Raw genomic sequence first — 245425 nt, 5'->3', positions numbered from 1 at the left:
CAGAACCAATCCATGGTAATTTTAGCTGAATATACGGTCATTTTGTAGTAGTTAACTGGTCATTTAACATTGGTTAACAGTTTGGCGACACATACAGTTGTGGTCAAAGGTTTACGTACACTTGTAAAGAACATAACATCATGGCTCCCTTGGGTTTCCAGTTCTTTCTGCAACTCTCATTTTTAACTGATATTGGATCAGATACGTTTTTGTTAGAATAAAAGGTTTGGTCAGGTTAGGTTTGGTTTAGTTAGCTTTATAATGGCTCAACTGAAAATATACATAGGCTACATGGTGGACGAGTGGTTAGCGCGCAGACCTCACAGCTAGGACACCCGAGTTCAATCCCACCACCGGTCATCTCTGTGTGGAGTTTGCATGTTCTCCCCGTACTCCGGTTTCCTCCCACATTCCAAAAACATGCTAGCTTCATTGGCCACTCCAAATTGTCCATAGGTATGAATGTGAGTGTGAGTCTATATGTGCCCTGTGATTGGCTGGCGACCAGTTGGGATAGGCTCCAGCACCCCCCGCGACCCTCGTGAGGATAAGTGTTAGAAAATGAATGAATTCCAGCTGGAATAAGTGCAGATTCTGGAAGATCTAGAAAGCTTTGTCAATGAAATGAGCCTCTATCTTCTCTGGAAGCTGCTAGAACCCGAGCGTCAGTGCCCACAGTCAAGCGTGCTCGCACCACCCCGGACGGAGAGGCTGCTCTGCCAGAGGGGAGAACACCATGCCTGCTGTCAAGCACGGTGGTGTCGTATTAAGCTATGGGGCCAATGGTGATGTACACACAGCAAACGGGGAAAACGAAGGAGGAGGATGACCTTCAAATTCATCAAGATCATCTCAAATCATCAGCCCGGAGGTACATTTTTGGGGGTAAAATATTTAGTCTAAAACGGGTGGGTAAACTATGGCCCGGGGGCCATATCCGGCCTGCCAGGCATTTGAATGTAGTATGTAATTTTGTATTTAATGTCAACTTTTAACATCCAAGCTGGCAACATGACTAGCAAGTCGTCGGAGTCAATCTGAGACAACCTTGGGATATTTAAGTAAATGTTTTATCTATCACAGTTCATATTATTTTTCTTTTATTTTTTTCTTTTATTTTTTTTCTTCTTTTTTCTTTTTCGTTTTGCTGATTGCTTTTGAATCCACACACATATGCAGATCTTTCTTCCTGTTGTCAAAATCCGAAAGAAAAGCTGTGCAGCCCCTTTCAGGAACCAATTATTTGGATTTACATGATTTCTTATGGGAAACATTTATTTGGTTAGCGTCCGTTTCGGTTAGAGTCGGACGAGTTTATGACGCTAACCAAGGCTGGGTGGAATTTAACTCATGTCTCCTAGCCTCCTATGAGACCTGTGCGCTAACCACTCGTCCGCCGTGCTGCCCCTTTCTGGAACCAATTATTTGGATTTACATGATTTCTTATGGGAAACATTTATTTGGTTAGCGTCCGTTTTGGTTAGAGTCGGACCTTCTGGATAAAATTAATGATGCTAACCAAGACTGGGTGGAATTTAACTCGGGTCTCCTAGCCTCCTGTGAGACCTGTGCGCTAACCACTGGTCCGCCGTGCAGCCCCTTTCTGGAACCAATTATTTGGATTTACATGATTTCTTATGGGAAACATTTATTTGGTTAGCGTCCGTTTTGGTTAGAGTCGGACCTTCTGGATAAAATTAATGACGCTAACAAAGGCTGGGTGGAATTTAACTCGGGTCCCCTAGCCTCCTGTGAGACCTGTGCGCTAACCACTCGTCCGCCGTGCAGCCCCTTTCTGGAACCAATTATTTGGATTTACATTATTTCTTATGGGAAACATTTATTTGGTTAGCATCCGTTTCGGTGAGAGTCGGAACTTCTGGATAAAATTAATGACGCTAACCAAGGCTGGGTGGAATTTAACTTGGGTCTCCTAGCCTCCTGTGAGGCCTGCGCGCTAATCACTTGTCCGCCGTGCAGCCCCTTTCTGGAACCAATTATTTGGATTTACATGATTTCTTATGGGAAACATTTATTTGGTTAGCGTCCGTTTCGGTTAGAGTCATAAAATTAATGAGATCATATTAGGGTTGGCTGATATTTTTTAGATTCTTCCCATGATAAGAAAGTGACCGGTATAAATGATAATGGTATGACGACTGCATGCCGCAGCGAATATTTAAGATGCCTCGGGCTGGATGAGTATTTTTTCACTGTGTTGTGTTTTACGGCTTCAATGTAAGGAACGTTTGACAGTGCCTGATGACAACGTGCAGTTCAAAAATACATGAAGCACGTAGCTCGTCTTAGCTGTAAATACATTCTCCACACACTGTACACACTTCTGTTAACGTCCTTCAAAGTAAGAGCACCGTTTGCGTCAACAAAACAAGAGCGTATCTTCCATATGAAATTGGAATTGCATGGGTGACTACATCTTCCTTCATCAAAAGCACAGGCATTATAGTTTGTGTGCAGAGCCTGACATCCCACTAGCAAGGTTAGCCAGTGTGTTACCAATACATACAATTTGAGTTGTTGAGTGTATTTCATAATGTAATAAATAATATAATAATCTTTTCATTTTTTTCATTATTTTTCACTTGTCTATATTATACGGGTTTTTATATTTGGGAAATAACAGCTGCTGCAATTATTGCCTGCTTCCCATTAGTGCTCCTTCCTCTTAAGAAGACCTGACTATGATTGGATCATTTATGGTATATTTGCATAGTATGCGGGGGTTGCTATTGTATGCTGTGATGTATGAACGTGTTATTCATTTGTGAAGGAATTGCAATCACATTCCGTTATCTCTTACTTTCTCCCACTTTTACTCTCGTCAGCTCCCCCCTCCCATCCCGTGTCAGCATTGTCTCAGCACTCAAGTGAGGGTGGCGGCGTGGGGGGATGGTGGGTGGGGTGTGCCTGCAATTTCTCCACTCTCCTGCTAGTGTTGAAGCCACCCCCCCCCCCCCCAAACCCCCACCCACCAACTCACTCCCTCCATCCATCCTCCCACCCAACCTCTCTCTCCCTCCCTCTCTCTCCCTCTGGTCCACCCTCCCCCCACCCACACGCCTTTCATCAGCAAGCAATGAGGTAATCCCTAGCAGCCTGGTGAAGTGCAGCAAGTGCAGCGAGGGGAGAGCAGGGACGAGGCAGCCGGCGCAGGACAGAGGCAGCCGGGATGTCAGAAGCTGCGATGCGTTCAGCCTCCGATCACTTCTACACGTGCAGCTGCTGCCGGGAACATCTAGCTCTGTAGCTCTCAGCTTGCAGTGTGAGGGGCAGCCACTATGTTTAGGGGCTTTTAGGCAGGCAAGGGTGGGACAGGCTTAGCCCAGAGAGCCTCTGGGGGTGCTTTTTTTGTGGACATCCTGGGGTTGGGGCGAGGAGAAAGAAGAGGCAACAGAGAGAAGGGAGGACGTGGGAATAGGAGACACCAAGGTGTGTGCCCACCATGACGGAGAGGTGCAGTCTGTGGAGCGCCCTGTCGGCTGCAGCGTGCTGCTTCTACCGGGGATCCTTCATGCAGGTGCAGGTCAGTGTGGAAGACAGGAAATCACGCACATGCTTTTCTTTGCGGCTCCTTTGCGTGCATGCTAACTGATGATATCATACGAGTAACTCAGTTTGGAGTTTTATTGCATGAGCGTGAAAGTATCATCTTCACTGGGGTCTAATTCCAGCTGGTTCCAGTTTGAAACCCAATATGTGACCCCTCGCATCCGTGGGAGCCAAACACTCATACATTATATTTTGCTAAACACGCAGCACTCGGTAAGAGCCCGTATCCAATGTCAGACGTGAAGGCACCTAACTTTAGATCATCGGACGAGAACATTGATGGAGAACTTCTCTTGACTTTATTTGGTATTCTATCCACTCATGAGATGCAGTACAAGTACAGCAAATATTCTACATTGATGTTTATTGTTGTGTGTTACATTTGCAGTGGGCATAACAAGCCATTCACCCAACAAGTCATTGTTTACATTTTGAATGACTTGGTTGTTCATTACGGTAATGATCGTAATAGCGCTGGGTCAGACCTTAACCGCAGCTGTGGCTGTAGGCAACCTCCTGATCACATGTGGGGTGTCAAGAGCAGGCTTGGGCGATATGGATGTATCACAATATGATGATATCGTTCAAATCAGCAGATGGTGTCCTTGGCTAAATACTATGACATTGCAATCATCCAACGCCATGCCAGACTTTTTTCCATTTCAAATGATCATTTCTACTGGTATAAGTCATTTTGTTATGATTGGAAGAATTTATAACAGTATATAAAAGCGATAGGCCAATCCTAATCATGAGTTGTCAGTAGCCAGCAGCTTTATCGACTGAAATGTGAAACTCATGCGTACTTACAGTATCGGCGGTGTTCATGCGGTTGGATCTGCATATAGCAGCTCCAGTTTTCTTTTCCACTTTCTCATGCAGTCCAAATCATTCTTCAGTTCAACCACCGGATTGCCGTCTAAAGAAGACCAACAGCGATGGGAATTTGAGCTTCATCCATGCTTACCTCCGCTACAGACAGAATTGTTTTCTTCAAGGCATTTAAACAGGAGCGCAGAACATTCGTCCACTCGTAGAGTCTCTATTCTGCATGTGTATTATATAATATGTTTTTTCAACGTAACCCCTATTAATATGAGGTGGAATCCTACTGTGCGGCATCCGTAGATTGAGGCGTCTTGCTAAGAGATATTTTTAATGAAAGCAGTTGCATCGGTTGAGTGGGAGTGAATTAATTAGCCAGCTCTGCTCTTTTGCGAGTTAAGTGGCAGCCTCTCTATTGTAAGAAAAAGATTAATGGCTCCTTAATTCTTTGCAAAACACGGCCATTGTTTAGTAACATTTTGTCTGCACCCCAGCCCCTTATTGATTACCCCATCCAATCCATTCCAATTAAAGATAGCTTGTCAAGCACAATACTGCAATCGGAGCAGAGGCGCTGGAATCGTTACTTGTTTAGTCTCACCGATGGCATCTCTTTGCCTTCGGGTGGGGGGGTGCGCGCGTATATTGTTGACAAAAAGACACACGTGAACGTTTCTTCCTATATTAAGTAGTCTGGATCTTCACTCTTGACTCAGGGCTTCTTGTTTATGTTTTATCACGCTAAAGCCAAGTTTGCTTTGTATGAAGGACCTTACCAAAGTTATAGCAGAACCTTGACATTCTTTTAGGAAAAATGCCCCAAGAGTCGGGTTTGCATGTGTAGCAAAACACTGCATTGCTGAGTCAGCATGCGACAGCAGTGTTCACTTCTTTTTGCACTTGAGTGACAGTTCATGTTAAACATGCGATGCGTCTGTGACTTTATTATGCTCTCATCATTTGTCCTTGATTTCGCATACGTGCTTTTGTTGTTATGACAGTGGTTGACTTCTTTTTATACTTTGGTGCACTGGTAACTTTTAGGTAACCCTCATCCTTCATCATTAACATGCAGGAGTGTTGTTTTAAAGTATAACGTGATGGTGGATAGAGAGATTTATCACACCGTCCTAATGCATCATTCAGCTCGAGAGAGCGGTTTGCACATTATATTGTTAATATGACAGTGGTTAACATATTTTTTTTTTACAGTTGTGTGGCCCTTTAAAAAGATTAAAGTGATACATAAAGGGTTTCCTGTAATGTTAATGTAAGTTTCATTCTGATGTATTGTATATCTAATGAGAAAATGAGTATTTCCGTAATAATATGTCAGTGGTAAACTTAACTTTAAGAGGGCTAAAGTGATACATACAGCTTTTCCTGTACTGTTAATGTAAGTTTTATTCTGATTTATTGAGTATCCACAAATAATACAACACTGGTTAACTTATTTTTACACTTGTATGGCCCTTTAAGAGGGCTAAAGTGATACATAAAGCCTTTCCTGTACTGTTAATGTAAGTTTTATTCTGATTTATTTAGTATCCACAAATAATACGATAGTGGTTAACCCCTTTTTTACACTTGTATGGCCCTTTAAGAGGGCTAAAGTGATACATAAAGCCTTTCCTGTACTGTTAATGTAAGTTTTATTCTGATTTATTGAGTATCCACAAATAATATGATAGTGGTTAACCCCTTTTTACACTTGTATGGCCCTTTAAGAGGGCTAAAGTGATACATAAAGCTTTTCCTGTACTGTTAATGTAAGTTTTATTCTGATTTATTGAGTATCCATAAATAATATGATAGTGGTTAACTTATTTTTACACTTGTATGGCCCTTTAAGAGGGCTAAAGTGATACATATAGCTTTTCATGTACTGTGAATGTAAGTTTTATTCTGATTTATTGAGTATCCACAAATAATACGATAGTGGTTAACTTATTTTTACACTTGTATGGCCCTTTAAGAGGGCTAAAGTGATAAATAAAGCTTTTACTGTACTGTACTGTACTGTTAATGTAAGTTTTGCTATGTTGTTTGTAAGTTTATGTTAGGGTTTAACCCCTTTTTTACACTTGTGTGGCCCTTTAAGAGGGCTAAAGTGATACATAAAGCTTTTCCTGTACTGTTAATGTAAGTTTCATTCTGATGTATTATATATCTAATGAGAAAATGAGTATTTCCGTAATAATATGTCAGTGGTTACCTTATTTTTACACTTGTATGGCCCTTCAAGAGGGCTAAAGTGATACATAAGCTGTCCTGTTAATGTAAGTTTTATTCTGATTTATTGAGTATCCACAAATAATACGACTGGTTAACTCGTGCTTATTTTGACACTTGTGTGTCATTTGCATAATACTAATGACAGTATAATGACAGTAATCAACTTACTTGATGCTTGTGTGGTCTTATGAGGATGTTAAAATACAACTGACAGAATTGCCTGTGCCATAAATATAGCTCTTATTCTGATTTATTCTATGACTATGGAGAAAATAGCAGTTGTTTTTCCGTATTGGCAAATCATAGTTGATGGTTGTCGCAGTGATCATGTTGTTTGTGTTGAGACCCTCAGCTCATCGGCTGTATCAGTGATAGGGATTACATTTGATCCCCTGGTCTAGACTGCGCTGCGAACACACACACACACACACAAATGCTGTTTAACCATTGTGTGTGCTTTCTCCCCAATGCTTCCAACACGTCTCTGTAACTGGGACAATGTAACTACCCCCTGGACTCATACAGTGACATCCCCCACCATCTTAATCACACACACACACACACACACACGATATATCCATCCCCTGCAGTTTGATTGTTTTTGAAGTTAATCTTTTTCCCCCTCCTCCGCCAGCCACTTTGCCTCCTCCTCCTCCTGGCCTGCAAGGCTGTGGCCTCATTCCCCGCTGACCTGAGCAGCATGGCGTGGCTGCCATGTTTGCCAAGGCAGCAGCCGGTCACTCTGTCCTTTCGCATTCCTCTGCCTGCCTGGACTGTGTGGGCTCCCGCAGCGGGCCTCCGAGCTGGCAGCGTGGCATCGCCATGCCTGCCAGCACCGTGCACCGCTAATCAGGATACAGCACGCCTCACATCAGGGCCATCTTATGTCTACATGATTCCTAGATACACCCTTAGCTACCATACCTAGTATCCTTCCCAGCTTTAACTGTAAATATCCTCACCAAAGTTATTAGGTGAAAGTAAACATGGGGAGGGGGGGGGGTTTCAGTGATTTTTTTAGAATATCCACATAAGCCTAAAGACATAGTACGCTGCTCTGGGGCAACTTTCACCCAGTGGTCATCCTTCCTTGTTTTGCCAAAATAGCATTGTTTTAAAGCAGCCATCAGTGAAATGATCACTGCAAAGAACAGAACTCGTGGTGGCCGTCCATCTGCCTGTTGTTCTCTGCACATCGTTGTCCTCTTTTAGAAAAAAAACGTACAGGATCACTCGGATACTGTGAACATCCAGCAGCAACACGTTTCGGCATAACTACTGCTTTGATGACAAATATACTGACCCAAGTTGACGATCTACTTCGACAAGCGTTTGTTTAGCTGAAATGAGCCTGAATTGCGAGAACTGGTCGGTCATGGCTTGCGTCATAAACTGTAAATGTTATTTTTGCGACTTAACGTTCAAATCAAACAATATAGAACATAATTAGAAACAATATATATATATGTTATATATTGTAACATACACAGTTGATGAATCATGTCAAGGACCCTTTAATGTTGAAGGACAAAAGTGCAGCTCAATTGTTCAAGTTGTTAATTTGTCATACAAGTGTAAAAGGAAGTCAAGCACCGCTAATATGGAAATGTCGGCAATAAATCACGCGGTCTTAACGTTGATGATCGAGGACAAAGGGGCTTCTCTGACGTAGTATAAAAAGTGTATAGAAAAATGAAGCATGGTAAAATGCCTGTCAAAGTTGAATCAATTTATGGTAATGGTAATGGTTTTATTTCATTTTAATATGCATCAGATTACAATTGAGTGCATCCCATAATCAGTTCACAGTTCCACATGTCCAAAAGGAATAGGAAGAAGCGAAGCTTATTAAATCCTACCCCTCCATCTGGTACTTTCATAATCAGTATCTGTTACATTTGTTCACTTCCTGCTTTCTATAATACAGTTTAAGGTTTTTTTTGCTTTTTTTTTTTTAATAATGCACCTAGTACTGGCTTGTGTTGGAAATAGCGCCTCATTTAGGCCAAAAATATTTGGTAATAATTGACAGTGCTAAACTGCAAAACAGCGAAGAACCGCAATAAGATTTTTGAAATGAATATTATTTGGAACAAATGTACGTAATAAAGCAAAGCTGTGAAAGTAGAAGTGAAAGAAGGAGAGGGACGACTGTATTATTTTTCCCAGGGACTGGTTATTCTTTTGAAGTACTCAAGCCAGGGAAAAATCCAAAGACAAATGGCAGAGTTCATCCTTTGATGCTTTCGGACCCCAAGGTCTCCCAACAATACGCTGACATCTCATTTTACGCAACTTTGGAGGCAGAGTCCCGATGGACTACTGTGATGGTTGTATTGTCACCAGACGCCGGCTCTACGGTGCTGTTTTTATGGCATGCAGAATACGTCCTAGCGCGTGCCGTTGTGCTTTATGTTGCAGAAGAGGAGCTCATGGTAACTGGTGTTTGTACATGCAGTTGCTGGTGTGCTCGGCTGTTATTACTTTGACATCTAGTCTCAGTATTGTGACAAAAGCACAAGGATGTTGCTTATAGCCTGCTCGGTCACAGCAGGTTAACCCGCAATCATCTTGTCATTCAGACCCAGACCGTACGCTCGTTCCTGTGTGTGTTTGTGTGTGTGTGTGTCCGCTCGAGCCAATGGTACATTCTAGCATTGAAATATTCACCATGTAATCCCCCTCCTCTCCTCTCGTCTTATCTGTCTCTTCCCCCTCAAACCCTTTCCCTAAAAAGCTTTTCACCATAAATCCTCTTTTTGGCACGCCGGCCCGTCACCCCCTGGAGGCTCGGAGTGTGAAGGGCAGCTGCGTGTGTATGTGTTCACACCCTCATTAGTGCATCGCCATGTTTTGGCAGTAATTAGCAAGGAGACGGTTTCTGTCAGCTGTGTGTTTGTCTTTCATGTACACACACACACATACTAGACTAGACTAGACTAGTGTTTCTTGTGGTGTGTTGTGTCTGGACTGAGCTGACATCAAGAGTTCAGTTGGTGCCTCAGTTGAAGAGTAGGATTAGTCGACGTTGGTATAATTGATCATTCGTTCCGTAGTGGTTTGCCCACTTTGATATGCGAAATGAGACGGAAATAGCAGATGATACAGAACGGTGATGATGGAACAAGGTTAGTTTTCTTTGGTAGTAGCAGGATTACGCCAAAAATACTGGCCAATTGCTGCGTATCTTTGTGAGCAAGTATAGAAACTTGGGGACGAAAGTTTGGTTTCAAGGTTGGATCTGCCAGACGAGACATGATTTGATGATTCGGCTACATACCCTAAAGTCAGGGAGGCATCCTGACCAGATGCCTGAGCCACCTCATCAGTTTCTCACCGTATCTCTAAGGGAAAGCCCGGCTACCCTACCTCTTTTTGTGCGTTTCTACCCGCGGTCCTTCTGATCACGACCTAAAGCTTATGACTACGGGTGAGGGTAGGAACGCAGATTGCCTGGTAAATTGGGAGCTTTTTGCCTTTCGACTCGACTCTTCATGCAGAGTCCGTATCATTGGAGACGGCATACATCCTAGCGCCACCATGTGGTGTAACCGCAACCGAGCTGTACGGTAGTGTTTCACAAAGACGTCAAAAAAATTATGTTTTTCATTCACGTCAACTTTCTTCTGGGCATCCCCTTCAGGACTTCAAAGATCCCTCATATCTGGCACCACTGGTAACCTGCGTACATTTTGTTTTGTTCCACAAAACTTCAGCATTCTTCTCATGTGGTGTTTTATCGTGTTTGGAGTGTTTGGACTTCTGTCCACCACCCTTAGGGTTAGCTTTCACAAACAAGTACATATAGTCCTGCCGGGTATAACCAGTCCTATGTTCAGCCCAGGTTCCAACCAGGGCCTGCAGAATGAGAGTCGAGGGTGCTAGCCATCCAGCTATAAGCCATAGTGACTATTAAGGCATCCGGGAGTGAGGTTTACCAATGTACTACATTAGGCAACGAGCACATGATCGCATCACGTAACAACTACACACGGTTCCGATGTCATCTCGATGAAACGTTTGAAGATGGAGCACGATTAGTGACATGTCGTTCCACCAAAGGAGACAGGAAATCCTTATTTGTGATTGAGAGTGAAGGATGCACTTGAGCAGACTAGTTAGACCTTTATCAGATCGCAGATACTGTCAATTGTTGTCACCTGCAACATCAGGATGGAGGTGAAATCTAATCATTTGGACTGTGCACACGTGATGATGATCGGTTGAAATTGGACGGCACAAGTGTCAATAGCGATATCATTGTAATGATGGACTTCAGTTTGAAGTGGCTTGGCTATGGAAGGAATTATTATTGGAGCTGTCCATGGTCTCCTCGCGTGTTGTGATTTTCTTTCTTTTTTTCTTTTTTTTTTTTTTTTACCTTCAGGCCAGGATTACCTTGCTCTTTCCGTGTTATCACCACCGCTCCTCTCCAACATGATTGAGGAAAGCTGCAAATTAGAATAACAAAAAAGCTCCAACAAACGCTACTGCTGCTTCAGGAAGGAGATTACTCCAAAGGAGAGCTGCCTGCCAGTTTACATTCAAATAGCCTTCTGCTCTCTCGCTCCTCTAATGACTCTGTTTTGCCCTCTCAGCATTTGAAGCGACTGATCCAACGTAAAATGGAATTGCAAACTCTAACTATGTACCGTAGCATCAATGGTTAAACTTGTTTCAACTACGGTGGCTAGCAAAGATGCATTAAACTTAATGAAGGAGGAACCTTTACTGTATTGACCATCCTTCAATGCATATGCTTTGTTTATTAGGAAGTGAATAATAATAATAATAATACATTTTATTTGTATAGCGCTTTTCAAAATACTCAAAGACACTTTACCGAAGAATGGAGTTGAATTGAAAGCAAGTAAACAGAGTAGAAGAAACACCAAAATACAACATTCATTCATTAATACGCAGTTAAAACATCAGTCAGATATAAAAAGTTAGATATTAAAAACAGATTTAAAGAGGTGGGTTTTTAGTTGTGAAGATTTATTTTGCATGCATTCTACAAACAAATCCACCACAAAAACACGTAATAAAAATGATGAAAGGATTCCATGGCCGGAATCTATCTGTAGTGGACACAATCTGTCTACTATAGTGGCCCAACTCCACAGTCCCTTCTTCACAGACACTCCGTATGTGAAGATGCTGTGTATGAACACTTTGGTCATATGATAACCGAGTCAGTGTACAAAAAACCCAGACACATATTTGGTAATGATTTCCACCGAAAACCACGGCCACCAAAAAGCGAGGTTCCACTGTGTACAGTTGATATTACAAACAAACGTTTATTAAAGTTAAAAGATTGTTTTGTGTGCTTGAGGTATGAATATTGTAGACCAGGGGTCTCGAACTCAATTTACCTGGGGGCCACTGGAGCTAAGGTCTGGGCAAGGCTGGGCCGCATCAGGTTTTCCAAAAAAAAAAAAAAAAACACATTTATTAAAAACAGAAAAATACACAAACTTTTGTGCTTTGGTTCTGATTTTCTACAATCAAAGCTCTGTTTAAACATTCCACTGTTCTCAAATATCTTAATTTTTATTTTTCTGCACAAAATAAGATGACAAATAAATAAACAAATCAAGACTAAAGAAAATCAATCAATCAGTAATAAATAAATATAATAATAATAATAAAACGGCAAATAATAAAAACTTAAGAAACCACATATAGTTGGTGGGTAGACAAATTATTTTTTTCAGATTAAAATGAACAAAGCATTATTAGAGCCCTGTAGACATGACAAAACACGACTATAGTCACATTTATACTTTTTTATTTACAACATATTGCGCAACTGCAGGGTCTTGAGACACATGCTAACTCGCAAACTAGAGAGCCAGCCACCTAAACGGTAGCCTTCAAGTTATTTCCTTTAAACTTAAATAGCCAAAAACTTACCACTTCCACACGGATAGGGAGGATAACTATTAACAGTTATTTAACCTTTAACATGAACATTAATCAGACGTAAGAATTTTTTTCTGGGTACATGATACCATACAGCATCCAAACTTGCGCGGGCCGCACTAACATTAAACTTTCATATCAAGGCGGGGGGCCTCAAACTAGTGTCCGTGTTTGAGACCACTGTTGTAAAAATATTACCTGTACTTTTTCTGAGTATTCCAAATACATTTGAGCTCAATCAAAAGAAATTCTTCTGTAATAATGCTTAGAAAACGGTATATTTGAAAGTAAAATAATTACATTTTTTAGAATAAAAAGTTAAATGAAAGAAACAAAATGTAAAATAAATAAGTCAATTAAATAGGAACACAATTATGTTTTGTAAATAAGATAACAGATGAATTGACTGAATGTATATTTCTTTGCACATGGCGTGACATGTTGGGTGAACAGAGTGAAAGGTCCCCTTCAAAGATCAAAAGCTCTCCATCACTTTAGAAGACAACAAAAGTGCCGTCCGTCAAAGTTTGAGCCGGGAGGTGAGAGGCTGAGAAGTGTGACCAATGTGTGCGCATGTGGGATGCCTTCGGAGACATATGCTGGGAAAGCCACAGCTGAGCTGAGTGTGGCGGCGCGATGGGATTTACCGCGCAATTGTTTGTCATCTTTGACCTCAGACGCCTGCCGCTTGGAGAAACAAAAGCCTTGTGATTTCAGAGCTCCTGGTTGATTCTGAATCTGCATTAAGGACGCCATGATAGCGTTCACTGTCAGTGGTCGAGGCGTGTTTGAGTTATGAAAGGCGTCAGAGCTCTGGGGAGATTTGAATGCATCATTTTACTCAATGAAAAGAGCCCGGGGCTGTTAAAGCGTCTCGGGATGATTTGCAGGGAGCAGCTGAGAATGGTGCACTTGTTTCATACCCGCTTTCTTCAAGACCGCGTATACATTCCTACATACACGCAAGTTCAGGCTGAAAGTCTTTCAGTGGTATAGAATCAACGCCCTTGATATAACGCCCCCGTCGTCACCTTTACACTCCTGTTATTCATTGTTTACATCTAACGAACAACTCTTGACGGCTGATAGCTAGCGAGCTAGCAAAAATACACCACTTCCATATACCACTTCCACATGTAATGGGAGGATGATTATTTTTATTTTTTATTAGAATTGATCATATGGGACACGCTGACATCATGCAGTGTTAAGGTAATGTAATGTAAGCTAATGTCTCATCAAAGTGAGCAGAATACTACAGATAGGCCATGGTGTACTACCAAACAGCGATCACTATTAATTAATTCATCATATAGTGAGGGAGCTACAATCAAACCGTAATATTGCACTTTGCAAATTTATTGGTGGCTTCACTCTTATCACAGTTTTCTAAATATAGTATTTCATCAATCATTGTATCATGGTTGATTATGGCCTATTCTTAATAAAATAATAAGCATACTTAGGCAAATTTGACATATTCTGGCCCTAAATGCAGCCTTTTCAAACATAAAAATGATAAATTGAAATCAAATACACGTACACAATAGAGCAGGGGTCGGGAACCTTTTTGGCGGGGAGAGCCATGAAGGCCAGATATTTTAAAATGTGTATCTGTGAGAGCCATATACATTTTTTTAAACATTGAATGCAATAAAATGTGTGCATTTTTATGTAAGACCAACAGTTTTTTCAGACAATTAAAATTAGCTGCAAGAGACGAAACGAGGAGTTCCAAGACAGAACACAGGACAAAGCAAGTGCTTCCAAATAAAGGCGTGAAACAGAAATAGAGAAATAAACCGCAGGCACCACACCCAGCATGACAGTAGAGGTGACAATAGGGGTGTTATTTCATGTCTAGAGGGCTCTAATAATGTTTTTAACAAGGCGTATTTACAAGGTCCTAAACAGGTTTTCTAAAAATATTCCATTTATATGTACATAACGAGTCCTACTTGGTGGAATTTCACTTGCCAGGGTCTGGTCTGGAACCAATGAAGCCATAAAAGGTCTGACGACTGCAAGTGAGCAGCCAACACCAGCCAACTGGTCTGTAAACAGAAGTTTACTTTATATGAATGATAAACCAAATGATGAAACATTTCTTTCACTGGGTGAAGCTTATGTACACATTTTTACTGTCGCTATGGTAACGGCATTGTAAGGTCTTCGATGGGGGAGGGGACCACGGCTGCACCCCAACACTTGATGAGAAGATGATACGTGATTTGTGTTGAAGTAGCCGGGAAAAAAAGTATCTGGAGGGGTCTGACTACTGGTTAAGTTGGCAACACTGATCTCTCCTGCTACATCTTCTTAGTCTCTGTGTGATGGAGTGGACTTTGGGTAACACACGCACACACATGCATACACCTCGACTTCGGTTCATCCTGATACAATCCAGCGACGGACGTGGCAGCACACCGAGGGTACACACAAAAACATGAGCATTCAAACTCACCATTGGCATGTTGGCGGTCATAGAGGGAAGCACATCCGCTGACGTCTAATAAGACTTCCTCGTCGTCCCACGTCTGTGATGTCACTTCCGGAAGCAGTTGGGATTTTTCTATTTAGTTATTTTTGTTAATTGGTTGATTGCATGGAGTGGCTTTGTCTTTCCCTTGCCTGGTGGGAGTGCATGGGAAAAAAGGCGGCTTTTGTCAATGTACCGTGTGGCAGTAGAATTCAGGAATACTACAAGAAGGTAGTAGTTGAGTGGCTGTAAATATTTTTTTTTCCACTTTTTGTCCACATTACATGGATTTAGTAAGGACCTCAAAGAATGCTCAACAATGAGCCAATTCAAGAAACAATGAACCAGTCATGATGTGCTATATATATCACTATATTGACACTTACTATGGTACACATTATGTCATTGGATGCTCATATCACCTCGTACTGCGATACATGACTAAAATTAAAATTAAAATTAAAATTAAAATTAAAATTAAAATTAAAATTAAAATTAAAATTAAAATTAAAATTAAAATTAAAATTAAAATTAAAATTAAAATTAATTACCTTATTTTCCGTTATACTTTTTTTCATAGGTTGGCTGTTCCTGCGACTTATACTCCAGAGCGACTTATAAATGAAAAAACTGTTTATGTTACATAAACACTGGACACCTTTTCTGTTCATGTTTATTTTTGGTGTAGCTGAATAACCATTGTGTTAGCATATCTTACACCTATTCAGCCTGTTCTCTATTCTTTTATTGTTACAACTTGCCTTCCAAGAGGACGTAATGTCTGTTTGGGTCAAGTAGTTTGTAAAATAAATTACCTGCAAAAAATATGACTTACTATACTCCAGTGCGACTTATGTATGTTTTTTTCTACCTAATTATGAATTTTTGGCCTTGTGTGACTTATACTCCGGAGCGACTTATAGTCCAGAAAATGCGGTAAAAATAACATAAAATAATAACTTAAATGATATTAGGAAAGAAGGAAGTGAACAAATGTAACAGTTACTGATTGTAAAAGTACCTGATGGAGGGGTAGGATTTAATAAGCTTTGCTTCTTCCTACTCCTTTTGGACATGTGGAACTGTGAACTGATTATGGGATGCACTCAATTGTAATCTGATGCGTGTTCAAATGAAATTAAACCATTACCATTACCTGGAGAATGTTATCTTTTGGACGGAGTTCCAATCCATGGTATATTGCTAAAGATGCGTTATGATGTTCAAGCATGTCAGCTGAGGTGGCTTTTTCAGGCTTTTGATTGGACCAAATGCTTCCATGTATTTTCTTGTGGATTTTTAAAAAGCTGTATATGAAGATGTTTTTGAACACCAGAGTGGGGAAAAGGTACATTTCAGCTACAAGGCCTGAAAAAGCCTTTTGTGGATTTTTCTTTAGGTGGTGAAAGTGTGCCTAAACATGTGACCTGTGAGCATCCAGAGTGCATGTTTAACGCCCACACGTGCCATCACGGAAGGCATTGACGGCGTTTCGCTTTGCGAGCATCTTGGCAGACATCCCAGCAGCCAGGCTGGCAGTTCCTGCAAATGACATCATGCACTCTAAGGGGGGAGGGGGGTGAGGAGTGGGGGGAGCATATAGAGAGAAACGGAAGCACACGAGTGAACGACGCCGTCGTCAGCGGGCTAATTTCCCACAAGCATCTCCTTTGCGTGTCTCACGGTAATAAACACTTTCTCGCCTGCTTTCAAAGCTTTGGCAAAAATGGGGGGGCGGGTTTCTCTCTAAAGGTGTGCTCACATCAATACAGCTCGCACGAGAAGCGCCATCTGCGTCGCCATGACAACAGCCCGCCAACAACTGGGAGACAACACCCATTTCTCCCAACCCCCCCCATAAGCTCCATTAGGGAGCATGCCAGCAGGTCCCGCCTCACCATGATGGACAGGACTCTAATAGCTCCGCCCGTATGCCTCAGTTGGGAGCACACACACACACACACACACACATGCATTTCCCCGTGAATGGAGGTGATACCTCGGCGGCACTCTCACGCTGTCTGCTCCGGCCGGCCAATGGTAGCGCTCGCTGCTCCGGCGATGACATCATTGTTGGCCAATAGCAAGGCATTTTAAGGGCGTGCTCCTTGTATCTGCCCAGTCTGCATGATGCTCACGTGTGTGTGTGTGTGTGTGTGTGTGATAAAACTAATTGATATGCATCTAAAGGGTTCAACCTGCCGCTCTTTCTTTCCCATCATGCACTCTGCTCCCTTTTATTCCCATCCTTCCTTCTGTCCTCTATACAAGCCCATCATCATCATCATCATCTCCTCCGCCTCTAGTGATGTGTGTGTGTGTGTGTCAACTTCCAGGGCCACTCGATAGGTCGCTGTTTGTATTGTGACTAAGCCAGATGTGTGTGTGTGTGTGATAAACGTCTCTCTGACATCCTTCCCGATGATGACCTCCATCTAAATGAGTCTTTGCATCATCAGCCCTGTTGTCACGCCACGAGAATGATGGCTGTTAGTCACGGGTTTATCCATCCACCCTCAAGTCCGGCGACGCTGCTAAAACAAAATGCGCTAAGCTAACCCCCTGCTGTGTACTTGATCGCTATTAAAAATTGAGTGTTTCCTGAAATAAACTATTGTTGAAGATTAAAGATTGTTTCGGGCTTCCCTCCGTGCCTCAAACTAAGCTAACGGCTAACACCGTCATGATAACATTAGCTGGACGATAATATTACTGTCAACATTATTTAGCGTAATAATGTGAGTTGCATGTTCTCCCCGTGCATGCGTGGGTTTTCTCCGGGTACTCCGGTTTCCTCCCACATTCCAAAAACATGCTAGCTTCATTGGCCACTCCAAATTGTCCATAGGTATGAATGTTAGTGTGAATGGTTGTTTGTCTATATGTGCCCTGTGATTGGCTGGCCACCAGTCCAGGGTGTACACCGCCTCTTGTCTGAAGACAGCTGGGATAGGCTCCAGCACCCCCCACGATCCTCGTGAGGAAAAACCGGTAGAAAATGAGTGAATGAATGAATGTGAGTTCAACTGTCAATACAAAAATAAACCTTGTTTCTGTTTCGGAAAAAAACACTCAAGTATCTGTAAAAAAAATTGCACTTGAATGAATATTCCTAAAATTCCTAAAATACAGCAAACGACACTATCTCTGAACTTGCACTATTTTTTGCTGTTTTCTTTCAATTTGCGTTGCCCACCAAACATCTCGGTCAGCGTTGACTGCAGGGTGAAGGCTCTGCTGCATCTTCAGCGATAGTTGTTTGTTGTTTTCCCAGTTGGGAAAACCGGACAGGATGGTTGTGTTTGGGATGTGCTTTCCCCTTTTTGATCGTCACAACTTATAAGCAAATGTCACATCCCGGTTTGTCTGTTCATGCGCTCACCTTTTTGATTCTTCTTAAAAACCGAAATATTCCCACCCTGGGGCTGCGGGAGTGTGACCAATCACAGCATAGGTGCAGATTCTGGAAGATCTAGAAATCTTCCTGTGCTGGTTATTGCGTGTAGCTGCTCTGTATGAATCCACAGCCCAATTGAAGGGAGCATAATGTATATCATTGATCATGGCATCTAGGTTTTGGTAAACAGTCCGTTGTTAAACTTTCATTGTGGATGAAAAACATTGTTTAACAAGCAGGAATCCATAAGCACGGTTGTGTTTCCATGCTGGCTCAGATCCAAGTCTCTTCCGTCAGTCATTGATGAATGAATCAGATGCTGTGTCACCATATGTTTGCATCCGTGGCTCGGGGAATAGAAAGTCCAGCTGAGGCCTCGGCTTCAGTGACATTTGTTGTGTGTAAGGATGAGAGTGTTTTATTCTGCTTTCTAGCATCGCCTTCCTTTTAGCTACATTTTCAAGAAGAACAAATGCATTGTGTTGTTGTTTTGGGTTTTTTTTCATCACACTTGTCAGAGCCAAGATGGATGGTACTTGTAAGGATGGTAATAATAGTAGTGTGTGTGTGTGTGTGTGTGTGTTTAGGAATATAGGCTAGTATTGATGAATCTTCCAAGTCGTCCCATCCACCCACAGGCTGACCTTTTACCTCCAAAAGCCTGCAAATTAGTCATTAATGGCTCATCTCGGAGAGAGGAGGGTGACAGTGATGGGCGAAGGCCCCAGGTGTGTGTGTGTGAGTGTGTGTGTGCGTGTGTGTGTCACTGAATAAGAACAATGGTGTCCAAGCGAGACATGGCAAGGGTTGTTTATTATGATATTCCGGACTTTGTCCATTAATATTCATTGTATGATAATGATCCTATATATCATGCTGCCTAAATATTTGAAATTGAGCCCCTTCTGGTCCGACTGCTGGTTGTCATGGGAACCTAAACCTAAAATTGTGTAAATTGTATCGTGGGTTAGCGAAGCGTGAATGTCCTGAGCTCCTGTTTTCCATGCCAAAGTGTGTACCGTAACTGACGTCTTTCGGTACAACTGAATCAACGGCGCCTCTGCTGGTTGCAACCATATAGTGCGCTCCATTTTACTTCCATTAAAAAAACAACCCATCAATGGATCAGTTCCTTCGTTCCTATATTTCTGTCTGTGCAACATAGTGTGCCTTTATCAGAACTTTTATTCTTGTATTTTCTAACAACGTTACTACAATAATACTCTTTGGTGTATTACTTCCAGTGTTTCCCCATTTTTGCTGTTATTGTTTTTTTTTTATTTCCAAATATTTCAACTTTCTTCATAAATAACCTTTGTACATTTTTTCCTCATAATATTATTTATTTATTTTTAAAAATACGGGTTTTTTCTTTAAAAAATGCAACTTTTTTGTGACAAAAATTTAATTTTTCTTATTCTTGTAAAATTCTGACTTTTCTAGTTGCTTACAAACTTTTTTCTGTTAATATTTTGACTTTATTCATGTAAAATTACAGATGACAGTACCGTTTTTGCTGTTATTGTTTTTTTTATTTCCAAATATTTAAACTTTCTTCATAAATAACCTTTGTACATTTTTTCCTCATAATATTATTTATTTATTTTTTAAAATACGTGTTTTTCTTTAAAAAAAATCAACTTTTTGTGACAAAAAATTTATTTTTCTTATTCTTGCAAAATTCTGACTTTTTCTAGTTGCTTACTACTTTTTTCTGTTAATATTTTGACTTTATTCATGTAAAATTACAGATGACTTTGCCATTTTTGCTGTAATTGTTTTTTTTATTTCCAAATACTTCAACTTTCTTCATAAATAACCTTTGTACATTTTTTCCTCATAATATACTCATAAAAATACGTGTTTTTTTCTTTCAAAAATACAACTTTTTGTGACAAAAATGTAATTTTTCTTGTTCTTGTAGAATTCTGACTTTTTCTAGTTGCTTACAACTTTTTCTGTTAATATTTAGACTTTTTTTTCCTCATAATATACTCATAAAAATAAGTGTTTTTTTGCTGTTATTGTTTTTTTTTTATTTCCAAATATTTCAACTTTCTTCATAAATAACCCTTTGTACATTTTTTCCTCATAGTATACTCATAAAAATAAGTGTTGTTTTCTTTAGAAAATACAACTGTAAAATTCGGACTTTTTCTAGTTGCTTACAACTTTTTTCTGTTAATATTTAGACTTTATTCATGTAAAATTACCGCTGACCTTTCCATTTTGGCTGTTGTGTTTGTGGTTACATCATGTTTTTGGCCCAAATGCCCCCCTCCCCCTGCTGTACTTACAACACAACACAGCGTTTGCACTGCACATACAGTAAGCGCTAATTCCCGTTGAAGCTTCATTATGTATAAAAATACTAAACGTGTAGTATAAAAATGCATTGGCACCTGGTACTCTCTGCAGTTAAGTAAAGAAGCAGTTGCTATATGTGAAAATACGGCATGTTATTTCAGTTTCTCTCTACTAAGTCCTCCTGATGGAAACCGGATGATGCCTCTGCTGCTGCCTGACATCAACGCACACACAGACACACAGCGAGCGTGCGTGCGTGCGTGCGGCTGAGTGCATCAGTGACGCGAGTGCAAGGATATGATAGATGGAAAGATGGCTGGTTAGAGCAAGATGGAGGCTGAAGAGTGAGATGATCTGTCAGGAGAAAGACAGAAGGAGAGACTGGGGAGAGAGAGATATGAAAGATGAAGACTTTCTGGAGTGAAGGGATGTCTCCATAGAAGGCAAAAAGGAATCCAGGAAGAAGGTGTGATAAATCGCTGAGGCCGGTTAAAGAAGATAAAGCGTGTATTTATCTCCCGAGTTCAGCCGTACCTTGTCGAGTGACAAAGCAAGTATCAGCCATGTGTGTACCATCCGTACATTAAATAAAGCTACAGCGCAGAAATCAGGCGGTAATCGCAGCCACTGGACGGTAAAAGCAGCCAGCGTCGCTTCATCTGCGTTAGTCACGCCTTGTCGACATCGTGACAAACTAATTGCTGCAAAATCTATTCCACGCATTGATTAATAGAGAAGGATGAACGGCGTGTTGTACGCTCCCTTGAGACGAATGTCCAGACCCAGCTGGCTTGCCGTACAGCAGGGGTTTCAAACTCAATTTACTTGGGGGCCACTGGAGCTAGGGTCCGAGTGAGACTGGGCCACATCAGGTTTTCAAAAAAAAAAAGTATTAAAAACAGAAAAATATACAAACTTTTTCAGTGCTTTGGTTCCGATTTTCTACAATAAAAGCGCTGATAAAACATTCCACTGTTCTCAAATATCTTAATTTTTATTTTTCTGTACAAAAAAGATGAAAAATAAATGAATCAAGAATAAAGAAAATCAATCAATTAGTAATAAATAAATATAATAATAATAATAAAACAGCAAATAATAAAAACTTAAGAAACCACATATAGTTGGTGGGTAGACAAATTATTTTTTTCAGATTAAAATTACCAAAGCATTATTAGAGCCCTGTAGACATGACAAAACACGACTATAGTCACATTTATACTTTTTTTTATTTACAACATATTGCGCAACTGCAGGGTCTTGAGACACATGCTAACTCGCAAACTAGAGAACTAGCGACCTAAACGGTAGCCTTCAAGTTATTTCCTTTAAACATAAAAATGCCCAAAACTTCCAAAATACCAAACCACTTCCACACGGATAGGGAGGATAACTATTAACAGTTATTTGACCTTTAACATGAACATTAATCAAACATAATAATTTTTTCTGGCTACATGATACCATACAGCATCCATAGCAAACTAACTTTAAACTTTCAAACATGCGGCTTGCGGGCCAAATGTGGCCCGCAGGACACTAGTTTGAGGCCCCCGCCGTACAGGATCTATGACTGGATGTAGACTGCGGCATCGCAGAAACCAGAAATCTTCAAACAGTAATGCATCACATGACCCCGGGGAGGGAAAATGGCTAATTGGGCCCGATAAGGTCACTTTAAGTGTGGACTCACTTTTGTTCTCAGCAGTTCAGACGTGTCCTTTCTTTGTCGTTGTCCCATGAAAAGATATGATGAAATATTAGCAAAAATGCGAGGGGTGCCGTGAGTGTCCTGGCATGTGAGCCTGCCCCTCATTGTCTCTGTGCCCCGCCCCTGCCCTCGTATACTGAAGCAATTTTAACTTTCCGAACTTTCGGCGTCACTCGTCTCCTTTGGAGCTAGCAGCAGATTGTTCTTTGACGCTATCAAAGATTGCGAAACCCGTGCCAGATCTTGAGGTACCGTGACGAGACTCCCCACCTGCCGTGTTTTCCTGGCCAGTACACACCATTGCACATGACAGAACAGAACACACATGGGGCACATTAACCTCTCTTTCCACTCACACACACACACACACACACACACACATGACTTCCTTAGAAGAGAACACCGGCTGGGGTGTTGGGAGTGTAGTGTTACCATAGCAACTAAAGGCGTGGCATTGCCCATTTGACTGTTCATACTGTGACACTGCGTGTATGTGAGAATGTGTTGTTTCTGTAAGGTCAGAGTTCACACTGCTGGATGATGATCCTCGTTTGATGGCGTCCTTTTGTAGGTTCCTTCCAGCGGCGGTGCAATCAGGGACCTTTAACCGCACGTTTGAGTTAAATAGCGCCATCATTACTCAACATATCATGCTAATTTGAAAGGAATTATGTTGGAGTAAGCTATCTGATTTCACCCACAGAAACGTCTAATTAAATGCGTGTTATCTCCAATCTTCAATCGCCATTTGCATGCCGCTCCAGCGTGCACGGTGACGATCCACACCTTCACACATTCCGTACCTTTTCACCTTCTGCGGGAGCACAAGAAGCAGATGCACACGTATTATTCCCGTCTTTCCCTTGTAATTACACTGCAGCGCTAACAGTGTGTGACATGGATCTAATTCACAGCAAGGTCAGCCTCAGGGATTCACACACCAGCGCACAAACACACACACACACAAGCAGAGGGCGCGCAGGCCTTTGGGCAGCCGTCGTGCTACTGTACATCTTCCCACGTGATGCGCCACCAGCGCAGCCATGCGGTAGTCCTATGTGGCTCGCATTCACGCTTTGGTCATTAAAGCACGGCCAGTGTTGGTTGCCAGGTAGTGACATGAATCTCTAGATCAGGGGTCTCAAACTCAATTTACCTGGGGGCCACTGGAGCTAGGGTCTGGCCAAGGCTGGGCCGCATCAGGTTTTCCAAAAAAAAAAAAAAACGCATTTATTAAAAATAGAAAAATATACAAACTTTTTCAGTGCTTCGATTTTCTACAATAAAAGCTCTGATAAAACATTCCACTGTTCTCAAATATCTTAATTTTTATTTTTCTGCACAAAATAAGATGAAAAATAAATAAACAAATCAAGAATAAAGAAAATCAATCAATTAGTAATAAATAAATATAATAATTATAATAAAACGGCAAATAATAAAAACTTAAGAAACCACATATAGTTGGTGGGTAGACAAATTATTTTTTTCAGATTAAAATTACCAAAGCATTATTAGAGCCCTGTAGACATGACAAAACACGACTATAGTCACATTTATACTTTTTTTATTATTTGTTTTTATATTGCGCAACTGCAGGGTCTTGAGACACATGCTAACTCGCAAACTAGAGCGCTCGCGACCTAAACGGTAGCCTTCAAGTTGTTTCCTTTAAACTTAAATAGCCAAAAATTTACCACTTCCACACGGATAGGGAGGATAGCTATTAACAGTTATTTAACCTTTAACATGAACATTAATCAAATGTAATAATTTTTTCTGGGTACATGATACCATACAGCATCCATATCAAACTTGCGCGGGCCGCACTAACATTAAACTTTCATATCAAGGCGGGGGGCCTCAAACTAGTGTCCTACAGGCCACATTTGGCACATTAGTCTGTATCTATAGCTCTCTCTAGCTATCCGTTTTCTCAAGACAACTCACCATGTGACTCAGTAGTGACTTCTCAAGACAACTAATTTTGTGGTTCAGTCGCGTGCATATTTTCAGTTTCCCTGTATGCACTCCCTACTTGTCTGTATCTATCGCTTTATCTAGCTATCAGTTTTCTCAAGACAACTCACCATGTGACTCAGTAGTGACTCCTCAAGATAATTAATCTTATGGTTCAGTGACGTGTATGTCATCCACTTGCCTGTATGCACTCCTTCAACTTAGACCGCGCTCGTATATCCAGTCTATATTGACAGACGGTGATTCCAATGTCACTCTTGCTTAAAACTACTCAAACTGTACACTCAATAGTGTGTACGGCCTCCATTTCCCTGTATGAACTCCCTACATGTCATTCATGTCTGAATTTAGCTATCAATTCCCCTCCAGACTCAGGAATCAGTAGTGACTCCTCCAGACAATGAATCTTGTGTTTCAGTAGCGTGTATGTCTTCCGTGCGCCTGTATGCACTCCCTACAACTAAGGCTGTGCTCTTATATCCATCATGTGTCACTCTTGGGAATGCGCTGCCATTTATTGACGACAACTGGCCGTCTTTGCGGCATGCTCATTTTCACCGCTGATGCCGAGACCTCCGCTCGGTGGCCTTGTTGAATATTTCAAACGTACTCTAATGATGATATACGACATACCCCCCCCTGCTGCACAAATGAATATGTACTACTGCTTTCTTAACCTGGAGGGGGAGTTTTAAAGGCGCATTAGTCAAGTTGTCTCCCGGTGCTGCAGAGCTCGGTTCGACCTCACGGTGCTCACACTCATGCAAACCATGATGAACTTGTTGTTCTGACAACATTTGGATCAGCCAACAGCGACGGGAAGCTCTACGTGCTGTTCGTCATCAGAGAAACCGCAAAAAAACGTAAAGCAGCGCACGTCGATAATGCTGCCTCCTGCTGTCTCAGTAGGAGTGTAGCGCTGCGTCACATCCCGTCCACCAGCTGTCAATCACTCCAGGAGGTCTGTTTGCGGACATTATACCGAGTGACGCTTCAGGTTGTGCAGAAATATACGACCTTTATAGAAGGTCATAGCTATAATTAGCAGTAGCACCGTGTCTTGTTCTCTCTACTTGTTTTATTCTTTGTAAACCCTGACTTTCACTCACATTCTAAGGTCAAGTCTCTGTAAAATAGGGATGTTCCGCCCCCCTAATGTAACTTAAAAACCATTATACCCGTGTGAACCAGTCGGAAAGTATCAGTGCAAGTCAGGCTGGAGGCCACGGAGGGATTATAAGAGTCTGGAGAGCAGTGATACTGGACACGTATTTGCGTGTGAAGACCCGTCACATAATAGGAGACAGGAGGAGGGCGGCAGTGGAGGATGCTCGGGACGTAATCCTGTTCGTTATCTCCCCCAGAAAGACTGATCAAGAGACTTCCCAACCTGACCTCTATGTGTGTCATGTGCTTTGTGCATGGGTGGGATTCCCCCGTCCGCTCCCAAAGCCCACTTTCCCCCTCCCCCCACTGCCAAAGAACTGCTTTGGGGCGTTACCATGACAACAGGGTCAGAGGCAAGCCCCGCCAGCTGAAAAACAAAAATGCCCTTTGCACAAGCACCCCACCCCCATCGGTTTTGCCCCATATTTTGTTTGTAACCTAAGCTAAGATTGCAAATGGACATTTCCTAATTCCTTTGCCCAAGTCAGTAACACAGCTAGCAAAACAAAAGGACACTGTCACTATCTGAAGTTGCTGACATTGAGCACCATGTCCTTGTAAAAATGGTCTTTTGGGTCATATAAAAGGTTATATTTCTCCACTTCCAAGATCCAAGTGTCTGGTGTGAATTCAGGGTAATGCTGAATATGCAGATGTTAAAGGAAAAGTGCACTTTTTTGGAATTGTGCACAATCCCCATGTGAGACATGAACACACGCGTTTTTCTTTTTTCTGTGTGTTCTAAAGTTAACAAAACAGATTAAAAAAAGAGACAGCTAAGAATGCACATCATGGAATGAACCTGAAAAATGCTCCATTTACATCAGGGGTCTCAAACTCAATTTACTTGGGGGCCACTGGTGCTCGGGTCTGGGTGAGACTGGGCCGCATCAGGTTTTCCAAAAAAAAAAAAAAAAAAACGCATTTATTAAAAACAAAAGAATTTAAAAAAACTTTGTTTTGGTTCCAATTTTCTACAAGAAAAGCTCTGATAAAACATTCCAAAGTTCTCAAATATCTTACTTTTTGTTTTTCTACACAAAATAAGATGAAAAATAAATAAACAAATCAAGAATAAATAAAATCAATCAATCAGTAATAAATACATATAATAATAATAATAAAACAGCAAATAATAAAAACTTGAGAAACCACATATAATTGGTGGGTAGACAAATTGTTTTTTTGTCTACCCCCTGCGGGCCACATTTGGCGTGTTTGAGACCCCTGATTTACATCATGTGACCTGCATATTAACCAAGCTACCGCAGCATTGTTATTATTAGTGTTATTAACATTGTCACACCAAGAACTACATTACTGGCGTAGCGACACCTCGCAGCTAGCAACTCGCTTCCCCACTCCCAATCTTTTTTGGACAGGTGCAAATGACTACTGGGTAATACATTTATAATAATATTAATAATGGTAGCTGTGGCTATTGGAAACCAATCATTGTATTTTTGTATTTTTGTATATATATTATTTTTTTATTTTTTATTTATTTGTTTATTTTTATTTTTGTATTGTATCATTGTATTTTTTTATATTTTTTATTATACCAATCATTGTATTTATTTATCATTGTAATGCCACAAGATGGCAGCGGTCAGAATACAGTGTCTTCATCTACCTCTGCGTGCGCTTTAAAATGCTTCACATTTTCACTCCTACTGTTGTGTACAATGAACATGAATGCAGGCTGAACAGTCTCTTCATGAGCACTATTCTAACATTGGTTCTAACATTAATAATGGTAGCTGTGGCTATTGGCAATCAATCATTGTATTTTTGTATTTTTTATTTATTTATATTTATTTATTTATTTATTTTATATTTTTTTATTTTATTTTTTATTTTTGTATTGTATCATTGTATTTTTTTTATTTTTTATTATACCAATCATTGTATTTTTTTGTCATTGTAACGCCACAAGATGGCAGCGGTCAGAATCCAGTGTCTTCATCTACCTCGGCGTGCGCTTTAAAATGCTTCACATTTTCACTCCTACTGTTGTGTACAATGACCATGAATGCAGGCTGAGCAGTCTCTTCATGAGCACTATTCTAACATCGGTTCTGCATGTCACAGCCACTAGGCAGCGTATTTATATGAATGAATGAACAAAGTGGCAGATCTCACTGTAGCTTCCCATCATGCATCTCCCATCCAGTATATATTGTCAATGAACTGTGCTCTTACTTCCTGTCTTAGCCCTCAACAAAAATATTGAGCTCCATCCATCAATAGCATCACACAGACGCACACACGCTGAGTGTTTGAGCTCTCCGGGGAGCCCAAGTCCTGCATCAGCTGTTAAATTGCCTAAACTCCTCTCTGCTGCTAATGTGCTTGCCGTCTTCCACTCCACTTATCCTCTCTGTCCACGTAAGGAGCTTCCGTGGTTCCGTTTGTCTTACTGGTTTGCCGCATTCTTGTCCCCGGGTTGATATAATACAGTGGGTCTCTACTGGAAACAGGATGTAGTAGTAGTCGTAGTAGTAGTAGTAATAGTAGTGGAACTCTCCCTGCATACTGATACATTTCAGGACGGAATGACAGGTTGCTATGGCAACCAGGAACTGTGTAATGTTTTTATATAGAGTATCCGCTGTGGAAAGAAACAAATGAATGTTACACACTAATTGCACATTGCCTGACTTTTAGACATCCGTTTTCTCTGATTTCTATCCTATTTTTGCATCACTGGACAAAACTATACTTTCTTTTTATGCTTATGCATATACTTAAACATACTTTCTTTTTATTATTTTTATATTCAATATAGTTATTCCAGACTCCATTCACTGTGCAATATCTGATCAAGCTCAAAATGCAATATAGTATTAAGTTCTAAGTGCAGTATTTTTTATATAATCCTCATATTTAACTCATATTTAATTTAAGATTTCATAGCGTATATACTGGTCATATATTTAATCTCATATTTCATATTATCTTGCAAACTGTATTTGTATATAACCCTGGGTAAAATTGTTAATTTGTTAATACTTGGGTTGTTTATATTGTTTATTTTTATATTTTGTACTGATTAACTGATTCTGTTCTATGCTGCTGTGCGAAGCAAATTTCCCCAATGAGGGGCGAATAAAGGCTTATCTTATCTTATCTTATCAATTCATTCTTCAGATGAATTTCAACTTAAAAGCAACACCCAGAACTGACAAATGAAAAAAAAAGTATAAAAACACCACTGATAGCATTCTCAGCGTGAGCATAGCAAGCTAACAAGCTAACTCGTTAGCCTCTCCAATTCACTTATTCCACACACAAAAAAAAACCTTAAACTGTATTATGGAAAGCAGGAAGTGAACAAATGTAACAGTTACCGATTGTAAAAGTACCAGATGGAGGGGTAGGATTTAATAAGCTTTGCTTCTTCCTACTCCTTTTGGACATGTGGAACTGTGAACTGATTATTTGATGCATTCAATTGTAATCTGATGCATGTTCAAATTAAATAAAACCATTACCATAAACAAATCTACTGCCGCCTAGTTACCCCAATACTACACCTAACTTGGATCGCCTTTTCTTCCATAACCAACCACCAAACGGCGATAGATTGGGGTCGCAATGTTCAAATCATGATGAAGTGACGGAGGACTGTATTGACGTTACCTCTTTGTTTACTTCCTGTTTCAGCAGCTTGGCCTTGACTTAATTGCATCCTCTATTGGCGGTGAAATCTTCTCTTTACTTTTGTTTTTGTTGTTTTTGCGCAGTATTTCTTCAACTTTCTATCCAGGATATTAAACTTGCTGTCTCGTGCGTCTTTGTCTGCCCGTGTCCTCTGCCCGTTCTTTATTTACTTTGTCTTTATTGTCTGCCCGTCAGACAAAGTGTCCCTATTTCACCAAGCGACTCTTAAATAGAAGCTCACTCATTTCTCAATTTTGCCCACCTCCCACCCCCCGTCATAAACCCTCCTATGTACACACACGGGCGCACACAACAGGTCTATTGTGGAGTATTGCTTTGGCGGCAGGCCTCCTCTGGGTTTCCACAGAAACCAGCAAAAGCAATAACTGCACACTTGACCCCTCTGCTCTCTTATTGGCCTTCGCACGCACACCTCAAATCTAATCTTGGAGAGTGAGCCTCCAAAGTGATATTCCTCCATCTGCCCCCGAGGATTGGACAATGAGAAGGAGGGGCAGCAAAGACACGAGGAAGTTAATCATTTCATCTTGCTGCGAACCTGGAGACCATGTGATCGATCTTGTCACCACAACACACACACGCAGCCTCTATCTGTCACACACACGTTCACGTCTCCCAACGACGAGATGGAACCCAAACGACTGACTTGCGGTTTGTTTGTACAGCATATTCTGTACATATCCCCCATACAGTCACATTGCAAAGGGAAACAGGCTTTGGGGGGCTGCCAGTTTTCAAAAACATGATCTCAACTCAGGAATCCTAAACAGAAAACGTCTTGTTACTTCCTGTTGCCGTTACAAACCAAAATGGCTGACTTCCTGTTTGTTTCACAGCATAGCTTCTTGAGACTTTTTTGTGCAATGCTTCATGATAGACTTGCCTACCAAATTTCATGTTGCTAAGTGAAACGGGCTTTGAGGCCTGAACACTTAATAACACTTAAAAACAACAGCAAAACAACAGCTTCAAACCAAGATGGCTGACTTCCTATTTGTTTCACGGCATAGCTTCTTGACACTTTTTTGTGCGATGCTTCATGATAGACTTGCCTACCAAATTTCATGCTGCTAAGTGAAACGGGCTTTGAGGCCTGAACACTTAAAAACACTTAAAAACAACAGCAAAACAACAGCTTCAAACCAAGATGGCTGACTTCCTATTTGTTTCACGGCATAGCTTCTTGACACTTTTTTGTGCGATGCTTCATGATAGACTTGCCTACCAAATTTCATGCTGCTAAGTGAAACGGGCTTTGAGGCCTGAACACTTAAAAACACTTAAAAACAACAGCAAAACAACAGCTTCAAACCAAGATGGCTGACTTCCTGTTTGTTTCACGGCTTAGCTTTTTGAGACTTTTTTGTGCGGTGCTTCATGATAGACTTGCCTACCAAATTTCATGTTGCTAAGTGAAACGGGCTTTGAGGCCTGAACACTTAATAACACTTAAAAACAACAGCAAAACAACAGCTTCAAACCAAGATGGCTGACTTCCTATTTGTTTCACGGCATAGCTTCTTGACACTTTTTTGTGCGATGCTTCATGATAGACTTGCCTACCAAATTTCATGCTGCTAAGTGAAACGGGCTTTGAGGCCTGAACACTTAAAAACACTTAAAAACAACAGCAAAACAACAGCTTCAAACCAAGATGGCTGACTTCCTGTTTGTTTCACGGCATAGCTTCTTGAGACTTTTTTGTGCGATGCTTCATGACAGACATGCCTACAAAATGTCATGTTGCTAAGTGAAACATGCTTTGAGGGCTGAATTTTCAAAAACGTGATGTCATTTCTGAAATCTGGGGTGTAGAGAACCCTAAATTTGCTGCATCAAGCCAAAATGGCTGACTACTTGTTTGTTTCAATACATGGGTTCTTCAGACTTGTTTTGTGTATACTCATGATAAAGTGAAAACCGACTTTGAGGGATGAATTGTCATAAAATCCATCAGCAATCCAACCCGCCATTACTCCAGTCTTTGTTTACCAACATACAGTAGCTAACGCTACACAATGAAGTGTGCGATGGTAAATAAGCATGAAAATGTTGCTTCATGTTGCTTATTTGTGCAGCCAAACGGCAAGTAGAAAGCTTTGAAATCTGATCCTGTTGTTTGTGTTTGTGAGTCTATGAGAGTGCTGCTTGTGTGTGTATGTGTGTGTGTGTGTGTGTGTGTGTGTAGTGAGTCATTGAAAAGCTACTGAAGGACTCTGCAGTACATCAGAACAATAAAAGCTTGCTTATGATGATTTCTTCCCCTTGGTAATCAGGTCAGGGTCGATTGGATTGTTTTGTGTGTGTGTTGTGTAATTGTGTGTGTTCTCCCCTGCAGTGTTTCCTTCTGGAACACAAGTATGTACTTTGCCAACGTCCATTTGTGCGTGTGTACTTTGTCTTTAAAGGAGGTTTCTTTGACATTTAAGTTTGGTCATATCCATACGCTGCTAGATGGCAATAAAGCAGAGCCTAATCTGTCCCACATTCACTTACCTTTTGTGTATTTCTCTCTCATCGGTGTCCTTCAGTTCTCCAAGGAGAAGTACCTGCTGGAGTCTCCTCCCGAGAAGCTGCGTAAGGAGCTGGAGGAGGAGCTGAAGCTGAGCCCCGCCGACATCAGGAGTCATGGCTGGTACCACGGGCACATACCCAGAGAGGTGCGTCCCAATTACACACACAAGACTGCAGAACCGTGAGCGCCTTGGGGGCTTTCCCATCGGTAAACCCAGATCATGCCAAGTACTACCGGGTACTGTTTTATAGTACCAGGTTGGCCAGGGTTTCAAGCGTGACGAGACGATACAGAGATGTGTCATCGCGTTAACATTGCATGCTAAAAAAAATAAACATATTATCTTACCTATTCCATATTCTGGCGGCACGGCAGTCGAGTGGTTAGCGCACAGACCTCACAGCTAGGAGACAAGGGTTCAATTCCACCCATCTGGGTATCTCTGTGTGGAATTTGCATGTTCTCCCCGTGCATTCATGGGTTTTCTCCAGGTACTCCGGTTTCCTCCCACATTCCAAAAAAAACATGCTATGTTAATTAGCGACTCCAAATTGTCCAGCCAGGGGGGCTTAGCAGGATATGAATGAATGTAGTAGACATTCAAAAAAAATCAAAAATTCCAAAAAACAAACAAGAACAGGGATATAACTTTCCCACTTTTGGACAGATTTAGTAGAGATATTCAATTGTTTTAGGCCACCATTAAAGTTACACAAGTACACACAATCTATTATATAATAATAAATAATATATAATAATATCATAATAAATTATTATTATTATATTATTAATTAGCCTATTATTATTACTATTATCATTATTCTTCTTCTGATTAGTAGTAGTATTAGTATTAGTAGTAGTAATAGTAGGCTAGTATTAGCCTGCTTATTGGCTTGCTTATTAGCCTGATTTTGCCCTATTATATGAAATTTGTAAATTTTTGTAAAAAAAAAAATCAATAAAAAATATAAAATTATTTAGGGGGGCTTAAGAAAATGGATGGATGGGTTTTGCAGGGTGCAAAACTCTCCCAAAGACAGGAAGTCCCACACGCGGCAGACGTGCTTGTTCTGAATGGGATCTGCGTTTTAAAGTATTGGCCGATGTCGATACCGTCCTTTTTCACTGATATCGTCCCATACCGATCTGTGGCCGATCGACCAAAGCAGCCCTAGTTTTGACTAATAATAAACCATAGACTACCACGAAACAGCCATGAATTCATTCATGGAAAAACTCGATATAGCGAGGGAACGATAATGAAACCACAAGAGACGACTGTACTGTAACTGCCTTGGCGGAGGTATTTACATTTATTTGTATTTGTGTAGAGCAGCAATGACTTTGACACACACAATGAATCCCATCATCTCTCTCCGCTCAGCAGGAATTACTTAAGTGTTGACAAAAGAGGGAAGCGGTGCCAAGCAGACAGCTGCGTTTGCTCTGCAATTGCTTTTCACAGCTGGCCACAAACACACACACACATACACACACACATGGAAGGTGTTTGTTACCTCCAATCAGCTTCTGCTGTCTGTGTCGTCTCATTTACAAAACATATTCATTCATTTATTTCTCAGGCCGTAAACAACATCTAGATCAGGTTTCTGGTGGCTCCTCCTTGGTATTATTTCACAGCTGATGTATCTTTAACTGGTAGAGCATCAAATATTAGCCCTCCATCTACAGCAGGGGTCTCAAACTCAATTTACCTGGGGGCTACTGGAGCTCGGGTCTGGGTGAGACTGGGCCGCATCAGGTGTTCCAAAAACAAAAACAAAAAAAAACGCATTTATTAAAAACAGAAAAATGAATAAACTTTGCTTTGGTTCCGATTTTCCACAATAAAAGCTCTGATAAAACATTCCACTGTTCTCAAATATCTTAATTTTTATTTTTCTACACAAAATAAGATGAAAAATAAATAAACAAATCAGTAATAAATAAATAAATATAATAATACTAATAATAAAACGGCAAATAATAAAAACTTAAGAAACCACATATAGTTGGTGGGTAGACAAATTATTTTTTTCAGATTAAAATTACCAAAGCATTATTAGAGCCCTGTAGACATGACAAAACACGACTATAGTCACATTTATACTCTTTTTATTTACAACATATTGCGCAACTGCAGGGTCTTGAGACACATGCTAACTCACAAACTAGAGAGCTAGCGACCTAAACGGTAGCCTTCAAGTTATTTCCTTTAAACTTAAATAGCCAAAAACTTACCACTTCCACACGGATAGGGAGGATAACTATTAACAGTTATTTAACCTTTAACATGAACATTAATCAAACATAATAATTTTTTCTGGGTACATGATACCATACAGCATCCATATCAAACTTGCGCGGGCCGCACTAACATTAAACTTTCATATCAAGGCGGGGGCTTCAAACTAGTGTCCTGCGGGCCACATTTGGCCCGCGGGCCGCGTGTTTGAGACCCCTGATCTACAGAAAGCCACTTTAACATGGAAGACATGACAATAGTCTGTCTGTGCCAATCACACGCATGCAGCATGCTTGTCATCTATGTGTATGCTGCCCTCTTCTGGTCGCTTTTGTCTTCCTATATGTCAAATCTTTACTGCTCTGCTCTCATTGCATTCACTTTATAACACAAATAACGCCTCTGTTTATATTGTTATATAGTTATAGGCTCTCAGCTCACTCTGACGCAAAGATTGCTGTCCATGGTCGATTGTTTTTCTCTTTCAGTTGGACTGAAAACACCAGAAAGGGCATTTTGGCAATAATGCTGAACACAATATATTTATACTGATGCAGCAATGGCTGCCGGCGCTCTGATTCATCGCTGCCAGTTTGTGGACAGCACTGCAGATGCATTTTGGGAAATGTCCCAAGGCATGTTGTAATTAATCCCCATGGATTAACATTCCATTGTTTAGCTCTGAATGAAAAAACATTCATTCATTCATTTTATCAACGCTTATCCACACGAGGGTCACAGGGGGTGCTGGAGCCTATCCCAGCTGTCTTCGGGCGAGAGGCGGGGTACCCCTGGACTGGTGGCCAGCCAATCACAGGGCACATATAGACAAACAACCATTCACACTCACATTCATACCTATGGACAATTTGGAGTGGCCAATTAACCTAGCATGTTTTTGGAATGTGGGAGGAAACCGGAGTACCTTGAGAACATGCAAACTCCACACAGAGGTGGCGGAGGTTGGGATTGAACTCGGGTCTGAACTGTGGGATTGAACTGTGAGGTCTGCGCGCTAACCACTCTTCCACCGTGCAGCCCTGAATGGAAAAACATAACATTTTTAACTTTCATTCATAGTGTTAATGTTGAGTGGCAGCAAAAAGTAAGGATTTAACAAGGATGCCATCCCTTTTCATCCACTAGGGGGCATATTTCCACTGTATAGTATGCTAAGGCAGTATTGTTTTTCCACCAGGGGCTGCATACTGAAAATCAACAGATGCAGGGGCCACTTTGATGTTTGTAGGTTCTTATCATTTCATTTTAAAAAGGCCATAAACAATTTAAATACATATGATATTTAAAGATATCACACTCATTTTTGGGCCTTTGTATTGTGTTCTGGACTCATATAGAGCAGCTATACACAATAACCCACATAGACTTTCTAGATCTTCCAGACTATGCACCTCTTCCGGAAGTGTTTCTATTGGTTTCCGCTTTTCTTTTTTTTACCAAAACAGTATATGTAATTTACTCCTCCTCTATACACACAGTGTGTGCCTGGGTATGCCCATATAAGGAAGTTTGGGTTGATGTCAGTGGAAAACAACCTCTGTAAAACAGCGTACAGAGTCATCATCATCATCAACTTTATTTGTATAGCACTTTTCCTGCAAAGACATGCAACACAAAGTGCTTTACAGAATTAAAAACAATTACCACAATTAAAAGGAAAAACAATTACTAAGAAAGCCCCTCCCTCCATACCAGACACACACACACACACACACACACAATCACACACAGTAAGGAGACATGGCATGGCACTGAAGATCAAGGAAACGCCACCTTTGGGGCCACCCACACTGGGAGGAGTCGCAGGCCGTGCCATCAGGGGGACCAGCACCCGGGCCCCCTGACTCTAACAGACAGGCGGACCCCCACATTAAAGGGAGGAACCCTTTATGGAAAAACTGCCTTCATGGCTCACGTCCAGATACGCAAACCTCATTGCATGATGCCTTGGCATCGTTTAGCACAAGAACGGTTCTAGTCCATCATTTCTCAACACCAACACCAGCTTTCACATTTCCTCTGTGAAGGTGTCAGAAACTCTGGTTGTGCGTCACGGAGACTTCCTGGTACGCGACTCCCTGGTCAACGTGAGCGACTACGTGCTGACGTGTCGCTGGGACAACGAGGCGCTGCACTTCAAGATCAGCAAAGTTCTGATCAAGTCCAGCGACAGCAAGGTACACACACCACTGAAAGCATCATATATGTACGTGGATGGGTCCACATATTTGTAGTCATATCTTTTCCGTGTCTATGTCCTCTTCTTCGTGTTCGTACTACGTCGCAGGTCCAGTATGTGCTGGAGTCGGAGAGCTTCGACTCGGTCCAGGAGCTGGTACGCTTTTACGTGAGTCAGCGCAAACCCGTCTCCCAGTCCAGCGGCGTCCACATCTACTGCCCGGTGAGCAGGACCCTCCCGCTGCGCTACCTGGAGGCCACCTTTGCCCTCGCCAGCAGCAAGCAAGGCTCCGCCTACTCTCCGTCCAGCCAGAGGGGGGCGTATATCAAGAGGAGGAGCGTCACCATGACCGACGGCCTCACCGCAGAGAAGATGATTCCTCACAGGTGAGTGCACTTGACGACTCGCTGGGTCCACACTCCTTCTTTCTTCCTCTTCTTCTTCTTCTTCTTCTTCTGTCAACTTTGTGCATCATGTTTCATGACTGCTTCTTGTTATACACGCAATCAGCGACTCAGACAGCCCCAGTCCACTTGGGACACCGGTGGCACCACCAGACCCGGACCCGGAACCCGTGCCCACGTGCAGGTGGTGTGTGTACTGTATGAGTGTGAGACACAGTAGTAGTAGTAGTATTTGTAGTAACACACCTGCCACCTTCCTGGAGTTGCCCTCACCTCATTAAGAACCCCTTTAAGAATCAAATGGAAATAAAAATAGGCTAGCTAGGAGACCAGGGTTCAATTCTACTCTCTCTGTGTGGAGTTTGCATGTTCTCCCCGTGCATGCGTGGGTTTTCTCCGGGTACTCCGGTTTCCTCCCACATTCCAAAAACATGCTAGGTTAATTAGCGACTCCAAATTGTCCATAGATATGAATGTGAGTGTGAATGGTTGTTTGTCTATATGTGCCCTGTGATTGGCTGGCCACCAGTCCAGGGTGTACCCCGCCTCTCGCCCAGAGACAGCTGGGATAGGCTCCAGCACCCCCCGTGACCCTTGTGAGGAAAAGCGGTAGAAAATGAATGAATGAATGAATATTAATATAAATATTAGAGCATTCCTTCTCAAAAACTAGTTGCAGCTCCTTCTCCCTTAGAGTTGACGCAAAAGTCAGACTGATTCTTGCCTTTCAAGCAGGTCTGCACCACATTTGAATGTCTCCCTTCACACCGGATCCCGCTTCTCTCACCAATACACATGACCACGCCCCCTCCCCGTCACCTGCCACCTGACTTAAAGCCAACCCGGCTGATTTTTGTACCATCTTTTGGCAGCCCTTCCACCATCCACCACCACAAAGATGCCATGAGAAACTGTGCAATGAGCATGGACCAGATTCAGGAGTACCGCTGCCCCCTGTCGCCCGTCGGAGAGACCCCCCTGTCGCCTGCGTACTGTGCAAGTAAGCCCATCATCCATACAGGCGCTCACGTTTAGTAAAAAGATGTTAAGTGTCTTCTGTCATCTCCAGTCACGAGACAGAGAGCCCACTCAGGCGGGCGTGTCCTGGCCGTGGTGCCGCCCTCCCCCGTCACGCGGCATTCCAGCGACCCTCAGCTCAGCCCCACCTCCGGCAACAACCCCCCGGAACATCCCGCCTCCCACTCGGCACACTCCTCGCCCGCGCATCGCGCCGCTTTGCAAGCACACTCCTCGGACACGGCGGGGAGCTACTGTGACCTCAGACCCTGCCCCGCCGGACCCCCGAAACCTCCCACCAAGAGCTACGTGGAGCGATTGCGCGTGGAGGAGGGGAGGAATGAAAGCGCCAGGGGGGAAGGAGACGGGATGTGCAGCGCTCCCTTGGTGGAGACCGCATCCTTCTTCCGACCATCCAGGTATGACGCCTAAAACTTTTTTCATACAACATATTCCAATAATTGTTTCCGTTTAAAGGGGAAGCGCACTTTTTGGGAATTTTGCTCATCATTCCCAAACACATATTATATCCCTTTTCTGTGCATTGTAGCGTGAGAAAATGAGTCATTAATATAAGCTAACATGAGTGCTTAGTACTCCTTACTACTTACGACTTACTACTAACTACTGACTATTTGCTACTCACTACTTAGTACTTAGTACTCCTTACTACTTACGACTTACTACTAACTACTGACTATTTGCTACTCACTACTTAGTACTTAGTACTCCTTACTACTTACGACTTACTACTAACTACTGACTATTTGCTACTCACTACTTAGTACTTAGTACTCCTTACTACTTACGACTTACTACTAACTACTTACTACTTGCTACTTGCTACTCACTACTTAGTACTTAGTACTCCTTACTACTTACGACTTACTACTAACTACTGACTACTTGCTACTCACTACTTAGTACTTAGTACTCCTTACTACTTACGACTTACTACTAACTACTTACTACTTGCTACTCACTACTTAGTACTTAGTACGCCTTACTACTTACGACTTACTACTAACTACTTACTACTTGCTACTCACTACTTAGTACTTAGTACTCCTTACTACTTACGACTTACTACTAACTACTGACTACTTGCTACTCACTACTTAGTACTTAGTACTCCTTACTACTTACGACTTACTACTAACTACTGACTATTTGCTACTCACTACTTAGTACTTAGTACTCCTTACTACTTACGACTTACTACTAACTACTTACTACTTGCCACTCACTACTTAGTACTTAGTACTCCTTACTACTTACGACTTACTACTAACTACTGAGTATTTGCTACTCACTACTTAGTACTTAGTACTCCTTACTACTTACGACTTACTACTAACTACTGACTACTTGCTACTCACTACTTAGTACTTAGTACTTAGTACTCCTTACTACTTACGACTTACTACTAACTACTGACTATTTGCTACTCACTACTTAGTACTTAGTACTCCTTACTACTTACGACTTACTACTAACTACTGACTACTTGCTACTCACTACTTAGTACTTAGTACTCCTTACTACTTACGACTTACTACTAACTACTTACTACTTGCTACTCACTACTTAGTACTTAGTACGCCTTACTACTTACGACTTACTACTTGCTACTCACTACTTAGTACTTAGTACTCCTTACTACTTACGACTTACTACTAACTACTAACTACTTGCTACTCACTACTTAGTACTTAGTACTCCTTACTACTTACGACTCACTACTTACGACTTACTACTTGCTACTCACTACTTAGTACTTAGTACTCCTTACTACTTACGACTTACTACTAACTACTGACTACTTGCTACTCACTACTTAGTACTTAGTACGCCTTACTACTTACGACTTACTACTTGCTACTCACTACTTAGTACTTAGTACTCCTTACTACTTACGACTTACTACTAACTACTTACTACTTGCTACTCACTACTTAGTACTTAGTACTTAGTACTCCTTACTACTTACGACTCACTACTAACTAATTACTACTTGCTACTCACTACTTAGTACTTAGTACTCCTTACTACTTACGACTTACTACTAACTACTTACTACTTGCTACTCACTACTTAGTACTTAGTACTCCTTACTACTTACGACTCACTACTAACTAATTACTACTTGCTACTCACTACTTAGTGCTTAGTACTCCTTACTACTTATGACTTACTACTAACTACTTACTACTTACAGCTACTTACTACTAACTACTTAGTACTTATGACTTACTAGTTACTAGTTACTACTTACTACTAACTACTTACAGCTACTTACTACTAACTACTTACTACTAACTACTACTTACAGCTACTTACTACTAACGACTTACTACTTACTACCTGCTACTTACTACTAACTACTTAGTACTTACCACCTACTACTTACTACTTAGTACTACTTACTACTTAGTACTACTTACTACTAACTACTTAGTACTTCCTACTTACTACTTAACAGCTACTTACTACTAACTATTTAGTGTGTGTGTGTGTGTTACCAACTATTAACTTTATTTCGGTTTTACAACACAAGAAGGATTTTTTTTTTTACTTTATAATTTACTTTCTTGAAGAATATAAGTTTGCACTCCACAAAATAATTATAGTATATTCTAAAATGATTTTTGCTGTACTTCCATATTTTTATATTTAACATACAACAGCAAAAAGTGTTTTTCTTATGACTTAACATGAAATGACGGCCTCGCAGTGAGGCCACCATCCCCGTCCTCCACAGTTCCAATACTGTCTACAAGGCTTGCCTAATGCTAATTACGTATATTGCACTGTATACTTTATAGGTACTGTATACTCTACAGGTACTGTCTACTGTGTACCGTATAGGTACAAGCTTGAGGTAAATAATGGTGTATTATGGTGTATAATTCCTTCCGTGTTGCATTGTTTCCCGTGCAGGTACGAGTCCTGCATCATGCCCGCTGACAACAAACCCCTGGAGATGTCCGTGCTGAAGAGGGTAAAAGAGCTGCTGGCTGAGGTGGACGCAAGGACGGCGGCCAAACACATCACCTTGGTGGACTGCACGGTGCTTGAACACACACACACACACACACACACACACACACAAACAGGAAGTTCATCCATCACATAAGATGACACTTAACTTTTTTATGTTTCTTTTTCTGAGCAGGTTGCAAGAATAGTGGGCGTGACCTCAGATATGCAAAGGATGATGGGCGTGTCCTCGGGCTTGGAGTTACTCACGCTACCTCACGGGCACCAGCTGAGATTGGACCTGCTAGAGAGGTAACGACGTTACCACAATATATTTGAACCAACCAAAGGGCGATACATAAACACATAAAGGCAAACATCATAAATACGGAAGAATTCAGAAGCTTAACGTAAATTAGCAAAACAATCCTGTTCCACCCTGACAACAATTACAATAAATGACTAAATACAATATCAATAAATCATTCAATCAAACAGTTGCACCCTCAAAAATGATAAAGAAATAACTACAATTTGCAGCTGTGAAAATAAAATAGAGCATCATGAATACATAAATATATACGTAACTATGATAACACAGTCAGCACCATTTTCCTCACAGGTCTTAGTGACTTAGTAACTTAGTTACTGACTACTTACTACCGAGTACTTACTACTTACTATTTGGTACTACTTACTACCTACTACCTACTACTAACTACTTACTACTTAGTACTACTTACTACTTAATACTAACTACTTACTGCTTAGTGCTTAGTGTTTCGTACTACTAATTACTAACTACTTACTACTTAATACTATCCACTTACTACTTAGTGCTTAGTACTACTTACTGCTTACTACTAACTACTAACTACTAACTACTAACTACTAACTACTAACTACTTACTACTTACTACTTAGTGCTTAGTACTACTTACTACTAACTACTTACTATTTACTGCTTAGTACTACTAACTACTTACTACTTAGTGCTTAGTACTACTTACTACTTAGTGCTTAGTGCTTAGTACTACTTACTACTAACTACTTACTACTTGGTGCTTAGTACTACTTACTACTAACTACTAACTACTAACTACTTACTACTTACTACTTAATACTTAATACTTAATACTTAATACTAACTACTTACTACTTACTACTTAGTGCTTAGTACTACTTACTACTTACTACTTACAACTTACTACTTAGTACTACTTACTACTAACTATTTACTACTTAGTGCTTAGTACTACTTACTACTAACTACTTAGTGCTTAGTACTACTTACTACTAACTACTTATTACTACTTACTACTTAATGCTTAGTACTACTTACTACTAACTACTTACTACTAATTGCTAACTAGTCAGTGCTAAGTACTACTTACTACTAACTACTTAGTGCTTAGTACTACTTAGTACTAACTACTTACTACTTAATACTAACTACTTACTACTTAGTGCTTAGTACTACTTACTATTTACTACTTACTACTTACTACTTACTACTAACTACTTACTACTAACTATTTACTACTTAGTGCTTAGTACTACTTACTACTTACTACTTTCTACTTACTACTTACTACTTACTACTTACTACTTAGTACTTAGTACTTAGTACTTAGTACTTAGTACTACTTACTACTTACTACTAACTACTTACTACTAACTATTTACTACTTAGTGCTTAGTACTACTTACTACTTTCTACATAGTACTTAGTACATACTACTTACTACTTACTTTAGTATTTACTACTTGCTACTTACTACTTTGTACTTAGTACATACTACTTACTACTTACTACCTAGTGCTTAGTACTACTTACTACTTACTAGGTACTTACTACTTACCAGCTACTTACTAGCTACTTACTACTAACTACTTAGTACTTACTATTTACTTTATTACTTACTACTAACTACGTAGTACTTAGTACTTAGTAGTAAACCCTTGCCATGAGTTACCCCGATAGTGACAAAGGATGCGTATGTCCACCAGTGGATGTCCGTGGGAGAAAGCGTTCCTCCAGTGTTTTCCCTTCCTTGATCGTTGAGTGGCTCCCCAGGTTCTACACCATGTCCATCATGACGGCGGTGGACCTGCTGGGCTGCACGGGGAGCACCGAGGAGAGGGCGGCGCTGCTCCACAAGACCATCCAGCTGGCCGCCGAGCTGAAGAGCAACCTGGGCAACATGTTTGGCTTCGCCGCCGTCATGAGGGCCTTGGAGCTGCCGCAGGTAAGGGACGAGGCCACGCCCCCTCGCCGTTCTTTCCCGCCTCACGTCTCCTCACGCGTCCTTTCTGCTACGCCTGAAGATATCCCGGCTGGAGCAGACGTGGGTGACGCTACGGCAGAGACACACGGAAGGTGCCATCTTGTACGAGAAGAAACTCAAACCTTTCCTAAAGAACTTGAATGACGGCAAAGGTGAGTCTGTGGGAATAGCGCCTTCCTTTTGGCCCCGTGGTGGGTTGTTTACAGCTATGAAGTTTATTATGAAATATCACTAATATCCAAAATAATACATTTTAGCTAGCTAACAAGCTTGGAAACATCACACACATTAGCCCAGGGGTACCCAAAGTGCAGCCCGGGGGCCACTTACGGCCACTAGCTGTTTTTTTATTGGCCCTCTGCACATTCTAGCAATGCAATTGTGCTAACCACTCGTCCATCGTGCAGCCTAGATTTCACGTTTTAGTATTAATTTTATGTAAACATTATTTAAGCTTTGTTTGATACAGCGCCCCCTAGTAGTGGTTCCAGCTATGGGCCACGGGGGCTATTGCCCAGGGCGGCATTCTCCACATGGAGTCTGCACATGGCAGACGAGCGCCCTCTACAGGCGGGACACCCGGCCCAAGGCGACCAAACGTGACGTGGATGAAATGTGGATGAAACCAATGATTATAGCAAGGGGCGCCACTGCGCCACCTGCTGGATATTTACTCAGGGACACGTTGCACCAAAATGGCCAAAGTGTTGCAGGTGTTTGACATTCCCATCTCCGACTTCCAGAGTCCAGCGTTCTGTCCAGCACCACCTTCCCACACCTCATCCCTGTCCTGTCTCTGCTGGAGCGAGGCCTGGTGCTCGGAGAGGCCCCGGAGCCCTGGGAGAGCGCCGAGGTGGGCGTGGACGTGGTCATGCACCACTTGGAGGCGGCCCGGACCGTGGCGCATCACGGGGGGGTCTACAGGAGCAACGCTGAGACCAAACTGCTGGGTAAAGACTTTCTTTGGTTCTTCCACCACACGTCTTACGTATCCGACTGTCGCAGCTTCAGAAACATGAAATCAAAATGAATATTTAAATACGTAAATCAGTGGTCTCAAACTCACAGCCCGTGGGCCAAATGCGGCCCGTGGGACGCGAGTTTGAGGCCCCTGCCTTGATATGAAAGTTTAATTTGTTTAATTTGTTTTTTGATTTGCTTATTTATTTTTCCATCTTATTTTGTGTTGAAAAATAAAAATTAGCATTAAACATTTATTTAATAATTTAATAATAAATAAAAATGTATTTGTTTCATTTTTCATTTTTTCATTTTTTCATTTTTTCATTTTTTCATTTTTTCATTTTTTAATTTGTTTCGTTTGTTTCGTTTGTTTCGTTTGTTTCGTTTGTTTCATTTGTTTTTTGATTTGCTTATTTATTTTTCCATCTTATTTTGTGTCGAAAAATAAAAATTAACATTAAACATTTATTTGATAATTTAATAATAAATACCAATTTATTTATAATAATTTATAATTATTTATAATTATTATTATTCTAATTTCTAATTTAATTTAAGAACCAAAGCACTGAAAAAGTGGAGGGTATAGCAGAAGCATTGCAGACTATTATATTATATATATTTATTAATATTTAATATAATTAATATGTATTAATATTTTTTATTTATATATATATATTATATTTATTTAATATTTATTTAATAATTTAATAATAAATAAAAATTAATTTGTTCATTTGTTTCATTTGTTTTTTGATTTGCTTATTTTTCCCTCTTATTTTGTGTCAAAAAGTAAAAATTAACATTAAACATTTATTTACTAATTTAATAATAAGTAAAAATTTATTTATAATAATTTATAATAATGTATAATAATTATTATTATCATTTATAATTTAATTTAAGAACCAAAGCACTGAAAAAGTAGAGTGCAGAAGCATTGAAGACTGTTATATTATATATATTTATTAATATTTAATATTTAATATAATTAATATTTATTAATAATTTTATTATTATTTTGTATTATTTATATATATATATATATATATATATATATATATATATATTTATTTATTTATTTTACCTGATGCGGCCCAGCCTCACCCAGTCCCTAGCTCCAGTGGCCCCCAGGTAAATTGAGTTTGAGACCCCTGACGTAGATGAATAAACCCAACTGGCAGCCACAGTGCATCATGGGAGGGAGGGACTACCAGTGGCGGCACATTGTTACCATGTGGTCCGCTTGTGAAGAACCTTTATGCTCCTTCCTCCTCTGCAGGATTCCAAGTGCAAGCGGAGATACACGAGATCTTCCACACGGAGTTCCAGATGCGCCTCCTGTGGGGCAGCCGCGGCTCCGAGGGCAGCCAGCTGGAACGATACGAGAAGTTCGACAAGGTCCTCACCGCTCTCTCGCACAAGCTGGAACCTCCGGTGCGCCACAGCGAGCTATAGCAGCAAACCACAAGCTACAGAAACACTTAGCGCCTGCTAGCGGTCTCGCCTTGCATGGCCACGGAGGACAGGGGAGGGGCTCCCATTTGACCGGAGACGCGAGTCGCAGTCCCGGATGTGGCCGTCAGCGGACGCATAGAAGAGCCACAGGAAGAGGACTACGACTACGGTAGCCTCCGAGGGCTTCGGCTCTCCTCCACGCGGACACCGCTGTCTCACGCTGAAGGACGTCGGAAGGACCACCCACCACGTACCCCGCCGTAACGTCAACATCACGTTGTCTGTGTGCACCTGTCCGCATTCCTTCTTTTTTTTAAGCATCTTATTTATTTTGTAAATGATCTCCAGACATTCTCAATGTTGATAAGCAAGGAGGCGAGATGGAGCATGCATCCCAAAAATACAATATTTCATATCTAACCCACACATTTCTCCATCAGCGAAGGAAGCAGTTCCCATCTGTGCCCAGCAGAGGGCGACCTCATCCAGCCTTGAAAGACCACCACAACTCCTCCATGCTGACTATTGGATGCTTATTTCCCAGTGTGTTCCGCAGCCTACCGGTTCAGGTTGGAATCTGCTCACCCTGATGGTGGAAAGATGGAGGATTCTGTTTTGTTTTTTGTTTTTCATTCATCAATTCCCTTTTCGGATACCAAAAGAGTGACAGGCGGAGCTTAAATGTCAAGTGACTTTCATGAGTGAAAGGACGGGATGCTGTTTGGGAATGATGATGTTTTTGTTTGCTTGTTTGTTTTTTTACATATTGTACATAGCAGGTCACTTTTTTCTAATAAAATGATTGCTTGTTTCACAAAAGTTGTAGTATGATAAATTATTTCATGCTGTAGATAGAAATGGGTGTAATTGTTATTTTCATTAAATATATAATGCATCCATTACATTTAAATATAGACATATGCAGATATTCAATGAAATAAGTAATGCATACATTAGTTCTAAAGATATAACTCTTGGAAACATTTAATTGCAATTACTGGATGATGCATACGTTTGATTTCGTACACTCAAAAAATAAACGTTTAGCCTCAACAAAAAAAATCAACGCAACAGTTTCCATTAGTCTTTCTTAGTTATGACAACTTAATTTGACCAGCAAAAAATATTGCATTGCAAGAATTAGCTTTTCCTCTTCATTCAAAGCTTATTTTAAGTAATGCTTACTGAATAATTGTTTTTAAATAAAAAAAAAGAATAATAAGAATAATAAAGTTTTTAAGTTCGTAACTCAAAGAAATATGTTAAGTCAACTGACTTAATCATTTTATTCAAAGTAGTTGAATTTGTTGTCTACTTAATCATAATAACAATGCACACAGCTTTTTAAGTAGAAGTAACTTAATATATTATATATATATAATTTGCTAAATAAAATACATAAATAAAATTTGAGTGTATATGACATGCTAAATTAAGTTCATGTAATAGCCAACATTATTTTTTGAACATAACTTTAAAAATAAAGTTAGCAACTTAGAAAGTTTATCTAAATCAATTAAATTTTTTTACATTGCATTTATGTATTAAATCAAGTGGCGTCAACAGATATTCTGAATTACTTTTTAGAGTGTATATATGATGTGATATGCTGTATATTCACATAACTAAATATATAATATATACAGCACATTACATGTAAATATAGAAAGCATTCCATTGCATTCAGCTGGCCTAGGAACGCCTTGGTGTCCTCCCGGTGGAGAATGGAACGGAATGGTTGTGTGAATGTGTGATAATCACATTGTTATTATTATTATTTATTATTATTTATTAGTTATTTATTATTTTCCAAGTATGCCATATATGTCTAAATATATTTCAGCCCCTGGAAATGGAGGTAATTCCAAATTGCCATGCTTTTGTAAAACATCTTAAACACTTTAGTCACATATTGATAGTTTTTTCATGTATTCATTTATTGTGTTGCTAATAACAAATAATCATAATCGCAGCATGAGGCGTTTTGATGCAATGCAGAGTAACGGCCAGCAGAGGTCAGCATTCTGCGCATTCTGCGTACTAGGCCGCTAATCAGCCCATCAGTTTCATGGAGGTGCAAGATTCCCCTTGGTGTTATTTTGTTTCTTCGTGTTAAAAGGAGGAAATGCAGATGTGGACATCCTGTTTCTTTAAAAAAGTACTCTTACTAGCCGACAGAGATTCTTTCTGAATACAAAAGGATGAAGCGTCATGGCCAACAATAGCAAACTCATCACGGCGCTGCTGTCTTTTGTCTCGGCCGCCCATACAGTTCCATAAGCGGAACATGTTATGGATGTAATCTCTAAGCGGATTCTCCCTGCTCGGGTGTTCATTTCAGCTCTTTATGTTCCTTATTGAAACAGACAGACATAAGATCTTGCAGACCTGCCAGCTCGTCGGGCCGCCAGCGAGGCCGCCAACCAACCGTCGTGCCCTAATCTCACCCCCCGCCTTCCCTCCTCATCTCCTTTTATTGCTAATCCATTGTGCCGGTCATTGTCATTTGATCATGTGTGACCCTGCTGCCCTGCAGGCCCGAGTAGTGCTGACTTCTTGACCACACGTTTGAACACGATTGTTGTTTTTAGTGCAGTTTGCAAAATAAAAGTTTATCGCTGGGGGTTGTTGTGGTGGGGGAAGGGGGTGGCTACGCTAGGCACTGGCTTGTGAAATTGTAAATTGTGATAACTCCTGGCCTGCGTCACATCTTCATTACTTATCAAAACCATCATCATCACCAGCCTGCATAGCCCCCACCCCATCCACCCCCCCCCCCCCCCCAAGTCACTCAGTCTATGTGTGCCCCTGCACTGACTCCTCATTAGCACATGAATGAAGGGAGCAAAGAGCCGGCCAAGGAAGGTTTGCTTGGACGCCGACAGAAGGAAGATTTGCAATTCAAACCTCTGACCGACCCCTTCAGTGCATCCCACCCGCCCCACCCCCCACATGCTATATACTGCAGCCAGAACTGTCACCAGTATGATTGAGCGGCTATTTAAAGGGGGGCGACAGATGTCATACTTTAATGTGCAGCTTCTACAACATACAAATAATCCCCCCCCTGCAAAATTAAACAAAAATGTAATCATATAATCATCAACAATAATACAATATTGCTGTTGCTATACACAATACTAGTGTAAATGTTTACACTAGTATAAAAATACTGTATGCTCGATTACAAAATCAAACATTTATTATATGATATTATATTGTTATCATATTTGTAATATAATTATTTATAATATTTTTCTTTAAAATATTTTTGTAATAATATTTATAAGTTTCTTTGCCTGATGTTCCCTCGGCGCTTATTTAGTGCGTCACTTCCGGCTGTCTGACTTCCTGCATGTGCTGGCAAGATGGCTGCCCCCGTGGCCATTCATCTGGAGTTCGGGTCGGTGATTTTCAAGCCTTTTTACGGTAGTTTGTGTGTCTTTCAGCGTGTCACGTCACAGGGCGGGGGGCAGGCAACCACATCACGTGATCGTCGGAGGTGTATTTGTGGAATGTTTGGTTATCGTAGTTGTTTAAGGAGCCGTAAAGAAGTGTGGCGGCTAGCTGGACGTTAGCAGTGTTTGTAGCCATCTAGTCTGCCCGACTGACAGCCTGTGTCGCTCTCTCATAGGCATCTTAAATCATCACTCTAAATCTGTTCAAATGCAATATTTCATAGATTGGATGCTACTGTGTTGATATTTTAGGTAGTTGGATGTTGGAGTAAAGAATTGAACTACTAATGTTTGGATTTGTTTGTTTGCAGAGGTGGAGCAGAGCTGCTTTTTGACGGCGTCAAGGATCATCACATCAGCCTTCCCAGCCAAACAGAACCTTGTAAGTACTTCCGGCTGGATTTATTTTCATCCTTGCTGTTATTTATTGTAGTGGTCATAGGTTTAGGAGGAGGATTTAGTAGTAATATGTTGTAGTAGTAGTTGTTTGTAGTAGGTGTAGAGGTATTAGGTTCCGTATTTGTAGTAGTAGGTGTAGTAGTTGGCTAGCAGTAGTAGTAGGTTTGGTAGTAATAGGCGTTTAGTACCTATTAGGTGTAGTCCATTCCATTCTCCTCAGCTTATCCGGGTCTCGGGGGCAGCAGTCTCAGTAGGGAAGCCCAGACTTCCCGGTCCCTGGCCACCTACTCCAGCTCCGCCGGGAGGACACCAAGGTGCTCCCAAGCCAGCTTTAAGACACAATCCCTCCAACGTGTCCTAAGTCTGCCTTCTCCCGGCTGGGCATGCCCAGAACACCTCGCCAAGGAGGCGTCTAGACTAGATGCCCGAGCCACCACAACTGGCTCCTCTTAATGTGAAGGAGCCGCGATTTTGCCGGATAAGATTATGAAACTTTGATGGGCATGAAACCTGTGCTGTGAACCTCAGGCCCGGTGTCTGCTGTGCCACGCCGCTGAGCATGAGGAATTCAGCAAAAAAGCTAACATGCTAACTGTTAGCATGCTAGCATCTGGCAAGATGGCACTCTATAGCGAAAGCGTCAAGGAGGTCCTACAATATCCCTGCATCACGTCATGTCTGTATTAGCCTTTAGACGTGAGGAATAGAGCTAAAATGTTAACATGCTAACACATAGCATGCTAGCACCAAAAGTGCAGAGAAAGCATTCCTACATCATGCCATGTGTGTATTTATAGGCCTTTAAACAGGAATAAAATAGCCCAAATTCTTAAATGTTAACAGTTGGCATGGTGGCACCTAGCAAGATTGCATTAAGGAGCCAAAGTGCCAAGGCAGTTCCATTGTGTCCATACATCATGTCATGTGTTAATTTTTGTTTAGATATGTATAAAAAAAGTCAAAATGCTAACATGGTAAGAGTTAGCATGGTAGCATTTAGCAAGAAAGCACCAAGTCCCAAAAGTGTTAAGGCAGTCCCATAGTGTCCCTACATCATGCCATATGTGTGTTTGCCTTCAGACATGAGTAAATTAGCTAAAATGCTAACGCTAATGTATTTGCCTTTAGACATTATTAAATTAACTTAAAAAACAGTTAACATGCTAACACTTAGCAACATAGCATTCAGTAGTGAAAGGGGCCAGGCACTCCTGGTGTCTGCACATGATCATGTGTTGTTTTCCAATTGAAAGCAGCACTTGCCCTGTCATGGAGTACTAAAGAGCAGAGAGTGAGTGACATGCGGGTCGATACCAAACTATCGATTCCTGACATGATGATAACACAGCTCAATGCTCTATCATGGATTCTATGAAAATGTTGATATTTTGATACTCGGGTCATTTGAGGAGACTGCAGTCACCGTGTTTAATTCCAACTTCTAATATCTACCATATACATGAGATGTGTGGTATCAGCTGGGAAGGGAATCATTGTAATCGCACATGACTACACACCGTCGTTTTAAAAGCAGCAGGTGGCCGCCATCTTGACAATGAATGAGCACAAATCACTGAAAAGGCTGAATCCCTCATGTCAAACAGACGCTTCTTACGGCGAAACGATTCTAGATATTGACACCACAAGACGACCGTGAGTGGCCCGATGGTTGAGGCTTCGCATACATCTGCTTGTTTTGCAAATCGGTAGAGAAATGACCGCAATAGGACGAGTCGAAAACATAGACAATTGAACAGCTTGAGGAAAAAAAGATGGCGTCTTTAACATGGGAGTCAATGGGAGAATTTTTGGACTTTTGTCGCTTCTTGGGGCCACAGAAGGCAATCCGTACATCTCTCAGACATAAGAGGGACATCTTTGGAAAGGGGACAAAGATTCCTACGTTTTCACCAAAATATATTAAGCTAGCTAAAACGGTGTGGCCAGGAAGAGAAGTTGTTTGCAAAAAAAAAGTTATTTTTCAGCCTCCTATGCTCTAGCTTTAGAGACTATGTGGATTTCGGCCCTGCGCACACCTTCTTCTGACGAAGATGGAGCCAAAAGTAAACATCCAACGAAAAAACTAATTAGCCACAGCAAGAGATGAGATTTTTATCTAAAAATGAGCCATTAATCACATTTCTATGTGACCGTATGGCTGAGCTACAAGGCTGTGAAAAGTCTGTAAATTCTGTTTTTTTCTCTGGCATGTGCTGTTTCTAAAAATAGAACAGGGTGTTCCTAATTTTTGAAAGTTTTTGTTAATCGCGTCGCCATGGTTACATGACTCTTTCCAAATAATAAATAGCAACCGAGTCATGAGCGTCACGATTCCGGCAGTGTAACATTATGTAATGTCATTTTAAAAAGTGTTTTTAGTTGACGGGGACCAGCCCTTGAATATGAATATATCATTCCAATGTATAAAGTTATAAAAGAACAAATGTTTGATTTTGTGTGTAAAACACAAAAGAAAAATTACAAAATTATGGCGGGGTAAAAATAACAGAATTGAATGAAAAATCCAAAGCAATGATATTTCATTCATTCTTCCGAAAGCGAGTCGCTAAGAATATAAAATAAATAACATATTTCCAGAACTGTAGTCTCCTACTGGTTTGGATTGTCCGTTTTTAAGCACACAGTTTTCCTGGAAACAAAATCCATCTTCTGTTCTTTTTGGTGTATTACTTCTAGAAGCGTCAAGTCACTGCAGTACTGTTACTCCTCGTGTACTACCATAAAGAGCCACCTTGTCCATCGTCACTTTTACAATTGTCGCATTCCCCCATTGTCCCTGCCTGCCCATGTGTGTGTGTGTGTGTGTGTGTGTGTGTGTGTGTGTCTCGTAAAAGGGGGCTATAAAAGAGGCTCAAAGGGCTTCTGAGGTGTTACTGGAGTGCAATTAGGGTTCATCCACCAAATCCCTTATATATATATATATATATATATATTTATTTATTTTTACTGGCGCTCATTTCATCAGGCCCAGTCCTTGAAAAGAAATAAAACACGGTCAACCTCGGGGAATCCCTCTAAGCCAAGTCAGACTGATTAGCGGTGGAGAGGAAATGCTCGCGTCCCCTCAGCTTGAAATGAGAGGAATACGTGCGCTAACAAAGCCTTGACGGCCGCGTTACCACGACGACTCTGAGACAAAAGTTGACCAGCGGGGAGAATGTCGGAGGAGATATGACCTTGCTGCACTGCTTGACCCCTGTGTGTGTGTGTGTGTATACATATATAAACGTTGCACATATAGGTTCATTTTAAAGGGGCCAGACAAAAAAGGGGGGTGGGGGGGAATAGAAAACCCCAATATTTTACTTAAATGTTTGTAAATAACTAATAATATCATATCAATGGGACATTTCTTTAATTGTACAGCTTCAATGCATCCTATCGACCGACTCTGTGGTGGTGTTGTCATTATTATTTTTAATATTAGCATTATTATTTAAAACGTGCCCGCTTAAGTTGACGTTTGGGCTCCAGGGGGTCATGCTTATGAGAAATATGTCCATTTATTTCAAAGTGCCTCAGCCATAAATGGGTTTGGTGCTGCCTGTTTCCACATCAGAATCAGAAATGGTTTATTGCCAGGTATGATCAAACACATACTAGGATTTTGTTTTGGTGAAATAGGTGCAGACACATCTTTTAAAAAAAGAATGAAAATACAAAATATACAGAATAAACAGTATAAAAATATATGTACACGGTCTGTAATCCCAGTAATCCCTCATTTATGGCGGGTATTGGTTCCAGATCACATCATGATGAGTGAATTCCACCATATATTTTGGTAGTTTAAATTTAAAAGTACAATGAAAAAGGTATGACAATATATTGTAATCTAACTGAATTTTTACTAGGTTCCACTCTTCTATACTCTGTGTGTATGCTGGCGGCCCCGTCTCTTCTGAATGCTTTATATTTACTGTATATTTTACTTCATTTAGTAATTGTTATGCTGGAAAATGCTTCATTCGGGAAGTAAATGTGTAACATTTGCTGTAATATACACATTTTTACTAAACGGGCCATAGTCAAGAAATGGCAAGGAACTGTGTTTGTTTTAAATGAAAAATATTAGAAATCATTATAATGTCATCTTAGTGTCTTTGAATGCGTTTTCTGAATGCCTTATATTTGTATTTTACTTCATTTAGCCATTTTATGCTTAAATGATTCATTTTGGCAAAATATACATATATACATAGCATTTGCCATAGTCAAGCATGAAACCACAATGAACCGCATATGATTTAAAAAAAAAATAATAATATTTGGGAAAAAAACCATGATAGAATCATTACAATGTAATCACAATATCTTTGGATGCCTTTTCAAATGCTTTATGTTTGTATTTTACTTAATTTAGCCATGTTTATGTTTTGACCAGAAATACATAACATCCTGACTGTGAGGCCAACACACTATCCACCGTAGCCCCCCCCCCAGTCCTCACATCACAAGTCAACATGCAAGCCCACCGTCTCTGTCGCTGTCCATCAGCCATTTTGTGGGGAGTCAACATAAGCAGCCAATGTATTTCACTCTAATGTGATGGGGGGGGCACATTGGGTTAAAACATTTATCGGGGGAGCCATCTAGATATAGGTGGCATCAAGCAGAACGACGTACTTGCTCACGGTGCAACGAAGCAAAAAACCCAACACATCCATACCAAGTTGAAGCATCACATAAATCGCACAACTTCAAACTGTTCTTTCCAAACGCCCGCAAGGCATGCTGGGTAGTCCCGCTGCAACAGCAATAAGAACTATGAACAATAAAACATTGGCTATCAAGAATATGCTAGCTAATTCCTCCTTGTTTACTTCTCTCTCCTCCTCATCCAAGTTTTTTGAAAATATGACAAACACAGGAAATGTTGGAGAAAGAGGACCACTCGCTACCCAGCATGCCTTGTGGCAGGACTATATGGCTGTTTTTTGGCATGGGTGTTTGTGTGTGGCCACATGGTGCAGCAGGAAGGTTACTTTGTGCGTTGTGTGTGTTTACGTGTTGTGTTCATCCACCTCGGGGCCAAAGATGGCGGTGGCTACTTCAAATCTCATTTTAAGTGCTTCCATGCTTCCTAAGACGGGACTTTCATCGCTCCGTCATTTAGAGTGAGTGATAGAAGGATCTATAACGTTCCACTCTGGCATCGGAGACCTTCTCGCCGCTCCCATCTCCTTCCTGTCCAGCTACAGAAGAGCAGGACTTGGCATCAAAATGGCAGCCATGACGTGTCGCTATTCATTTTGGCTTTTCTATCTAGCTTTATGGATGCCATGACGTTATATGAGGGGGGCCATATCCTAACCTGTCACGATACAGCATGGGGGGGGGGGGGTCGTGATATCGCTTTAAACATACGTGATATAGTATTTATATCCAAACATGTCTGAACCCCCCCATTTCTATTTGCTATTATTTACAAGTAAGGTTTGTGTGTGTGTGTGTGGGGGGGTGTTGAAGGCAAATGTAATTGCTTCAGAATCCTTCTTATTTCTCTGTGACCCCAGCCAGTGATTGATGACCCTCGACTGAAAGATCCCCAGCCCCCACTCACTCCCTTTAACTCCTCACACACACACACACACACGGATATACATGCAACCCCCCCCCCCCCCCCAACGGTCTGGGGGTCTCCCGATTTGTACACGGGCCGAAAGATGGATCGCTCATCCCACCACCACCGCGCCCGTCATAATCGCTCAAAGGAAGCCGAAAAGGGCGGCTGCTGAGGGGACTTTGTTTGGGGGGAGGGAGGGTGCGCCGTCCACAAACAGCCAAGCCAGTTTTAAATGTGCGTCAAAATGGCGCCCTTTCCTCACCCGCCGCTCCCCACCCCATGGCGTCTCCTTCCCACGCAGCGCCGCCATCCCAGGATGCACAGCGAGGCCATGACGCATCACACTCCCCCAGCCCCCCCTTTTCTCGCTCATGTCCATTTTGTTTTATCACCGCGTCCTTGTTCTCCCCCCCACCACCCCCAAGTACCCTGCTCACCTTTCCACACACACACACACACACAGGTATACATTAGGCTTCTTCTTTGCTGGGAATTAGCATCCTGCTCTGCTAAAAAGTCCCTCATGCCGTTTTTCTATTTTAGGTCAGGCGTTTGAATTATGGTGTGTGTTTGCAGGCGGGGGTGGGCGGGGTTTATGAGGGGAGGCGGAGGGGAAATGTAAAGACAAAATGTGTTTTGGGGAGTAATGGAGGCGAAAAGCACACACGGAAAGACTTCCGTTTTTGTCCTTTGCAGAGGTGCATGTCCATAGTGTGTGTGTGTGTGTGTGTGTGTGTGTTGTTGTTGCACGTGAGCCACAGTATTAGGTACCCTTGCACCGTATGGGAGCGTATCAAAGATAATATGATACATAATGTCATACAGTAATAAACATCTGCTTGGTTATATTAATTCCTTTCTGACAATAGCAGAACTCATATTTGGGAGGTAAATGTCCGTCTTGTGTCTGTCTCTGTGCGTGTGGGGGGGGTTTAAAAGGCGCCATGCTATACAATACTGCAGTCCACATTACTCACATAGGTTCATAATGCGCACACGCACACACCTGACAGGTCTCGTTTAAAATGAGTTCTATTTTATCTCTCTGAAGCAGACACCCAATAGAATCCTGTTTGTAGCTAATAAGACTGTATAGAAAGACTCCATACAATAAATGTTTACATTGGTTTCATTTAGCCATGTTTGTTGGCTGCATCTGTACGACCTTCTTCTCTGCTTACATTTGTTCCATTTGGTGTCGCGTTGATACGACTTTAGCTAACACAACTCCTGACATGACGCACACACACACACACACACACGCACGGAGTCTGCAGCCATGAGCTAATGTATTCATTGTGCGATGTTTAGCAGGGGGATTTATCCCAAAAGCGCTCATTGTCGTTTCCTTTTGTGGCGGCGGGTCGCTCGGTCAGAGATCGGCTCGGCCTTTTGTCGGCGAGGTCACCGCCGTCTGAGTCGAGGGTGGCGTCTCGTTCAAGCTCCGTGATGGCTGCCGCCGACGCCATCGTGTGTACACTGATATTCCGCTTTATGGACGAATTATCAAGATGATTCCATTTTATTTTCAAGGTGATGGCCTGTTTACCCTTGGCCGTTGACTTTAGCCTCCAACCCCCCCCCTTTACCATGCCCCTCCTTTCCCTCATCCATATACATGCGCACATACGCCGCCACGTCCCGCCTGCTGCCTCCGTCTCGTCACATCGACCATCGTGCACCTTGACCTCTCACCCCTGACCTCTGTTGTCTGCCCTTCTTTTTTGGGGGGGTGTTTTTTTTCAGGGGACATGAAGCAGCTGCTGGCGTGGATCCAACAGAACCTGCTGAAGGAGCGGCCCGAGCTCTTTGTCCAGGGCGAGTCCGTGTAAGTGGACAAAAATAACACCGCATGATTACTGTGATGGTGTGTGTGTGTATGTGTATGTGTGTGTGTGTGTCATTGTGGACCCGAGCATCCTTGCAGGCTGGATGACTTTTACTGCCGCCTTTTGTGGGCCACTATTTATAGCATCACCTGACCAGTGAATGGGGCTGCCCACCTATAAAGCTGCTAGATTAGACGGCTCTGTGTTGAGCATCATCAAGGCGCTCCTCACCCCTCAAAGAAAGATCTTACGCTCTCTCTTGTTTGTCTTCTGTGCTTTTGTCCACCACCATGGCCCCCGCCCCCGGCCGACCCATCTTTAGAAGGCATCTAATATGTGTGTGCATGTGTGTCATTACCGTTCCATCCACCCCCCGTACCTTTAGTATGTATGTGTACTGTGCTAGTGTGGGGACATAACCGTAGAGTTTGCATCATCGGCCGTGACGCATTAATTAGCAAAAAACATGAAAAGCAAAACAATTACATTCCGAAATACAAAGAAATGTCTTTTTTGTTTTTTTTTCATGTCCGCCTGAACCTCCTGAAATACAATCATTGCAGTTTAAGGCCTCGAAGTGTTTAAAATAGCTTAAAATCCCATCACATATTATTTTAACGGTTGAAAGAAAACGTGGGCGGGGAACCTTTTTTCTTTTGTTTTTTTTTGTTCCCCTGGTCTCGTTGGTGAGTGCTTTAGCAGGGTAGCTGCAGGGCCTGAAAAGTCTAAAATCCAAACCTTAGCGTTTAAGGCCTTATGTCAGATATCTGTTGAAATATGAATTTCAAAGCTCTTAAAAATGTATAAAGATTACTTTTAAAGTGACAATGTGACAAAACGTTCGTCTGTCATATATTTACTTGTTTTTTTTTTCAATAACACAAACGAGACGGAGCCCATGGGAGTGCTTTTAGCAGGCTAGTCTGAAATCCACTCATTTCAATTGAAGGCTTTAAAATGTCCATATCTTCAAATCTCATCACATGTCTTAAAATGTCGTTTCTTCTAAAGTGAGCCCCTACGTCTGTTCGTCGTTTTAATGTCATAAACCAGACCGAGCCACCTGAGAGTGCTTTTGCAGGGTCTGAAAAATAGAATCATTTGAATTGAAGGCCTTAATATGTCAAATATACTGCGTTTAAATTTGATTAAAATATGTATTTTCTAAAATACAAATTAGAAAGTTTTTAAACTGTGTTCAACATTTCATCAAATGTCTTTTAAAATACGATTTAAGGGTCTTTAAAAATCCACTTTAAAGTGAGCCGGTTTCAGGGGAGTCGTGAGTCAATCATTTCCATTGAAGGCCTTTTAAAATGTTGAAAAAGTCATTTCAATTTGATTTGAAAGGGCTTAAAAATGTATAACTGTTGCTTTTAAATGTTTGGATTTTAGAGGGCAGCACACTGGAAGGCCATTCAACCATTTTCCTTAATGCCTGTTGTGCTCTTTTGCCAGTTTGACGGTGAAATGGGTTGGAATTGAGAAGAGCAATACGTGCTCACGTCCAAGTTGCCAGATGTGTTGTTGCTGGAATTTTTTTATTTTATTTTTTAAAGGGAGTATTTAGAAGAGGTCTGGATGCTTGTTAATTTTAGCAACAAAGTGGCTAAGTTGGCAACACCGATCCCTCCTGCTACGTGTTCTTATCCTCTGACAGAGCAGGAGTGTCGTACGTATAATGTTTTTTCACACCGGGTGAACAGGCAGGATAAATGTACAGGAAATACTAATCTTTATTCATGCTGGAGACGAAGAAAGCGGGGGGGATCTGACAGATGAGTGACTGATGGAATATTCTTTCTATGTATTGTATTGTATATTAGTATTTTTTAAAGTTATATAGGCAGTAGAGACCTGTCAGAGGGATGGGGCACCCCCGGAATGAGGGTACGGGAGGTGGCGTTGGTGCCTTGCTCAAGGGCAAACCTCAGCAGTGTTCAGTGAGAAGGAAGCCAATTTTTTATGTATTTTTCCTGCCTTTAAAAATGTCCATATAATATAAAGTAATGTCAGCAGAATAGTATTACAACCTAGTCTATATAATTGCTTTTTAATGACTTTTTATTCTTCTCTTCATGTCATATAATTCCTAAATATACCCCCCCACCTCTAAGTATGAATATATGCAGAATACATCAAAGTATTTGAAATGTGATTTTAATACATTTAATGTTCTTTGCTAATGTAGAGTCGCCATTTATTTTCATCTGTCTGCTCAGTCGTATATTAATACCAGAAAAAGCGAGCCTTCGTGCTGCATGGAGTAGAGCATGTTGACATTGTGACATTTTTCCATGCACGTTCCCGAATCATCACATCTCCAGCAACCTCCCTATGAAGATAGCATGAAGACCACAAGATGTTTTTGCATCATCTCCTTTGTTCAAGTGAATGTGTGGGACACATGATGGATGCCAGCGTGTACACCTCTACCTGCCCATGCATCCCTCACCGTCCCCCCCCCTCCTCCCTCCTCCTGCAGGAGACCCGGGATCCTGGTGCTGATCAACGACGCCGACTGGGAGCTCATGGTGAGCCTCGCGTGGGGTTTGATTTTTCCATGTGTAGTCTTTTATGTCGCCTCGCCATCACGCGTCTGTCCTCATTGGACGCCGCAACCGGACGACAAAGCGCCAAGGCTAACGTTTACACTTGCACAAAAGGCTTTCATTTGATCCCGAGCTTGTGTACACACACATAGACACACACACACATGTACACACCAGCATGTGTCAGTGGATCCCCTTGATGGGACGTATTGACACAAGGATCTGTCCTGTCTTGTGCACGGGGCCTGCAGGGCGAGTTGGACTACCGCCTGCAAGACCAAGACAACGTGGTGTTTATCTCCACCCTGCACGGAGGATAGAACCCACACAAATCCCCCCCCACACTGGACCACGCGTCAGGAGGTGATGGATGTTCCTCAAGAGCCGGCATGGACGAGACCGCATCTTTGATTCTTGGCTTTATTCTGACATGATGGGCTGGGATAGCGGGCAGGAAGTGAACGGGTTTTATCAGCGTTGACAAACACGTGGACTGTACGCGGCGTAGCCATATCCACAGGCACGAAACATCAAATTGTTATGTAGATTTCCCACCCGGAGCACACTACCTTGTTCTTATTTCTTATTTTAAAGAAAATCTATTTCAATATCTTCCTTTGTATTTTTGTAGATTTATTTCCATTATTATATCAATGATAGCCCCGCCCCCAAATATAACCTTCTATAATTTTCTCCCCCTGTGTTTAGATACGTCAACACGTCATTTTTTTATGTCTTACTTTGGAAATCTTTATAAAACAGGACTACACAGGATGTTCATGTACAAAGTGTCTTTTATTTTGAAATGACCATGGCAAAGTGACCATAATTACAACAATGCCAGATATTCCCCCACCATTATTTTGACCAAGGACCGAGATGATGAGAGATGTTGAGTTGGACCCCCCCAAACAAGCCAGACGTGGATTGTATACAGAATCCATATTTCCTCCATATTAGTCGTAGTTCATATTTCCCAGCGGCCTGCAGTGGCCCCCCCTGCTGCTTAGTCCACCTGAATTTCTTCACAAATTCTCACCATCTTTAACAAGTCCAGTGTGTGTGTGTGTGTGTGTGTGTGTGTGTGTGTGTGTAACAATGAAATATTTCCCCTCTGCTAGGATTTATATATTGTATCTGATGAAATAACACTTGAGGGACATTTTAGCCTCCTAAAGGCCTGCTGAGCCGAGGAGTGTGTACTGAAGTGCGTACTGGTGTGTGTGTGTGTGTGTGTGTGTGTTCAGCACCACTGCGGGAGGTCGAGGTGTCTCCTCGGGCTTGCCCTCGCCTATGAGCGCCCCTGGCGACCCGAAAGCCTTTTTCTCGCTTGTAGAGTCCGATTTGCAACGGGAAGCCTTCCCAGAATAGGAAGCTGGAAAAAGGGAATGCTAATGAGGGGCTCCACTTTGGGAAGACACAATACTGGAGCCCCCGCGTGCGTGTGCGTGTGCGCCTGCGCGCGCGTGTGGATACTTTGCAATTGTGTGATTACGAAAATGTGTTTGTTTTGTTTAAAGAGAAAAAAAGAGGGTTGGGGGGGTTACCTCCCGTGTGCGCATCCGCAATAATTCTCGAAATGTCGCTGATGTCACGTGATTGATTGACAGGCGTCATAAGACATCCTGGCAAAGTGATGCTTCTGTCGTTATTCTAATTTAGGGATTTGGTCCTTTTTTAACACACCCTTGGGATTTTTGTAGTTCTTCAAAAAAAGCGGGCATCAAAACTATTTTTTGCGCAAAACAAAAATAAATCGACTTTATTTTTCTTCAAGCAAAGATGCACAATGTAGTCCTAGTAGAAATATTACTTTATTTATGTTTTTATATCATTTTCACCAGGCAAAAAACAAAAAAAGTAGCGACAGCATTTGTAAACAATGTTGGCATGCATCGGTCCGTTGGGGGTGTGTACATTTTTCAAAGAAAAAAAACGCCTTTTATTTGTTTATATGCATTTATACCGCAATGGTTTTTATTTGTTTATATGTATTTATACTTAAATAGTTTTTATTTGTTCATGTGCATTTATACTGAACTCTTTATTTGTTTATATGCATTTAAACGTATTTATACTGTCATTCCTTTTGTGAGGGGGGAGGGTGTTGATAAAAATCCAATAATATAATAAATAAAAATATATATAAATAAAAAAGACGAAGTAAAGAAATAATATTGGTCAATATATCTCCTTTCATGGAAATGAGTCCTTTTAAATTGCTTTATAAAATATGTCAAGAGCAGAAAACGAAGAAATTTAATATGAAAGTAAGAAAACTAAATGAACAAATAAATATTTTATTGTCCATAATATACCTCACATTTTTGAGGCGTTTAATGACACAAAATAAAAACGGAGCAATTGCGAGTCGTTATTTAAGAAGCTAAATGCATCCCTGCTAACGATCTTTGGTGTGTGTGTGTGTTTTATTGCCCTGTACAGGTCCATTTTGGAAGCAGAAAGGGGGGGTAAGCTGGTGGTGGTGGTGGGGGGGTGGTCTCCTCGTGAATGTGCGTCACTGTTGCTTGCACGAGGCCTGTCAGCCCTCAACTTCCTGCTTTTCTTCTACTATTTGCCAAAGAAAAGTCGATACATCGACGCTGCCGCTCGATATTTGCCATTTAAAGCAAACAGCCTTGATTAGATGTTCGACAAAGTGTAAATACCAATGCTGCTGCGATAATACCACGCTCCCTGAACGCCTCACGGGCCACTTTAATGCTATTTGAGTATAGTGTTGATTAAAAACGTCATTTTTTTTTACCTTACCTTACCTTGCTTTCCCGCCCGTCCCTGGCGTGATGGACGACAGCGAGTCTGCAGCAACAGATGTCCATACACAATTCTTGGTTTGTTTGCGCTGGAGCGGACGCAAGAATTGCGTTTGGACAATCAGCCGCTAAAAGACCCCAAACTCGGGACGCCAGTATCCGGTATTCCCACACTGATCCCTAAATTTCACGTTTATATCAAGGAATAACACGCGCCTTGCACGTGGAATTGTGCTATTTTGTGTACGAAGAGGCGCACCTGCTGCGGATGATGCTAAAATACATTTTAGTACCGGGGTCCAACCTGCTCTATAGGCGGCTTTTGACTAAAAGCAGGCCTCCAAAGATCGTCTATGTCATAAAATAACATGAACTATAGCAGCACGTGTGCACATATATACAAAATGGTGTCTTTTTAATAACAGCACGTGCACCTGCCTTGTTTATTTTTTCTTCCCCATCAAAGTCAGGCCTCTAAAAATGGATTCTATCCTTAAGCACTTTTTTGTTAGTTTTTTTAATACTTTGAATATTGTGCATAAAAATCCCTTTCTATTATGAAATAACACAATGCGGTATACATTCTATGCATATTTCCATTATAATAGAATTGTGTTATTCTAAATCCAAATATAAGAGGTGCACCTGCTGCAAATAACATCCGGCATCAATCCTCCCGTAAACCATGCAGGCCTCCAACGTCCCTTCTCAAATAGAACCGCGTTTTGTGCACATAATAGACTTATTAATCTTATTTTTGTCCAGCAGTGCGACTTTTTAGACACCCCCCCCCCCCAGGGTGATAAAGTTAACCTGAGGTCAGTGCATCAGTGCACCCCCCACCCCCCCATCCCCAGCAGTCACATTGTCACTTCACAAAAAAAGCATCAACTCCTCCCTGCGTGGATTTCAAATAAGAAATCATCATTTTAAGTCCATTTCGAGATTTCTTTTTTGACTTGCAGAGCGTCACAATGGCTTCCCCACGCAACAGCAAAAAAAAAAATCCATTTGAAGGTGCCGGTGTCCCAAATGTGGCAAAATGGGCTCTTAACTCCCGTTTTAGTGCGTCCTTGTCGCTTCGCGTCCCCGTGCTGCGAAAAAAGCCTCCCTTCCATCCTTCCGTCCTTCCTTCCATCCTTCCATCCTCCTCCTCCGTCCTCCCCTGACGTGTGCGAGCTGTGGACTGACCGGGGGTGTCTGCTGTGTGTGCCCGGCTTGCCTTTTTCTTGCTCCCAACAATACCAAAAAAAAAAAAAAAAAACGTCAGAAGAAGCGACGCAAAGGACGCAAGGCGCGGGGAGGAGCGGAGAGCCTCCTGCTTGGTACTGAATTTGAATAACACCACGGGTGATAAATGGCCATTGTACCGCTCAAGTCATGAATCTCCCTGTCCTCTGTGTCACACGCCAACAGCTGCGATGAGAAGCAGAAGAAGCAGATTCTCTTAAAGACACAACAGCACCTCTTTTCTCACCCCCCCCCCCACCACCTCCTTCCACGCCAAAAGATTACAATCGTGACACTGTTGACTCTGCGTGACGTGTTCAGTGTTCCTCCTGCAAGCACCAGGCACTCGCAGCAGAAAGCAGGCAGCCGCCATGCTGCCTCTGTGGGCCTCTTGTTGGACCTCACATAGCACCTTTATCCTTGCCTAGTAGCACTCTATTCATACCACCGTGGCATACAGTACACGGCATAGCGTAGAATATTATCTTATTTTATTGGCCCGCTACATATTCTAAAAATATTATTTCACTAAAATAAGTTCCAACAGCAAAAGTGAACAAAGAAAGTAAAAAATATGAAGTTATTTTGGAGAACGACATTGTCATGAGGTCATTTTAGTCGCATTTTAAAAAACATCATAACATAAGAAATATTCATAGTAACATTAAGAGAACATTTGCAGAGAGCACCCCCGGAATGTGCGTACGGGAGGTGGTGCACGGTGCCTTGCTCAAGGGCAAACCTCAGCAGTGTTCTGGGAGAAGGAAGCAGGCGTCCCTCCAAAAACTACTCACAATTTTTATGTTTATGTCAACATAATGTATAGTAATTTCACCATAATATAATATATAATATTATTTAATAATAATAATATAATAACCTTGTGTATAGAAATACTTTCTAATGATTTTTTACTCGCCCCAGCCACTCACTAAAAAAACAAGCTGCAATTTAAGAGAATACAAGTTTTAATACAAATTTTACAAACATTTTACAAATCAAAAAAATATTTTTTTTATTAATTTTTTTTAATAATTTTTTTTTTTACAAAAATAAATTAAAATGGTCAAATTGTGGAAAATGACATCACATCAAAGTCGTAATATTTTAAGACACAACAAATAAAGTTGTCATTTTTTGAAAATGTTTATGAAAAATCTTACATGACTAAAATGAAAATATGATAAAGTCATAATTACAAGAAGAAAGTTTGAATATTTAAAAAGCAGCAATGGGAAAGAAAGAGCTGTACTTTCAGAGAATATTTATATACTATATACTATTAATATTCTATGAGGTATTAAGCACATTATTAAGAGAAAAACATGAGAAAAACAGCAATTTTACAGGAATAAATGAAAAGTCATTTTATGAGAGTAAGAGAATATTAGGAGGACAAATGACCTAATTTTGGTCGCATAATGATAAATATTTATAAATTATCATATTCCATCCATTTTCTATACTGCATATCCTCTCTAGGGTGTGTATGCTGGAGCCTACCCCAGCTGACTTGGTACCTGGACTGGATGGGTCATATCACGAGAATCAAAACAACACATAAAGTGGCAATCTTTGCAAAATTAGGCTGATGAAAAAGTTGAAATGTTACAATAATAAAGTGAAAATATTACAGGAATAAAGTCATCATTACCAGAAGAAAATTTACAAAAATAAATGGAAAAAAGAGCTGTAATTTTATGAACATAAAATCAAAACATCACAAAAAAAAATGTATTTTTATGAGATCAGAGTCCGAATTTGACCAGAATCAATTTGAAATATTATCAGACAGAAATGTCATTTCAATAATACAAATCATGTTATTTTTGAAAACAAAACAGAATAAAGTTGCAATAATTGGAAAATGAGGTTATGGAAAAAGTTCCAATATTATGAGAATACATTGAAAAGATGATGAGAATAAAGTCAAAACATGACAAAAAAAAAGTATTAGAAATAAACAAGAAAAAAAGTCAATTTGGCTGAATGACAACAATGAGACTCATTGCAAGTTATCCCAAAGGCTTGATTGCACTTGTTGCTGCTAAGGATGGCCCTAGCGCTTATTAGCTTTAGGCTAATCACTTTCTCACACAGGAACACGGGCATCAGGTGTTGATGAAGTGTTGATCTATCACACATTGGATGACTTTTAGCGTTTTTAATGCACAAATTGAATGAAAAAGTACCCCCCCACCATCACCACACAATTAAAAAAAATACAAATGAAAACAGAAATTTTATAATATTGCAAGACTGAAGTCAAAATTTTATGAGAATTTTATGAAGGAAAAATTGTTGAGGAAAAATTATGAAAAATCAGATATTTTGAATAAAGATGTACGTTTACAAGAATAAATATAGTACATTTATGAGAAAAAGCCGTACATTTAAGACTTTATTTTCTTGTATATTAATGACTTTTTCTTTTTTATTGTAAATTCACAAAATATTTTGGAAAAATCTGATTTTAGGAATAAAGATGTACATTTACAAGTAATTTATGAGAATAAAGCCGTAAATGTAAGACTTTTTTCTTGTAAATTATTTTTTTTTTTTAATTAATTTACAAAAAAATGTTGACAACTGATGTTTGGATAAAGACGTACATTTAAAAGAAAAATATATTGTAAATTTATGAAAATAAAGCCGTGTCCTGTTCTGACAGGACAAAAAAACTAAAAGTTGGATTTTCTGTCGTAAAAGTATAAAGGTAGTGACACGTGTAACGTGTCCGTTCCTGTATATGACATCGTTGTGAATGAAAATGGCCAAAAGCTGCCCTTTTGGTAACATTTGAGAATCTGAGAATTAAGTTGTAAATCTACAAGGAAAAAAGTGGTAGATTTATCATTTTTGTCTTAGAAATTTACAGAAGATTTTGAAAAGGATTTTTTGAATGTACGTTTATAAGAAAAAAAAATGAAATTTATAAGAATAAAGCTGTCAATTTAAAACTTTTTTCTTGTAAATATAACTTTTTTTCATAAATGAAAAAAGAAAATTGAAGAAGAAAAAATGTAAGAAAAATTAATGAAAAAATATGAAATGTATGAACATATAGCCATAAGTGTAAGACTTTTTTGTAAATGTATGCATTTTTTTGTAAAAAATTGTGAAAACAAAAATATTTTGAATAAAGATGTACATTCAGAAGAATAAATATAGTAAATTTATGACAATAAAGCTGTAAATTGAAGACTTTTTTCTCGTAAATTCAGGAAAAAAATTTAAAAATCTGATTTCTGTAATAAAGACGTATATTTACATCAAAAAATATAGTTAGTTCATGAACATAAACCAATAAATGTAAGACTTTTTTCTTGTACATTTATAACTTTTTCTAGACAATTCAGGAAAAATATGAAAACTCAGATTTTTGAAATAAAGACCTACGTTTACAAGAAAAAAATAGTACATTTATGAGAAAAAGCCTTACATTTAAGCCTTTTTTCTTGTATATTAATACCTTTTTTCTTTTTCTTGTAAATTTAGAAAACATTTTGAAAACTCAGATTTTTGGAATAAATACGTATATTTAAAAGAAAAAAAATATTGTCAATTTCTGCGAATAAAGCCATAAATTTAGGAAGAAAAAAAACATACATTTACAAGAAAAAAGTCATATATTTACACAAAATGTTTCCTTTGCCAAAGGCCATGGGTCCCCCCAAGTGCATAGGTGTCACAGACAACGCCTGTTAGGACGGACTATTAAAATATTGTGAGATTTTGAGGATATATGTAACCCAAGTGAAAATATAGTAATATAATTTATTTATATATACTTGTATACTACATATTTTTTATTTAATAATATTTAATAATATTTAATAATATTATATATGTTATATTTATTTATTTATTTATATAAAAAGTATAAATAATATTTTTCAATATACCAACACTCAGCAACAGGTGATTGGAATTTGAATCATGTGATTTGACTCGTTTGATTCTGTGCACCCAATCAGGGTTTCACCCCTTGATCACATGACACCCAATAACCAATAAATAGCTAACAGGAAGCCACTCACCAACCACACATGGGGAAACACTTTGGCTAGCAAATTTATTTCAGAGGAATCATATGTTTTAGCACTGCTGCATTTAAATACGTTGTAGGCACCCACTGCCACTAACTACCACTACCACTACCACGACCACTACCGCGACTGCCGCGGGGCATTTCATGTGTTGTATATTGAACGGAACTGGTAAGTTTAGCTAAAATTGGCTTCACTTAGCTTAGCCACCCAGCCTCATTGTGTGGGCTGGTTAGCATGAACAGCAAATGAGAATTATGGGATGACTAATATAGTACAATATTATGTCATACATTGAAATATATGAATTATTATTTTCTAGATACCTTATGCAATTATTATATGAGTATTGAGTGCACACTGATCCTTAACAATACTACTACTACTACTGCCTGTAGTCGTACAAGTATAAACCCCATGCAGTTATAATATAATCCATTATCATAATATGAAGTAAGTGGTACTTTTCCAGAAGGGAATGTAAGAATACTTTTTACCAATGTTGCAGCTATTTTTTTCTGAATAAAAACTTTTTACAGAGGAAAAAAACATATCATGTTAGTAAAACTTGTATGAGTAATTTTATGAATGCAACAAATATTTTTCAAAAATAAAAACAAAAAATATATACATATATTTTTAATGTAGATAAAAACCTGATTTATTGAGAGTAAACTTTTAGTATATATGTATAAAAAATATCATATGTCATACTAAAAGAATGAAGTTGTCATTTTGTGGAACTACTTGAAGAATAAAATAATTTTTCAAGGAAAAAAACAAAAATCTTGTCATTTTACGGAAATATTATGGAAATGTTATGAAAGTAAACAGTGAAAAATGCTAGTATTTTTCCCTGAGTTTATAAAATCGACAATTTCTAAGACATTTTTTTTCAATTTTGGGGTCAAAATAGCAAATGACTAAAATAAATAAATTTTTATACATAATATTTTAAACAAACAGAGTTTTAAATCATGAAAAAGTTTTCATATTACAAGAATAATTTAGTAATTTAATAAGATTTTGATGAATATTTGCATTCAAGTAGTGTCATGTTTTGGAAATAAATATTATAAATCATATCAATATTATATTATAATCAAATATTACAACAGTTGGACCTGGAGTAATACTAGAGGAATGGAATGGAACTTTTACTTATGAGTACTTTTGTGAATGTTTGGAGTATTTTTGGAGAATAAAAACCGTAAAGTGTCATTGTCGTGGTTTGCAAAGGTGAGACGTTGCAGGTGTACCTAATGAAAAGTCTCTGAGCACTTTCCAACGCTGCAGTGTTTGATGCGTACAGACCCCCCCCTCCTCTCCCCCACACCCCCAAACTCTGTGTGTCTAATAAATCATCCTGACTGATCCCGCCCTGGGCGCAGGGGGTCCTCCTCTTTAAAGCTCAATCCGCCCCCCCCTCCTTTTCTTCCCCTCCCCTTTTCATGTGTGTGAAGAAAGCGAGTTAACCTCTGCTGATCCGGGGGTGCCGTGTGGGGGGTGGTGGGGGGTGCTGCCCCTCTTCAGCCTCCCATTCACGGAGCCCAGCCTGCACTCACTCATTCATTGCTCTTTTTTTTTTTCCGAAGGCGCTGAAAGCAAATCTTCCTCTCTTTGGCTTTGGCCTCTTCATGCCGCAAGGCGGGAAAAGGCAGGAAGTCAAGAGGCTTCTCACCTTGACAGCCGCCCGTCATCCCACACGGGGGCTGAACGAGCTAAATGTTTGCACCTCGAGGCCACGCTGGTAGATATTCTTCATATCTATTCATCAAAATAATCATAAAAAGAAACCTATTTTACAAGTAGTATTTAGCTATGTAGTACTACTGCTACTGACAAGTATTTGATGACAAATAGCTGTATAATGTACTGACAAAATGTATTTGTATTTGGGGAAAAAACATACTACTACAGTGGTATTAGTACAGTAAAGTGGCTACTTTGTATTTTGGCTGGGGGGGGGGTGTTTCATGGCGGCTGCTGGTTTTAGTGGTGTGTGTGTGTGTGTGTGCACGTGTGTGTGCACGTGTGTGTTCCGCTGCTCCATGCGGGGGCCGCTTTGCCTCTCCCCATTCACAAATCAATGTTTAACCCGCTGCCTAAAAAAGGCTTGGCAGGGGAGAGGGAGGGCCGGCAGGGTGGGCGGGCCCGTGACGGAGAGTACAAAACACAGGACGGTGGACCAGTGGTTAGCACTGTTGCCTCGCAGTGAGAAGGTTCCAGGCTGTCTCTCATGGTCCAATAACATCCGACGTATGTTACATTTATTTTATATCTGATGGACAGGTGGCTTGACCCCGCCTCTCCCCACCTGAAGTCAGCTGGGGTAGGCTCCAGCCAAGGCTCCTCCTATGTTTATTCTGGACTTGTTCCCATAGGAAGTCATGGTCTGCTGTTATTATACATACAAGTGTAAAAAGAAGTCAAGCACGGTTCCAGTAACACTACAGATGATGTTCCTCTGCCACTGTTGCTAGGCAGAATTCCTCGGACTCCGCCTTAACTGTCCCATAGGCCAATGAAAGAAAAGGCACTGCCAGCCACGCCCACGATGCTGTTTGCAGGGAAACAGGAAGTAAGACACAAGTTGTCATAAAAGGAACCCTGCCCCCTGCTGTCAGGTGACGGTAGTGGGACCTGTAAGGGTTAAACAGTCCACTCCTCCCCTCCATGCTAGCTAGCATGGCTACCTAAACACCCCCACAATGCTTTCACATTGGCTGCACTGTTGCCTAGCAACCAGGCCACCGACATCGTCATCCATGTCAGGCTGCTATATAATGTATAGTATGTATGCTATAGTACACTATACCTATATACATACATACGTATATATATATATGAAATGTTATAGTAAAACATACACACATATTATCATTAAAAATGATGCAGATATTACTTAAAGTACACATTAGACTGTAGATACAGTAAATGGTAGTATTAGTATGTTTATGTTCCTGTTAAAGTACCCTTGTATTTAATAATGTATTTAACAATAATAATCTGATGATAATAAATCCATATTGTGTCCTGTATATATAGTCAGGAAAACCAATGATGTGTTCATCAATAAAGTGAGTCGGTTTGCTAAAATAAAAGCTAAAATGTTTTCTTAAGGAAGTAGAATACTCCAATAGCCATTGGACATTTTTAGCATCTGTTATTCAGAGCATGAAAACAACTTTATTGGCATAAGCAAACTCTTCTCTTTTTCTCTGGAAATGGAACAGAAAATTGAATGCTTGATGGTGGTGGTGGTGGTATTGGTGATGGGGGCCTTGGTGGTGATGGTGGTGGTGGTGATGGTGGTGATGGTAGGGGCCTTGGTGGTGATGGTGGTGGTGGTGATGGTAGGGGCCTTGGTGGTGATGGTGGTGGTGGTGGTAGGGGCCTTGGTGGTGATGGTGGTGGTGGTGGTAGGGGCCTTGGTGGTGATGGTGGTGGTGGTGGTAGGGGCCTTGGTGGTGATGGTGATGGTGATGGTAGGGGCCTTGGTTGTGATGGTGGTGGTGTTGGTGATGGTGGTAGGGGCCTTGGTGGTGATGGTGGTGGTGTTGGTGATAGTGGTGGTGGTAGGGGCCTTGGTGGTGATGGTGGTGGTGGTGGTGATGGTGGTGGTGGTGGTAGTAGGGGCCTTGGTGGTGATGGTGGTGGTGGTGGTGATGGTAGGGGCCTTGGTGGTGATGGTGGTGGGGGTGATGGTAGGGGCCTTGGTGGTGATGGTGGTGGTGATGGTAGGGGCCTTGGTTGTGATGGTGGTGGTGTTGGTGATGGTGGTAGGGGCCTTGGTGGTGATGGTGGTGGTGTTGGTGATAGTGGTGGTGGTAGGGGCCTTGGTGGTGATGGTGGTGGTGGTGATGGTAGGGGCCTTGGTGGCGATGGTGGTGGTGTTGGTGATGGTGGTGGTGGTGGTAGTAGGGGCCTTGGTGGTGATGGTGGTGGTGGTGATGGTAGGGGCCTTGGTGGTGATGGTGGTGGTGTTGGTGATGATGGTGGTGCTAAGGGCCTTGGTGGTGGTGTTGGTGGCATTGGTGGTGATGGTAGTGGCCTTGGTGATGGTGTTGGTAGTGATATTGGTAATAGTGGTGGTGGCCTTGGTGGTGTTGGTGATGGTATTGGTGATGGTGGCCTTGGTGGTGATGGTGGTGGTGATGATGCTGGTGATGGTGGTGGTGATGATGCTGGTGATGGTGGTGGTGATAGAATTGATGTTGGTGGTGGTGCTCGTGATGATGCTGGTTATGGTGATGGTGATAATGTTGGTGATGGTACTGGTGGAGCTAGTGATGCTGCTGGTGATGGTGTTAGCTGTGGTGATAGTGGTGGCCTTGGTGGTGATAGTAGTGGTGATGAAGCTGGTGAGGGTGATGGTGTTGGTGGTGGGTTTGGTCCAGCATTGGATGTGGTGGGGGCCGGTAGAGGGACAAGAGTGAGCATCCTCGTAGCTGCTGAGTAAGAGGGTACGTGTTCACGGCTCGGGCCGAGAGTGACAGCTATTGAGTGGGCCAGCCAAAAAGACGTCTCTGTGGGAAAAATATTGATTATCGCCGTGGCAATAAAGGTTCCCGGAAGCACGGGAGAATGTCATGGATCTTTCTGGAACACACCAAAGAGGAACATTGTCCAAAGGTTTCTCCGGCCAAGGACACATTGTGGAAAATGAAAGGCTGCAACTTGACCACTTTGATATTTTCTATTAGATATGCTAAGAAATATTGAAAGAAAAAAGCTCATCTCAGCTTATTATTCATTTCAACTTCACTCTTTGCTGCTTTTCTCCACTTTTATGTTTTTTTTTTTACATTTTATTTTCCAAATATTTAAACTTTCTTCTTCAATAATCTTTGTATATTTTTTCCTCATAATATTTGGACTTTATTCCCATAATATATGAACTTTTTCCCTCAAGCCACACTCTTTAAAAGTATATTGTACATGCTTTTGGTGAAAGCAATATCAGAATATAAAATAGTATTCATGTATTCAACCAGCCATGCCATAAATCACCGAAGCAGCCCAATCAAGTCCTTCCTTCTTTCTTATGCTCTTTACTGGGGCAGCTTTTGGTCCCATGACAAAAATGGTCCAAAAAAAGTGTGAACGTGGCCGAAAGTGTCGGGCGAGGTCAAGTGAAGCTGAACAAACAACAATGCATTTATTTCCCGCCCCCCCACCCATCTTTTATTCAACTTTCCTTTTCCATATGTCTCTCACTCACCCTCCCACCCCCATACCCAACCCGCACACAAACGCCACGGCCACCCTTGACCCCACTGTGAAAAGTTAGCCTGAACTCTCCCACAAAATGCTGGGAAAGCCCCCCCCCCCCAAATGCCAAGTGTATGTGTGAGTGTGGCGATTCTTGGGTGTCCTGAAAAAGCAGCGTTTTGACCCTCGACCCCTGACCTGTACACAAAAATGACCCTTTTTTTAAAAAGCCAGCGCTGCCATTGTCCACCATCACCGCATTCAGGGAGTCCACCATCACCGCATTCAGGGAGGCCACCATCGCCGCATTCAGGGAGTCCGCCATCGCTGCATTCAGGGAGTCCACCATCGCCGCATTCAGGGAGTCCGCCATCGCTGCATTCAGGGAGTCCACCATCGCCGCATTCAGGGAGTCTGCCATCGCCGCATTCAGGGAGTCCGCCATCGCCGCATTCAGGGAGGCCGTCATCGCCGCATTCAGGGAGGCGCCATCGCCTCATTCAAGGAGTCCACCATCGCCGCATTCAGGGTGCACAAGTGGTTAGCGTGTAGGCCACAGGAAGATCGGGAAGACCTGGTTTCGACATCTCTGTGTGGAGTTTGCATGTTCTCCCCGTGCATGCGTGGGTTTTCTCCGGGTACTCCGGTTTCCTCCCACATTCCAAAAACATGCTAGGTTAATTAGCGACTCCAAATTGTCCATAGGTATGAATGTGAGTGTGAATGGTTGTTTGTCTATATGTGCCCTGTGATTGGCTGGCCACCAGTCCAGGGTGTACCCCGCCTCTCGCCCCAAGACAGCTCGGATAGACTCCAGCACCCTTGTGAGGATAAGCGGTAGAAAATGAATGACTTAATATATATCATATAGTGATACTATAAATATTCGCAGCTTTGTTGTCATGGCAACCACGTGCCAGCCAGCACACCTCACAGGTTGTGTTATCTGGTATTGCTAGCATTGGTGCTAATGTGTCATGTCCGGAGTTGTGTGTGTTGTGGTTATACAAACAATGATTATGCACCAGCATTAGCATCTTTAATGCACCAGCATTAGATAAAAAGTGCCTTTTAATAAAATAATCGAAAAAGACGTATACTGTAGGTCAGTGCGTAGTACTAATACTCCTGATTGAGTATGTAGGCCGGGGCCTTCAATTTGGTCAAACAGCGCCTCTCAGTGGCGAATATGTGCAAGTGCTGCCTCGCTGAGCGACAACGTCACCAAAAAAGGACTGCGGCTTTTTTACGGAAGTTCAAACTTTTCCAGGTTTTAACGACAATCGAGTGTCAATCGCGTCACATATTTTTGTATAAGTAAAAAAATAAGCACACTTTAAAAAAACTGTTAATGTTTGCGTGGAGATGTCTTGTTAACATGGGCGGAAGTTGTAAACTGAGAGAGGAAACTATCCAGCTTGTCCACTGGAAAAAGGAAAAAAAGGGGGCTGGAGATTTGGGAAAAGCCCTCGTTGTTTTTTTTTTTTTAAACTTGTTGGACTGCTGACGCGTCATGTAGCTCCTTTGCGCACATCTAGTCTTCCACCATGATGATGCGGCACTTTGTAGCGTTTTTAGGTGTCTTTCTGTCGCCGGCCTGCTGCTACTTCTCGGAGGAGAGATATCCCGAGGAGTCTCGAATGCAGCCTCCGACGGTGGTGATCGCCATCATAGCCAGGAACGCCGCGCATTCGCTGCCTTACTACCTCGGAGCTTTGGAGAGGCTCCACTACCCCAAAGAACGCATCTCCGTGTGGTGGGTCGCCGCCTTTTTCTAGCATTTTAAGTCATAATTCAGGAAAAGAGTCATTTTAAGTTCTCTGATGGCAAAGTGATCGTCAACATTTAGTCTTTCTGTCATCGTGTACCCAAAGTTCCTTTTATAGTTGACACACTCAGCTGCAGAGAGTGGAGGAGTCACGCCTGCTGTACGCTCCTGCTTGAAGTGTAGTTTCCATCCAACTGGTAGTACACGCTACATTTTCAACATCTCCACATCAATATCATCAGCAAATGATAATAATAAATACTAGCGTTTAATTCGGGTGAGTCCAAAGTGTGGCTTGGGGGCCGTTCATGGCTTGCAGTTTTTTTTGTCGGCCCACGGCACGTTCTAAAAATGTCATTTAACAAGAAAAGTGCAAAAATAAATAAAAAAAAACACAATAAAAACATTGACAACTCATCAGTTATTTGCAGCATCAGCAGTCATTTTACAAAAATAAAGTCAAAATATTGAAAGAACAAAGTTGTAACTTACAGGGAAAAAGTCGTAATTTGTACTCTACGAGTACAATGTTGTCATATTATGAGGGAAAATAACCTTTTAGTAGCAAAAAGTTGAAATATTAAAGGAAAAGGGCGTAATATGAGAAACAACAAATAAAGTTGTCTTTTTGAAAAATTAGGATGAAAAACAGAAATGAAAAAAGTCTTATGAAGTTTATGAAGCAAAAAAGAAGTCTAACAGTCTAACAAAAATGTGTAATTTTACAAAAATAAATGCCATTTTAGTTGAAATATTACATGGAAAAGTGTGTTTACAAAAAAATCACAATATTATGACAAACAAACAGAAATGTAATTTGTGGAAAATTGGGGCAAATGTTATAATATTATGGGAATAAAGTAAAAAAAAGTATCAAAGTCATAATTTAATGGGAATAAAGTTATAATATTAAAGGACAAAAATCATAATAATATGGGGATTAAGTCATCATATAATAAAAATAAAGTTATAATATTATGGGTATAAGGTTATGATATGGAAATAAAATCATAATAATATGGGAATAAATACTCCCATAATATGGGAGTAAAGTTCAAACATAATGGCAATAAAGTCATAATATTACGGGAATAAAGTCATAATATTATGGGAATAAAGTTATAATATTATGGCAATAAAGTCATAAAATAAAAGGAATAAAGTCATAATATTACAGGAATAAACGTATAATACTATGGGAAAAAAGTTACAATATTATGGGAATAAAATCACAATATTACAAGAACAAAATTGACAAAGATGATTTAAGAAGGAAATCGAAATATCTGAAAACAAAAAAGAACCAGAAAAATGGGGAAAAAAGAGCAAAGTTGATATTAAAAAAAGCTGCTAGATATTGAACATCTGTAAGAACCCATGGGTGGCGCCATGCTGCATTGCCATGATGCTAACTCGTTGTGCTGAGACATTATGCTGCTCAGGAGTCAGAGGGTTTGCACCTCCAACAAGGAAGATTCTATGATCAATAAGTTAGGGGTGAGCTTGTGTTTTTGTCTTCAGGGCAGCCACGGATCACAATGCAGACAACACCACGGCCGTGCTGAAGGAGTGGCTCACCGTCATGCAGAGGTTCTACCATTACGTGGAGTGGAGACCCATGGAGCAGCCCGTGTAAGACCTTAATCCTTCATCCCCTGCGTGTCCACCTCAACGTACACATCTATTTAAGTCTGTGCTGTTCAGGTCCTATGCGGGAGAGCTGGGTCCAAAGCACTGGCCCAACAGCAGATACGAGTATGTGATGAAGCTCAAGCAGGCGGCGCTCAACTTTGCCAGGAAACGCTGGGCTGACTACATCCTGGTACGCGACACAACACTCACGCTTTGCCTTTAATGCACACAACAAGTTTAGTGCAGGTCTGGATACAGATACAGATAGATCTACAGCGACAGAACAGCACATGGTATTTCCAAGATATACCATTTTCTATCAAACAGGAAGTAGCTTGTTTATTCAGCAAACTCATGGTCAAATACATGACTTTTTTGAGTCATGGAGAAACATCTTATAATAAAAAAATGGTACAGGCCTTATGTTATTCTCTATGAACCAGGAAGTAGCCCCTCAGATAAAAAAAAACCCCAAAACAATGGTTTAAGAATTAAAAAAATGTTAGCTTTGTACCAGGTACTTCCTGTTTACTAATAAATAGACGGACAGATGAAAAAAACACTGACCATGTCCTTTTGTTATTCTATATGAACCAGAAAGTAGCCTCTTAACCCTACTTGGTGATGCCCCTCAGACCAAAGTAAAAAATGGTACAGTCCTATTGTTGTACGTGAACCAGGAAGTAGCCTGATAGCTAACAAATAGACGTACAAATACTTATATCACTTTTGGAGTAACGATAGAACCCCAAAGATGAAAAAAAAATGATTCGGTCCTTACTGTATTCTCCATGAGCCAGGAAGTAGTCCCTCAGATAAGAATAAAAAATGGTACAGTCCGTCTTACAACATCCTCCCTGAACTAGGAAGTAGCCTGCTAGCTAACAAATGGACGTACAAATACATATATCACTTGTGGAGTAACGATAGAACCCCCAAGATGAAAAAAAAAAGATCCAGTCCTTACTGTATTCTCTATGAGCCAGGAAATAGTCCCTCAGACAAGAATAAAAAATGGTACAGTCCGTCTTACAACATCCTCCCTGAACTAGGAAGTAGCCTGCTAGCTAACAAATGAAAAGACAAATGCAGCACTTTTTTGAGTAATGAAGCAACCCCCTCATAATAAACATGGTAGGATGGTAAACAATGGTAGGGTCCTCATGTGAGCCAGGAAGTAGTCTCTTCAGACCAAAATACAAAATAGTGCAGTCCTGTCATCTTATGTCATTGTGTGTGAACCAGGAAGTAGCTTGCGAGCTAACAAATGGACGTAGAAATACATTTATCACTTTTGGAGTAACAATAGAACCCCCAAGATGAAAAAAAATGATCCAGTCCTTACTGTATTCTCTATGAGCCAGGAAGTAGTCCCTCAGACAAGAATAAAAAATGGTACAGTCCGTCATACAATATCCTCCCTGAACTAGGAAGTAGCCTGCTAGCTAACAAATGAAAAGACAAATGCAGCACTTTTTTGAGTAATGAAGCAACCTCATCATAATAAACATGGTAGGATGGTAAACAATGGTAGGGTCCTCATGTGAGCCAGGAAGTAGTCTCTTCAGACCAAAATACAAAATAGTACAGTCCTGTCATCTTATGTCATTGTGTGTGAACCAGGAAGTAGCCTGCTAGCTAACAAATTGACAGACAAATGTAGCACTTTTCTGAGTAATGATGCAACCTTTGTCCAAGAATTTAAAAATGGTACAGTCCTGTCAGCTTGCGTTATTCTCTGTGACCCAGGAAGTAGCCTGTTTACTAACAAATGGACGCAAAATGACATGTCTTCTTGCAGTAATGGAACCCCCGTGATGAATAATGATCCAGTCCTTATGTTATTTTCCATGAAGCAGGAAGTAGCCTGCAAGCTTTCTTTCACTTTTGGCACAATTTTCGAGGAATTTATTTTGAAAGGGGACCTATTATGCTAATTTTCCTTTGCTCATTCCTCTTTGTATTGACTTGTGGACTCCTATAGAGCAGCTACGCACAATAACCAGCACACAAAGTTGGTCCAGACGACCAAATAACATTGGAAAGTAACATTCAGCAGCAGTTTGTCGGCTAGTGTTGTGCCATGTTCACTAAACAGTCCAGTGTGGAATGCCGTTGACGGATTAATATGCATTTTTTTGCTGGTAGGGAATCAGGAACTCCAACCACTTGTGGCTGACGGTGGCGTCTTTAGGAATTGGAAACAAATGTGTCTTTGCTCGGAAGTAATAACCAGAGCAGCAGAGCTTGAGGGAGAACAGAGCTTATCTGCTTACAGACACGCCCATATAAGGAAGTCCACCCCTCTGTGACATCACAAAGGAACAGTTTTGCGACGCCTTCTGAAACCAAGCATTTTGAGCCATGACAAACTTCTTGTTGTTGTTGTGGTCTCATTTGTCTTCCAGTACGCCGACACGGACAACATCCTCACCAACCCCGACACCCTCAATCTGCTGGTGGCCGAGAACAAGTCCATCACGGCGCCCATGCTGGACTCTCAGGGAGCCTACTCCAACTACTGGTGTGGTATAACGCCACAGGTGAGGCCCAACGCCAAGCAAGGTGTGTTTTTATCTCCTGACTCTCCTTCCGTCCCCTCAGGGTTATTACAGGCGGACGGCCGAGTATTTCCCCACTCGCAACCGCCACCGTCTGGGCTGCTTCCCCGTGCCCATGGTGCACTCCACCATGCTGCTGGACTTGAGGAAGGAGGGCATGAAGAAGCTGGCCTTCTACCCGCCCCACACCGAGTACTCCTGGCCTTATGATGACATCATTGTCTTTGCCTTCTCCTGCCGAGCCACAGGTTGGTCGAAACGCCACTGCCCATTCCGGGAAGTAGACTAATCCCCAAGGGAATGTTGTGCCTCGCATGCAGCGATCCAGATGTACCTTTGCAACAAGGAGCGCTACGGCTACTTGAATATTCCTGCCAAGCCTCACCACACGCTGGAGGACGACCGCCTCAACTTTGTCCATGTTCACCTGGAGTCCCTGAGTAAGAATGGAGACCATGTTTGGGTTAGACTGAAACCAGTAAAGTCTTCCGTCACCATGTGGCGCTTCCTCCCAACAGTCGACGGGCCTCCCATGCAGCCTTCACGCTACGTCCACATGTCCCCCAGACAGAGAGACCTTATGGGCTTCGATGAGGTTAGCAATACGTACAGTCACCTCTTGTTTATCACGGTTAATCGGCTCCAGAATTTTCACCAAGTAGGATTCCTTATTTCTAAATGCAATACTTTGGTAGTTATAGCATAGAAAAGCTGTTTATGACCTTCTAAATCAACTTTTTACCACAATGAGAGCCCACTAGACATGCAATAACACCCCTATAGTCACCTTTACACTCATATTACCTGATATAGTGTACATAAAATGAGATAATAAGATATTTAAGACACAAATAAGACAACATAGACTCAGGTGTTAGCATTGGGAGAATTTTCTGAGGTGGCTTTTGCCTCATCATATGTACATAACTGACACCTAGTGACCAATGTAGAATACTAAATATCATAACATCTTTGAATGCATCTTTTGAATGCCTTATGTTTGTCCTATGCTTGGAAATGCTGCATTTAGGCCAATAAAACATACAATTTGATTAAACTAGCATATATTTTTGGACTAATAATAGGCCGTAGTCAACCACAAAACAGTATATTGTGTTCTATGGCGACATAAACATGGAACCTACCAAAAGAAAGATTAGACTTCTGTCTTTCATCAGAGAAAAAAAAGGTTTGTTTCTAATTTTCCCTTCTTTAGTTATCAGTAGAACTGGGTAAGCTTCAGGAAAATATCAGTTCCTAACTAAAACAGGGCATACAAGGGCAACAAATATAACTTTTTGCTTTTGTGACAGTATCTAAACTTGACATGAAAATAACAGTATACTTACAAATATAACACCATGAATTATTTACAAATTTCATACTCCGGTTTCCCTCAGATTTACCTGATCAACCTGCGGCGCCGCCCGGACCGCAGGGAGCGCATGTTGTTCTCCCTTAACGAGCTGGAGGTGGACGTGAAGGTGGTGGACGCCGTGGACGGAAAGTAGGAATCCTTGGAGGGACACTCTACCGTACCTCAGAACGCTGTTCTTGCTTTGAACGCTTCCCTCTGGTGGCTCATGTCATAAAGCACATACAGTATGTGCAATGGAACGGTAAATAGATCATAACGTGTGTGTGTGTGTGTGTGTGTGTGTGTGTAGTGCATTGAACAGCAGTGACATCAAGATCCTGGGCGTGGACTTGCTGCCAGGCTACTACGACCCCTTCTCAGGACGCACCCTCACCAAGGGGGAGGTGGGCTGCTTCCTCAGCCACTTCTACATCTGGAAGGAGGTGAAGCCTCCGGCAAACGTAGCGAGCAGAAACGGCGGGCTGGTGGGCGCTCACGTGGTCTTTGCTCCTGGCGCAGATGGTGGACACGCAGATGGACAAAGCGCTGGTGTTCGAGGACGACGTCCGCTTCCAGGCCAATTTCAAGCGCCGGGTCCTGCGACTGATGGAGGAGGTGGAGCAGGTGGAGCTGGACTGGGACCTGATGTGAGTAAGGTTTGCTGCGTTTGCTGATGTTTTATTAGATGGCTTTGGCCCTGTAATGATACAAGAATAGCTTCTTTGTTCCAAAGCAAAGGTAAGTGTAGTAAGGGGAGTTACTACCAGGCGTAGTACTGATCAGCAATCAATCCAGGGTGAGCTTAGTAGAAAGGCGGGATTGTCCACATCCTGATTGATGTCTTCCTTCATTTATTTGTAGCCACGTGACACATCACAGGTAGATGGCTGTGCATGGGGGTATACTATAAGTGTATCAGAGGGTGTGTAACTCTTGCCAGCCGCAGCGGGTACCATATCATTTCAACACAAACATACGTTGCCTTCAAGTCTGCTGTCTATTCAGAGATTGGTGAGGTGCTTTCATGCGTTTTAAACACGTGCTGCGTGTTGGCTCATGTTCTTAAGACTGCAGGCCAACAGCCTGCCTGGACGTTTACATACAAGACAGGTATGAACGGGAGTGTGCTCAGTCCCGGATCCAGGCCTCCTTTTTAAAAAAAATAAAATTAAAATAATATGTAAAATGTACTATTATAAGGACAATTATTTTTTCTATTTTAAATAGATTTTTAAAAATAGTTTTTATAATTTGCAAGAAAAACAAGATTTTTTTTAAACAAGAATAACTATTATAAGAAAATGCCTGTTTTTATCAGGCTAAAGTCATACTTAACAAAAGTGTTTTTTCATTTACGAAAATTTAAGAAAAACATATTTTTTTACAAATATATGCAATTACTACTATATGAAAAAAAGTATATTTTATCAGCCTAAATTCATAATTAAAACTAAATTTTATTTTTTTTTCCAATTATTTTTAAACAAGAATAACTATGATAAGAAAATAGTCATCATTTTATCAGGCTAAAGTCATACTTAAACAAGTATGTTTTTTCATTTACAAGAAAAACATTCATTCATTTTCTACCGCTTTTCCTCATGAGGGTCGCGGGGGGTGCTGGAGCCTATCCCAGCTGTCCTTGGGCGAGAGGCGGGGTACACCCTGGACTGGTCGCCAGCCAGCACATATAGACAAACAACCATTCACACTCACATTCATACCTATGGACAATTTGGAGTGGCCAATTAACCTAGCATGTTTTTGGAATGTGGGAGGAAAACCCACGCATGCACGGGGTGAACATGGAAACTCCACACAGAGATGTGAAATTGGGTGGAATTGAACCCCGGTCTCCTAGCTCTGAGGTCTGCGCGCTAACCACTTGTCCACCATGCAGCCCAAAATAAATAAATGAAAGAATAAAACACATAAATAACTTAATAGACTTAAATGTATGAAAAAGTAAATGCCAATAAAAATGGCTTAAATAAAAGTATAAAAAATAAATATAACAGATTAAAAAGAACCGTAGGAATAAATACACGAATGGAAGTGTATTGTAAATTAGTGAAGATTGTAAAAGGTGTTTCCCAGGCTGAGAGAGCATTTTAGAAGCCGTGTCATAAAACACACGGGATGACTCTTCTGCGTGAGACGCAACCTTTCCAAAAAAAACTAGCCAAAGTAGCGGATGTGTGGGCTGGCAAAGCCCATACCAAAACACATGAAGAAGAAGGAGAAGTGGCATGAGGAGAAAGACAATTTGATTGTTTTTCAGATACTTTGGCAGGAAGCAGGTGAACCCTTCCAAGGAGGAGGCGGTGGAGAACGTGAGGAACCTGGTGGTGGCCGACTACTCCTACTGGACTCTGTCGTACGCCATCTCCCTGCAGGGGGCGCAGAAGCTGCTCAACGCCGAGCCGCTCTCCAAAATGCTGCCTGTTGATGAATTCCTGCCCATCATGTACGACAAACATCCCAAGTAGGTGTCCACACACATATACACACACGAGTACACTGCAAGTGTAAAATGTACTCCAGCTACTGGTCTTCCAGATCCTTCCTTCTGTGTGACCGCACCAGGAAGTCCAAGCTGATCTGTAAATAACACTTCCCAGCCGCAGTGTGTACCATATCATTTCAACAAACATACATTGCGTTCAAGTCTGCTGTCTATTTAGAGATTGGTGAGGTGCTTTCGTGCGTTTTAAACACGTGCTGCGTGTTGGCTCAAATTCTTAAGACTGCAGGCCGACAGCCTGCCTGGACGTTTACATACAAGACAGGTATGAACGGGAGCGTGCTCAGTCCCGGATCCAGGCCTAAAAATGTAACATTTACTATTATAAGGACAAATTATTGTTTTCTATTTTAAATAGATTAAAAAAAATCATTTGCAAGAAAAACAAGATTTTTTTAAAGCAAGAATAACTAGTATAAGAAAAAAAGTCATCATTTTATCAGGCTAAAGTCATACTTAAACAAGAATGTTTTTTCATTTACAAGAAAAACATATTTTTAAAAAATATCTGCAATTACTACTATATGGAAAAAAAGTCTATTTTATCAGGCTAAATTCATAATTAAAACAAAATTTTAAACATTTTTTCATATTTTTTCATTTACAAGAAAAATATCTTTCTAAACAAAATAATATTTTTTATAATTTAGATTTTTTTTCATTTAAAAAAGAAACATTTTTATTTGAATAATTTTCAGAATTTTCATGATTAAATTTGTTTTACATTTTTTCATATTTTTCATTTACAAGAAAAACATCTTTCTAAACAAGAATAGATTTTACTATTTATAATTTTTATATTTTTTTCATTTGCAAGAGAAACATTTTTATTTTAATAATTTTCAGAATTTTCATAATTAAATATTTTTCACATGTTTTCATTTACAAGGAAAACATATTTCTAAACAAGAATAGATTTTGCTATTTATAATTTTTATATATTTTTTCATTTACAAGAGAAACATTTTTATTTTAATAATTTTCAGAATTTTCATAATTAAATTTTTTTTTTACATTTTTTCATTTACAAGAAAAACATCTTTCTAAACAAGAATAGATTTTACTATTTATAATTTTTTACAATTTTTTTTTCATTTACAAGAGAAACATTTTTATTTTACACAATATATAACATACTATTATAAGAAAAAACCTAAAGTCATAATAATATGCTAATTTTTCCACCCTTTGTATTGAGTTGTGGACTCCTGTAGAGCAGCTACACACAATAACCCGCACAGAAAACATGAATGCACCTTTCCAGGAGTGCACCCATTCTGGCTCCAGCAACAGTTTGGCGGATATTTCACGTTCATGTTCACAAAAAAAGTCCTGTGTGAAATGCCGTTGACAGATGAAAATATTGCTGGGAATCACCAGCTATAATAACAGCTGAGTTTGCTTCGTAAACAGAGGAGCAGAACTTGGGGGGAGGGCAGAGAGTGTATCTGGAATACAGCCACGCCCATATAAGGAAGCCTGCCCCTCTGTGACATCACAAAGGAACAGTTTTACCACGCCTTTTGAAACCGAGCGTTTTGAGTCATCCCAAACTTTTTTCAGGGCTTACTTCCAAATGTACAAACTTCATTATCGGAAACTTTGGCATGGTTTAATACCACAATGCATCATTTTTTTTAATTTCCCAAAAAACAATCTTTTTTATAAAAATAAATTCTATTATTATAAGATGTTGCGATAAAGCTAACGTGACGGCGGGCTTCTCCCCCCACAGCGACGACTACAAGTCGCACTTCCCCAACAGGAACCTGCAAGCTTTCAGCACGCGCCCCCTGCTGGTGCAGCCCTGCCACTACGCCGGCGACCCCCAGTGGGTGAGCGACACCGAGACGTCCACGCTGTGGGACGACGACGCCGTGCGCACCGACTGGCGGGGCTCCCACAAGACCCTAAAGGGGGCGGTGCCGCCACCCGACATCCTGTCGGCCGCTTACAGGGATGAACTTTAAGGGCGGTGCGCCCGGCCTTGCTACGAATCAGAGATGGCGCCCTGAGGAGCCTGTGTTCTCACGCCGAGCGTCATGTGACCGTCCTGCGTTTACAAGTGGACTTTCCTGCAAAGCGCTTTTGCACAGGATGGAGTTCTCCTTTAGGAATTCTTTGGGGACAATCCAGGAAAAGGCATTTAGTGTCTTCGTGCATGAACTTCATTTACCCACGTCTTCATGACCGCACGTACCTCATTCCGTGTTCTCATTCCACTTCTTTATCAGGTACGCCATCATCCCGTACAGGAGCCCCATCCAAAAACACACTTTGATGTTCATTCTTGTCATGATAATCATCCACTTGGCAAAATCACCACAGGAATATGGAAGACATCTCTTTCCTGTCGCATCACTGGGATATTTTCTTTGTTGAGTGTGTGACAACGTTACAAGTGAAAGTAACGAAACATTTATTGATGATTAATCATAAGAACATCAATAGAATATCTCCTGAATCTTCCTGAATTGTTGGGTCAGCGTCTCCGACCGTCCTTTTTCTATGCCGCTTATCCTCACTAGGGTCACTAGAGGCGGGGTCCACCCTGGACTGGTGGCCAGCCAATCACAGGGCACATATAGACAAACAACCATTCACACTCACATTCATACCTATGGACAATTTGGAGTCGCTAATTAACCTAGCATGTTTTTGGAATGTGGGAGGAAACCGGACTCATGCACGGTGCGAACATGCAAATTAAGTTAACAAAATGATCATCTAATATGATGAATTAATATGACTTTTGCTGGGAGGAATATGCAGATTGCATATAATTATATGTTTATTAACATAATCATAAAAAGAGATAAACAAATAAGTAATAATACATAATATCCCAGCTGTCTTCGGGTGAGAGACGGGGTACACCCTGGACTGGTGGCCAGCCAATCACAGGGCACATATAGACAAACAACAATTCACACTCACATTCATACCTATGGACAATTTGGAGTCGCCAATTAACCTAGCATGTTTTTGGAATGTGGGAGGAAACCGGAGTACCCGGAGAAAACCCACGCATGCATGGGGAGAACATACAAACTCCACACAGTCATGGCCGAGGGTGGAATTGGACCCGGGTCACCTAGCTGTGATGTCTGCATGCTAACCACTCGACTCCCGTGCCGCCTGCCATAGTTATGTTATGAATAATGGTCATTTTTTTTAATGAACACAAATTGTATTGATTATGGTGAGTGTGGTGGGAATGGTTGTTTGTCTATATGTACCCTGTGATTGGCTGGACACCAGTCCTGGGATAGGCTCCGGCAACCCTGCGACGCTAATGAGGATAAGCGGTAGAAAATGACTGATTGATTTAGTAATTTAATATTATTCTCAGCTGATATTATCAATGAATATTCCTTTTTTGCTGGTAGTGATATGCAGATTGAGATGATTTGGAAATGGAATACTAGAATGGTTTAGTGTAGGGTAGTGTAAGAAATGCTGTGCTGAGCCTGGATACACTTTGGCACTGGGTGGTGCTCGCCATGTGTGTGCGTGTGTGTGTGTATGTGTGTGTAAACAGCATATCTACAAATGAACTGTAAGGTGAACGCCTGTATACAGTCAGCACTCCAGTACAGTATTCACCCTGCTATGTTATAGCTTTATTCCAAAATAGAATAAATCCATCTTTCGTCTCAAAATTCCTCACGCAACGCCTCACAATGTCGACGGGGGAAGTATTTTTAAATGTTTTAAGTGGATTAAAAATAAAAAAGACAGATGAGTACAGTACACATGAAGCACATGTCTCCATTTAGCTGCAGCATCTCCGATGGGCATGGGAATGTGTTTACTGAAATATCTTATATTTACACTGGGGGGGTTGGTGTCTCTCTCACACACACATAGCAACATAAAGTGCATACAAGGCATCCTCCATTTTGTTGCCATTTGGCTAAATGAACAATCAGCCTTGCCTTCCATGCAGTTTATGTAAGAAAAAGAAAAAGCACGGAGCAGATTAGATAGTGACTGATCAAGGTCGTGTTCAAAGGTCGTCAAGGTTGATTTTCACAACTTTCACGAGGCATACTCCAAAAAAAAAAAACCTACAGGCCAAGATTATGAGAATGTTTGCTGCAGTTGGACCTCAAGACCTCCTCCTCCTCCTGCAAAGTCAGATCCTCATTGGCTGCTGAGATGGAGGTGGGACTTCTTCGCTGACAGAGTTTCATAGCGCTCATATCCAACTCTGGATCACATATGTTGGATTCATGTTTGGAGATGAATGAACCATCTATTTAATATGTATGCTGTATATCTATGACACTATGTCACTTCATTGTAGCATGCATATAAAAGCCTTTTCACCTTAATATAACAATATAAATGCGATTTCAAAATAATTCGTTCATTTCTTAAAATAATACTCAGCATTAATAAGGTTAAATTAATTTATTTCACTTAAATGGATATGTGATAATGGAATTTACCTCTCAGCATTATTACAATTTACACATTTTTTCACAAAAGGAAGCTGAGTGAGTTAAGCCAAAACTTAATAATAAATGAAATGAAATGAAATGAAATGAAATTAAATTAAATTAAATTAAATTAAATTAAATTAAATTAAATTAAATTAAATTAAATTATTCATTTAATTTCATTTAATTTCATTTAATTTCATTTAAAATTAAATTAAATGTTTACATTTTCACATTTTTAAAAGATTGTAATTTTGCACTAGGTTAATTGGCGACTCGAAATTGGCCATAATTGTTTGTCTATATGTGCCTGTGATTGGCTGGCGACCAGTCCAGGGTGTACCCCGCCTGTCACCCAAAGTCAGCTGGGATAAGCTCCAGCACCCCCGCGACCCTCATGAGGAAAAAGCGGTAGAAAATGTATGAATAATTAAATTAAATTACATTAAATTAAATTAGGAAAAAGCAATACAAAATGAATGTATTAATATATAATATTATAATATATATAATAATAATATATATTATATATTTATAACATAAATATATATATTATATTTATGATATAAATATTCAATAAAAACATTATTTCCATGTATGAAAGCTAAAAATCCTTAAACATAATAACTGATGTATACATAATATATATAAAATCACAATACCCCCCTCCAAAAAAACCTTAAAACCTTGACATGCACCTTAATAATAATTGAGAATGTATCATTTTTAAAGAAGAAAAATGAGAACAGTTTCTGTTCTTTTGTTTGACTAAATGTGTTTTTGTGTGCCAGGGGAAGATGTGTACAAACGTTATAGCAACGTTGACCGGAAGCCACTTATATGGTAACACGCGGCTCATTCAAATAAAGGGGGCGTGGTCAGGAGAGTCCTGTCAGACGCAAGCTGAGTTTACCACCTCTCTCTCCCTCAGTGGCGAGTCAACGTGTTCGACTATTTGCCTTCAACTTCACCCCCCCTTGGACTCCCCAATAAAGAACATACCGCGGAACCGACCATAAGTGTGAGTCAGCTGTATTGTCATGCATACGTGTGTGTTTGCTTGTGGAAGTGTCGTAGCTGTTGCAGATATGTGGCGGCAAGCTAGCTAGCAAGCAGCCTGTCAGGCGTGTGTGTGTTTTTATAAAGGAAGTTGCTAATGTTTTTTTTTAACCCGTCGAGGTTGAGCAAAAGCTGAGCGGAACATTCACGAGTGTGTCTCATGGTGGCGCCTTGATCGCTGCCGTGATTTTCAGCACACGGCGTGGAAACAGGCTGTAGACGATGTGCTTGACGATGTCAATGATTGCTGTTCTGTTTGTCACTGGTGCAGCTTCACCGTAAAGAGGACCCCGAGGTCAGAGTTCACACTTGTTAGCGACTCTCACCTTGTGTCTGACTTGTGCTTTTTGTTTTTAATGAAACTTGCTAACTGGGTGCAATTTTACCAGCGATTAACCAGTAGTGTTTTTACACCCGTGTGTTGTTTTTAAATCATTCTATACAGTTTTAGGCCCACGCTGGAAAAGAACAATGTGAGATTTGATAATAAAGTTGTAAATTTACGAGAAAGATCTCGTAATATTACGCGAATAAAGTCATAAATGTACGAGGATAAACTCCAAAAAGTAACTAAATGTAACAGGCGTTGTCTGAGACAGCTATGAAAAGGGGGGACTTATGTGACCTTTGGCCTCGAGCATGTGCAGGGGGCGGGGTTAGGAAGGTGGAAGTGAAAAGGACATGCTAGCCATGCTAATCTGTCTCTACGCAATACATACCCAGAACGTGGTGCAGTAAAACAATTCAACAATAATTACTGCTGTAAAAAAATACAGTATGCGGCAACAACAAAGTTCAAGTGACACTTTCAACCGTGGAATCAATGTTTGTTTATGTGTTATAATCCTGTCTGTAAAACATACTGCTAATATGAATGAGCTAGCAGGTGTCTTTGTTTATTAGGAAAATTCCATATTCACAAATCCAGAGTGATGTCATGTAAGCCAAATATTCACCAGTTTTCTTCTGAACTGAAGATATATGAATCACTGAAGCTAATAATCAACAGAAAAGCAGTTAAAAACCTTTCATACATTGGAGAACGTTCTTAAAAACAATTCATATGAAGAACAAGCTTAAGTGACATGTTTTCTAATGTTTATTTTTTTTGTTCTCATTTTCAAGCAATATCCCTCGCACATTCCTTTCTTTATTTACTTTTTCTTATGTTGTTCTGTAGAATTGCACTTTTATGTTCCTGTAATTCTACTTATACTGTTTTGTAATTGAAGTTTGTAATAAAATATATATATATATAACAAAAATGAATGCGCTAGCAGGTAGGCTAATACAGTAGTAAAACCACTTTCTGCCGTAGTGTTTCCAAACATACCATTTAAACCTTGGGGGGTGTTTAAATATAGAAAGCTGCTGCTGCTTGCATGCGAACGTCCATGCTGTTTCACTAGTAGTTGTATGTGTTTCACGGCTTCCGTCCGTATTCAATACAAATGGCCAAATAATGATGCTGCATTCATGGCGCCTGGGGAACAGCATATGGGATGAAGTTGAACATGAATAAAACGGCGCTTGCATCAGATTTTACTGATACCCACAAACGCATTGAGATGAATCTGGATTTCACCCGTCAATTGCATCCATACCCAGTGAAAGAGCCGATGCACTCACAACACGCACATACGAATCGTTGCATCGATTAATATTGATTATTTACCGCTGTTAACGTAGCTATTGGCCTAGTAGCCCCGCCTCCACAAAGATCCTGAATGAAACGTGGGACCACTCTCTCTGTTCATTCCACTTAAATTAGCAATTACCAACTTTGTACTGTTTCTCTTTTCTGCTGCCTTGCACCATGAGGCGTTCAGGCACACTCCTAATTGTGAGTGGTATGCGTTAATTGTATTTAGTTTTTATTCACATACCCCTAACTACAAGTGGCATACCCGACTTTAGGAACCTCGGAATAAAAGCTTGCCTAAAGCAAGAGGAAAGTCCTGTTGCATGTAATATTACGGCTTTATTCTCGCAAAATTACCACTTTTTTCTCGTAAATGTCTGAATTTGTTGTCATAATATGACGACTTGCTTTCTTGTAAATTATGATTTTTTTCTCGGAAAATTTACAACTTTGTCACAAATGTACATTATTGTCCGACTTTTTTTTCTCATACATGATTTGTTTTTCGAATTGATGACTTTATTATCATAATATTACAACTTTCATTCATTCATTTTCTACCGCTTATCCTCACAAGGGTCGTGGGTGTGCTGGGGCCTATCCCAGCTGTCTTGGGGCGAGAGGCGGGATACTGGTGGCCAGCCAATCACAGGGCACATATGTATAGACAAACAACCATTCACACTCACATTCATACCTATGGACAATTTGGAGTCACCAATTAACCTAGCATGTTTTTGGAATGTGGGAGGAAACCAGAGTACCCGGAGAAAACCCACGCATGCACGGGGAGAACATGCAAACTCCACACAGAGATGGCCGAAGGTGGGATTGAATCCTAGCTGTGTGGCCTGCGCGCTAACCACTTGCCCACCAATTTAAATTACGACATTTTTGTCATAAAATATACAACTTTATTCTCATAAATGTACAACTTTATAAGTCAGACTTTTTTTCTCTCAAATTCATGATTTTTTTGTCATAAATTTATTACTTTCTTCTCATAAATTTACAACTTTAGTCTGGTAAATATGGTAATGGTTTAATTTCATTTGAACATGCATCAGGTTACAATTGAATGCATCCCATAATCAGTTCACAGTTCCACATGTCCAAAAGGAGTAGGAAGAAGCAAAGTTTATTAAATCCTACTCCTCCATCTGGTACTTTTACAATCAGTAACTGTTACATTTGTTCACTTCCTGCTTTCCTAGTATAATTTAAGTTTTTTTTTTAACTTTCTTTTATAATTTAAAAAAATATATTTATTTTTTCGAAATTTTTTTGACAACTTTTATGAATTTTATGGAAATCTCAGATTTTTTTTTCAATGCAGTTTTTGGGAAGTGGACAATTTTGTCATTAAGGTCAAATGTGTGATTAAATCAATAAGCAGCCAGTTGAATCAGTGTTGGAGTTTGGAGGATTGTGTTTTGTGCATGTAACGATATCACGTAATGCTTCACTTGGCCAAAGTCAACTTCAGATGTTGACAAAGCGATGACAGCAGCTACTAAGTTGAGCAGTTTAATGGCTGACATTATATTCAAGGTTTTTTTTGTTTTGTTCTGGAACCATCCTCAGGGGCCATGGCCTTTCTTGGGAGCGCGGTTCGGCGCTTGGCGTCGGCAGCGACACGCCCCCCGCTCGCCACCCCGCTTTGCCGTGCCAGTTCTCGAACCTACAGTTCAGAGCCCACCAAAGAGAAGAGCGTCCCTTACGAAAAGACGCTCAAGCAGGATGACGGCAGCTCTTCAGGTCCGACTAAACCATTACCAAGGTTGGTTGAATAAACAAATATGAATACCAAAACACTGCATACGGTACTAAATGGAACAATATGCTGCTGAATGACCTCCATTGTTGTACTTTGTGTATCATGTCACGTTACCATTTTTTTGTTTACTACTCTTATACCATACCGTAGTGAACTGAACTGTACCGCCTAGGTCGGCGGACGTTGTGGTGATCGGAGGAGGCAGCCTGGGCTGTCAGACTGTCTACCACCTTGCCAAAATGGGGCTGACCAACGTGGTTCTGCTGGAGAGGGACCGACTGACTGCCGGAACCACCTGGCACACTGCAGGTAATGGAGTGGATGTTCTCCTTTCCTTCCTGGTAAGCCTGCGTTCCCTAGAAAGGACAACAATAAACAGTCAGCTAACCGTGCTAATCGACCCCACACTAGACCCTAGCCAGTACTCGACCACCGGAAAAGGTCCACGCTCCTTCTCCTTCTAAGAACATACAAAGTGTACTCTCATGCTAAAATGGTGTATGACGTATACATATGTCCTCCAGGTCTCCTGTGGCAGCTGCGCCCGAGTGACGTCGAGGTGGAGCTGCTGGCCCACACCAGAAACGTGATCAGTAAAGACCTGGAGGAAGAGACGGGCCTCCACACCGGCTGGATCCAGAACGGAGGACTGTTCATCGCGTCCAACAAGCAAAGACTAGACGAGTACAAGCGCCTCATGTCGGTAAGGATAGCAAAGATAGCGGTCTTAATCTACTTTCACTTTCTGTTTTGCTTATGCCCACGTCCGAGGAGTGTCGACACTGTAGTCAGGTAGGATATCAATCCCCCAAAGCAGTGAACAGTAATAACGTTTGGTTGATTTGACTAGTGTGGGCGTGGCCATCCAGACGTCTTGAGAAAAGTCTTAGAAAAGTTGGGCCTACATCCGCATTAATTGGCGTGCAACGTGAACGTGTCGTATAATTAAAGGCTGGCATCACCGTCATAGTTAATACTGCCATGCATTTACTTGGGACTTACTTTAGACCAGGGGTCTCAAACTCAATTTACTTGGGGGGCCACTGGAGCCCGGGTCTGGGTGAGACTGGGCCGCATCAGGCATCAATGTAATAATTTTTTCTGGGTACAAGATACCATACAGCAGGGGTCTCAAACACGCGGCCAGCAGGACACTAGTTTGAGGCCCCCGCCTTGATATGAAAGTTTAATGTTAGTGCGGCCCGCGCAAGTTTGATATGGATGCTGTATGGTATCATGTACCCAGAAAAAATTATTACGTTTGATTAATGTTCATGTTAAAGGTTAAATAACTGTTAATAGTTATCCTCCCTATCCGTGTGGAAGTGGTAAGTTTTTGGCTATTTAAGTTTAAAGGAAATAACTTGATGGCTACCGTTTAGGTCGCTAGCTCTCGAGTTAGCGAGTTAGCATGTGTCTCAAGACCCTGCAGTTGCGCAATATGTTGTAAATAAAAAGAGTATAAATGTATAAATATAGTCGTGTTTTGTCATGTCTACAGGGCTCTAATAATGCTTTGGTAATTTTAATCTGAAAAAAATAATTTGTCTACCCACCAACTATATGTGGTTTCTTAAGTTTTTATTATTTGCCATTTTATTATTATTACTATATTTATTTATTTATTACTGATTGATTGATTTTCTTTATTCTTGATTTGTTTATTTATTTTTCAGCTTATTTTGTGCAGAAAAATTAAGATATTTGAGAACAGTGGAATGTTTTATCTGCGCTTTCATTGTAGAAAATCGGAACCAAAGCACTGAAAAAGTTTGTATATTTTTCTGTTTTTAATAAATGCGTTTTTTTTTTTTTGTTTTTTTTTTGTAAAACCTGATGCGGCCCAGACTTGCCCAGACCCTAGCTCCAGTAGCCCCCAGGTAAATTGAGTTTGAGACCCCTACCATACAGCATCCATATCAAACTTGTGCGGGCCGCACTAACATTAAACTTTCATATCAAGGCGGGGGCCTCAAACTAGTGTCCTGCCCGTGGGCCTCGTTTTTGAGACCCCTGCTTTAGACTGAACAGGAAGTGGGTGTGTGCATCTTTTAATGCTGTGTAACCAGACAGTGCTTATGCGGCTGTTGTGGTTTAATTGGGCATATTTTAGCCCTAAAAATAATTCTGTGGACCAGTTCTTGGAGTCGTCAACTAAAACAGGTTCCACTGTGTCAGTTGTGGCTGTCGAGTTGCTTTATTTGTATTGGTAATTAGGATATTAATTGATCCCTGGGAGAAAATTTCATCTGCACCGTTGAGCTGTCTAATTGCGTAACATATTAAGGTAACAGCTGCTTTGTTTGCCCTGATTATGCCAGGGGTCCGAAGTCCACGCCCTGGGACACATCACTTTCCCCCTCTCGGGGCGCTTCTTGCCCGTGTTATGTAATTAAACATGATTTATTCATCAATAGTCAATATTTTTGATTGTAAATTAGCACAGCCGTGTCTTCCATTTAGCTGGGTAAAGTGTACGGCATCGAATCCCACGTGCTGTCACCAGCCGAGACCAAGGACCTCTACCCCCTGATGAACGTCAACGACCTCTACGGGACACTCTATGTGCCCAAAGATGGCACCATGGACCCAGCGGGCACCTGTACCACATTGAGCAGAGCGGCTTCAGCGAGGGGGGCCACGGTAAGTACAATTATACTACATATACAGTAAAGTCTCGTTATATCGATATCGGTTATAACGAATTACTACTTATTACGATACTATTTTCATTTCCCGGCAAATTTCTAGTCTTTTATGATATAATTAGTTCTGTTAGTACGATACCCGGTTATTGTGATAATCCGGTTACTACGATGCCCTTTTCATCTCCCTCCAGCCAATTTGGTCTGCTTATATCGATACAAAAGCAGCTTAAATCAATCTTTGCTTAAGGATTTCAATACCAAAAAAAGAACACGGCGAACGGCTGCTTCCAGTCAACTTTATTTTTCACACTTCCACCACCAGAGCGCAGCACACACACCGATTCCCGCACTTCCTGGTTCACAGGTCATGCTCAACCCGCCCCACATAGCTGGCCAAACACATGCCTGTATAGAATCTATACACACGAGAGAAACCACGAACGCAGTTGGTTCTCCTGTTGCAGGCATGTGTTTGGTTTGGTTTAACAAGAGCTGCTTTGCACTTCCCGACGCAGGTGATCGAGAACTGCCCCGTGACTGGCATCCAAGTGCGGGCGGACGACCTCGGGGTGAGGAGGGTCAAGGCAGTGGAGACGCCGCACGGCACCATCGAGACGCCGTGTGTGGTTAACTGTGCAGGTTGGTAATGTTAACTGACATCAATGTTCACGCCAGAATTTGGCCTTTTCTCTGAAGTGTGAGGAAAACATCCACTGGGGGGCAACAGAAGACTTAAATGCAGGGGTCAAACACGTTTTGTGGTGTCACGGTCTCAGGGGGCCGCTTGTGAAACCACATCAGTGTGTGATTACCTTGCCATTGCACCTCATGAACCACGAAAATAAATGATTTTGTTTTTTGCACACAATGCCACCAAATCTTTGTAAAAACATCCACATTTTTGACATAGCATACCATCTATATATTTTTAAAAGTTAAAAAAATTATTTGTAGGCTTATGTGTCCCACATTAAATGATATGGTTGTCAAATCTGGCCCCCAGGCCTTGTGTTTGACACCTGTGTTTTGTGCAGCAGCTTGAAAAAAAATATTTTACATCAGCTATACTGTCATCCCTATGGAAGCCTTTTTCCGCCACTGGAAACAAAATATCCCAATGGTAAATGGAAATAAAAACGAGGTAGAAAGTCGTCTCGTCACTCGACAAAATGGCTAGACAGTTGTGAACAGCCATATCCCTTTTTTATTATTTCCATGCCTCCAAATACTTTCCAATGAACGTTTGCTTGGTACAATTCCATGTGAATTCACCAGCAAATGAAGTATTTCATCGCTTAAAGTACTTCTCAATGTACTCAAAATCCATGCCTGAACAGGAGAGAAGAGCTGCTGCTGTAACTCTTCTATAAATCTCATTATTTCCACTTTTTTAGATCATTATTATGACTTTTTATCTCGTTATTTTGACTTTTTATCTTGTTGTTTTTACTTTCTATGTCATAATTTTGACTTTTTATCTCGTAATTTGGACATACCGTTGGGGTATATATTTTTTTCAGTGGCGGAAACGGGCTTCCATACATCCCTCCCCACTTTGGTAATATTTTACAGCTTCACTTTATCACGTTTAAAAAAAAAAAAAAAAAAAAAATCATAATGTTTTGTGGTTGAACACCACATATTACTCAAATCAATGTATATCAAAGTAATTTTTTTAATAAAAAAAAAAATATAAAAAAGTTGTATATATTTATTAAAAACATTTTGTGGCTGTGACTTTGTATCATTGCTGTCCTGTGCTTGCGACGCAGGCGTCTGGGCCACCAAACTGGGGGAAATGGCTGGCGTGAGGGTGCCCCTCATCGCCATGCATCACGCCTACGTGGTGACTGAAAGAATCGAAGGCATTCAGGTCAGTCTGCCGTCGTGTCTTCACCGTTTTAGTATATTTGATGTCCCAACTACTGTAGAATTGTAGCGCACGTGATGTTGCCTTTTAGTTCCAATAACCAGCAGGGGGCACTGTGGCCATTTAGTATCCAGTGCTTCTGTTAAGCTCTAATTGTATTTGGCTGGTATGTACTATATTTCAGACCTATGATGCTGTCATGTACTGCATGTTAAATGAGTGTGAGTGGCCAGCCAGTGGGCGCACGTGGAAGTGTGCTCATACTCCCGAGGCCTGAGGCTTTTGAAGCCACAGCCTGTCTCTGTTAGGCAGTTCAAGAGCAGCTTAGGGAGCATTACTGCTTTGTCGCACGCACACACACGCACACACACACACACACATTGGATGAAAGTAGTGCTTTCTTTCTAATCACCACCGGGAGGCACTAGGAGCATTTCTTTCACTTTTTAATCATGAATTTATTGAACATTGTACTGTTTTGTTTTTTTTTTGTTCAAAAATACATTTAATATTCCAATTTGGGATTTTTTTGAAGTGAACACTATAAATGTTGGTCAAGAATAAAGGGGTGTAATTGAGTAGATCAAATAATTTTCTAAACTTGATTTGTAGTGCAAACAGTTATTAAGAAGCATATTGCGCAACACGGCAGCAACAGAACCGATGTTGTAATAGCATTAAGGAGCAAACTGCCTGCTCGGCATTAATATCACTGATGAGTTGAATGTAAACGTCAGTACTATAAGCGTAGAATTTATAGGTTATCACATGGTTTGTCATCATGAGCTTATTACCATGTACTATTTAATCAAAAGACCATTTTGTTCCCAGAAAATTTTCAGTTTATTACATGTATTATATCAGTGTAAACAGTGTAAACACAGGAAGTTTAGTTTTCGTTTTTCCATCATGAAACGTGCCAGAGAGTTGAATTTTGATTTGAGAAAATCAGGCTCGTATTCATCTCCATTTTCTTTTCTGATTGATAAAATAAACATCGACACGTATTTGTCTAACTCAGGCGGGGGAATACTTTCTACCAGTCTTTGTTCGTTCTTGCAGTTGATGAGCCATTCAGAAAAAAGCTTGAGGTCGCCCTTGGTTTTCCGACTTTTATTTGCATTTTTAGTTTTTTCGATCATTTCAAGAGTGTCCTCCTCATTAATGGTCATAAAACGTTCAATTTCTAATATTCTGTTTGCTATTTTTCCCTATTTGTCTTTCGCCGAGATTGTCAACCGCTGACATGTTGACAGAGCACAGACGGCAGCAAAACAAACGCTGTGTGTTCATGCTGGTGCGCTGTTCTCTGATTGGTTGTTTCACGGGCACGATACCAGAGCAGCGCGCTCTGAGTGGACAGCTACGGGGGCTGATACTGGACATGGTTAAACTCTATATTTTATCAGTATCACTGCCCTGGGCTTTGACACAGTATCATTTCGGCCTTTTCCCGTATCATTCATGGGCGCTTTCTAGGGTACAGGGACAATTAATACTGTAGTATGTGATAAAGTATAGTATATAGCGTAGTATAAGCCCCTCTACCTGCCCACACGCACAACCAAAACTTTAAATTATTGTTATTTATTCTAAATTATTAAAATTATTTGTACAAATTACTGTTTACGCTGTACATTGTTGTTCATATTTGATGTAATCTATTTATTCTCCACATTATTATTTATTATTACACAGGAGCCAGACAACAACATTTCATTGGCAATTTCACTGCTGTGTTATTGTGCAATGACAATAAAAAAAAGTCTATGTCGTAGCGTGCATGGCTTTCACACCAGCAGCCTTTTAAAGCGCACACAGAGCTAGATGAAACTGCTGGAGCTGTCATTTCAACACATTTTTATTTAAAAATGAGCTTAATGTTAGGGTTTGCATTGGTGTAAAAGTGCACTGCGTCCGACTGTGAGCTCTTCTATATTATTGTAATATTATACGACACTAATGTAGCCTAATTGGGTTCTAAAAGATGGAAAAATATGTATAAACTGTAGAAAACTAAGAGTTGCAAAACAAGAAAAACACACATGGACAAAGTGGCTAAGATCAAGCTTTAGATTGAGATGTGAATAATTGAGGGTGAAGAGTTCTCGCCTGTAGCTGTTCTTCAAAAGATTTCATTAATAGCAGTACATTAAAGGAATAAAAAAAAATACATCAAATCAATGCCTTTTTTGCAGAATATGCCAAATGTGAGGGACCATGATGCATCGGTGTACCTCCGTCTCCAAGGTGATGCCCTCTCCGTGGGCGGATATGAACAGAACCCGATCTTCTGGGATGAGGTAAACGGTCTTATGCTATTTTATAATCCATTTCACGCTGATGAAAAGACCTTGGAAGCAAGTAGCATTGAGTTTGAACCATTTACTCTGTAAAGCGGGGGTCTCAAACTCAATTTACTTGGGGGCCACTGGAGCTCGGGTCTGGGTGAGACTGGGCCACATCAGGTTTTAAAAAAAAAAAATGCATTTATTAAAAACAGAAAAATATACAAACTTTTTCAGTGCTTTGGTTCCGATTTGCTACAATGAAAGCGCTGATAAAACATTCCACTGTTCTCAAATATCTTAATTTTATTTTTATGCACAAAATAAGATGAAAAATAAATAAACAAATCAAGAATAAAGAAAATCAATCAATCAGTAATAAATAAATATAATAATAATAATAAAACGGCAAATAATAAAAACTTAAGAAACCACATATAGTTGGTGGGTAGACAAATTATTTTTTTCAGATTAAAATGAACAAAGCATTATTAGAGCCCTGTAGACATGACAAAACACGACTATAGTCACATTTATACTCTTTATTTACAACATATTGCGCAACTGCAGGGTCTTGAGACACATGCTAACTCAGAAACTAGAGAGCTAGCGACCTAAACGGTAGCCTCCAAGTTATTTCCTTTTAAACTTAAATAGCCAAAAACTTACCACTTCCACACGGATAGGGAGGATAACTATTAACAGTTATTTAACCTTTAACATGAACATTAATCAAACGTAATAATTTTTTCTGGGTACATGATACCATACAGCATCCATATCAAACTTGCGCGGGCCGCACTAACATTAAACTTTCATATCAAGGCGGGGGCCTCAAACTAGTGTTCTGTGGGCTGCGTGTTTGAGACCCCTGCTGTAAAGCGTCCCTGACATGATTTATTAATGTTGCTTAAACAAGTTATATATTATTTGTCATCATGTTCTGCATCGGAGTTCCATTTTTTTGAAGCAAAATTTGTATTTATAGTTATTGCTAGCGTTGTCGCTATCATGGAATAGTGTTTAGAAGACATTTGCTCTCTTCTGTGGTGACTTTGACGCCGTTCTTTTCGTCTTGTATTACCGAAGGATACTATATTACTATTCTACACTATATACTATTCTATACTTTAAAAAAAGAATAGTATCCTTTTTCAGAATGTTTATACTGTACTTTAGAGTCAAATGCTTGTTGTAAAGGAGTTCCTTCATATCAACAACTACCTTTGCTACTAGTTTTTTTTTCAACTTTGAACCCTGCCGCTGATCCAGCCGTGCATCTAATCTATGGCTAAAATTTACTTTACTTCAGAACTGCTACTGATACTGTGCCGCTCGCGAGTCAATGAGCAAACGGGAGCTCAACCACAAGCTACCGGTGCACTCGCAACAAGCTTGTCAACTCACTGGAAATCCCAGGAGATAAACAGTATAACGACATAACATACTGTACCTCAGAAATATACATAAAATGAAAAAACAACATTTTTAAGTTTCAGTTATCGCGTCTGAGCAATTCATGCATTAGGGCGCTGCGATGATGTCAGCCTCCCTCTGGGCTCTATACTCCAGGCTCCCTCTGGTGGACAGAGGCACCATTCATTCATGTTTTTCTCTGTTAGAAATGATTCCCATAATATTTTGACATTATTCGTCTTTGTCAAAAATTTTAAATAAGTTGTAAAAATAGCGTTATTTTTCCTCATATTATGATAGCTTTTAGACAACTTATTCGTTGCTGTTTTTTTTTTCTTGTTAAATGATATTTTTAGAGGCCCGTAGGCTACACTTGGGACACCCCCGGGTTGGGCAAGATGGCTCCATCTGGTGGACAGAGGCACCATTCATTCATGTTTTTCTCTGTTAGAAATGATTCCCATAATATTTGGACATTATTCGTCTTTGTCAAAAATATTTAAATAAGTTAAGATATTTTTCCTCATATTATGATGGCTTTTTGACAACTTATTCTGTTCTATTGCTGTTTTTTATTTTCTTGTTAAATGATATTTTTAGAGGGCCCCAGGCTACGCTTGGGACACCCCCTGGGTTGGGCAGATGTACCCAACGTTTCCTGGTCTTTATACTTCTCATGAAGTAAAGAATCAAGAAGTTGCAGCCGCACGAGGGCTTAAACATGGCGGCTGAATGGAAACGCTGCAAGTGTGATCCACTGGTCACCACTCTTGAACACACACTCCCTAAAAAGGACCCTAGTGCCCCCCCCCTAGTCCTGAGAGGAGCCATTCCACCTGGTGAGCTTTTGATGGAAAGCCATTCCACAATTCCAGCAATGTTCCTGAAAAAGTTGCTGCGGTGGAAAAGGTCTCGTCATGACTCGGTGACTTTTGTGTCTTTGCGGCCTGTCTGTGGGCAGACATGATTCATGCGTCATCTTTCATCCCTCCCTCTCTTTCCTCGGCTTTGATCGTTTCGTTGTGAGAAGGAGCGCGGAGATGAGAATTAGTAGACGACACGCAAAGAGAGAGAGCGAGAGTGAGAGAGACGTGAGAAAAGAGGACGGAGTAAGGAGGATTGATGGCTCAGGAAGGATGTGGAGGAGCGTGCTGGATGGGACAAAGCAATCTCCGCGCCAGCGTGTGCACTGCGTAGCCACGCAGAACTCCTTGACGATGTAAAACCAGTGACCGGCACCTCGGATTTGCCATTCATATTCATATTCCCTCTAAAACCATGTGGAGTCAGACGCTGCTTAGAAAAGCTTTGGAAATCTCTTTTGAGGCCAACATCTGCAACGTACAATATCTCACATTTCAGCAAGTATTTTTTTATGGTAGTATATCTCATCAAGGGGCACAGCGGGGGGGTCAACGTTTTTCCAGTGAGGGCCACATAATGACAAATGAAAGGATGCAACTTTGCAAGGTTGATATTTTGTAATGAAAAACTGCATCTCAGCTTTGGCATACAGGTCAAAAAGCCCAATATTAGTCTCAGCTTCGACCAACCCCCTATTTTGGGTGTTGTTTAAAAAAAAAAAAATTAAGAATCTTTGAAAATTTAGTTTTTAGAATATTATGACTTTATTCACATAATAATCAAAATGTTTCCGAAACCAAATCTGAAAAAACTTTGGTTATTATTATATATATTTTTTAAAATAATTATTATATTATTAATATTTTTAATAATATTTAATGCTATTAATAATAGTTTGTTTTATTATGTAATTTTATTATTATTATATATATATATTTGTTAATAATTATTATTATTATTTTATTTTTAATAATATTTAATACTATTAATAATAGTTTATTTTATTATGTATTATTATTATTATACTTTTTTAAAATAATTATATTGTTATTATTATATATATTAATAATATATTATTATTTGTAATAATAATATTTAATGCTATTAATAATAGGTTGTTATTATGTAATTTTATTATTATATATATTTTTTATAATTATTATATTTTATTTTTAATATTATTTAATACTATTAATAATAGTTTATTTTATTATGTATTATTATTGTTATTATTATTTATTTTAAATAATAATTATTTTTTAAATAATATTTAATACTATTAATAATAGTTTATTTTATTATGTATTATTATTATTATACTTTTTTAAAATAATTATATTGTTATTATTATATATATTAATAATATATTATTATTTGTAATAATAATATTTAATGCTATTAATAATAGGTTGTTATTATGTAATTTTATTATTATATATATTTTTTATAATTATTATATTTTATTTTTAATATTATTTAATACTATTAATAATAGTTTATTTTATTATGTATTATTATTGTTATTATTATTTATTTTAAATAATAATTATTTTTTAAATAATATTTAATACTATTAATAATAGTTTATTTTATTACGTAATTTTATTATTATTATTATTATTAATAATAATATTTCAACTCTGCTACTAAATTGAATTATAATGAAATATTTCCTCGTGATGATGCGACTCCACAAAAAAAGAGGCCACGTTTGATGCAGTTTTAAGCTGCAAAAATGGCCACAAGGGGGCAGAAGTGCATTTTATAAGAACTCTTCTGCAACTGCACTGCAAACAGGAAGTGAAAAGCACAAAGTCTTGTAGCATTGAAGAGATTACGCAGAGGGAATACATTCACATGCTTGTACGCAAATGTGTGCACGCACACAGTTCGTATCCATCCTTTCGTCCATCCGTTTTCTATGCCGCTTATCCTCACCAGTGGTCATTTGTAAATGGTTCATGGTGTTATATTTGTAAATAAATGTTTTTTTTAGTGGATAGTCAATATGTACATTATTAGTCAGTTAGGACAGGATCGTCCCTTGAGAAGATATTCATGTGCCGAAAAGGAGATTTTAGTGATTTTAGTGACTGAGCCAGATTAGAGGCAAAGGGAAGACTTGAGAGGCTTCAGACTTTAAAGTCACCAGTGACCTTCTTGTGGAGGCGATGAAAACTAAGCCTGGATGAGAACTCTTCACCTCTTTTGGCGTCTCAATGAAAACTTTCCCAGCCTGAGAAAGACTCGATCAGTAATATCGTTTGTGATTTGGGCTGTTGCAGGTTTCCGATAAGTTTGCCTTCAGCCTGTTTGACTTGGACTGGGATGTTTTCACGCAACATATCGAGGGCGCCATCAACAGAGTTCCTGTCCTGGAGCAGACTGGGATTAAATCCACGGTCTGTGGACCAGGTACATACAAGCACACATGGGTTTTGTTTTCATTTGGTTATCCAGTGACAAATAATGAGTATGTGTTTTTTTTTTTTATGATTTAAAATTTTTATTTGTATTTTTTTCCACAGAATCCTTCACAGCAGACCACAAGCCGCTGATGGGAGAAGCTCCAGAGGTTAGAGGTTTCTTCTTGGGCTGTGGCTTCAACAGTGCTGGTAAGCTGTGGCGATAAACGGTAAAATGGCAGGGAAATTAAAATAATTTTTTATATTTTTTTTCTGCAAAAGGCTGGAAAAAAAAAAAAATATATATATATATATATATATATACACATAATATATAAAGGGCTGTCAATCGATTCAAATATTTGATCGCAATTAATTGAATTTAATCGCAGATAAAAATACGTTTTTATCTACAATAAGTAGCGGAAATCTCTTTATAGCAAACAATTCACATTATATGTTAAAATATATCAATTTCAGAACTATGGGCCATTATTTAAACAATACAGTCAGCAAGCGTATTTTTGTATTACTATTTTGAGGGGTCTCAAACTCAATTTACCTGGGGGCCACTGGAGCTAAGGTCTGGGTGAGGCTGGGCCGCATCAGGTTTAAAAAATAAATAAATAAAATAATACAACAAATAAAATATATAAAGGAAAAAAACCTAAAAAATATTATAAAAATATTTAGACATATTAATTATATTAAATATTAATAAATAAAAAAAATTATATATATATATATATATATATATATATATATATATATATATATATATATATATATATATATATATATATATAAATAGTCTTCAATGCTCCTGCTATGCCCTCCACTTTTTCAGTGCTTTGGTTCTTTGGAAAAGCTCTGATAAAACATTAAATTATTATAAATGATTATAAATTAATTTGTATTTATTATTAAATAATGTTTAATGTTAATTTTTATTTCTCGACATAAAATAAGATGGAAAAATGAATAAGCAAATAAAAAAACAAGTGAAACAAATGAACAAATTAACTTTTATTTATTATTAAATTATTAAATAAATGTTTAATGTTAATTTTTATTTTTCGACACAAAATAAGATAGAAAAATAAATAAGCAAATCAAAAAACAAGTGAACAAATTAATTTTTATTTATTATTAAATAAATGTTTCATGTTATTTTTTATTTTTCGACACAAAATAAGATGGAAAAATAAATCAGCAAATCAAAAAACAAATGAAACAAGTGAAACAAATTAACAAATTAATTTTTATTTATTATTAAATTATTAAATAAACGTTTTATGTTATTTTTTATTTTTCAACACAAAATAAGACGGAAAAATAAATAAGCAAATCAAAAAACAAATGAAACAAAAAATTAACAAATTAAACTTTCATATCAAGGCGGGGGTTGCAAACTAGCGAGTTTGAGACCTCTGCTATTTGTCTTTATTATTAGCATATTAGCTCTTAAACTCGTCCACAAACGTTCAGCAAATACAAAATGTGAGCGAGTGAGACCTCTCACATTGATACTAACATTATTATAACAGTATGTTTATGATAGTGGTTTTTAAATTCGAAATGTTTGTGAATAAAAAAGCCCTTGGCTTAAGGGTTGTCGCTTTTTATACAAGACTCAGCTGAATTTAAATTTGTAAATATCGTTTTCTATCGTAATACATCCCAAAAACACGATGATATATGCTCAGGTCCATATATCCCAACCCGAGGAAAAAAAACATGGCTGCTCAATTTCCAATGAATTTGCATTACGTCCCGTGATAAACACCTCCCAGGGAATGTTTCTAAGCATTCCCAAACAATTGCCACCACTTTGCAAGCCTTCTCATCCCTCCCAGCTGCCCCCACCCACATGCTTGGGTGGTAGCGTGCATACATGCAGCGTTATGTGTGCACCTAAACAACTGAAGGCAGCCTGAACTTGAACCTGCCTCGCCATTATCTCTGCACTCCCAACATCTTAAATGAATACCCCAGCAGCTTCATGGACGTGAGTCAGTCCATTACAGACACGCCAACAACAAATGTCGACAAGTCCAAGCCCCCTGTGGGAGTGGAAAGGTTAGTGGGTTTTTTTATGACAAACACTTTGTACCTTACAGTTACATAATATTTAAAGAACCAGGGGGCACCATTTTGCATTGCAGAGACAACTAGCTGCTCTGAGAGATTATGATGCGTTCAAGGCTGCTGGGAAATATCAGACTCGTAATGAAAACAAGTTTGTGCTGTTAAAATTGTCACTAGTGTTGTCTTAGTTTTTGAGTTATCAAAGAATATTTTGATGGGCCAATCCAAATTCACCCAAATTAAAACAAAAATATAGTTTGTGCTGGGATATGCCTTTTAAAATGGTCACTTGTGCTGTTTTCAAAGATCATTTAACAGGCCAATCTAAAATCACTGAGCACCCCATTTGCAAAATATTTGCAATTGTTTGTGTTGGTTAATGCTGATTTGTGCTGTTAAAATGGTTGTTTGTGCTGTTTTGATTGAGAGTTTGATTGGCCAATCTGAAATCACCCAGGACCTAATTTGCTCCAAATAAACACAAATTGTTGCAATCGTTTGTGCTGGTTAGTGCTGATTTGTGCTGTTAAAATGGTTGCTTGTGCTGTTTTTTGTGTTTTTTAGAGGCCAGTATAAATTCCATAAATTCCTCCAGCCCCCCCACCCCCATTTGCTCCAAATTAAACTCATCGTTTGTGTTGGTTAGTGCTCATATGTGCAGTTAAAATGGTTGCTTGTGCTGTTTTTTGTGTTTTTTTTAGAGGCCAGTATAAATTCCTCCACCCCCCCCCCCCCCATTTGCTCCAAATTAAACTCATCGTTTGTGTTGGTTAGTGCTCAATTGTGCAGTTAAAATGGTTGTTTGTGCTGTTTTTTGTGTTTTTAAAGATGGGTTTATAGGCCAGTATAATTTCCTCCAGCCCCCCTCCCCCCACACCCAAATTTGCTCCAAATTAAACTCATCGTTTGTGTTGGTTAGTGCTGATTTGTGCTGTTAAAATGGTTGTTTGTGCTGTTTTGATTGAGAGTTTGATTGGCCAATCTGAAATCACCCAGAACCTAATTTGCTCCAAATAAACACAAATTGTTGCAATCGTTTGTGCTGATTTGTGCTGTTAAAATGGTAGCTTCTTCTGTTTCTGTTTTTGTGATAATAAAGAATTTTATAGGCCAATCGAAATTCACAGAGCCCCCCATTTTCTCCATATTAAATAAAAATAGTTGCAGTCGTTTGTGCTGGTTAGTGCCAGTTTGTGCTGTTAAAATGCTTATTTGTGCTGTGTTCATTTGCTCAACATTGTTTTACAGGCCAATGTGAATTTACCCAGTGCCCAGTTTTCTCCAAATTAAACAAAATTAGTCGCCATTAGTCGAGTTATTAAAGATCATTTTGTCGGCCAACGTAAATTCACCTGCCACCTCCCAATGTGGTCACAATCATTTGTGCTGGTTTGTGCCGTTCAAATGGTTGCTTGGCTGTTTTTGTTTGACTTACTTGTGCTTAAATTAAAAAATAATAATCACAATTGTTTGTCCTGTTAAAAAGGTAAATTGTGCTGCAGTTGTTTTATAAGCCAATCCAAGTTAATCCAAGTTAAATTAATCCAGATTAATCCTACTTGTTGAGCGAAATCTCAAAATCAAATCATGCAGACAAACCAAGCCCACTACAACGACACCACAGGTCAGCGGTACCGCACAGCATCAATCCAAAATCCACAGCATGTTTGACAGTGATGAGTGCCGCCAGCACGGGGGAGCTGTGGTTCACTGAGGAGAACCATGAATTCCAACATGGATGAATTTTTCATCTCGGGATAAAAAGCAAACGAAGCTTCCCTGCTTGGTCTGCTTCTTCTGTTTTTGACACAGCACATTTCACAAAAGCAGAAATGTTTTTACGTAATCCCCATTCCCTGCCCCCCACCACCCCCCCACCCCCCCTCTTCTGCCGCCGTTTCATCTCCCATCTCATCTCTTATCACGGCAAACACATTGACTCCACAACAGCGGCTTACTGGGCTGCAGGTTGGATAAGTGAGGAAAGCGCAAGGGGCAAAGTTCGGCGCCGACACCAAGCGCTTACTTTGGCGAGTTCGACGTGTTGCTAGGCAACCTTAAAAATGGCAGTCGCCGTGCACAGAGCCGATCTTAAGTGCTGTGACTTATTGTGACAATTACGGAGGTGTAATTGCTTTTAAGGACGATGTAGTTGCATCCACGTCATGATGGCAATAATAAGCACCTTCAGCGCTATCATGATGCATTTACTATGCTTTCACGGTTGCAGCAAAACAAACACCAAATCACTTTGGTGGAGTATAAAGGCTGTAATATTTGGGGACAGAATAAAGTCAACAGAAAGTGGAACATATACTAATCCAGTGGTGTCCAAAGTGCGGCCCGGGGACCATTTTCAGCACGCGGCTGACAATAAAATCCAAATATTACGTGAATAATGTCATAATTGTAAGAGGCCAGCCTCCAGCCATGCCCACTCCGCTGTGATTTGGTTCCACTCGGCTTGTACCCGGGCACGCCCATACAAGGAAGTCAACCCAAACTTCTTTCAAGGCTCATTTCCAAATACACAAACCTCATTATCTGAAACCTTGGCATCATTTAACACGAAAATACAACATTTATAGGTCAGAAACGTGGAAAACGCATAATAGGTCCCCTTTAAGGAAAAAAAAAAAGGTTGTATTCTAATGACTAATCACTAGGGTCACAAGTATGCTGGAGCCTATCCCAGCTGTCTTGGGGCGAGAGGCGGGGTACACCCTGGACTGGTGGCCAGCCAACACACACATCGGGAGATCGAGAGAGAGAGAGATCGAGAGAGAGATCGAGAGAGAGATCGAGAGAGAGATCGAGAGAGAGATCGAGAGAGAGATCGAGAGAGAGATCGAGAGAGAGATCGAGAGGTCGAGAGAGAGAGACAGAAGTCGAGAGGTCGAAAGAGAGGTCGAGAGAGAGAGACGGAGGTCAAGAGAGAGAGACGGAGGTCGAAAGAGAGAGAGAGACGGAGGTTGAGAGAGAGAGAGACGGAGGTCGAGAGAGAGAGAGACGGAGGTCGAGAGAGAGAGACGGAGGTCGAGAGAGAGAGAGACGGAGGTCGAGAGAGAGAGAGACGGAGGTCGAGAGAGAGAGAGACGGAGGTCGAGAGAGAGAGACGGAGGTCGAGAGAGAGAGACGGAGGTCGAGAGAGAGAGACGGAGGTCGAGAGAGAGAGACGGAGGTCGAGAGAGAGAGACGGAGGTCGAGAGAGAGAGACTTAGGTCGAGAGAGAGAGACGGAGGTCGAGAGAGAGAGACGGAGGTCGAGAGAGAGAGACGGAGGTCGAGACAGAGAGACGGAGGTCGAGACAGAGAGACGGAGGTCGAGACAGAGAGACGGAGGTCGAGACAGAGAGACGGAGGTCGAGACAGAGAGACGGAGGTCGAGACAGAGAGACGGAGGTCGAGACAGAGAGACGGAGGTCGAGACAGAGAGACGGAGGTCGAGACAGAGAGACGGAGGTCGAGACAGAGAGACGGAGGTCGAGAGAGAGAGACGGAGGTCGAGAGAGAGAGACGGAGGTCGAGAGAGAGAGAGACGGAGGTCGAGAGAGAGAGAGACGGAGGTCGAGAGAGAGAGAGACTGAGGTCGAGAGAGAGAGAGACTGAGGTCGAGAGAGAGAGACGGAGGTCGAGAGAGAGAGAGACGGAGGTCGAGAGAGAGAGAGACGGAGGTTGAGAGCGAGAGAGGTCGAGAGAGAGGTCGAGAGAGAGAGAGAGAATTAGTACGTAGTATTAGTCGATTTTTGCGGGTAATTTATTTTATAAACTGTTTGACCAAAACCGCATTACATCATCTTGGAAGGCAAGTTCTAACAATAACTGGTGGCCAGCCAATCACAGGGCACATATAGACAAACAACCATTCCCACTCACATTCATACCTATGGACAATTTGGAGTGGCCTAACCCCCCCATGTTCTACTGCTGATTGCTAAAGGACGGATGAAGGTCTTTTTTTTTTTTTGGTAGGTTCCATGTTTATAGCCCTTGAACACAATATTCTGTGTGCCGTGAAAGATCTTTGGAAATCAGCTCAAAGAAAGTCAATTTTGGGGGTTGGATTTAACCGTTGTGTTGATTTAAGCCAGGGGTGGGCAAACTACGGCCCGGGGGCAGCATGCGGCTTCAAGTATTTCAAATTTTAACATATAAACTGGCTACATGACTTGCAAGTCGAATGTTCATTCATTCATTCATTCATTCATTTTCTACCGCTTATCCTCACAAGGGGGGTGCTGGAACCTATCCCAGCTGTCTTCGGGCGAGAGGCAGGGTACACCCTGGACTGGTGGCCAGCCAATCACAGGGCCAAGTCGGATGTCTTATTCAGTAAAAGGGGACATGAGAACATAAAGCTGATAGTATAACACTTTTACAGATAAAATTAGACAAATAATTCAAGGAAAATTCTAAGCATAAAATAGTGTGTGTTAAATATATGTTCTGGCCCCCCCGGACAATTTTGTTAACTCAATGCAGCCCACCCCTGATTTAAGTTCTACACAGGGTAGTATTACAGGAGAACACGCTTGCTGTACTTTCGCCTGTTTACATTTTGTAATGCATGAGGAGATCCAGGGCCCGGGACACACACACCAGTTCTGCCCCCCCCCCGCCCCTCATGCCTGGGCCCGGGACAGGATACCCCTTTGTCCCCCTCCGTCAACGGCTATGAGGAGATCTATAAGATGTCAGGTGGATACATTTCACCCATCTACAACCGTGCATATCTAGATTTGCATCAGCCGTTTTCTTCCATTTGAATTGCAGAGTGTTGTAGTGTGGACGGGGTATTGCTAGTGTGTGTATTTCCAAAGCTTGGCTAAATTAGACACAGCTGGCCTGGCCGGCACGGTCCCATCAAGCTGTGCGCAGCCACAGGAAGTCATGCACGCTACAGCTGCGTATGGACTTGGGGTGCATGCCAAAGTGGGCAGCTTTACCGGAGAGGGGGGTGATAGAGCATGTTTTGTCATAATACTATGTCAAAATATTTGATTTCATTGCGTAATTGACTTACAAGGATGTAAATGGATGCTCAAGGAATCATTAGGGTGACCAAAAATCTGAACTGAACGCGGTGTGTGACGTGCCCAATTTTACCGAGGATGGTGTCATGTTTTGCTTATTCTTTGTTTTTTTTTTGGCAACATCATTCACACAGCAGCCTCTCAGGGATTACGTCCAATCCGGTGGATTGGACTGCGCCATGACACACTGGAGGGTTTATGTCCCACAGCTGACCTGGGAACACCTCAGTGTCCCTCGGTGAAACCCGACAATGCGGCTTGAGGCTGGTCTCTGGTCTGATTCTCCCAGCAGCACGGGACAAAGTGCATTCCATGTCGGGTAATACGGGGGGTTGGCAACCCCTACGTGACACAGCGCACTTGGACATGTCATGGTTTGTGTTGTGACACGATGACGCACGTTTTTCGTTAAAAGGCATTTATTTTTACTAATTGTGTGATCATCCCTAATGTGTATGCAGTTTTCTATGCCGCTTAGCCTCATTCATACCTACGAACAATTTAGAGTCGCCAATTAACCTAGCATGTTTTTGGAATGTGGGAGGAAACCAGAGTACCCGGAGAAAACCCACGCATGCACGGGGAGAACATGCAAAGCAGTCTTCCCCATCTGGCCGTGTGGCCTACATGCCAACCACTCGTCCACCGTGTGGCTCCTGTATTTTCACTGATGCTTCCACAGTAAGGAGATGAGATGGAAAGACACGGTAGATGACAAACGTTTACGTAGCAGTACAGTAACAGGGACACGGGGAGGATGCGGATAGCGTAGCGGCAAACAAGAAGCGCCGGCAAGTAGTTCTGACGTGCCGAGTGGAAGCGCCGACACATGCAGATGCGTGCTGGTGCTCAGACGTCGCCGTGCTTATCTCGGGTGACATTTATCAGTGCCACCTCGTCCCGCTGCTTGTCCAAGTGTCTGGGGAGAACTTCATCACTTCACTGCAGAAAAAAAAAAAAGAAACCCTCCCATATATCTACTCAGACGTCCACCTCCGGCCCAGGCCTGGAGTGATGGCGCCTGCAGATGTGTGAAGTGATCAGACATGGAGAGACGGGGAGAAAGATAGGGAGAGGGGGGGAAGGCCACTCTGCTCGTGTTGCTGCATATTGATGCTGGGTCGCAACACACACACACATGTATGCAAATTGGCAAGACGGGAACACGAGTGGGGGCTGGGGGGGGTGTCGCTTCAAGGGAAAAGCTCATTAACGCTGCAGTTTTGGAGCCAAGATGTCTCAAATATTAAATTAGTGTGAGCTAACTCACTGAATATCTGGCTGCGTTCACACGTTTGATTTTTGGGACGCCGGGCAGGACCGAAATTGCCCCAAAAATAATACAGTGATACCTCGATATTAGTGGTTATTGATTCCAAAACTACGAGAATGGAGGAAATGTTTCCGACAGGAAATCTAATTCTAAATGAGGAATGTTTGCCGTTTGTTGATGTGGACTTGAATTGAATGGTGTTTCGTGTTTTGGCCCCATGGTGCGTTATTTTGTCGCTAACACGTAGGGACTCCATTGTGTGGAATGATACAGTGTAGGGCAAACAGATTAGCAGGTCCCTGCCCCGCCCCACTTTTAGCCTTGTTTTAGCTCTGAATGAATGTATGGATATTGTATTTTAATGCATCATTTACTCTGTTTTTACTCAACTCTATTTTTATTTCTTTTTCTCTACTGTAAAGCGCCTTTGAGTACTCTGAAAAGCGCTATACAAATAAATGTATTATTATTATTATGATTGTTTATTATTATTCATTCATTAATTTTCTACCGCTTTTTCCTCACGAGGGTCGTGGGGGTGCTGGAGCCTATCCCAGCTGTCTTCGGGCGAGAGGCGGGGTGCACCCTGGACTGGTGGCCAGCCAATCACAGGGCACATATAGACAAACAACCATTCACACTCACATTCATACCTATGGACAATTTGGAGTGGCCAATTAACCTAGCATGTTTTTGGAATGTGGGAGGAAACCGCAGTACCCGGCGAAAACCCACGCATGCACGGGGAGAACATGCAAACTCCACACAGAGATGGCCGAGGGTGGAATTGAACCCTGGTCTTCTAGCTGTGAGGTCTGCGCGCTAACCACTTCGGACGCCGAACAGCCCTATTTATATATAATTTATGTTATATTATTATTATTATATCAGGGGTGAGCAAACTATGGCCCAGAGGCCACATGCGGCCCACCAAGCGTTTGAATCGAGCCCGCCAGTTGCTTTCTAAGTATTTCAACTTTTAACATACAAGCTGGCAACATGACTTGCAAGTCTGATGTCTTATTCAGTAAAAAAAAATAAATGTAAAATTAAATTTTGTAAGTCAAGTGGTTAGCGTGCAGACAGCAGACAGCAGTTTTCTCCGGGTACTCCGGTTTTCTCCCACATTCCAAAAACATGCTAGGTTAATTGGCCACTCCAAATTGTCCATAGGTATGAATGTGAGTGTGAATGGTTGTTTGTTGGTTGGAAACCAAATCATGCAAAATCTGTGTAGTCCTACTCTGTCTGCACTTTGATGCGGCATACTGGTATTTGTAACACAGGCCAAATGTCCGTTACGCCTCCTGACACGCAGAGCAGCAACGAATGTCCTCCATTCTGGTCTGTTCCGGGCTAGCTTGGAGTTTTCATGTCTTCCTTAACTGTGCGACGTCAGTTGGTCTTGGGTCGCCCCCTTTTCCTTCTGTCTGGTGTACGGTGAAGGGATGCTATCTTGTTTGCTAAGGCAGTGATTGTTAGAAATCGTCAGGTGCGCCGTGAGGTGCGCCACTTTGCGGAAAAACCGACAGATCTTCCTGATAGGCTCTTTGTGTGGAACACTGTCATTCTTTTGGATGGACGGAACGCATTTCTGGTACAACTGGACTTTGGTCTTGATTCTGTCCCATGGAGACTTACGGTGTGGTTTAGGCTCCTGAAGGCAGTCCTAGCTCTGTTGATTCTGTTTTGGATGTCACTGTGTGCGCCTCCGTCTTGTTTTACAATACTAGATACAAGATAAGTGAACTCGTCCGTTGCTGGTCGGGCATCACCATAAACACGGATTGGTCGTGGGTCCGAGATGTTTAAGATCATGACTGCAGATTTCTTCTGTTGTATTTTCAAGCTAAATTGTTGTGTAAAATAGTGTTTTGTCTTGCATATGTTGGTGATTGTGTGAAACTAGGGCCAGATCATCAGCCATGGGGCCAAAGTCAGCGCCGTAAAGAGCATATTCATAAAGTAAGGACTTGATTAGGCAGCTTTGGTAACATATTACGTCACATAACTCAAGTATTTTTTTCTGATTTTCTCTCACATATTTGTCATGTCTGCAGGATATTTTTCGTCACTTGAACACGGGTTGGTGTCTTTGCTGAGTGTTGCTTGTTTGGTGCGTACCAGAGACAGGGTGATTGTGTTCACGCTCGACCAAACCCAGCACCTCAGCAGAGCACCGAGGACCTTTTCAACCCAGGCAAACACAAGTCGTTAATTCCTGTATTGATGTCTTGTCTTGTGTGTTTTTATGGCAGGTATGATGCTCGGCGGTGGTTGTGGCCGAGAGCTGGCTTACTGGATCATCCATGGACGCCCTGAGAAGGACATGTACGGATATGACATCAGGTACTTGGTCTTAAATCCAATCTACTGGCATCATATGGAGCTAAGGCCATCTGCTTTATACCTGCTAGAGCCTACTTCTATTTATAATGAGCAAAGGGGTAGGGTTCAGGATGACGTACAATTTTACTGGGATATTCACATAGTAAATAATAGTAAAAAAACAAAGGCACTAATCCCTCGTTTACTGTAGTTAATTTCTTCCAGACTACACCACATTTCCCCAAAGTAGCAACCTGTTTATAGTCACATTTACACTTATTTACATTCATTTCTTAAAATAATACTCAGCATTAATAAGCGTTAAATAAATTTTTTTCACTTAAATCGATTTACCACTGAGCATTATTACAATTTACACAATTTTTCACAAAAAGGAAGCTGAGTGAGATTTAATTTAATTTAATTTAATTTAATTTAATTTAATTTAATTTAATTTAATTTAATTTAATTTAATTTAATTTAATTTAATTTAATTTAATTTAATTTAATTTAATTTAATTTAATCCACTTGTTTGTTTATTGTACTGCAGAGAGGAACAAGCAGACAAGTCATAGTCATAGGAAGTTAATTTAATTTAATTTAATTATGCTCTTGGTTGGTGCTGCTGTTTTGGTTAGCTCGGGGAATTAGCTGCGGGCTCTTTGATGTCTTCTAATGTATGACGAGAGACAATTATGGTTCGCCAACCAACACACGCTGAATGATCACATTTTTGTCGCCGACGCTAAGTACTTGAAGTGACATTCATAAACACAAGACGTTTGTAAGCATCAGGAAGCGCAGGAACAACGAGGAATAACTTTTTTTGTTGGAATCGCTCTCCTTCTCAGGCGCTTCCACAACTCGCTGACGGGCAACCAACGCTGGATCCGAGAGCGGAGCCACGAGTCGTACGCCAAGAACTACTCAGTGGTTTTCCCCTTTGACGAGCCGCTGGCCAGCAGGAACATGAGGAAGGATCCCTTCCACCAGGTAAACGCTGAATAATAACCTCCACTTGTTTGTTTATTGTACTACAGAGAGGAACAAAGTTATTGGGAAGTCCTTGTCATACTTCCCCAACAGGAATTTACCAAGCATGCCTTGTGGGTTATATATCAGTATTTAGAGCACATTCAAAACAGATATATGTGCTCATGCCTCACATAAGGATTGTGGATGGAGGGGAAATTTTAGAAAAAGTGCAGTTTTCCTTGAAATTACGGATGTCCGATATTGGCTTTTTTTTTTTTTTTTTTTTGCTGAAAACTGATATGCCAATTGTCCAACTCTCAATTTCCGATGCTAATATCGACTGCTACGTATATGTGCAACATGACATCTCCTTTGGTGGAATGATCACGTGTGTTGTATACAGAGCTTAAATATTGGTTTTCATGATTGGGGAAAAAATCGGATACTGATATCGACATTTTTATACTGATATTGGGCTGATGATAATCCTTCCGACTATAAATCTTTTATATTTTTCCGTTAATTAAAAAAGTGACAGCATTTTAGCCATAATTTGTTAAAAACTGCACAAACGAATCACAAACAAATGGGACTATTTTGGTTCAATGTGAAGAAAATGGGGATCTGCATGAACTTTAATTGACCTGTAATAACTCAAAAATGAAAGCAACACAGATGTTCTTTTTTACTACACAAAACAGCACAAACGCAGCACAAACAAATGGGACTACATTGGTTTAACGTGAAGAAAATGGGGGTCTGCACAAACTTTGATTGACCTGTAATAACTCAAAAATGAAAGCAGCACAAATGTTCCTTTTTTTATTGCACAAAACAGGAAAACAGCACAAATGCAGCACAAACAAATGGGACTATTTTGGTTTAACGTGAAGAAAATGGGGGTCTGCACAAACTTTGATTGACCTGTAATAACTCAAAAACAAAAGCAGCACAAATTTTCCTTTTCAATTACACAAAACAGCACAAACGCAGCACAAACAAATGGGACTATTTTGGTTCAATGTGAAGAAAATAGAGCTCTGGGTGAATTTTGATTCAAAAATGAAAGCAGCACAAATGTTCCTTTTCAATTACACAAAACAGCACAAATGGGACTATTTTGGTTCAATGTGAAGAAAATGGGGGTCTGCGTGAACTTTGATTGACCTGTAAAAACTCCAAAAACGAAAGCAGCACAAATGTTCCTTTTCAATTGCACAAACGCAGCACAAATAGGGCACAAACAAATGGGACTATTTTGGTTTAACGTGAAGAAAATGGGGGTCTGTGTGAACTTTGATTGACCTGTAATAACTGAAAACGAAAGCAGCACAAATGTTCCTTTTCAATTGCACAAAACAGCACAAACGCAGCACAAACAAATGGGACTATTTTGGATTAAGGTGAAGACATTGGGGGTCTGCACGAACATCGATTGACCTGTAATAACTCAAAAACGAAAGCAGCACAAATTTTCCTTTTCAATTACACAAAACAGCACAAATGGGACTATTTTGGTTTAAGGTGAAGAAAATGGCGATCTGCGTGAACTTTGATGGACCTGTAATAACTCCAAACACAAAAACAGCACAAATGTTCCTTTTCAATTGCACAAACGCAGCACAAATGGGGCACAAACAAATGGGACTATTTTGGTTTAACGTGAAGGAAATGGGAGTCTGTGAGAACTTTGATTGACCTGTAATAACTGAAACATGAAAATAGCACAAATGTTCCTTTTTTTATTGCACAAAACATGAAAACAGCACAAACGCAGCACAAACAAAAGGGACTATTTTGGTTTAATGTGAAGAAAATTGGTTTCAGGGTGAACTTTGACTAGTAATAAGTCAAAAACAAAAGTAGCACAAACGTTCCTTTTCAACTGCACCAAGCAGCACAAACGCAGCACGAACAAGTAAGACTATTTGAAGGTCACCAAGTGATTTTGCTTCTGGTTTGCTGATGGTGACGATGATCATGATAAAACATTAGTTTGATAAGCAAAAACCAGACTAATGTGTCAACAGTGTAAGAAATCAGTCAGCGTTAGCGATGCCAACCTCTCCATCCTCCGAGTCTGACGGATGTGTTCACTTGTCACACTTTGCCCGCTCTTTTCCCCACTCAGCGTCTCCTTTCATTGTCATTCCTTCCTCATCCCTTCGCGCCGCGCGGTCAAAAAAGCGATTGAGGCAGTTAGCTGTGTCACTCTTCGCCGCCGGGTACATTTTATTAATGCGACGCCTGCCACACAGACTACGAATGACACACTTATCTCCGGTCGGCGAGTCGCTTCGGATGTCTTTCAACTTCTCCTGACGCCGAGACACAAATTCCTAATGGAGCCTTGCCACCATATTTAAACATTAATGGCCCACTTAGTCTGGCCTCCCTGTTGCTGGCTTCACTTAAGTGCCACACGCTGTCTGAAAACGCGTCCTTCTTCACGTGTCCGGACAGATTGCAGATGGCGTTTACAATAAGTTTTTGTTATTGACGGCTGGCGTGAAGGATGAGCATCATTACTTTTAGCAAAGACGGGCGCTGATGTTTTGACGTTTCGCTCCGTCTGATATTAAAGATGCAAACTCCTTTAAACCCAATTTGGCCTTTTTAAAAAATGATTTCATGTGAAATATTCAAGAGACAATTTTTTGATATATAATTGGATGTGTCATGGAGGCCTCATTATCTTTTTAGGACGTACTCTCTCTGCTCGGGAGGGATTGGGAATTGTGACTGCTTCCCTAACGACTTCAAAATAAAACTCTGATCTTTTATTTTTTTATATTACATGCTGTCCGCTCTTGTAGGGAAATCAACAGTTCAAAAATATTGTCATCCAATATAATGTTTTATATATATATTATGTATGTGTATATGTGTATATGTATATATGTATATATGTATATTTTACATGCACATCTACTGTAGATACAAAATATGATTATAATATGATTATAAATATGATAATAATTTTTAATTCAATTAATTAGGCAGAAAGCATGGCTATATGTTTTTTGTTTTATCACATAAAACATTTCCACTTTCACATCGGGATCCAGCAAAATTACTGCATCAAAGCCATAACCCACGGTTGTCCAAAGAGCGGCCCGAGGATCATTTGCAGCCCATGTCTTATTTTATTCATTGGCCAGCGGCACATTTTAAAAAGAAAACTAAAACAAAACCCAACAGCATTAAAATTGGAACAATCAACAGTAATTTTACCAGAATAAAGTCAAAATATTAGAATAAAGCTGTAATCCAACTCGAGAAAGAATAATGTTATATTAGGAGGAAAAATAACATCATTTTAGTAGCATTAAGCTGGAAATATTCAAGAAAAAAGACAATTCTAAAATCAAGAAACAAACAAAAAATTAGTTTGATTCCCTACTTGGCCATCTCTGTGTGGAGTTTGCATGTTCTCCCTGTGCATGCGTGGGTTTTCTCCGGGTACTCCGGTTTCCTCCCACATTCCAAAAACATGCTAGGTCCAAATTGTCCATAGGTATGAATGTGAGTGTGAATGGTTGTTTGTCTATATGTGCCCTGTGATTGGCTGGCCAGGGTGGACCCCGCCTGTCCCCCAAAGACAGCTGGGATAGGCTCTCGCATACTCGTGACCCTTGTGAGGATAAGCGGTAGAAAATAGATGGATGGAAACAAAACAATGAATAAAGTTGTAATTTTTAGGAAATTAGTTTGGGAAAAACGTTCTAATATTGTGAAAATAAAGTCAAAATATTATGGGAATAAAGTCATAATTATGAGTAGAAAATTTACAAGAGCATTAAAATAGTTGGAGATTTTTAAAAACCGAACAAAATCAAAAAATGGAAATAACAGCAGTAATTTTCTGAGAATAAAGTCAAAATATTAAGAGAAAAAAGTCGTATTTTAACCATCGGAAAAGTAAAAAATTTTACAGGAATAAACTCGGAAAATTATGAGAAAAATATAAATTTAATAACATAGAGTTGGAATATTAAGGGAAAAATGTGTGATAATAAACAAAGCAAAGTGAAGTAATTTTTTGAAGGTTATCTTGGGAATAAAGTCAAAATATTAATATATTATAATTATTCATTCTTTTTCTACCGCTTATCCTCACAAGGGTCGCGGGGGTGCTGGAGCCTATCCCAGCTGTTTTCGGGCGTGAGGCGGGGTACACCCTGGACTGGTGGCCACCCAATCACAGGGCACATATAGACAAACAACCATTCACACTCACATTCATTGATTTAAGAGATATGTTCTATAGCCTTCAGTAATAGCCAGGTAACAACAGAACCTTCAATTTATTAATATGAATTTTTGAGGTTCATTTTACCATTTTTGGAAATTGAAATCGAGGGGTATAGTGACAAAAAAGGGCCTCACCAAAAGTATTAAAACCAACATTTTCATGGATGAGGAAGCAGGTAACCAAGACATGAGAAGCAAATTTGATGGTAACTTATTGTTTTTAGTGTATTTTATAGCTGATTTAATACATGGGTCAAAACTGACCAATTAACATAAGAGATGATACCAGAAAGCTAAAATGGAAATTTAACATTCAAATGTCATAGAAACTATAGAATTATGGAAAATGTGGAAATAGCTGGATAACCTACATGACCTGAATGAGCTGAACATTTTGATGGTGGAATGGTTTGAAGTGGTTTAGAATTGTGAAAAAATATTTTCCATCAGTAGGGGGCGCCAAATATATTCCCATTCACTTTCAATGATTGGGCTGAAAATAGATTGTCACTGAAAATAGGTTGAGAAATATTAGCCGAAACAAGTAGAAGAGGAGTAAATAGATAAAAAACTGGGTTGAATTTTTTTTTTGTGCCTGCACACATCTTAGCGTGTGAATTGTCAAAAAACTGACTCAACAGTGCCTCTGCTGGTTGCAGCCAAGTAGTGCACTGCATGTTGCCTTAGTCCAATTAACAGACGACCATTTCCGTACAATGTTTTTAGATGATGCCTATCACTCATTTATTTATTTACCAGTCAAAAGTTTTGACACACTTTGTCATGCTATTGAATGAGTAAGCGTGTCAAAACTTTTGCACATTCTTCCTCCAGCCAGAACATTCATATTTCTCCCTCCTAATTATAACGCTATTTTTTTTCTCTCCAAGCGGCACGCTGCTGCTGTAACGATGCTCTTGAGAGAAAGACCGCCGCTTGAAACTGACCCTCACCTTGGCGCCCATGAAGCCCCGTGCTAATCACTCGCAAAGGGCCTAGCAACTAGCCCTTCCTGACGTCTGTTATATTTAATAACAGCACCGGGAAAATAAACTCTGTTATTGTCTAAATGAGTCCTCGGTGATGCCGGCATCTCCGTGGGGCTACTTCAAGCCCCCGGAAGCAGTTTCTTCTCCACTAATGAGACAGACTACTACTTTTAGGAGGCGATATGAGGCTGCTTTTTCCCAAATGCACCAATCGGGGCCGTGCTGTGACACGGCTGCTCACACGTTTGCCGGGTAGCACAGATGGTAAATATAGCATGGTGTGGGAAGGGTTTGGCAGCTAGCGGAACATAGCAGAACATACCTACAGGACGGCTGTGGGCGACTGTCAATTCCAGCGAGGAGGAGGATGGTTGGTGAGTTGGTGAGGCGTCTTATTTCCTAGCAAGAATTTGGAGACCTAGAGATGTCATACAAAGTCAAAGTTGGACTCGGGACTGCTGTTGTCGTGTTAAGGTCGGCAATAAGTCTAAAATAATAAGTCTAAAACGAGCGTCTGACTGTTGAAGATGTGTAGCGAAGCCTGTTTCTTTGTTTGTGTTTTGTGTTTACAATGCCACATGAGCTACCATGCTAATATTACTCGGATTTTAACATCATGCTTGGTTAGCCTGGAGCTCCCATGTCTGTAGCTGACTGGCAGATAGTTGGCAGTTTTAATATGTGTAGCGAAGCCTGAAGTTTGTTGACCCAGCGGCAGCATCATGTCCACAAAGAAGGTGGTTTCTCCATCATGACGTCATGAAATCATTGAACTTGATGCGGCAGAGCGACAGGGTGCATTTGACAGATAGTTGGCAGGTTATTTTAAGATGTGTAGCGAAGCCTGTTTTTTTTTTTTCCCCAAGTGGAAGTATCATGCCCAAGGAGAAGGTGGTTTAAGATGCATTTTAAGATGTGTCGTGAAGCATTTTTATTTTTTTCCCAGCGGCAGTATCATGTCCACAAAAAGGGTTTTTCTCCTTCATGATGTCATGAAATCCCCAAACTTAAAGCAGCAGATCTAGAGGCTGCATTTTAAGATTTCTTTTTAAATGTTTTTAACATTTTTCCACAAGGAAGTTGGTTTCTCATTCAAGCTGCATTTTAAGATGTGTAGTGAAGCATGATTTTTTTTTTCAGCGGCAGTATCATGTCCACAAGAAAGGTGTTTTCTCCTTTATGATGTCATGAAATCCCCAAACTTAAAGCAGCAGATCCAGAAGCTGCATTTTAAGATTTCTTTTAAAATGCTTTTAACATTTTTCCACAAGGTGGTTTCTCATTCAAGCTTACATATTACGATGTGTAGTGAAGCCTGTTTTAAAAGATTTCCCAGCAGCAGTATCATGTCCACAAGGAAGGTGATTTCTCGTTTAAGCTGCATTTTAGCAGATCCAAGCTTTCTTTTAAAATTAAGTTGAACAAATATAATATTTGTATAGATTTCTTTTAAAATGTTTTTAACATTTTTCCACAAGGAAGGTGTTTTCTCCTTCATGATATCATGAAATCAAGATATCATGAAATCCCCAAACTTAAAGCAACAGAACTCGAGGCTGCATTTTAAGATTTCTTTTAAAATGTTTTAACATTTTTCCACAAGGAAGGTGGTTTCTCATTCAAGCTGCATATTAAGATGTGTAGCGAAGCCTGTTTTAAAAGATTTTCCAGCAGCAGTATCATGTCCACGAGGAAGGTGATTTCTCGTTTAAGCTGCATTTTCAAATGTGTAGTGAAGCATGATTTTTATTTATTTTTTTTCAGCGGCAGTATCATGTCCACAAGAAAGGTGTTCTCTCCTTCATGATGTCATGAAATCCCCAAACTTAAAGCAGCAGATCCAGCGGCTGCATTTTAAGTTTTCTTTTAAAATGTTTTAAACATTTTTCCACAAGGAAGGTGCATATTAAGATGTGTAGCGAAGCCTGTTTTAAAAGATTTTCCAGCAGCGGTATCATGTCCACAAGGAAGGTGGTTTCTCATTTAAGCTGCATTTTAGCAAATCCAAGCTTTCTTTTAAAATGAAGTAGAACAAATATAATATTTTTATAGATTTCTTTTAAAATGTTTTTAACCTTTTTCCACAAGGAAAGTGTTTTCTCCTTCATGATATCATGAAATCATGAATTCATGATATCATGAAATCCCCAAACTTAAAGCAGCAGATCCAGAGGCTGCATTTTAAGATTTCTTTTATAATACTTTTAACATTTTTCCACAAGGAAAGCGTTTTCTCCTTCATGATGTCATGAAATCCCCAAACTTAAAGCAACAGAACTCGAGGCTGCATTTTAAGATTTTTTTAAAAATGCTTTTAACATTTTTCCACAAGGAAGGTGGTTTCTCATTCAAGCAGCATATTAAGATGTGTAGCGAAGCCTGTTTTAAAAGATTTTCCAACAGCAGTATCATGTCCACGAGGAAGGTGATTTCTAGTTTAAGCTGCATTTGAGCAGATCCAAGCTTTTTTGAAGTAGAACAAATATAATATTTTTATAGATTTCTTTTAAAATATTTTTAACATTTTTCCACAAGGAAGGTGTTTTCTCCTTCATGATATCATGAAATCCCGGAACTTAAAGCAGCAGAACTCGAGGCTGCATTTTAAGATGTGTAGCAAAGCTTGTTTTTCCATTTTTTGGAAGCTGTTCTCCATTCCCATGTCGGTACCCAAAGTGAACTCTAAACCATGTTTCATGATTTGGTTGTGTTTTTAGGTTCTGATGGAGCAGGGCTGCGTGTTCCAGGAGAGGCATGGCTGGGAGAGACCAGGTTGGTTCACCAAAGATGGAAAAGCTCCGGTGAGACACACTCAAAACACATGAAAAGGCAAATGAACGGGCCTCATTCACTCCGAGATCTGTATCCGAAGAAGTCTTCACCAAGATGATCATGCTCGTGTTTGTGGTGGTAAAGGTGAAAGACTACGATTACTACGGTGCATATGACGTCAAGAAGAATCAAGAGTACAAATACAACGAGCTGCTGGGCAAAGAGTACACCTTTGACTTCCCGCCACATCATGATGTGGTAAATACTTTATCACTTTGAACGCTAGCTTTCAACGCTGAGTGCTTATGAAAGGTGAGATGAATATCGTACTTGAACTTCTTTTAAATGCAGATAAAGAGCGAGTGCCTGTCATGCAGGCACGGTGTCGCCGTGTTTGACATGTCCTACTTTGGAAAGTTCTACCTCACCGGGCCCGATGCCAGGAAAGCGGCAGATTGGTTGTTCACCGCCGATGTCAACAAGAAGCCAGGTCAGTGTGACTGCTGCTGAACGCACCGCGCAGACGCTCGGCAGGATTGACAGTCCCCGAACGCTTGTCATTTTATTCAAATGGACAAAATGGCAGCTTGTACAGATGTGACATACTTTTTATCTCTGTGCTGAGCAGCACGCAGAAGTTCCTCTACTGAGCAAACTAGGATTGCAGCCAGGTTGTTACATCCATGCTTTGCGGAGGATTTTCTTATTTTTGGCAAGTGTTTTGTTGTACCTCCTCGGCATGCCAGCGGAAAGCAGGGCCGTAAACTTGCACATAAAGTCCACTAAATGGCATTCTGATGAGCTCTAGTTGCTTACGATAAAAGCGCCGTCTGTCGCACTTACTTGGAGGTCCTCGCACAACGGGGATATTTGAAAGTTCAAGTTTGGCCGAGAGTGGAATACCGCCATGACGGGAAACACACAGCGGTCAGGGATTTGTAATAAAACAGTCAACATGTGATTAGAGTGAAGACTTTAAGCTGTCGTTTAAGAGGTTTGGAAGTTGATGACTGCCTCGAGAGCCAATGGATGTCGCCAACTTCCTGCCTTGGAGATGTTTATATGTCTACTTTCCATTTTCTTGCCTCCAAAAAGTCCTGATTGATGGTCATCATTAATTGTCACATTAACTGGAAGCGCTTTATCAACATTAATTGTTGTAAGCAGAGAGTAGAGCTGCAACAACTGATTCATTGATTATCAAATTAATCATTTTGGTATTTGATTAATATTTTTTTTAATTAAACATGTTGTAAACCAAAACCAAAGTGCTAACTGTCGTCCAGCGCCACTCTTCTTATTATTCTTCGGAATTATTCTCATTTGTCCAATATATTGGGTATATAAGTGTAAATGTGACTATAGGGGTGTTATGTCATGTCTAGAGAGCTCTAATAATGTTAAAAGCTGTATCTAGAAGGTTGTGAAGGTGTTTTTTTGTAGGTTTTCTGTGCTATCAAGGACTAAGAAAAAAACATGGAACGCTTCCAATGCAGTCTACATATTCATTCATTTATTTTCTCACGAGGGTCGCGGGGGGTGCTGGAGCCTATCCCAGCTGTCTTCGGGCGAGAGGCGGGGTACACCCTGGACTGGTGGCCAGCCAATCACAGGGCACATATAGACAAACAACCATTCACACTCACATTCATACCTATGGACAATTTGGAGTGGCCAATTAACCTAGCATGTTTTTGGAATGTGGGAGGAAACCGGAGTACCCGGAGAAAACCCACGCATGCACGGGGAGAACATGCAAACTCCACACAGAGATGGCCGAGGGTGGGAATTGAACCCTGGTCTCCTAGCTGTGCGGTCTAACCACTAGACCGCCGTGCCGCCCGCAGTCTACATATATTTTGTCTTATACGGTATTTATTTATTGATTTATTTATTGCGGTCTTATTTTCTTTTATGTCTACTATGTTGGGTAATAGTATAAAGGTGCACTTCGAGATCATTTATTTGATGTAAATTGTGTTATAGATGATTAAGGTGACTATAGGGGTGTTATGTCATGTCTAGAGATCTCTAATAAAGTTAAAAGCTGTATTTAGAAGGCTGTGAAGGTGTGTTTTAGAAGGGTTTCTGTGCTATCAAGAATTAAGAAAAAAAACATGGAACGCTTCCAATGCAGTCTACATATATTTTGTCTTATACGGTATGTCTTATTTTCTTTTATGTCTACTATGTTGGGTAATAGGAGTGTAAAGGTGTACTTTGAGATCATTTATTTGATGTAAAGTGTGTTGTAGATGACTAAAGTGACTATAGGGGTGTTATGTCATGTCTAGAGATCTCTAATAAAGTTAAAAGCTGTATTTAGAAGGCTGTGAAGGTGTGTTTTAGAAGGTTTTCTGTGCTATCAAGAATTACGGAAAAAAACATGGAACGCTTCCAATGCAGTCTATGTATATTTTGTCTTATACGGTATGTCTTATTTTCTTTTATGGCTACTATGTTGGGTAATAGGAGTATAAAGGTGCACTTCGAGATCATTTATTTGATGTAAATTGTGTTATAGATGATTAAGGTGACTATAGGGGTGTTATGTCATGTCTAGAGATCTCTAATAAAGTTAAAAGCTGTATTTAGAAGGCTGTGAAGGTGTGTTTTAGAAGGTTTTCTGTGCTATCAAGAATTACGGAAAAAAACATGGAACGCTTCCAATGCAGTCTATGTATATTTTGTCTTATACGGTATGTCTTATTTTCTTTTATGTCTACTATGTTGGGTAATAGGAGTGTAAAGGTGCACTTTGAGATCATCTATTTGATGTAAAGTGTGTTACAGAAGATTAAGGTGACTATAGGGGTGCTATTTCATGTCTAGAGAGCTCTAATAATGTTAAAAGCTGTATTTAGAAGGTTGTGAAGGTGTTTTCTTGTAGGTTTTCTGTGCTATCAAGGATTAAGAAAAAAAACATGGAACGCTTCCAATGCAGTCTACATATATTTTGTCTTATACGGTATGTCTTATTTTCTTTTATGTCTACTATGTTGGGTAATAGGAGTGTAAAGGTGTACTTTGAGATCATTTATTTGATGTAAAGTGTGTTGTAGATGACTAAAGTGACTATAGGGGTGTTATGTCATGTCTAGAGATCTCTAATAAAGTTAAAAGCTGTATTTAGAAGGCTGTGAAGGTGTGTTTTAGAAGGTTTTCTGTGCTATCAAGAATTACGGAAAAAAACATGGAACGCTTCCAATGCAGTCTATGTATATTTTGTCTTATACGGTATGTCTTATTTTCTTTTATGGCTACTATGTTGGGTAATAGGAGTGTAAAGGTGTACTTTGAGATCATTTATTTGATATAAATTGTGTTATAGATGATTAAGGTGACTATAGGGATGTTATGTAATGTCTAGAGATCTCTAACAATGTTAAAAGCTGTATTTAGAAGGCTGTGAAGGTGTGTTTTAGAAGGTTTTCTGTGCTATCAAGAATTAAGAAAAAAAACATGGAACGCTTCCAATGCAGTCTGCATATATTTTGTCTTATATGGTATGTCTTATTTTCTTTTATGTCTACTATGTTGGGTAAAAGGAGTGTAAAAGTGCACTTTGAAATCATTTATTTGATGTAAAGTGTGTTACAGATGATTAAGGTGACTATAGGGGTATTATTTCATGTCTAGAGAGCTCTATTAATGTTATGCTGTATTTAGAAGGTTTTGAAGGTTTTTTTTTCTGTGGTATCAAGAATTAAGAAAAAAAAAAACAAAAAAGAACGCTTCCAATGCAGTCTATATATATTTAGTCTTTTACGGTATTTATTTATTTATTGCGGTCTTATTTTCTTTTATGTCTACTATGTTGGGTAATAGGAGTATAAAGGTGCACTTCGAGATCATTTATTTGATGTAAATTGTGTTATAGATGATTAAGGTGACTATAGGGGTGTTATGTCATGTCTAGAGAGCTTTAATAGTGTTAAAAGCTGTATTTAGAAAGTTGTGAAGGTGTTTTGATGATTAAGGTGACTCTAGGGGGGTATTATTTTATATTTAGAGGGCTCTATTAATGTTAAGAAGCATATTTGGAAGGTTGTAAACCGGCTTGCTACCTTCGAATCCCACGTCGTGGAAATTGACCTACTATAGTTGGGTCTGGAACCAATTAACCTCAATAAACGAGAGATTACTGTACTGGATTAATTGACACAACAAGCTTCAGATTAATCAAATAATAATCATGAGTCGCTCTTCTCTTGCTTGACCTTGGTTTCTATGATTCTAGAACATCTGAGGCTTTTCCTGTTCTCGGGTGTTGCTGTTGCCTCTGAGGAACCCCGCAATATTCACACTAAGCGATGCGGAAAATGAACATATGAGTAGTTTTTGATTTTCAAATGATAGAGCTGGCAGTCGTGTTGTGGCCAGCTGTGAAAATGTAGCAAATCAGCTGAAGTGAAAGATGAAGTTCTTCAAATGGAGTTGGCTGAGGTGGCCATGACACTTTTTTTTTTCTTGTTTATTTGTCCTACTTTCTTACATGGCGTCCTTCATTTGCTATCTCACCACTTGACCCTTTCATGACTCTTTTATGCCTGCAGCTCTTTTCTATTGAATATCATTACACACACACACACACACATGCAAACACTCACTGGATGCCTTCATGCTGATGCTTCATGTCAATCATGCACCGCCGTGCGTGATGCGGCTGAAGGACAGTCACGTTTTTAGCGTGTCCTCTAGCCAGCTGGATGACGGACATGTTATGGTTTTATGTCACTTGAAATTACACGCAGATGTCATTCAACACAGGATGTGGCCGGCGGTCTCACAAGACTTTTTTTTTTTGCCAGTGATGCGCTTGGTTGAAATTTCACTTTTTAATGGGCGGTGGCTTCAGTTTGGGCAGTTTTTAAACGGGGGAAAAAAAAGGGTTCTATCTCCTGACGGCACCAAGGGCTATGCTTGGAGATTAGCGAGAGGCTTTTGAAGAAATCCTTTTATATCCATCATTATCGATGAATCATTAGCAATCTACTATTAGCTTCCACTCTCCTCAACCTCGGCCTAAAGGCGGATAACTTAATCTTCATTCCATGAAGTCTTTATCCAGCAAAGCTCATGCCTTTTGAAAGGGCGTCGAACCGGCACTCTCATCCCCACGCGACTCAGGGATCACTTAAGTCGGAGGGCATGTGCATTCCATTTCCTATTGCCTGTGGGTGGCGCTGAGACATATTCAGGAAGTGACTTATGTATAGCTTCAAGGTGTCGTCTTCATTACGTGTACCAATTATACTGAAGTGCTGAGTTTATTAACATTTTAACAGTACATAGACGAAATGCTACATTCTCAGAGCACTTGAATTGTTTTTATTTTTATTATTATTATTATTATAAAGATTCAGTTTTAATGTAATTAATTCTCATTCTTTTCATAACTGCATCCAAGACTGGCATGACGACCAGAGAGCTACGTACGTTCCAATCATAAACTGTATAAGGTTCCTAAAATATTGTGACAGGTCAATAACACTCAATAGGTTATTGCTTAGGCCAGGGGTCTCAAACACGCGGCCCAAATGTGGCCCGCAGGACACTAGTTTGAGGCCCCCGCCTTGATATGAAAGTTTAATGTGAGTGCGGCCCGCGCAAGTTTGATATGGATGCTGTATGGTATCATGTACCCAGAAAAAATTATTACGTTTGATTAATGTTCATGTTAAAGGTTAAATAACTGTTAATAGTTATCCTCCCTATCCGTGTGGAAGTGGTAAGTTTAAGGTTAAAGGTTAAATAACTGTCAGTTCCCAGTTCCACATGTCCAAAAGGAGTAGGAAGAAGCAAAGCTTATTAAATCCTACCCCTCCATCTGGTACTTTTACAATCAGTAACTGTTAGATTTGTTCACTTCCTGCTTCCCTGAGATCTTCCTAGTAGTAGTATATGTTTGGGTCCCAGGGAGTGGTACCAAATTTCTTGGGCTAAAAATGTATTTGTAATAAAAAGTGTGTACTTTGTCCCCATACTTTCTAGAGATTGTGACTTTGCAGGGATTCTGACTGTGTTGCAGGTTCCACCGTGTACACCTGCATGCTGAATAAAAGAGGGGGTACCGAAGCTGACCTGACGGTGAGCAGACTGGAGGCCGGAACCGCCAACCTCCCGCTGGCGCCCGAGTCCAACGGTGGGTAGTGTGTTCCTGTGTCCTCAGTGTTTCCAGGAGGCTAGTGGGAATGTTGCTAAGGTGGTGAAGATGGCTTCAGTAGGGCGGCCACTGTCAGCCTTTGTCATCCATCCCAAAATGTTCTCCATTGGATTTAGATGAGGTAAAGACCCAGGATGGTCCCAAAGAGTCAGCTTATTCCTTTGGAAGAAGTTCTTTATGAAGTGCAGGTTGTCCTGGTGGAAAAAAGCCAGTCATTACCACACAGACCAGGGCCTTCAGTCATGAGGGATGCCCCCACCCTGCCACATCTCCACATAGTTAGCTTCCGTTTGACGCCCCTGCACAACCTGAAGCTCAATTGTTCCATTGAAGGATCATGATCCGCTGTGATGTAGGGCTGGATTATATGTCAATATTATTAAAATATGGATGAGCGGATCTTTTTTGATCCGCATACTGATTTTTGGTTTGATGCCCTTCCTGACGAACGCCGATGATGCTTACTGGTGGAGATTCCAGTCCAGTCCAGAATACTTCTTTGAAGCATCATATCATAAACAAACATACGCTCATATTGATATTGACTGAATTCACGCTGTTCCCTTGTAACTTGATGCGTAGGTCTCCCTCGTCACTTTGCTGTGTGTCAGCGCTAACGGAGCGCGGCTTCGAGAGGAGGGGTGGGGCAAAAGAAGAAGGTAGCGACAACTGGGCGACTCTGTCGCTAAATTTGGTGACATTCCAAACCCTCTTGGCGACATATTTTCTCTAAGCGACTGGCGACAAATCCAGCGACTTATTTGGAGAGTTTTCTGGTGTTTGGGGACTTCAGAATGAAAGTACTTTAAAGCTCGCCAATGTTTCCTAATCTTTATTAAATGACTACTCATTCCACTCAAGCCTGATTTGGACCGGGTCTCTTACTGTCGGAGTGATGGAAGAACCTTGTGTGGTGAAGAAACTAGTCGTCCCAACTACAAGATAAAGGGTGGCGGATGGAGGCGGGTCCGGTAATTATTACGTTGTCTTTAAGTGGCGCTTGTCAAAATAAAAATAAAATAATTATTTTATTTTGATGAGATAATGGCCAATTATAAACCTCCTATGAGGTTCTGCTTCCTAAAAAAATACTTTAAATTATTTTTTGCTTCATTCTGACATTAAAATTGTAAATTTTTTGTAGTTTTTGTGACTTTTTACCCTTAATAACGTCCCCCAACGTAATATTATAACTCTTTTTTTAATCTATCTAAGACACTCGCTGAAATTAAATATAAAAATTATTTTATTTTGATAAAAATATTGACCAATTATAAACCTCCTATTAGGTTCTGCTTCCTAAAAAAATACTTCTAAATTATTTTTAATTAAATTAAAAATATTTTAATAAAATATAATTTTATTAAAATTGTACAATTTTTTGTAGTTATTAGGACTTTTTACCCTTAATAACGTCCCCCAACCTAATATTATGACTCTTTTTTTAAATCTAAGAGACACTTGCCGAAATAAAATATAAAAATTATTTTATTTTGATAAAAATAATGGCCAATTATAAACCTCCTATGAGGTTCTGCTTCCTAAAAAATACTTCTAAATTATTTTTCACTTTGTTCTGACATTAAAATTGTAAATTTTTTTGTAGTTTTTATGACTTTTTACCCTTACTAACAACCCCAACTTAATATTATGACTCTTTTTTTAATCTAAGAGACACTTGCTGAAATAAAATATAAAAATTATTTTATTTTGATAAAAATATTGACCAATTATAAACCTCCTATGAGGTTCTGCTTCCTAAAAAAATTAGTAAAGTATTTTTCACTTCATTCTGACATTAAAATTGTATATTTCTTTGTAGTTTTTATTACTTTTTACCCTTAATAATGTCCCCAACCTAATAATCTAAGAGACGCTCGCCGAAATGAAATATAAAAATTACTTAATTTTGATAAAAATATTGACCAATTATAAACCTTTTATGAGGTTCTGCTTCCTAAAAAAATACTTCTAAAGTAAAGGATTTTTCACTTCATTCTGACATTAAAATTGTACATTTTTTTTGTAGTTATTATGACTTTTTACCCTTAATAATGTCCCCAAACTAATATGACTCTTTTTTTTTTAATCTAAGAGACACTTGCCGAAATAAAATATAAAAATTATTTTATTTTGATAAAAATATTGACCAGTTATAAACCTCCTATGAGGTTCTGCTTCCTAAAAAATACTTCTAAAGTAAAGTATTTTTCACTTCATTCTGACATTAAAATTGTACATTTTTTTGTAGTTTTTATGACTTCCTCCAACCTTTTTTTTTTTTAAATATAATTTTTTCAGTAGCATTATGCTACTAAAATGCTGTTCTCGTAAAAATTACCGACTTTTTCCTCATGATAGAAAGACCAGTGATGTGCTGCCTTTAATGACTTCAGTAAACAGTAATGATTAAAATACCTATATCCAGGTATGTTTAAATACTCTATTTACATTTTGGGGATGACATTTAACTTTATTTTTTGGTGATTTTTCACTCACCTTTCCGTTTCGCTTACATTCGGTTTTGTTGCGTTGGCACAGTTGGCGTTCACTCCCGCTTGACTCAGGACTAGAGTCCGCTGGCAGGGGTACAAATACCCGTCTCTCAGGCAATCTCTGTTTGGTCTTTTGGTCCTGGATTGCTCTTGTTTTTGTGTGAACGCACCCCGCACCTAGCGTATCGAGAATACTGGCCTCAGTCGGCCTTTCTCCTCGTCATCAGTGACATTTTGTGTGGTTGTCTTTCAGCAGTCCTGCATGTCGCCGCCTGCCTTTCAGTCTGCATTTCAAATAACGCTGCAACCTTTCTTTGACAGTTCCATTGCAGTGTTGCTGTTTTTCTACACTCGACTCCAACTTTTATGACTACTGTACTTTCTCGGGTCAGCATTTTGTGTTTGATTTCACTCCAGGTGACGCGTACTACCTGGCTATCGGTGGCGGTGTCGCCGAACACAACTGGAACCACATTCGAAGCGTTCTCCAGGACCAGGGCTTCCGCTGCCACCTCACAGACCACTCGGAAAACATGGGCATGATCAGCATACAGGGACCCAAGAGGTGTGTGGAGGGGCTGAAACCAGACCCAGTGATGTGCTGTTGGGGCGACACACCGTCATCATGGTTCAGTACGCACAGGGGTTTAAGGTCACAGTTTGATTCATTTTGGGTACAGTCAGGGAGGGAAATGCCAAAACATGAAAACTCTTTAGCTTTTTGAGTGGACAGATGCGTACCATTGTAGGAACTCACTATGTTCCGTGCCATAGCAAATGTTCCGTGCCATAGCAAATGTTCCATGCCATAGCAAATGTTCCGTGCCATAGCAAATGTTCCGTGCCATAGCAAATGTTCCGTGCCATAGCAAATTTTACGTGCCATAGCAAATTTTACGTGCCATAGCAAACGTTCCGTGCCATAGCAAACGTTCCGTGCCATAGCAAACGTTCCGTGCCATAGCAAACGTTCCGTGCCATAGCAAACGTTCCGTGCCATAGCAAACGTTCCGTGCCACAGCAAACGTTCCGTGCTATAGCAAACGTTCCGTGCCATAGCAAACGTTCCGTGCCATAGCAAACGTTCCGTGCCATAGCAAACGTTTTGTGCCATAGCAAACGTTCCGTGCCACAGCAAACGTTCCGTGCCACAGCAAACGTTCCGTGCCACAGCAAACGTTCCGTGCCACAGCAAACGTTCCGTGCCACAGAAAACGTTCCGTGCCACAGAAAACGTTCCGTGCCACAGAAAACGTTCCGTGCCACAGAAAACGTTCCGTGCCACAGAAAACGTTCCGTGCCACAGAAAACGTTCCGTGCCACAGAAAACGTTCCGTGCCACAGAAAACGTTCCGTGCCACAGCAAACGTTCCGTGCCATAGCAAACGTTCCGTGACACAGCAAACGTTCCGTGACACAGCAAACGTTCCGTGCCACAGCAAACGTTCCGTGCCATAGCAAACGTTCCGTGCCATAGCAAACGTTCCGTGCCATAGCAAACGTTCCGTGCCATAGCAAACGTTCCGTGCCATAGCAAACGTTCCGTGCCATAGCACACGTTCCGTGCCATAGCAAACGTTCCGTGCCATAGCAAACGTTCCGTGCCACAGCAAACGTTCCGTGCCACAGCAAACGTTCCGTGCCACAGAAAACGTTCCGTGCCACAGAAAACGTTCCGTGCCACAGAAAACGTTCCGTGCCACAGAAAACGTTCCGTGCCACAGCAAACGTTCCGTGCCACAGCAAACGTTCCGTGCTATAGCAAACGTTCCGTGCTATAGCAAACGTTGCCAAAAAATGAGGTTAGGACCGCATGCTCTGCACATCTTTGTGTTCTACATGGGCGTGAATTGATGTCTTCTCTTGATCTTGTGATGATCCGACTCTAACTCGCTGCTTCTTTTATCCTCCACCAACTCTTCTCATCTCCCCCCCTCACTGTGAACGCTTGCGTCAAAGCAGCGTCGAGTGCGTCAGCAGCTGCAGCAGCCAATTACGCTCAATCTGTGCGTGTGATTATACAGTCCAAGCACACATGTAATTGAATGTAGACTGGGTGGGGGGGGTTATTAAGTGGATTTGTACACGCGTGTCACAAGCTAATGAAGGAGTCTTGTAGCTTCGGGTTTTTGGAAATACTCCATGGAAGGGATTTGGGAAATTTGGGACGGGTGCAACATGGTCCCATTAGAATTGAGTTGTACTAATGTAGGACTGGTTGTTCTGCCACATGAGCATCATTGCTTCTCCACAGACATGGCCGACTTGTTTTGTTGGAATATGATACATTTGTCAAGTCATATAAACAAGCGAAGAATGGAACCCAGGTCTTCCTCATTTCCTGACTGTGTGGCCTAGATGCTAACCACTCAAACACCGTGCGGCCAAAAGCAACATTTCAAATTGGATTAAGAAATTTGCATTCTTTTGTGGGGAAAAAATTGTGACAAATACAAATTATATATTGCATTATAAATACAAAGTCAATTGAAATAACATAATAGTGCCTAAATGGACACCTGATAAAACTGAAAAAAATAAACAATGTCGAAGGAGTACGGTACACTATGAACTGCTGCGTGCTCACCTGCATTGGTTGCATTGGTTGCGTTGCTTTTAAGTCACAAACATAGCATTTATTATATCCTTTTTTTTTCTTTGCTACGGCAAAAAATATTCCTGTGTTGTGTACCTGCCCCCTCACAAGTGTCCAAGAAGCAAAGAAAGCTAAACTTCCTCCTTCTTTTTGCTGCTGCTGACTCATTTTTATGTAATATCGCTTTTTACGTAATACCTTGCTACATTTCTTTTGAGCGTTGGTCTCTTTTCTTGTCGCCGGTCTTTTTACTCGCTATTCTGTCCTTCTGTCCTTCTGCTTGCCTGTGGCCGATCCATCAAGTACTTACCATCATATACACCATGAACATCGCGGCAAGTTTTCGGGTCAGATTGATTGTGGACGTATCAAACTCTGTACTCAACTGTGGTGTGTTCGAGGAGAACTGAACAAAGTGCGAAATTGCAACACTTGATGAACAAACCCTGTGCAGGAATAACAAAGACATTAATATGTAAAAACTGTTTGTTTTTTTTTACCTTTGTACATTTGACTTTAGATTTTTCAATTATTGCCCACTTATGGTGGATGAGATGTGAAAAATACGCATTGATCCAATCTAGAGTGGATATTTAGGTGCGTCATGAAGGCAGAATGGTGAATATGCATGGATCCACTGGATACGAATAACATTAATTGTTAATAATAAGTCAAATGCTAAATAAGGTCTATAGAAGAGGAATATTGACATATAGTGTATGCCTACACTCTTCCCATTGTCTCCCATTATAACCACTGTACATCCCAACATTACATTTTCCTATGAACACCTCATAAATGTAACAATAAATCCAAACTAATAATTAAAAACGTTATATGTTTGCCTGGGTCTTAAGCTGTTGAAAAGATTTGATGCAATGAAAGTGAAAATGAAACTAATATTGAAATTTTTTTATGGGATGGACGATTTTGGGACCTAAGTGTAACTTCTTTCTAAAAAGGACCTGAAGGATGTTAATAACTATTTATTATTAATAAATGATTTTTTTAAATAAAAATGCGCAAATGGGTGGTTTCCACATTAATTTAAGTTTTTTTTTTTAACTAGACAAGAAGTTTGTGATAGCATTCTCTGCACAATATCAATTGATTACTGTATTGATTGATTGATTACTGCGTATTGACCCCGTCTCTCTTTTGGTGCAGTCGGGAGGTTCTACAGGAGGTGTTGGACGCGGACCTCAGCAACGAAGCCTTCCCTTTCTCCACACACAAAGTTGTCAACGCCGCTGGCCATCAAGTGAGAGCGCACACACACACACACACACACACACACACACACACACACACACACACACACACACACACACAGTCTGTGACTTGAGTTAAATTGGAAGTGGTGCTTTTAATGGCTTCCAAGTAACCCTGTTGGCCTGAAAGAGTGAAACAGCAAAATCAGTTAATTAGAAGCAGCAAGCAGTCGCCCAGAACTGCTTCACCATTGCATTCATCACAGATGATTGATTAAACTTTAAACACACACACACACACACACACTAGATAACGTGGGCTCGCTATCTATCCTTTTTTTAAGCAGCACAGTATTATTATCGTATTATTATCCTTGCAGCGCATGGAAGCCAAGCTGATAAAAGGAAAACAGGGAAATGATTTTAGTCATATTGAGATCAAGTTGATGTGTTACAGAGTTGTGTTATGAAGTGATGACACATGTATTATAGTCCCAATTTCAATATTTATTCATTCATTCATTTTCTACCGCTTTTCCTCACGAGGGTTGCGGGGGTGCTGGAGCCTATCCCAGCTGTCTTTTGGGCGAGAGGCGGGGTACACCCTGGACTGGTGGCCAGCCAATCACAGGGCACAACCATTCACACTCACATTCATATCTATGGACAATTTGGAGTCGCCAATAAACTAGCATGTTTTTGGAATGTTGGAGGGATTCCGGTTTCCCACGCATGCATGGGGAGAACATGCAAACTCCACACAGAGATGGCCGAGGGTGGAATTGAACCTTGGTCTCCTCGCTGTTCGGTCTGCTCGCTAACCACTCGACCGCCGTGCAGCCCCAATATTTATTCAATAGTTCTGTTTTTGTTGATGTTTGTTCGTTTATTTGTGTTCAAAATAACTTGAAAAGTTCTGAATGGATTTCGATGAAATTTTCAGGAATTGTGGGAAATGGGGTATGGAAGAACTGATGAAATTGTGGGGGTGATCCGGATCACCGTCTGGATGCAGAAATTTTAAAAAGAATTCTTTAACATTGCGAGAGAGGACTATTTTCCACAAAAAACAGTTCCAAGCATTTACATACATTTTATGTTATGTTGTGGTATCGGCGGTCTAGTGATTAGCGCGCAGACCTCACAGCTAGGAGACCATGGTTCAATTCCACTCTCGGCCATCTCTGTGTGGAGTTAGCATGTTCTCCCCGTGCACGCGTGGGTTTTCTCCGGGTACTCCTGTTTCCTCCCACATTCCAAAAACATGCTAGGTTAATTAACGACTCCAAATTGTCCATAGGTATGAATGTGAGTGTGAATGGTTGTTTGTCTATATGTGCCCTGTGATTGGCTGGCCACCAGTCCAGGGTGTACCCTGCCTCTCGTCCAAAGACAACTGGGATAGGCTCCAGCACCCAACGACCCTTGTGAGGAAAAAGCGGTAGAAAGTAAATGAATGAATGTTGTGGTATAGTTGTTTGGATATTTGAGCTGTAGATGTTTGATGATTTTTTTAAAAGGTTTCGTAGTCAAAATAGATGTGTCCCAGTTACATCCATTGTTAGCCAGCTCATATTAACCCGTTTTCCCTTGTTATAATACACAGAGAAGAGAAAGAAATATGTATTCATGTTTCACATAAGGGTTTTCAATCGTAAAAAAAAGTACAGTTCCCTTTTAAGTTTTAAAAAATGTCACCTTTGTTTATAACCAAGACTTAATTCAGGTAGTTTTTTTCTCATAATTATTACAATTTAATTATTTTAAAGTAGAGACATTTTTTTGTCTTCATTTCATTTTAGTATTTCAAATTGTGTTCATAATAATTTCAATCATTCATGATAATTATTGAAAAGATAAACTTTTTTCTTTTAGTTATAACAATTTAATTCTTAATTTTTTTCTTGACAATCATGACTTTATTTTTATTTGTATTGTATTTGTTTTCCTAATTATTTTGACTTAATTCTTGAAAAATGTTGTCTTTTTTTCAATTTAAAGGAAGATTCTATTCAAGTAATTTTTTCTCATATTTATTACAATTTAATTCCTTTGTATTTTTTCCCTTCTAATATGATGACTTTTTTCTTGAAAACCATGACTTTCTTTTATTGGTATAACAAAATGTCATTATTGAAAAAAGAGGACTTTTTTTTTCTTGTAAAACAAAGTACTCTTCTCTTGTGCTTACTACGATTTCATTGACATAAAAAATGACAGCTTTTTCCTCTCGTGGTGAAAAAAGAATAGGGAGACATGTTTTGCTGCATGACCAGCGAGCGTTGCTGGTTGGCCGCGTCCAAAGCGAGCGTGTGGTTCCGGCATCTCGCGGCGTCACACATGTCCGAGCGAGCGACCTCCCTCGGTTTTCTTGCGTGAATTATTCAGCGCTCGAGTGATTTGTACCCGGCGTCTTCGGCATCTTCTTCCTGCTTTGCCGTTCTGGTGTCTGGATGACATTTGAATAGGAACGCTTCATCCATCCTTTGAATTCTTCTCCATACTCTTCTTCTGTCGTGTTTGGTGCTGGGATGCTTTGACATGTCTCTGCAGGTTTGTGTGTGTGTGTGTGTGTGTGTGTGTGTGTGTGTGTGCACGCTGACATGCACATATGGGGCCCAGGGTGATCCTGGGCTGGCCAGATGGCCCAACTGTCACAGCGCCCACTGGGGAAACTGTTGGAGACATTTCCCTCCTCACTTAGCATTCCCTTCTTCCTTCCCACTTCTTGTGTTTACAAAAAATCAATAGCGTTTTCTATCAATTATGATCATCTTCCATTGAACTTTCATTTTCACGGCATCATTGCTTCAAAGTGGCTTCAAAGTGCAGCCGTCGTAAAACCTTTGAAGCAATTTGATCCATCACTTTAGTCCAGGAAGTGAACACTCGGTTCATATGGAAAAATGAAATATCTATATTCCAGTTAGCTTTATTCTTATAACATTACAATCTGATCCATGTACAAGTTTGTTTTTTTTTTCTTGTAAAATTACGACTTTGCTCCACTGCATTCTTGTGTAATACAAGCGTAAAAAGAACCTAACACCCGTTTATTTGTTTATTCATTCATTCATTTTCTACCGCTTATCCTCACAAGGGTCGCGGGGGTGCTGGAGCCTATCCCAGCTGCCTTTGGGCGAGAGGCGGGCTACACCCTGGACTGGTGGCCAGCCAATCACAGGGCACATATAGACAAACAACCATTCACACTCACATTCATACCTATGAACAATTTAGAGTCGCCAATTAACCTAGCATGTTTTTGGAATGTGGGAGGAAACCGGAGTACCCGGAGAAAACCCACGCATGCACGGGGAGAACATGCAAACTCCACACAGAGATGGCCGAGGGTGGGTCTCCTAGCTGTGAGGTCTGCGCACTAACCACTCGACCACCGTGCCGCCCGTTTATTTGTTTATTCTGGTAAAAAAGTAGGGCTTTTATTTCTCGATTCCAGTAGTTTTATTCTCATCATAATGCATTTGTGAAAATAAAAATGCAAACATCAGGTACAACATGATGACTTTGTAAAACTTAAATCTCATGGATTTGGAATCTGCAAGTGTAAAAAGAAGTTAACACTTGTTTGTTTATTCCGGTAAAAGTAAGACCTTTTATTTTCAAGTCACAACTTTATTTCAGCAGTTTTATTCTCTGTGTCACAATTTGATACTTTTTTTAAAAATAATTTTATAATGGCGGCACGGCAGTCGAGTGGTTAGCGCGCAGACCTCACAGCTAGGACACCAGGGTTCAATTCCACCCTCTGCCATCTCTGTGTGGAGTTTGCATGTTCTCCCCATGCATGCGTGGGTTTTCTCCGGGTACTCCGGTTTCTTCCCACATTCCAAAAACATGCTAGGTTAATTAGCGACTCGATTGCGACTCGATTGTACATAGGTATGAATGTGAGTGTGAATGGATGTTTGTCTATATGTGCCCTGTGATTGGCTGGCCACCAGTCCAGGGTGTACCCCGCCTCTCGCCCAAGACAGCTGGGATAGGCTCCTGCACCCCTGCGACCCTCGTGAGGACAAAAGCGGTAAAATGAATGAATTATTTTTAATAAAAACAATGACAGTTGTGTTCAACTTCAGTCTGGTGAAATACAAGTGTAAATAGAAGTTACCACCTGTTGATGTGTATTCTGGTAAAAATGCCACTTTTTTTGTTTAAAACCACATCTTTATTCCGGTAGTCTTTGAGTTTTACCTTCATAATATTGCAATTTTATCAACACATTTTATTTGTTCAATCCGGTAAAGTGTCATCTGTTTTCTTTCTAGAACAATGTGTTATTTCTACGCTACATGGTGATTCCAAAGTTTAATTTCCTGTTCTATGGCCAGCATCATATTTAACTCATGACCGGTAGCCAGTAGCAGCGTCACAGGCTAAAGAAAAAGCATGAGAAGACGTCTTTTTGTGCTATGCTTCTGTGGCGCAGGTCCGGGCGATGCGGCTGTCCTTTGTGGGGGAGTTGGGTTGGGAGCTCCACATCCCCAAAGACTCCTGCCTTCCCGTCTACCACGCCGTCATGGCGGCCGGCGCCAAGCACGGCATCATCAATTCCGGCTACCGAGCCATCGACTCACTCAGCATCGAGAAAGGTGAAGAAGAAATGCTTTCTTTGCTTTCTTTTTATCCAACAAACCCCCCTGCCCCCACTCCACCACGGCAGGCTACCGCCATTGGCACGCCGACCTCCGCCCCGATGACACGCCCCTGGAGGCGGGGCTAGCCTTCACTTGCAAGATGAAGAGCTCCATCCCCTTCCTGGGTCGAGATCAGCTGGAGAAACAGAAGGAAGAGGGCCTGAAGAGGCGCATCGTGTCCTTCACCATTGACGAGTCGGTGTTCGTATTTCATTCATGTTCCTTTCCCGTACAAAACTTCTTACTCACCTTCGGATCGTTCACAGGAAAGTTCCCATGTTTGGCTTAGAGGCCATCTTCCGGAACGGCGTTCCCGTGGGTCACCTGCGCCGCGCAGACTACGGCTTCTACATCGACAAGACCATCGGCTACGGATACGTGCGCAGTCCTGACGGAGGAACGGTCAGTAACATTCACACAACATCCACAATCTGCATCCGACGAGCACAATCCGCATCCGACGAGCACAATCCGCATCCGACGAGCACAATCCGCATCCGACGAGCACAATCCGCATCCGACGAGCACAATCCGCGTCCGACGAGCACAATCCGCGTCCGACGAGCACAATCCGCGTCCGACGAGCACAATCCGCGTCCGACGAGCACAATCCGCGTCCGACGAGCACAATCCGCGTCCGACGAGCACAATCCGCATCGTCCGACGAGCACAATCCGCATCGTCCGACGAGCACAATCCGCATCAGACGACGTGCACAATCCGCATCAGACGACGTGCACAATCCGCATCAGGCGACGTGCACAGTCCGCATCCGATGACGAGCACAGTCCTAAACCGCATCCGACAAGCACAATCTGCATGCGACGAGCATAGTCCTAATCCGACGAGCACAATCCGCCCGCATCCAACGACACAATCCGCATCTACGATTTTTATTCTCATAAATTAACAACTTTTTTCTTATAAATTTCTGAAACTTTTATTGTTGAAATCTCGATGTTGTCCCGGGACTCTGTTGTGAAAATTACCTTAATTGACATAAAATGAAGCCTCTAAAACAGAGGTAGGGAACCTATGGCTCGGGAGCCAGGTAGGGCTCTTTTGATGACTGTATCTGGCTCTCAAGCATTTCTTACCACAATAAAAATGTATTTTTGCTAACATTTTAAAGTAAACCATCACAGAAATGACTGTTAAAAATAATATTCAAAATCAACAACTTTCTTATGCATTTTAATTCGTCCATCTATATTCTGCTGCAATACGGCCAACCATATCTATCTTTCCTGATGATATTTTCCAGGTCAAACTTGATTATTACTGGGTAATGCTGTAGTCTACCTCGGTCATTGAGATGTCAAAAAAACATGTAAATGTAAACTTTCCTCCTTTAGTCAAATAGTCACCTAGCTAAAGCTGCAGAACCAAGCCTTCTGACGAAGATGGCCAAAAGAATGAAATACGTCTACGGAGTATGGTGCAAAACTATGCAGCAGCAGAAGTTGTATTAATGGCAACAAGTTTTTGATTTATTATTAGACACTGCGCTGCTCACAAGTGTGCTGGCCACACCCCATTGGCGTGGGGTAGTGTGCCTGGTCTACGTAATTAGAGCCCATTATCTAAAACTGTTGGTCTTACATAAAAATGCACACATTTTATTGCATTCAATGTTTAAAAAAATGTATATGGCTCTCACAGATACACATTTTTAAATATCTGGCCTTCATGGCTCTCTTCGCCAAAAAGGTTCCCGACCCCTGCTCTAAAAAGACGTCAACAATGGTGCCATTCTAGTAGTTTTTGTGTAATATTCTGACTTGATTCTCCTGAATTCTCCAATTGTTGTTGTTGACTTTCATCTTTATTTTCATAAAAGTAAGCCTTTTTTAAAAAGATAAATATAGGACTTTATATTCATATTCTTGTGTTTGACGTGAGCGTTCTTTGTTATTCTCTTTAAAAAATAAGCAAATAAAAATTGTATTCTCGTGTTATCAAATTCAACCTTTATTCTTGTCGTATTTGGACGACATTCTCTTCCTTCTCAGATTTAGCGAGTCTTTTGTGGTAACGGTGTGACGTCCTTGGCTTGTGTGTGTCTTCAGGTGAGCGCCGACTTTGTGAAGAGCGGCGAGTTCACGCTGGAGCGTATGGGAGTGACGTACGCGGCCAAGGCCCACCTCAGATCTCCCTTTGACCCCGAGAACAAGCGCGTGAAGGGCGTCTATGACTGAGCCGGCCCGAGAAACGAGACAGAGATGTTTAAGATGCAAAGTCTCTCAGGCCAAATGTGAACTTTTATTCCCGGCTGTGATTGGACAGAAATGTGCGAGGAGGCGGGATTGACCGGCGCTCGTCTTCACCAGCGAGGTCCTTTAGTATCCTTTTGTGGAATCGTCGACTTGTGGAATCATCATCACTGATGGAAACCTTTTCATTCTTACCATTCTTTTCTCTAGCTGCCATTTCCAAGGAACCAGCTGCTAGCTTAGCAGCTAACCTGGACCTGATCATTTGTTAGCTGCTGAACCCTCCAAAAAATTGCCATTTTAGTATTTTATTGCTGCATAAAATGCCTGTTTGGGTAATAATTGTCAATAAATTGTTCAGACACGCGGAAATGCCTTTAAAGAACAATAGTGTGCTTGATGAGTTTGCTTAATAACTCATGCTAGTCGAGTGATAGTTGAGTGATTTTGATGCCTTCCAGGGACAAATAGTTTGCCCAACAGCTTGGTAAAGTGTATTTTTACTGTTAAGACACCAGGAAAGGCCATAAAAGAACAATTATGTGATTCTTGGAGACTAATGACAAACAGTTATTGATAGAACACACCATTTTGTCTTAAAATGAGGCAACAACTAATAGCTAGTACTCATCTGTTAGCTAAAAGAAGCTACTTTTACCTGCACAAAATGTCAATAAGGGGTAAATATGCAGTGGCAGGGCTTGCTAAAATGCTTTTTTTTGATGTTAAGACAACAGAGAATACCATTAAAGAGCAATTATGTGATTCATGGAGACTTAGGGAAAGAGTAATTGATAGAACACACTGTTATGTCGTAAGATAAGGCAACGGCTAATGGCTAACTGCTAATACTCATCTTTTAGATAAAGTAACATACTTTTACTGATTATCTGCACAAAATGGAGACAGTCATTGATAGAAAAAACTGTTTTGTCGTGAGATAAGGCAACGGCTAACTGCTAATACTCATCTTTTAGATAAAGTAACATACTTTTACTGATTTTTATCTGCACCAAATGTCAACGAAGGCTAAATATATAGTCTTGGGGCTAGCTAAAGTGCATTTTTTTTACTGTTAAGACAACAGATAATGTCATTAAAGAGCAATTATGTGATTCATGGAGACTAATGGGAAACAGTAATTGATAGAACACACTCTTTTGTCGTAAAATAAGGCAACAGCTAACGGCTAATACTCATCTTTTAGGTAAAGTAACATACTTTTACTGATTTTTATCTGCACCAAATGTCAATAATGGCTAAATATATAGTCTTGGGGCTAGCTAAAGTGCATTTTTTACTGTTTCCTGACACCAGGAAATTAAATATTGGCCTGGACCACATTCTAAAAATAGAATTTAACAACAAAAAAAACAGCAGAAATGAGAAAAATCTGCAATAATTTTCCAAGAATGAACTCTTATTATACTTGTGTACCCATTTGGGTACCATAGAGTTGAAATATTAAATATGAATGTACTAGTCTCCCACGGTTTAGATTGGCTGTCAGATGTGGAGGGAATTTGGGGACATCAAAATAGTCTCTTCCCAAGCGCCGGCAACAATCCCCGCCAACCACAGCCGTTTGTTGCCACCCGTGTGTGGCGCCCATAAGGCAGGCGGATAGCCCGAAAAGTGGCTGGAGTCGTCAACCTACTGGGGGTAAGTTTTTGTTCTGTTTGGCTTGAAATAAGCTATGGAAATAAATGTTTCCGACATAGCCAGTAGTACATTTAAACATTTACACTTCATCTATGTGATCGGTATCAGTATCAGCCGGTTTCATATTATTATTATTATTATAATAATTTGTTTGTTTTCACACTATACAACATGAAAGAAAAGGCAGCATTCATGAGAAAGAATCAACACGGTTGCTATGGTTAGCAAATATGGAAGCAGTTTATCATCTGCAGCAGTTAATTATGCGAGGAAATTGTTTACAAAATGTCATCACTGAACTGTGGTCCCTTTCAGTTTCATTATTTTTCATGAATTTTTGCACGGCCAAGTGATAACGGATGAGAATGTCCTATGATTATTCTTATTGTTATTTCAATGCAGAAGTGAGCCCGGCGTGTTTTTTTTTTTTTTTCATCTGTGTTTACACCAAACCAAAACCAATTAGACCGTGTGATGTAATACCCGATGAACAAAATGTTCTTTGCTGGCATGCAGCTGAATAGTAAAAGGATGATGGAAAACGATGGAAAACGACCAATATAAGTCCATCTTCCTCAACAGTGTCTCCGTTAGTCTTCTTTTTGTCTGCTCTTCTTTCCGTCAAGCATGTAGTGTGTGTTTGCAATAAAATTATATAAAATATTTAGCTTTTACAACTCAAATCAGAGCAAATTAAGTCTAACATTTCATGTAAATGCCTTTAAATCTTGACTAAATTGAACAAGATAATTTTAGAATCACTATTTTGTGTAATATCCAACTAAATTTCTGTAAAAACTGGTTATGTCATTTTTTTTCTAGTAGCATGGTTTAAGGCAGGGGTCTCAAACACGCGGCCCGTGGGCCAAATGTGGCCCGCAGGACACTAGTTTGAGGCCCCCGCCTTGATATGAAGTTTAATGTTAGTGCGGCCCGCGCAAGTTTGATGTGGATGCTGTATGGTATCATGTACCCAGAAAAAATTATTACATTTGATTAATGTTCATGTTAAAGGTTAAATAACTGTTAATAGTTATCCTCCCTATCCGTGTGGAAGTGGTAAGTTTTTGGCTATTTAAGTTTAAAGGAAATAACTTGAAGGCTACCGTTTAGGTCGCTAGCTCTCTAGTTTGCGAGTTAGCATGTGTCTCAAGACCCTGCAGTTGCGCAATATGTTGTAAATAAAAAGAGTATAAATGTGACTATAGTCGTGTTTTGTCATGTCTACAGGGCTCTAATAATGCTTTGTTCATTTTAATCTGAAAAAAATAATTTGTCTACCCACCAACTATATGTGGTTTATTTGCCGTTTTGTTATTATTATTATATTTATTTTATTGATTGATTGATTTTCTTTATTCTTGATTTGTTTATTTATTTTTCATCTTATTTTGTGCAGAAAAATAAAAATTAAGATATTTGTGAACAGTGGAATGTTTTATCAGAGCTTTGATTGTAGAAAATCGGAACCAAAACACTGAAAAAGTTTGTATATTTTTCCGTTTTTTTTTTTTTTTTGAAAACCTGATGCCCCCTGGTAAATTGAGTTTGAGACCCCTGGTTTAAGGATTTGAAAGGCGGCGCAGCAGCTTGAAAAAAATAAAACATGAGCGACATTTCCTACAGTGCTAGCACAGCAACTTGGAAATAAAAATAAAACATGAGCGACACACAGCAGGGATTATGTCTCACAGCTGGCCTTGGAACGTCTTGGTGTCCTCCTGGTGGAGCTGGAGGAGGTGGCCGGGAACCGGGAAGTCTGGGTTTCCCGACTGAGACTGCTGCCCCCGCGACCAGGACCCGGACCCGGGTAAGCGGAGGAAAATTGAGTTATTTGTAAGAAAAAATGGAGCCAGACACATGTGACTGCTGCGAATATTTACTGTTAAAAACACTAAAAATGTTTTCACAGTACTTTTTTATGTTTGCTCAGATAGTTGAGCTTTTTTTGTTTTGAGCAAGGCACCAATCACCACTTAAGCATGTTGTTGAAATAGGATGTCAAAGTCAGACATGAGTGCTAATCGTGACAGTTCACAATTCACAAATCTTCTTACCCCCTGCCGGCTCAGACCAGTCCCACGGCAGGGCGACCGGTGGGGCGTGCCCCAACCTCACACGGGTAAGGAGGTTTTCGGAGGACAGAGGTCACCGCCGGTAGCGTCTGCTTGTCCCAGTCACCCTTGAAGAAAGAGAGGTTTTAGTCGACTTGCTACAAATACTATCATAATAAAGCACTGTTAGCATGCGAACCAAACTCCTTTCGAATTCTAGCAAAGTATTGTGATTTTATGCGGGGAAAGAAATGTCCCAGTAGGTTCATCAGTTCATGCTAAAGGACTCCAATCGGTGGGCCGCAACAGTCAGACTAGACGACCAATGTTAAAATGGGTCCCTCGGCTAACATGGAATCCTTCCATGCGTTTGATGGCTTGCAGATGATGCTCATGATTTGAATGTCTATCTTCTCCTGGTTGTGGGACTCACAGGAAATAGGCGTGCGGTGGATTGGTTGCAGTGCATGGAGATGGGCGCCGTCTTGTAAAGCGAGTCCAGCACCTGCGTGGAGAAGGTGTCCCACTCCAGCCTGGAATAGCGTGCCGTCACGCTGTCCTCCCCGCACACACACTCATCCTTTCCTTGGAATCTGGGGGACACAACATCACCTGGTGGCACCGCCTCTTGATGGATGGTAGACGCACACACACACACACACACACACACACACACACACACACGACCTGCTAATGAAGCTGAAATATCTCTGCAGATGTTCCAGGTCCACGTGGCTTTTGCACAGTTCCAGCTGAGTGCGGGGGTAGTAGTGGACGTAGTTAACGCACATTTCCTCCATGATGCCGAAACCACCCTGACAAGATGTGCAGAAGACCAGCCCGGCCACAACATTAGGTACAAAAGCTTTTACAAATCTTCATAATAATAATAATAAGTACAGTATAGTATGTTTATTATTGGGGATCATTCTTTAGTGTAGCATCATGTGGGCTATGTTGTGGTGTTCTAAGTGGTCCGCTCACTCACCACAGTCGGTTTGAGTCTGTCCTCGGTGTTGTAAGTACACCTTGTTACGAGGACGTCACCCTGCAACACAAGTCATGCAGTATTAATACACAAATATTACTGCAGTAAAACACGGAAAATCATTCCAGATACTAGAAACCAAAGAAGGTTTGGACTTGCCGGTAAAACGTTGGTCATTTTCCTCAAGACTCTGATGGTCTACAAAACAAAACAAACTCCTTATGAGGGCGTACAATCATGGGATTTATTTTTATTTATGTAGTATTTTCTACTGCTTTTATTATTACTTTACATCTGTTATTGCATGTTTTTGTAAAGAAAATAAAAATGGGTTATTGTAGTCAATATATAACATAAAAACAATAATATATATTTTTATAATATAAAATATATAATGGATTACATTTTATGTATATTTATTAAAATTTATTAAGTATTTTCAGACTAAAAAATTTATAGTGTAGTATATATAGTAGAGTATTGTTATTATCTACATGTCATTTTTATTTATTATTTTTAATAAAATATTTTGACTTTATTGAAAATATTTAATTTATTCTATTTGGTACATATATATTATTTATGTAACATTTTTTACAGTACAGTATTTAGTGCAGTAAAAAAAATTCATATCTTGTAATAACTTCAGTCTCACCAGTTTCATGTTAAACCACGCCCACTTCCGGTTTATGCCACACCCACTCCCAGTACAGATATACTACTGTAGTAGTGTACTCGCTCTTCCCTATTTTTTATTTTTTCCTGTATTTTTTTGCGGCTACACGTATACAATATTATTTACATGAAATATTTTTTGTGTAGAATTTTCACATTTTTAAAGCTTTTTATGTTATTTTATTTTTTCACATTTCTGCAAGTGCACATACTTAATATGACATTATTGATGAAATATGCTTTTCTCAAAGCTTATTTTATTTCATTTTTCACAGCTTTGCATAGACTAAAATACATATTATTGATGTAATATATTTTTGGGTAGTATTTTTCTGTTTAATTATTTTATTCTATATTTTGCAATACTATTTATGTCATATTTAGATTATAATATTATTTTTTTTACTCCCAAAAATGAAGCTGAGATGAAGGTAGAATCTTGTACCGAGTTAGCATATTTAGTTTTGTCACCTGGTAGTGTGTACTGAAGTGTTGGTCCTCCTGCACCACCTCCACCTCCTCGCCCCCCCTCACCAAGACGGTGCGCACCCCCCGGCCCGCCAAGTGTGTGTGCAGCTGGGATGCAAATATAAAGATCCCCCCTTGAGGAAGAGCCTATGAAAAGAGAAGGAGAGTCATGCAAGGACAATGAATAAGCGGTACAAATACTCCGAGTACTACGCTATGTTCTTACAGTGCGTGTACACTTGGACGTGCAGTAGCCACTCAGGTAGAAGGTGTGTTGCTGAGGCGGGATGGCCATGATGGGGGTGTAGACCAGGCCCAGCTCCATGATCCCGGCGTCGTAGCGCCTGAGGCTGGGGGTGTAGTGCAACCTTATCCCCGATGAATCACGTCGGCCTGCACGGAGCACGGCAGCTAGCATGAACGCTTCACATGCGCTACATTTCATAGTCAAACTCATTCACACGCTGGAAGCCCAGAATAATCCCAAGTGGCAATGAGAGAACAGAGAATTCATTTTCATTTCATTCCAAGATTCCTTAGAGGAGGCGAAGGGAAGAAATGAAAGGCACCGCACCTTGGACACCAATTGACACCTGCTGGGACTCAATTAGGATCATGGCAAACACCAAATACTGAAAAATAAAACTATAAAATTAATTTAAAAAAAATTAACAATTAAAAAATATATTTAAAATATATTAAAAATATTACATTTATTAAATTAAGTAAATAATAATAATAGTTAAAAAATTAATAAAAATCTATGCTGCTGTCTTAGTATAGGAAAAGGACGAGCTTTCAGTCTGTCCGTCATTAATTCATATCAAAGTCATTATCATTATCATCAAGTCAAGTCGTTATTTTTGCCTTATTTGTGCAAGCGTGAATGACTTTACATTTTCATATTATTTATGTTTCCTACACACATGAAATAACCCAAACGCCAAATCAAAGTGATTAAACTTTACTTTTTGGTAAAACCTGCTAATTCAACATGTCTGCCTTCTTTTAAGGGTTAAGTTCTGTGGAACCATGTGATTTCTCCCAGCCAATCAGGAAGAAAAGCATTGGTAATTAATACACATTTTTCAAAAAAAAGTATACTGCAGTATTATTACAATTATTTATATATATAATTTATTTTTTTATATTAAATTTTGCTTTGTTGCAGTCTACATTAGCAGTGGTATACAGTATAGTGGTTTATTTATTAATTTGTCAAATAAATATACTCACTTGTAAGTATTATTTATATATTTTTTGTTGTTAATATTTTTTATTAATTGTATTTAATATATTTATATTTTTTTATACACCCACAACTTCAATTTGTTCTTCTATTATTATTATTTTAGCTATTTTTAGAATTGAGGAAATTACCCTAAAAGCAATTTCATAAGGAGTGTTCATATGCACTGTATTAAATATGTACTGTATGTAAGGAAAATTTGGAAGATGGGGGGGGTGCTTCTTGATGCTGGATCTGGCGGGGCACTGACCCTAAAAATGTCCCCTCTGCTAGTTTTGTGCCCACAGTACATATACATAGAGTACATATATTACATAGAGTATAATGTACTGCTAGAAGCATACAGCAGTACTCATCAATTAGAAGCTGACCGCGCTGACTGACACCCTCCCTCATGAGGAGTAATTATCTGCTCATGTTTCGTTGTTTGTGTGTCAGCAGCATTCTGACGGCACTGACGCTAATTATGGGACTGGATGGAGGGGGCGGAGCTTGAGGCAACCCTGGGGGAGGTCTGCATCTTCACATGACCATCATAATGAAGGTACGCACACACAAGTACGTCCACACCACCCCATACGCATTTTCCTCTTACTTTAAAACTGTAGTTTTCAAACTGGGGGGGCGTGCCCCCTGGTTTATATGATATTACTGTTTTTACTATTATTACTATTATTACTATTTCTATTAAAGGTTGTAACTTGAAAATGGTAATAGATAAATTCATACAGTAAATGAGCTAAATCATCAGTATGAGCCAAAGTTTGTGACAGGAGTAATTTAATTTAATTTAATTTAATTTAATTTAATTTAATTTAATTTAATTTAATTTAATTTAATTTAATTTAATTTAATCTGGGTTATGACGTCATCAGGCTCCGAAATGGTCAGATCCTGTGTCCACCACACCCAACAAGCTCATCAAACGCAAAACACAATTTCAACAGTTTGACCCTGGAACAGACTATTTCTATTTCCATTGTTGTCTTGGTGACCTCGTTGGATTGCTGTGGAGAAAAATATGTCTGCAGCTTCTTCCTAAAAGTCTTCTGCCTCCTGATTGTGTGTGTGGGGGGGGGGCGTACCAGATATGAGGAGAGGGTTGTGGTAGTGGACCTCCAGACGAAGGAACCTGGAGGAACCAGGTCCCCCCATTGGCAGACCAGCATCAGGAGGATAGTAAAAGGCCTGCAAGCACACACAAACCAGATTCAATTTAGCTTCTTTAGCTTTTGGGAGTCCTGCACAAACATGCAACCTGCTGTATGTATTTTGTAGTTCCTGGTGTTGCTGATTAGAAATGCATTATAATTATAATAATTATAAATGCATTAAAATGGAAAATTGAGATATAATTGCGCGCACAGACAGTTCAGTTGCTAATATGAAAATTGTAAATAGTTCATGGTAAATAAATTGTTGAGATAGTTTGGCTAAATATAATATATGGCTAATTTTGAGTCAAAGTGAAAGTGAAATGTGTCTTTTCCCAAAAAGCCTTTTCCCTCCCTTTTTCTGATGAAAAGTCATATTTTGCTGAAACATTTACCTGCAGTCTAATAACCCCATCATAACGGGAATAATAACCCTATAACTGGAATAATAACCCTATCATAATTGGAATAATAACCCCATCATAACGGGAATAATAACCCCATCATAACTGGAATAATAACCCTTTGACTGGAATAATAACCCATCATAACTGTAATAATAACCCTATCATAACTGGAATAACAACCCCATCATAACTGGAATAATAACCCCATCATAACTGGAATTATAACCCCATCATAACTGGAATACTAACCCTATCATAACTGGAATAATAACTCCATCACAACCGAAAAAATAACTCCATCACAACCGAAATAATAACCCAATAATAACCGTAATAATAACCCCATCACAACCGAAAAAATAACTCCATCACAACCGAAATAATAACCGGAATAATAACCCAACCGTAACTGGAATAATAACCCCATCGTACCGGGAATAATAACCCCCATCGTAACGGGAATAAAAACCCCATCGTAACTGGAATAATAACCCCATCGTAACTAGAATAATAACAACCCCATCATAACCCTATCATAACTGGAATAATAACCCTATCATAACTGGAATAATAACTCCACCATAACTGGAATAATAACTCCATCATCACGGCCATGTAAACACCAATAACCCAAAATTCCGGTTTTGAAAAACCTGAATATTATCCCTGGGTTATTCCTTTTCTAACCTGAATATTGGGTCATGTCTACGCCTTTTGGGATATCCAAAGGAATTTTGATTTGTGTTCTGAATTCCATTGAAAAGGAATCTTGGGTCTTTGACAGGAAGTATTGAATTCCAAAACATGTCAGCATCTGTTTTGATCGGCATATCCCGATTGTTTCCAATTACCATGTATACAGGAATAACCCTGTAACCCATGTAAACAGGTTATTCCCAATATTAAAACAGAAACTGGAATATTGACCTGAACCGGAACGTTGCATGTAAACATAGCGACTGATGAAAGATGAAAGTCTTATCTTTCGTTTGCTAGGTGTCATGTTTATATAACCATAGAACACAATAATGGGGGGCCTTGAAAAATCTGTCAAAATCATCAAAAACTCAGAGGGACGGCTTTTGGAAAATGGCTGGGATTGAATGAGTTAAAGAGTCCTAAAAACAATTCCTGCATCCATCCCCCAAATTGCATCCAGTCTTCCATATCCCGTTTTTGACAATTCCTGAAAATTTGATTCAAATGATCCAAATAATCTGAGTTGGATCCTAATTCGTTATTTGATCTTAATCCGCATTCAGGTCCGCTAAATTGCTCAGATTCAATAAAGGAATGTATTCTTCCCATTTCAATCTTTCTTATCATGAAAGCGAATAAAAATACTCCCAGGCTCCTCCGCACACGCGTCACAACACGCTCGTCCTCTTCGTCCGCTTTTATGTTCCGCAAGGTCGCATTTCTTTGTGTGCTGAGTGCTGACTTCCTGCCGGGGAGAATCGAAGGCGGGTGTTTACGAGGCCGCGAAAGAGGCCTGAATATTTCCCTCCTAATCTCGTCTTGGCAGCGTGCACGGCAAGGAAAGCATCCCGCTTGTTCGGAATCCAATTGGCTGGGAAACGCAGAAAAATGCTGACTGGCTCGCCTCACCCTGGCTTCTCCTGCTCTCAACCCCCACAACGCTTGATAACTTTTACTTTGCAACTTCATGTACTACATCTGTCTAGTACTATTCCCATTGAATACTGTCTTGGGTAGTTGTTGGTAAGTTTACATTCACGTACACGTACATTTACGTATGTTTATCTTACATAAACAACACCTGCTGCTTTGATATTCCCAAATTACCAGCCAACCAAACCTTGGGGGACTCGTACAATTCGCGCTGGATTTAAAAGCATCGCTAACCGCTGCTAGCTGGTAGCTGGTCACCTCCCATTTCACCCACCGCAGTTCTTTGTGGCGCCCATTAGACATTTTCTGGAAATATTTTCCTCTAAAACAGCCCAAAACTAGCAAAAAAAAATATTTTTAATTTTTTGCTTTTTCTTTGGCTTTTTGTCTCTTATATAATCAAATAGATGTCGCAATTTGACATAGTGCCTCTAAAAATTGTGCACAACAGCAAAAAAGAAAAGTTGATATTGCTGCCGTCATCAGGATGAACGCACAATGAGTGTGTTTTGCTTCTTTTGCTTTTATTTTGGGATGGTATTTTTGGGATGGATTTTAACTCGGAAAAATGGCGTTCAAGCTGCAGCTGTCATCAGCGAACATATTTAGCTTTTTATTTGCCTTTTTTCAAAGGAGCATTTTGATATGTGTTTTCTTTTCTTCCAAAAATAGCAACAAAAACAAAAAAAGTTGATATTGCTGCCAACATCAATTAATTAATTGATTATTAATTAATTAATGGCAATTAGGTGTTTTTTAGGATGGATTTTAACTCGGAAAAATAGTGTTCAAGCTGTTTCTGTCATCAGTGAACATATTTAGCTTTTTATTATTTTTATTTTATTTTATTTGGCAATTTGATATACGTATGTATTTTATTTTTTTCCAAAAGTAGCAACAAAAAAAATGATATTGCTGCCAGCATCAGGATGAACACACAATGAGTGTGTTTTGCTTTTTTTTGCTTTTTCTGTGGCTTTTTTTTTTTGATAATTATTAATGGTAATTACGTATTTTTGGGATGGATTTTAACTCAGAAAAAGAGCATTCAAGCTGCAGCTGTCAACAGTGAACATATTTAGCTTTTTATTTGGCTTTTTTCAAAGGAGCATTTTAATATATATGTTTTAAGATTCCCTGCATTACTTCTGCTTTTTGTTCTTGTCAAATTGATACTTGTCTCAGAATAAAAAAATGCCTAAACCCCCCCCCCCCCCAAAAAAAAAAAATCAATGGGGAAGCAACAGTTTGTGGTTTCTGTTCAGTTGGGGCGAATTATCTATGACGATCATCTGAGATGATCTTTTATCACGTTAATCATGGTGTTACCAGGGGAGTTCTCATCCTGGTGAGGACATGATGACGGAGAAAATCTCTTCCCTGATCGAGAATCCAATCCACGCTCCAATCCATCGATCTTTTGCTTTTCAAAAAAAACAAGGAAAGGCTTTGAACGACTCTTGACCTCAGCTCAGAGTTGATTGGTTGATTGGTTGATTGGTGCTGTGCATTTGTTGATTTTTCTTTGGCTTTCTTTGGCTAACATTTTTGGAAACATTTGGCTCTAAAGGTCACACAAAAACTACTGACCCAAACATCAAACCCAAACATCTGCACACACACTTACAATGTACTCAAACACACACCGATTTTTAGAGAGATTTGGAGAGAAGTAGCAATGTGATATTTTTGGCAAAACGTTGCAAACTAAAGTGGCACAAAACAAAATAAAAACTCCTCATCTGGGCTCAGGCTTCATTGGCGCTGTGATTGTGTCGCCTTTTTTTTGTTGTTTTATTCAAATTTGAACATTTTTGGGATGATTTGCCTCTAAAAGTCACTTTTAAAAGCCTCTAAAAATGCCTGCAGTTTGACCTTATTTGTGTTTCCATGATTTCCTGGAGGTAAAGTTCCATGGTAGAAAAAGTAGAATGTGGATATTCTTAGTGTAGGTGTTGCTCCCACGTGTTGGCTGGCTGCTAGCCCTGATCAGACGCTCGCAAGCTGTTTTTGTTTGCCTGAATTGAGTAGGAGTGAATCCTCGGAATAGACGCAAGAACCGCAGTCGGAATCCAACCGAGCTGAAGACGGCTATGGTGTAAAGTGTGTGCTCCATTGTTGATGTGGACATTCAGGTCCCTTGTCACTACGTCACTACGTCCTACCTCAGCACCCATGGCCCAGGCGGCCAGCACGTGGCGGCAGGAGTTCAGCTTTCCCGGCTTCATCTTGTCGTCACAGGAGCCGCTGTAGTCCGGGACGTTGCTCACATCCGGGGAACACTCAAACACCTCCATGTGGTGCACGATGGCCTCGTTGCCTGCCGTCACCACCGACTCGTACTGAAAGAAAAACAAAGGTAAATCATTCTGTGGTCTCCATAATTCAGCATCACTTGGATTGTTCAACTTTTACTGCGGAAATGCCAAAGTTTGAATCCCATAAGGAGAATATAATAGTAGTCTGTTCCAGAGTCAAACTGTGGTCACGACTCTTCACTTCCAGGCTGTGCGTATCACACAAATGTCAAATTCAAACAAAAAACACTAATTTCTGGACTTTTTTGGTTTTCGCCTCTGAGCAGTTCGCCACCAGGTTGCTCCTGGCAATTTTTAATTAATAAAAATATTTTTAAATTTTAATGAAACATTATTATTTTTATTTATTAATTTATATTTATATATATTTTATTTTCAATTGATGAATAAAAAATAAATATAAATATAAAAACATAAATAACATTATTTTATTAAAAATGAATAACAAATAACATAAAATATAATACATAAAATAAAACAGAATAAAATAAAAAATACAAAATACAATTGTAAAAATAATTAATTTATACTAAAAATGAACATAAATAAAAATAAATAGTAATAATAATAAATAAGTAATAAACGAATAATAAATAATAAATAATAAATAATAAATAATAAATAATAAATAATAAATAATAAATAATAAATAATAAATAATAAATAATAAATAATAAATAATAAATAAAATAGTTGAACCCCAAAGCTTTAATAACAACTTTTTAAGCTAGTTAGCTGTTACCACCGGTTTTCTCACCTTCTGCCTTTTGCTGGTATTTACCATATTTTACACACTATTTGTCTTGTTCATCGTAATTATTATATTTGTCATATTTACGTATGTTGCATTGTATTTGTTTCATATAGCGTTACCATGACGATGTGGTTCTTGGCCATGTTTTCAGGCAGCTTGTGGATGAAGCACCAGTAGGTGGTCTCCTGGCCGGGGATGACCACGTCGGGCGCCACCACGTCTAGCGTCTGCACGTCGGGGGGCAGCGTGGGAGGCGGCGTGTCGGGGCGGAGCATCAGGACCCTTTGGAGGCCCATGTGAATGCCTGACAAGTTGAGTTGCTCCAAGGAGGCAAGTGGCTGATCCAGCAGTCCGTAGATGATGTGCACTGTTCCCTCCTAAGGCCACATAACAACTATTCATGTCCTCTTTATAAAAGCTATTTATGTTCCTATATGGCTCACAAAATTCACTTCTCACTGGGTTACCATGGTAACCATGCAGGCCTGATGGTAGCCTGATGGTAGCCTTAGGAAAAACAATGTAGGAAATAACGTCATAACGTCAATTATTATTTTGTTTATTCAATTTATTATGACTTACTTGAATTTTACAAGAATTTTGAAAAGAAATAAAATGCTAAAATATTTAACATTATATTTAATATTGTGAGAATATTGTGTTATTTTACTATATGTAAAATCACAAGAAATGTAAAAAAAATTTTTGTATAAAGTCCTATTTTAACTACCAGTGATATGACAATTATTTAATAAATTATTATTTAATAAAAAATTTAATATAGCAAGGAAAAAGTGTTTTAGTATATTATTGTTGCAAAAGGCTTTTTATTATATTAAAAGAATACAATCTTATTTTACTACTCTTGGTCAATTCTACGCCAGCAAATCTGTAATATTATAAGAAGTAACTTTTATTTTTTCCAATAAAAAGTGTGTAACACAGCTGTAAAAATGTGTACAAAGATGTAAAAATTATAAAAAAAATTAAATAATAGAAAAATCACATCATATTCAAAATTCAGTGAAAAAGTTATTAACCTCTTTATGTTACCAGAATAAGGAAAATAAAATATGATGGAAAAAGCACACTTTGACAAGCATAATTTTTTTTAAAATGAATAAAGACTTAAAAAGTATTAAAAATATTTTTTAATTAAAAAAAATTATATTGCAAAAATGCTAATAATAGTTCAAATTAATAATAAAATGCATTTCAAATGAATGAATTACATAAATTATTAATATTTTACTTGTCAGAATAAGGCTCAATATTGTGAAAAATACATATGAAGAAATAATAAAATGAAGAAATGTTTAATTAATTGTAATTAATTTTTTGTATTTTATTTTAATCATAGGCAGAAAAAAAGTAATGTTAGAAAACAACAAAATGCATTCATTTTCCAAGGTATACGGCTTATACCTATTGTAGTAATAAAGAGCTAATTCATCCAGGTACCTCAATGAGGTAGTCTCTGGGGTCGCAGGTACTAAAAGCTCTCTTGAAGAGCAAGTAGAACCCTTCAGACGTCCATTTGGCTTCCATCAGCTCGTAGTCCTGCTGGCTGTCCAGTGTCACATGTCCCTCGCTGTCGCTCCATGCGTCCTGCGGGGGGGGGGCACACAGATATGCCTACAACATGCAGTATGTACAGTATACACAGCATACACCGTGCATGAAATGCATGGGAATGGTGGCATGTAACAGCAATGCATCCCAACACTGTTTGTGTTTGTGTTTGCGTGCTGAGGAGGCTTTTGCAGCAGCTGCGTCCGTCCACGTCTCTCGTCTCTTATCTGTTAGATTTCACACATTCCAAGTCCAGAATAGCACCTAAGATCTATTTCTTTACTTCTCTTATGTAACCCTGCCCAACAGCCTGCAAGCATCACCCCATGCACTCATATATATATATATATATATATATATATATATATATATATCGTCCTTTTCATACAAATGTTGAAACCTTTTTATATAAACGGCTGTTTCTGCTGCCATCTTTCCTGAGCTGAACTCGAAAATGGTTTTCTAGGTGGCAAAATGAAAGTAGAAACAAATATAAGGCATTCAGAAGACACATTCAATGATGTGATGATACTGTCCGGAGTATGCTACACAGGCCACTAGGGGTCAGTAATGTTACATCGACAACAATAGCCACCTGTTAACATGTGTGAGTCTATGTTATGTCTGAACCCGGGTTCACACTCAATCTGTTAAGACAGCTGGGATAGGCTCCAGCATGCAGAGAAGAAGATGGATGGGAAAACAAATGTTGAAACACTTCAAGGATTACGTTAAAAAGCCACAGCATTTCAGTACGTGGAGTCGAACTATGGAACGGATTGAGTAAGGAACATAAACGATGCATTTAAACGATGTATTTTATTTAAATATAAGGAAGAGGTGTTATTCTGTCTTTTTATCGGTTTGTTTGCTTGTTTGCTTGCCTGCTTGTTTGTTTATTTTCAATATGTGATTATGATACATTATGACTGTGGAAAAAACTTAACAATTACATTACCACACTGTTTTGTCACCTATCACTTTTTCTATGTAGTCCATCCACTTTCTATGCCGCTCATCTTCACTGGGTATGCTGGAGCCTATCCCAGCTGGGGTGGCCACTTAACATAACCTTGGAACTTAGATTAGGTTAGGTTTTTATGTAGTGAAATCACATATACTAGAATCCAGGAAGTGAACAAATGTACAGAAACCACATCATTTCTTTTTATAATTGTAAAATTATAAAAAGAAAATGTAAAAAAAGATTCTTTGAAAACAAAGTTGAAATATTTGAAAAATAAAAAAACAGCAAAATGGGGAAAGAGTTAAATTGATGATGATGATAATAATAATAATAATAATAATTGTTGTTGTTGTTATTGTTGTTGTTATTGTTGTTGCTATTGTTATTGTTATGATTATGGTTATTATTATTGTTATTATTATTGTTGTTATTATTATTATTATTATTATTATTATTATTATTATAACTATAATCATCAATTTCACTCTTTCCCCATTTTTTGCTGTTTGTTTATTTTTCTAATATTTCAACTTTGTTTTCAAAGAATCTTTTTTACATAATAATAATAATTATATTATAATGATTATAATTAATAATAATAATAGTAATATTAATAATTATTATTATTGTTATTGTTATTATTAATTGTAAAATTATAAAAAGAAAATGTAAAAAAGATTCTTGAAAAAAGTTGAAATATTTGAAAAATAAAAAAACAGCAAAAATGAGGAAAGAGTGAAATTGATGAAGATAATAATAATAATAATAATAATAACAACAATAATAATAATAATAATAATAATAATAATAATAATAATAATAATAATAATAATAATAATTATTATTATTATTATTATTATAGTATAGTAATAATAGTAATAATTATTATTATTATTGTTATTATTATTATAATTATCATCAATTTCACTCTTTCCTCATTTTTGCTGTTTTTTATTTTTCAAATATTTCAACTTTTTTCAAGAATCTTTTTTACATTTTCTTTTTATAATTTTACAATTATACGAAGAAATGATGCTCATAAAGCAAAACATGCTCATATAGTAGTATAGTATAGTATAGTATAGTATAGTATAGTATAGTATAGTATAGTATAGTATAGTATAGTATAGTATAGTATAGTCACATGAGTTCTTCATACAGGCTATTTTCCAATAAAAGCATAAAATAGAATAGAACAGTCCAAATAGTGTAGTAGTAGTATATATAGAATACTATAAGTGTAGTACACATCCTAAATGTTTGCTATTGTGAATCCCAGCGACTCACCCCAAAGTAGCTTTTGCTTCCCGAGTCCCACAGCACCACCAGATCGGCGCGGGTCAGCTGGCCTCGCTCCGACATTCCCAGCACCACTCCGTGCTTGAGCCGGGCCACCTTCAGCTCCATGGTCACCTCTTGCCGCTCGTAGCTGACATTCCACGCCAGCTTCAGCTCCCCCAGTGGGTCCAGAAGCACCCGGAAGGGCATGAGGAGAGCGGGCGGAGGCCGGGGTTCGGACCGTGCCAGCTCCACCACGCCGACGGCGCTCGGAGCCTGGTAGGAAGCCACCAGGATGACCATGAGGGCGGCCAGGGCGGTGAAGTACATGATGGTGACGTCCTGCAGACGCAGATCTTTGCTCAGGATCCTCATGATCTTCTCTTAAGTCAAGCGGGTCGGTATCTCCAACTCATCTCCTCCACTCCTGCTGCTTTTTAAGAGACTCCTCCCTTACGATTTGTCTGTTTTTATCCCACCTAATGCCATTATTTTCTCTGCTTAATTCGATTGTCTACTTTGAGCCCCCCCGGGGCGCTCAAACATGATTCTGCTCATCTGCCACGCCCAGATTGATCCACGTCCAACCCATGGACAATATCAACCAGAATCAGGTGATTGTGGTTGCTCTCTTCATCCCTTCTTCTTTTTCATTAAAGAAGAAGAAGAAGATGCTGCCGTGGTCGAGAAGATATCACAGAAGTTCCTCTGACCTTGACAGAAACATATGCGGCCATAAAGCACTTCACGTGTTCCTATCTGACCTCCAGGCGACAAACAACCTATTGTGGCCTGCCAATTATGGGATGCACAAGCAAGATGGACGCTTTCAAGTGGATTAAAAAGGTTAGCAGAGCCCCCAAGGGAGCGCCAATGTGACAGGTGAGCGTCACGTCCCCGACACCTCAAAGATGATAGCATGCACAATCTGGGATATCAGTGGCCTGCCAAAGTAGCACAAATATAGAAATGATGCCATATGTCATTTGTTATTCACAGAGAAATTCTTTTTATCAAATCCAAAATGTATTTCTATGAGGGACACATTGGAAAAAGAAAGAAGCTGAGGTTTTGAGAGTTGTACATTCACAAGAAAAAAATAGTTGAGGGAAAATAGAGCATACAGTAGCTCTTAGAGGGAAGGACTGCTGGATGGAAGGAAGGACTGTTAGAAGGAAGGAAGGAAGGAAGGACTTCTGGAAGGAAGGAAGGAAGGAAAGAAGGAAGGAAGGAAGGATGGGAGGAAGGGACGAAGGAAGGACTGCTGGATGGAAGGAAGGACTGTTAGAAGGAAGGAAGGAAGGAAGGACTTCTGGAAGGAAGGAAGGAAGGAAAGAAGGAAGGAAGGAAGGATGGGAGGAAGGGACGAAGGAAGGACTGCTGGATGGAAGGAAGGACTGTTAGAAGGAAGGAAGGAAGGAAGGAAGGAAGGACTTCTGGAAGGAAGGAAGGAAGGAAAGAAGGAAGGAAGGAAGGATGGGAGGAAGGGACGAAGGAAGGACTGCTGGATGGAAGGAAGGACTGTTAGAAGGAAGGAAGGAAGGAAGGATGGGAGGAAGGGAGGAAGGGAGGAAGGGACGAAGGAAGGACTGCTGGAAGGAAGGAAGGACTGCTGGAAGGAAGGAAGTACTGCTGGAAGGAAGGAAGGGAGGAAGGGAGGAAGGAAGAAAGGAAGGAAGGAAGGACTGCTGGAAGAAAGGAAGAAAGGAAGGAAGGAAAGAAGGAAGGAAGGAAGGAAGGAAGGAAGGAAGGCAGGAAGGGAGGGAGGGAGGGAGGAAGAAAGGAAGGAAGGACTGCTGGAAGGAAGATAGGAAAGAAGGAAGGAAGGGAGGGAGGGAGGGAGGAAGAAAGGAAGGAAGGAAGGAAGGAAGGAAGGAAGGAAGGAAGGAAGGACTGCTGGAAGGAAGGAAGGACTGCTGCAAGGAAGGGAGGAAGGAAGGAAGGAAGAAAGGAAGGAAGGACTGCTGCTGGAAGGAAGGAAGGAAGGGAGCGAGGGAGGGAGGGAGGAAGGAAGGAAGGACTGCTGGAAGAAAGGAAGAAAGGAAGGAAAGAAGGAAGGAAGGAAGGAAGGAAGGAAGGAAGGAAGGAAGGAAGGACTGCTGGAAGGAAGGAAGGACTGCTGGAAGGAAGGAAGTACTGCTGGAAGGGAGGAAGGGAGGAAGGAAGAAAGGAAGGAAGGAAGGACTGCTGGAAGAAAGGAAGAAAGGAAGGAAAGAAGGAAGGAAGGGAGGGAGGGAGGGAGGAAGAAAGGAAGGAAGGACTGCTGGAAGGAAGATAGGAAAGAAGGAAGGAAGGGAGGGAGGGAGGAAGAAAGGAAGGAAGGAAGGAAGGACTGCTGGAAGGAAGGAAGGACTGCTGCAAGGGAGGAAGGAAGGAAGGGAGGAAGGAAGAAAGGGAGGAAGGAAGGAAGGATGGGAGGGAGGTAAGGAAGGGAGGAAGGAAGGAAGGAAGGAAGGGAGGGAGGGAGATAAGGAAGGAAGGGAGGGAGGGAGGGAGGAAGGAAGGGAGGAAGGGAGGAAGGGAGGAAGGGAGGAAGGGAGGAAGGGAGGGAAGGAAGGAAGGAAGGAAGGAAGCAAGGAATGAAGGAAGGGAGGGAGGGAGGAAGGAAGGAAGGAAGGAAGGGAGTGAGGGAGGGAGGCAGGGAGGGAGGGAGGGAGGGAGGAAGAAAGGAAGGAAGGAAGGAAGGAAGGAAGGAAGGAAGGAAGGAAGGAAGGAGGGAGGGAATTTTCCTCTTGCTTCAGGCAAGCTTTTAGTTATAACTTGGCAGCAAAACAGAGCAGTTGAGCACAAACAAATTAGCATTAGCATTAGCATTAGCACTTCTCACTTCCCCATTCCTTACCAGTCCCCTCCACATGCCCAAGGCCAAAGGTCACATGAGGCCTCCTTTTCATAGCTGTCTTAGTTTGTTATTTTTCTACAATTGTTATGTGAATTTGCCACTTTACTCTCGATTTACATTTGCATCTTTATTCTCATAATATTACAAAGTTTTGTTGTTAATTTAAGTCATAAATTCAAGAAAAGAAGTCATAATATTACGAGAATAAAGTCATCAATTTGCTAGAAAAAATGTTTTTTTACGACTTTTGGGGGCAATATTTTTACTGTATTCTTGTACATTTTTTACTTTATTATTGTACATTTTTTTACTTTATTCTGGTACATTTTTGACTTTACTCTTGCAAAATTTCAACTTTATTCATGCAAATTTTTGACTTTATTCTTCTAAATTTTCAACTTTATTCTTGCAAAATTTTTACTTCATTCTTGTACATTTTCGACTTTATTCTTGCAAATTTTCAACTTAATTCTGGTACATTTTTGACTTAATTCCTGTAAATTTTCAACTTAATTCTTGTACATTTTTGACTTTATTCTGGTACATTTTTGACTTTATTCTGGTACATTTTTGACTTTCTTTTGGTACATTTTTGACCTTATTCTGGTACATTTTCAACTTCATTCTTGTAAATTTTCAACTTAATTCTTACTGGGATTACCGTTTCACAGCTGGCCTGGGAACACCTTGGAGGTGGCTGGGGACCAGGAAGTCTGGGCTCCCCCACCGAGACTGCCGCCTCCACGACACGGACCCGGATAAGCAGAGGAAATGGATGAATAATAAGAAATTATAATAAGCTTGTTAAAATAGTAAAAAAAAATATGTATTGAAATACAAGAGTAATTTTAACTAAATTAAAAAGTATCCAAATCTCAATTTGTTTTGCTAATTGCAAAAAAAAATTCAGCACTGAATCTTATATATATATATATATATATATATATATATATATATATATATATATATATATATATATATATATAATATAAAGACAATTGACCTGAATCCCACCAATGCAAGATTCATGTTGAATAATTCACCGTGTACACGCTCAACGTGCTCTAATCTCCATGTCCATGACTTTGAATAATGGATGCAGAGAAAAGTCACACGGCGAGGAGAGGAAGGATTGGATCACAGCGAGAGGCAAGGAGGTGGACATGAGGAAATGGAGACGCAGGAAGTGGACAGACACTTGAGAGAGAGCGAGAGAGAGCGAGAGAGAGCGAGAGAGAGCAAGAGAGAAAGAGAGAGAAAGAGAGAGAGACAAGTCTGGGTGTGAAAGGATTTCATTATTTATTCACCGGGTGTGCTTAAAGTTGTCCGATTATTTTTTTTAAGGTATCGGAGCTTGTTTATGAGCGCAAAACGTCCAAAAAAAAAAAAATCAATCACTTCCCTCATTTGTTTACTCCACTTTGGAGAGAAGAGTTACGCCAACGTTTGGTTTCACGTTTGTCAAAACAGGCTTTGCTACACATCTTAAAGTAAATAATAACGCCAGCAATACCTAAGTCAGATCCAGATGTTAACATTTGTGTCCTCCTGTTCCACTCCTTCATGTAAAGGAGGAGCTACTGTACATCCCAGTGTACATGCTGGCTACATGCATGAATGGGGGAAAGCGCACAGATGCTGAGGTTCACATGGGAGTGACCAGGATGGATAGGATCAGGAAAGAGTACATCATAGCGACATTACATGTTAGAGGCCTTGGAGATGAAGTCCTTTAGGCCAGACTGAGATGGTTGGGACATGTCCAGAGGAGACATAGTCAATATAGTGAAGGAGGACATGAGTGTAGTTGGTGTGAGAGAGACAGATGCAGAAGACGGGGTTGGATGTAGGAGATTAATCATTCATCATGATTAATCACAATTGTGAAATATGCCCATTTTTTGCTGTTTTTTATGAAATGTCAGGACAGGATTATATTTAATTCTTAACAGATCCATATGAGCTGAAGGTTAGTCTCTTAAATAGTAGCGAAACATTTGAATAACACTTTAATGGCGTTATTATAAGCCATAAAGCAGGGGTCTCAAACTCAATTTACCTGGGGGCCACTGGAGCTAGGGTCTGGGCAAGGCTGGGCCGCATCAGGTCAAAAAAACAACGCATTTATTAAAAAGAGAAAAATATACAAACTTTTTCAGTGCTTTGGTTCTGATTTTCTACAAGAAAAGCTCTGATAAACATTCCACTGTTCTCAAATATCTTAATTTTTATTTTTCTACACAAAATAAGATGAAAAATAAAGAAACAAATTAAGAATAAAGAAAATCAATCAATCAATAACTTCAATCAAAAACCTACCACTTCCACACGGATAGGGAGGATAACTATTAACAGTTATTTAACTAGTGTCCTGCGGGCCACATTTGGCCCGCGGGCCGCGTGTTTGAGACCCCTGCCATAAAGGGTTACGTTCAAAGACACCATGTTACTTAAGTTAAAGGAAAGCTAAAAGAAAATAGACTTGAGCGGCAAAACAATTCAAAAACAATATCTTATAAACTTTCAAAAGGTGCTCACATCCAGAGCGAATTGCGAGTCTCCCATGATTTTGATTGACTGCCCGATTTATAGGGAATTCCGGGGTATCAAAGTAGTTCAGAGGACAAAAAGCGGAATTGATCGAGTACTCTTGCTAGTACCCGATTTTGCTAATATAGAAGATAACTGTACATAAATCATTCATTCATTCATTTTCTACCACTTATCCTCACGAGGGTCGTAGGCGTGCTGGAGCCTATCCCAGCTGTCTTTGGGCGAGAGGCGGGGTACACCCTGGACTGGTGGCCAGCCAATCACAGGGCACATATAGACAAACAACCATTCACACTCACATTCATACCTATGGACAATTTGGAGTCGCTAATTAACCTAGCATGTTTTTGGAATGTGGGAGGAAACCGGAGTACCCGGAGAAAACCCACGCATGCACGGGGAGAACATGCAAACTCCACACAGAGATGCCCGAAGGTGGAATTGAACTCGGGTCTCCTAGCTATGTACATAAATATCTTAGTAAATTAAACTTTGTTTACATTTGTTGACAAACATGTCTAGTCTGGCCCCAACAAGTTTGGGTGTTAAATACTTGAGCATTGCAAAGGGAGCCACAACAAAGAGGCTGAAGAGCCACATGCAGCTCTGGAGCCGTGGGTTGCTGACCCCTGGTCTAGAGTAAGTTACATTAATGAGGGATAAGAATATGCACTTATTGTTTTTCTTTTTTTCTGTTCATTTAGATCATGATAAAGACGTTGTTGTGATGTTCGGCATGTCAGTGAAGGCATCTTGTGGTCGTCTATTGACAACGAGGAAGTGTTCAGGTGAGAGATCATGTGACTCTGAGGGGACGCTACTGTGGCGCCGTCACAACAGAGAGATGTGGCTTGACATGATGCGCATGTATTAATGAGGCTAAAACGTTTTAGCCTCATTAATTCAATAAATTAGCTACCGTTGCTAACATGCTGTTTTGACAGCCCTAATTAAACACAAACACAATGAACAACAAGCCTTTAACGCCATCTCATTTGGCGCTGCGTGTGTACCGGCTCACTTCCGCCTCGGCCCCCACATACTAAGGTGACACAAGCCCTCCAACTAGCTGTCTATGGCTAAGCCTGTCGGTAACTAGCAGCTCATAACCCAAATTGTAAAAAAACACTAGTTAGTTTGGTCATCGTATGCCAAGGTGTCACTGTATAAATGGCCATAAAAAATACCAGCACATTCTCCATCTGTGTCAGCAGGTGGCGTTTGCGAATCGATGGAGTTTGAGGTGGGCAAAACCATTCATTTCACTGTGAACCGGATCATTCCGGTTCATTCAGTAAAAAGATCTGTTTCATTTTGTTCATTTTGTTCATTTTGTTCATTTTGTTCATTTTGTTCATTTTGTTCATTTTGTTCATTTTGTTCATTTTGTTCATTTTGTTCATTTTGTTCATTTTGTTCATTTTGTTCATTTTGTTCATTTTGTTCATTTTGTTCATTTTGTTCATTTTGTTCATTTTGTTCATTTCGGTCATTTCGGTCATTTCGGTCAATTGGTCGTTCGCCTGTGATCATTCCGGTTCATTCAGTAAAAAGATCCGTTAATTTTGTTAATTTTGTTAATTTTGTTAATTTTGTTAATTTTGTTCATTTTGTTCATTTTGTTCATTTTGTTCATTTTGTTCATTTCGGTCATTTTGTTCATTTTGTTCATTTCGGTCATTTCGGTCATCTCCGTCATCTCCGTCATCTCGGTCATTTCGGTCATTTCGGTCAATTGGTCGTTCGCCTGTGATCATTCCGGTTCATTCAGTAAAAAGATTCGTTCATTTTGGTCATTTTGGTCATTTTGGTCATTTTGGTCATTTTGGTCATTTTGGTCATTTTGGTCATTTTGGTCATTTCGCTCGTTTCCCTCACTTCGCTCGTTTCGCTCATTTCGCTCGTTTCGCTCGTTTCGCTCGTTTTGCTCGTTTTGCTCGTTTCGCTTGTTTCGGTCAATTGGTCGTTCGCCTGTGATCATTCCGGTTCATTCAGTAAAAAGATCCGTTAATTTTGGTCATTTCGGTCATTTCACTCGTTTTGCTCGTTTTGCTCGTTTCGCTCGTTTCGCTCGTTTCGCTCGTTTCGCTCATTTCGGTCAATTGGTCGTTCGCCTGTGATCTCCCCCTGTGCATAGACCCGGTCAGCCATGTTGAGTCGGTCCGTTCGTTCACGTTCACATTCGTTCCGACTCAACAGCGCAACAACACGTGATGACGTACCTTGAAATCTGAAGTATTATGATCAGCTCCCCGGTCCGGCGTTACGAACCCCATCCACCCTCCCAACCCCCACCCCGTCTAACGCTGCGATTGCGCTGCGCTCCTTGTAATATAAAATTATGTTAGGAATAACAGAAAATAAAAGGTTTTTAATGTTTTTACTATCTTGAGGTGCATTAAAAACAATAATAAAAATAGTACTGTGTCGGTAATGAATGAACGGCCGACGAGTGTCGGTCAAATTGACTGACAAATTGACTTGGTCAAGAGTGACCGGGTCAATCTTTCGACCTAGTCAGCTAGCCCCACCCACCCACAGAGCGAGGCACGACGATAGGATAAGACAGGCAAGCACGCAGATAGTCCCGCCCTGCAAAAGGAACGGTGAACTGACTCTCCAGCCAATTAAAAAAAAAGCATTTGCAACTGAACGGGTATTTTAGAGGCGGTGACCTTGTTTATTCCGTTCACAAAAAAGAACTAGTAATTTTGACTCGTTCGTTCATGACCGACACACCACTCATCTGAGTGTCATTGTATCACATACACAACAATGGTCAAGCGCTTGACCATTTGCACTTTTGAACGCATATTGTTTGGTGAAGCCAAAGTGGCCTCACCAGCTAACCAGAAGTGTTGATGGGGGTGCCATACAACTTCCTGTCCAAAACATCCAGTTTGTCTAAACCTCGTCTAAATTGTTTACCTTGCAGCATTCAGGTGAGATTGGGGCCACCGTATTTGGGACTCTGACAAAATATGACAACATCCATCATGATGATGTTACCTGCAACGAGTCCAAGCGACACTCGGTTACCTTTTCTTTTTTTTTTTTTCCACCCTCACCTCCCCCTTCTCTCTCTCTCTCTCTCTCTCTCTCTCTCTCTCTCTCTTTCTAAATCTCCATCTCCCCGTCTGCTCTCTCATTGAGCGTGCACACACGCCTCACAGTCGCCGCCGCGCTGCAGGAATTACTGCCCCCCCCTCACTCGCCCCCCCCTCCGTGCAGACATTTTGCTCATGTATGGGGGATGCAGGAGGAGATCATTAGATTGTGGAGAGATAAAAACCAAGCCAGACCTCCTTATCGGACTGTGGTTTTGATTTTGGATATTTTTGGGGGGGATGGAGGTGTGGAGGTTTGCTCTCACGCTGTCTCCTCCTCCTCCTCCTCCTCTTTCTCCATCGCATATGCTGCTGAGGCTGAGGGGGGTGTTTGCGTAGGAGGCTTTTTATTTGCTCCATCATCCTCCAACAACTGGATGGAAGTGTGCGCTTGTTTGTGTTGAGGATTCAACGCCCGGGTGGAAGCTAATACTGTCCTTTTTACCGCCTTACTTTTTGTGTCTTCTTTTCAAATTTGACTCCTATCGTTCTGTGCCATACTTTGAAGGCAGCACAGATCAGCCGCCTGACAGCCAATCAGACGCCGCTACCCTCCATGTGACCTGCAACAATTCATCTTATCTCTGAAGGTAAGCATCATTTTAGTGTTTCCGTGCAATCCAGATTAGATTTAAACGCGTACATCCTGTATTAGATTTTTTTTTTTTCTTGAAAACAAAGTTTGCAAGGCGGCGGCGCTCCCAGTCTCAGCACCACGGACAGCGCCACCGTCTCATCCAAGCAGTCATGCTTTGCTTTTACCCCACTGATGCTTTTGCTGATTTTTATACATAATTGTTGATAGTGCATATACACAACATTTAGTGTGTTGTGTGTTTATCCGTGTGTGTGGATGTGTGTGTTTATCTGTGTGTGTGCCAGTGCACACAAAGGCAAAGAGGGCGGGGGAAGGTGAAGGTGAGAGTTGCCACATGCTGACAAAACGGCGTGACTTTGCGAGGCGCCGCTGCTAACCAACTGTTAGCCATGCTAGCGTATGTTTAGTCATGCATCCACATAGAACATTGCAATAAAGCTCCGTCTTATGGAATCAAACTGGAGGATTTTTGTCGACCACTTCTTTGGAACCAAAACCTCTCATTTCTTGCAGTGGCGCTGAAGTACTCTACTCAGGTACTTTTATGATTTTTGTCAGTATATTCTGCTTTCATTACACATTACTACACATTTTCATATTTACTTGCTGAAGTTTGGTGACCAGCCATGGCTAATAGTGTCTCTGAAAATATGCCTGATGATACAATCATGGGATATGCAGACATATGCAGGTAGATTCACCGACATTGAACACATCGCAATGTTTAAGCACATTATTTATAATCATTTATGGATTGTATAAGATTATTTTTTTTATTTTTTTATTTTACAAGGTTAATATCAGAGTTTTCCATTGCAGCGTGCCAAGGAACTACATTTTGGAGCTGATTTCATAGATTTTGTATTATTTTGTTCATATTTGTAGATGAATGTTATTTATAATAATGGACAATATATATTATATATAGTATAGTAATTTATTATTCTAATTTATATAATAATAATATAACATTTTATATGATTATTTATGTACAATTTTCTGTCGTTGATAAAAATTCAATATTTCACACCATATTATTTTTTATTTGTTTATTTTTGCAATGTATTATTATTATTAATATCATAATATAATAATTGGAAAATTTATATTTAATGTCACTCACATTTCACAAGTTATTTTATTATTGTTTACTTGCAGTGTTAGTGTGTTATAAGATCATGACTAATAATAATAATAATAATAATAGGATCAAAATCAAACTTTTTATATTTGTATTTATAATAAAATTTTGTGTAATTTTGTTATTTATTAAAATTAAAATGTATTTAATAATATATATATATATTTTAATTGTATGTATTATTTAACAATAATAACAAAATATTCAATATTTAATACAATGTGTCTAAATTTGTAGTTATTTTATTTATGTAATATATATTAATAATAATAGTACTAATAATAGAAATATTGACAAAAAATATTTTTTATATTCGTTTATGTCATATTACTGATAAAATGTGCTGCGTCCGTACTGTATTCATAATACTCAATAAGATATTGGTATTAAATTAATACTTCATGGCTACTACCTGATAAACTAAAATATCTTTCTTATAAATACAACAATAATTTTTTTTTAAATTTAACATAGCTATATGATAATTTATGACTACTACAACTATTATTAGTATTATTACAAATGAATGAAATAAAAATGTGTATATAAAGCATAGTAATGTACTACAGTGTCATCAGTTTGTTGTGTGTAAAAAAGAAACGAACATTTGTTGTGTCTCCACCACAATGGGAGACAGGGCGGGGCTTGGGTTCCCATGGCGACACCCTAATATGACCCTCTGAATAACCTCGGCCCCCTGGGAGATCAGTCATACCTCACACACACACAAAGGACCCCCCCACCCCCACCATGTATGGAGCGTGACTGTGTGTTTTGATGTTCCAACATGAGACCCTCGGCCATTAACGAGCAGGGGAGGGATGCAGCGTTGAAGGCTGAGGATGAGGAGATATGAAAAAAGAGGAGAAAAAGAGAATAAGGAGAAAAATAAGGAGAAAGAGGATGTAGAACAGCTGGGAGTCGATGCAATTCCACGTCCACTTGAGTGCTCGCAGCTTGAAACACCTTTCAGTGCACCACAGGGAGGGGCCTTCATGATAAAGAGTGGGAGGGGGAGTGGGGGGTTGTCCTCCATGATTATGTCAAACACTCACCAGCATTTTACTATGCCCCGCCCCCCATTGCAGCTCCACCCTTCATACACGGCACACCCCAAAGCCAACCCCCTAGCCGAGGTCAACGCAATGACCTCATCTCGCTGAGTGATTGGGGGAGGCGCCCGTTAGAGGAGGTGGTGGATACAGGAAGTAGTGGGAGTAATTGGACTGTTATGTTATTTCCAGGAACAATATTTGGTCGTTTCCTTTCCACAGAACACCATTTGTGTCTATTGGTGAAAAAGAAAAAAAATTAGAATAATAATAAGAATATCAAAATGTGAACTCACATCATACTCATGTAATATTGAAATTATTTAAAAAATAAATGTACACTTACTAGGAGGAAATTTAAAGATGACCTATTATGCTCATTTTGGACCCTTAGTATTGAGATGTGGACTCTTATAGAGCAACTACACACAATAACCCACATTGAAAGCTTTTGTAGATCTTCCAGAATCTGCACCTATTCCAGCTTTATTTTGTTGGATTTCCAAAATGGTCTTTTTAAATGTATTCCAGGCACCCCCGCAACAATGGGATTGCGCACTCCCAAGCGCTCTGGACTACTGCTGAACCAAAATTTCTAATTTAATGGCTAAGGGAGTTGATAATAAATGACTAAAGCCTTTGGGGAGTTCCATGAAAAGTGCTTAGGAGCTACTGGCAGCTCATGAGCTACTGTTTGGAAACCCTTAACTTACTGTGTATGAACTCAAAAGAGTGTCAGGCACATTTCAATTCAACCAGCATCCACTATTTAATGGAAGCATCTGAACCAGAATGTAGATTTTTGTATTAATTGTCCCATCTACGCATAATGGGAACTCAACCTGATGGCAGCTGAAGGTACGATACCAGGGCCGGGCTCTACCAAGGTTCTACCATTAAAGGTTCTCTTATTTGGTGATGCCGATAAGGAATCCAGGTGGATCACAAGCGAGATGCCTGGATTAGCCTGCTGCTGTGTTTAATGTAACTGTCAGGAACAGATGACGTGTCCTACAAGGCCTCTGAGGCCCAGTCCGGTGGGCCCCGCGCATTTAAAGGCAATGAGAGGCGTTCATTGGATTGGTTAATCCCAAACTTCTTTCAGGGCTCACTTCCAAATGCACAAATCTCATTATCTGGAACTTTGGCATGGTTTAACTCGAGAATACAACATTAAATTACACTCACTACATTTGGAAAAGTGGAAAAAGCATTGTAGGTCCCCTTTAGGTCCCCTTTAGGTCCCCCTCAGCAGTGTACTTGAAATGTAGAATTTCCTGGTATTGTATTTGTGTATATACTATACAATATCTTGGGAGATTGATTGGATTCCACTAACCAGAACTCGCTCTTTCCAGAGCTGGCATTGCCATGCTTTGTATCTATTCCAGTTGGAATATCATTGTAAACTGTTCTTGAGACTCCTAGGCTCATTTCATAGTTGTCAGAATAAAAGAATCTGGGGGGAACCTTTCAACACAATACATGGCTTCTATTAAGCATCTCTGTTGTTGCCACGGCGATGCTTGGTTAGCTGCTCTTAGTGTATCATTCTTCACCAGTTTGATATCAAAGTTAAATACCCATCACATTTATTCGTTTAATTGGTTCCAAATTGGAATTGAATTTCTGTAAAGTAGAATTCAATATTAAAAAATGTAATATTTTTGTAGTTTTGGCTTAGAAAACCTGCTTATGATCTTCTAAATACTTTTTTTTACATTGTTAGAGTCCCCTTGACATAAAAATCCACCTCTGTTGTCATCTTTACGCTAATATTACTCAACGTATTTGATATAATCTGAGAAAATAAAACATATTAGGCTATTTTCTCAACAATGTGTTGTAATGACAAAATAAGTAAAACTCCTTCTTGAGCAGTGGCACAGTAAATGTGTTCCCCAGGGGACCTTAGTAGCGGGCGGGCAGATGTGTGGGCAACAGGAAGGGCCAACTATAAGCTTGTTAAAGGTAATGGAGTAAACAGTAGCTGTGCTATTATTATTGGTTGGTGACCAGTCCAGGTTGCACCCCATGTGTCATCTGAAGTCAGCTGGGATAGGCTCCAGCATATCTCCACGACCCTAATGAGGATAAAGGAATCAATCTTATTATTGTGCCTGTTTACATGTTGTAATAAATACTACTTCACGCCATTTCTATGCTTGAACATTTTTATTTTTATTTTTATTTTTATTTTTATTTTTATTTTTATTTTTATTTTTATTTTTATTTTTATTTTTATTTTTATTTTTATTTTTATTTTTATTTTTATTTTTATAATAGGATATGTTCAACCAGAAATTCAATGAATTCATTTTTGAAAGGCAATGCTGCGAGGGATGACTGTATCCATACTGACTTGCTATCCATACTGAATCGATGGCTAAAAGACGTGTTAGGATTGCTTTATTTCCATGCCTTCCATGAACAAGTGCAAAAACTGTCTCCCAAGTTTGTGGAGTGCAAACCGCCCACTCCAGAAACAGCGGAAAAGGCGATGGCGAGTTCATTCTGTCAGTCTGCAATATCCCCGTCACCATAGTAACATTTTTCTACCTTTCCTTCAAGTGTATATGTTGATGCCGGACGCTTACATACATCTTCTCATTTCGTCATTTTCGTCACTATTGCACCCCCCCACCCCCCACCCCTCACCCATTTGATAATGCTATGATGGAGGGAACACGTTTAGTTTAATAGTTTGAGGTTTTGAGGTTCTCTCGAGTTCTTCTAAATCAAACTCACCCGATTGGGGACTGACCACTTGACTGCGCCCCCACCATATTTTCATGTTTTTTAGGTTTAAATGAGGGCTTCTTAAATGGTCTCAACCATGGGACCCGTATTTTCCACTTTTATTTAGGACTTTTTTTGTTTTAAAAATAAGTAATTTTAGTTATTGAATTAATTGAATTGAATTGAATGTATTTATTCATATTTTGTTCTACTTTTATTAACGTCATTGATTTTAGCATTTATTTGTAATGTTTGATTACACGTTTAAGTCATTATCTATATATATATATTTAGGTTGTAAAATATATATATATATATATACATATATACATAGTATATGTGTGTGTATCTATATTGAATTTAAATATATATGATATATGTATATATATATGAATATATTGTGAATATATATAAATATTATATATATATACATATATATATATATACATATATATATATATATACATATATACATATATATATACATATATATATATATATATGTGTGTGTGTGTATAATACAGTGTGTATAACAGGAACAAAGGGCAAAATACAGGAGTTTTCCGGTGAAAACGAGAGGTGTGGTCTGCTGCAAAGTATTGATTTACACTTAAAATACTTCAGTAATAATAATAATAATAATAATAAAAATAAAAATGTTCATTGAATGTATTTTTGACAGCCTAATCCAAAAACATAGGGCTGTTAAGGTAACTATAGGGGTGTTATATCATGTTTAGAGGGCTCTATTAATGTCAAACCCATATTTAGAAGGTCAAAACGGGTTTTTGATGCTCTAATTATAGAAATATTCAATTCATAAATAAGGAATCCTACTATGCAGAAATTCACTTATCACCAATTAACAGTAAAAAATCCCAAGACCAAAAACATAGGGCTGTTAAGGTGACTATAGGGTTGTTATTTCATATTTAGAGGGCTCTATTAATGTTAAACCCATATTTAGAAGTTCAAAACAGGTTTTTGATGCTCTAACTATAGAACATAGGGCTGTTAAGGTGACTATAGGGTTGTTATTTCATATTTAAAGGGCTCTAGTAATGTTAAACCCATATTTAGAAGGTCAAAACAGGTTTCTGATGCTCTAACTATAGAACATAGGGCTGTTAAAGTGACTATAGGGGTGTTATATCATGTTTAGAGGGCTCTATTAATGTCAAACCCATATTTAGAAGGTCAAAACAGGTTTTCGATGCTCTAATTATAGAAATATCCATTTCATAAATAAGGAATCCTACTACGCAGAAATTCACTTATCACCAATTAACAATGAAAAATCCCAAGACCAAAAACATAGGGCTGTTAAGGTGACTATAGGGTTGTTATTTCATATTTAGAGGGCTCTATTAATGTTAAACCCATATTTAGAAGTTCAAAACAGGTTTTTGATGCGCTAACTATAGAACATAGGGCTGTTAAGGTGACTATAGGGGTGTTATTTCATGTTTGGAGGGCTCTATTAATGTCAAACCCATATTTAGAAGGTCAAAACAGGTTTTTATGCTCTAATTATAGAAATATTCAATTCATAAATAAGGAATCCTACTATGCAGAAATTCACTTATCACCAATTAACAGTAAAAAATCCCAAGACCAAAAACATAGGGCTGTTAAGGTGACTATAGGGTTGTTATTTCATATTTAGAGGGCTCTAGTAATGTTAAACCCATATTTAGAAGGTCAAAACAGGTTTCTGATGCTCTAACTATAGAACATAGGGCTGTTAAGGTGACTATAGGGGTGTTATATCATGTTTAGAGGGCTCTATTAATGTCAAATCCATATTTAGAAGGTCAAAACAGGTTTTCGATGCTTTAATTATAGAAATATTCATTTCATAAATAAGGAATCCTACTATGCAGAAATTCACTTATCACCAGTTAACAGTGAAAAATCCCAAGACCAAAAACATAGGGCTGTTAAGGTGACTATAGGGTTGTTATTTCATATTTAGAGGGCTCTAGTAATGTTAAACCCATATTTAGAAGGTCAAAACAGGTTTCTGATGCTCTAACTATAGAACATAGGGCTGTTAAGGTGACTATAGGGGTGTTATATCATGTTTAGAGGGCTCTATTAATGTCAAACCCATATTTAGAAGGTCAAAACGGGTTTTTGATGCTCTAATTATAGAAATATTCAATTCATAAATAAGGAATCCTACTATGCAGAAATTCACTTATCACCAATTAACAGTAAAAAATCCCAAGACCAAAAACATAGGGCTGTTAAGGTGACTATAGGGTTGTTATTTCATATTTAGAGGGCTCTATTAATGTTAAACCCATATTTAGAAGTTCAAAACAGGTTTTTGATGCTCTAACTATAGAACATAGGGCTGTTAAGGTGACTATAGGGTTGTTATTTCATATTTAAAGGGCTCTAGTAATGTTAAACCCATATTTAGAAGGTCAAAACAGGTTTCTGATGCTCTAACTATAGAACATAGGGCTGTTAAAGTGACTATAGGGGTGTTATATCATGTTTAGAGGGCTCTATTAATGTCAAACCCATATTTAGAAGGTCAAAACAGGTTTTCGATGCTCTAATTATAGAAATATCCATTTCATAAATAAGGAATCCTACTACGCAGAAATTCACTTATCACCAATTAACAATGAAAAATCCCAAGACCAAAAACATAGGGCTGTTAAGGTGACTATAGGGTTGTTATTTCATATTTAGAGGGCTCTATTAATGTTAAACCCATATTTAGAAGTTCAAAACAGGTTTTTGATGCGCTAACTATAGAACATAGGGCTGTTAAGGTGACTATAGGGGTGTTATTTCATGTTTGGAGGGCTCTATTAATGTCAAACCCATATTTAGAAGGTCAAAACAGGTTTTTATGCTCTAATTATAGAAATATTCAATTCATAAATAAGGAATCCTACTATGCAGAAATTCACTTATCACCAATTAACAGTAAAAAATCCCAAGACCAAAAACATAGGGCTGTTAAGGTGACTATAGGGTTGTTATTTCATATTTAGAGGGCTCTAGTAATGTTAAACCCATATTTAGAAGGTCAAAACAGGTTTCTGATGCTCTAACTATAGAACATAGGGCTGTTAAGGTGACTATAGGGGTGTTATATCATGTTTAGAGGGCTCTATTAATGTCAAATCCATATTTAGAAGGTCAAAACAGGTTTTCGATGCTTTAATTATAGAAATATTCATTTCATAAATAAGGAATCCTACTATGCAGAAATTCACTTATCACCAGTTAACAGTGAAAAATCCCAAGACCAAAAACATAGGGCTGTTAAGGTGACTATAGGGTTGTTATTTCATATTTAGAGGGCTCTAGTAATGTTAAACCCATATTTAGAAGGTCAAAACAGGTTTCTGATGCTCTAACTATAGAACATAGGGCTGTTAAGGTGACTATAGGGGTGTTATATCATGTTTAGAGGGCTCTATTAATGTCAAACCCATATTTAGAAGGTCAAAACAGGTTTTCGATGCTCTAATTATAGAAATATCCATTTCATAAATAAGGAATCCTACTACGCAGAAATTCACTTATCACCAACTAACAATGAAAAATCCCAAGACCAAAAACATAGGGCTGTTAAGGTGACTATAGGGTTGTTATTTCATATTTAGAGGGCTCTATTAATGTTAAACCCATATTTAGAAGTTCAAAACAGGTTTTTGATGCTCTAACTATAGAACATAGGGCTGTTAAGGTGACTATAGGGGTGTTATTTCATGTTTAGAGGGCTCTATTAATGTTAAACCCATATTTAGAAGGTCAAAACAGGTTTTTGATGCTCTAACTATAGAACATAGGGCTGTTAAGGTGACTATAGGGGTGTTATTTCATGTTTAGAGGGCTCTATTAATGTTCAACCCATATTTAGAATAGTTTTGAAGGAAGTAGAATAAATAAAAAGTCAGGCAGGATGAATTGTGAAGGTTCTATTTTGCACAAATGTCCTGTTTTACGTAGCATGATAAATCTCAGCAAAGAGATGAGCCGCTCGAACAAAGCAGACCTGGTGACCTCCACTCATTTCATATCTGCTCCGGTTAAGGTCACGCTGAGGAGATATCACATTGTGCGACTGGTAGCAGAAGTCAAAGATAGCAGCAGCGAGAAGAGCAGCGTGTGCTGACTTCCTCGTATCTACGTGACCATCGTGGAAGCATGGAAGCGGCGTGACAAAGCCCCGTACATCTGGCCCACATGTTTAGCGTGACTGCTAAGCGGTACTGCTGTGTGTCAGAACGCCCGTCCATCGCACATAGAAGATGTCACATTTGACAGTTCTTGTGCAGAAGTAGAATATGCGTCATGCTTTTATTTTGCTGACTCGTCAACAAGGTATAGACGGTGTTGCTGGGAACCTGAGAGACTTTTTCGACACTGCAGCTGTCACTGCCAGCTGGTCCAAACACACTTCCACTGTCATACGAGTGCAAAAGCCAGCTTACAGAAAATAAACGCAGTCAGGACACTCATAGATTGTTACTTCCTGTTTGCTCTTCTGACTAAAAACACAAGTTTTTTAAATCTGCAGGGACAAATTGCTGCAAAGTCAAATTCTTTCCTGAGATCATATTTCTCCTCTCTTGCTGAGAACAATCATATTATGTTTCTGGGTAGCTTGTTTTTTTTTTTGCCTTAGTGTGAATGGTTGTTTGTCTATATGTGCCCTGTGATTGGCTGGCCACCAGTCCAGGGTGGACCCCCGCCTCTCGCCCAAAGACAGCTGGGATAGGCTCCAGCACCCCCGCAACCTTTGCCTTATGCATAATTTTAGCTGTTTGAAAGTTTACCAGATCAGCAAATTTTTGTTGTGATTTTAGGAATGGCATATGTTCTCTATAAGCGCCCGTGTGTATGATCCTAACTGAGTGAATGAAGTCTGTTTTTGTGGATATTTCCCCATAGTTCCGCACAATAGGTTAGATAAGAAAGACTGGAGAACAATATAGAGTATGGAGTGGTTTTTGGTTCGGATTAAAATTTTGCCTGATTGATGATAAAAATGTTTCTTGTCACTTGATGTTACATATTTTAAATTCCAGCTCAGTTTGTCATCTGTTATAACGCCTAGAAACTTACTTTCATTCACTTTGTCAACACCATGTCAATATTTATTTGTATTTGCACAAAAGTATTTTTTCAGTATTACCAACTATAACTATTTTAGTTATAGCTATGTAGTTATAGTTCCTTATGCTAGTTCTTGTGTGCTATCTTCAGAACAGAATGCGGTACTCATTCATTCATTTTCTACCGCTTATCCTCATGAGGATTGCGGGGGTGCTGGAGCCTACCCCAGCTGTCTTTGGGTGAGAGGCGGGGTACACCCTGGACTGGTGGCCAGCCAATCACAGGGCACATATAGACAAACAACCATTCACACTCACATTCATACCTATGGACAATTTGGAGTGGCCAATTAACCTAGCATGTTTTTGGAATGTGGGAGGAAACCGGAGTACCCGGAGAAAACCCACGCATGCACGGGGAGAACATGCAAATTCCACACAGAGATGGCTGAGAGTGGAATCGAACTCGGGTCTCCTAGCTGTGAGGTCTGCCTGCTAACCACACCGTGCAGCCCCAGAATGCGGTACTGTCATCCATAAATAATACCAGTTTTAGGTCTTTTGTGACATTACAGATATAATTTATATATAAGGGAAACAGTTTTAGCTCCAGTATTGACCCTTGGGGTACACCTTTGTAGCGACATCACCCTACAATGTCAGCTCTTCACTATGGATGAGTGAGTACACCACTATACGTGTCTGTATCTGTTCACCCATCCAAATTACGTGTATCTGTGTCTGTACTGGGAGTGGGCGGGGCATAAACCGGAAGTGGGCATGTTTTTAACTGGAAATGTGTAGGGCTAACATTTGTACATTATTAAAAGTCTGAAATTGACATGGATTGATCAGAAGTTTATGATTACCGCGCATGAATGAGGCACGGCTGAGCTGTGTGTGACTGGCCAATCACAGAGCCCGAAGAGCCTGGAGTTCACCCCCTAATCGGGAACGTGAGCTGCATTTAGACCGCTGGGACATGGGTTCGTTTTACTCTACTGATGATGCTTTAGATTGTTAACAGATTTTCTATGATTTTCTCCAATTTTAATTTGTGATTAACTGCATTTTGTCCATTGTTAATTAATCACACTTAATCACAGATACAGTGGTAAACACTTTGATACACTGCTAAAACGATAACTACATAAATGGATATTTTGGGGAAATATTTCCCGTTATTTTGTTCAAAGGCTGCAGCGCGCAGACCTCACAGCTAGGAGACCAGGGTTCAATTCCACCCTCGGCCATCTCTGTGTGGAGTTTGCGTGTTCTCCCCGTGCATGCGTGGGTTTTCTCCGGGTATTCCGGTTTCCTCCCACATTCCAAAAACATGCTAGGTTAATTGGTGACTCCAAATTGTCCATAGGTATGAATGTGAGTGTGAATGGTTGTTTGTCTATATGTGCCCTGTGATTGGCTGGCCACCAGTCCAGGGTGTACCCCGCCTCTCGCCTGTAGACAGCTGGGATAGGCTCCAGTAGAAAATGTTTTTATCTTTTTCTTTCACCTCATATTTGCTTCCAAATACATAAAGATGAGATTTGATGAACTTCTAGAGTACTACTTTGTATACTTTGCTATGTTGCTCTCTGAAAAAAAAATCCAGGCTTGTACTGGTGGATGGTAGCTCTGTATTCATCTAGTGATTTTCATTTCATGTTGTTCCTGTCATATTTTTACACAACACATAACAAATAATATGAATCAAATGTACCTATGTTTTATTGATGAGTTGAATATATAAATATTTTCCGATCACTAGCGACCGCGCTGCTAATGTTATTTACATCCATTCTGGTCTTCAGCCATCGTCACACTGACAATAGCCCCACATAGCCGTCCTGGCTATGTCTGCCATTAATAATTAGCAGCTTGGAACCCACCTTTAGGTCACAATCCAAAATAAAAAATAATCTGAGAGGCGGCTCGCATTTAAGAAACGTTAGTATCCACTGTATAAATGACAATAAAGTAATATATCCAGTTACTTCTTGCTTCTGTCTGGCAGTTGACTTACTCCACAACAGCATTTAAAATGGTGAAGTTATGTAAAAATGCTGCCTTTAAAATATATATATATATTATTTAACTATATTTATATATATTAAATATATAATATTTAGTGTATTTAATATAATATTTATATTTAATATAAATATAATATATATATTGAATATATTTAAAATATATATATATATAATATAAATATTTTTATATATACAAAATATATATATTTAATACTTTATATTTACATTTGAGTTGGAACCAAGGACTGACTTGATGAAAATAGGTACAAAAAATTGAATATGATCTTGTGTGAAAATATTTCCAAGCACCTCTTCATATGCCATCATGTAATACTGTCCATACATGCTTCCCATATGTATTTCAAATCCAATATTTGCCTTTTATGTCCTCCTGAGTTTAAGTAACAGGAGGACATTACTGACTCTTTCTTGCTGTTTGCACGGCGTAGGCAGCGAGATGTAATTACAGTGCAGCAATTATTTTCATATGATTGCAAAGAGAAAGGTCATTAGTGACGGAAAGGTTGCTGTGTTATTGCAGCTCTTTGCTGCTTTCTTTCTGTTCTGCATTGATGAGATGTGAGACATGCTGTACCAGTGCTACCCAAATGTGACTGTTTAACTCTAATAATGATTTAGATAGCATGAGAAAGTGGAAAGGAGCATCATACACAAGTGAAGCCAACCATGAGAAAGGGTATTTAAGGTGGCCAATGGCAAATTACATCTTCAAAACAACTGTCACATGACCTTAAAGCAAAGATTGTTCAACATCATGGTCTAGGGCAGGGGTCTCAAACTCGCGGCCCACGGGCCAAATGCGGCCCGCGAGACGCTAGTTTGAGGCCCCCATCTTGATACCAAAGTTTAATGTTGAAATGACAGCTTAAAGCTGTGTGCACACCGGACACAATTAACATGATTTTGCCCCGCCCATACTGTTGCCCTACCCTGTTACTCCGCCCTGTTTTGCTTTGGACTAGCAATGAAGCTAAAGGCTTATGACGCTGGTGACAAATAAAATGCAGGAAATGATTTGGAATAAAACGGAAAATACACGTCAAGATAAAGCATCTCATCAAACATGTTGTTAAAGTTACGACGCTGCTCCCAGATGGAACTGAGTACGATGCTAACTTGCTGATTGGGTACAATTATTAAGTTTCATTAATGTTCACGTTAAAGGTTAAATAACTGTTAATACTGTACATTTGAATCTGAAAAAATCATTTCTCTACCAACTGTAGTATGTGGTTTCTTATGTTTTTCTTATTTACTGTTTTATTATTATTTTACTTATTTATTACTGATTGATTGATTTATTGTCTTTATTCTTGATTTGTTTATTAATTTTTTTATCTTATTTTGTGTATAGAAAAATATAGATATAAATAAAATACAAATAAAGATATTTGTGAACAGTGGAATGTTTTATCAGATATTTTGGTGTGGAAAAACCGGAACCAAAGTACTGAAAAAGTGTAGGGTATAGCAGTAAAAGCATTGAAGATGTTTTTTTTATTGATTTTTTTTCCAGTTTTTAATAAATGCGTTTTGGGGTTTTTTTTGAAAACCTGATGCGGCCCGGCTTCACCCAGAAACAAGCTCCGGTGGCCCCCAGGTAAATTGAGTTTGAGACCCCTGGTCTAGGGGAAGGATACAAAAGCTAGCTTACAGATTTCAGCTGTGTAGGTTCCACTCTGAGGAACATAGTGAGGAAATGGAAGACAGGCACAGTTCTAGTTAAAGCCCAGAGTGGCAGGCCAAGAAAGATCCCGGATAAGCAGAGGCCAAGGATGGTGAGAACAGTCAAAGTCAACCCACAGACCAGCTCCAAAGACCTCCAACATGATCTTGGTGCAGATGGTGTCACTGTGGATCCTTCAACTATTCAGCTATTCTGGGAAAGTCATGGGGAAGAAGCCTTTTCTGATCACATTTGGCTGATCACAAACCAGCTTCATTTTGGAATAAGGTGCTGATGAAAGTCAAATAGAGATATATGGACATACCAAAATGGGGGGGGGGGGTATGCATGGTGGATGAAGAACAAGACAAACACTACCCACAGTAACATTTGGTGGTGGTTCCATCATGCTGGGGGGCTGTGTGGCCAGTGCAGGTACTGGAAATCATCTTCCAGTTGAAGTTGACATGGATTCCAGTCAGTATGAGCAGATTGTTGCCAACAGTCTTCAAGAATCAGTTGGCTGGATACTTCCACCAAGACAATGACCCTAATCACTGCTCCAATTCTACTAAGTCATTCATGCAGAGGAACAAGTACAACGTTGTGGAATGGGCATCTCTTGAAAATCTGTGGTGTGATTTAAAGCGGGCTGTCCATGCTTGGAAACCATCAAACCTGACTCAACTGGAGATGTTTTGGAAAGAGGAATGGTCCAAAATACCTTCAACCAGAATCCAGACCCTCATTGGAAGCTATAGGAGAGCATTTTTTTCTGATAAGAAGGAGGATCTACTAAATATTGATGTGTTTTTTTGGCAAAACGTGCCTAAAAAATGTCTCACCAGGGTGGAGCTTTGAAAAACATTTTTAGGGTGTGGTGAGTTTGAGGCTTGCGATGTCATCATCCAGCATACAGCGGCTAGAAATTACTTTTGTCCCAATTAATGTCCGATTTCCTCCCACATTCCAAAAACATGCAAGGTTAATGGCGACTCCAAATTGTCCAAAGGTATGAATGTGAGTGTGAATGAAATAATTAATTATTTATTGAATTTATTAACTAGCGGTATGGTGGTCGAGTGGTTAGCGTGCAGACCTCACAGCTAGGAGACCAGGATTCAATTCCACCCTCGGCCATCTCTGTGTGGAGTTTGCATGTACTCCCCATGCATGGTTTTCTCCATTGGCGACTCCAAATTGTCCATAGATATGAATGTGAGTGTGAATGGTTGTTTGTCTATATGTGCCCTGTGATTGGCTGGCCACCAGTCCAGGGTGTACCCCGCCTCTCTCCCGAAGACAGCTGGGATAGGCTCCAGCACCCCTTGTGAGGAAAAGCGGTAGAAAATGAATGAATGTTTTGTACTTCTAATATAAGAAATCCAAGATGGAAGAATATCCCAAAACCGGCTACTGTCAGACAGTTTTGTCTTTTAAAACGGCGCCGCGCTATGTGCCACGTTGACAGCGTACACTCGTAAGCGCGGCGGCCTTGTTGTTCACCGCCTTGCCTCGCCAGCGCTTGTCAGCGACTGTTATTCCCAGCAAGACCTTGCTGTGATCTCTGCCATGTTCCATCAAAGCGTGCCGCATTCATTCCCCGCCTTGTTGTCTCAGCATGTTAGTCGCGTACGAGGAAGTGCTGCCTGCGCCCGTAACCTGGTGTCACTGGTGGCACACAAACACCACGAGCACCACACAACAGCTGAGCACTGCTGGTTCCTCACTGTGTGTGTGTGTGTGTGTGTGGATCATTAACGCCAGGCTGTAACACTGATCAAGTTAAAGGAAGGCCTCAGGAGACGTATGCTCTGAGCTTCTGTGTGTGTGTGTGTGTGTGTGTGTAGGTTGAGGGATTGTGTGTGCTCCAATTAGAGAAGGGGCAAAGGTTAAGGATGAGCATCATTGCACAGGACAAACAACTCCATACCTCCATCGAAAACACATAATGCATAGCGTATATACAATACAGTCTGTTCAGCTTGCAAAGCAACATCGCTGCTAAGTAAATGGTAGTTAGTTACGCCATTTTGTCTTTATGTCTGAAATAATCCAAATAAAATGTATTTTGATAAGGTTGATACTGTTATCAGACTATTGTATTCATTAGCATCTGGCTAGTATCATTAGCATGTTAGTTTTTGTAGCTCATTCACTTGTAAAATATCGCTCAAGCTTATTTTGATTATGGTAAATTAAATAAAGGCCCTCTGTTTTGTCTTCATGTCCTATATAAATCCAAATAAAATGTATTTTTATTAGGTTTATACAGTTATCAGACTACTGTATTCATTAGCATGGTGGCTAGTATGATTAACATGTTAGCTTTTGGAGCTCATTCACTTGTAAAATATCACTCAAGCTTATTTTAATTGTGATAAATTCAATAAAGACCCTCCGTTTTGTCTTCATGTCCTATATAATCCAAATAAAATGTATTTTGATTAGGTTGATACAGTTAACAGACTACTGTATTCATTAGCATGGTGGCTAGTATCATTAGCATGTTAGTTCTTGGAGCTCATTCACTTGTAAAATATCGCTCAAGCTTATTTTTATAGTGATTATTTCAATAAAGGCCCTCCGTTTTGTCTTCATGTCCTATATAAATCCAAATAAAATGTGTTTTATTAGGTTGATACAGTTATCAGACTACAGTATTCATTAGCATGGTGGCTAGTATCATTAGCATGTTAGCTTTTGAAGCTCATTCACTTGTAAAATATCGCTCAAGCTTATTTTAATTGTGATAAATTCAATAAAGACCCTTCGTTTTGTCTTCATTCCGATATAAATCCAAATAAAATGTATTTTTATTAGGTTGATACAGTTATCAGACTACCAATCACAGAGCACATATAGACAAACAACCATTCACACTCACATTCATACCTATGGACAATTTGGACTGGCCAATTAACCTAGCATGTTTTTGGAATGTGGGAGGAAACCGGAGAAAACCCATGCATGCACGAGGAGAACATGCAAACTCCACACAGAGATGGCCGAGGGTGGAATCGAACTCAGATCTCCTGGCTGTGCAGCCTGTGCGCTAACCACTCGGTTGCCGTGCAGCCCGTTCCTCATGATATTATGATTTTTATGATTTAAAAATAATTTTAAAAACAATATGCTACTAAAGTAATGTTATTTTTCTGCATAATATTACTTTTTAGTTAGATTACAACCTTTTTTTCTCTATGTTTTGACTTTCTTGTAAAATTACTGCTGATTTTTTCTCTCTGCTGGCCACAAATGGCTGCACTTTGGACTACATAGTCCAAAATAAAATCAATATATTTATTATCATAGTGGCTAGCAAGTTTTGGGGAACTCATTCCAATGTAAGCCATCCATTACAACCTTAATTTTCTGGATAAAATATTACACATTATACCAAAAAAGCCAGCTTATGCTTGGAAACATTGATCAGTTCAGTCATTACCGGGCCGTGTTTTGAGTTGCACATCAGCATCCTTGAATGTTGAATTACATGTTTTATTAAAAAAAAATAAACTTGTGCCATATAGCATAGGCACAAAGCTCAGACATAAAGCAGCCCGTCTTAAAGAAGCTAAAAGCCGTTTCCTCCTATTGATTTGCTTGTGGCTGCAGATTGGATTAGAATCCAGCTGTAGTGCAGCCTGCAGGGGAGCAGCTGTGTCGTGTTAGCGTGCTGGGCGCATTACGTTTGTTGTCTGAGCCGTGCAGTCTCATGCCAGAAAGCTGCTTTCATGTGTTTTCAACATGCGGGAATTTTAAGTGAGCATGCAATGTCCGTGTACTCCTTTGTTGCCTGCTTGCACGATATTACCTTCAAGTATCGAGTCAACGTCTTTTGCGGTAAATCGAAGTACAAGAAAACTTTGCAGCTTTTTAGCTGGATGCTGACCATCGTTGGTATTTTGGTGTCACTTCCTCCCGGCAGCTTCCTTTGTGTGGTCATGTGACATCCATCTCTGATTCATCTCTATTCTCCGTCCCGCCTTCATGCCGTGGTTTTGATGGTGCTGACTACAGAGGGTAAAAAAGATCTAGCAGCACTCAACATTTTCCAGCAGGAAGATGTTTTGACAACACGTGTCATTGTTGTAATTGTTTAACAATTTAAAAAGTGTTGAATAACATCATCATCAGCAGCAGCAGCATCGAGTATTCCACGTGGGTTTTCTCCGGGTACTCCGGTTTCCTCCCACATTCCAAAAACATGCTAGGTTAATTAGCGACTCCAAATTGTCCATAGGTATGAATGTGAGTGTGAATGGTTGTTTGTCTATATGTGCCCTGTGATTGGTAGTCTGATAACTGTATCAACCTAATCAAAAAAGAACATAGCTCATCCAACGGCTTCTCGCAGCGTCAGTTCGAGTGCATCCAGCGTCCCAGCATGCCTTGCGGCACTTGTTTTGTATAAAGCTGCTGAAGTTACATGTCACCCGCCACCCTAGTGAGAACAAGCGGCTACTGTACTTGTTCTTATTCTAATTATTATTAATATTATTATTAATATGTTTGTTTTCCTCTCTCTTGGGTGCAGGCAGTTGATGGAGAGCCTTTCGAATGACAGCCGGGACAGTGGTCATCACTGGTGGAATCCTCGCTACGGTTATATTGCTCCTTATCATCGCAGTACTTTGCTACTGCAGGCTGCAGGTGAGCCACACACTCGGCACCTCAGCACAGGAGCGGGCGCTTTGATTCACAGGGTTGTGCAAAAGTGGGCGGGGCATCAGCTAATGAATATACTGGATTTTGCGTAACCATTTCGTGTCATAATTGACTTATGGGAATTGATACCAAGGTACATGTCACTATTTTGACAGCAATTTTTGCACCTCAAAGCAAGAAATCTATTGTTTTTTTGTGTTTTTTTTAAATATTTGACCCGTGTGGACTGAGCTAGTCCAGGTCTAAGTTGAAAACAAGAATACTAAAGAAAGAGATCAATAGCTTTTCCATATCAAACACCAAGATGGTTAATACAGTGCAGGTCAAATTTGATATTTGATATGTTTATATTCAAAGTGCAGCCCAGGGCCCAAAACTAAAATAAAAAATAAAAAGCTACAACAGAAATGAAAAAAAAAACGCTGTAATTTTATGAGAATAAAGTCAAAATATAAAAGGTAAAAAGTTGTATTGTAAACAAGAAATAAAGGTGCATTTTTTATTAATTATAAAATTAATGAATAAATTCATTCGTTCATTCATTTTCTACCGCTTTTTCCTCACGAGGGTCGTGGGGGGTGCTGGAGCCTATCCCAGCTATCTTCGGGCGAGACAGGACACATATAGACAAACAACCATTCACACTCACATTCATACCGATGGACAATTTGGAGTCGCCAATTAACCTAGCATGTTTTTGGAATGTGGGAGGAAACCGGAGTACCCGGAGAAAACCCATGCACGGGGAGAACATGCAAACTCCACACAGAGATGGCCGAGGGTGGAATTGAACCCTGGTCTCCTAGCTGTGAGGTCTGCGTGCTAACCACTCGACCGCTGTGCAGTCATTAGCAACATTGCATCTTTTCATTTTTGACTATGTGGCCCTCTTTGGCAAAACCTTTGGACACACCTTTGGCAGACTCGACAGCACCTCTGCTGGTAGCGTCCAGTACTGCAGCATGACATAAGAGGACATTACAGCACGGGGCTGAATGCAGTGACCCACTAGAATAGAAAATGAGCTTTTGTACTTGTCACATTGTTCTGAGAAGTGTGCAGTAAAAAAAAGCCATATGTGCACTCACTAAAGTGTGTTTGCATGGTTTTCATTTCACGGCTGCGTTACATCAGCACTTCTGGCTTAGTGGCTCTCCAAAGTAAATCATTCATGAGATCATTTTTGCACAATTCCCTCCGCACTCGTCGTTTTACATCATGTTCATTTCTCAACGAGTAACTCATCTGCTCTGATTTCATGCCAGGCAAAGCTCACTTAAATGGAAATGTCACGGTGATATCAACACATTTGTGCAGGTGAAGACAAGAAAAGGCTTACTTGCTCATCAAGGGCCGTGTAAATGATACTCTCCTTTCTATTTTAGGGCATATTGTTTTATTTCCTGGCGTAATCCAAGCCATCTCTGTGTTCTGCTTTGATATTAGCTGGCAGGGCGCCCGGGATTAATCTGCCAGCTACATTTTGTGGGAGTGCACTTCAGGAGCTTGGAAAACTGCAATTTGTGTGTGAATGCAGAGTTGAAAAATGTCAGAAAAAGCAATGGATGAATGGATGACTTGACAATACAGTAAATCCCTCACCGCTTCATGCTTCAAATTTTGCAGCTTCACTCATGAACGCTTTTTCAAAAATAGCATTTTAATAACTCATGCGGTTTTGTGGTTGAATACGGCCTATACGGTCAGAAAATATACATATTTAAGCAAATTGTTTGCCTAAATGAAGCACTTTGCGGCTCTTGTGTGATTAAGGACTCGATAAATAAACATGACTTGACTTAACTTGACACTTTCAAGCCTAAAAATGGATGAATGAAGTACAAATACATATATAAAGCATGTTGTGATATGTTGTATTCTACACTGGTCACTAGGTGTAACTAATATTACAATGATGAGACAATAGCCAACACACGAAGTACTGGTCAGAACAGGAAGTTTTAAAAAAACAAGGAAAAACAAGTCTATATTATGTCTTATTTAGTTCTAGTATGTCTCATTGTGAGCTGCACGGTGATCGAGTGGTTAGCGTGCAGACCTCATAGCTAGGAGACCCGGGTTCAAGAAATATACAAGTACTACCAATACAAATACTGTAAAGTTTTCTAAAGCAATTATTTGGAGGACAAGCGGTATTGATGGATGGATGGATGGCGGAATGCTTCGTGTCTGCCACAGAGAGCACAAGCCCAGAGGGCGGCTGACATCATTGCAGCCTCACCAGGCACCAATGAATGCTTTGTTTAGACAAAACGCAATGCATTTTTAAATTTTTAAAAATGTCAAATGCATATTGGTACGTGTTTGTATATTTCTGGGGTATACCTTTTGAGTGTTAAATTGCTGTGTGATGAGTTTAGCGTCGACACCGTGAGTCAGAATGTTTTATTGAGTAATGACCTTTGTAATCGGTTCCTGCCAAAGAAAGAGCTACAGGTTTGAAGCGGCGATTGGTACGATTAGTAGTAGCTCTGAAGATTAGCCATAAATTAGCTGCCTATATAAGAACCCTCTTGTGTTGATTTCGGTGTTTGTCCAGTAAAATCCTTTATCATTTAGTATATTAAATTTGGCGCCAAGATAATTGTGTTGTATTGAAATAATAGAGTGATGGACAGGGTTGCTTTACGGGTTTTTCGTTGAGTAAGAGACTTTACTGAATTTGAATGGAAGACCCCTGGTTTATAATCCAAGCGGTATCCTTCCATTTTTCACTCTGTGATCCTCGCTGGAAAACCGTTTGACACCCCTTGATATAATTTCCCAAGTGGCCTGACCTTTCCATCTTCTTTGTCCTCCCCCCAGTATTATTGCTGTAAGAAGGAGGAGTCGGAGTCGGAGGAGGAGGAGCCTGACTTCGCCGTCACATCCCGCCTGCCGCCGGTCCACTCCAACCACAACATTGTGGCGGCCACGGCCGCCGCCTCCTCCATCCCCAATGGCCCCGCCCTCTTCCCCACCCCCCCGCTGGCCAGGAAACTGACCCGCTCGCAGACCTTCTGCCCGTCGTGCACGCACTACGAGCTGCCCTTCTACCTGCAGCCGCCGCCCCCGCAGGTCCACCAAGCCGACGGCTTGAGGAACGGGGGCGAGCGGGTCAGCTACCGCGCCGTGCAGCAGCCGCCGCCGCCATTACAGCAACAGGACATAGAGCTGCCCGTGCCCGTCAACATTTCCAACTACCGCAGGCCCCAACTGGCTCGATCGGTCACCATGAGGGACATGTTCACGCGCAGCTGCAGCATCAGCACTGATGTTTAAAATGTTGTCGGACTTTCAGGACCTCCGCTGACTTTTAAATGTTTAACTATTTACGTTCCGATATAACTTCTTGGCTTCATTATAAAAGATGTCCCCTCTTCTCCTGGATGACATCATGGACAGGGGTCGTGTCTGTGCCATGGCTGCTAAGGACCAAAACATGATTAGTGTTTCTCTGCCATGGAAGGATGTGTCCGCTTCATCACGCACGGATTAGACTCCACCATGAAGATGGCGGCGATGGAGTGAACTTTGGCTGTAAAGTCAAAATCACATCAAGGGCTCACAGAAGATAGAAAACTGCTATTTATTTTACAAAAAAACATTTCTTGTACAAGAATTTAGTAGGGAATCGTACCAAAAGTTACCCTAGTGAGAACGGAAACCGCCTGAAAATGAAAATGCCTATTTTTGATTAGACCTGAAAATATGCCTCTCACATTTATTACATGCATTTGAAATGGAGTCTGATGCACCAAGAAGCCATTCCAAGCATACGCTATACAGAACTGTACTTACAAAACAAGCAGTGCCACAATACCAACCATCTTGAATGCCGGAAAATGCTGAGTGAATTGACTGGATTCCTAGTTCCAACACTCTTTTTTTCGCCCTCTGCAGATAGCGCCATCAAAACACTTTCTATTTAAGCTTCCATAAAACAACAAAGTATTCACAATTTAAAGCAGACATATCTGTAACTAGGCGGGGCTCCATCGAATTTGCCACAGAAATCTTATATTTTGCCATAGTGTTAGAGCAATTAGTCCGTAATTACCGTATTTTCTCAAGCTTTTTGGGGCAAGGAACCATATTAAGTGACTTCCGAAAGTAAAGTTGTACACTGTAGGGTTCACTATGCTCGTGCTATTTGTTTCCTTCTTACGTAAAAACAATACAAATGTACAAAGTACATTCATAAAACATAAGGAGATGCTTTTTGCGAAGGCTAATTACCGTTTTCAGCCAAATTATGTTAATCGGATCAATTATAATGTTAAAACATTTTGAAAAACATTATGAAGGAATAAGAAAAAAATTCTGTGGTGTATGACAAAAAAAAATCTGAACTTGAAATTTACATTTCTTGAAAAATAATACTAATAAAATACTAAATTGTACAAAATTATTATGAGAACACACCCCTTTTAAAACAATGTTCAAGCTGATGTTTTTTATTAATTAACTAATGGCAGGATTATCCAGGAGTGATGAAATGACCCATGTCCCAAGAACCAGATTTGGCCACCGAAGACCAGGTCGCCCAGGCACCCGCCCTTGACCGCCACCCAACACACAATGCACCGGACCCTTATGCTTGCCCCCATAGGTGGTGGGTCTATGAAGGGGAGATCCCGTGTGGCTTTTTCAGGCTGGGCCTGGCAGAGTGAAGGCCCGACCACCAGGCGCTTGCCTGTGAGCCCCTCTCCCGGGCCTGGCTCCGGGGTGAGGCCCCGGTTTCCCACATGAGGTGAGGAGCTCAGCTATCCGGGAGGGGCTCAAAGTAGAGCCACTTCTCCTTCACATCGAGAGGAGTCAGTTGAGGTGGCTTGGGCATCTAGTCCGGATGCCTCCCAGACGCCTCCCTGATGAGGTGTTCTGGGCATGCCCAGCCGGGAGAAGGCCCCGGGGCAGACCTAGGACACGCTGGAGGTATTATGTCTCACAGCTGGCCTGGGAACGCCTTGGTGTCCTCCCGGTGGAGCTGGAGGAGGTGGCCTGGGACCGGGAAGTCTGGGCTTCCCTACTGAGACTGCTGCCCCCGTGACCTGGACCCGGATAAGCGGCGGAAAATGGATGGATGAAATGACCCATAAAGTGTGTGAAAATGTGTTTGCCCCCTCCCTGGTTTCTTTTAGTTTTTGTCACACTTAAATGTCTCAGATCATCAAAAAGTGATTGCCCCCTAAAGCTAATAAGTGGTTGGGCCACCCTTAGCAGCAACAACTGCAATCAAGCGTTTGTGATAACTTGTAATGAGTCTCTTACAGCATTCTGGAGGAATTTTGGCCCACTCATCTTTGCAGAATTGTTGTCATTCAGCCACATTGGAGGCTTTCCAGCATGAAGCCTTTTTAAGGTCAGGCCACAGCATCTCGATAAGATTCAGGTCAGGACTTGGACTAGGCCACTCCCAAAGTCTTCATTTGGTTTTTCTTCAGTCATACAGAGGTGGACTTGCTGGTGTGTTTTGGATCATGGTCCTGCTGCAGTTGGTGGACAGTTCCATTTATCACAGCAAGTCTTCCAAGTCCTGAAGCAACCAAAGAACATTAGACCATCACACTACCACCACTATATTTTGCTGTTGCTATGATGTTCTTTTTCTGAAATTCCAGTTGTAATGGGACACACAACTGGTCTGGTCAGACCAAAAAAATTTTTTCAAAGGTCCTGTGGATCATCAAGATGTTTTCCGGTAAAGTTGAGACGAGCCTTACCAGTGGTTTTGGTTTTGCAACTCTTTTTTTGCGCAGTGTATTTCTTGGATGTTGTCGTGGGGTCTTTTGTGACCTCTTGCTTGAGTTTGTTTTTCAGACAGGGTTTGGATGGTTTTTTTTCACCCTTAATAATATGGGACCATCTGAAACATTTAAGTGTGACAAACAGGCAAAAAATAAAAACACTTTTTCACCCCACTCTACAGATTATTCCTGGAGACTCCAGACGCTAACATCCATTTTCGGTCCCTGGTTATGTCAGGCAAGACAAAAGCACAACAAAACAATTATACACATTAAATATTTACATTGGTGTGTCAAAGAAGTCAAAGTATCAAGTAGTAATCCTGACGCTTAAATAAAATTACTTGTTGAAAAGGGTAATACGGAAATATGACCTCCTGTATGAATTCCTACTAAATTCCTATGAGGGCATACCTGTTTTGTACTTTTTTTTAAATCTTGCACAGGCCTGTTGCAATAATGCCGCATTTGTTTATTTAAAGGCTGACAGGATTGTCAAGAAGTGATGAAATATATATTACATATATTACAGTTATTCCGATAAGAGACTCCAGACTCCGCCCCGATCTGCTGGCGCTTCCTGGACTCTTCTAACCTTCCTTCATTCTGTGCTCTTTGGTTTGTTCATCCACATGCTGAAAAGTAACAGCAGATTAAGTACGCGTAGTCCTACTCAGACTACAAATTCCGCAACTGCAACAATTTTCCTGGTCTTAACGAGCTGGATTATTTCTCGCCGTCAAGTGGCAGTGGGCGTGGCTGAACTGGACACCCTTTCTTCTTCTTCTGTCTTCAAATGGATGCTTTTTCTCTGTTTATCCTTTTTTTCCAACAGCAGTTATTGACACGTGCTAACAATGCTATGCTATGTCCTCGTTAACGAGACACACAGGAAGTCAGTGCCATATAAGGAGTGAGATAAAATGCTATTCTTTGTTAGTATTATTATGATTCCTGTGAATATTGCAGGTGTGTATTCAAATGCGGTGTTTGCTTTGACGTCCAAAGTATTTGAATTAACCGGCTTTTTGTTTACAACCAGACATGTTTTTTTCCTGTCTTTGTTTTTAATGGCTAACTGGATAACACACACAATGTTGCTAATAAAATCCTGTGGGAGAAATCCTGGATCGGTTCATATGTTAGTATGTTAGCTAGCTAACAATGCACGTCATTGGGACACACCTATTTTGACTACGAAGCCTCCCGAAAAAAACCTTTAACAACATTTTATCGTTTGATATACATGTTGTGATCATGCAAGAACAGTACATTGATCATAACATGTAATACTTAATATGTATCTTACCGTATTTTGATGATTTCAAACATCTTTCCGAGGAGTATTGATTTCATTGGGGCTAACGCTAACAATCTGAGCTAACGCTACTTCTGTCAACAAGGTAAGGGTGCTAGGCAGATCGGGGTATTGTGAAACACACACAAGTTACTTAGGCCGAGACATCACTCAAAACTATATACTATAGCTATACTATAGCGAGGCGTTGTTTTATTACGACAGAAATATTATATTTTGTTGTAGATCGGTTACTATGCAGGTCAGTTATGCAAATGGTTCCAATCAATGTGAATTCTCAGGTGTTCGAGATTTAGTTCAATCAGGTTTCAGTTTGACTGAGTTGCCAATACTTCAGTGCTTCAGTCCAATTCAGTGGTCAGGTGACAAAGGTGGGTATACACCTGAAAATTTGTCTCCAAAGACTTTGACACCGGACATGGACTTTGGCACGTAGGCCTGATTTGGAAGTGCTGACGCTCCAGGCATTAGGCTAGAATCCTGTCTTCTTTGAGCTCAAGTCTGAGTCTTGGGGCTGAAAGGATGAGTCCAAGTTAGCAGTCTGCGGGGAAAAAACCTGAAAAACACAAAATTCCAGGAAAAAGATCTACATGATCATTGAATTTCAACCTGTTCTGAAAGACCTGACTTTGTTGGAGGATCAAATCTTTGATCTTGTCCAAGACAGTTCTGAAGCTTTTGGTTTCTCAAGTATTTGGGTTTAAAATCTGATTCAAATATCTGGGATTTTAAATTAAATTGGGTTTCAGTTTTGTATGTCAGGTCATGAGTCCTAGTCAGCCGTCAGGTGTCTATGGGACACAAAACTGAAGGACAGTTGACTCTAGCTCAAAGACCTGATCGTTGGATGCAGACTTGTTCTGAAAAACTTGGACATACTCTAGGTTTCCTGAAGGATCAAATCATTGATCTCCAAGTGAGATCTGCTGTGTCTAAAGACAAGTCCAAGACAGTTCTGAAGCTTTTGGTTTCTCAAGTATTTGGGTTTAGAATCTGATTCAAATATCTGGGATTTTGAATTCAATTGGGTTTCAGTTTTGTATGTCAGGTCATGAGTCCCAGTCAGCCGTCAGGTGTCTATGGGACACAAAACTGAAGGACAGTTGACTCTAGCTCAAAGACCTGATCGTTGGATGCAGACTTGTTCTGAAAAACTTGGACATACTCTAGGTTTCCTGAAGGATCAAATCATTGATCTCCAAGTGAGATCTTCTGTGTCTAAAGACAAGTCCAAGACAGTTCTGAAGCTTTTGGTTTCTCAAGTATTTGGGTTTAGAATCTGATTCAAATATCTGGGATTTTGAATTCAATTGGGTTTCAGTTTTGTATGTCAGGTCATGAGTCTCAGTCAGCCGTCAGGTGTCTATGGGACACAAAACTGAAGGACAGTTGACTCTAGCTCAAAGACCTGATTGTTGGATGCAGACTTGTTCTGAAAAACTTGGACATACTCTAGGTTTCCTGAAGGATCAAAACATTGATCTCCAAGTCAGATCTGCTGTCCAACTCCAAGACAGTCCTGAAGCCTTTGACTTTGGAATCTGATTCAAGGATCTGGTCTTTTGGGTTAAATCGGGTCTCAGTTCTTTAAAGCATGACTAGATTTAGAGCCCTAGTCAGTCATCAGGTGTCTGCCGGACAAAGCCCTGAAAAGTTACTCATCAGCATCTAACGGCATGCTAGTCATTCAACCAGCAGCTAGCACCGGCAGCTAGCGTTAGCATCACCCCTGAAAAACCAGTGAGTGTAGTCCATTGTTGCTTTTTGTGGAGCACAATGACAACGAACAATCCTCCAGATGATTACATGTCAATGCCATGAACATAATTCCAGACAATTTGTCTTGTAGCGCCCGTGACAGGCGTCCCCTGGGGGGCTGCTCAAGCTAACTTGACAATAACAGTGTCAAAGAGACAGACCTCATCTGAGAGGTTTTTCATGTCTGCAGCTAGTCTGTTGTATGAACGCCGCCACAAAGCGACTATTCATGTCTAGGCCTGCTAGGGTGGCTCCTTGCACGCCTCCATCTGTGCTCGCTCTCCTTCATTAGCTCTGACTCATCCTTCTAATAAGCGCGTCCACTTCCTCCATCGTTCGTCTTGCCTTGCTCTTTCTGAATCTGTACCCCATTCTAACCCTTAGCCCATCCCCTTTGTCTTGCCCCTTCCGTTACCCGGTAAAACCTAAGGCCAAAGGGAAGAAACCCCTAAAAAATGGGACACCACTTGATTCTGGTTACATCGTCACCCTTCACCGCTTGCTCACTGAGACATACTAGGCAAATGAGGTACAGTAATTACAGTAACTAAACAATTCATAATAAATATTTCCTAACATCGAGTAAGGTGCATGGATTTCTACATTATTTCAATGTTCTACCTCAGAAGTTCTTTAAAGGGGAACTGCACATGAACACATATTTCTTTCCCTTTTCTGTGTATTCTAGCGTGAGAAAACAAGTTAATATAGCTAGCTTGAAACGGACGTCAGGGGAAATACTGTACCTATTTTGATGCTAAAACCCTCACCAAAAAACAAAAACGGCAACAGTTATTGTTGTAGCACCTAACATGAAAAATTATTTTTATCCGGCGGACTAACACGACGTGTCGCTAATCGCTAGTCGCATCAGTCCCAAGACAGAAGAGTGGATAGCTAGCATCAAAACATGCAACGTTGTTAGCGGTGTTTTTTAGAGGGCTTCATAGTCGAAATAGATGTATCCCAATGGCAATATTGTAAGCTAGCTCTTATTCACTCGTTTTATTGTATTATAAAACACAAACAAGGGAAAGAAATATGTTTTGGATTGCAAATGATGGACAAAATTCCCCATATAGTGTACATCCCCTTTAATGCCTGTTGACAAACAACAATAAATAAAAATAATTTTGCCGGCCTTGATAAATTGACGTGTGCATTCCCCTCCAACCCCCACAACACCTTACGATTTGAGTAATTACAGCATAATTTTTTTTTTTCTCATATCCATAGTTCCAGTGACTAATTTATAATGGAAAACATGTTTGGATGGATACAATTTCTCTGTTTAAAAAAAGTGAACTGAATCCGCTAGCTAGATTAATCCTACTTATTAGTTTACATTCAAATATCACTGCATTTTATGTTTTATGTTGTTTATTTCATTATTCTGGTCTGTATTTGTATGTTACCCTTAACCGGATATGACGATTACATCTACCCTCCCTTGTATAAAGTGTAAATGTACTTATATACAGTATATACATTACCCTTTGATTTAAAAGGGACCTTTTATGCTCATTTTCGGCCCTTTAATCCATGCTTCAAGGTACGCCCACTACACTGTGATTGGTCACACTCACGCAGACTTCCGGGCAGCTGCCGAGCTCATTTTGTGTGATTACTTACACAGTAAGGACATTGATAAATTGTTACTTACAGCTTGCTCTTCTGACTCTTCAACACAACCAAGTAACCTTGGAAACGTGTTAGACTTCAGCAACAGTGTGTTGGATAGTCCAGCTTCACTCATGTTCACAAAACTGCCGTTGACTGAGGCATTTTTTTTCTCTTGCTAGCCAGGAATCAGGAATTCCAACCACTTCTGCCTGATGTTTGCCTCTTTAGGAAATCTAAACAAAATTATTCTTACCTGCATGCCCCTTTAAGGAAGTCTGAGTTGCATTGACGTCAGTTAGAATAAAACTGGGAAACAGAGCGTGCAGAGTATTCCAAAATGTCTTTCGGGACTCTCTTCTAATTGGGCTAACATCATTATCTGACCCTTTGGCATCATTTAAAAATATTCATAGATCAGAAAAGTGAAAAGCATAGCAGGTCCCCTTTAGGGGGAACTGGTCCACCGCTTGGTACCACACCTGACCTAGGGGGTAAGGGGGTAAATAAAGTGGATAGAAATGGGATTGATCCTATGTCTCTGCTTGTGTCTCGCCTTCAGACTGTCAACAAGCTCTATCGCCGTGGAGGCTTTGCCTCAGGAGCTTGGACGGTCCACACTGTGCTCCCATGGTAACGTTGGAGTCTGCTTGGAGTACAAACGCAAAAATAGTCACAGGATGACTGGTTTTGCCTTGTATGCTTGACACATGACCAACGGACCAAATGAATGCAGAATGGTGCAGAATTTGTGTTATTTATTCTGCTTAAATCCAAGTTCAAACTCAAAATAAAAGATCAAGTACCCAGACTTGAACAGAGAATAAACACTGGGATTTTTTTATAAGCATTTTTAGACCAGTCATGATCAATATGTCCTACTGATTGGATCTGATTGCTCCCCCTCCCTATTACTCATATATTGTCCTATACTATGTTTGTTTTTGCATCCGTTATTTGCTCTCTCTGCATGTTTTCTCCTCCAGCAGTGGAATTGAGATGCAGCACAGAGCAGAGAGTGGCTGGGATCCCCATCATGAATTATGAAGATGATAGATAGGAGGCTTTCCAACAAACATCACAAAAGCCGCCTGCCTTCTCCCCGCAGCTTATTGCCTTGCTCTTTTTGCTTCAGGATGGAGACTTTGTGCAAAAAAGTTGTTGTGTTGTCACACTTTATGTCACAATGGATCCCTCCCAGTTATGAGTAATACAACATAATAAAGGTTTTACATCTTTGAATAGTTTTTTCTTTTTGATTAGCTTTTGTTAAATTCAATTAAATTAAGGAACAGGTTTTGAGTAAAATAAAAATTTTAATTAAAAAAATTACATTATACAATAATTTTTGTCAATTCAAATTAGAATTTAAAATATGTTGTACAATAATTGTATTTAATTCTTCATTTAACTTTTTCTGGATTTTAAATGTATGTCTATTATAATTTGAATTATTTTAATGATTACATATTTAAACACGGCGGATTAGCGTGCAGGTCACACAGCTAGGAGACCTGAGTTCGATTCCACCCTCGGCCATCTCTGTGTGAAGTTTGCATGTTCTCCCCGTGCTTGCGTGGGTTTTCTCCAGGTACTCCGGTTTCCTCCCCCATTCAAAAAAAAAAAAAAACATGCTAGGTTAATTGGCCACTCCAAATTGTCCATAGGTATGAATGTGGAGCTGGAATAGGTGCAGATTCTGGAAGATCTACAAAGTTTTCTCTGTGGGTTATTGTGTGCAGCTGCTCTATAGGAGTCCACAACTCAATACAAAGGGTAAAAATAGCATAATAGGTCCCCTTTAAGATTTAATTGATTTTTTTTGTTTGTGTTTGTTTTAAATGTGGTACAGTATCATTTTCCATCCTCTTCAATTGCCTTTTTATGTTTCACACATTTAAAATAATTACAAGCAATACAGCCAGCATTACATTACAATAGTGTGTTTTTTCCCGGTATTTGATGCAGCTCTTGTATGGGCTTTATCTAGATTCTGCTGGGGATGGTCCATTTGTGACACACATGACCATTGCATGCATGATCCATTACTGGCCAGTAGTGTGTGTGGTCTTTTCTAAAAGGAGAAAAAAGGGTCGTGTGTTTCCTGTCTGAATTTTTTATTCCTGCCCTCTCTGTCTTCGTACCGAGTAATAAATAAGCAATGAAAGCTGAATGGACTTTGATTTTATGTCCTCCACACATTTCCTCCATCTTTCTGTGTGTGTTTTTTTAAAGCTAAATCTTTCACCGTGTTCCTTTCCTCCACTTACTCTGTGAACCGTAAACTGTATCTCCAGCCTCCAATGTGCTGTTTTAAAAATCTCAGCTTCTCTCAGTGTGTGTTGTCTAATAGTGTTTCTTTTGCCCACTGAACTTGACCTTTTGCTTTCTTAATCCATCAGTGATTTAGTTGGAGAGCGCTGGTGGCGGTGAATTAGTCTAAGAGGCTGCTCGGAGCTCAGGCCAGAGAGGCTTTGGGTGTAGATTAACACATGAATATATGTCAAAGTGCCACTCTGTGATTATGCAATAGTCGTCGCTTTAGACAGGAAGCGTGCACAAATGAGGGGACGCCTACAGTTAAATCAGCAGTAAAATTCTCTGAGGATTTGTCTCCATCTTGTGGTCACATTAGACAGGCACATGTTCATTTAGCATGTTTATTTTGGGCAAAACCTCATATACTGAGTTTATTTAAGGAATATACTCAACAAAAAAACGTTGCTTGCATTGCTGGTCAAACCAACTTTTAAACATTTTGCATTCCATGCTGAAAGCGAGAAATATGATGTATGACGTTTCGCGGCCACCGTATGACCAAACTACCAAAAACCCCGCCTATTTAGCTCAGGGAACCAATCAGCTTGTTGCATGACAACAGCCCGCCAAGTGCTAACTTCCTGTTTTGTTTTTTCAATGGCCGTCATTTGGGAACCAACTAAGCTAAAGAATTGCCAAAAGTATGAATTTACAACAAACGCCTGCAGATAATAGTGGACAAAAGAAGTTAATCAGTTCGACACCAGAAGGGAACAAGCTGAAGGGAGGAGCACTGAAAAGGTAAATGGTATACATGTTTGGCTGATGGTTGTCCGGTGACAATACACCCATTTTGAATGTGCCTTATGTGTTTAGAGAACAATACATACAGTGATGGAAAATATCATTAGACCACCCTTTCTTCAGTTTCTTGTTCATTTTAATGACTGGCAAAGGTACCTTTATTTGGACAAATATAAAGATGCCAAAAATAGCCCGTGCAAATTTAATATTTTGGCAGTACAATATTATAGGTATTATTACCTTGCTTGCTCTGAAATTAAACTATTTTAGTTATCATCATTAGATCTGTCCAAACAAATGTACCTTTAGTTCTACCAGGCATCCAAACGGATCATTAAACTGAAGGTGGTGAAAAAGGTGAGTGAGTGATTACTGATTAATTGAAATCTATCAGTGTGGAAAAGATTATAAAGTAAATTTTGAAGCTTTGGGACTCCAGCGAACCACAGTGAGAGCCACTATCCACAAATGGAACAATCATGGAACAGTGGTGAAACCTTTCCAGGAGCGGCCAGCCAACCAAAATGTCATCCAAGAGGTCACAAAAAACCCCACAACAACATCCAGGAAGACTTGCTGTGATAAATGGAACTATGAATTCTGCTGTCTGCATGCTCGTTTTTTTGTAACACCGAGTTATACTGACGTCAGTGAGATCTGGTCTACAGATTGACTGCACTCAGTAAAAGATGTGTGACCAATCACAGCAGAGTGGGCATGCCTGGAGGTGGGCGGTAGGAGGAATACATTAAACGTACCACTTGGGGGGGGCAAGCAGGAAATCCATGGATGCGCTGCAGAAAGAGGTGCAGAATTTTGAAGATCTAGAAAGCTTTCTGTGCGGGTTATCTTGTGTAGCCGCTCTATAGGAGTCCACAGTATAGCGCCAATGTGCTGCAAGAGTCACTGCAAGTTATCAAAACACTTGATTGCAGTTGTTACTTCTAAGCAATAATGAAAACTTAATTTAAAAACTGCATTTTGTGTTCAGTTGTGTTATCATTGACTAATATTAACATTTGTTTGATGATTTGAAGCATTTAAGTGTGACAAACGTGCAAAAAAAAATGTATAACCAGTCCAGGGTGTACCCCACCTCTCGCCTGACGTCAGCTGGGATAGGCTCCAGCATATGCCGCGACCCTAGTGAGGATAAGCGGCATAGAAAAAGGATGGATGGAAATTACCACAAGTCCTGCACTACCAAAATCATTCCAACGCTAAGGCGCTGCGTTTTCCAGTGATACGCAGATCATTACGGTTACCATGGGGACTGCCTCACAGCATCTCCAGGAACATTAGGCTTTGATAGAAAGCAGAGTGAGTGGGGTCTGTTTACAGAGAAGCCTGAGCCTGTCTGGTGAGTAGGGGAACAGAAGCCTTGCAGAAATGATATATATTATTGGACAAGGAGTGTTTTTATTTTCAACGTTTTTGTGTGATGGCCAAACATGTGGGAAATAAAGGAGCGATGTTCACAAACGCTCCAATAACTTCATAACTTCCAATAAGTTCATATTGTAAATCCAAAATCCTTTATCCATGTACAATGTGGGTGTCTTATTCAACATCATTGTGGCCATTATAACACATTACACACAACACTTTTAGCATGGAGTCATGCAGAACAGCATATGTTTAAAAGACACCCAAGCACATACAGCGGACTGTATGACCCTTTTACAGCTAGACAAATTACCGCAGACTGTTCTAATTATTTTATTTACATGACACGATATCCGTGTCTATGTAGAACTCCTCTCTCAAAGCTGAAGAAAGTGAACTCCAACTTCAAATCGCCAGTAAGTACCTCTCCTCTTCCACTCCTAACCCAAACACATCCAGTGTCTCGCATTTAAATGTTGATATTCTTGTTCCTGCTTCTCCTCACAGGGACAGGTCACCAAGACGACTAAGTTGAGTCCGGAAGAAGAAGTGGAGGAGCTGGAGAGGAGCAAAAGGCAGTTGGATGCTGAGATAGCACAGCTGGAGTCCGAGTAAGTGCAGCTGCTTTTGGTATTTGGACCCAACGAACGTGCAGTGTTGGCGGTTGATTTCTAGCTGTTGTCAGGGGACAGCTAGTATGTAGTAAGGATGCTCCCATTTGGGTTTTATGCTACCAGTTCCGATACCGATCATGCATGAGTGAGGTTGCCAATACCAGTCACGTGGATTAACTGTACATTTTTCAATTTATGATGAGTGGTATTGGCCAGGGCCACCGTTAGACAGTTCCAAGGGGCCCCTCACCATCATAAGACTGGACACATTGTGTTTATCTTCATTAAACAACCACACACACACACACACACACACACACACACACACACACAAATCACCACAAGGGAGCAAAATTGTTCAGTGACAGCACAGATTGTCCTAAGTTTTATTTTATTACTGCTTTATTTCGATGGGCTACTTATAATTACTCACTTGATAGATTACTTGGCAAAATAGTTCATTTATTTTGAGGCACTTAGGCTGACTTACTTATGTGATTACTGAATCACTAAACACTTCTGAAGCCTAATTATATTAACACACTCTGTTACACGTCTATGCAACGCTCTATGATATCACATACTAATTATGTTGAAATACTCCTGTTAAATTACACACTAATATTGTTCTAATGCTCTGTTGAATGAAGTTATGCTAAAACCTATTTATGAGTGCCACTCTGCTGTCAAATCTAGAACTGCGCCACGCTAACTCTATGGCTACTCTGTTACTCGATTATGGAAACATCAGAAATAACAATACATAAAATGGTGGTGATGTTGGGAGATGAGACAGTATGTGTGGATTTTAGTATGGGTCTCGTTTTTGAGCACGTATTGTTATTTCCCCAGGGGGTACAGAGTGGAGGAGCTGGACGATCACATCGACATGCTACATGAGTACAATGATATCAAGGACATGGGACAGTCGCTGCTGGGCAGAATAGGTATGACAATGCACACAAATGAATACTAAGATAAAATAATAATATATAAATAAATAAATGAAGTTATTGGATTGGACACAGTGTAAGATCTATGGAAGCAAATGGATATGTTATGTTGCTATGAATTGTAGATGTTGCGTAGTCGACCAGCAGAGGCCGCCAGAGTAGCGCTTCTTCAGAGTCTTTCTACTGTACACTTCCTCTATGTTCGTTTGTACATTACAACCCTGCTTATTCTACCCCCAACCACCTAATTAAGTAGTTGAATCAAAAGATGACGAAGTGTAAATGTCTTCTATTGACCGTGGTCCACTCATGTGAATACACCGTATGACAGGCATAGATCGTAATCAGGAGATTGTTGTGTCATTCCAAGCTCAAATGAGGAAGTGTGGAAAGGTTAGCAAAGTTTCAGATGAATCACAGCCATAGCACGAATGATGGACAAAACACTTTGCGGTCTGAAGGAGACATCTCCACAAGTTTCCTCACACATTTAGTCTTTTTTTTTTTTTTTACTGCCTTTCCAAAGCCACTTTCTCTCACTCTACAGTCACTCCGATAATGACTCATTTGTAAAGCCCAAGAGAGTTTCCCCTCACACAATGCATGTCTTTTACACAACACTTAGGCACAATCACGTTCTCTGTCCGTCATGCAGACACATGCGTACGGTCTAATGCAAACACACACAAACTTCCTGCCTTTCTGCCCTCGCTCGCTTGTGCCCATTCAAGAAAAAAAAACACACACTCACAAAGGGCCTACGCTTGGTCGCCGGGTTTGACGTGTTGCACGCTGTCAAGGAGATGCTGTGTGGACAGCTGTCACTTTGTCTCTGACCGGGTTGGATTTTAAAACCAGAAATGCAGAGTGATGTATGTGACGACAATGTATCCGACCAGACATCTTACTGATGTTTCTCATGTACAGCTGCTCCTCTAGGGTCAAACTCAATCTATCCCTCCATTGGAAATAATCAAAGATCGATTAAAGATCCTTTATGTAACAAGAGCGCTCTGCTGTTTTTGAAGACCTACTAAAGAAAAAAACACCAGTCAAAGATCCTCTATATATCACAGAAATGCTCTGCTGTTTTTCATGACGTACTGATAAAATGCTTGTCGTAGATCCTCTATGCGATAGGAGTAGGCTGCTGTTTTTAAGGAACATTAAACAATATCAGCTTTGCTTTTTTTTATTTTTTTTCATTCATTCATTGTCTACCGCTTATCCTCACGAGGGTCGCGGTGGTGCTGGAGCCTATCCCAGCTAATCATCTCCTGTAAAAATGTCTATATGACAGGAACACTGTTGTGTTGTTGAGGACTTACTGCAAAAATGTTCTACTCTATTCAAGGACCTATTCTTAAAATGCTAGTCAAAGATCCTCTGTATGGCAGGAGCGCTCTGCTGTTTTTAAGAACCTACAAAGAAAAGCCCCCACCAGTCAAAGATCTTCTATGTAACAGAGATGCTACTTTTAATGGCCTACTGGTAAAATGCTAGTAAAGATACTCAGAACAGAACATTAATAACAGGAAATCTGCTGTTTTTAATGATTTGTTGTAAAAAAAATGCTACTCAAACTTTCTCTGTATGGCAGGGGCACTGTGATGTTTTTTTCTTGATGGTCTGCAAAACATGTTAGTCAAAGATCTTCTACATAATAGGAACTCTGATTAATATATTTTTAAAATAATCTGCTGTAAAAATGCTACTCAAAGATTCTGTATATGAAAGGAGCACAGTGCTGTTTTTAAGGACCTGTTCAGGGGGGTAGAGATCTCCGCTATAACAGGAATGCTATGCTGTTTTTAAGGACTTACTGCAAAGATGCTACTCGAAGATCTTCTATATATGACATAACGGGAATTATCTGCTGTTTTTAAGGATTTACTGGGGGGGGCACAACAGTCAAGGATTGTGTTCAAAACAGGAACACACTGCTGTTTTTAAGGACCTACTGAAAACAAAAACACCAAAGCTCTTCCACCCTGCTGATATTTATGACCTACTGCAAAAAAAATAAATGTTAGTCAAAGATCTTCTATATAACAGGTGCTGTTTAGAAAGCCATTTACTGAATGGGCGGGGGGTATTAACGCCTCTTTTTGTTGTTTGTTTCAGCTGCTCTACGCGGGACCACCACACGAGAGCTCTACAGCCATTTTGGCTTGGAACTGGATGACTGACCAACAAAAATAGCATTTACTATCTCCTTAGTTCAAATGTGTTAATTTGTAATTTGTTTGTGCTGCCTGCCATGTTGAGTAACATTTAGAGGCCGGGCGTGTCCTTATCTGTATTGAAACACAGTTTGTGTGCTGATGCGTCGCAAAAAACAGTATTTGAATGAACTTTGGCCTCATTCTTGTGGAGGGGAAAAAGCTAATCGTGCGTTATCATCTTGCATCATAACTGCAGTTGATGCATCAAATAATAACGTGGCGTTCTGCATTTATCTCTGTAGACTTTGCTGTTGCTGAAGACGCCAACTATTGATAAGAAGTATCTGCTTTCCATTTATGGGAGCACATGGGTCACTTGATGATCCTTTGCTATCTTTACTGTTTACTAGTAACAAATTCAATTCAGCACATTCAGCCTGCAATAAGACTAGCTTGTGTATGTATTTATTTCATATTTTTCAGACTCTTGAAATTTACCCTCTCAGACAGTGTAAATATTCCACCATCATGGATTGATACAAACAGAAGACGCAGATATGTCTTATAGATCTTTGACCATCTTTTCTTATTAGTAGGTCCTCAAAAGCACCACAGCACTGAAGATCTTTGACTAATTTTACTTCGCAGAGGTCCTCAAAAACATATTTGATTTTTTTTGTAGTGACCTTACAAATAGCAGAATGGCCCCATTGTATACAATAGAGGATATTTGGCTAGCCTTTTCACAACACAACATATTTGAGGATTGTTGAGTCGTGTATACATATTCCTTCTGTTGAAATGTATATTCTTCTGACTACATCAGGAAAAAATTGAATCTGGAAGACACGACTCTTAATATCACACAAAATACTATTCTTTACATTTTGACGCCGGAATAGTAGAAGAAAACTTGAACACCATAGTTCTGTGTTGACGCATGCGCGTTGGTGCGACGCAGCGAGCCTAAACGCGTGCGCCGTAGCACCGCCACAGTTCCGCATCAGTTTTTTTGTCCACTACCGGGTACACACAAACGCTGCGTGTCGGCGAGCAGCAGGCGGCGTCAGGCAGGCAGGCAGGCGAAGGCCGCGTCTTCTTTCCCGTCTAGCGCCCTCCCCATTCTTGGTCGGAAATATCCGTCGCGGATTGGCGGCAGCGCCTGTCAATCACCGCTTACGCCTTTACTGCTATGCTGGTGGTGGGCGGGCGCTGCTGAGAAAATTATAAGGTCATTGGAATTGCGCTTGCTATCGGCTTTTTATCAGGCACAATGGAGCGGGAAATCATATCACGGATCGGAGTAGCAGACGAGTGATGCTCGCCGGGTCAAAGTCGACGTCGACAGCAGGGCGAATTTGATGAAGAGGGTAGGGAGGGGGGAGATCCCGGTGCGTGTATCCGACTGTGCGCGTCTCCTAGCGCCGCTATCAAGCCGACAGTGAGAGGCGGAGAAGGGCACCGACCATCAGGCTGGCCTGTAAGCCGATCAGGGAGCTTCGTCGTCTGGGATTTCTTTTTCTTTGCACCTTCCATGCTGTGACCGGACCAGGTGAGAGGCGTGTGTTGTAACAAAAGCTTCCCTGATGGTGACCGTTGCGCTTGTCCTCTGTCAACCTTGCCGGCGATCAGCGGCGCTAAACCCATTTGGGTGCTGCACATCCACTGTGTTTGGTGGAATCCTACCCAGCCGTTCACCTGCATCTTTTTTTGTGCGTGGACGTCCACAAGGAACCATTTGGGCCCTTTGTGAACGCGCACATGGTTCATATAGGGCCATCCCACTACCGCAATATGATGCTACACGCCTAAAACATTTCCGGGTGCAGCAGCAGCTGCCACAATATCTTTTCTGTAACTCCTTCCAATTGTGCGTGAAGGCAGCAGTCATTCTACGACTGCTACGATAGAAGTCTGTTCTAACAATAGCAGTGCCTCGCAGGGTCTTTCCATGATTGTTTTATTCATTATGACCCATGCCTACAGCATGAAAATGTAGACTTCGTCCTCTATCCTGGTCTTACGGTGTCACTGGACGCCTCTCAGCTGTCACTTATTACCCCCCACCTCCCGCCAAGCCAAGCACAGGTTGTCATCATATGAGTTCACTTCCTGTTTACAGTTTTCTGACGGTATAACTTAATAATATAAAATTTAATGCAGAGGTAACTTAAAATCCAAGGCACGGAACCACTGTAATATTGTTATATGTATATTCTTTCTGTTAAATGTTATGTATGTATATGTGTGTGTGTGTATATATATACATAATATTATAATATTCCGGTTAGTGTCAATATTCTGGTTTCAGTGTCAACATTCTGAATAACCCGTTTACATGCCAGAGCATTGGAAATGTAAACAAATGGGATATCCCGATCAAAACAGCAACACATGGACAGCATCTCGACACAGGGAGAACATCATTCTGCTTATTCCTCCTGTAGGCAACAACAACACCAGCAAGGCGTATATAGACCGTCTATAAAGGACATGAACATGTTTCTGTCTTTCACCACATAAATGAGATGGTTAGTTTCCTCCTCGCTCCAAAAATGTGCGGTTTTGCATGCTGACATGTTTTCAAATTCTATACTTCCTGTCAAAGACCCAAGATTCCTTTCGAATGGAACATGCGCAGAACACAAATCAATATTCCTTTCAATGGGGATATCCTGATAGATGTATACATGAGCCAATATTCAGGTTAGAAAAGGAGTAACCCGGGGGTTATATTCCGTTATTTAAAAACCGGAATATGAGCATATTTGGGTTTTTCAAAAGGGTTATTGGTGTTTACATGGCCGTGCGCAACCGGTTTATTGCTAATATTCCGGTTATGATAGGGTTATTTGACTGCATGTTAACGTAGCCAGTAATAAATGTGTTCACTTCCTGTGTTCGATATACACTACTCACAAATGGCTCAGGACATTGCAAACGTTGGGCTAAACCCCAGAATGAAACCAAAAGCTTTGTGTTGTGTTGCTCTTGTTTTCCCCATTTTTGCCTAACTTTATATTCCTGATGTACTATGGGCCATTAAAAACAAACCGCGGGCTGTAAATGGCCCTAGGCCGCACTTGGGACACCCCTAGCCTGATAGGTCCACACAAGGAAGATCGTAAACACCATCATGACAATTTCAGCCAAGTCAGATGCTAAAACTGCTTCAAGATTCTCCATCCGTCCGTTTTCTATGCCGCTTATCCTCACTAGGGTGCGGGTATGCTGGAGCCTATGCCAGCTGTCTTTTGGTGAGAGGCGGGGTACACCCTGGACTGGTTGCCAGCCAATCACAGGGCACATATAGACAAACAACCATTCACACTCACATTCATAACTATGGAATAGAATCGCCAATTAGCTCAATTTTTTGAATTTGGTAGGAACACATTCCGGAGAATCGAACCCAGGTTTTCACGATCTTCTGACTGTGTGGCCTTCATACTAACCACTCGCCACCAAAATCTAAATTGTGTTTTTAGAAGCAAATTGAAATAACCGGAAAAACTTTGATGCTTTTATTTGCCAAAAGTCATCATATCACGTTGATATCACATCACCTTTTGGAAGAAGATCATTTTTGTACCTTGTGGATGTGAAATGTGAGCCCCTTTTAGATTATAAGTTGGGGTGTTTTTGTTTATTTATAGACCTAACCATAAATAATTTTTTTTAAATATTGTGTTTTCTGCCATTTCTTTTCAATGGGAAAACACATATGCAATGTTTTCCCAAATGGAAGTGCAAAGTGGACTATTTGTGATAATAAGTAATACAAAACAAGTCATTGGCTAGTTTTGTACAAGTCAGCAACATGCTGACAATAATAAAACATGAACTGTAGAGCAGAGTGTACACGGTTGGTCCCCCAAGGTGCTTTGATGTATTAACATTGTATACATAGCAATGTTTGAGTTAGCAATTTAACAATGCTGATGGTCACAAAAGTGTAAAAAGACGTTCACCCCTGTGTATCAACACATTAAAGCAGGGGTCTCAAACAAATGTGGCCCGCAGTACACTAGTTTGAGGCCCCCGCCTTGATATGAAAGTTAGTGCGGCCCGCGCAAGTTTGATATGGATGCTGTATGGTATCATGTACCCAGAAAAAATTATTACGTTTGATTAATGTTCATGTTAAAGGTTAAATAACTGTTAATAGTTATCCTCCCTATCCGTGTGGAAGTGGTAAGTATTTGGCTATTTAAGTTTAAAGGAAATAACTTGAAGGCTACCGTTTAGGTCGCTGGCTCTCTAGTTTGCGAGTTAGCATGTGTCTCAAGACCCTGCAGTTGCGCAATATGTTGTAAATAAAAAGAGTATAAATGTGACTATAGTCGTGTTTTGTCATGTCTACAGAGCTCTAATAATGCTTTGTTAATTTTAATCTGAAAAAAATAATTTGTCTACCCACCAACTATATGTGGTTTCATAAGTTTTTATTATTTGCCGTTTTATTATTATTACTATATTTATTTATTTATTACTGATTGATTAGATTTTTTTTATTCTTGATTTGTTTTCTTGTAGAAAATTGGAACCAAAGCGAAGTTTTTTTTTATTTTTTTGTTTTTAATAAATGCGTTTTTTTGTTTTTTTTTGGAAAACCTGATGCGGCCCAGTCTCACCCAGACCTGAGCTCCAGTGGCCCCCAAGTAAATTGAGTTTGAGACCCCTGCATTAAAGTGACAAAACACTTGTTTCACTAAGGTGCTTCGTATCTCTTTGGGTTTTCTTTTTAAATATAGGAGGTCACAAGTGTGTAAAAAAAAGCTCTGATGATAGGTGACCATGCAGATAACGACACTACCTGGACACTAACGCCACATTTTTCCCTCGCTATAACCTTTTTTTGCAGCTTCAGTGGCGTATTTATCCAGAAAACGACCTTTGGTGCAGTCAGGATGTGAGCGTTGATGACCTATGTTACCTTTTTTTAATCCAAGTGTCTTATTGTTACAGGATGCTACGTCTAGCGTGTTGCACGGCCCTGCTGTTGGTCTTGAGGCTGGTGGCACGTCTGCCCTGGCTTCAGGTTCTGCCTGCTATCTTCATTTTCTACATGGGAAGCGGAGGATGGCGCTTCCTGCGGATCTTCGCTAAAACCATCGGCCGAGACTTGCAGTAAGTGCCTGCGTGTCTCAAGTGTCATTCATACCTTCCATGCCTGCGTGTCGTGTCGTGTTGTATTGTGAACGTGAGCTAAAAATGTCACCATGCGGTAATTGGAGCGTGCCCCATGCAAAATATGCGAGCGTCGTCTCTGTAAGCATCCCTGTCATCATCTGGCCAAAAGCATTAACTTTAATGGTATGTTTTTAAGCGTAGTAGTGGCAGAGCAGGTTGTAGAAATATTCCAAGGAGTTTGAGGGTAAAGAATAGCAAAGGTAATGTCAATATTTACATTCGCATTAACTTGCTTCCCTTCAGTCGCCGCGCTTTATTTTTTTAAAGGGGAAATTCCGTTCCTGATAGAGATAAGGCAAAGTGAACTAACCAGATGTAATTTTGTGTGAATGGGCTGCACGATACCGTGTGAAGTGTCGGAAAAATTCCTGCCTTCATAAAGATAACAAATCCGCTCTCAGGTGACATTATTGTAGCGACCTTTGTTTTCGTCACTTAGCAAAAGTACATGTGGAATCAAACGATGGAAGGACCTCAAACAATGCGCAACGATGAGCCAATTCAAGAAACAATACAAGCAGTTGATGTTTGCTAAATACAAGGATGAAGAGTCTTGAACCAGTCATGATGTGCTATATATATCACTATATTGACACTTACTATGGTACCCATTATGGCATTGGATGCTCATATCACCTCGTACTTCGGTACGTGACAAAAAAAAAAAAATAATAAAATAAAATAAAAAAATGATATTGGGAAAGCAAGAAGTGAACAAATGTAAGAGTTACTTGATTGTAAAAGTACCAGATGGAGGGGTAGGATTTAATAAGCTTTGCTTCTTCCTACTTCTTTTGGACTTGTGGAACTATGAACTGATTATGTGATGCATTCAATTGTAATCTGATGCATGTTCAAGTGAAATAAAACATTACATGTTGCTGATGTGTTAGTATGGCCTACCTCCAAGCGCGCACACTCCGCTGTGATTGGTCAAAATTGTATAACTAACAGGTTGGACCCGGGCACGCCCATATAAGGAAGTCACGAGCTGGATGGAGGTGGTGACCGGTGTATAGTTTCCCTTTAACATGCACTGTTTGGAAAAAAGGCATTTATTGAAGCAAAACCTATGAAAAACATGTCCATGTACTAAATATCCCATGTTATGATTGGGACACCTGCAGTCTACAGACTGGTGGGTGAGGCTTACATACCGTCGCACAGTGCGGAGATCACGGTATAATACTGTAATACTGTATGTGCTGTACACGAACTACAATCACAGTGCAAACACATAATATGGGGAACAATACATAACAAATACATTAACATGTAACTTTAGCACCGTTTTACAAAGCAAATGCCGAACGGCATGCTGGGAAGCACTACGAGGATCGGTCCTAGCATGCCTTGTGGCACCCTTTTGCAAACAGTTGCTCATGTTTAGAGTTAAGGGAGTTGTTTATTATGCCCCACTAGTGGTAGTAGTTGGCTGTGGATGTATTTCTTTTATGACACGCTGAGTCAGACGGCCATGTTGAATTATGACCCTTTACTGTTGTTGTTGCCAAGCTCATTGCCAGTTCTGTTTTGGATAAATATAAAAAATTAAAAAGGGCAGTCTTAGGACATTTTATGGGTGCATCCATTTTTTTTTTGCCATTTACAAACAAGCCTCAGCAAATATCGTAAAATAAAAATGAGGACAATACAGAGCAAAGACTGATCTGCATAAGTGGTGACGAATAACATTAGCGGCCGTCCGGTGGGCTACATTGTGGTTGTCTACAATATTAAACTGTATTGACACATACTGGAGATGCATGATTTTTTTTTTTCAAACCGATAAGATTTTGATGTTGCGTCATCACCCGCACGGTACAGTAATCTTGCCTCATTGGAGCGTGTTTTTAAAATCGGTATGAATCAGTGTTTTTAAAATCGTATCAGTCCCATAATTATTGTGCACCCCTAATACATACTAATTAAGTAATAATACTAATACGTACATGCTAATGAAGTAGTGGTCATTGTTCAGCGCTGCTGTAGTGTTGTTGCGGGTCAAGATGAACGTCAAGCGCCACCTCCGGGAGAAGAACACCCTTCCCGCCATCTTCGCCGAGACGGTGCGTCGCCACGGGGACAAAACGGCGCTGATCTTTGAAGGCACCGGCGAGAGATGGACCTTCCGACAGCTGGACGAGTACTCCAACCGAGTGGCCAACCTGCTGCTCCAGCGCGGCTTCAAAGTAAGAATGTTCTAGTTTTGGCAAATTAGGGCATGTAACCAGCTGTGCTTTCCATGTTATCCCCCACCAACCAGGAGGGCGACGTGGTGGCCATCTTCATGGAGAACAGGTCCCAGTACGTGGGGCTCTGGCTTGGCATGGCCAAAATCGGCGTGGAGGCAGCTCTCATCAACTTTAACTTGAGACTGGAGGCCTTGGTGCACTGCGTTACCATTTCCAACTCCAAGGCTGTGGTGTTTGGATCCGAGCTGACTGACGGTAAGGCCTGACGCTCCCCGTACATCCGAGGTTAAGCGTTCACAGCCCAACATAGTAGCCGATCTTCTGCCGAAAGCACATTTCATTCACCTTTAGTGGGTAATAACACCTATAACAATACTGGTAAAATATACAGCAGTGGTTCTCAACTGGTGGTTCAGGACCCAAAAGTGGGTCGGGTATCCACTCTGGGTGGTCGCAGACAGCATAGCATTAATGACATTAAAGTATCGTATATGTAGTAAGGGGGGTTTAATTGGGTGCAGCAATGGTCAGCAATCACTCCAGAGCGCAGTAGCAATGAGGGACGTCCACATCCAGATTGATGGCTGCTTTATTTATTTTGGATCACGTGTCACATCACAGGTAGGTGGGTGCGCATGGGGGCATGTGTATGTACTTTTGTGTGGGAACACAAAACAATACTAGTTAGCACAAACTTATGAGTCTATAAGTGACTACAATGGAATCAAGCACAAGCACAAAGCCCACTACAATATACATGAGTTAGCAATATGTTCACAAATGAACAGCAACACAGCAGCGATGCTAACAAGGCTAACTAACAGGCAGTTAGCAACCAGCCAGGTGGCTCGACGTAACGGCACAAAACACTATACAACAGGGATATAGATCAGCGGCATCTAACGATAAAATAAGTGAGAATAAACGTTACTGACGTTTACAGACGCACACAGCTATACCTAGCATCAAACCCGAAGTCCGTGTGGACACATCAACGCCCGGAGCTAAACAGTTACCATGACATCAACTCCCGGAGCTAGCAGCTACCGTGACACGTTCAGGTACCCGACCAGCGTAGTAATTCGGAACCACACCCGCACACATGTCAGCCTGAAATAAACCAGAACAGAACAGGGTACAACAAGGAGTCTTTTGTACAGTATACATTCATTGCTGTGGTTGGAATTATGTTTTTTCGAAAATGACTTCACTAATAAATGATTGCTGTTTTGTGGTTGACTATAGCATAAAAGTATTGAAAGTAGGGCTGTCAAAGTTGACGGATGCTTCCTGTTTTTATGATTGATTAACGTCTTGTTCGAGGTAACGTAGCGGTGACTGTGGAGCTAAAAGTGAGCACATATTGAGCAGAAATGGAGAAATATAAGGCTATTTTTAATTGGTAAATTGAGCTACTAAGCCCTGGCAGATGGCTCTTGTAGCAAGACCTAAATTTGTATTTACTGTTGCCGTGATTTGAGTCACGGACTACGTTGCCTGCCAGAGGGAGGTGAGAAGTTACTGGTGCACTGCTGGTAGTTTTTTATTGTCATTTATTGAGTGGTACAAAAACCTATTCTTATTATTATATATGAGTTAACTATGTACAAAACACGATTGATCGTGATTAAATATTTTAATAGATGTAACTGTTAGCCAAGGGTTTTTGACCTTATTCTGGTCACTATGACATTAGCTTAGCATCACACTGCACGCAATCAGCAATGGCCTGTCTGACATGATAGAGTGAAAAGAAGTTCTCCTCCTATTCCTTGTGGAAGTGGTAAGTTTCTGTCTTCTTGGTCCTGCTTCCTCACTCTGTTTTAAACCCTTTAAGTTTAGAATACAGTAAACAATTGGAGGCTAACCAGTTAGCTGGCTAGCTTGCTAATGGTTAAGATGGCAATGGCCGTCTTTTGTGTCCCTGCAGTGATCCCGTCGCCTGCACATTACAGTTGGGCAAAACAAAGAATGATAGTAGTGTCAAGTTGGCTATTGAGGTGCTAGTTCATGTAATTCTGTGGTTTTATTTAGTCTATTTTTTTAATTTAATTTGAATTTAAACCTTATTTGCATGCAGTTTTCAGGTCCATACTTGTTTCCTTGACAAAACGGCTTAATAAATTCCTCTAAAATGCAATTTGGACATGTAATAATGTTTCACAATATATTTGCTTAGTCTGACTTAAACACATTAAATAAAAAGTACAAGAAAAGTGAAAAATACAAATAAAAATGACGGAAACAGATAAGACGTGTCGCGATTAAATGGAATAGAAAATGGTTGAGATCATTTGAGAACCCCTGATGTACAGCATACACAATTTTTACATGTTTGATTTTGTACTTTATTTGCCTGTACATGAACGCACCATCGTTTTGCAAAGTCAGTCCCACCTCAAAACCTGCAGCGAGGTGAACACCAGTTCATATATGATTAGATACTGTAGCTTCTAGCGCTAGCCGGACAACCAAGCTAAAGGCTGCACCGTGACTCCCATTCCACCCATTCATGGGTCATCTTACATTATCATTCACTAGTGGTGTACATGTATACTTCAAATGTGTTTAATAAGTGTGAGTTTTTTTCGTCAATCATTACCCGGAAGGCAACCGTCATGAAAAGCGGAGACTGTAGTGCGTGTTCATACTGGAGCACTTTCACTGTGTTGAGGTGCTACTGTGTGTTGCTGAGTGCGCTGATGTTGAGTGGCGTTCAGGAAAGGCTACAGAGCTCATGAAAGATTGATGGCTCTTCACTATCAGTCAATGGAGCTTTTAAATGGCTCCTACAGCAGATTGGAGGAGCGGACAGGGTGAAGTGATGAAGGAGAAGGAAGTCACAGCATCCCGATAAAGCCTGAATTGGGTTTGAATTCTTGAAAGAGCTGCTTTGTGTACAGTAATTCCTTATTTAAAAAATAGTTATTCTGATATTTTCTACACAGACAGCTGCAATTTTGCTCAGAAATCACTGGTGGAATTGCTTTAAAGAAAACTGTAATACTTTAAAAATACTGTTTATTATGACTTTTCATGACATAACTTTTTTCCGCAAATTTTCCAAAAATTACAACTTTCTATAACATCTTTCTTTAATATTTTGACTTTCTGATACTAAAATTTTGTTATTTGTACTCATAGTATTACAATGTTAAATTATTACGTTTTTCTCATAATATTTTGACTTCATTCTTGTAAACTTACTGCTGATTTTTACATGTTTGCAATTGTTGGGTTTGTTTTTTTTATATATAGTTAAATTATATTGTTAGAAAATGCTGTGGGTCAAAAAAAAAATGGCCCCCCAGGCCACACTTTGGACACCCTTGTACCGGGCCATTGTCATAACTGCTTTATGGCTTCTTATGTTGAGGTATGTGATAAGATGAAATGACCTCTAACATTGAAATCAGTTCATATGCGAACGTGTAACCTGCAATAAGATACTATTGTCTTATCTGCACAAGAGTTGGAAAAGTGCAGCCCAGCGTTGTAGAGTGCTCATAAATTAGTCTTTGACCACCTGGTAGCTGCCAAATGTAGAAAAAAAAACGTGTAAAAGTGCTGCTCTCAGCCTCTGAAGAGTAATTTAGGGTGCTTGCTTTGCACCGCATCCTCCCCCTGTTCTTTACTTAATGGCTGCTAGCCTTTTAAAGCTACAGATGGAAGGGAACCACCACCAGGGGGCAGTACGGTTGCTAAAAGCCTTTTAAAACATTTTGTAACATTTGTTTCCCCACCCCAGCTGTGTCTGAGGTCCACGCTTCAATGGGCAAGACGGTGCAGATGTTTTGCTCGGGAGACTGGGACCCCAAGCGGGTGCCACGAGGGACAGAGTGCCTTGAGCCGCTGCTGGCCGCCGCCCCTTCGCACCTGCCCAGTCGACCACAGCGCTGCTTCACGGGTAAGGAGGCCACGCCCCAGAAATGATCAAGCAATCTTTACAAGAGTAATGTTTGGCTGCATGAGGGCAATGGAAAAGTCCATAATTAATAATAAACATGTCTGTTGGGTTGACTCTTTTTTTTTCACTGTAGGTAAATATGCTAAAGAAAGGAAGCTAAAGGCTCAGCTAACATCCAAGGCTGTACTATATACATTCAACAAATTAAAAACATAATAATAATTCTTGCAAAGCAGGATTCCTTATTATATTTCCGAGCTAAGGCACCTTGCAGATACAGGTTTTCATTTTTATTTAGCATTATTAGAGCCGTAAATACATAAAATAACACCCCTATAGTCACATTTACATTTGTATGATTCAGTATAGTAGAACCCGTGGTAGGGATTATTGCGGCTGTTGTTTTTCGGTGCTCAAGTCTGGTGCTTGTGTCTCTCGCTGAGCCCTTTACTGACACCAATTGACCGGTGTAGAATACTACATATCGTCACAAATGTCTTTGAATGTATCTTCTAAATGCTTTATAGTTGATTTATTTCATATCATTTGATATTTATATGCTTAAAAATGCTCTATTTAGGCAAATATGCTAAAAAACAGGCTAGTTAGCACAAGTGGTTAGCATGCAGGCCTCACAGCTAGGAGACCTGAGTTCAATTCCACCCTCTGTGTGGAGTTTGCATGTTCTCCACGTGCATGCGTGGGTTTTCTCCGGGTACTCCGGTTTCCTCCCACATTCCAAAAACATGCTAGGTTAATTGGCCACTCCAAATTGTCCATAGGTATGAATGTGAGTGTGAATGGTTGTTTGTCTATATGTGCCCTGTGATTGGCTGGCCACCAGTCCAGGGTGTACCCCGCCTCTCGGACGGTATTGTATTGTATTACTCAATATAGTAGACATACTGTGATGAGAGTAAATAAGCCATTTAAGACATAAATATGTAGGATTAGCTTAAATATGTATGTATTTTTACAGTAATGCAGTAATTGGCTGTATTCAACCACAACAGTGATCCTTCATTCATTTTTGAAAAACCACCATAGAGGGAGGGTGTGATGTAACGAGGGACGACTGTACAGTAAACTGTACATATAAAACAGCCAGGGTGATCAGGCCATAGTAATCCTCCACTTGGATGTCAACAAGGTGACACAAAGTTTGATACCCCTGTTTAGTACTGCACTAATGTGCCCGTAAAACCTCCTTTTGAAGCTACTTCATCACATGTCACCGCTGGGTGTCTTTCAGATCGCCTGTTCTACATCTACACGTCCGGAACCACCGGGATGCCCAAAGCTGCCATTGTTGTGCACAGCAGGTAGGACAACTGGGACTGGTTGATGCGTGATTGATCCGTGGAGATTTTCACGTGTGTGTGGAGTAGTGCACCAAACTGCTTTTTGACTTGGGTCACAGGTTCTACCGCATGGCGGCTTTGGTGTACTATGGCTTCAGGATGACATCGGATGACGTCTTGTATGATTGCCTTCCGCTCTACCACTCTGCAGGTACAAGAAAATATCACATTTAGGAAATGGATGGATTGTGTAGACCTGTCAACATTTTTTTCATGTGCTGCACGCATTTTGACGTAGGACTTTAGTTGCATTTCCCCGGTTTTCTGAAGCTTTGATCAAGCTCCTCCATGGAAGCACTAGCATACACTAACTTAACCTCACGCTGGGGCAACGCGAACAAAGCCTGTGATTGGTCGGCTTTTACTACAGTATTTCCTGTGTGTATTTCCACACTCCTTCAGAGGTTGGACAGCCCACCTTTCTGGATTAACATTTGCAATAAAAGTGCCTGCGTCCCAGCTCTAATAACACTCACCTTCTCTTTTTAATTGCCGTTGTTCACTTTCAACCAAGCTCAATAGTTGATGAGAATTGTGGTTTCCCCAAAGTGTGGCCCTGGGGCTGTTCGTGGTCCGTGGTACATGCATTCATTCATTCATTCATTTTCTACCGCTTTTCCTCACGAGGGTCGCCTATCCCAGCTGTCTTTGGGCGAGAGGCGGGGTACACCCTGGACCAGTGGCCAGCCAATCACAGGGCACATATAGACAAACAACCATTCACACTCACATTCATACCTATGGACAATTTGGAGTGGTTAACCTAGCATGTTTTTGGAATGTGGGACGAAACCGGAGTACCCAGAGAAAACCCACGGATGCACGGGGAGAACATGCAAACTCCACACAGAGATGGCCGAGGGTGGAATTGAACCGTGGTACATTGTAGAAGTCAAATAAAAAAAGAGCAAAAGTGTGCAAAAATTGAGCAAAAAGGCATTGTGTAGTACTGATATTTAATTATAACTACAGATGGGGCCAATCCGTATTGATATATTGTTTGGGCTACATTTGCTGATATTTTGGCATGGCAGCATATTAAAACAAACGGAGCTCTGGTATCACAATAGTACCAGCATCATCAGCTATTCAAATTGGGGTATCGACATTAAGTCAGAAGTGAAAAACTTTGCCTTCAAATATATATAACTTCAACATATTTTTCTTTTAAATGTAATTTATTGTGCTAGGAAACCCGAGTTCAATCCCACCCTCGGCCATCTCTGTGTGGAGTTTGCATGTTCTCCCCGGTTTCCTCCCACATTCCAAAAACATGCTAGGTTAATTGGTGACTCCAAAATTGTCCATAGGTATGAATGTGAGTGTGAATGGTTGTTTGTCTATATGTGCCCTGTGATTGGCTGGCCACCAGTCCTGGGTGGACCCCGCCTCTCGCCCCAAGACAGCTGGGATAGGCTCTAGCACCCCCACGACTCTCATGAGGATAAGCGGTAGAAAATGAATGAATGCTAAAAACATGTTAAAAACATTCATTACAATACATCAATGAATGAATGAATGTAATTTATTATACAATTTTAAAAACACACAGTAATCCCTTGCTACTTTGCGTTTCAAATTTCGCCCCTCTATGATTTTTCAGAAATGTTATTTGGCCTAATTGAAGCATTTTCAAGAATAAAAATGGCAAATACAAATTCAGTATAACGCATTAAGACGTGATGCTATGTAGGTATTCTACACTGGTCACTGGGTGTGACCTAGTGTGTGTCACATTGATGAGACCATATCCACCACAGGAAGTAATGTAACAAAGCAAAAATTATGAAGCAAAAATTATTGGGAAATAGGGGTTTAAAGATGAAATAGGGGTGTTATTTCATGCTTATATGGCTCTAATAATGTTAAAGAAGGTATTTAGAAGGTTGTAAACAGTTTACTAATACTACAAGTTTAATGCAGTAACTTTTATTGGTTCAGCTGATGCATATCAGTGTGTGTCCACAGGTAACATTGTGGGAGTGGGCCAGTGTCTAATCCACGGCATGACTGTGGTCATCAGAAAGAAGTTCTCCGCCTCGCGTTTCTGGGACGACTGCGCCAAATACAACTGCACCGTAAGCCAAATGCTGCACCCCCCCCGACCCCCCCCCCCGCTGGTGTTTTCGTCATGGTCCCAAGCAGCCTGCCTCCTCTGTCACCAGATTGTCCAGTACATTGGTGAGATTTGCCGCTACCTGCTCAACCAGCCGGTCCGCGACACGGAGAAGCGACACCGCGTGCGCATGGCGCTGGGTAACGGCCTGCGTCAGTCCATATGGGAGGAATTCATGACGCGCTTCAACATTCCGCAGATTGCAGAGTTCTACGGAGCAACCGAGTGTAACTGCAGCTTAGGGAACTTTGACAACAAGGTAGGAACATGTCACCGCATCGGCCTCTTTGCAGCCGCTGGTGTGTTGGTGTCCATTTTTAACAACAAGGGTGATGTGCGGAGCTGTGGCAACTCCAGAGGTAGTATAAAGCTAATGAGCCATACAATGAAGTTATGGGAAAGAGTAGTTGAAGCTAAGGGCAGAAGTCAGCATCTGTGAGCAGCAGTATGGTTTCATGCCAAAAGAAAGAGTTCTACAGATGCAGTATTTGCTTTAAGAATGTTCATAGAGAAGTAGAGAGAAGGTCAGAGGGAGCTGCAAGGGGTCTTTGTAGATCTGGAGATAAGGCCTGGGTGAGGCTGGGCCGCATCAGGTTTAAAAAAAAAAAACATATTTATTAAAAACAGAAAAAAATAAATAACTGTCTTCAATGCTTTTGCTTCTGCTATACCCTACACTTTTTCAGTGCTTTGGTTCCGGTTTCCACGAGAAAAGCGCTGATAAAACATTCCACTTTTCTCAAATATCTTAATTTTTATTTACTACACAAAATAAGATGAAAAAATAAAGAAAATAAATCAATCAGTAATACATAAATAAAATAATAATAAAACAAATAGCAAATAATAAAAACTAATAAACCACATATAGTAGGTGTGTAGGGAAATTATTTTTTGTCAGATAACCTTAACCTTTAACATGAACATTAATTAAACTTAACCCTTTTACCCAATTAGCAAGTTAGCATCGCTACATCTGAAAAAATAGCATCAATAGTGTCCGGCGTGCACAAAGCTATCATTTCTGTGTTCATGATACCAAACTTGCGCGGGCCGCACTAACATTAAACTTTCATATCAAGACGGGGGGCCTCAAACTAGCATCCCACGGACCGCATTTGGCCCGCGGGCCGCAAGTTTGAGACCACCGGTCTAGAGACAGGAAGCAGAACTGGAGGTAGCAGAGATGAGGATGCTGCGGTTCTCATTGGGAGTGACCAGGATGGATAGGATCAGGAAGGAGTACATCAGAGGGACATTACATGTTTGTAATGCTTTGGAGATAAAGTCCTTTAGGCCAGACTGAGATGGTTGGGGATGCTGCCAGGTAGGAGGCGTAGATGGATGTTGTGAAGGAGGACATGGGTTTGATGGAGGAGATTGGCTTGCTGTGGCGCCCCCTGAAGGGAAAAGCCCAAAGAGAAAGAAAGTACATCATGAAAGTAGTACAGTATATACTACAGTATAAACAATGTGATTGTTTTTGGTGCCTGTTTCCCAAGTATGTGTGAATTTATAAACAAGAGGAATTAACATGTATTTCTTTGTAGAGAGAAAGAAAAAGAAGAAGTAGAAAGTTGTAATATTATGAGGAAAAATAACATCATTTTAGTAGCATAAAGTTGAAATATGAACTCATTCAATCCCAGCCAATATGGGTGCCGGTTGCGGTGAGTTCTTATAAAATGCACTTTGGTTTGAAAGCCGTGACTTGCCGTATACAGATCCACATTGGATTGGTTTAACATCTTTCTTCTGCGTTTCTTTTTGGGGGTTATATTGAGGACTGTATTTGACATCTGTCCTTCAGATCGGAGCGTGTGGCTTCAATAGCCAAATCCTGCCCTTCATCTACCCCATCAGACTGGTGCGTGTGGACGAAGAGACCATGGAGCTCATCCGAGGGCCGGACGGAGTCTGCATCCCCTGTAAACCCGGTGAGCGTATTTCCTGTCACTTTGAGGAATAAGTCAGCGAGGTCCTCGCTTACCCAATGTCTCCTTAGGCGAGCCTGGTCAGCTGGTGGGCAGGATCATTCAGAATGACCCCCTGCGGAGGTTCGATGGCTACGTCAATCAGTCGGCCACCAGCAAGAAGATCGCTCACAGCGTCTTTAAGAAGGGAGACAGCGCCTATCTTTCCGGTTAGCACACATAGTATATACATGATGAAGTGGGTTTGTTATTGTGTGCTAATTTGACCCGCCGCATCCCGATCATCAGGCGATGTGCTGATTATGGATGAGTGCGGCCACATGTATTTCAAGGACAGGACAGGAGACACGTTCCGCTGGAAAGGCGAGAACGTGTCCACCACTGAGGTGGAGGGGACGCTGAGCAGGCTGCTCGACATGAAAGACGTGGTCGTCTACGGCGTGGAAGTACCTGGTATACACATCAACGCGCTAGTTGACCACATTGTTGTTCCAGCACCGACGTTGCCTTTCTTGCACGCTTAGGCGCAGAAGGAAAGGCTGGCATGGCTGCCATCGCCGATCCGAATCACTCCTCAGACCTGGAGAAGTTTGTGAAGGACCTGGACAAGGCTCTGCCTCCATACGCCAGGCCCGTCTTCCTGCGCTTTCTCCCAGAAGTCAACAAAACGGGTAAAAGAATCCTCCATAATCAACATTACAGCAACATTGCTTATTTTCACGCCTGGTACAACTCAAGGTACATTTCTTTGGACAATAAACGTTTAATTTAAGAGCTGATAATTAGCCATTTCCATGGTTTTATTGATAACCAAAATCACTTAACAGTTATGGCATATACTGCCAAAAAGAAATCTATTCTCATGAGCTATTTGTTCCTTTAGTTCAGGGGTCTCAAACTCAATTTACCTGGGGGCCACTGGAGCTAGGGTCTGGGCAAGGTTGGGCCACATCAGGTTTTCCAAAAAAAAAACGCATTTATTAAAAACAGAAAAATATACAAACTTTTTCAGTGCTTTGGTTCCGATTTTCTACAAGAAAAGCTCTGATAAAACATTCCACTGTTCTCAAATATCTTAATTTTTATTTTTCTGCACAAAATAAGGTGAAAAAAAAAATAAACAAATCAAGAATAAAGAAAATCAATCAATAAAAAAATAAATATAATAATAATAAAAACTTAAGAAACCACATATAGATGGTGAGTAGACAAATTATTTTTTTCAGATTAAAATGAACAAAGCATTACTAGAGCTCTGTAGACATGACAAAACACGACTATAGTCACATTTATACTCTTTTTATTTACAACATATTGTGCAACTGCAGGGTCTTGAGACACATGCTAACTCGCAAATTAGAGAGCTAGCGACCTAAACGGTAGCCTTCAAGTTATTTCCTTTAAACGTAAATAGCCAAAAACTTACCACTTCCACACGGATAGGGAGGATAACTATTAACAGTTATTTAACCTTTAACATGAACATTAATCAAACGTAATAATTTTTTCTGGGTACATGATACCATACAGCATCCATATCAAACTTGCGTGGGCCGCACTAACATTAAACTTTCATATCAAGGCGGGGGGCCTCAAACTAGTGTCCAGCCCGCGTGTTTGAGACCACTGCTTTAGTTGAAGAACTGCTTCACATTGCGACACATTTTGACTATACTCTGGCGGCCTCTAGCGGGCGACTGCAGAACCACAAATGAAAACCAATGTATGAATTTAGTTCATTTAGTTCACTGATAAGTTTGCAACATTTACAGTACATGTCTTTTCCATCATCTTAGGAACCTTTAAGTTCCAGAAGACAGACCTGCGTCGCGAGGGCTTCGACCCCAAAGCAGTGTCGGACACGCTGTACTTCCTGGACTCCAGCAGGGGGCGCTATGTGCGGCTGGACGAGGAGATGTACCGCACCATACTCTCAGGGAAACATAAATTGTGACGAGCAAACGTCCCGCGACATCTGCGGTACACTTATGTGCGACACAAACGGATGAAAATAGCCAGGAAACGAAATGAAGAAATAGCCACACGCATTCCACGACCTCAACCCCCCCCCCCCCCCCTTTTGGAGACACTCCACAAGCAGCTCTCCCGCCGTCCCTCCTCGGTGGCGCCCTCCTCTGGCTACCTCAGCTAACACACCCATACGCGGCGACACAAACCCGGCCACCGCATCCCTCTGGGAGCTTGAATGCAACCACCAGAACCACATTGACACTCCAGTGTGTACTGGAGGCTGCCTGGGGCCTACACGGACTTAAAGGAGAGGGGCATGGTTGGTGAGCACCTAAAGTCTTTGTTTAGTTCGTCTTTGACTTAGATTGGCAACGAGGCTGCAACCTGCACTATACGCCAACAATGGCAACGTTTCTGCAGCCTCCCCCTCGTCTCGTCTTTGGCCGAAATATGGAGAAGGTTCACTCCAAAACACAAAAACACACGGCTTATATGAATCAAAACAAGCTTTCTTTTCCATTGTGTTGCGGTCGCACCAAATATACTTAGTTTACATATTTAAGGAATCATTTTGCGTTATTTATGTTTGTCGTCACCTTTGAAAACAAAAAAGCTTTTTATGCGACTAAAAATACACATGGATGAGGTTTGTTCCAGCAAATCCACTGCTAGATGTACAAGAACAGAAAATGGCAGAAAAATAATCAATTTAATGATAAAATATCATTATACAGTAAATCTATAATTAAGTCAATTTAATTTTTTCCATCATCCACCATCCTCATGTGAAACATGAAGGTGTATTTCCCTTTTCTGTGCATTCTACAGAGAAAAACAACTATCACGAGGGAGCTAACAATGGACATCTTCTAAAAAACAACAGCAATATTCCATTTATACATAACATGACCTGCCTATTAACCGAGCTACAGCAACAGGGAAGAACTACTTTTCTGGTGTAGTGTCAAAGCACCTCACGTCAGTACCGAGAGGTAACGAGCCCACTTCAAAACAATGCCTTAGGAGACAAATCTATACTGACTAGGAAACAACAAACATATGACAAACTATAAACAGACAACCTTAGCCCACATTCAATGTTTTGTTTGTACACGGCTAGACGGACTATGTTCTCCATGTATCACAATCAATATGGTGATTTATTCCATGGACAGTTATCCGTCTGGTCGTGCTGGCCTGGGGTGTCTGTTCCAGTGATTTGGAGCAAGTGGAACAAGGTTTGTACTACTGCAGTGTTTGTTAGCGCTAATACGTCTTCTTTGGTTGTGGGAGGAAACCGGAGTACCCGGAGAAAACCCACACGTGGATGGGGAGAGCAGCGGCGATTCAAACCCAATCAATGAAATCAATGCGCCCAGGAAAGTAGTTCTGGTACTAATGGTTCTTAATGCTTAAAATGACAAAAATACTGTAAGTATTACATGTTATCATGAATGTACCAGGTATTGAATGGTCACAGCATGTACGTAAAACCATCAAATGTCATTGGAGGTTTTTTTTTTTTAGAGGTCTTTTTAGCCAAAAGAGGTGTGTCCATTACATGCATTGCTAGCTCCATCATGCTAGCTGTTTTTCTTCTTAGAATGCACAGAAAAGGGAAAAACGTGTTGATGCTTCATATTTATAAGGCAGTGATTCCCAAATAGTGAAGCAAGCCCCCAGTCTGGGGTTGTGTGAGAGGCAGGGACTACTTTCAGTGTTTGTGCAGACCTGCCAACATGTACAGATTTATGGTACTCAACATGTAATGTGACTCTTGAGTACGCTTGTATGCTTCACAGCGCTCTGTTTTGTTGCGTTCTCCCGGTTTCAGTTTCAAGGTCAGTCTGTACAGGAGAGATAAATAAATAGATCCTGAGACCTGGGGGGCATGACAAAATAACTGAGAACCACTGACATGAGGATTGTGGATGATGAGCACAGTTCCAAAAAAATGGGCAGTTTTTCTTTAAGAGGTTTTTCAGGCCGCTTATTCTTTACATCACTTAATTGTGGTAGATTTTCCTGTTTTTCAGGTGGGCCGTAATCCTCCTTTATGGATAACTAACTTGTTGGCTTTTGGGGGATTTGTGCAAGTAGATTTACATTTTTACTCATTTATTTGAATTAGGTTGAAAAGCAGAATTCCTGACTACACTCGCTTGAGCCAAAATGATCCAAAGAGTAGTGACGTTTGGAAAAGTCCATATGAGGTTTAATATGAGGTTTAATGTGCTGTTTGCGGTGTCTGTCATCAGTGTGTAGTGAGCGCCATCAAGCATTAGCGAAGCACTGTGCCTTACTGTCATTCACTGGCCCTGGTCCCACCCACCCATACACATGATGTGGTTCTTGTGGGTCACTTTCAGCTTCTATCTTCCACGTCTTCTTTTCACGTCTTGTCAGCTCTGACTTGTCTTGACTTGTGTCGTCCTCACACCAAATATGCACCATTCCTTCATGTTTGGACTCCGTATCGTACATCTTTAGTCCGTTTCGATCGGCCGGCGAGACATCAATCCAACCTCCACTGGGAGATGACCAAATCCAGGTTGCGTTTCTTTGCGCCATTTGACACCCGAGTCCCTCGTTGCAACCAATACAAGATGAGAGCAAAGTCACATCCTTTGTTGTGATACATTTTGCTTTTAAAAAGAACATTGTTTTTTGTTATTAATTTGTTCCTAAAGGTCCGACAAAAAGTGAAGCAATTTTCCCCACAGAAAATAAAGTAAATCCTTAATGGGTTAATGTTAATCAATTCTTGATACCCCATAATATTGTAAAAAAAAAAAAAAACATTTTATAGAGCATAATTATAGTTTTACATGCAGAATACAATGTGAAATAATAATAAATGATGAATGAAATGAACAAATTGACGAAAGAGGTGGCGAGGGTGTGCCAGCATCATACGTTGACCTTTTTTATTGAATTCCCAACACTCGCAACTTTCTTTGCCCCCGTGGCAGGTTATTTGGCAATTTCAAAAAATGCACAGATGTGTAGGGTGCTTTGATTGGGCACGATGGAGTACTGGGCAAACAGACTCGTTTGTTACAATAATGAAGACAATGTATGAAAATTTTGGCAATTAATAATTATTTGTGAGCTCCACTAATTAATTATTAATTACCAATTAATGAAACCGAATCATACAAAAACTGGGGCATTTCAAATCATACATGGTTTGTTTTTGGAGAAAACACACTGCAGGTCTACAAACATGAAAGGTGGGAACTGTAGTTCTTAGTTGGTGTGGCGACTGTTTTGGTTGTATGTACTACCATGCTTCAAAAGGGTATCTTACATACTCAATCAATGTAAACAATACAGTAAGAATCACCTTTAAGTTTAATGAAATATCGTGCTCTGTTATGTAGCACAGCTTCACTCACCGAACCGAGCGGGCCACGGCAAACCTACTTCCTGTTTACCTTCTAGCGACCAATAAGAGAAGAGATTGAGTTCACGTGGTTGTCATGCGGCAGGTGTTGGTTTGAGACCAAGTTTACGAGCTCATCAACCGATTCGGAGCTGAAACGCAGACTAAAAAGATATTGTTGTTTTCGTCCCCACGTTACACTCTGAAACAATACAGTAATAGGCAGTAAAAGTCGCCTTTAAGTTTAATGAAATATCGTGAGCGTTTCGATCGGCGAAACTACTTCCTGTTTACCCTCTAGCGACCAATAAGAGACGAGAAGGATCTCACGTGGTTGTGCTTTTTAACCCCCACATTTCACTCAAGTGTTCCATGACACCTCATCCCTTTGTCGTCTTCTGCTTGTGTTTTTGCGTCTTTATGTTATTTCATGATGAGTGTAAACAGTTCTCATGAATGTCGTTTCTTTCCAAAAAAAAGAAGGCAAATGGTGGCAATGAATTTGATGCTCTGAAGGGAACATTCAAGGCTGTTAATGATGCTTCTTCTAGTCAACTCTGACCACCAAGGGGCGCGTGACTTAAACACTTGAGTACTCTGAATAGGATGTTTCCATTTTTTTTTGATAATTTTAAATTATTATTTGTGAGGAACTGTTGATTTTGTTACTTTCCATAACTGTATATTGATATATGGGATTAATTCATGCTTGAGTTGTACGACAATCTGCTGCAGTCACATTCGGATTCAGAAAGAAGTTTCATTAATGATGCACAATGGAGATGAGTTGTATCTTTAATTGATATCTTTACTGGTTTGTAAAGCCAGGTTTCCTAAATCACTGAAGCTGTAGGCAAAGGGAATTGATGTGTTTAGGGTGTGATACTTGTTGTAACCACAGGGGTGCGACAGAATCCACAATGAGGGTTTATGAAGAGACACAAATGGAAAATGTTTGTAAAAACCTAAGCTGGACCTAAATATATATTCACCATGTGTGGTTTACATTAATTTATTAACAGGTAACACACACAAGGGGACTCATAAGACTTTAATTTTGGAAAGGTTACCATACACACACACACTTGTGTCTCAGTTCATTTGTGGCTCTAATTGACACGTCTCAACCAATTTTTACCCTTTTTGTTCCTTATATGTTCCAGCAAGAAGGCTGGAAAAGGGGGTAGAAAACACGTGTGTAGGGTGCGTTACGTGATAAGGTCGAGGTGTGTGAGGTGTGTTGCGAGGCACACCGATGGCCTCATATCTGCCGTATTGTATGTCTGGAGAAAAGAGGAAAAGTTGTGCTGAAAAATGAAGAAATCATGAATAAAAGCTATTTCAATTGTTGATCCACAAGTGTGTTCCATTGTAAAGAAAACACAAAAAATAATAGTGCCATAGCCAGGTGTCCCAATACTTGTGAAAGAGTTGAGTCAATAATAACATTTTTAGTCATAAGGAGTGCTTTCATTTGCACCACAGGAATCCCTAACCCTCCCATTGAAACCCCCTAAAACCTGATTTAAAGCAGAGAGGAAAAATGCAGGGATACTGTCAAGTAATCAAGATTGCACTGTATTTATTTATTCATTCATTCATTCATTTTCTACTGCTTTTTCCTCACGAGGATCACGGGGGTGCTGGAGCCTATCCCAGCTGTCTCCGGGTGTGAGGCGGGGTACACCCTGGACAGGTCGCCAGCCAATCACAGGGCACATATAGACAAACAACCATTCACACTCACATTCATACCTATGGACAATTTGGACTGGCCAATTAACCTAGCATGTTTTTGGAATGTGGGAGGAAACCGGAGTACCCGGAGAAAACCCACGCATGCACGGGGAGAACATGCAAACTCCACACAGAGATGGCCGAGGGTGGAATTGAACCCTGGTCTCCTAGCTGTGAGGTCTGCATGCTAACCGCTAGACCGCCGTACCGCCTTTATTTATTTATTTGTTTGTTTGTTTATCTATATATTTTCTGTGCCGCTTTATAAGGGTCCTAATCAGGGTCGCGATGCTGGAGCCTTTCCCAGCTGTCTTTGGGCGACTACAGTTGACATTTTATTTTATGTTTTTTTTTATATTTCATTTATTTTGTTTTTAAAAATGCATTAAATACAAATATATAAACTACAATAAAAATATTTTAAAAAGACATTTTAACCTCTTGAAATTGAAATGAAATAAAATATTTGAGACAGCTACATATTCAAAAATATGATACAAAAGAACATTTAATATAGATATAATATAATATAATATAGATAGAGAATAATAGCCTCATATCCTGGAAACAAGGTAAAATCCTTATAAATGAGAAATGAATGAATTCCCGTACGATGACCACTTGTTATGGACAATATTCTACAAAAATCAAAGGCAAATTTTTCACCAAATCCAAATCAATCAAAAAGTGGGGCGTAGGAAAACTGAGGTTTGACTGTACAGGAGTCACTGAAATTTGTAATCAAATATTTTGTGATTCTAAAATCCTTTTTAGATGGTAGTTGTGGTAAAACGCTTTGCTTTAAAGAAGTGTGAAAGCCCCATGACCCAAACCCTCCTGACAGCAAAAGAAGTGTTTGGCTATCTTATGAGTTGCTCACGTGGGCCCTCAGCTGATGACTTTGACTTGTTTGTTGATAATAAAGATTATAAAACAAACCACAGCCATGATTTACTAATCATGGGCGGCCTTGCAGATGCTTGTTTTGGCAACACACACTTGACCACTGTTCCCCCAGACCGCTCCTCCGTCGTGATTGGCTGGCAAGCGGAGGGGGTGGCGGCCCCCAGTTGGGGGTAAAAAGTAAATATTGCTGCAAAGACTAAACTTCAGGCCACTCAGTTCACTCGCTCCTCTTTAGGCATGCAGCCTTTCTTCTTCGCTTCCTTCGCCAGCATCATGAGGACCGCCGTGGTGGCTGTCGTCATGGCGATGTTGGCCACGGCGACGCCGCACACCGAAGTCAGGCCGCAGAGGGACTTCAACCTGCAGCGGGTGCGTTTTTTTGTGTGTATTTCCAAAATACTTAACTTGTTTATATGCTATACTATACATTTTAAAAGCGCTGTCAGGCGAGCTAACTATCAAACTTTACTAGGGCTAGCTAACTAACATGCTAACTAACGCTAAGTGGAGCTAACAAACAGCGGTGAAGTTTAAATGTGTCAAACACGGACAGAAAACGTAACATTTCGTTGAAATTGACCACAATTAAGAGAAACTACCGAGTTCCCGAGGGCATGGGATTTTTGCCAGTGCTCTCTAATGTTTTGCGAGATGGTAATGGTAATTGTTTAATTTTATTTAAACATGCATACAAGTTACACTTGAAGGCATCCCATAATACAATAACGCAAAACTGTTTGCATTTAAGAGCGTTATACTTCCGCTACTTCCGCGTTGAGAGCGGATGTGTACATTGAAACTTCAAATTAAGAGCATCACATGAATTATGATATGACTGTTTACTTATAGGACAAGCAACATTAGCTAGGACCGGATGGTAGTATTTTATTTTCAAAAGACGAGTCGCCATCGCGGAATTAAAAACTCTTTCCAAATCAACAAATATGTAATCACAGACAACAGAAAAAGACTCATTGTTTTCATATTAAGCCAACTGTTATATTAATGCGTCATGGCTTCATGAACACGTCATCAAACAACATCATTTGATTATCTACCATTTAGCGTGTTGCTAACATAGTTGAATGACATTTGTTTAGCATGTTGCTAACATAAACTAATGGTGCCTGTTGGGGCTTTGATGACATTTTATTTACACTTTGCTAACATATTTTTATTGATTATATTCTGGTAATAGTACTTTAGCGTGTTAATGCCAATTTAGTTGAATGTTTTATGTTGTCTTACCAGCTGCTAGCATAGAGTAATGGCGTTGATTGAGCACGCCGCCAATATGGGGAGATGACGTTGCTACTTTTTGCCGCCTTGCTGATGTTTGCTTAAATTCTGCTGATACGGCGAATGACCTTGAGCACTACCTTAAATGGTAGCAACAACGCTTGCAGAACACAGTAACTACACCCAGAAGATTTTTTAATGCAAATAATGTTATTGGGGGAACTACAAAAAAAGAGAAGTTCATAGCGTGTGTGTGTGTTGTGTAAAGTTTGCAGGGAAATGGTACCGCGTGGGCCTGGCGTATGACTCGCCGAGCTTTGTCCCTTACAGAGACAAGTTGAGGGCCTCTGTGGGCATGGTCACCACGCAAGCGAACGGCAACGTCAATCTCACAATGTGGGACGCCACGTGAGTCAAACACCATGTGTTTTATTCATCAATGACGCCTTCAATGACCAACGCAGGACTGGCTTATTGACGTGTGTGTGTGTGTGTGTGTCAGGCCTGCAGGGTGTCGCAGTAAGATGTACTACTATGAGAAGACGACTGTTCCAGGACAGTTCACCTACTTCAGCACACGTACGTCACATTTTGTCTCGGAAAATAACCAAAAAGTCCTCATTTTGTGTGGATGGGAAAAATGTTAGATTAATAGAGTATGCAATTGTTCTATTATTATCTATATTATTTTGTATTTGTTTTTTTTTATTAATTACTGACTGAATTACTGAATTCACACCATATGTTTCACATGTTAACACCTTTTCTTTTTTTTCTTACCATATTTTGTTTGTAATTTCAATTTTGTTTACTTCCTGTGTGAAGAGAAACAGAAGGTATTCCAAAGAAAAAAAAACTTGAAATATTTTTTTCAAGTTCTACTATATAGCTTGTGAAGTGTATATAAATAAAAATATATAAATAAATAAATAATATAAATGGAAATACAATTACAAATACAAAGTATTAAAATAGGAACACCGTGATAATAATAAATAGAAAATAAATACAAATACTAGAAACATAGAAAACAAATAAAAACTGGAGGAATCATTTTGACTGATTTGCAAAATTGATGAGTAACTTTCTAGATATCAATAGAAATGTATTGGTGACATATAATAATACAGTGCCAAATAAAAAGACTTTTAAATGTTTTTTCTTGGAATTATGAGATTTCTTTTCCTGTAAGATTACAGCAATTTTTTCACAATATGAGGTCCTTGTTTTTGTAAAATGTAGACCTTTTTTTCTCCTTGAAAGATTGATTTTATTATTTATTTAAATGTTATTTATTTTTATATTGTATTTATTTATTTTAAACAATTTTATAATGACATATAAACTAAATAAAAAGTATTGCAATATGTATATATATATCTAAATATCATTTCAGTACCTGAAAACCAATGCTAAGCATCATGTTATTATAAAAAAAAAACTTGGAAAAACTGCGCAATGCAAAGCTCCCAGTATTTCCCAGCAATATGAATAAAAGAATGCCGTTTCATGTCAGGTCACAACATGGTGAAGGACATCACGGTGGTGGAGACAAACTACAGCGACTATGCTCTCGTGCTGAAACACAAAGTTTTCCACAGAGAGTACACACAGGTGGCCCTTTATGGTGAGACACATACAGTACTACACACAGTGTCTATACCTCCATATTTACATGTGTGTGTACTTGCTTGCAGGGCGCTCTCAGAGGCTGAGAAATGACATCATTACCAAGTTTAAAGCCTTTGCTTTGGCACGAGGATTCCCCAGAGAGGCCATTCTCACACCGCCGCCTGCAGGTATGCAAGGCCAGAACCATATTATCCATCAACTGTATAATTTATTCTTTTCTTGCTATGTGATCGTTTTTATATGAAACCCACAGAGAACTGCCCTCCATCGCCATCTGGCCGCTAGGTGAGCTTACTGACATTATTATTGATATGAAGCCCACCCAACTCATCAATGTGTTGTCTTTCAGGTTCCTATGCACCCTTTCCTGCATTCACTTACCAGTAAAGCTTTATGAGCTGTCTTGCCAAATAAACAATAATAAATCCATCAAAGGCTGTCTGAGGATGACTTTTCCAGATGTGACACGGTGGGTGTGGTATTTTGTGCAGGGGTGTCCAAAGGTTTTTCCACTTTGATATTCTGTAAAGCAACACATGTAGACATGCTAAGAAGTTCAAAATATTTGAAGAAAAAAGTGCATCTCAGCTTTGTCGTATAGGTGAAATATTCTATACGACCAGGCAGCTCTTTATTTGACAGGAGCCAATCAGGAGCCATAAAATAAAATTTAAAGAAACTCATGATGAGCTTGTCAACCCATTGGAAATTGCAATCTTTACTCTCCAGAACAGATACCTGTTTTCACCTCACAAACATCACACATGAACTCATCACACAGCAGCTTAACACTCAAAGGTTATACCTCAGAAATATGCAAACGTGTAGCAATACGAGTTTAAATGAAAAAAGCCAATATGTTAGTTTACTCATTTACCCATTACCAATTTCATTCAAATTTAATTAAATGGTGGGCAAGAAGCTGCTTCTGTCCACCAGAGAGAGCCGGTGCACAAATCCTAGAGGGAGACTGACGTCATTGCAGCACCCCAATGAATGCGTTTCTCAGATGCAATGCCTTGATGAGAAATGTACAGTATTATTACATGCTATATTTTTCTGGTGTACCTTTTGAGGGTTAAGTCGCTGGGTGATGACTCAAGTGTTGTTTGTAATATGACACTGTGAGTCAGACCGTTATATTGCTATAGTATTATGACCTCCAGCAGTTGGTTGACAAGCTCACTGTGGCTGTTGTTTTAGTTTACTTAATTTAGTTTCTTTATTAGTGTATAGTTTTTGAATGTGCTACAGGCTGCAAATACACTTTGGACACCCCTCATTTTGGGACTTCATTGTTCCTCCTGTGTTCTCCCTGTGTGTGTTTTCTTCGGGTACTCCGGTTTCCTCCCACATTCCAAAAACATGCTAGCTTCATTGGCCACTCCAAATTGTCCATAGGTATGAATGTGAGTGTGAATGGTTGTTTGTCTATATGTGCCCTGTGATTGGCTGGCCACCAGTCCAGGGTGGACCCCGCCTCTCGCCTGAAGACAGCTGTGATAGGCTGCAGCACGCCTGCGACCCTCGTGAGGATAAGCGGTAGAAAATGAATGAATGAATGTTCCTTGTGCTGTTTAGTAGTGCCTTCAGGCCAAGGAAGGCCAAGGTCCCTACGTGACCAGAAGGGGGCAGCGTTTGCTTGTCAGGAGCCTTGAAAAGTCCCCGCTTATGGAAAAGTGACTTTTGAATGATGTTCTTTTTATGTTCTTATGCATCCCTAAAGTTTGTTGATGAGCTCCAAACATGAGTAAACAGGATGGCACCTTGTTTCACCCAGTCATCCTGTCCTGCCATATTGGGTGGTATTGTATATGTACAGTGTGTATGTAGTATGTGCATGTCATATATGTATGGACAGGAGATAGCCCAGTTTCACTTGTACCTCTGTATAAGTGACGAATCTGACAAGCTATGTATTGATCGGTAGCTACAAATGCTAACGACCTTTGCCCCCCCACCCACAAGTCATCTTTGCAGGCCGTGCGCGGTATTGAGAGCCAGGATGAAGACTATGCCTCGTACAGTTTGGATTTTCTCGTCTCTGCTGGTTTTTACGTGTCCGTGGATCCTGCATGGACTCGCTTTGCTGCCCCAGGAGAACTTTGACGTGGAGCAGGTGAGTTTTTGCTGTTTTTGCATGCATGCTTGATGATGACTGTGCTCTTTCCAGTTTGTGGGGAGGTGGTATGAGGTGGCCGTGGTCTCTGATTGTCCACATTACACCAGCAAGAAGAAGGCAAACCCGGGTGTTGTTGCTTTGGACTTGAAGCGATCGGATCATGTGAACCTCACAGTGACGTCCGCTACTTTCAGGTGAGACCATCATGCTAGCAGGTTAGCGTGCTACATGAGCTCATGTGATTGTTTTGCGTGTAGGAATGGTTCATGCCAGCAGACGTCCATGCAGTACGCTACCACAGAGACAGCAGGGAAGTTTCTCTACTATGTTGCAAGTAAGTCTCCTCCCTTTGAATTCACACAAATTTGCTGACTTTTAACACACTGTGTCCGTAAAGGGCTTGGGGTGGACGTTGGCGCCTACGTGGTTCATACCGACTATGACGGGTACGCAATGATGGGTCTGCTGAGCACGGAGAGAACATCACAGAACAAAACCACCATCTTCAAACTTTATAGTGAGGCTTCAAATTCTCAAATATATATACTGTATATTTCTTGACTTGAATTATGATGTGGAGTGCATGAGAAAGTGAAGAAGGAAAACGTAGCGCGTCGAGGTGGGATTCTGAAGCCTATCCCAGCTGACTTCGGGCGAGAGGCGGGGCACACCCTGGACTGGTCGCCAGCCAATCGTAGAGCAGCAGAACCAATGTTGTAATAGCATTTAGGAGCATACACCTAACAAAAACAATATATTTATGCAAGCACCAAAACAATTCCTACTGTTCCTACCGTATGTTGTATAAAAACAATTTCTATATTTACAAGACTAGTCTGACTATAATTTTACTTTCAGCAGCTCGATCTTTGGATGTGAGGCCTGCGATGCTGAAAGACTTCAAGGCCCTGGTCCAAAAACATGGAATGAGAAACGACATCATCTTTAATGAAACCAGAACTTTTCATACGTGCATATGAAAATTCATGCATCCTTTTTGACATTTCAGAAATGATTATGAACTCTTGTTACGGTCTGTAGCTGCCGGGAAATAGATTGACGGATGACAAAGATTACACAAGCACATGAGCGGATGTTGCAGTGACGGCGCCCTCTATGGTTATCGTGATTATACAAATGAAGAGCTTGCAACCAAAAGGCGCTAAATCCAATTTTCACTAAGTTGCATGTTTTTCATGAGTTTAATAGACCTCTGTCATGTGTATCCAAATCACATATTTTGGTCTTGAAATCATTTTTAAAAATATGAAAAAAGTGATATGAAATTTATGCTTTCAACCAAAAGGCGCTATTTCCATTTCAGATTTCAACCAAAAGGAGCTAAATCGCTTTCTTTATTCTTTATTCTGATTGGCCCAAGTTTCCCATCTATTGATAATCTGACCAATCAGAGAGAAGAATACAATTGGCACTGTACATACAGAAAGCCAGTATCAGTGCGCATCCTGTTTTATTTGTGTACATTTTGATCGAATACAAAGTCGCAAAAATACTGCAATTTATACAATCCTAGTGCAGTTTTACCATGAATGAGCTAGCTGATATAACAAATAACCCAAGGAAAAGACAGAAGAATGAAGGAGAATGGAAGAAAAACAAGGCTAAAAGGAGATCAAATAGCGGTGAAGGTGAGTTGAAATTTTGTGTTTGATTCAGTCCCATATGTGCCATTTGGTGTTAGGGAATTGATGTGCGTGTGGCTCTTTACAATGTAAAGAGTTTGTAATGAGATGATTTTTGTCACTGTCACCTTCATGGTGCAGTCAAATATGAGCACTGCTTTTAATAAAATTGGTATTATTGTCTGCAAATTGTTATTTTTCATGTGTCGCTCTACTGCAGCCTACAGGTTGAATGCACCTGCAATGTATGACATGTCTTGTACCATTGTCTTATATAATTGGGTATGTTGAGTTGTGTTAAAGATGATCATCATGGAATGTGGATGTGTGCTATATAATCGTAACAAAATTTTATCAGTAACAGTGTACTAGTGGTAGGTTGTAACATATTGTGTCTGTAATGTGTGAAGGTGAACGAGTGCATGTGTGTGTGTGTGTGGGTGGGGGGGTGTATTGTATGTTGAGATTGGCTTCTGTGTTGTAATTATTTTATTAGCATAGCACATTAAAGCACCTTACATTCTTTTACAACAATGCCATTGAAGAAGTTAAAGGTGACTTCAAATTTATTTCAGCCAAAAGGCGCTAAATCCATCATTTCAGCCAAAAGGTGCTAAATCCCAAAAAAAAAATTATTTAAAAAAATATATAAAATACATGGTGTGTGCAGGATTTTTATGGGATTTTTTGATGACCAAATAGATCGATATGTGCGTAATTAAAAATCATTGATTTTCTCGAAATCAGTCAAAATGGATTTAGCGCCTTTTGGTTGCAAGCTCTTCAAATGCTCAATGATTTATGGACAATGAACTTACCCAAATGGTCACATGACTGTATTTGTAATGGATGCCAGCCAATGTGGCTGTGCAAGTGTACATTGGCAAACCTCACCCCCTCAGCCTTAAGAGCTGCGCTGAACGTTGGGTTGACAGTCCAAGCGGTCATCGCTCTCGTCTCCCATTTTGAAGGTCATGTGTTCAAGCCCAGCGCAGGGCTGGCTGAAACAGGCGGGTTCCATACAGTGTAGCCAGGTGTAATTTACTAGCATTAAAACAAGCAAAGGCTTATTGGGCGGGTGGATCCAGGTGTGTTCATGTTTGGATCCTAAAGTGGAACTAAGGGAACTAAGTGGAACATCAACGATGTACTTGAATGTATAACAGCATACATTCATTCGTTACTCATTAATGATCATATATTGATTTGTTCATTTTGCCAAACACCTGATGTCCACCATCGACCATCAGAACTTTGCTCTTTAGCATGTTTGTTCTGTAACACGGGTCAATGCACCCCCCTCCCCACCACCCCCGCTCCATGGTGCTTTTGCTGGGAATCCCAACATCATTCCATTCCTCACAGAGACAAGCACACCGCTGACAGCCTGAAAGCAAGCATGCAGAAAGCTGTGGTTCTACTTCCTCTGCTAGTCCTGGTGGGGACCTGGACCACCCAGGCACTCCCCATTGCCGTAGAACCTCTGTACCCCACCCAGGAGAACTTTGATCTAACCAGGGTGAGTGCCACCGTCTCATATGCCGCACATATTTCAGTGAATTTTTCTTTGGTAACTGCGTGTTTTTTTTAGCTCCATATATGACACAAGAAAGTATAGCTTTATGCAAGTCTTGCTCAAACTTTACCAGGATTACCAGAATCCTTTAGAAAGGTTACATTGTCCCATAAGAGTGGTTTTAAACATGCACAAAGTACATTATTGAAGAAATAATATGAAGCGTGATTACCAGGATGTGGTAAATGTGCCACATATTACCAGCATTACCAGGATCCTTTGGAAAGGTGCTACAGAAAGCGTTTAGTTGTTTGATAATTGTTTGATGTGTTTACTTGTTCAATTAAAGATTAAAGAACTGAGGAGGAACATGATTACCAGGATTACCAACATCCTCTAGAATGGTGCTAAAGAATGCATTTAATTGTTCAGTAAGATCAATTTTAAACATTCCTTTAATTAAAGGAGGAGGAACGTGATTACCAGGATCCTTTGTAATTGTGCTGAATAATGCATTTAATCGTTTGATAAGATCGATTTTAAATGTGTGCTACAGTACATTGTAAAGGAAATGAGGTAACACATGATTACCAGGATGTGGTAAATGTAATAGACAAGCCAGACATCAGCTATATATTTGGATGGCATTTTTGACGAAGGTATTTCGAGTCTCGACCCATCCACCAGTTGAGAATCCCTGGTGTACAGGAATGTTGTGTATGCCACAAATAACCACGATTACCATGACCCCTTGGAAAGGTGCTAAAGATAACATTTGATTGTTTGCTAAAATCAGTTTTTAAAATGTGCCAAGGATGTTTTTTAAAAAAGACAAAAAATATGATTACCAGGATTACCAAGATTATTTAGAATGGTGCTAAAGAATGTTTAATTGTTCCATAAGATCGGGTTTAAACATGCATTATTACATTATTAAAGAAATGAAGTGAAGCATGATTACCAGGATCCTTTAGAATGGTGCTGAAAAATATGTTTAATTGTTCCATAAGATCAGGTTTAAACATGCACAAAGTACGTTATTAAAGAAATGATGTGAAACATGATTACCAGGATTATTTAGAATGGTGATCTGGCTTAAACATGCACAAAGTATGTTAGTAAAGAAATGAAGTGAAACATGATTACCAGTATTACCAGGTTCCTTTAGAATGGTGCTGAAGAATATGTTTAATTGTTCCATAAGATCAAGTTTAAACATGCACAAAGCATGTTAGTAAAAAAATGATGTGAAACATGATTACCAGGATTACCAGGATTACCAGGATCCTTTAAAATGGTGCTGAAGAATATGTTTATTTGTTCCATAAGATCAGGTTTGTATGTTTGTATGTTAAGTATGTTAATAATGAAATGACCTGAAACATGATTACCAGGATTACCAGGATCCTTTATAATAGTGGTTGAGAATATGTTTAATTCATCAGGTTTAAACATAAGTTAATGTTACATGATGACGTACATTATTAATGTACATTATTAAAGAAATGAGGCAGACCAGGATTACCAGGATTACCAGGATTACCAGGATTACCAGGATTACCAGAATCGTTTAACAACAGTGCTGACAATTGCACTTACTTTTTCCAACCAAATCAGGAAAATGTATTAAATTTGGTAAATTCCAGTAATGATTATCTTTACCACAATTTTTGCCATTTTGTCATTTTTATGTGTCATTTCAACAAAAACTTTCAACGTGTCCAGGGTTTCGATTGTTTTCTACTAATTGGAAAGCACTTGATGCTGATGCTGATGATGATGATGATGATGATGATGATGATGATGATGATGCTATTGGCTATGATTCCTGCTAGTAAAATGTAACATGTGACATCACCCTATGTTTTCCTGACAGTTTTTGGGGACTTGGCACGATGTTGCCGAGGCGACCACGTGCCCCCACATTCAACACCACAGAAGCCAGTCGGCCATCGGCAAGCTGCTGCTGCAGAGAGGAACCAGCCAGGATAAACTGGAAATGTTTCGAACTAAACTCAAGTAAGTTGTATGTATGTCACACACACTTTTGCTTTTGTGCAGAAACAGAATGTTGTTATTGTTATACCGCATAATGCCAACAGGGGGCAATGTTTGGCACAGGAGTCACCATAAACTAGAAGATGTCAGCATCCTTTAGACTGGAAACTGTCCATTTTATGTTTGATGGATGCCATTGTCATGTCAATGAAATAAAATAAGTAATGACCAGAAGTGAAAAAAATTTAAATTCTAAAAAAACATTTTTTTAATTTAAAAAAGTTAGGGGCTAGGAGACCTGGGTTCGATTTTTTTCCCCACATTCCGAAAACATGCATGGTGACTCCAAATTGTCCATAGGTGTGAATGGTTGTTTGTCTATATGTGCCCTGTGATTGGCTGGCAACAAGTTCAGGGCGTACCCCGCCTCTTGCCCTAAGACAGCTGGGATAGGCTCCAGCATACCCACGACCCTCGTGAAGACAAGATATATAAAATGAATGAATGAAATAAACATTTACAAACATTTTTGAAAAAAATTAATGAAAAACACCTAGTGTGATAGCACTAAGTGTCTGCTTAAGTTCATATTCATAAACATTGCAAAAAATGCTAGTATGATCATGTTGGCATGCTAACAATGCTAACATGATAGTGTTAGCATGCCAACACCTAGCACAATAGAGTCTACCAATGAAAATGCATCAATACGCTACTATGCCCATGTTAGCATGCCAGCAATGTTATAATGTGCTAAGTGCTAAGTGCTAACTACGCTAATCTTAACATGTGAGTCATGCTAGCATGCTAATGTTATCATGCTAACACCTAGCATGATAGTGGTAAGTGTTGTAATATGTGTGTACCCTTGAAAATAGCAAACAAAATGTTAGTGTGCTAACATTAGCAGGCTAACACTTAGCATTCACACATGCAGAAAATGGTCCTACCTCCCAATATTAAAGAAAGCTGTGCCGCATGTTGCTTTTGTCTACATTTGACATGTTGTGCACGTGTGATTGTGATGACCGTGTGTGCAGACATGGAAGCTGTCAGGAGAGCAGTGGAGAATATCGCCTGACGGCAACACCAGGACGCTTCAACTATTATGTTGAGAGTACGTTTCTCTTTCTCAGTGTGGATGACTTTCCTTCACGTTCAACCTCCTCTTACAGAATGGGCCACTGACGTGGACGCCTACGTGGTCCACACCAATTACGACGAGTACGCCATCATCATCTCGGTCAAGGAGAAGCCGCCAGGCCATAACGTCACCACAGTGAAGCTTTTCAGTGCGTATATGAAACGTATACACACTTGGTCTGCTCCTTCTCAGCCTAACTGCTCCATCATCCTCAGGTAGAAGCATGGAGGTGAGGGACACGGTGATGGATGACTTCAAGACGCTGGTTAGAGAGCAGGGCATGACGGACGACACCATTGTCATTAAAAGCAACAAAGGTATTGTTGTCATACTTCATAATTCATAATTGTGGGTGATGATGGAGTCCATGGTACATGCTTCCTGTATCAAAACCTGTGACCACACTTTTACACCATTTTATTTTCATTTCAGTATTTCACTTAACATTCATATTTCATATGGCTACAAAATGTAAAAAAATGGTATTTTATTGTAAACAGTCCTTTCATTTACACCGGAATTCAATTTTTTAACTTTGTTCTATTATTTAAGTTAAGCATTAATATTTCATATACTCCAGAATTTGATAAAATTGTATTTTATTGTGTTTCATATGAATTAAACATTAATATTTCATATGGCTCCAGAACTGAGTAAAATGTTATTATTTTATTGTTTTAATTTAAATGAAATATTGTATCTATTTTTATTTGATTTGATTCTAGTTGTGTTTTATTTTAACATTAATATTTCAAATGACTCCAAAATTGTTATAATTAGAATCAAACCTGAATACTCATATTTCTAACTCTAGAATTTCATTCAATATTTTTTTTATTTTATTTTATTTTATTTTATTTTATTTTATTTTATTTTATTTTATTTTATTTTATTTTATTTTATTTTATTTTATTTTATTTCAGACAGTTCCATAATTTAAGCAAACACATTTAGTCAAACATTAATATTTCAGATGTTTATTCATTTTCTACCGCTTATCCTCACAATGGGTGCCGGAGCCTCCCCCAGCTGTCTTTGATGTCATTATTTTATTTTATTTTATTTTACTCATTACTTACTTTACTTATTATTTACTCTTTTTATTATTTCACAAAGGTGTATGTCTGTAATATCATGAGTTTTCCTTTAAATCTGTACTTCTCCTGAGTACCACTAGGCGGAGCCCATGTGCCACCAGTGGTGCTCTTTGACAGTCAGTGCTTGTCCATACATGGCGCAAGGGCAAAACATATCAATGATGCATGATTGATTTAAAACATATTTAAAAGCAGCTTCTGTGTTTCATGACTTGTTCCAATGTGGTCTCAGGTGACTGCATCCCTGGCGAGAAGGTGGCAGCGCCCACGGTTGAGCTTGAGCTTCAGGTACTTCACTTAGTGGCCATATCGTAATAAATAACATCGTAGTCAAATATGACCATGAGAAGAAACTAGTGCTTCCCTGATCTTCTTATATAAGATAGTATAGTATAGTATAGTATAGTATAGTATAGTATAGTATAGTATAGTATAGTATAGTATAGTATAGTATAGTATAGTATAGTATAGTATTGCATAAGTACACTGCATGTGTGTGTGAGTTACAGAGGGTGAAAAGGGACGTGGTGATGGCTCTCGCAGACATGGACGGTTCTGGTGACGACACGCTGAACTTCAACGACTCAGGTAGGAGACGTGGACAGTAGGAGACTTGGACAGTAGGAGACGGGGACAGGTCGTAGGAGACGGGGACAGGTCGTAGGAGACGGGGACAGGTCGTAGGAGATGTGGACAGTAGGAGACGGGGACAGGTAGTAGGAGACGGGGACAGGTCGTAGGAGACGGGGACAGGTCGTAGGAGACGGGGACAGGTCGTAGGAGATGTGGACAGTAGGAGACGGGGACAGGTAGTAGGAGACGGGGACAGGTCGTAGGAGACGGGGACAGGTTGTAGGAGACGTGGACAGGTCGTAGGAGACGTGGACAGTAGGAGACTTGGACAGTAGGAGACGGGGACAGGTAGTAGGAGACGGGGACAGGTCGTAGGAGATGGGGATAGGTCGTAGGAGACGGGGACAGGTCGTAGGAGATGGGGACAGGTCGTAGGAGATGTGGACAGTAGGAGACGGGGACAGGTAGTAGGAGACGGGGACAGGTCGTAGGAGACGGGGACAGGTCGTAGGAGACGGGGACAGGTCGTAGGAGACGTGGACAGTAGGAGACGGGGACAGGTCGTAGGAGACGGGGACAGGTCGTAGGAGACATGGACAGTAGGAGACGTGGACAGGTTGTACGAGATGTGGACAGTAGGAGACGTGGACAGGTTGTACGAGACGTGGACAGTAGGAGACATGGACAGGTCATAGGAGACGTGGACAGTAGGAGATGTGAACAGGTCGTAGGAGACGTGGACACGTTGTAAGAGACGTGGACAGTAAGAGACGTGGACAGGTTGTAGGAGATGTGGAGAGTAGGAGACGCGGACAGTAGGAGATGTGGACAGTAGGAGACGTGGACAGGTTGGAAGAAACATGGACAGTAGGAGACGTGGACAGTAGGAGACGTGGACAGGTTGTAGAAGACGTGGACAAGTTGTAGGAGACGTGGACAGGTTGTTGTAGGAGACGAGGACAGTAGGAGACTTGGACAGTAGGAGACGTGGACAGGTCATAGGAGACGTGGACAGTAGGAGATGTGAACAGGTCATAGGAGACGGGGACAGGTCGTAGGAGACGTGGACAGTAGGAGACGTGGACAGTAGGAGACGTGGACAGGTTGTAAGAGACGTGGACAGTAGGAGATGTGGACAGGTTGTAAGAGACGTGGACAGTAGGAGACATGGACAGTACGAGACGTAGACAGGTTGTAGGAGACCTGGACAGGAAGAGACATGGACAGTAGGAGACGTGGACATTAGGAGACGTGGACAGTAGGAGACGTGGACATGTCCCAGCATCTGTCAGTGCTCATCTCACCTGGCTTCCTTCCCTGGCCGTGTAGCGACGTGCACTTTACCAGCGGAGACGGGGCCGTGCTTCGGGATGCACCAGCGTTTCTTCTACAACTCCTCCTCCCTGAGCTGCCAGCTCTTCAAGTACGGAGGCTGCTTGGGCAACGGAAACAACTTCCAGACGGAGAAAGAGTGCCTGCAGAGATGCCGCATTGCAGGTCGGCACCGCTTGGCTTCTTTTTACACTTTCATGAGTATGACGAGTAAAGGTTCATTCTCACTGCATGACGGCATCTCCCTCCCCCAGCGGTGTGTCGGCTCCCCCTGGCGGTCGAGGCGTGCACGGGTCAGCCCCTCACCTGGTCCTTTGACTCCAACCTGGGAGTGTGCGTTCCTTACAAGGCCGGCTTCTGCCAGACCAACGGAAACAAGTTCTACAGCAAGTCCGAGTGTGATGAGTACTGCGGCGCCGAAGGTGGGCACCCATCAAAGTCACCAAGTCAAAAAGTGCAGCGTAGCGACATGAATACATCTAATATTCATTTTTCTTACCTTTTCTTGAAGAAGACGCTGCAAGCACCGCGTCCCCGACGGGAAGCACATGAGCTTCTCCTCCAGTCCGGATGTTGACTCAGAAGAGGGAAGATGTGGAAGATATCTCCCCAATAAATCACAACACACACGAGGAGTCCATTCATTGTCTCGTTTTCACCCGACTCAGCTAAATATGCCGGGATAGAGCATTTTTTTTACATTTATTTTCATATTTTTTTATTAGATTCATTAAAAAAATACTTTTTAGGTATTAAGACAACACAATAATCAAATATATACACTATAATATAATATTAATTATAATAACACACACACACAGTACAACAAAACAACAAAAACTACACCAGAAATGTATTTAATTCAAGAAAAAAATACATAAAGCTTTAACATTATCATATTTAAAATAGTTTGAAATTCTAAAAACCTACTAATAGACGGATCCTACACATAGATTGACAAGACATATCAGTGGAACAATTTCATTTTTTAAATGAATTATTTTATAAAACATATCCATAAATATAATCAAATTACTAATAGTAAAAACACGAAACTTGCAGAGTTTTTGAAAAAAAAAACACATAACAAATATATACAATATAATATAATATTAACTATAATAATACACACACACAGTACAACAAAACAACAAAAACTACACCAGAAATGTATTTAATTCAAGAAAAAATACATAAAGCATTAACATTACCATATTTAAAAATGGTTTGAAATTCTAAAAGATTGTAACAAATTTTTAAATTGTAAAAAAAGTATATTTTCCCCAAAATATATAATTTTATAATGATAAAAATATATATATGTTTACATCAAACTGATTTAAAAACCTACAAATAGACGG

General features: G+C 40.3%; 11 protein-coding genes across 21 annotated transcripts; 10 read left to right on the top strand and 1 right to left on the bottom strand.

The window, feature by feature from the left end:
* The first annotated feature begins 3126 nt into the window (after positions 1-3126).
* On the top strand, positions 3127-46153 carry sh2d3ca (SH2 domain containing 3Ca). Of its 3 annotated transcripts, none has more exons than XM_058057909.2 (13): positions 3127-3544; positions 31815-31943; positions 36092-36241; positions 36352-36629; positions 36754-36831; positions 37520-37647; positions 37717-38083; positions 40605-40734; positions 40840-40955; positions 42721-42892; positions 42972-43083; positions 43675-43881; positions 45177-46153. In XM_058057909.2, exons 1-13 carry the CDS (start codon positions 3464-3466, stop codon positions 45350-45352), a joined length of 2124 nt encoding a protein of 707 aa, XP_057913892.2. In that variant the 5' UTR covers positions 3127-3463; the 3' UTR covers positions 45353-46153. The 3 variants fall into 3 exon arrangements, with proteins under 3 accessions (XP_057913892.2, XP_057913890.2, XP_057913893.2); XM_058057907.2 differs by having other exon boundaries at positions 36754-36834; XM_058057910.2 differs by lacking the exon at positions 36754-36831 and having other exon boundaries at positions 3128-3544.
* A 2547-nt stretch (positions 46154-48700) lies between these two features.
* On the top strand, positions 48701-60133 carry urm1 (ubiquitin related modifier 1). The gene is made up of 5 exons (XM_058057657.2): positions 48701-48755; positions 49122-49192; positions 56543-56624; positions 59111-59159; positions 59429-60133. Exons 1-5 carry the CDS (start codon positions 48721-48723, stop codon positions 59495-59497), a joined length of 306 nt encoding a protein of 101 aa, XP_057913640.1. The 5' UTR covers positions 48701-48720; the 3' UTR covers positions 59498-60133.
* Positions 60134-67389: 7256 nt separating this feature from the next.
* Positions 67390-86029, top strand: cercam (cerebral endothelial cell adhesion molecule). 2 transcript variants are annotated; one of them, XM_058056529.2, is made up of 12 exons: positions 67390-67401; positions 75734-75844; positions 75917-76034; positions 78253-78387; positions 78449-78653; positions 78726-78845; positions 78924-79000; positions 79806-79912; positions 80073-80205; positions 80282-80409; positions 82044-82247; positions 84022-86029. In XM_058056529.2, the coding sequence occupies exons 2-12, from the start codon at positions 75795-75797 to the stop codon at positions 84254-84256; spliced, it is 1512 nt and encodes a 503-aa protein (XP_057912512.1). In that variant the 5' UTR covers positions 67390-67401; positions 75734-75794; the 3' UTR covers positions 84257-86029. The 2 variants fall into 2 exon arrangements, with proteins under 2 accessions (XP_057912512.1, XP_057912510.1); XM_058056527.2 differs by lacking the exon at positions 67390-67401 and adding an exon at positions 73909-74200.
* Positions 86030-87615: 1586 nt separating this feature from the next.
* On the top strand, positions 87616-142139 carry sardh (sarcosine dehydrogenase). Of its 4 annotated transcripts, none has more exons than XM_078799187.1 (22): positions 87616-87752; positions 91017-91212; positions 91382-91518; positions 91734-91912; positions 93673-93852; positions 94373-94496; positions 95630-95730; positions 97926-98030; positions 102581-102710; positions 102824-102910; positions 113352-113442; positions 114274-114415; positions 122358-122441; positions 122557-122670; positions 122764-122902; positions 128444-128557; positions 131491-131638; positions 134837-134930; positions 139331-139493; positions 139565-139739; positions 139805-139940; positions 141608-142139. In XM_078799187.1, exons 2-22 carry the CDS (start codon positions 91022-91024, stop codon positions 141734-141736), a joined length of 2763 nt encoding a protein of 920 aa, XP_078655313.1. In that variant the 5' UTR covers positions 87616-87752; positions 91017-91021; the 3' UTR covers positions 141737-142139. The 4 variants fall into 4 exon arrangements, with proteins under 4 accessions (XP_078655313.1, XP_057913337.2, XP_078655314.1 ...); XM_058057354.2 differs by having other exon boundaries at positions 87617-87752; positions 139565-139733; XM_078799188.1 differs by lacking the exon at positions 87616-87752 and adding an exon at positions 88067-88085.
* Positions 142140-145289: 3150 nt separating this feature from the next.
* On the bottom strand, positions 145290-159459 carry dbh (dopamine beta-hydroxylase (dopamine beta-monooxygenase)). The gene is made up of 12 exons (XM_058057158.2): positions 158939-159459; positions 156574-156720; positions 155232-155489; positions 154206-154382; positions 149933-150035; positions 147825-147991; positions 147602-147745; positions 146615-146653; positions 146456-146515; positions 146155-146282; positions 145901-146060; positions 145290-145595 (listed from the first exon to the last, which is right to left on the bottom strand). Exons 1-12 carry the CDS (start codon positions 159302-159304, stop codon positions 145482-145484), a joined length of 1863 nt encoding a protein of 620 aa, XP_057913141.2. The 5' UTR covers positions 159305-159459; the 3' UTR covers positions 145290-145481.
* Positions 159460-159620: 161 nt separating this feature from the next.
* Positions 159621-193314, top strand: LOC131107501 (protein FAM163B). Of its 2 annotated transcripts, XM_078799081.1 has the most exons (5): positions 159621-159811; positions 165029-165112; positions 167944-168021; positions 186309-186424; positions 189266-193314. In XM_078799081.1, exons 4-5 carry the CDS (start codon positions 186332-186334, stop codon positions 189719-189721), a joined length of 549 nt encoding a protein of 182 aa, XP_078655207.1. In that variant the 5' UTR covers positions 159621-159811; positions 165029-165112; positions 167944-168021; positions 186309-186331; the 3' UTR covers positions 189722-193314. The 2 variants fall into 2 exon arrangements, 1 of the variants encoding a protein (XP_078655207.1); XR_013630388.1 differs by lacking the exons at positions 159621-159811; positions 165029-165112 and having other exon boundaries at positions 167501-168021; positions 189266-190474; positions 190514-193314.
* A 6429-nt stretch (positions 193315-199743) lies between these two features.
* Positions 199744-205520, top strand: swi5 (SWI5 homologous recombination repair protein). Of its 2 annotated transcripts, none has more exons than XM_058057131.2 (5): positions 199744-199942; positions 201699-201747; positions 201839-201942; positions 202798-202892; positions 205023-205506. In XM_058057131.2, the coding sequence occupies exons 1-5, from the start codon at positions 199845-199847 to the stop codon at positions 205085-205087; spliced, it is 411 nt and encodes a 136-aa protein (XP_057913114.2). In that variant the 5' UTR covers positions 199744-199844; the 3' UTR covers positions 205088-205506. The 2 variants fall into 2 exon arrangements, with proteins under 2 accessions (XP_057913114.2, XP_078654958.1); XM_078798832.1 differs by lacking the exon at positions 199744-199942 and adding an exon at positions 200636-200751 and having other exon boundaries at positions 205023-205520.
* Positions 205521-205903: 383 nt separating this feature from the next.
* On the top strand, positions 205904-228475 carry slc27a4 (solute carrier family 27 member 4). Its single transcript, XM_058057128.2, has 14 exons — positions 205904-206615; positions 210032-210193; positions 212238-212448; positions 212523-212706; positions 216200-216358; positions 217611-217680; positions 217779-217870; positions 219688-219797; positions 219885-220094; positions 221646-221772; positions 221841-221978; positions 222058-222222; positions 222294-222440; positions 223566-228475. The coding sequence occupies exons 2-14, from the start codon at positions 210033-210035 to the stop codon at positions 223721-223723; spliced, it is 1932 nt and encodes a 643-aa protein (XP_057913111.2). The 5' UTR covers positions 205904-206615; position 210032; the 3' UTR covers positions 223724-228475.
* Positions 228476-229965: 1490 nt separating this feature from the next.
* Positions 229966-233073, top strand: LOC131107553 (lipocalin-like). Its single transcript, XM_058057690.2, has 7 exons — positions 229966-230137; positions 231276-231415; positions 231510-231586; positions 232524-232634; positions 232705-232806; positions 232893-232924; positions 232989-233073. The coding sequence occupies exons 1-6, from the start codon at positions 230006-230008 to the stop codon at positions 232922-232924; spliced, it is 594 nt and encodes a 197-aa protein (XP_057913673.2). The 5' UTR covers positions 229966-230005; the 3' UTR covers positions 232989-233073.
* Positions 233074-234578: 1505 nt separating this feature from the next.
* LOC131107552 (protein AMBP-like) lies at positions 234579-236533 on the top strand. Of its 2 annotated transcripts, none has more exons than XM_078798993.1 (5): positions 234579-234758; positions 234813-234955; positions 235019-235095; positions 235159-235207; positions 235623-236533. In XM_078798993.1, the coding sequence occupies exons 1-5, from the start codon at positions 234645-234647 to the stop codon at positions 235708-235710; spliced, it is 471 nt and encodes a 156-aa protein (XP_078655119.1). In that variant the 5' UTR covers positions 234579-234644; the 3' UTR covers positions 235711-236533. The 2 variants fall into 2 exon arrangements, with proteins under 2 accessions (XP_078655119.1, XP_057913671.2); XM_058057688.2 differs by having other exon boundaries at positions 234586-234758; positions 235159-235278.
* A 1215-nt stretch (positions 236534-237748) lies between these two features.
* On the top strand, positions 237749-244693 carry LOC131107550 (protein AMBP-like). 2 transcript variants are annotated; one of them, XM_058057687.2, is made up of 10 exons: positions 237749-237923; positions 239797-239939; positions 240959-241035; positions 241094-241210; positions 241278-241379; positions 242392-242447; positions 242669-242747; positions 244062-244229; positions 244319-244486; positions 244579-244693. In XM_058057687.2, exons 1-10 carry the CDS (start codon positions 237804-237806, stop codon positions 244614-244616), a joined length of 1068 nt encoding a protein of 355 aa, XP_057913670.2. In that variant the 5' UTR covers positions 237749-237803; the 3' UTR covers positions 244617-244693. The 2 variants fall into 2 exon arrangements, with proteins under 2 accessions (XP_057913670.2, XP_057913669.2); XM_058057686.2 differs by having other exon boundaries at positions 244576-244693.
* The last annotated feature ends 732 nt before the right edge of the window (positions 244694-245425 follow it).

Source organism: Doryrhamphus excisus, linkage group LG19, assembly GCF_037039965.1.
Source record: "Doryrhamphus excisus strain RoL-2023G ecotype Guam linkage group LG19, RoL_Dexc_Guam_v1.1, whole genome shotgun sequence".
Classification (NCBI taxonomy): domain Eukaryota; kingdom Metazoa; phylum Chordata; class Actinopteri; order Syngnathiformes; family Syngnathidae; genus Doryrhamphus; species Doryrhamphus excisus.
This window is presented reverse-complemented; position numbering and strand designations above follow the sequence as displayed.

What these genes read in the sequence shown, in the direction of transcription:
- sh2d3ca (XM_058057907.2), top strand. Translation starts at nt 3,464, where the DNA reads ATGACGGAGAGGTGCAGTCTGTGGAGCGCCCTGTCGGCTGCAGCGTGC. An exon ending in GGGCCTTGGAGCTGCCGCAG is followed by an intron (nt 42,893 to 42,971) that starts GTAAGGGACGAG and finishes CTACGCCTGAAG; the next exon opens with ATATCCCGGCTGGAGCAGAC. An exon ending in CGCTGAGACCAAACTGCTGG is followed by an intron (nt 43,882 to 45,176) that starts GTAAAGACTTTC and finishes CCTCCTCTGCAG; the next exon opens with GATTCCAAGTGCAAGCGGAG.
- urm1 (XM_058057657.2), top strand. Translation starts at nt 48,721, where the DNA reads ATGGCTGCCCCCGTGGCCATTCATCTGGAGTTCGG. An exon ending in GCCATTCATCTGGAGTTCGG is followed by an intron (nt 48,756 to 49,121) that starts GTCGGTGATTTT and finishes GTTTGTTTGCAG; the next exon opens with AGGTGGAGCAGAGCTGCTTT. An exon ending in TTTGTCCAGGGCGAGTCCGT is followed by an intron (nt 56,625 to 59,110) that starts GTAAGTGGACAA and finishes CTCCTCCTGCAG; the next exon opens with GAGACCCGGGATCCTGGTGC.
- cercam (XM_058056527.2), top strand. Translation starts at nt 73,992, where the DNA reads ATGATGATGCGGCACTTTGTAGCGTTTTTAGGTGTCTTTCTGTCGCCG. An exon ending in AGACCCATGGAGCAGCCCGT is followed by an intron (nt 75,845 to 75,916) that starts GTAAGACCTTAA and finishes TGTGCTGTTCAG; the next exon opens with GTCCTATGCGGGAGAGCTGG. An exon ending in CTTCTCCTGCCGAGCCACAG is followed by an intron (nt 78,654 to 78,725) that starts GTTGGTCGAAAC and finishes CCTCGCATGCAG; the next exon opens with CGATCCAGATGTACCTTTGC.
- sardh (XM_078799187.1), top strand. Translation starts at nt 91,022, where the DNA reads ATGGCCTTTCTTGGGAGCGCGGTTCGGCGCTTGGCGTCGGCAGCGACA. An exon ending in GTGTGTGGTTAACTGTGCAG is followed by an intron (nt 94,497 to 95,629) that starts GTTGGTAATGTT and finishes CTTGCGACGCAG; the next exon opens with GCGTCTGGGCCACCAAACTG. An exon ending in ATGTACGGATATGACATCAG is followed by an intron (nt 113,443 to 114,273) that starts GTACTTGGTCTT and finishes TCTCCTTCTCAG; the next exon opens with GCGCTTCCACAACTCGCTGA.
- dbh (XM_058057158.2), bottom strand. Translation starts at nt 159,304, where the DNA reads ATGAGGATCCTGAGCAAAGATCTGCGTCTGCAGGACGTCACCATCATG. An exon ending in AAATGACCAACGTTTTACCG is followed by an intron (nt 146,516 to 146,614) that starts GCAAGTCCAAAC and finishes CTTGTGTTGCAG; the next exon opens with GGTGACGTCCTCGTAACAAG. An exon ending in CCACCGCACGCCTATTTCCT is followed by an intron (nt 145,596 to 145,900) that starts GTGAGTCCCACA and finishes TCTTTCTTCAAG; the next exon opens with GGTGACTGGGACAAGCAGAC.
- LOC131107501 (XM_078799081.1), top strand. Translation starts at nt 186,332, where the DNA reads ATGACAGCCGGGACAGTGGTCATCACTGGTGGAATCCTCGCTACGGTT. An exon ending in TTTGCTACTGCAGGCTGCAG is followed by an intron (nt 186,425 to 189,265) that starts GTGAGCCACACA and finishes TCCTCCCCCCAG; the next exon opens with TATTATTGCTGTAAGAAGGA.
- swi5 (XM_058057131.2), top strand. Translation starts at nt 199,845, where the DNA reads ATGAATTTACAACAAACGCCTGCAGATAATAGTGGACAAAAGAAGTTA. An exon ending in ACTCCAACTTCAAATCGCCA is followed by an intron (nt 201,748 to 201,838) that starts GTAAGTACCTCT and finishes TTCTCCTCACAG; the next exon opens with GGACAGGTCACCAAGACGAC. An exon ending in ATAGCACAGCTGGAGTCCGA is followed by an intron (nt 201,943 to 202,797) that starts GTAAGTGCAGCT and finishes TTATTTCCCCAG; the next exon opens with GGGGTACAGAGTGGAGGAGC.
- slc27a4 (XM_058057128.2), top strand. Translation starts at nt 210,033, where the DNA reads ATGCTACGTCTAGCGTGTTGCACGGCCCTGCTGTTGGTCTTGAGGCTG. An exon ending in ACCATCGGCCGAGACTTGCA is followed by an intron (nt 210,194 to 212,237) that starts GTAAGTGCCTGC and finishes GTCATTGTTCAG; the next exon opens with CGCTGCTGTAGTGTTGTTGC. An exon ending in GCGCCAAATACAACTGCACC is followed by an intron (nt 219,798 to 219,884) that starts GTAAGCCAAATG and finishes CTCTGTCACCAG; the next exon opens with ATTGTCCAGTACATTGGTGA.
- LOC131107553 (XM_058057690.2), top strand. Translation starts at nt 230,006, where the DNA reads ATGCAGCCTTTCTTCTTCGCTTCCTTCGCCAGCATCATGAGGACCGCC. An exon ending in CTCACAATGTGGGACGCCAC is followed by an intron (nt 231,416 to 231,509) that starts GTGAGTCAAACA and finishes TGTGTGTGTCAG; the next exon opens with GCCTGCAGGGTGTCGCAGTA. An exon ending in GTTCACCTACTTCAGCACAC is followed by an intron (nt 231,587 to 232,523) that starts GTACGTCACATT and finishes GTTTCATGTCAG; the next exon opens with GTCACAACATGGTGAAGGAC.
- LOC131107552 (XM_058057688.2), top strand. Translation starts at nt 234,645, where the DNA reads ATGAAGACTATGCCTCGTACAGTTTGGATTTTCTCGTCTCTGCTGGTT. An exon ending in GTTTCTCTACTATGTTGCAA is followed by an intron (nt 235,096 to 235,158) that starts GTAAGTCTCCTC and finishes GTGTCCGTAAAG; the next exon opens with GGCTTGGGGTGGACGTTGGC. An exon ending in CACCATCTTCAAACTTTATA is followed by an intron (nt 235,279 to 235,622) that starts GTGAGGCTTCAA and finishes TACTTTCAGCAG; the next exon opens with CTCGATCTTTGGATGTGAGG.
- LOC131107550 (XM_058057686.2), top strand. Translation starts at nt 237,804, where the DNA reads ATGCAGAAAGCTGTGGTTCTACTTCCTCTGCTAGTCCTGGTGGGGACC. An exon ending in CTTCAACTATTATGTTGAGA is followed by an intron (nt 241,036 to 241,093) that starts GTACGTTTCTCT and finishes CTCCTCTTACAG; the next exon opens with AATGGGCCACTGACGTGGAC. An exon ending in GCTGAACTTCAACGACTCAG is followed by an intron (nt 242,748 to 244,061) that starts GTAGGAGACGTG and finishes CTGGCCGTGTAG; the next exon opens with CGACGTGCACTTTACCAGCG.